This window comes from Nyctereutes procyonoides, unplaced genomic scaffold, assembly GCF_905146905.1.
Source record: "Nyctereutes procyonoides isolate TBG_1078 unplaced genomic scaffold, NYPRO_anot_genome, whole genome shotgun sequence".
Lineage (NCBI taxonomy): Eukaryota > Metazoa > Chordata > Mammalia > Carnivora > Canidae > Nyctereutes > Nyctereutes procyonoides.
In genome coordinates, this window is record NW_026575044.1 from 28,958,872 (window position 1) to 29,247,229 (window position 288,358).

General features: G+C 36.5%; 1 protein-coding gene across 1 annotated transcript; it reads right to left on the minus strand.

Annotated features, from left to right (window-relative positions):
- Positions 1 to 1,064: 1,064 nt before the first annotated feature.
- Positions 1,065 to 148,242, minus strand: ASXL3 (ASXL transcriptional regulator 3). Its single transcript, XM_055324133.1, has 11 exons — positions 148,166 to 148,242; positions 112,780 to 112,888; positions 111,437 to 111,545; positions 95,333 to 95,454; positions 84,302 to 84,419; positions 83,219 to 83,338; positions 63,907 to 64,070; positions 16,608 to 16,704; positions 14,639 to 14,744; positions 8,244 to 10,191; positions 1,065 to 5,505 (listed from the first exon to the last, which is right to left on the minus strand). The coding sequence occupies exons 1-11, from the start codon at positions 148,219 to 148,221 to the stop codon at positions 1,789 to 1,791; spliced, it is 6,666 nt and encodes a 2,221-aa protein (XP_055180108.1). The 5' UTR covers positions 148,222 to 148,242; the 3' UTR covers positions 1,065 to 1,788.
- Positions 148,243 to 288,358: the final 140,116 nt, after the last annotated feature.

Consider the following 288,358-nt stretch of genomic DNA (forward strand, 5'->3'; position numbering starts at 1 on the left):
TCACCTAACAAAATTTGGCAACATCACAATAATAAATATGGAGGAGAAAAAAAACAAACATGTACCATGGTTGATTCCTATTAAAAAATCACAAGTGTTTTTTTTTTTTTTTCTCCCTCCAGGAATGTAATCTCTGTTTATTCCAGTTAAGTTTTAAGACATGTTTTAAGGGAATGTCAAAAGTTTACATTGATATGAAAATGTCTGTCACTTTTACCCTGGATACAGAGGATACCCCCCACCCCATGATTTGTTTCATTTTTTAAATCCTACAGCCATGGTCAAGCAATGAATTAATGGCACTCCATATTTTGTGCTCTGCAATCTGAAGTTAAATGGGCGTGGCTTTGTTGTCTTTCATCTTTCCCACAATGTGCATGTGCTTTTGAACTTGCTTTAGGGAACAGAGCCTCCTGAACTACAGCTGTTCTCTGGCATGAGGGTGGTCAAAGTATGAGGAACGTAGCTCAAATACTCAACACTCAGACTTTACTGGATAAACACTGACGGTATTTGTAAGATGCAGTATCCCGTTTTCAAAAGCAGTTCCACTCCCCCAAATACGAAGAATGTACTGAATTCACCTGAGGGGGGGGGGTGCGAAAGAAAACAAAACATGCAGTACCTAGAACAACTTTTAAAACAAAGGCTATTTCAGAGTCAAGTATAATTATGTAGATTGTGAATCATAAGAGAAAAATTGTTCAGAAACGTATCGTCACTTCAGCCTTCTGTAGTTCCTTTCATCGTCATTGACACTTTGAGAGGTGGCCAACCTCTGCGGAGTCAGAAGCCAGATGTACTGGTGTCATTAATAAAGGGTACGATTATTTTCCCCCCAGTTTTAATATCTAGTAGCTGTACTGGAGTGAACAGAATGGACTGATATTTACATTATCAACCCACTTCTATGTGTTTGCATACACAGCATTTTACTTGCTTACTCTTTGAACTTAAGGGCATTTTTTCATACTTGCTCTTAAAAGCTACACACGATGCTCTGAAATCCTCTGGGCCTCTGTTGGTCAACTGATCCTACAGTATCAGGTGTCAAAGGGCTCAAACCAGATTACTGGGCATAGGGCCCACACTGCAATTTCAGGTATAAGACACATTTCACTACAATGTGTGCGCAATGTCCAAGGCAGATCCAGAAATGCTGCCAGTCTCTGAAAAGAGTAAAAAGGGAGGGAAGAGAAGAAGGACAGTGGAGTTCATTAATGGCATACCTCCTTTAATGTATCTTTTGTGATATGAGCAAATACAAGGAATCATACACTTAAATCAGATTCCCCTTTCCAAATATGATTTAATCACTGTGGTCAAGGTAGGTCCAGAAGAGTCAACTGTGAAAACCCTTGTTGTAATGGTTAATCTACAGAAGAATGAATAACCAACCACTTTAAGTCACTTGTACCATCCTCCTTCTACATCTGCATTTCTGGTTAGCATTAAGTAATTAAAAATGTCCTTTTCCTATCTACATCTGGATTTAAAAAAGAAAAAAAAAAAACAAATGGGGCAGTGACCTGTATACACTCGGACAGAAATTTTCCAGAGCTGGGAATGGCAACTTAATATGTAAAAGACATGCTGCTGAGCCACTTGGTTGGGACACCATCTCCCCTTTCTGGGAAATGCAAGTAAAGAATCCCAGAGAGAGAAGAGAATCTGTTCCAAAGTAAAATAAATTAGCACGATATTAACCACTGAGTTATTCAATTTGTTGCTGCTGACGCCGTTTGGCTTTTCCGTGTTGAAAAGGGATACTGCATCTTTCCTCGGCTCTTACCGCACAACCAGGCAAGCTACACAGAGTTTGGAGGGACCTATGCAGTCGTCATGGCAGAAGGCCCCGCAGCCTTTGCACACAATCATGGCTTTCAGCCGGCAAGAGCATTTCAGTTCCAACTGGTCCGCATTGCTGCTGTCGGCAAAGTTCTGAACGGGCATCTGAGCGTTCTGACCGGGCAGGCCCGTGGCAGGGCTGGAGCCGCTTCCCAAAATCCCAATGGACTTTTCAATTGCAGATGCTGCCCTTTTGAAGCTCGTGCTACCAAAGTGTATTGTTGGATAATTTCCACAGAGCTGCTGTTGTTGCTGCACCTGCATTTTCTGAGCAGCTAATTGGGTAAAAGGCTTTTGTGGCTCAGAAAGCAAATAGGAAGAGAAATCTGCATTTTTTAACGCAAATGCTTTTAACTGTTCTTTCATTTCATTCTGGTCATAGGAAACTTGTTTCATGCCCAGTTCACAGCTGCTGCTTAAACCTTCCTCAAAAGAAAGAGGTTCCGATTTTATATTGCTACATATGCCCGTGGACTGTGGCCAACTAAGTCTCTTAGTGGTTTCCATGGTAACTGGTGGTTGCTTTTGATCGGATGGGACTTCTGCATTAGGAATAGGTGGAGGTAGCGGAGGTGGCGGTGGGGGAGGTGGGGGCAAGGCCAAGGGCGGAGGGGGCGGAGGGGGTGGGGGCGGGGGATGCACCAGTGCTTTGTTTGGCATGGCGTGTGCGGCCCCTCCCACGTCATCACCTTCTTTCATGGCCATGTTGGGAGATAACATGTTGGCTAACCTTAGCTGGTGAGGTGCGGAGGAAAGGCTCACCTCTCCCAACCCCTTCTGTTCCAGATGCCTATTGAAGGCAAACGCACCACAGCCCACCGGGGGCTTGGCAGAGGCCTGTAACAGAGCTGCACTTGGGATGGGGCCCCTGGCAGCCACGGGCATTTGGTAAAACTGCTGTCTGTGTGAGGTACCAGCATCGGGGTGGAAGCTGCCATTCTTGTCGACGTGAAACAGGTTCTGCTGGAAGCTACACGAGGGGAGCAGCCGCTTTTGCTGTTTGACCTCGGGGCTGTGAACAATTCGGTTCTGCATGGAGTGCTTGCTCAGCCACTCCTGCTTAAACGGCTGGCTGTGTCCTAGCTGATTCACGCCCGAGTTGATGACACAAGGCACCCCTTTGACATCTGGCTCCACCAACAATTTCCCTGGCTCGCATTTAACTTGAGTGTGTTCCCCCACAGTCCTGGCTACTCTCTTTTTGGGGTGGTTTTCTCGCTTCCTCATCTGTAGTGGTGCAAGGGTCCCGGCCAGGTAGCCCTTCCCGTCCGGATTGGGGGAGCTGGACGGCATCTCCACAACGTTCCTCTCTGCTGCTGTCTTCCCCGCTGAGGTAGTTTGAAGAGGCAGAGGAAGCCTGTTAATTTCGAGCCTGGCTCCCAACCTGGGCTGAGGCAACACTTTTTCCAAAGGCAGGTTGCCCTGGAGTAACTGCGTCACGAGTGGATTGTTGGCCTCCACGGACGACAGCCGGCAGCCGGAGCTCCCCGCACTGGGGACTCGCTTCAGGGGGTCTGGGGCCAAGGAAATGGGCTCGTCCACGGCGCCAGGGGTGGGAGCCTTCACGCTCTGGGCCTGCTGCACGCCGGGGGCGCCCTCCGCGGCCGGAGGCGGCAGCTCGGGGCCAGGGAAGTCTTCTGTGTCCATTCTAAAGCCCTTGTCCACCTCGTGAGGTTCAGACTTCACCGGGAGAGTGACGTTCGTTAGGAGGTTCCTGGGGTGAAGTTCTGACATGTGGGAGTAGCCGGCGTGCTCGGTTTTGATGGCCTTCGGACCACTCTGCTCCAGAAATTCTTTCTGTTTACTGGGAGCGGAGTGACTGACCAGAGGCTGCCCTGTGCTCCTCATCCCCTCGTCATTCCAGCAAATCCGGTTGCCCGGGTTATACGGATTGCTACAGGTTGTGTCCGCTTCACTCTTGAAAGCAGTCGGGCCACGAGCCTGCTCGGCAAAGCAGTTACTCGGAGTGGTCACCTCGTTTAGTTTATCTGGAACGACAAGGGGTCCCTCTCGGAGACTGGAACCGGCGGCCTGCATCGCTTTATTATTACACTCTTGCTTTGCTGCAGAAGCAGCGATGAAACTAGAACTGTGATCGACGGCGTCGCTGGCCACGGGCTCCGGCCTGCTGATAACAGATACCTGGGGACACACCATGGGCTGTATGGAGGCTTCTGTCCTCACTGACCTGCTCGGGAGGTCCAAGCTGGCTTCTGCGCTCTCGATGGAGACGGTTAGAGACAACGTGGAGGTCAGCGTGGTGCTGTGGTCAACGATGACTTTACACGGAATCGATCTGTTTATGGCTGCTGGTGCAAAGCCCCCCGCAGGTGGCTGAGGTTTCCCAGAATTGTCTGCCCTGTTTCGAGGCCCTGAATTTTTGTCCGAGCTTTCAGCACTTAATTTGGGAGGACTCTCATAAGAGTTTATCGTCAGCATGCTTCCAGTAAACATTGCGACAGGTGGTCGCGCAGCCAGAGGGTCTGTGACTGCCCCTGACTCCCTACAGCCGAGGGCGGCTCTCACAGTGGTGCCCACGGGCCCGGTGGCCTGTTCTTCACTCCCAGGCATGGCTATCTTCTCAGAGGGAAACCGGCTGTTAATTCCCGTTGGGGGGATCAAGACAGAGCTCGTGGAGAGATGGTTTGGCAAGTTCTTTCCAATGGAGGGAGTTGGCGCAGAGTTGTACTGACTGGGGATTAAGTGACCTGCACTGCTGCTGGGCAGGAGCAACGGCTTGTCATCCATGGGGCTCGAGACACTGCAGCCCTCTGCTGTGACGGGGACAGGAGCGCTTTCGATACATTTTGGTATAATGGCTATGCATGGAGTGTCAGTTCCCTGGATGGTTTTTAACATGCTTATGTTACAGGCAGAAATTGTAGTGTTTGCACTGTCAACAGACATTAGAACAGAGGATTTATCAACAGAACTCACAAAGGGATGTTCTTTAATTGCTCCCGACATAGCAGTGCTGCAAACAGACACAGGGACAGAATTTTTATTAAAAAGCATGGGCACACTGCTATTTTCAGAAGAGGTAGATGAAACAATTTTCTCAGGTAAGTGTGACACGGGTATGTTTTCATCAGAACTATGCACAGATAAATCAGTGGCAGTTTCTGGAAGTTTAGCTGGGTTAAGAGACTGCTGTAATACAGTGGTGGTCTCCCGGAGGTGTGCAGACTTGTTGCTAGGAGATCTGCAGTTTGGATTGACAATAATCACACCAGTTGACCCTTCAATTTTTGTTTCAGGAGCAGAAGAGACTTCTAAGCTTGGGGGCCCTTCCTTTGAGCTGAGCGGAGGCAACCGGGACTCTTTAGTGTTCTGGAAGAGGTGGGCCCGAGCTTGATGCTTTGCAAAGAGCTTTGCCTTTGTCTGCTCTTTGATGTGTGCCAGGGTTCTTGCCTTTCCACCCTCTCCTGGGCTCCCCATGGCTCCTGAGACGATGCTCGCCGCGGCAGCTACCGCAGCTGCTGCGGCTGCCTCTCGCTGGGCCCTTGCTTGCTGGGCCCGGGCCTTGATATCTGCAAGTGTCCTGGCTCCTGTATTCCTCCCACTGCTGACCGACGTGCTGGGGGATGTGCGAGACTCTGGTTTGGAGACTGGCTGGCTCTTGATAATGAAAGGTGGCCCAATTTTGGAAAGCTGGATCTACAGGAAGAAGGGGAGAATGGAAAGAGAAAGCTCATGGTACATGATCACAGAGGAGGCAGGTGGAATGCGATAATGTGAGAGAGAAGATGTGCTGCATTCTCTCATAATGTGGCAGGAACGACACCTAAATCCCCGAATGGGCCTTTAGGGGATAAAGCGACAATAAATGTGGCATGAATGTGAAATTAAAATTTTCAATCTCTGTTTTTCATCTACAGAAACATCAACCGGTGACTTCATTTGGTATGGAAATGAAACATCTTCTTAATGCCTCATATAAATGGAAACAAAATCCATGCTTCTTAAAATGAGGTTAGCTAAAAAAGGCTTAGAGATATTTAGCTTTTAAATTATCTTCCTTCCTGGCAGGGAAAACTGGGACCTTAACTCTATATGAGTTTATCTCTTAATTTGACACAAAGAGAAAAACCTTAGCCAAGAGGTCAGGGGATTAGAATTCTCGTCCTGCCTTCACTCAAAGAAACTCTGTGATTTCAGGGATCACCATGCAGTTCGATTTCTCCAATGACCTCCTCGAGCCAGAGACTCTATAGTTTTTATGTACTCCCATACCACCCAGCACGCTGGCTCCTACATGCACAATAAGTGCACAATAAGAGTTTGTAAACTCACCTGTAAAATGAGACTAGTTATTTCTGGTCTATTTCCTTCATAGGGCTGCTATAAAGATGGAATGGGACTATATTGTAAGAGTGCTCTGCTTTCCAAAGGGATCTGATATCGTTATCTTTCCATGAAAGCAAGGGTAACTCTGGTTTTCTGCCTCTAAAAGCAACTACGGAGCTTAGGCAGTTCCTTCGGATACTGGTAATCTACAATTTGCTGAATTTCATAAAGTCACACTGTTCATCTACTCATGCTAATTAGGAGACTCACAGTCATCACCAAACTCATGAGGCACAAGACCCAACACCAACATCCCATAGCAATGCCTGTGATGTGCTGGTCACTAAAACACTCTTAGAGTCATAGATTTGGAGAGCTGAAAGGGATCTAATCAAAGCCCCTCATTTTACAGCTGAAAAAACTCTTGGAGGGAAAATAGGCTGCCCTGGAGTCACAGAACTAGGGATTGACAGAGAGAATCTTTGGGTTCCCTGTTCAGGGCTGTTGACTGGTACTATGATTCCTTCGTTTTTCTCCTTCTAAAAAAAGCTTTTCCTAGAAAACATCTCTCTTCTTAACATACATATATTTACACTATAAACAACATTTAACACATGATGTAGGATCATATCAATCTGAAATTATGCTTTGGAACTTTGGTGGATGAAATGATCTGTCTTTGCTATCTCATTTCTCATTTTCCAACCTGTAATGTCTCTCTTCTAATCCAAAGGTTCCAATAGAAAAATGAATTTAGAGAGGAGAATCAATTTTTCCTGTTAAATATTTTCTTTAGTTAAAAAAAACTAAAAACATTTTAAAAATTATACCTAGATATACTTAAACAAGAATGCAAGGCCAAACACCGAATGTACTTATGGTATCCATCTATCGTAAAGTGTGTATTACGTTGAAAACAAGCTTTTGACAAGAAAAATCAGACTGCCATGTTCAAAAATATTTCCTATGAAAAGCACTTACATTTTTCTTTCCACTGCTTCAGAAATTAAAATGCATAGTGGGATTTTAATTGGAGTTTAATGTTCATCTTCCATATCTCTAGAATTTTATTTAATAGGGGTTACTTCATTAAGTAAAATAACTACAGCTACACTTTTAAAAGTCAGCCTTATGGATATCATGAGACACATACAAAAAATAGATGTCAGGTCAGAGTAAAATAAAGAGACTAAGAGAAACAAAGCTTGAATATGTTTTTAATTCTAAACCAAACCTATGGTGGAATAATCCACTTTATTGTAGAACAATATAAATGGACTGAGATGAAAGCACCAAATAAATATAGCTTATATTGGGTAGGATTTTTTGTTGTTGTTAAACAGTGTTTCTTTTGAATTAATCCTAATTTTCAGTTTACTTAGGCACAGCCAATTTATATAAAAGGCTTGTTTTCTGAGAGTTAAAAACTACCTGGGATCAAAAGAGAATATATAAATGGGAATGTTTGACTACAGGCTTTATTATTTGTGAAGTTAAATATCTCTTTACTATCTCAAAAAATAGGATTTGTATATCTAAATATCTATTGTATTTTCCCTCAGGGTATGCAAAGTAATTTCATCGATTTACTCAAGAAATATTTAATGAGGCTCTTCCATAAGTCAGGTCCTTCTGCTAGACAATGGTAGTGGTGATTATTTGCTGGAAAATAAATGAACCAGTATTCTGTACCTTTACCTCCTTAGTGTATGCCTTTGACTTTTGACTACTTTCCCTCATCCTACTAAACTTTTATAGGAGGCTAAATTATCAACTTCCCCCAAGTACATGTACCTCTTTGTCCTATACCTTGGAGTCCCCAAAAGACTATCTCGTGGCCTATAGGTTCCTCCAGGCCCTGTTCTCCCTATTTCTTTTTCCTTAAATGCTGAGGTCTAAATATATACATGTATCTAAAATTATCATATGAGCTCAGTGATCCTTAAAAAGGATTGTTTAATATTAGACTAGTGCTGGGAGTATTAGATCATAAACTACATAAAACCTAGAGGGACAAAAACCTTACTTAGTTCTGAGAATTAAGCATCTACACAGGAAAAGCCTATTTCTCTGGAATTGTCTTTATTGTTATTATTATTACTCCATACCTTCAAAGGTGGCACTCTGGGCTCTTCTCTTGGAGGCTGTTCTTTCTCAGGTGGGCTGCTGGATGACAGGTTCCGGGTAGACTGATCATCTTCTATCCTAGCCCTCTTTTCCTTACAGATTCCAAAACTGTGCTGCTCTGCAGTTTTCCTTTTTGATATCTCGGATTCTCTACTTTCATTTCTTATCCCATCGGGTGATTTGGAGGGCTCTGATAACTTGGAAGAATGTGAGGTCTCCAACCGATTCTGTGAACTCCCCTGCTTATGTGTTTTATTTCTAGAGCCTTCTGAAAATGAAGCCTTATCCACTGAGGAGACATATTGCTTGTCCTGTAACTTAGCTGATGGAAGCTCATTTCCCTTATTCTCTGTTTCTTCAGAAAAGACAGATAGCTCCAATGGTGAAGATGCCCCTTTCTTTTCTGTTCTTTGCAGGATATTATGATTTTTTACCTTTATTATTTCTATAGAAGGAAGTTCTGGAATCGAAGCAGGGTAGGACTTTTCAGTTTCAACATGTGATTTACAAGGCTGCTGATTCAGAGTCTTATTGTGCAAGTCTTCAGATGGAAATGCTTCAGGAACAATGGAGGACCCCATTTTGAGGGGTTCAGGAGTATTTGATAGAGTCTTCGGTTGAGAGAGAAGGCTCTCTCCCAGGGGCTTGGCAGGAGCAGAGCCTTCCTCTTTCTGTGGGGAGACCGGTTCTTCAGATAGGGAAGGGGACTTTCTTTGCTGATGCATCATTCTCTCATTCATGGAAGAATTAGAAATTGGAGATGTTTCTGAAGGAAGTGGCAAACTGGATATAAAAGTAGTCTCAGATGTGAGAAGCATGGAAGACACTGAAGATGTTTCTGATGTCAAAGGTAAATCAGACATGGGTGATGTTTCTGATGTTAAAGGTAAATTTGATACTGGGGATGCTTCAGATGTTAAAGGTAAATTGGACATCAGAGATGCTTCTGATATTTCAGGTGAAGTGGATATTGGAGATATTTCTGACATCAAAGATGCATGAAGGTTTTCTTCGGGGGGATTTCTCTGATTATATTTGTCTGCATTTTCAGTGCTGGACACCTCAGAACAAAATGTTGTCTCAAGGGAGGCTGGAGTACATGATTCCTCTGAGGTGGACTGGGTTTCCCCTCCTGGGGATGTCAGGCTGGTACAGGCTCCCTCTGGGCTCTCAGAAGAGAACGAAGTTTCAGAGATGCAAGCATTCTCAGAAAGCTGTTCATCAGGGTCACTCTGTAGCTCCATATCTACAGCAATTCCTTCACTGGGAAACTGACCTTCTAAAGAAGATGACGCTGTTTTTATTTTTGGAGTATTGGTCTCTAATGCAGCTTCTGACTCCTTATGTTCTGTGTCACTGACATGAGTCACAGATGAAGTGCAAGGAATGAGAGAGTCACAGACTTCTAGCTGATCGATAACAACTGACATTTCTTCCTGGGGAGATTCTGATTTCTCTTCCACCTTAACTTCAATATGAGGCAATATTTCTAAAACATCATTCATCATAACACAGGATTCCAAGTTATCTTCAGGAGGTGCAACTTGGGGCTCTTCATGAGAGTTGGCTGGACTTTCAGACTCTTCAGAAAATTCAGGTATTGTCTTATGATTTTCATCCTGACATTCACAGATACTAGTCTCTACCTCTTCTGCAATTTCCTCCTGAATCACGGATTCTTCAGGGATCAAGATATCTTCTGATTCTGATTCCGCCATTACATCCTTACCTATATCTACCATAGGACAAAGTGTATCACAGAAATCAGGCTCTGGAGAAGTTGGACTTTTCATGCTTTTTGACTGTTGCTCTTCCAAGGGAGTCTGTGTAGAAAGACCTGGAAGGCCAGAGGTTCCACACGAACTTTCAGCTCCGTCATTGTTTGGTCCAGAAGTGAGCTTTATCGATTCCTCCCTTGACATGCCCAACCTGAAGAGAAATTATAAGTATTAAATATTATTCAACCACAAATAAGGTACAACTTGGAGGTATGGATATATACATATATACACATACACATATATACATATATACACATACACACACATTCTGTTGAATACTATATATAGTATTCAATATATAGTATACTATATATAGTGTATATATATATACACTATATTCAATATATAGTATTCAATATATAGCATACTATATATAGTATTCAACAGAAATAAAAGCATTAGTATTCAACAGAAATAAAAGTATATATATAGTGTATATATATATACTATATTCAATATATAGTATATTTATTCAACAGAAATAAGAGCATCAAATTAATTTTATAATCACTAACATGCTTAATTTATGTAAACATGTTTATGATGACTTAGTTCTACTGCCTTTATAATCATAAATAAACTAAACTCTACATTTGGTTTAAAAAGGTATATATTTTCATTTTTACTTATTTGATATAGATTTTTATTCTGTAAGCAAGGAGACATAAATTCTGCCAAATGTTAGTAAAAGGAATTTAAAAATTATATACTATAAAAGATTAGAAAAATATGGTCAGAAAAGCCAAATGTATAAGATCTAAAACTTTTTAAAGTCAGAAAGCAGCACTATGTCTTTATCATAAAAAAAACTGTAGGGCAGCCCGGGTGGCTCAGTGGTTTAGTGCTGCCTTCGGCCCAGGGCGTGATCCCGGAGACCTGGGATTGAGTCCCACATCGGGCTCCCTGCATGGAGCCTGCTTCTCCCTCTGCCTGTATCTCTGCCTCTTTCTCTCTCTCTCTCTCATGAATAAATAAAATATTTAAAAAACTGTACAGTTTTCAAAGGATGCAATATAAGCAAATAAGATTGATACAAGGTGGGTAGGTTGTAAAATCTTAAAACTGAAAAGACTTCCAAAGATAAGTTCTCTTACACCAATGTACAAGGCAATACTCACCTTACTTTAATCTCTAAGTGTCTAATCTAAGACAATATGGAAATTTTGCAAAAGAGTAATGGATGTATTTGGTGTCAACAAAGTTGATTCTACTAGCTTACATTTATGAGGTAAGATCTTAAAATTCTTTAATGTGATCTTACTGTACAGATATTCCATAAAAGATAGCAAAGAATATAAATAAATAATCCAACCTAATATTCCTGTCATAAGGGAAAGTTCATCAGAATTACAAAGATATTGTAAACCACTTTTTCCCATCATACTAAGTTACAATGTCAGCATCACATGGTAGATAAATAAGCTGTTCTAAAAGAAGTTAAATTCTTCAGACAATTACAAAGATAAGCAGAAGAGATATGTCTGTCTTTCTTCTGGAGAAAACATATTTGACTGAAGAAATATAGCTAAAATAGTATTGATGCAGGAAAATATCTCAGTGAAACCTTCAACCTTTTGCTTAAATTCTCAAAATGAAAGGGAAATAAAACTGGATACATTTTTTGGATTGCATTCATTGACTTCTTTACTAACATTCAGAAGATTCTAAAAAGAAGATAGAAGATACTCCCCCTCATTATTAGTCTCTTTTCTTTCAACTTTCCCTAAGATGGGTTCAAACAAAGCTACAATTTATAACTATCTACACTGAGAGGAACAGAATAACTACATTACAGATAAACTTAAAGCAAAATAATCAACTAGAAATATGGGGCTCGGCCAAGCAGAGATGCCACTGATAGTAGGTTAAGTGTAGAATATACAGTACCTATCCACTGGCAGCCAAATTTCTGCTGGTTGGTTAATAAGGATCTAATAAATTTATTATTATTAATTCATATTAAATATATTTAATATCATTAAATATAACAAATGTATGTAATATATATTATACATATGTGTGTATATGTATATAATAGATATGTATATATGGACAATAGCACTGCACAAAATATGCTTATGTTGACATTTTATTATTTTCATTAAAAAATAGATTTAAGATGGCATAGGGCATAGGTTGATTTTCACAGCACACCACATAACACCACAAAGGAAAACATTTTTAGTATATGTGCTGCCGAAGCGAGCACCACCACAAAGGAAAACAGTTAAGTTCAGAAATCTAGACTGTAAACCAACAGACCAACCCCTATAACTGAGTTAGCATCCCTATGGGTGATCTCTAAGTAACCAAAGCAAATATAGAACAGTACTATGTTATAAGCAGAGTAAGTCAATAAGAACCATAATAAAGACCTCAAACAAATAGCTAAAAACTAAAGTAGACAACTCTTAAAAACAGGGGAGTTTGGATGGCAACATTCTTGGGAAAACTTAGAGCAGTAAAAAGACACTTGTCAACTGAAAATTATCTGACGCTATGAAACATAATCCTTCATACACTGGAGCCAAGTAATCTAGAAATAACAACATTAGAAGAGCACTCAATGAAATGTCCAAAATATCTCTGTCATCCAGTATGTAATCGAAGACAGAAAGAGACAAAGACCAGTGACATAAGGGGACAGAAACTCTATAGATAAACTACAGCAAGAAAAGGGTCAAAAAAAGAGAGAACTGTTTGTATTCAGCCCTCAGGGAGGTTACGTAATGGGGAATCATGCTTATTCACAGGATTGTAGCTGTTACCTTCCAGGGCAGGGGCCCTTAACCTGAGAGGCATGGATGTCTAGAAGCCCTCAAATTTTATGTAAAAAAATTGTATTTGTGAATTTTTCTGAGAAGGAATTGTGGCATTAGGTGACTGAGCAAATCATTTAACCACACTGTGTAAACCTGGAAAAATTACTCAGTTTCACTGTATCTCAGTTTCCTAAACCCTTTTTTTAATGTAAAAGTAATAACGGTGTCCATCTTACAGGACAGTTGGGTAGGTTAGTGAAATAATACTTGCAAAGCTCTTAGACACATATCAGAGCCAGGTACGCTCAATCACAACATGCTGAATGGGGGGAAGACCTCTGTCATGCATAGTCTCTAGGGTACAGGCTCTCTGAGGGCAGAGCCTAAGAAGCCCTGTGAACATGTGCACCTCTGGCATCTAGATGAGATACTGAATCAATTTTGCTGAATTAAAAAAAAAAGTGCCCACAGTCAACCACAACTAAGGACCAGTGCACTGGAGGTAACTAGCTCAGTTGTACCTTTGCCAGCACTGAAAACAGTGCTCCCAACATTCCCTTTGTCAGAAATATCATCCTCCAGGTTCTTAATCCTGCTGGGCATCAGCATGACCTAGAGACCATCTAAAAATGCATATTTCTGGGCTCAACTACTGGACATTCCCAATCAGTATGTCTGGCATGGGTCCTGGAAATCTGTATCTATTTTTAAAAGCTCCAGTGAGGATTTTGATGTAGCCAGGCTTGAGTAATACTGCTGGTGACAATATCTGAAGGTATATAAGGAGCCTGCTGCATTTTAATTTTTGAGAAAACACATTAATTATCTCCTGTAAGTTTTCTTAAATATGTATAGGCATCCACGGTCCTAGGATAGCAATGAAAACAAGCCCTCCCACTTGAGAGTACTGCTATTTAGGACACTCCACCAAATGCTAGCCTACTCTAAGCAGGCTGTTAATCACGTAGTTCCTTTTCAAGAGTACTCATATGAGACTCCTGATATTGTTTTCTCTGTTTACAGGGGGAAATTTTATGAAATGAGATCAATTGGTACAGATTTTGTTACCTACAACCACGTCAGTGACATCTACACAAAACGACTTTCAGGCATGAATTATGTACCTGGGAGTTCAAGCACAAATTCCTTTCTAAGGAGGATCTAAAGTCACTGTCAATTGTCAGTGACTTCCTTCTTCCTTAGGGATCTGCTAGTCTCTGAGACTCTAATTCTGCTCAAGTATGATATGTCCCTTCTAAATGTGAGGCAAAAGCTAAACTACTTTCAATTTAATTCAGTTGCTGCCAAGCTTAAGTGTGGCCAGTATTATTTTAAAGAGAAACACATAAAAAGAGAAATAATAAAAACCAGTTACACTCGGAGAGGAAGATAGATAAAGAGTAATACTTCAGGACCTTCTCCAAACACATGTATATGCACAGTCAACATCAGAAAAATGTGAAACTTAAGTGTGTCTAAAACTACTTAGCTCTAAAGTATTCGTTAATGAACATACTTGGATTAAAAACAGGAGATTTTTTACTAAAATCTAGTTAAGAAAGCCATAATTGACTTCTATAGGATTTCAGGTGCTATTTTCAGGCCAAAATGAATTTTCATGGACAAGTTATAAACCCTTGAAAGCACATTTTTTAAAAATTTAAGTGCTGATATGCCACTATAATTTTACCTGCAATTTCTTACACTGTGGGACTATTGCCTTTTATCGCAGGTTTATTAAGTTTTACAGCATATGAGTGTGCTATGTGAAGCAGAGAATTACATTTTCATTTCCTTCTGAGAGAAATGAGGAAAAAATGCTCTAGTACTTACTTTTCTCCATAAAACCTTTCAAAGAATTTTTCTTTCCAAGGTTCTGTTTTCTTTTCCTTCTCAATTTCTTGCCTTATCCGCAACTGCATTTCTGGAGTAAATTCTCCTAGAAAGCAAATGCTTATATATTGAGTCAAAGTGGTCATCTCTTTTGCCGATTAATAAAGAAAACATGTAATTAATTTGAGTAAGCTTTTATGGATGTTGAAAAGTAAAACATAGAGTACTGACAACATTTCTACAGCCTCTCTTTTTATGAACATGGCTCAAACAGTCATTTAGTCATAGGTGAACTTTAAAACCCTCAGCAAATATACTGTGTGCTAGGGGCTGTGAATGAAATGGCATATATTCAGTGTCCTTAATGAAATCAGTCTGGTGGGAGAAAAGGCACACAATTGACTATAATATAATGCTGAAAGCCCTGTATGGGCTGTAGGAATAAAGACAGTGAAAGTACAGAAGCAAAGGCACTTAATTCTGCCTGAATCGATTAGGAAGGCCACATACAGGAAATGGTTCTTGAGTTAGCTTTTGAAGGATGACTAAGCTTTTATAAAGTAATTAACTCACAAGGCACAGAGATATGAATATGTATATTTATGTTCTTTTGAGTGGCCAATTGTGGGAACACAGGAGTAGGATGAAATGAAATGGGAAAGGTAGGCTGAGGCCAATTAACAAATACATGGTTTAAAGAGAGTTTTAATTTTTTTCTACAAGAGACTGAGGGAGGTCCTGACAGCATTCACTCAGGGAGGAATGTGGCCAAACAACTGGCTTAGAAACAAGATGAAGTGGAGGGACTCCAGCCAGGAGGCCACTGAATGGGACAGATGAGAAAGGAAGAGTAGAGTCAGGCCAGCAGCTGTGGGAATGTTCAAGGGGAATCAGATTCACAGCACAACTGACAATTCATGACCAGATCAGGAGAAGGAAGAGGACCAGAGGGATCATCAAGTTTCAAAGTGAGGAGCTCTGTGGACAGCGGTGACATTAACAAATAGGGGGCAGAAGGGATGGCAGACAGTAAAAGAAAGTGAGGTTAATATTGACATTATAGTTTTCAGGTGCTTGATATCAGCTAGGGAGATCCAACAGGCATTTGGTACAGAACATGGAATTAGGAAAAAGGAGTTAGAGCCAATATGGAAGTTTTTGGCATATGGACTACCAAGAAGGTGAAAGAGGCTGCTTTGAGAATGTGCACAGCTACAGGAGAAGGTACCCAAGAGAATGGTGGAGACATCATCATGTATCATTAGATGGAAGAAAAGAAGCTCTAGAAGGAAACTGAGGAATGGCTATCAGCAATGCAGCCACAGGAAACAATTTAAAATATACTGTGAATGTCTCAGGTAGATCGTTTCGTTTCAAATTGGACGAGGTTAAAAAAAAAAGGATATTGCAGAAGGAGCCTGAAATTTAAGGACTAAGAAGAGGAAACTGGGCTTTGCCATTAAAAAGTCATTAATATTCTCAAGGAGGCATTATTTCAGTTGTGTATAGTAAGTAGGGTTACACACGATCATTACAATTTGAGTGAGTAAGGCAGTAAAATGATAGTACCATTGGTTATTTTTGTTCTTTCGGGAAGCATGGTGACTAAAGGAAGAATAAGGTAAAGTGGTGGCTTTAGGGGAAGAGAGTATTAAAAGAAGACTATTCAAGCTCTAGGACATTAAGAGAATACATAGTGCCTCAAGTAAGTGATTAAAATTACCATTCCAAAGAAAATCTAGCTACATCAAAATTTTTTTTATTATGTTCCAGATAATATTATGCTTCCTTCAAAAATGCCAAGTATAACAAAGACTTAGTGAAGTCATTTGGAATAGAATAAGAGTTTTTACTACATTAAAGTATACGTCAGGGAGAGAAAAAGACTCAGAAATCAGAGAAAGGTGCAAGGCTCAGTACAATGTGTGTATTCAGATATGCCAAAGAATAATGGAAAAGAGAAATTTACCTTCTGCCAGTCGCTGTTTCCATCCTTGAGCTGCATATGCAAAGAATTCATTATTTAGTGCTGAAGAACTCAGGCGTAAAATTCCATCGCTTCCCATCTAGGAAATAAACGGAAAAAAACAAGATCCATCAAGGATAATTCAAAGCAAAAGTATGCAGGAAAGAAGAGAAAACAGGGTGTGTGCATGAGAGAGAAAGTGTGGGGTAGGAGAAAGGAAGAAAAGGAGCCTAGCAGAAGGTGAATTTCCTAGTAGAAAAACTGCACTTTACAGTGACTACTATAATGACACAAATATAACAATTTAAAGGAAATCTTTACTAGGCATTCCCATTATTGGTAGTGAGGAAAACAAATGCATGGGATTTCATCAAAACAGTTTTACATCTTTATCATTTTACTACGTCCTAAGTGGTACCACCTTAATCACTATGTTTATACCTTTCTATTATCTTTTATTATATTTATTTTTTTCTATTATCTTTTATAAATTAAATTTTCTAAAATTTGTGAAAGCTAAAGAAATCCAGTCTGATCACTTGGATTTTTTTCTCTGGCTGAAGTTTAGACAAGAAAAAGTTCTAAAATATTAAGGCAAATACACCCACACTGTCATACAACCCCCCTCACACTTCTTTCCAATTTGGGTGCACACATACACACACAAAAAAAACCCAGGTAAATGGTAAAGTGTAAATATGTGCAATTGCATGCTATTAACCTCTTTCTTTAAACATACTAATTTTTTTAAAATTCACATGTAGAAGAGATTCAGATAAGCATCATCAAATTGGATGCTTTTAACTTTCCAATTATTTATTGCACCTTCTATGTGCATGTAGTCTGCTTGCTGACATTGGAGATAAAAGAATTGGCCTTGACCTTGACTGGTTGCTTATATCATTGAGGAATGAAGATAACACAGTGTCAAACATTGGGTGAATGGGAATTAAGAAGTGCAAAAAATAAAAGCTGGAGGATGATATCTAGATGGACATGAGTGGTGAGGAAGAACTTGATACCAGAGGCGAAGCCAGGTCCTGCAAGATAGGATTTGGACAGAATGGCTTTAGAGATAAAGCATGTAGTGTACTGCAGAGATTAGGAGCTTTATTGCAGAGGCAGGACATCACAGACAACCAGGAACTGGACCAGGTATGAAGGTGTGAGGTGCTTTAACCTGCTGGTCAATGGCCTGGCTCCAATTACATTTTCAAAGACTTTCTCTTATTCCCATATATACGCTTCATGTGTCCTAATCTTTAATTGTCACTGCTACCTGAGATTTCTCATCCCCATGTTTCTGTCTATGGTCTTTTCCACACTCCATCTTCACCACAGAAATACTACTCTTCTCTTAAAATGTCACTCAACGCCTTCATGAACATGTCAGCTGAACCACCATTCAGGAGCAAAGGAGAACACTGAAACTGAAAGTCAGTATTATACCAACCACTCTAAACTGGATAATGGTAGATCAAATTCAGAAGAGAGACGCTGTGAAAAAACACAAGGTATGCTGAATGCTGCCATGACATGGACAGGGAAGCTGCAGAGTGGACATTCTAGGTTTCCTGCATCTAAGAAGATATGGATAACCATGCTAAAATATTCAATACACTTGGAAAATGTCAGGCGAGACTTTGTTCATTCATTGAATCACTGTTTACTCACTCAGCTATTTCATCTTTATTCAAGACACTTATTAAGCTACTCATATGAACCCATGTACCCGGCATGTGTATACAATTGCACTGAAGAAAAAGCTCCTGCCCTTATAGTGAATATATTCTACATATAGCAGATGCTTGTGGTCCCTGTATGTCTCTTCCGCCCGCCTGGGTTCAGTACAACTGTAATGCAGTTATATCACCATGCCAGTATCCCACGGCAGTGTCCAACACAGACCTTTGATCTGAATGGATTAAGTGCCCCACCCTTCTTATCTTCTGATTGGACAATTCTAGGACTATCTGGAATGCAGTATACACACTGAACCAATGGATGACATTTGGTCCTGTGTCCCCAGTAGAACACATGGCCCTGGAAACCAAGGGATGGGATGAGTGAATCTTCATACTATCTCTCACAGGAAACCACTGGCAGACTGTGTACTTTTGGTGCCCACAGTTCCAGACCATGTGAGATTAAAAGTCCATGTCCCCCCCCAAAAAAATTGAATTTTTTTTTTAAAAGTACATGTCCCTAGGAGAACATCATTTTTTCTAGGGCAAGGTCTCACAGACTTGGCACTATTGTCACTTGAGTCCAAATACTTCTTTATTGTGGCAGCTGTCTGAATATTGTAGGTTGTTGACCAGCATCCCTGGCCTCTATGCACTAGATGCAGTAGCAACCCCCCCTTCCCAAATGTGACAATTGTAAATGTCCTCAAACATTACCAAATGTGCCTTTGAGGCAAAATCATCCCCAAGTGACAATCACTGCACTATTGGACATGGTGAGGGCGCCACTGGAGCTAAAGCTCTGCCTGGTTCCTCTGTGTCTCTCATGCTGGTGGGTCAGTAGGCAAAGAGAGGAGTTACCGGACAGGTGGGATAATCAGCACCAACGTGTCATGAGGAAAGAGGATTGTTGCCATAGGACAGAGGCAGAGTGAAGGATGTAGGGAACACTGGAGATTCATTAGGACCTCTCTTGGTGTTTCTATATCTTGGTGTTTCTATATCTTGGTGTTTCTATATCACTTGGTAACAAGTGAACATGGATTACAGCAATGACAGCCAGAAATGTTAAGGGAGCCAAAGGCTCAGACTCTTCAGGGATGACAGTCTGGGTGACTTCACCAGGCAAACTAGCAGAATTCCACTGGGTGTGAGGAAATTCAGAAATGGGTGACAGAGAAGGGAAATGAACTTCAATCACAGCCTTAAGACCAGCTTGAGACTAGCAGTATGTGTAGCTAGTCCACTAAGTCCCTGGTCAGAAGTCTGGTTGTTTTTTTTTTTTTTTTCCTTTCTAAAATACTATACCAGCCACTCTTTACAGAACTAGTCAGAGGGAACTTAACATGAAGCACAAGGTCTGAGTGGTAGAGAAGTAGACTGGACTGGACATTGGTGAATCTGTATCTAGCCTGCATAAGTATAGACAAGATGGGGCAATGCTTTTCAGGGCATTTGTCCCACCCACACCTGTAACACTCTAGGGTTTTCTTTGCAACAGATGCAGCCTGGAAATGCAGAGTCTGGCCCTGAGGGCAATGCCCCCATCCATGGGAGACAAGGGTCTGTGGTAAAACGTCTTGCTTCCCTGTTGTCCTCTGGAACAACTCTCAGAGGGCCCTCAGCAGAACTGTGACTGAGTCATTCCAAGGGTATTTCTTCTTGTCTTCACATCATCTAATCCCTGGCTTCTGCTTCCAAACTAACTATATTCAAGTTCTTGTTCCAGGCTCCATTTCTGGAGGGAAGGGGCAGGGGAGGATCCTACTAAGTAAGACTCTGAATCTAAGGAGTTTGGGCTTTAGTCTCCACATGGAGATGACCCAGTGAATGTACTTAAGGTGAACCGGAGGCTTGAGGCAGAGCATATATCAGCATGGCGCCTCTGGCTGGTCACCTCCAAGTCCAAGTTAGCCCCCTGATTTACCTCTGCATATTAATCACCTTTTCAGAGTCCAGAGTGCTCACCATTACACTATGGAACCTTAATCACCTTTTCAACATGTGCCACAATAGGGTAAAGGTGAGAAACCCTGCTCTAGGTAAAAGGAAACTACCATTAAAAAGGTCAAAGTTGGGAAGAGTCCAAAAAGATTTATGTTTAACAAGATAACTTTATTACCTGTGAAAAAGATGGAATGGAGAGGAATGCATAACAGAAAGACATCACCAGCAGGTAGCAGAATACTTCCAAAAAAGGAAAAGAAAGGCAAAATCTTCAGGACTGGGTGGAGGGCTTTAGGACTGAGGATGTAAAGGTAATGGAAGAACATTTCAGCAGACACCAAACACGCTCAGGATGACTCCAGGAAATGGGGTGGATGAAAAAGGCAGCTGAGCTTGAGCACAAGTCTTCAAGCAGTGTTATGAAAGAGATCTAGCAAAGACAAAAGGATGAAGAGAAGACAGGCCATCTAAGTGTTATGCCTCTAAGAAGTCTGAAATTTTTCTGTGAATGTTAACTCTGAACATCTGTCTGTGGTTTCGGAGCCCTGAGAAAAAGCGACTTCACTTAGGAAGACTAAAAGGGAAGAGGTATTCTTATTGTGTAAATTTTAAATAGGACTAGTAGGTGGAAGGCAAGTTCCCTGAAGAGGTAAAGAAATTTGTTTGCTATGAAGTGCATTTATAGCAGGCACAATGAATAGGTTAGAATTCTTCTATATTTGAGGACATGCATGGTACCTTATAATCTTCTATAGTCCATGCAATGCCTAGTGTATTGCAGGTACTCAATAAATGTTTATTGCTGCCCTCGCTTTATGTAATGAAAGATTTAAAATTAAACTCCGGTAGCTGATAGGCAGGATTTTCATCTCATGCATTCTCCCAGGCCAAGAGCATGATTAGTTATTAATTGAAATTTCAGCATAATTTTAAGACACAAAGAAATACCAGATCCAGATTAGCTCTGACAGAGTTTCAAGATTTCAGCACATGAAAATGCAAGGCAGTGTGAAATAAACACATTCAAAAATATGGAAGCTAGCCCTGAAGGAAAATGTTTTTCTTTTAAAACAGAAAAATAATATTAACTGCCAGACTTTCAGGCTGTATGAGACAGCACAATTAAACATTAGGGCTAAATTGGACTTAGGAAATACGTGCCAATAAAACTTTTAAAATACACTATTAATTTTATGGTCTTTAAGAAATACTGTCCAAAAGACATAACATTTTAATGAGCTGGAACAATAAACATTTCTGAAAGATTTATTTATTTATTTATTGCTGAGCTATAAATTCTTGTTTTTCAGATTACCCACGCTAGAAATGTTCATTCTAAAAACTCCCTTAACTCTCTTGTAATGAAGTGTCTAAGCTATTGATAAATTATGCTTCCTTTTTAATTAGGAGGAAAAAACTCTGAACGTTTTAGTTGTTATAGAGGAAAATAAATACGAGTAAAGGGAAATTAATTTGTGTTGAGATCCTTTCACAAAGGTTCAAACTCCTTGTTCGTGAGTCTATAACTTGCCTTTGGTATTGATTACAGTAACATCCATTTTGTGGGATGGATGTCTGTGGAATTCAAAGGGTGGAAATGCCAATTCTCCTTGCACCGTAGCCAGTTTTTGAAGGTCAATGAATTTTAATTCCGTACACGAATATATCTATGCTTAATAATAATCCTTCAGACCTCTAATATATTATCACTTTTTTCTTATTTTAGATTTCCTGTAAGTGATTCAGAATGCATGGCATGTGGGCTGCAAAATGGAACAGTGAGAGATGTGTTGGAGAGTTTGAAAATAGCCAGACAATAACGGGACACCTAGATATACTAAGCAATGTGGATTTCATTCTTCAGACAATGGGGAGCCATTCAAAGTGAAGCCACCTCACACTGCGTGTACGCAGGTAGGCAGGCTGCTGGTTTAGATGGGGTGTTCAGGATTGGCCTCTGGAATGCTCACTCTTAATAAGGGATATTCATGTAGAAACCTGAAAAAAGCAAGGAAGCATCCCTGAAATAGCCTGGGGAAGAGTGTGTGAAGTAAAGGGATGCCAATCCAGATACTGACCCTTGTGGGGGGCCCACCAGGGGATCTGAAAACCCGGAGGCACATTGGATTGGAGGCTACAAAATTGTGCTGGGCTGCAGACCCACTGTACAGACTGGCTTTTCCCCTCAAGTGAGCTACAAAGCCTTTGAGGGAATTCTGGTCTGAGGAATGGGAAATTCTGACATTTCAAAAGGATAGCTCTGACTGCTGTGTATAAAAAAGACTTTAGAGTGGTGCCATCCAAAGGCAACATAAATGTCAGCCACATACGTGATTTCAGTTTTCTTAGTAGTCACATTGAAACAATAAAAAAGAAGGTGAAATTCTAATAACATCTTTTTTTTAATACCGCCTATGCAAAATGTTATTGTTTTGATATATAACATAGAATATTAAGATATTTTCATTGTTTTATGTATTAATTCTTCAATATCTAGTGTATATTTTTAAGCATCTCAATTCAGATCAATCATATTTCTATTGCTCAGCAGCCACTGGTGACTCATAGCTACTCTATAGGACAGCATAGTTTTAGATGATAAAGACTTATAAGGACACAAGTATGTAGTTACTGTGGTGATCCAGGAAAAGGATGAGAGTAGCTTGGACTATGGTGACAGCAGTGGAAATGCTTGGGTTCTGATTTTCTTCTGAGGGTTGAACCAACAGAACTTAATGATGGATTGGATGTGTGGTAAGAGAGAAAGAGATCAGGCAAGGATAACACCAAATACTTTTTTTTTTTTTTTTGGCCTTGGCTTTGGCAACTACAATTATAAAATTTCTATTTACCAAAATGAAGACAATGGTGAGAAGAGGAGGTTTGGTTTTAAACCAGTTGAGGTGCTAATAACAATTTTAAGCAGATGCCTCAGATATATCATTCAACATATAGTGTAGGGGATGCCCTGGACATAGCCAAGACTAGGGACAGAGGTTCCTGTTCGAGAATCATCAAGAGAAGGTCAAGGTATAAATGATGAAGTCTTAAGATTATTCAGGCAATGCAAGTAAAGAGAAGAGAGCTATTCAAGAGAGGTACAGGAACTGCAGACTGGATGGGGCTGAGTGCACATGTAATGAGTGGTGAATGAGACAAAGGTGTAAATGATGAGTCTCAGGCATAAAGTTTGGGTAAGTTGGTGAATACTGGTAGCGGAAATCAGGACAGGAAAAATACAAGGAGGAGCAGGAATCTGGACAAAGAAGTGATGGGATTTGTTTTGGATATGTTGATATAAGGATATCTTAAAGGCATCCAAATAAAGAAGTCTAATCAATAACTAAGACTCAGGGCAGGAAGCTCAACAGTATGGGAGGAATCAATGAAAACTAGCAATTATCAGCAAAGAAGAAAACAAGGATATGATGAGAACATGGAAGAAGAATTTACTGGAATAGAAGACAGCTCTAAAGCAGAGCCCTGAGAAATACTGATCTAGAAGGAATGGGCAGGAAATGTAGATTCTGCTAGAAAGACCAAACAAAAGCTGTCTGACAGAGGTAGGAAGAAATGCAAGGAAAGATGCAAGGGAAGTGAGCTATATTGTATGTGTGTGCTAGTATCTATCAAACCATGTAGAATTATTTAGGTCAACAGTATGTGCAGTATACTATGTAAGTTGTGGTGCCCAATTAAAAAAAAAAAATCCATAGAGTCTTTATGGCAGACACAAGCCAGGCAGTAGAGACTAACCAGAAGGCAAATGCAACAGCAAAAGAGTAACAAGCAGATGAACAATAAGCTGTCATCACTAACCCTCTTTTTTAATTTTTTAAAAGATTTTATTTATTTATTCACGAAAGACACACACACAGAGAGGCAGAGACAAAGGCAGAGGGAGAAGCAGGCTCCCTATGGGAGCCTGATGTGGGACTTGATCCTAGGACCCTGGGATCATGTCCTCAGCAGAAGGCAAATGCTCAACCACTGAGCCACCCAGGCATCCCATCACTGACACTCATACTCTGATCAAGCACCCAGTACTCTTGAACTATGGACCCCATTAAGAATCAAAGGTAGGATATTATTCATTCTAATAGGAAATTTTTCATTTTTTACCTTATCATTTAGTAGAATTCAGGTGGCTCAGAAGACTCCATAGGTATGCTCAAGGTTTATCCATAAGCAAGAATGTAATTCTTTAAGCATAAAGTTAGGCATAAAAATGAAAGAGGGCTGCTGAGAAAGAAAGGATCAGTAAGGGAGACAGGACTGACAATAGACTAAGGACAATCTGGCCACTAACTTTTGAATGCTATTTCTAAAGCTGCATTAAGACAATATTTCCTGGGGTGCTTGGGTGGCTCAATGGTTGAGCATCTGCCTCTGACTCAGGTTGCGATCCCAGGGTCCTGGGATCAAGTCTTGCATCAGGCTTCTGTGCAGGGAGTCTGCTTCTCCCTCTGCCTATGTCTCTGCCTCTCTTTCTTTCCCATGAATAAATAAAGCAAATCGTTAAAAAAAAAAAAAGACAGTATTACCCAAACAGTACTTTGCAAAACAGTAATTTAAATAGGTCATTTTAATTTAATTTTATTTTTTTTTAAATTTTTTTTTTATTTATTTATGATAGTCACAGAGAGAGAGAGAGAGGCGGAGACACAGGCAGAGAGAGAAGCAAGCTCCATGCACCGGGAGCCCGATGTGGGATTCGATCCCGGGTCTCCAGGATCGCGCCCCGGGCCAAAGGCAGGCGCCAAACCGCTGCGCCACCCAGGGATCCCTCATTTTAATTTTAATGGGTAATACATCTAAAAGGAAATTAAATCTTTTTTAAACAGAGTTTATGTATTTATTTATGAGAGAGAGAGAGAGAGAACGCACAAGCAGGGGGGAGGGACAGAAGGAGAGGGAACCCTACGTGGGGCTGGATCCCAGGACCCTGAGATCATGACTTGAGCCAAAGGCAGACACTTAACCTACTGAGCCATACAAGCTCCCCAGTAAACTGATTCTGCTGATAGAATCAGTTTATATTTATTAAATATGCTTAAAACAGTTTTATTTACTGTAAGTATTCTAATGTACTATAGTTTATTTTTAATACCTAAGAATATACCTATAACACGATATTTCTCCAATTTTTTAACCCTGTAATCCCCTTACAGAACAATTATCAGTATTTCATGGAACAAGTATTCTTCAGAATATTTTGGGAAATGATGTGTTAAGAGCTGTAAATCAGAAGCAGTCAAATGAAATAAACCTAAGCACAATGAATATGCACATGTTAGATACTAAATCCCTGTTGAACAAGTGATCAAAAAATGTTCTCAGATCTGGACATGGGATAACTTTCACTACAACACAAAAATCAAATATTCAAAATAAGTAAAATAGTGAAAATAAAACTAGAGATCATGCTAAGTGAAATAAGTCAAAGACAAATACCATATGATTTTACTTATATGTGGAATCTAAAAAACAAAATGAACCAGAACAACAACAACAAAAAAAAAAGCCTCCCACACTCTTAAATATAAACTGGTGGTTGCCAGAGGACAGTTGGGTAGGAGATAGATGAAATAGGTAAAGGGGAGTAGGAGGTACAAACTTCCAGTTATAAAATAATAAAACACAGAGATGAAATGTATAGCATATGGAATAAAGTCAATAATAATACAATAACGTTGTGTGGTGACTACACTTATTGTTTTTTTTTAATTTATTTATGATAGTCACACAGAGAGAGAGAGAGAGGCAGAGACACAGACAGAGGGAGAAGCAGGCTCCATGCACCGGGAGCCCGACGTGGGATTCGATCCCGGGTCTCCAGGATCGCGCCCTGGGCCAAAGGCAGGCGCCAAACCGCTGCGCCACCCAGGGATCCTCGTGACTACACTTATTGTGGTGAGCATTGAGTAATGTATAGAATTGTCAGATCACTATGTTATAGACCTGAAACAAATATAGCATTGTATGGCAACTATACTTCAATAATAAAGATAAAGTTAATGATTTTTAAAAGTAGTAAAAACTTGTAAAGAATGACATAATAGGGATCCCTGGGTGGCGCAGCGGTTTGGCGCTTGCCTTTGGCCCAGGGCGCGATCCTGGAGACCCGGGATCGAATCCCACGTCAGGCTCCCGGTGCATGGAGCCTGCTTCTCCCTCTGCCTGTGTCTCTGCCTCTCTATCTCTGACTATCATAAATAAATAAAAATTAAAAAAAAAAGAATGACATAATAGGCTTTAGTCTACAAGCCTAAACAACTTCAAGTTCAAAGCCCACTTCAAGAAACAACTATTTTGGGGTACAGGAGTGGCTCAGTTGATTAAGTGTTTGCCTCCAGCTCAGGTCATGATCCCAGGGTCCTGGGATAGAGTCCTGCATCGGGCTCCCTGGTCAGCATGGAGATCCTTCTAACCTCTCCTACCCCTCACCCCTGCTCATCTGGCTCATGCTTTCTCTCTCTAATAAGTAAATAAAATCTTTATTAAAAAAAAAGGAAACAAAAAAAAAAGGAAACAACTATCTGACATTCCTTTCTAAAAAATACATCAAAATATAAAGAAACATAACATCTTTTCTTTTAAAAAGTAGAGACTGTAATTTCAAGGGCACCTGGGTGGCTCTATCAGTTAAGTGTCCGAGAAAAAAAAATGAAGTATTACACCATGTTCATCCTCCTTCCACCTTTTTTAAAATATGCATGTAGAGTAAGCTAAAGTAAACAAAAGGGGAATCTCAGAGAGGATATAAATATATTACCCCCCCCAATCAACATTTAGATGGAAAAGTAGCAGGCTTTTTTGTTATCACTGTTACGATAGGGCTTTTATCATAAAAGTCCCTCTTCTGAACTGAGCTGATGCTTTAGTTCTTTCTATCACTTACTCCTTGGGGAATCACTGCTGAGCACTAGGGTGAAAATCACAAGGTATAAAGTTCAGCATGGAAAGGTTTGGGAGATGGAAGCTCTCCCACACTCTGGATGATGCTGGATATAATGTTAACTGGAATGAAGTTCTTCAAGCAGAGGGATGGACAAAAGTATACAGCAACAGTTCATTATTTGATGAGACTTTTGTGGATGTGAATTGCAAAGGGCTTTGAAACTAAAGATTATAAAATGGCATAATGAAAACTAGTCCTGTGGGAACTGCTTATTGCCTTCTCATTTAAAAAAATGCATAGAAACATATATCTGTATGAATCTACTTGTATCTTTCTATACATTCATTCATACATACACACATATATACACATATATACATATACATATATATATATATCTGTGTATCCATGCATGTACACACACACATACACCAAACACACGCAATTTGTAAGGCAAACCAACCACTTGCCTAAAATAATAGTCTTCTTTAAAATGGGATCTCCTGCACATTCTAAGATAACTGTTCTCTCTCCCACCGGATGACCTGATCAAGCCCCAAGCCCCCAAGTCCACAGAGGAAATGTTCAATCAGAGGTTGGGGAGGCCATTCCCTAAAGCAAGACATGTTGGCAAGCAATTTCTCAGGCTCCAAGCAATGGGGAAAAAGAATTCCCTAGCAATAAGAGAAAAATAAAAGTTTTCTCGTAATTACTGCCATGAATTTCAGCATATACAATAAGGAAAACCACATTTGCGGGGTGTGCATATTAGAAATATATGAAAAAGGAATTTTCATATATTGATTCTTAAAAGTTTTCAATTGTTGAGTTTCAATTACTATACACATGAGATTTCTCTCAATCTTCTATACAATCTTATGAGCAACAATAATCATTTTCTAATGACATTATTCTGTTTTTACAATCTGCCACCTTTTCCAAGAACCATCCCATTTGCAGATTTCAAAGGGAGGAGTCTCTATTCAAAGTGCTATATTCTCTTTGATGTTTTAGCAGTTTGCTCAGAAGAAATATAGCCTGTAATGAAACAGGTGAGCATAAGATAAATAAAGATGCCTAAAGGCAAAAGTAAAGTCATTGATATTTCAAGTTTTTATCAACTTCTCAAAACTAGAGACATGTGTTTTTATGCCTATCTCTTTTATTCAATTTTGTGGACAACACCTGGTCATTTGGGAATTTTGATGGATCTTGGTATGAAGTGATTTTTTAATACAAACGCAGATAAATAAAATTTGAACAAGTTTTAGCAAATTGGAGAATATGTAAATGTCTTAAAAAATTTCTCTTATAATTGCATTTTTATCAATGTTCCCACTGTGGGAGGGAAATAAAGAAAACTTTCAATGTATCCAACCATGAGACAGAATACTAATGCTTTATTTAGTGAAAATCAAGCTCATGCTCTTGTGTAGATAAAATAAGATTATGTCATAATGTAGTGGGAAGCAGTGAATCACTGTTTCTACTTGTAATACACTGAACAGCTGTGTTTAAGTGCCTATCTATTAGTCATTCATTTCTTTAACAAACATTTCATAAGCATCAACTACGTGCCAGGAACTATGAAATGGACAGCTTCTGCTACCACAAAAGCCTAGCACCTAGAATAAGACAGACAATATGATAAGTGCCCAGAGAGGAAAAAGGTAACTGTGAGAACTGCCAGGCCTGGTTATCTGGAATGCTTCTAATTCTCCCTTTGGAATCTGTAAATATCCATGCCTGAATTTACCTTTTTCCTCCTCTATATAGTTTAACAATGGCTCCAATCCACTTATTGTTCAATAATAACTAAAATCGGGATCCCTGGGTGGCGCAGCGGTTTGGCGCCTGCCTTTGGCCCAGGGCGCGATCCTGGAGACCCGGGATCGAATCCCACGTCGGGCTCCCAGTGCATGGAGCCTGCTTCTCCCTCTGCCTGTGTCTCTGCCTCTCTCTCTCTCTCTGTGTGACTATCATAAATAAATAAATAAATAAATAAATAAATAAATAAATAATAAATAAATAAATAAATAAATAAATAAATAAATAAAATAAAATAACTAAAATCAATAACTATAATGACTATAGTTAATTTTGTACCTATAACGACCCTGTAGATAGGTAAGCGGTGAAACAATATAATCCCCCAAAATGATACCTCTTTATACCATATGGCTTCCTTTAATTAACACTCAAAATCTTCATATGCTAGGTACTGGGAATGCAGTGATAAAAACAGGCAGAGGACTTGAATAGATATTTTTCTAAGACATACAAATGGCCAACAAGCACATGAAAAGGTGTAAAACATCACTAATTATAAAGGAAATACAAATCAAAATCACAATGAGATATCATCTCACACCTCTTAGAATGGCTATTATTAAAAAGAGAAGAAATAACAATTATCCACACTGTTGGTAGAAATGTAAATTGTTACAGCCTATTAAGTCAAACAAGATGGAGGTTCCTCAAATAATTAAGAATAGGGGGTGCCTGGATAGTGCAGTCAGTTAAGTGTCTGACTCTTGATTTCAGCTCAGGTCATGATCTCAGGGTCCTGGGATCAAGCCCCAATTTGGGCTCCATGCTCAGTAGTGATTCTCTCCCTCTTTCTCTTCCCCTTACCCTGCTACTGCACACTCTCTCTCAAGTAAATACATTTTTTAAAAATTAAGGTGTTATTCTGTATGTTGGTAAATTGAACACCAATAAAAAATAAATTTATTAAAAAAATTAAGAATAGAACTACACCAGGATCCAGATGTTCCACTTCTATATATCTATCAGAGGAACACAAAAACACTATTTGAAAAGATATATAGACACTTATGTATATTGAAGGAATTTTTACAATAGCCAAGAAATGGCAACAACATAAATGTTCATCAGTGCATGATAAAAATATGGTATATATAATATATAAAAATATGTGTATAAATATTACTCAGTGATTAAAAAAATCTTGCCAATTGCAAGAGACTAGATGGACCTTAAAGGTATTACACTAAGAGAAATAATATGGCGAAAGAGAAATACCAAATGATTTCCCTCATGTGTGGAATCTAACAAAACTAATAAAACATAAACTCATAGAGAATTGATCAGTGCCATAGGGAAGGGAGTGAGGGTGGGTGAAGTATGGCAACTAGGTTTTGTGGTGATCACTTTGTAGTACACACAGATGTCAAATTATAATGTTGTACCTGGAACTTATATAATATTAAACACCAGTTTTACCTCAGTAAAGAGAGACAGAGACAAAGACAGAGACAGAGACAGCTACCAAAACTCTGACGAGGTAGGTAAAGAACCTTGTTATAAAGCAAAATGCAGTGAGTGGTGGTAGCTGAAGAAATATGTAGCACCAAGATTTGCTGTTATCGTTTTTGCCTATTTTTTTGATGGATAAAGGCTAGCTGAGAAGGTCCACCTCTCTACATTTTAGTTTCATCATATGTAAACTTAGAATAACAAACTCTTCACTTCATACAGTTTTTGTGATTATTAAATGAATAAATATATGTATAATGCTTTGAATAGTGCTAGTTCAGAGAAAGAGCTCAAAAAGTGCTCTATAATTTTTATTATTATTATTTGGTAGACGGTGTGACAGACACACCCTAGGGTACCCCAGTGAGTCACCTTTGTATAATTTCCTCCCCGTGGGTATAAGAAGAAACTGTAATTTGCTTTTAGCCAATCGAAAATGGGAAAGAAAATGGGCTGTCATCCTTTTGATTATGTTACAAAGAACTCCACGTTAACTAACGGAGGCAGAAACACTCTCCGGCTGGCCTTGAAGAAGCAAACAACCAAGTTGTGAATTGCCTATGGAGAGAGGTGACCTCTAAGAGCTGAGGGCTTCAACCCTACAGCTGAAAGGAAGTGAATTATTCCAGCAACCTAAATGAGCGGGGAAGAGGATTCCAAGCTGTAAATGAGAATGCAGCTGGCCAAGACCTGGTTTCAGCCTGAACAGAGAAATCAGCTAAGTTGTGCACAGACTCCTGACCCAGGGAAACTGTGATAATAAATATGTGCTGTTTTAAGCTGCTAAATTTGTGGTATTTTGTTTTACAGCACAGAGAACTAATTCAGAGGAAGAGAAAAAGATTATTTGATTGCTTCTCCTTTATCAGTCGAGAAAACTCTCAGTAGGCATATGCATGTGTGTGTGTGCATGTGTGTCTAGGGGATAGGAGGAGAGAACACAGGAATACAAGTAGGATTATCAGGCAATGGATTATGAAGAAAGAGCAGACTGTCATCTCTATGAGGGCAGCAATTTGCATGCCATGACAGAGTAGGTGCTTAATAAGTATCAAGGAATGAACTAATTTTGTTGCAGTTTAGTTGTATCGTTATTTGATGCTTCTATGTAACCTTATCCAGTCTTTTGATAAGGCAGTGCCCAGAAGACAGTTTGGTAGTGTATAAACAACTGATTTTGTTAGGAACACACAGGTAGCAGGAGATACATTTAGTTACTGTCTTTGATGTAAAGTAATAAAGAGAGGGATAAAGCAGACAATGGACTTCAGTTTTTGCCTAGAGGTTATCAACACCACAGTTATGTTAATGTAACATAACATTCCAAAGTGTCAACAATCTATCTCTTCAAATTAAATCAATCTGTTGTGCATAAGCCAGAAAATGGAAGAAATACTCTAGTAGACTTTAAATTGTATGTACATACTGGTTTCTCTGATATCTTCTTTAATTTCTAATTTAAAAAAAACCCACAAACCCTTCTGATATATGCAAGACATTTCCCTTGAATTCTCCATCTGAAGTAACCCAGCATGCCACAGTGGAAAGAGGGCAGACTGGGTTTAAAGTTAGAAAATTAAGTTGCTGAGCCCAGCTCTGCTTTTTTCATAGTTGTCTGAAGATGCTCCAGCTTTGTAACAGCTTTGAGTTTCTGTCTCATTATTCAAATGGCAAAATCAAACATACTTCCAAAGCTGTTATATGAATTGCAAGTAATAAGTGTAAAAAACCCAATATACTACTTAGCAAGGAGTGAAATTTTAAGATACCGCATATGAAGAGTGAGATTTAGAAAGATTCTGAAAGATTCTGAAATTTATAGTAACACCAACCATTGTTTACTGAGTGCTTAGTTTGTGATCTTTCAAATCGTGGAATTCTCAAGTATGTCCTCTTAAGTTTATATCACCTGAATACAGATACCATATCTAAGAAGTAACATTTGGAGTGGGCTATCTGCTTCGAAATGAGGCATCACAGCTGGAAAGTGCAGTGTCCAGGGTAGGCTTTGCTGCTTTAGTGTTGGCTGGTCATCTTACCTCTACTATTCCCCTGAGACATCAGCTCCTTAGCTGGGAGCAAAATCAGTTGCATTACCCAATCAGCTATTGGCCATGAGACAAGTGCGAGCGACAATGCTGTCACAGAGAGACAACATACTATTACTTAAGACAATTGCCCTCTTGGATACCAGAGGAGATCCCTGAGAAGAACAAAGATTCCCCCAAAATCATATAGCAAAAGAAAAGAGGTCAAATGCATGTTTAATTCTCTCCTCCTCCCCTGCAATTACTTAAAGTTCCCCTGCCCCCAACACATCTCTATTTCTTGCAATCTGAGCAAGGCCAACTAACAGGACTAGAAAGTATTACACTGAGTAATCTATTAAACATTTTCCACTTTGAGGAGATTGTACAGTTCATTGGAGAAGGAAATTCCATTTGCAAAAAAAAAAAAAAAAAGCCAAAGACCATGAACAAAGTTGGACGACAATGTAAATTAATAATGAGCCAGCAGTTCCAACTTATAGCACACTATAAGAGTAGAGTTTCATAAAGATAAGGTTTGAAATCAACCTTAGATTTTCCTATCAAGGGGATCCCTGGGTGGTTCAGTTGTTTAGCGACTGCCTTTGGCCCAGGGCTTGATCCTGGAGTTCTGGGATCGAATCCCACATAGGGCTCCCTGCATGGAGCCTGCTTCTCCCTCTGCCTGTATCTCTGCCTGTCTCTCTTTCTGTGTGTGTGTGTGTGTGTGTGTGTGTGTGTCTCATAAATAAATCAATAAAATCTTAATTTTTTTAGATTTTCCTATCAAAATCCAAACATGCCATCTAAATCACACCAAGCACCTAGATGAAAATCCTGACACACAACTCTCCTCTTGTTACTGACAGAGAATGCCTGTACACCACCTAATGTCTGAAATACTTATGTCACAGATCAGTGACATACATGCCAAACCTTCATTCATTACTTCTTCATTTCTCAAAAGACTTTCTATGATAGCAATCTATGAGATGTTCCTAGAGAAATAGAAGATTGTATCACCAATTAAGTTCAAGAAACTCTGCTTGACACAAAGTTCAACAGTTTTATCTATTCCAGAGCTTTGGAGCCTTTACTGTGCAAATGAGTAAAGCATTTCTCAGGCTCCTGAAAATTCAGAGCACAGCTCTCAATTGGATAATTCTGAGGAACTGGTGTTCTACTGATTATGTTCACTATGGGAAATGTTGCCTTCAGTAGCAAGGCAACAATTGCAGCAAGTACAGCAAGTTAGACCACTAGAGAATTAGAGAGCTAGAATCTACTACTTTACCACTCTATCTCGGAATTGACACATCTTTATAAATTCCAATTTAATTAACTCTCAATCTGTTGTCAACAGCCAGAATAAGAAATGGCCGTTGTGAACTATGTCCTTGCCATCCTCACACAATTACCAGTGAAACATTATTCAAATACAGTCTGGTACTTTCGACATGCAAACCAATGATGCCTTTTTCAAAAAGTGAGGTCTATTGACTTTTTGTGTTTGTCTTTTGCCTTTGATCTTAGGAATTTTGGAAATAAGTTGTGTGGTCAGATGCAGGGACTTCACTCAAGAGGTGCTCTATAATGGCCACTCTGTATCTCTTCTTCATTAGCTGCTGTATATCTCTTTACCTATATCTCAAATATTTCATGTTTTAATCCCATGCATACCAATAGTTTTTACATGTAAAGCAATCATTAAAAATGAAGCCAGTTGGGGATCCCTGAGTGGCTCAGTGGTTTGGCGCCTGACTTCGGCCCAGGGCCTGCCTTAATCTGGAGACCCAGGATGGAGTCCCACGTTGGGCTCCCTGCATGAAGCCTGCTTCTTCTTCTGCCTGTGTCTCTGCCTCTCATGAATAAATAAATAAAATCTTAAAAAGGGGGGGGGGAGCCAGTTTTAACATTCTTGATTTTTCTGTATTTCATAAGTATGAAAAAATATTCTTCCTAAGACTACACATAAAAATAGAAACATCACCGCTAATGATCAAGATATCACTCACACAAAGACGACGTTTCAGGCATTAATCACATGTATTTTTGAGAACTGCAAGTCCACACTGGGTCTGCTCTCTATAGAAAAAAAACCCTTCCTCCAATTACTATGGCTTGAGGGATAACAGAAAGCTAAACTGAATGTGATAAAATGTCTAAATGATATGTAAAAGGCTGATGTGACAAGCAAGGAGCTAATGTTCCAGCTGAAGGCATAAGCCTACTGTGAGTTTTTTAAATATACGAATGTACATGGCATACCTACATATGCCAGGCTGGTCTTAAGAGTGTTAGGAATGAAATGGCTGAGCGTCCAGAGAATTTTCTGGTTCAAAAGCAGGAAACAGGGGTGCTGGGGTGGCTCAGTCGGTTAAACATTTGCCTTCAGCTCAGGTCATGATCCCAGGGTCTGGAACTGAGGCTCACACTGGGCTCCCTGCTCAGTGGGGAGCCTGCTTCTCCTTCACCCTGCTCATGCTCTCTCTTACTATATATATCTCTCTCAAATAAATAAATAAAATATTTAAAGAAGAGAAAAGCAGGAAATAGGACAAAAGTCTGGACAGAATGGGGAACTTATGGAGTCTTGGTGAAGTTATGCAAATTTAAATTTCAGAATGTGTGGATGTGCACAAGCCAGGTAGTTCAGTGGACTCCTGCAAGCCTGCAATATGGTACTCAGCACCAATGAAGGGACACCATGAAGTGCTTCATTGAGAAGCAGGAATAAAATAAAAGATGCACTCTATTCCTTCCCAGTTAAGTAACTTTGCCAATTACAAATCTTAACTAGTCATCAAAAAACAGACAAGGGTTTTGAAAAAGTCCCTGCCAAGAAATGGATTCAACATTAATGAGCAAATTGAAGCAAAAAGAAATACAGTAGAACTGACATAGGTCCTTCTGGTATCTACCTACTAACTCGGGAAACAAGCTGTGGTCTAGGGCCAAGTTGGGAGAAACCTGGACAGAATAAAAAGGATGCTTGGTTCTCAAGGGAAATATGCAAGCAATAAGAAATACCCTTGGCCCACTTGAGAGTTAGAACTAACCATATGTCCTTGGGCAAGTTACTATAACCATTTGGAACTTATATAGAAGGTCTGTAAAATGAAGTGATTAAAATAAAAGATCACTAATTTTTTTTCCAGATCTAGTGTTCGATGACACAGGTAGAGCAAAGGAAAGCAAAATGACAGTGATCCCAAAGATCAAGTCCAAATAAAGGTCAATGACAACAGGGTGAAACAGGGGTTGGAGAAAGCAGGTGCAGACAAGCACAACAAGGGTGCAATTTCCTGAGCTGGTGGCCACCTGCGCTGAAAGCAATCTGATTCCTTGAAGGTGGCTGTACTCAAATACTGAACTGATCCTGCTGAGATACAAAAGCTCTAGGGTGTGCATGTGTATGAAAAATTGAAAGAGCAAAACACCAGGACGAGTTCTAGGGGGAAAATTATATAAAAATAAGACCTGCCACTTGAAGTGCGTGTGTTGGTGGGGAAAGGGGTATTTTTTAACAATTATGGGGGGGGCATTTCTGGTCTTTAATGATCAAAGAGGAAAGACCCAGAGGGTCTGGAGTGTACACACTGTCATACACACAACAGAGAATTTCTATGTACCCCATCGGCCTTACAAATGACTTAGAAGCCATGTATGCAAGGAAAACTTGCTATGAAAACTGTTCGGATGGGAGCCCCTGGGTACCTCTGTCAGTTGATTGTCTGGCTTTTGGTTTTGGCTCAGGTCATGATCTCAGGGTCTTGAGGTTGAGCCTTGCATCAGACTTTGAGGTCAACAGGGAGTCTGCTTGAGATTCTCTCTCTCCCTTTTCTCTTGGTCCCTTTTCTCACTCACATGCTCTAAAATAAATCAATCTTAAAAACAAACCAACAAACAAAAAAACCCAAAACTGCCAGGATGATCCAAGACTACAATATCACTGCATCTTTTTGCATGGGTTTTAGTATGTACTGTATTTTCTTTCTAGGAATGTACTTAACATGTGTTTTGAGAGAATAACTAAAATTGCTATATTTAAAGCTTTTATAAAAGTTGTTCATGGAAAATTGCATTATTGATGTTAACTCCAAATTTCTAGACAACCTATCAGTCTCCCAACTGCAGCTATAGTGACCACAGACATCCCATGTGTGTACACAGTGATTCCACTCCCCATCTTGCCTTTACAGATGCTCCTTCCTGACCAGTGACATCCTAGAACTTGCAAGGTTTTAGTAATCATAAGGCCTTTTTTATTTCTCTTATATACTATGTTTGTTACTGTGTATTATTTATATATTTTTAGAATGTGAGTGTAGGAAAACTATATTTTCTGTGACTTTAAAGAATGTAAAAGGGCTTTCCAAAATATGTTATTTTAGAATAGGGTTACTACTTCCAGAACTTTCAATCTATATCAGTGGTTTTACATGTTTTGGGTCTACAATGACTTTTCTCTAGTTGATGAAAACTGCCAATGAAAACACTGTGTGGCAGACTGCTAACCATCTCCCAGGACCTATTCTGTCCTTCATTCTCATATGGTGACAGACACCTCCCATGAGTGTGAGCAGCATTAGAGATAATATTTCTGAGACTCTCTTGCAGTTGGTTGTGACCAAAGGATGAAGTTCTCCACATGGGAATGTGAGCACACGTCATATATGTCCCTTGTGTGTCACTTCTGTATGCTTGCCTTCCACAATACTTGAGCTAGAACATGGACGTGTCAGGTTCAGACTTGGGAATGAGCCACATCGGGGGCAGAACTGCTTAATCACCATGGGCCAACTTATAAACTGTTATGTAGGGATCCCTGGGTGGCTCAGCAGTTGAGTGTCTGTCTGCCTTTTGCCCAGGGTGAGATCCTGGAATCCTGGGATCGAGTCCCACATCAGGCTCCCTGCAAGGAGCCTGCTTCTCCCTCTGCCTGTGTATCTGCCTCTCTCTCTGTGACTCTCATGAATAAATAAAATCTTTAAAAAAATAAAAATAAATTAAAAATAAAAAATTTCTTTTTATTTTTAGAAAATAAAAATTTTCTCTTATGTAAGAGAAAAACTGCTACCATGGCTAAGCCACCCCTTTCTGGAACTCTTTGTTACAGCAACACAGCTTCTACCTGGATACATCTTGGAAATAAACCACAGATAAATGCATATGCTTGTGCATGCACATACACACATGCTCACTCACATAGCAAAATGCTACACAAAACTTCAGAGTGTCAGAACCTACAGCCTTTCTTGGTGCTCTAAGCTAAAAATTTTACAGCGGTTGGGGATAGCTAACAGTCTCTTGGGAAAGCTAGCTTAAACAATATCAGAGGAGCTTTCGTTTTGGAGCAGTCACAAGGAAACTCATCTTGTCAGCCAGTATTGCAATCTACAAGTGAGAAACAAGAGAGCATTCTGAAATATAAAAGTATGATTAAAGATTGACTCCTTCCTCAATACTAAATTCTTTCAAATCCCTTTATCTCTATTTTCAGGTTTGCAGGCAAAAATCTTAACTCCAAAACATATTTAGCTATGTTAATGTACATACTTAGTAATAACCATTTTGACTTGACAACTATAATACAATTCTTTGAATGAGAGAAATTACTAAAATTTCTTTTTTGCTCATTTATAAAGGGTGAATATCTAATGCAAACATTGTGCAAAAAATATATGAACTAAAAAACAAAGAGCCAAAAACAAACTTTACGATTAACCACTATGAACAAATAGGCTTTAAAAAGAATACTTGACAGGATGAGCACTGGGTGTTATACTATATGTTGGCAAATCGAATTCCAATAAAAAAATTTTAAAAATACATAAAGAAAATAAAATTAAAAAATAAAAAGAATATGAGGGATGCCTGGGTGGCTTAGCAGTTGAAAGTCTGCCTTTGACTCAGGGCCTGATCCCAGGATCCAGGATCGAGTCCCACATGGGGCTCCCTGCATGGAGCCTACTTCTCCCTCTTCCTGTGTCTCTCATGAATAAATAAATCTTAAAAAAAAGAAGAATATGAGAAGAATTTTAGTAAAATAATAGCAACTGTAAGATTGACATTAGTTCTCAAAAATCTGCCAAAACAATAGTTTTCCTATTCTATGACTTTTTCTCTATCTCATCTTAGAAAGCAAGTAATAATACCTACAGAATAATCTATTGTCCGTAAACTAGAAATTGCAAGAGTATATGAAACTAATGAATTAATTTCATATAATATGAAAACAGAAGAAAATAAGGATTGCACATTCTATGACCGTATCATCAGTTTTTCTAGTAACTACAGGAATGGACAGAGTCTTAATCTTTTTGACAGAAGTTTTGCATTGCTGAATGATATACAAGTGACTAGACCACAAATGTGAGAATGGGGTCACACATTGAAGAAGAATTCTTCACAAATGAAGAAGAATTCTTAAGGAAGCAGTACTGTAAAAATGCAGCACAGTCTCTGCAAGGAATTCCCAGCCCCCCGCCCCCGACACAGAGTGATCCGATCACACCATATGCTCTCACCCACAGGACACATATGACCTACATGCAAACAATCAAGTCAACTACCGAATTTTATTCAAATGATCAAGGGGAGGAATGGCTTTTAAAATTCCAAGCTGTTTAAAAATCAGTTACCAGTGACACAATTCATTATCATAATAACTGAGAAGTGTTTCCATCTAATTAAATAATAACCATACACTGACAAGTTAACAATTAGTCATTTGGGAATTCAGACAGTCCATGATGTAGTTCCTACCTCAGAAACAGGAATAAAATGTAGTTATATAAATATTGTATATAATTAGGGAAAGGGAGCCAAACTAAATTTTAGAAGAAAATTGTGTATATTTTGAAAGCCTGTTTAAGGCATATGGTACAAAATCAAATTAAAAAGTAGATGGGAAGAATATTTATCCAATTTGTATATGAAGACAAAAAGAGCAAATGTGAATGCCACTGAGATTAGAAATAAAAAAATGATGTATTTTGCCAAAAGGAATAGAGAAATTATGGCAATAAAGTAAATTCAAACATCTGTTTACAAAATAAGATGTAATTTAGTTAATTTAGAAATCAATTCAAGAAAACCATGGTATCTACATATTCATTCTCAAATGACAAAATTGCTGTGTTGGGCTAAAATACAGGAAACTAAATAGAACATTTAAATGAAATAATAAATCTGAACAAATGAAAAAAAGTGTAACATTTTAAAACAACACTGGAGAAAAGAATACAATGATACAAAAAATGAGCAGTGTTTTATATATAACTATTTTATCATAAAATTTAAAAATAATTTTACAGAATAAAGGGTTGGTAAAATATTTTTTCAAAAAAAACCAAAATTTCTATTTCAAAATTATTGAGTAAAAGAAATAGAATAAAATATTAAATATGGTCATGATAAACTGAAAATTCATTTATTTCATTATATGGTTAAAGGCAATAACTTGGTCCCAAATATCTTGTCAAAAGAAAAAAAAAAGTCAAATTTAAGTTTTTTCACCATTAGATCCATATTTAAATAAGTACTGAATTCTAAAATTAGGTAATCAAATTAAGGACAAAAATTCAAGAAAATTTACACTGGTTGGAATCAAAACTATTTCAAAAGACAACTTCAAAAATATACACCGTTAGTAAGACAAAGGGAGGATCTACTTTGTATCTTTGAACATATATTCAGAAGCTCACAGACCTACTTTTTGAAATGAACTATGATCACATGAAAGAGAAAACACAAAAAAACCCACTAATTTTGAAAACTCTTTCTAGTCAAGACATTCCAATTGTGAACATAATTTTTTTAAACTGAAACTATTGCTAATTACAGTTTTCTAGCTGGTCATAATGAGGCACAAATGAAACATGGAGCAGCAAGAAGAAAAATAATACATTTTATCCAGATTGAAAGCCAGACTTGGCTTTTAAGTCAGACCTACCAATCTCAGGACAACACTGGCGAGGGGTAGTCGTGGGAGTGGAGATACCTGGGAAGTAGTGGTGAGAAGGAAAAGCAAGGTAACTCTAGTTCTGTGTGATAGACCAGATGGGCTTACTGCAGAGTCATATTATGGGAAGAACAGCATTGTGCTTTGTTTTGTTTTTAATTTTTGCAACTCTTTGTTGAAGTGTAACATATATAGAAAGTGAACAAATCACAACTACATAGCTTGATTCATTTTCACAGACTCATCACTCTCCTGTTACCAGTGTCCATATTAACACAACAGTAACAACACTCACAAGTGCCATCTTCCAAGTACTAATCTGCAAGGATAATATAACAACATAGATTAATTTCACTTGTCTTTGATCTTAATAGTGATGGAATTAGACACACATTTACTTCTGTGTCAAAGACTCTTGCTCCACATATTGCTGAGGTTCATCCATTCTACTACATTTAGCTGTAGATCATTCATTCTCATTGTTGTAAATTCAAGCACTGAAATATATAGAAATTCATCCATTCTGCTGTTCATGGGTATTTCAATAATTTCCAGTTTTTTAATCTTGTGAACAGTATGACTATAACAAATTTTGCTCATTTTTTTGGTAAATCTATAGACGATTCCATTGGATATAAATGTGGGAGTTTAAATGCTCAATCAGCTTTAATAAATATTGTCAAATAATTTCTTCAAAATGCTTATATACTCCCATTAAAGTGAGAGTTCCATGAGCTTCACTTCTTCATCAATATTTTAATTGTCTATGTGTGATTTTCATTTTTGTTTGTCATACTAGCCATCTTCCTGGGTGTGTGGTTGTACTGAATCATAGCTTCATTTGTGCTTTCTTGATGACTAATGAAGCTGAGCACCTTTTATATATTTATTGGCCTTTTGAAATAACATACTTTTTTGAAGTGCCAGCTCAAGTGTTTTGCCTAAATTGATAAAAATTATTAATATTAACAAGTAAATTTAGTGAGACTTTTGGATCACGATCCATAGAAATCAATGTCACCATTAAATGACAGCTCCAAAGATAAAGTAAAAATTTAGAAAGATACTAGTATATACAATAGCATGAAAAATACTTTGGAATAAATAAGCCCAAATGAAGATGTGTGAGACCTCCATACCAGTGGTCCTCAACCTCATAGCCTTGGGAAATTTGCCACTTAGGGAACACTGGGTAATAGCTAGAGAAAATTTTTAATTATTAGAACTGGATGTAGGGGACCCTATTGACATCTAGTAGGGTCGAACCCAGGTATGCTGACAAATATCTTACAGTGCACAAACCAGCCCCTCTAAGCCTACCTAGTCCCTCCACCCAACCCAACCATTTGCACCCAATGATCCAGTGCAAAATATCTTTAATGCTGAGGTTTTATAACCCTGTTGTATACTGAAAACTATAAAATGTTAAAAAAAAATAAAGATTTAAGTAAACGGCAGGAATGGAGTATACAATGTTTATGGATTGGAAGACTTACCACTCTACAAATGTCAGAAGGCTATGAGGAAATTCTCTGGAGTAATGAATATTACTTATCTATCTTGGATATGTCAAATTATTAACTTGGAAACTGTCAATATGTGCAGGTTTTGTTAATTATACTGCAATAGAACTTAATTCTTTTTTATTCTCAAAAAGTCATAATTTACAAAAAGTCAATTTGAGAGAAGTTGTACAACATCTGCTAAAGGATTTGAATCTGTAATTTAAAGTCCTCCACAAAGAGATATCCAGACCTACATAACTTTGAGTGAATTTTTCCAAACATTTTAAAAAGAAATGATAATCTTACACAAACTGTTAATCAAATAGAACATTTACTAAGTGATTTTAAGAGACCAGCATTACCTTTACTAGCAAAACCTGACAAAGACATCACCAGAAAACATATTGCAAGGACTTGATCATAAATGTAAATATCCTAAACAAAATATTAGCAAATTGGATTTATATGTGTGTGTTTTGTTTATTCTAGGAATACAAAGTTTGATATCTGAAAAGCAACTGGTCATTTACCACAATAATATAATAAAGGAGAAAATAATCATCTCTATAGATGCAGAAAATTTACCCTTTGTGATTAAAACACAGAAAACTAGAACAATGAACCCTCCTTAATATGATAAAAAGTTTATTTTAAAAATCTGCATTAAGCTTCCTGCATAAAGTTGAAATAGTAAAATATTTTTCCCTGAAATTGAAAGCAAGAAACAGATGGCAGATATCACCACTTCTATTCAACACTTGTACTGAAGATATTATTCCGTGCAACAATGTAATAAAGACGTTAACTATTTTAAAAGAATAAATAAAACTGTAATTATTATAGACAACATAATTGTATACTCAGAGAGTCCAAAAGAAGCTATACGCTTTAAAATTAATGAGTTAGCACATTCACCGGGAAAAATCAATACACAAAAGTTTATTTCTATATTATCAACAAGAAATAGAAACAACTTATAACACCAGCAAAAAACAGCAGACATGTAGGAACAAACCTCTTGAAAAGTGTAAAAGACCTTGCCCAAGAAGTTAAAGAAAACCTAAATAAATAAAAGGACAAACTATATTCATGGGTGATAAGACAGAATGTGGTAAAAGTTTCAATTCTTCTCCAAACTATTCTATATATCAGATGCATTCCCTCATCAAAAGCTATGTAGTTTTATGGAAATTCATACTATTTTTCAAAATTTCTATGAAAATACAAAGGGCCACTGAAAACCAATGGAAAAGGAAAAAACAGAGTTGGTGGACTGTCTTTACCAGATATTAAGCTGCCAATAATCAAAATAAAATGATTTGGTTCAAGAAGAGACAAAAGACCAATGTAAAAGAAAGGAAAAGTGTCCACAATAGATGCACATGTATCTTGTCACTTGTTTTTTTAAACAAAGGTGACATCACATTGCAGTGGAAGAAAGGATGGCCTTTTTAATAAAACATGTTTGGCAAATTGAATATCATCTAAAACAAATCAAACAATCTGTGCCTCATCATACTCATATTCAACTGCAAGTGGTCTGTAGATTTAAATCTAAAGGTATCATAAGGACATTTGTCATCATGACACAAAAAAAGCTTATTTAAAAAAATCAACAAATTGGGATACATTAAAATTAAGAACTTATCTCCATCAAAGGACATCATTTAGAGAATCAAAAGATAAGCCAAAATGTGAGATACCACCAAGAACTGCCACAAATCAGTAAGAAAATGATGACCTAACAAAAAAGATGGGACTGAAGACCTGAACTGGTAATTCATGAAAGGGGATATGTAAATATCCAAAACTCCACAAAATGTTGCTCAATCTCATTAATCATCAGAGAAATGCAAATTAAAACTACAAATAAAATTATAAAGATTGACAATATCCCATCATGGCAAAGATGTCAAATAGCCTGAATGTTCACATACTCCTGTTGGAATTAGGATAACCACTCTGCAAAGTTATTTATTATTATTTTTAAAAGCTGAATACATGTAAACTCTGTAATCCAGCAGTTAGGCCACAGTCATATACCCCCAAAGACTTTTGTACTTAGGCAAACCAAGAAACATAGATAAAAAAAAGTGTTCAGAGCAGTATTGCTCAAAGTCTCAAACTGAAAACACCCCAAATGTCCGTTAACAGAATCAACAAGGAAATTATGGTATAATCAGCCAATAGCATACTACACAGCAACAAGAATAAATTAATTACTATTACAAATAACAAAAGGCATGAACCTTACCAACACAGTACTTAGCTAAATAAAACAGAGTACATATTGAATGACTTCATACATACATAGTACCAAAACAGAAAAAACTGATGGTGATAAAGTTAAGGTAGTGGAATTCTCTGAGTGTTAACTGAAGAGGGGAAAAAAAAGAATTCTGAAATGGTAGGATATGCTTGCTCTTTTTTTAAAAAAAAAACTGTATGTATTGCCAACTCAAGGTTGTGCTTTTTTAAAAAATTCATAAAATGACACAATTATCAGATGGGCAGTTATCCGTCTGTATGTTACACTTCAATAAAATGCTTACATAAAAATAAAGGAATAAATATGTTTTCCTTTCACTATTCCCTCAATTTTAGAAATAGCTGACCCATAGAACTGCCAGGATTAGATAAAGGGGAAAATGATGAAGATCCGGGATTGATAAAATGAGAAAGGATCAAAGCACATTGGAGGTTTGCTTAGAATAATGTAGGCTTAAAATTTTCTACAGTTATCTGTAGTTTGGCTTATGTTTAAAAAAATCTAGAGTTCAAACAATTTTGCTGCTGAATATGGTTCCTTTTATATAATAGTAAAAGCCTGTAGTCATTAACAGACCACATTTTTTTAATTTAAATAAAGTTGTCAGTCACACAAGGAATAAGAAAAACATTTTCAGTTATATAAAAAAAAATTGCAGTGTTATCTTCAAGTTTTGGAAGTGAATCTCTGTAGTTGGATGGTATCCCAATATTTTTCTTCCCCAATGAAATATACTCTTAAGGGATATTTAAAAACACAATAAATAGTAGCTTCATATCGTGACAAAGTTATTTTGCTTTTTGTAATTATGCATATGTATTTTAAGACATCCAAAAAGCAAAAATATTCCTTATTTATTAAGAATCAAATGTATATTAATATATGGAAATACATAATACATTGAAATATATTAATTAACTTGTTTTACAAAGTGGTTTTTTTTTCCCCCTAGCTTCCTTCCTTTCCTTTCAATGGAATCTCTGAATAGATAAAACATTAGATGAATAATTTAAATGAGAACACAGAGTACAAAAAGTAACATTCTGGAAACTATCCCAAGAGAAGATTAAAGAAAATGGGGAAATTGAACCACTTGAAGCATTTCCTCAATCATCCATTAATGCATTCTTTCTTCCCTTTCACTCACCATTTATTTAATGATATCTCTATGTACAAAACACCAGATTTAAGCAACTAAAATTTTGGCACTAAAACACCAATTAATAAAAACAGATCTATAAAGGCTTGATGCAAAATTACTGTAAGGAGAAAAATAAGTGAAATATATATTCTAAGTATCCTTATCACCTCCAAGCTCCCACATTTCAATGGCATACTTCTGCAACTTATCACATTACTTTGAAAGACTGTAAATCCCGTACAAACATCTATTCAATAACTTTATCCCCTCTGTCTACCAAAGAAACAAGATACTTAGAAATAGGCTCAAAGTTTATGAACTGCAAAATGCCATTTTATTGTAACCACTGAAAATCTAACATAAATTAGTTATACCATTCTCCAAAGCAAATACAAATTCCTCAAAATCATGAAAAATAATGATAAAGGTACAATCAAAAGAAATATTCTCCTTCTTTGAAGAAAAAGTACTTTAAATAATTACTACAGGTAATTAACCTAGGTATTAATAATGGTAATTGTCAAGCTCTCTGCATTGTTTGGAGATGATCTATGCTTCAATACAACTCTTTTTATAAGCTTCTCTAATATAAAAAAAGCTTAGCAAAACTGCAACTTCTCAGTGAAGTATAAATGTGAAATGTAATTCAAGATGCTAGAAAGAATATAAAGTAGGTTTTTTGATGCATTTTTACTCATAGAAATAAGATGTTAATATGAATTTCATTGAAAAATATTTATTGAGTACCTACTACATTACAGCATATATCAAAATATCAATCCATTATTAACATGTCACTTTTGGAAAAAGGGTGGCTTATTTAACAAATGACTGTGGCATACTTGGTAATCCAGCAGAGAAAAACAATTTGAATCAGTATTTATTATGGATTATAAGTGTTACATTAAAAATCTATAGGTAGTGGGGTTCCATTTCCATGATGGTATTGTGATTAGATGTGTGAACCTGCTTCCCAGTGAAACAATCATAATAGTGAAAACTATTTTTAAAAATATTGAAATTTCTGGAATTTGTCCTAAGAGCACAAAGCAAATGAAGAAACAGTTATTCAAAAAAATCTAGTAAATCTTTGTAACCACAGGAAAAGTCTATGCCACTTAAGCCCTAGCCCACTCCCTCTACTCAACAGGTTTCTGTGAGGTAACTCCTTTGCAGGTGTTTGTGGCCAGAAAGAGACTGCCTCATTTCTCAGCTCAGTCAAGGAGTATAGTTACTCAGTGGAAGGGGCAGGCCAATTTTATTTTTTTATCCCCTCTAGCCCTGAGATGCAGAGGCTAAATTCCCAGCAAGTATAGCCAAGAAGTCATGGGGTCTTTTCACCACCCAGTGACCACTCTAGGGTGGTGGCTCTACTCTTGGTATGGCAGGTCAGTATTAGTGGGGCCCTTAATGCCCTTATTTCAGCTTACTTATAGGGTGGAGGTTTTATCCCAGCAGAGGCAAGATGAGAAAGGCTAGAGCTACCACCTCTCGCCAATGCTCTGCTATGAAAGCAGAAGAGTCACATCTGTTCCCACCTCTGGAATAGTGGCTCTAGATTTTGCCCAGGCAGAGAGGAACTTCATAAGAACAGAGTTTCCAGGTTGTCTCAAAAGGAACCAGTTTTATTTAAAAAAAGAATGTAGGGAAGTTTAAGCCAAAGGGTGCTCTTGAAACCAAGGGAGATTTTGCTGGTGAGCAATTAATGGAGACTAACAGCTCTCTAAGGGCAATAAGCTAAATAAACTAAACCAAGTTACCAGAGAGAACCAGGGAAAGAGATAAAGAGCCCTGCTGGGGTGGGGGTGGGGGGCAAACAAACCTCAAACACTGGCCTCAAAACAATCCCTGCAAAGGGGCTCTAATTTAATTGGATCAGAAATTTCTGGAGAAATTTATGCCCCAGGGCATTGTTGAAAACAATAAAGCAATTAGGCATCGATTAATGGAGCCCAAGGGTTGGGTGTGATACCAAATGGGATTGTAAAATTTTTTAGCACAGTCTCTATTTACTCATTAATTTTATCCCCCTTGCTTACCAAGGAAACAGAACACTTAGAAACAGGCTCACAATGTTTATGAATGGCAAATGTAATTTCATTCTGACCACTGTAAACCTAATATAAAATAATTATCTCATTCCCCAAAGCAAATACAAATTCACTCTTCAAAATTATGGTAATGATAAAATAAAGGTATAAACAAAAGAAATACTCTCCTTCCTTATGGGAAAAAAGAATCTCAAATAGGTATTTATAACAGTTTAACAGAAAGGTCAGGGAAAGGGACAAAGAGAACTCCAGCATGACTAATTTTGGCCAAGACTGTGTTCCTTGAGAAGCAATAGTAGAGGCTTCACGTAACAGGGAAAATCAACTTAAATAAAATAATCCAGCTCAATCTCTAATCAAAGTAATAACAAAACAACAGAAACAATCCCTGGAAATGGGGGTGGAGTGATCACTATACAGATTGTACACATAACTTAAAATATCCAGAGAGAAAGAAGCTGGGAGAGAGAGGCACAAAAAAATAGGTTGTGGCCCAATCAGAAAACAAAATTCCTGGTGAGAGGCCCCGACTTCAGATTTAAGAAAAAAGGTCTCAAAGCAGCCATCATAAATATCTTTAAACAACTAAATAAAGCCTTGCTTAAATAAATTGAGAAAGGTATGATAAAAGTGTTTTTACAGATAGAAAATATCAATAAGATGATGACTATCAAACAGAACCAATTAGAAATTCTGGATTGAGAAGTAAAATAACTAAAATGACAATTTCACTAGGGGACTTGACAGTAAACTTAGTGGCAGAAGAATCCGCAAACTTGAAGACAGAGCAATAAAGATTATGTATTCTAAGAAACAGACTGAAAAAAGAATTTTAAAAAAATCCCACACCCACAGCCGCAAAGAAATGTGGGACACAATTAAATGTATTAACAAATAAGTAATAGAAGTAACAAAGAGAAGCAAGGGAGAGAAGGGAGCAGAAAAAATATTCAAAGGAATTATTGTTAAAACTTTCCAAATTTAATGAAAAACATTAATCTACAAATTGAAGACACCTGACATACTTTAAGTAGGATAAATGCAGAGACATTCATGCCCAGACACATATAGTAAAAATGCTGAAAGCCAAAGAGAAAATTTTGAAAATAGCAAGAGAAAAATGACATGTCCAAAAGGATTAGAGTAACATTATCAGCGGACTTCTCATTAATCAAAAAATGAGGAGATGAAAACCTCATTTACAATGACATTAAAAACAACAAAATAGGAAGAGAGAGATGTAACAAAAGAAATGCAGAAGTTACACTCTTAAATAAAAACAGAAAAGTTGAAAGAAATTAATGATCTAAATAAATGGAAAGACATCCTTTGTTGATGGATCAGAGTACTTCATATTAAGATGCTAATACTCTCCAAAGTGATCTACATATTTAAAACAATTCCAATCAAAATTCTAGCTGCTTTCTTTACAGAAATTGGCAGTTGATACTAAAACTCATATGGAGATTCAGGATGCCAGAACAGAAAAAAACAATCTTGAAAGAAAAACACAATTGCAGTACTCACAATTCTAAAAATCCAAAGGGAAAAGTTAAAAAAAAAAGATTAAAATACTTTGGAGAATATTTGTAGTATATTGATGTAGAGAACATATTCTGAAGCTAGACACCAAACACCATATCATAAATGAAAACTAATTTTTTTGAGCTACTAATAACTTAAAAAAGACAAAAGACTATAGATGTTTGGGGGGATAGAGGAAAATTTTCCCAACTGCTCTGTCCTTATAACATTTAGTCACATGCATATTATGCTGACCCACCTCACTCCTTCTGGCTTGCTCGTTCACACAGCCCTACTCTGACCATTCTTGACTCATCAAGACCTGCTGTCCACTCATCCCTTCACTTCTATCCTATCCATTCTGATCTATGATGTTCTTAAGGTCTTGCTCTTCTCATCATTTGAATACACACATATAACAAAGGTCCAATCCGTGGTGGACCCACCACTCTCCACCCAGCACTTTCGGTAAAAATCTCTTCTTAGCAAACAGGTTTGATAATTAAGTCTTTAACTCTGGGTTACTTATCACTTACTTCTCCAACTAGTTAATTGTGCTTTTTCAGCGAATTCACTGTCTCACTCTTCAATGATTTTTCCAAACTCCATTCTCCTCAAGCTTTTTGCCTTCTTCCCTCTTCTCATCCTACCCATTGCTTCCTGTCCATGCTTTTGACACTTACTTTTGTAGGGGAAAAAAAAAGAATCTGTACTAATCATATAGGAAATCCCTAGATTTTACACGACCAAACTTCACACCCATCTTCTTCACCTACTTTCTTCCTCTCTTCCAGTATTCCAGAAATGGATGCTGCCTCCTTTCTAAGGAAAATTTCTCCATTAGTACTTTGTTCTGTATTTCCCCACCCCCGCCTTTTAAATAAGCAACCAATTTCCATTTTTATCTTATTTAACTGCTCCCTCTCAAAGGAATCTCTATATCTTTGATCACTAAACATGTTAACTCCTCTTCCAACTGAACAAATAAATCAAATACACAAAATCCACCTTTATTTTTAAATCATGCTGTTTCCATTATTCTTATGACTATTCCACTTCATAACCAAATTTTTTAAAAGATACATCTGTCTATATTCTCTCTTTGCTTCTTTAACTCAACCCTCATCAAACCCTAATCTGGCCTTCTTACCTACCAAATAAATGAAATGGTTCTAAAAAGTATACTAATCAGAAAGGAGATAAAATTACTCATTCTTAGTTATCTGGGAAACTCAGGAGCATAAAATGAAAAGCAATTCAAAATTATCAAACACTGAGTAAGGTGGCTAAGAAAAAAAATAGCTTTCTTATACACCAAATCCAACAGCTCTATTATGGAAGAAAAGACCTCATTTATGACAGCAAACTTTTAGAAACACATTGGCCTCAATATAGTCAACAACTAATTCTAAAATCTACTGCTTCATTTCCCTATACACTTTACATGTAAGGTGAAGGAAGATGGTTTTCCACCCAACTTTTCTCCTTTGATTCTCTTTTGAAGTCCTTGCTCCAAACTGGCATTTTCTCCCTACCATGTCTCCAAAATTGCTCCTGTCAAGGTCATCTGTGACATATGAAATATGATAGTTAACTCTCAATCCTCACCTTGGGGGATACTTAAGTATTAAATAAATCACACCTTCCTTCTTAAAGGAAGAAGAAGGGGGACTTGACAGTAAACTTAGTGGGAGAAGAATCCGCAAACTTGAAGACAGAGCAATAAAGATTATGTATTCTAAGGAACAGACTGAAAAAAGAATTTTAAAAAAATCTTGACTCTCTTGACTTGGTGATACACATTGGTTTACCTGTCCCTCATTTCACTGACCATTACTTTCACTCTTTGTCAGCTTAATCTCTTTTATTCAGCCATCAAGATTTGGAAATCTCAAGCCTTAGTCTTGGGCCCTCTTCTCATTCTGGCATATAATACATATCATTTATAGCCATGATTTTAATTAACATCTAGATGTTGGTGGCTCCCATTTTTTTTTAACCTCAGCTTCAAACTCTAAACTTCATATCTATAAAGTCAAATTCTTATTCAAAACTTCCACATAGATTACTCAAATGCACCTCAGACACAACCTGTCCAAAATGAAAATCATGCTCCTCAAATCTCACCCACCTCAGTAAATGGCACCACCCTCCAACTACTGGTCTAACAAGGCACTGAAGTTGAGAGAAGAAATCAAGACAGTTATCACTCAAAGGAGAGCACAGCACCATGGACAGGAAATTCTGGAGTCCTTCTGCTTAGTGCTTATCAGTGCATAAATGTGAGAAAAACTACCAGAGGCCAGGCAAGAACTGCCTGTAACAAGCAGAGGTAACAGGGCCCAGGGCTCACAGTGTCTGTTCTCACCTGTCAGACTAGAAAAACACATGCCTCGGTAGTGAGAGGAATGTGCCAGAGACTGAGCACTGCTCTGGTTCTGCCAAAGACATCTTAAGATTTCAAAGCATCAAACTGCTTCCATGTAACCTAACTGCATCGGGCTCTCTCAGAAGCCTCCTGAGAAGCTTTTTCTCACTTCTTTAAAATTATATTCCCAGGGGCCTCCGTGAACATGCACCACTTCCAGTGCTGGACTGGAAGCTCCATGAAGGCAGATGCACAGTAGTCTCGCATGACATAGTATCCCTACTGGCCAGTACATGCAGAGCCCACTGTAAAATTTTAATTAATACTTGTAAAATGACTGGATTCTCATAAATCTCCTTCAGTTTATTAACAGATGTTCTCAAAATAATTTTTATCCTGTTTTAGTAACACATATTCTTGTTTTCCGAATTGTCACACTTGGGCTGTTTTTTGAACTGCTAAATCTTTCCTATGTCGCGTTACTGAACTCTGTCTTTTCCTCCTGAGCGAGAGGTCAGTAGGTGTTGGATTAGTATTAGCTACTGAGATAGTTTCTGTCAGAAACTTTGTTGGACTTGGTATAAATCTTTCAGGCTCAGATAAGGGATCAGGAAAAAGTAGATGTTTACTCCAGTGATACTTGCCCAAGTAGAGGTTTGGCACTTGTGAAGAATAGGGATTGATTCCTTAATAAAGAACACATTTAAGGATACATCAATGAGGCTAGGCCTCCCCTTATCTAGCAAAACAGCTAGCTTTTGGACAGAGAACACAAGGCAACCCCTCAGCAAGCACAGACTGGAAACATTTTCTGCAGTGGTACCCTGCTGTTCAGAGACTAAAAGCTAGCAAACATTCCCAGAAAGTAAGAGTTAGTAGAGAGATCTTCTCTGGAATGCTCCCCCCCCTCCCTTTCCTTTGGCTGGATCACTCATTGCTGGTTGTGTCTAAGAGAAATTTATAGTCCACTTCAGTTAGATCCCACAAAGAGTGTTCCTTTCCAGGCAGCCCCTTTCATTTTACAAATCTCTTAGCTCAATCTAGTCTCACCTTAATTATCTCCTGCTGAAATTCCACACAGTTTTTGGCATCTGGATGGTATTCTTCCCCTAGGTTTTAGGATTGATAAAGAAATATAATGGAAAAAGCCAGTGTCATTTTAATGGAATTTAGAAGCAGGGAAGGTTATTAAATAATGCTGTCACTGTAATCTAGAGGAGCGAACATTACTACACTGTTCACTCCCTGCTTATAATTGGTTCTTTATTTCTTTACAATGATCTTTAATAAATTTTACAAATGGAACCAAATGTTTTCTTAGGCAACTATATTTTTTGAATAGCGTTTAATAACTATTAGTAGTTCTAAAGGTGATTTAATGAGTAAAATTCATTTTCTTCCTTCTACCCTTGAGCCTAATTTAGGGGTGAGAGTCACTGTATGACACCTGTTCATAATGATCCATGGTGACCTAGACATTAGAATGTCCCTTATTAAAATGACAGGCATAGGCACTAATGTGTTATCTGCCATCTTCATGACTCCCTTTCTCAAGTTCTACTCATTTGCATGATAAAATGAAGTTAAAGTTCCTTCTCTCTATTCTCATATAAACTAAGTATTACACATATACATGTTAAAATTTATGTAAGATACCATAAAAGTAATTATGTAAATATTAGATGATAGTACCAAATATTTAATCATTCAGTATGCTTGATCATGTGTAATTGATTATACATGGCCAAAGACAGCCTCTCAAGCCATAAGGTTCCCACTTAGTATCTCATGTAAAGGAGGAAGAAAGTGGTTTAATGCACAGAATGGGATGTTCTCCAGGTTAAATGAGTGTGTGATCCCCAATTAACTTTCTTATGCACAGGACTGAAACTCCATTTGTCAGATTGTCTATGGCATGCAATTGCCTGCACATATGTACTTCAATCCAGTCTATACATTATTTGATATACTTCAAAACAGATACCAATAAACAGGATTTGATGTTAATTCTCTAGTTAGCTAAGAAATGGATAATATCCAGAGAGAATTACTTCCCTCCATAAGCATAGAGCTCAAGTGTGGTCTGTAAGGATATCTTTAGCCATGTATGATTTACTATCACCAGTAAGTGACTTAGGCTAGAAGGAATATTGGATTTCTTAAGTACTTTAAGATATGCTTTCAGAAGCAAGGAAAAAGCCAGTGTCAGTTCCATTAAAATAATTACATCTCAAGTACACACTTTTACCTAAAGGCTTAAGATACTAGTATTTTTTCATATCTTTAATACTTTTGAATTTCTATAATCTGTTAGGTAAATTGACATTTCATTATAAACGCTATTTGTAGAATAAAATAACGGTATAATTTTTAAATCAATATATACAGTACATAGAGCAATCTCTAAGAGGAGCCTGAGTTATTGCAAATGTATGAGCTATTTCCATGGAGGAAAAAGATGGAAAGCCCTTTCCCATTTGCATTTATAAAGGCTGCGTGACTTCTTTAAATATATACACTGATGCCAACAGAGCCATCAGAAATCAATAAATCACATTCTCATGAGCTGTAAAATGTCTGACACACACATTCATTTTCCTAGTCCAAAATTCTCTGCAAAAGGAACTGTGTAAATGTTCCATTTTAGTTTAATGACATTCTCCACAGTTAAAATTATGTGCATTATTGCCAGTGAGTGCAAAAACCTGAAGAGCACAAAGCTAGATAGGATTTTAAAGAGCCTACACAGTACATATCCTTCAGTGGCTAGTCATTTAACAGACCATAGAGACACAGATATGAATGCAGAACAAAATTGGAAGATTAGTAAGAATGGATTGAAATGCTGCAATTACCATTTGGACAAAAATAACAGTCATAATTTATTTAGAAGCAGTTGGGGGATGGTCTTTTAAGTATTTGGAGAGACAGCCCTAATAGTCCCAATACCACCAAATGGAGGCAGAGATGAACATCACTTAAAAATGATACAGATGACAGAAATGACAACAACCTATTCATCAGTGATGTTCAATTGGAAAGTGTAATAAAACCCTAAATGTGACCCCACTTTAGCTGACATTTATTCCACCAGCTGCTATATATTTTTAAAAGGTCATAGCATTGTTCCATGTAGATATTGTTTATAAAGTACAAATTCTTAAAGAAAGAAGAGATCTGCTTTGTAAAATAAAGGAGGTTCTAAAAACTCCCCAAGCATATTTTGCAGAGAGTTATGCACAAGCCATGTCTGGCTATAGACAAAAGCGCTGAATTTATTCAGGTAATATTCCTACCTGGGAACTGAATGAAGAACTAGCTGCAATTCCACCCTGTTCATTAGCACTGACTAATGCTGCTTTCACCCTTTGGTTTCTTTGCACTTAATCTCTGAACTGAAATGCTATGACCAAAAAGATAGCTTTTGACCTATGTGTTTACCAAAACCTGATCATATTTGAAGTGTGTTATCTTGAGGCCCTATACTACTTCTTTCAACAACATATCTTTCTTCCTTTAAAGCCATATTTTCCCCTCCCTGAGACCTCCACTCAGTCAAGCCACCTTGACCCTAATTTCTCTCCCTAAAGCCTGGACCCCATAATCAAGCACTCCAACAAGCATCTCACAAGTTCCCTAAAATCTCTCAGTTTTTTCTATGTGAGCCTTTGAAAATCTCTAAACTTGGCAAAATCCAACTCCTGGCACTTCTGTTACCAAGCTAAATGCACAAACATTTAGGATTACTGAAGTGAAAAACACGTGAGCAGACCAACTGGACCCCCTGCCATCAAATGTTAAATGGGGCCTCAATGCTGTTCAGCAACCAGCTTTTCACCAGGATGGACCCACAGTATCACCCTTCAGGCTTCTTTCCAAAGCCTTGTCAGCCTCCTGACACTCATAATCTTCTAGTGTGTGAACAAGCACACACCCCGCAATTAAAAACCCCTCCTTTTCCAGTCTACTCTTCTCATTTATTTCTTTGCTCCTCCTCTCTTGCTTCTCTTCTCTCTGATCTCAGAAATCAGTACTTTCTGTTGTCAGAAATCAGAAGCTGACTTTTTTTCTGATTTTTAAATCAGCTTCTTGTCTAATATAGCCCATCCTGTCTCATTATTCTAAAGCTTGGTCAATAAATCAAACCCTCTTTCTTCTATCTTCAATTTCTCCCATCAACAACCTCAATTTTTAGGACAAACACATGTTTAAGCCTACCCTGGCTTTTAAGACATAGCCATCTTCTGCTACTTTCAACTGTGCAATAAACATTTACTGCCTAAGATATATATTTAATTCCTCCTTCTGACCCAAATCCAATTACCAAGTCTTGATAGTTTTATCCCTCAATTCCTGTGTTGAAGTCCTCACCTCCAGTGTGACTATACTTGGAAACAACACCTTTAAAGAGGAAATTAAGCATAAATGAGGCCGTAGGGCAAGGCCCTAACCCAATATGGTGAATGTCTTTATAAAAAGAGGAAGGGACAGCAGGGATGTGGGCACATAGAGAAAAGGGGCAATGTGAGGACACAGCAAAAAGGAGTCTTTCTGCAAGCCAAGGAGAGAGATCTCAGGAAAATCCAACCAGGCCAGCACCCTGATCTTGGACTTACAGCCTTCAGAACTGTGAGAAAATAAATTTGTTTTTAAGTCACTCAGTCTGTGGTATTTTGTTATAGCAACAACAGCAAACTGATGTCTCATGAATTAGGCCTTTCTTTTTCATCCTATAATGCTTTTGGCTAAGTTCTTATGCTTATCAAACACATTATACTAGCTTCTAAGTGGATTCCCAGCCTATATTCATTCAGTCATTCAAAAACTGTTTACTGAACACTTACTCCATGCTAGGCACAGTGACTAGAAGACAGCCACAAAGCCACTGTCCTGGGGCTTCTTTTTTCATGAGTGAAGACAAATAAGTAAGTAACTATTAACTATGATTAAGTACTGGGAGGAAAATAAACAGAAAAATAAGTCCGAGGACAACTGAAGAGGCTACTCTACTCTACATGGGTGGAAGGACAAGAAAAGCCTTTGTGAGGAGATGACACTGACAGGGTGGATGAGAATAAGCTGGCCTTGCCAAAAGATGACAAAAAGTGCCTCTAGCAGTGCCCTTAGCAAGCACAGGCGCTAGGAGCAGAAGGTTTAGATATAGGTTTAAAGACAGAATGGATAGAGCTTAGCCAGGTGGAAAGTAGGAGAATCTCTTTCCTCTACTTCATGCTTTATTCCTTCAACAGAGTCCTTTTCTAAAATAGAAATGAAATAATGTCATGCTCCAAACATAAAATCTTGGTATGTACTACATTGTTTACACAGAAGGCCTTTTTTAAAGATTTGCTTCACCTCCCCTTCTAAACTCAGTTTAATCATTCTGTACCCCCCTCTATCTCAAATTACATGTTGATGGACAGCAGATCCTTCTTTGCCTGTGTTTGGGGAGCATGTAGAAGAAAGAGCATGAACTTAGGAGTCAGACAAAGGGGTGTTCAAATTTTGATTCTCATGTCTCGGAAGAAGTTGGGTAAGTCCTTTCCTGATCCTTACTTTCACATAGATACAGAGGGGTTAGTAGTACAAACTCTTTAGAGAGTTATAGCAAGGATTAGTGATAATTGATGTAGAAGGCTTAGCACCGTATGTCATCAATATTACTACTATCACACACCGTCTCCTCTACTCGGAATGCTCACCACACTTCTTTTCCAGGTAAATTTCCTCCATCGTGCCAGATGCAGTTTAGACAACACATTCTCTTTGAGGTGTTCTTTAATTCCCACATACAAAGTATAATTATCTCCTCATTTTTCCTCTGGAACAATGTGTATGCTACCACCATAGCATGCTTCTGTAACTATATGCTTTTACATCTCTCTCTCCCCTCTAGAACCATCACTTCTCTCAGGGTTGGAACTGTGACTTTATTGATATTTGTATTATCAGTGCTTATCAAGCACATAATAGGTGTTAAATAAACATTGGTTGGATGAATGAATGAATTATATATTCCATTCCTTCCTTGAACCACTAGAATTTGCTTAACCTTCATATTATTCTACTTAAATCTTCAAAAAGTCTGTCAGTCAGGAGACCCAGCAGGCATAGATGGCTTATTCAAGTTACCATCATTTGAAGAGAGTAAATTAAAGCAACTACTCACAAAGAAAGGTATCTCAGGGTGCAGCAAACCACCAAGGAGAGTTTAGTAAACTAAAGCTAATAGTAAAAAGTAGTATTTGACCTGAAGAGTACCAAGAGAAAGGGTTTATCAGAACTTGGACAGAAAGAGGGCTATATGGAGAGGACCTTTTGATAGGAGCTGGTCGATGGACACATCATGTGCTGACCACACAGGGCAGGTGAGGGGTTCAATCTCACTCTTCTTTTGACCAAACTCTTTTTGGGGCTCCCCAATAGCTGAACCCAATTAAATCCATAGGGCCTTTTCTTCCTGCTTCCAAAAGATTCAGGCCTGAAGCTTAAAACAATATAGGCCCCTGTCCTGAAAAAGGAGCAGAGGGACCCATGATGGCCCAAAGTGTGATCATAGAGCCTTATGGGGTGAGGTAAAGTATCTGCATGGAGGGAAGCCCTGAGAGGAGCTACAGAGGTATTGCACAGTGAGGAATTCCTCCTACATTGAGGAAGGGCCTGATATGCAGGAGGGGAAGGTACCCAAGCAGGATGGGTGGATAAGTAGCCTGTCACAGAGTGTGAGCCTGGGTGTAGTAAAGGAGACCATCCACATGAGACAGTATGGAAGAGTGGCTGCCTATAAGGGGATTGATTAAATATTTAGGTAAATTAAGGTAATAAAAACTGGGTCTCTTAGTGTCAGTGTAAACTACGGAAAGGAAGAAAATTAGAATAAACCATGGGGTATTAGGTAAGGCCTGGAAGTATAAATATAAATTCTTGGTTTACAAGATATAAATTATATAGATATAGACACAAGATACATATAGAAGTAAATGTCGATATAAATTGTGTTATGTTTATAGATTCTGAAAGATTCATGGTCTTTCTTCTGTAAGGTGTTCCTTGTCTCCAAGAGACAGAGGTAAGGAGGTATTCATTCATACACACATGCACAAAGACTACACTTGCTGTGACATCCGGATTCCAAAGTACTAACCTCCACTACAAGGAACTATGGCTCCTTGAAGAAAAGGTTCATTCCACAGCCTGGGCAAAAAAAGTCTAAGAGGAGACTGGAACAATGTGATGTGCTTCAAAGTAATGAAGTGATCAGAGGGCAATGGAGACATCAGAAGTTACAGGAGCCAGCTTGAAGAGGCTGTCAGTAACCAAATGTGGGACAATTTGAGCCTAGTCATCTATTGAAAAAATAGAAAACAATAAACCCATACAGATACAAATAAATGAATAAACTGAAGGTCTGAAGAGAAAGGATATTTACACAGTTTAAAAGAACCTCCTCACAAAATACTATTTAATTACAAAGAGAGAAGAAGTAATTGTACTGCAGAAGACTGGCAGATACATTTTAATCAAATGATCAAGTGAACATCAGTGGTATTGGGACAAATAAATATTATGTGCCAACTAATAGGTGCAAGGTACAAATATTTAAAGACGTAATTTACTGGGGGAGGGGTGGGGTCTTGGACGGATAAACAGGCTAGAAACTAATTCTCTAACATATCTTCAAATTTTCTAAAAGTTTATGATTATTTAAAAATTAAAAAAAAATACAGAAGGCATAGGTCCTCCTGGTGCCTTAGTCCATACATGGTTTAGCCTCCTGCAGCAAAGCAAAGTGAAGAAGACTGATGGGAGGATCTACAGGGACAAAGGAAAGATATCCCACTTACTCCCCAGTGACCTCCTAACATCCATTTGATCCTGTTGCCTGAACCAAATTAAAATCCATGGGACCTGGACAAAACCTGCACATGATGATCTCTGATATACTTGCTATTTTCTGTCTATTCCCTGGCTTCTTCCCATACTTTCTTATCCACGCCCTCTCACAAACACATGTATTCCTCTGGGATGACTGTTATCTTGTAGCCTCATCAAATCGCACAGTTGATGTCATTATCTATGTAGATTTTATAAACAGATGTAAACTAACTTCATCTCCTTCAGTTTTAAAACCTGAACATAGAACATTTCATGTAGTAGAAGCATCTCAATCCAACATGTTAAAACCAAACTCAATACCTACCCCACTACAGTGGGCACTGTTAGTGGACGACCAAGATTCTCCCCCACCCCCAATTGCATATCCTCTAAAATAACTTCCTAAAAACCAGATTTCTAAGGCACCCCTGACCTCTATCACAGTGCACTATTTTACTTGGGATGGTGAGCACACTGAAGCTCAAGACTAGAGGTCTAGCTGCTCTAAACAATTTGGATATTCCATTTCATGGCCAGAGGTGGTGTTTAATAAGGTCATGTGATCTAAGTAGTACCATTAGTGTGAATCTTAGATCTTTTCTTTGAAATACTGAGACAGAATTATTTTCCCCATGAATGTAAACCAGGGGCAAATACTCATTCTTTGATTCAGGTAGGCATCCTATCACAAAGGGGAATTAGAAAAAAACAAAAAACAAAAAACAAAAATCCAAATTACAATAGTGCCAACAACAAGAAAGATGATTTTTAAAATTAATTCATTAAATAATAATGAAATGGGTTCTTGACAATAAGTGGATCCTAGGACCAAAAACTGGAAGCCCTCTTTAACTTGTCTTCTAACTACCTAAGCCAATCAATTCCTTTATATCTAAGTTTGAGTTTGATTTTCTGTTACTTGCGGTATAACATGTAAAGGAGAGTAAAGTTAAATATAAAACTAGATGTGAAAATGTTATAAAACAACAAGAAGTTAACATACATGAAATCTAAGATAAGCAGGCCTCTATAAAAGAAAAGTAAAAATACAGAAAAACAAAATACCAGACAGGTTGGCATAATAACAGTTGGCACTGTCAAGATAAATGGGAAACCTAGCTTCCATATTTTCAAGATGTGATAACTGAAAGATCCCCAACTTTATATGGTCCAGAGTCAGAGGCGGGTAGGGACTACACCAGGGGAGAAATCTGGTAGAAATCTGGAGAGCCAAAGGAAGGAAACAGGAAACTTGGAACTTCCAAATTCTATACAAATATATAAAGACAAGCTTTCATACATAAGTGAAATTCTGAGGTATTTCAAATTATAGTGCTTTCCACTGGCTCAAATAAATCTATGTAATCAGCTTCACATTTGCATACCTTTTCTACTCATTCTGGCTGAGAAAGTAGTGGTGGTGTTCAATCCCATCTGGATATTTCTAAGCTGTACTAAAACAGCAGCAGTTTGGGGAGCTTGTTGTAAGTCGGCTACTACTTTCTGACACAAGAGAGGATTCAGCTCATCTCAAGCAAGGCACACAGAAACAGAGCTCTAAATTTCTTGGTATCAAATGTTGATAGGCCCACAGAGCCTTTCTGTCCTCCCAAGTCACCCTAGATAAAATCTCCAGTTGCCTTCTAGACCTTTTACAACCCCATCCCACAGGCAATCTGTCATTTATTCCTACTCAAGTCGGTTGAAACTATGCCTGGAATTCAGTCCTTTCTTCTCATTTCCAAGGCCAATGCCCAAGGTCACAGCCTTATCTCATATCTCAACTATTCCAATTGTCTCTTACCCAGTGTCTCTGTGTCTTATCTTTCTGCCTGTCCAATCCATCATTCAGAGGGCTACTAGCTCCTAGGAGAAAATAAGGAATGCATTTTATTTATCCTTTGTCCCTCCCCTATGTCTAGGCATGAAAATATCTGTTTAAATTATTCTATCCATGCCATTTCTCATTTGAAAAACTCTCTGATGGTATCCACTGGTTTCAGAAAAAGTTTGAAGGGCTTAATCTGCAACCAGGTCATTAAGGTTGTAAACCATACTCCCCATCATCAGAGTAGCTCACCACTTTCCCCCATAGGATGATCCAGTCATACTGAACTAGTAAATCTTGTGGAACACACAAGCAGTGAATTGTTATAAATGACAGGCTCTCCCTCTGTCGATTTCACTTTCCCTTGGCTCTACTTACAAAACACCTATAAGTTCTTCATGGCTCAAATGAAGTATCCTTTCCACCAAAAAATCTTCTACAATATTAGTTTCTAATTAAAGTTCTTCATCCTCTGAGCCTGCAGAAGATTTTCTTTAAATGTATATTTTGATATTCATATTGTGCTTCCTGGTTATACTAAATTTGGCGTAGGTTTACCCAGTTATTAGACTTCTTACCTAGCAATGAGCGAAGTATATTGTATATCAGCATGAGGCTGTCTTTCTCCTATCTGTGATTTCTCCACAAGATTCATTCTCGCATCCTCTGTATTTAACAAAATATATATAGTACACAGTACGCACCTGGTAAATACAGCTTGAGTAATTTACCAGTGGACTAAATGTTCTATGAGGACAGGTATTATGCCTTATTCATTTACACTTCTCACAGTGACTGGAAAATTGAGGAACAGAAGCTGCTACAGATTGAATAAAATACTAGGCTTAGACTGGTCTTCTGAGTAACCAAAATATTTGGCTAAACCTAGGGCAATCTGTCATTTTTTCATTCCAAAAGATCTATCGAGAACCTTGTAGTGCCAAATCTTATTCCAGGAGCTGGGGATAGAATTATAAACAAGATAAACCACACATATGCTGAGGTGGAGGAAACAGTTCTACAGCTAATAAATCAGTCTCACCAACCTCCCCAAAAAAGTTTTTCCTTAACTCCCAAATTTCAGTTCTTACCCACACAAATCTGAAACCTGAGAGTCATTATGGCTTCCCCCATACCTTGTTCAAGTGTTATTTGACAAAATGTAAAATTGCTACCACTGGATGATGATGGTGATGATCACATTATCTTCTTCCTCTTTAATTTCAACACTATTCTCCAAATTCAAGCCCTCATTTTGCCTTTTTGGAACAACTAAAATTGCTTCCTAACAACTCTTCCCATTTTTATGCTTCCCATCTCTGCATTCCCTTTCAATACTGTGAGAATAATTTTCTTAAAAAGCAACAATCTTACTATATTACAGCTGTGCTCAAAAGCCTTCAATGGCTTTGCAAACACAGGGAGAATACTATTCAGACTCCTGAACGTCATACTCAAGGAATCTTCCAAAATTGACTTCCAATTTGTCTGTCCAGATTCTTTTGCACTGTTCTTCCTACAATCTAGACTCCCACAAAATTAGCTTTTGATTTTATATCTTTGAACTTTTCACTTGCTAGATTTCCATCTATTTTATTTAACTCTTGCCTACATCTCAAGGTCCAATTCAAGGACCTTAAGTTTGTCTCTGATGTTCCCCTTCTGCATATGAAAGCTCAATATACTTTGTTCTTTCCCCTCTAGGCTTACCTGTTTCTACCTCACATTTTGATTATTCATAAATATAGCTTATGTATCCAACTAAAGCATACTTAATCATCAATAAATACTTAATGGGCACTTACGGTCTTTCCACTGCTCCAAAGTATCTAAAACATACCATATTCATAGTAAACATCAAACAAATTTTCAAGGAATGCAGGCAAACCTCAAAACAGAAGTATACCCAAAATCAAAATAATCTTTTTCTAAATATGGACAATAATCTCCACCAAAGAGATACATACAAGTGGTAGAAAACTGTAGCTCATCACATTTTAAATATATATGAAAGGAGGCAGAAAAGTTCATAGAAAACAGAATCAAATAAAAAGCTAAGAAAATTTATTCAAAGTAATATGGAAATGTTGAATCAATCTCACTCATTTCAGTATATGGATGTACCTCTCATTTTGAGATGCAAATACATAAACACATACACATTATGTCCATCAACTGGAAACTATATTCAGTGTCAAAATTTATTGAAATAAGAATCACAAGGAAATTTTTCCTAGTTGCCATTTAATAACTTTTGTGAAATTTAATAAAAGATTATGTGATGAAGTATTTTTTTCCTTTTCTTTTGTAAGGAAACAGCTTTAGAAGATGATTGATGCCTGCTATTATGGGTCTATATTTGTATTTCCTTATTTTAGAGGCTTTTTGAAATACAAAAATAAACTTAAAGCATTTCCAGTTATACTAAGAAAAAAAAGATAAAAGGTAGATTATTTATAGGCAATCATATTCATGATGATAGAGTCTCAGAAGGCAACTGCAAACATAAATTTTAAATGCTTTTTGGAAGGAGTTGAGAATAAAAACATTTACATAATTTCTTAGAAACCCTGGCTTTTTATTGCTGCACTTCAATATTCCCTTCAGGCAAAGGAGCAGCTACTTCAAAGATTTATTTGATAATGGAATGTTTGATTTCTTTGTTTTCCTTTCCAATGTGGAAAGGTCTATTGTTTTCACTCTATAGCAACATGCTATATTTTAAAATTTGAATTGACTCTCTACTGATAATAAAAAATGGTTCTCTTTTGGCAAATTAAACACACCAATGCTAGCAATGAGTATATATATTATAAATATACTATATTGTTACAAAAATGGTCCATACATGTTTCAGTGATCTTTGAAAACAGAACTGCTACTTCACAAATAATGTAACTAGTGACTAATATCAAATGTCTAGAACTCCCACTTACCTGCCTATCCACTTCTGGGAGCAAAAGCAGGAGGTATTGTTGAAAATGCTGAGGTAAGGAAGCAAATGTATGTTTATTTATTAATGCCCTCAAGTTAGTGTTGACAAGAATAGATCCCGGGGTTTCTATGTCAATGTCCTCAGCTTTGGTCCATTTCAAGTGTCCTGTGATAAACAAACAAGAGATTAATTCACTGTAGGCTTGGGAAAACACGCAAATATACATACACATATATGTATACATCAAACATATTCAATAATATGTTTAATTCTGTCACTTTTGAAAGTGACATTTCAGAAGGAACTCTCCCAAGTTTGTGTTTTTGTCTTGTCTTACTCGTCTTTTATTTTCATAATGTATACTTTACTCAATATTGTCTGTGTATTTTAGTCAAAGTAGACCAGGTCTAGATGAAGAAGTATTTTAATTTCGGTTTTCCAATTAATCAGAATTGTAAAAAGCTTTGGGAGCATAATGATAGCAACTATAATTATAGATTCTATAAGACCTTAGATCAATAATAACAATAATAACAGTGCTGTTAATTTTAAAAGCGATATTGACAGCTAGCTGAGAGCTGTGTGATTCTCTATATTTTAGGCAGAGCACTGAGCACTGGATTATTTCAAAAGATTCCTATTCGGAGTATTTTGCGAATATAATTTAAAAAGCAATCCTTTATAAAAAATATTAGTTTCAAGGTCTAAAATACCAATACACTTTGAAGGATAATTCTACGAGTCAAGATACACTGACCTCCAACAGAAGGTTATGTGTAGAGTGTACAACTCAAAATTATGACATAAGAAAATAATCCACTCTAACAGACAGCTGAGCATCATACAGAAGAATTGCCACTTTCAGTTACCTGAGTTAAGAGAACACCCTGAATGTGAGTTGTTTTAATAGAGTATGTTTTAAATCAAGGGTCAGCAAATTGTGGCCCATGAACTATATTCAGTCCAATTATTGTTCTGGTAAATAAAGTTTTACTGGAACACAGTAAATGTCCGATTTTTAGCTACTGCCTAGGTCTGCCTTTGCACCACAATGCAGAGTTGAATAGTTGTGCCAGAAATCACATGACCTATATTCACTCCCCAGCCCTTGGCAGAAAAAATTGCCAACTCTTGTTTTAAATAAATAGAGACAAAATACAGAATGAAAACCATTTATTAACAAACAGGGAACCATGACAAAAGAATAGGCAACTTTGAAACAGAACTAGACAGAACAGTTAGAAATGAAAATTTAGTTTTTAAACTAAAAAAGTAATGGACACAGCAGAGGAAAGAATTCCAAACAAAATACAGAGCTGATAAAAATATCTACAACGCAGCATAAAAAATGAGACAAAAAACAGGATAGTGAAGAAATACAGAGAAGGATATAAGCAATCAGAATGAACATCTTATAGAAGACTCAAAACCAGTAGATGGAGGACAGGCAATATTTGTGGAGCTAAGGGCTCACATTTTTAGAACTTTTCTGAAAAAAAAATTATGAGTTCTCAGATAAAGCAATACACCAAATCTCAAGAAGGACAAGTTTTTGTCTGATGTGCTGAAATTAAAAACATCAAAAATAAGAAGAGTATCTTATAACAATCTTTAAGAAAAATAAATTATATCCAAAGGGATGATAATAAGACACAGATATTTTATCAATGAATAACAGGTAGCACTAAAATATCTTCAAAGGATCAAGAGAATACAAGCATCAATCTAGATGATAGCTCAGTCAAGTACGCATCTGACTCAATTTCACCTCAGATCATGATCTCAGGGTCCTAGGATTGAACCCCTAGTCTGGCTACGAAATCAAAAGGGAATATATTTGAGATTCTCTCTCTCCGCCCCTCTCTGCCTCTCCCCTACTCCTGCTCACTTTCTCTCTCTGTCAAATAAATAAATAAATAAATAAATAAATAAATAAATAAATAAATAAATAAATAAATATCTTTTTAAAAAACCAAAACAAATATTTTCAGGATCTAAAATGGGAACTCTTTCCTTTAAAGAATGCTCCTAAAATAATCACTAGTAGATAATCTCATCAAATGGAGAAATTAAATGAAAGAAGAAATGGAGGGGTTGCAGAAGCTATGGTCAACTGAAAGACTAATAGATCAGAGGAGCTCCAAGTATATATTAACTGTGAAAAATAATACTAAGAACTAGTGAGAGTTATATAAAGGAAATAAAAAAGTTAAATAAAAAGAAAATAAAATGGAAAATAACTGCATGTATGATAAGACAGCATGACCGAAATGCCAGCACTAACAAACCCTGGCCTGATTTGGGAAGGAAAGAGATGTGGACTAGTTCTTTACTTGGTGAAAGCTCTAGAGGTGACCACTAGAGGCAATGAGAAAGAGTAATAACTCCTAAAAGAATACCTGGGGAAAAAATCTCAATGAATCAAATGGAAAGTATAAAAGCAGGAGGAAAAAACTCAAAAGCAAGTCCAAGAAAATCAAAATACAGATTTTCATTCTAGATTTTTAATTTTTTTTACTGAAGTTTGATTTGCCAACATATAGTATAACACCCAGGGCTCCCATCATTCTAGATTTAGAAAGCAATACAATCCAGCTATATGCTGCTTATAAGAAAAAAAAAACTTAAAAATCATAACGAATACATGAAAATGAAAAAGATATACCAGGTTGAGACTCAAGCAACAAAATAGTACAACAATATTAACATCAGACAACATAAGCAAAGGTAGAAAATCTTATTGGGGGTTAGAAGGATCATTAAGTGTAAAAGGAATAATTCACTGAGAAGATATAATGACCTTAAATCTGCAAGCACTTAAGCACTCTCTTAACTAAAAAGAGAATGTGACATTATACAATGCTAGTGGGAAGTCTTAACATCTTACGCCAGAAACTGAGACATCAGACAAAAAAAAAAATCTGTCTTAATAAGAGAAGTTTAACAATTCAATAATCAATGTTGACCAATGAATTTAACATAGGGCACTGCACTGAGCCATTAGAGAAAGCAACGTTTCATCATTACTCAGGGAACAGTAAAACAAACAAAAACCTGACCAGTGAGTCACTACAAATACATTTAATTAGGTAGTTATAACACAAACACAGCAACTCTCCAATTCTCCCATACTCATTATATATTTGGACACTCAAAAGCATTCTTCTAAGTATTTCATACATTAAAGAAAAAAAATTAATGGAAATTAGAAAATACTTGGATTCTAAATGACAATGCCAAAATTTGTGAAATGTAACTCAGTTTAAAAGGTAAATTGTATTTATTACAGATTAGAAAAATATTGAAAATTCAAGGTTAAGTGTATGAATCAAGAAGTTAATAAATGAACGAAAAATTTGAGAAGGAAGGATTACAAAAATAAAATGACTTGTATATAGTCATAAAACAAAAAAGAAAGACAATGAAGACCATCAACACCAGGAAAAGGGGTTTTGCTTTTATATTAGACTAATAAAATAGATATACCTCTGGTAAGACATGGTAAAAAGAGGAATGAAAGGTAGGAACATAATTCGAGATATAGTATACAAGACACATATAATGGAAAATTGATTTTAAGCTGTGTAATATGATCCTATGACTATTGAATATCTCTGAAGACCAACAATTTTTAAGTTACAAATATTATTAAATTTAATTTAAAATTAATTTAATAGAAAACCTGAATAGATTTGCAAAAACTTTTGAAAATAGGCAACCTCCTCTACCCCACATACAGAATACATATTATAAACAGCCCTAAAGATGAGTTTCACCAATCCATTAAGGAACTCTCCCACCATTTCATTTTGTAAATATTCCAGAGAAAAGGTTTATAAAGAAAGATTTTCAATTCACTTTATGAAGTTAATATAATCTTTATTCCAAAATAAGGGCAGCCCCGGTGGCTCAGCGGTTTAGCACCACCTTTGGCCTGGGGTGTGATCCTGGAGACCTGGGATCGAGTCCCGCATTGGGCTCCCTGCATGGAGCCTACTTCTGCCCCCCCCCCTCTGTCTCTCATGAATGAATAAATAAAATCTTTAAAAAAAATAAGAACAGTATAAGAGGAAAAAAAGATCAACCAATATGACAAAAAAAAGTACAAAAGTTGTATCATTTAGAAAAAAAATCTAAAGCAAATTTAACAAATTCTAACATTTGTTTAGTCAAGGAGCTAGGTATATAGGTGTCTGCTTTATTAGCATCCACATTTTTCAATATTTTTAAAGTATTTCACAACTAAAAATAAAAGACCACAAGGAGAGAAGAATTAGGGAGAAGCTTCTTTTCTTAGCAGTGGAGGCATAGGCGAAACCTAGAGACAGAAATGTTTAGGCACATAGGAAAGGAGTCCGCTTAATTGTCATTTATGACCTAAATAATCTCATATGAAGGAGTTGAGGTCATTTACTGAGCATGATTCTGACTGGGGAGGAGTGTTGGGGAAATGGGAAAATTCGAGGACTTTGAAACATATGTTATAAGCAAAGCAAGAAGCAGGACTTATGCTATTGGTTACTATTTAGAATGGTTCAAAATCTTTAAGAATAACATTGATAAAAGAAGATTCAGAGAGGTACATAAGCTTTAATGACATATCCAAAGGAAGATCTATTTCAAACATGTCTAACTAAGCAAGAACATGTTCCATAATTTTGGAACAAAGAGCAGATGAACTTATTGCTAAATGTGTAGCCACACAGGAAGTTTAATCCCATTTTAATTATCTTTACACACTTACTCTTAATTGGCTTAAGAACAATCCAATTATATCTGATTGTCTTATCTCATTAGAACTGGTACCTCATCTCCCTACAGCATTCAGAGGAAGAAAAATATGTCATTTTAGTGTCTAATTCCTGGACAGCAGAGAGAATAAAGTAGCTGAATTCCAGAGAAGGAAGGAAGGGAAGCATCAGTTGTCAAATTGCCACAATAAGGGTCTATGCCATACAAGAAGACACTAAGCTGACCCCATGATAAAAACCATGGGGAATATATCCAATCAGGGTCAGGGAAATTCTCTATTACTTTGACCAAAGGGAGTTCAAAGACCACCAATCTGAGTAAAGGCTGCAGCCTCTTGGTCAATGGGTAGTCTGTAGGCTTAAACACTCCTATTTCCCAGAAAGGAACACAGAGGATTTATGCATAAAATGCACAAACACAGAGACACAAACATAACACTAACCCAAAGGGAAGGAGAAGCAAGAGGCAAGACTACGGTCTTTTGTTACAAGAGGAACTATCCAAAGAAATACAGAAAGACTTCAAAATGAAAAAATTCTTCATTGTCTCAATTAGAGAGGAATGATTCTAAAAGAGCTCAGAGAAAAACAGGCTTTCAAAGATTCCATCTAAGGGGAACAAATTTATCATAGGGCAAAAGCAAATCATTCACAACGTGATTCAACATAGCCTTCACAAATGAAGTAACTGTATAATGAATCTATTGGGTAGCACCGAATCCTTTAAAATATAGTACTGAGGTTAAAGAACTATGAGATTATGGTTACAAAACAACATAAATGTTAGCAACCTTGATGTTTAAAAATAATAAAATTAACAAAAACATGGAGTTAGGAGGGACTGTAAGTCTAATTATTCATCCATCCTTTACAATACTCTGTCTAAAGTTGTAATGAGTAATCAAAAAAATCACTATTTCAGTTTTTCACATTTTAATACCTTTGGACAGAACTTTTAGATATGAATATATCTCATGGCAGTGTTCAGCAATTCTGTTTTTTTTTGTTTTACTTCTGTTCTTTTTTATTATTCAGTTAAAATTAAACTTAGTACTCTTAATTAAAATGATTAATACAGTTTTTTTCCTAAAATGATCTCTGGCTGTAGACATACAATAAGAGATATCAAATCACTTTCTTCCACCAGGTGAGGATAAGAGAAGTCTGGTTCAGAAGAAGGCCTTCTTCCCCTGACCCTGCTGGCACCCTGATCTCAGGAGGACTCTATGCTTGCCTCATACCTCCAACATGGCTAGATAAATGCTGGATCATTTTGAACACCTAAGAAATCCATCTGAGGACCTACAGAACAAGTTGCACAGTTGGAGGGAGAGAAGAGGCCATACTGTGGAGGGTGGGAGGTGTGGAGATGGGATTTGGGAGAGAAAGGGATCACGGGAGAAAGTCCTCACTGCAGAGAGAGGAGAGGGAGAGAGTCCGAGTGAGTGAGCAGTGCACAAGGGGTCGCACAAGGGAAACTTGTCCCCAAAGTCACTGACTGGGAATAAAAGGGGACTGATTATGTTGAGTGGTGACAACCAGTGGAGCTCAAAGACTGGAGTTTTAGAGTTCCACAGTATAGCTGATGTGGAGTCTGGGTGGATGCAGCCGGTGCTCCTATGGAGAAGGAGGGCAGAGGCCAGGGAGTAGATGGCGCAATCTGAGAAATCTTCTGGGATACACTGGGAGAGACTTTTCCCAGATGTGGTGCATCTGGAAGAGGTGGCTCTGTTTCTCAGGGAACAAGAGTCAGCAGGTGCCACTGCACTGTCCTATTCATTAGCAAAGGCCCAGAGACATCTCCTGGGAGCACTTAATCTGAACTCACTCTTTCTGCTGCACTTTACTCTGAATTTCAAGCTCCTGTGTATTAGTGCAACTGCACTTCTGGGACAAAATGGCCCCAGTCCCAGTACACCTAGACCGTCCCCAGAGGACCAGTCAGAGTCCATACTGCATTGGGTCCCCAAATTTGGAGTTTTGTAATAGCCGGTGTGCCTGAGATAAACATGCATGCACTGTGCTGCCAGGGGAGCAGACAGCCCAGACATAGATGGGGCAAAGGCAGAAATCTGAGGGACGCCTGGGGCATGAGTGGAGACTATGTGCTCTTCTGTGAAGGCTTCCTGGACAGCAGCAAGTGTCCCTCTCTCAGAACAAGGGAGAGGGCTGATGCCATTCTACTCATGCCTGTCAGCATAGATGGACTTTAGTGAGCACACAGCACTGATAGTTGAGGCTTAGCCACCTACAGCAAGCCCCCCTCACAGTGCACTCTGCAGGTCCTTCTTTCTAGGGCAAGTCTAAGAGCCAGACAGCAGGCTTCTCCCCCAGAAGACCAACACAATCCCTACCCCTCCCAAAGCACCAAGTATACCAACCACAGGAGAGCTGCAGCTCTAGTGGAAATAGGATCAGGCTTCTTTTAACAAGCAGACCCAGAGCATACCTAGGTATAAAATTTGCCTCACTCTGGCCAAGGTCCGAACACTTCTCACTGCAAGCAAATAGAAATTCTGCAGAGGACTGACCTGAGAGAAAGAACAACCAAAACACAGCAGCAGAGTGTATACAATATCCACCAGAAATACTTACTCTAGTGCTAGACCCTGGACATTATATGACCTCTTCTTAATAAAGCCATTGCTCTCAGGAGCAGGAAACAACAGTTTTCCTTACAAAGAGAAAAAGACAGAGACCTGGACAAAATGTTAAGATGGAGGAATTCATCTCAAACAAAAGAACAAGAAAAGGTCACAGCCAGAGATCTAATTGAAACAGATATAAGTAATATGCCTGAACCAGAGTTTAAAACAAAAATCCTAAAGATGCTAGTTGGGTTTGAGAAAAACATAGACGACACCAGGGAGTCCCTTACCACAGAGCTAAAACACCAAAAAACTAGTCAGGCAAAAGAAAAAAAACAACAACAACAACAAACTATAACTGAGATGTGAAATTGACTGGACATAATGACTACAACAATAGAAGAAACAGAGGAACAAATAAGTGACACAGAAGAAAAAATTATGGAAAATAAGCTGAAAAGAAGAGAGAAAGAAAAATACTGGATCATGAATGTAGGCTAGGCACTTAGTGACTCCATAAAGCATAACATTAGCATCATTGGAGTTTGAGAAGAAGAAGAGAGGGGAGAAGGGGCAGAGGGTTTTTTTGAGCAAATTATAACTGAAAACTTCCCTATACTGGTGAAGGAAACAGACATCCAATTCCAAGAGGCACAGAGAACTCCCATCAAAATTAACAAAAAGAGGGTAACACCCAAGATATATCATAGTAAAATTTGCAAAATATATAAAGAAAACATCCTAAAAGCAACAAGAGAAATAAAGCCCTAACTTAAAAAGGAGGACAGATAAGGTTTCCAGCAGACCACTTCTCAGAAATATCGCAGGCCAGAAGAGAATGGCATAATTTAATCAATATGTTGAATGAGGAAAAATATGCAGCCAAGAATACTTTATCTGGCAGGGCTGTCATTAGAATAGAATGAAAGATAAAGAATTTCCCAGACATTAAAGAAAAAAAAATACCTCAAGGAGTTCATGACCACTAAACCAGTTCTGCAAGAAATGTTAAAGGGAACTCTGAGAGGGAAAGAAAGATCAAAAGTAAAAAAGACTAGAAAGGGGGGCTGGCTCAGTCAGTTAAACATCTGCCTTCAGCTCAGATTATGATCTCAGGGACTTGGGATCAAGCCCCACAATGGGCTCCCTGTGTAGCAAGGAGTCTGCTTCTCCTTCTCTCCAATCATGCCCTCTCTTTGTCTTGCCTCTTGGAATTTGATCTCTGTTTCCTTCCCCAATAAGGGAAGTTTTCAGCTATAATTTGCTCAAATAAACCTGCCCCTTTTCCTCTCTCTCTCTCTTCTGGGGCTCCTATGATATGAAGCTTACGCTTTATGGAGTCACTAAAGTACCCTAAGAATCTCCAGAAACAATGACTTAACAGGTAATACAATGGCACTAAGCTCATATCTATCAATAATCATTCAGAATGTCAGTGGACTGAATGCTCCAATCAGAGACATAGGGTATCAGAATAGATTTTTTTTTTAAAAAAAGAATCTTCCATATGCTGCCTACAAAAGACTCATTTTAGACTTACAGATACCTGCAGATGGAGAGTGAAAGGTCAGAGAACCATTTATCATGCTAATGACCATCAAAGAAAATCAGAGTAGCCATACTTATATCAGACAAACTAGATTTTAAATCAAAGACTGTAACAAGAGGTGAGAAGGGCACTAAATAATAATAAAGGAATCTATCTAACAAGAATATCTAAAAATTATGAATATTTATGCCCCAACTTGAGAGCACCTAAATATATAAATAAATTAATAACAAACATAAAGAAACTCATTGATATTAATACAATAATAGCAAGGGACTTTAACAGCCTACTTAACAGTACTGGACAGAAAATCAAGAAGAAAACAATGGTTTTGAATGACATACCGGACCAGATGGACTTCACATATATATTTAGAACATTTCATCCTAAAAAAGCAAACTATACATTCTTTTCGAGTTCACATGGGACATTCTCCAGAACAGATCACACACTGAGTCACAAATCAGGCCTCAACACATACAAAAAGACTGAGATCATACCATGCATGTTTCCTGACCAAATGCTATGAAACTTGAAGTCAAATACAAGAAAAAAATTGGAAATACCACAAATACATGGAAGCTAAAGAACATCCTACTAAAGAATGAATGGGTTAATCAGGATATTAAAGAAGAAATGAAAAAAATACACAGAAACAACCGAAAATGAAAGCACAATGATCTAAAACCTTTGGGATGCAGGAAAAGTGGTCCTAAGAGGGAACTATAAGAAATACAGGCCTACCTCAAGAAGCAAGAAAAGTCTCAAATACACGAACTAACCTTACACCTAAGGGAGTTAGAAAAAGAACAGCCAATGGAGCTGAAAGCCAGGAGAAGAAGAATAAAGATTAGAGCAGAAATAAATGATATAGAAACAACATCAACAACAAAAACAAAAAAAGTAGAACAGATCAATGAAACTAGTAGCTGGTTTTTGGAAGAATTAATAAAATAAACTCCTAGCCAGACTTATCGAAAAGAAAAGAGAAAGGACCCAAATAAATAAAATCATAAACTGAAGAAGAGAGATCACAACCAACACCACAAAAACAGTTATAATAGGGTATTATGAAAATTTATATGCTAAGATATTGGGCAATCTGGAAGAAATAGATAAATTCCTAGAAACATAACAACTACCAAAAATGAAACAAAAAGAAATAGAAAATTTGATCAGATCCATACCAGCAAAGGAACTGAATCAATAATCAAAAATCTCCCAACAAATAAAAGTCCAGAGCCAGATGGCTTCCCAGGGGAATCCTACCAGACATTTATTAGAAGAGTTAATACCTATTCTTCTCAAACTACTCCAAAAAAATAAAAAAGAAAGTAAAAGAAAACTTAAACTTCCAAACTTAATACATGAGCTACCATTACCTTGATTCCCAAACAGACAAAGATCCCATTAAAAAGGAGAATTACAGCCCAATTCCCTGATGAACATGGATGCAAAAATTCTCAACAATATACTAGCAAATTGAATTCAACAGTATATTAAAACAATTATTCACCAAGATCAAGTGGGATTTATTCCTGGGCTGCTGGGGTGGTTCAATATTTGCAAATCAATCAACGTGATACACCACATTAATAAAACAAAGGATATGAACCATATGATCCTCTCAGTAGATGCAGATAAAGCATTTGACAAAGTGCAGCACCCATTCTTGATATAAACCCTCACCAAAGTAGGAATGATAAGCCTCATCATCATAAAGGCCATATATGAAAGACCCACTGCTAATATCATCTTCAATGGGGAAAAACAGAGTTTTTCCTCTTTGGTCAAGAAAAAGATATGGATGTCTGCTCTCACCATTGTTATTTAACGTAGTACTGGAAGGGGATGCCTGGGTGGCTTGGCGGTTGAATATCTGCCTTTGGCTCAGGGTGTGATCCCATGGTCTCAGGGCTGAATCCCAGGATCGAGTCTCACATCAGGCTCCCTGCATGGAGCCTGCTTCTCCCTCTGCCTGTGTCTCTGCCTTTCTCTCTGTGTCTCTCATGAATAAATAACGTCTTAAAAAAAAAAAAAACCACAACATAGTACTGGAAGTCCTGGCCTCAGCAATCAGACAACACAAAGAAATAAAAGGCATCCAAATTGTCAAGGAAAAAGCCACACTTTCACTACTCACACACAACACATGATCTATGTAGAAAAACTTAAAGACTCCACCGTGGAGTCCCTGGGTGGCTCAGCTGGTTAAGCATCTGCCTTTGGCTAACATCATGATCTCAGGGTCCTGGGATTGAGACATGAGTTAGGCCCCCTGCTCAGCAGGAAGTCTGCCTGTCCCGCTGCCCTTCCCTCTGTTCATGCTCTCAAATAAATAAATAAAATCTTAAAAAGACTCTACCAAAATTGCTAGAACTGATACATGAATTCAGTAAAGTCACAGGATACAAAATCAACATATAGAGATCTGTGGAATTTCTATACACCAATAATAAAGCAGAAAAAGAAATTAAGGAATCAATCCCATTTACAACTGCATCCAAAAACAATAAGATATCTAGGAATAAACCTAAACAAAAAGGTAAAAGATCTGTACTCTGAAAACTATAGTGATCTGTTAAGTGTTCCATGGAAACTAAGTGTTCTATAACACATATGAAAGAAATTGAGCACAACACAAATACATGGAAAAACATTCCATTGCTGATGGATTAGAAGAAAAAAATATTGTTAAAATGTCTATACTATCCAAAGCAATCTACAAATTTAATGCAATTCCCATCAAAATACCACCAGCATTTTTCAGAGTTAGAATAAACAATCCTAAAATTTGTATGAAGCCACAAAAGACCCTGAATATAGCCAAAGCAATTTTGAAAAAGAAAAGTAAAGCTGGAGGCATCAAAATTCCAGACTTCAAGCTATATTACATAGCTATAGTTGATCAAATCAGTAAGATACCAGCACAAAAACTGACATGCAGATCAATGGAACAGAATAGAAAACCCAGAAACAGACCCACAACTATATGGTCAACTAATGTTCTCAAAGCAGGAGAGAATATCCAAAGGAAAAAAAGACAGTTTCTTCAACAAATGGGCTTGGGAAAGCTGGACAGCAACATGCAGAAGAATGAAACTGGACCACTTTCTATACCACACACAAAAATAACTTTGAAATGGATTATCTAAATGTGAGACAGTAAACCATCTCACATCCTAGAGGAGAACCCAGGGCAACAACCCTTTGACATGGGCTGTAGCTGATGGGGAACCCTCTTATACTGTTGGTAGAGATGCAAATTGGTGCAGGCACTCTGGAAAACAGTATAGCAGTTCCTCAAAAAGTTAAAAATAAAACTACCCTGTAACCCGGCAATTGCACAAGTATTTACCCAAAGGATAAAAAAATACTGATTCAAAGGGGTACATGCACCCAATGTTTACAGCAGCATTATCAACAAGAGCCAAAATATGGAGAGAGCCCAAATGTCCACTGACTGATGAATGGATATAGAGGTGGTGTGTCTGCATATATATACATATGTGTGCGTGTATACACACATATACACAACAGATTATAACGCAGCCATCAAAAATAAAATCTTGCCATTTTCAATGATGTGAATGAAGCAGAGTGTATTGTGTTAAGCAAAATAATTTACTGGAAGACAAATATCATATGATTTCACTCATATGTCAAATTTATTAAACAAAAAAGATGAACATGGGAAAAGAAAAACAAAGAGAGACGAAGAGGGAGGCAAACCACAAAAGAAACTCTTACTTATAGAGAACAAACTGAGGGTTGCTGGAGGGGAGGTGGATGGGGTGATGGGCTAGAATGGGAGATACGCATTAAGAAAGGCACTTGTGGTGAGCACTGGGTGTTACATGTATGTGATTTTAAAAAACAAAGATGTCCTCTATCAAAATACCATGGACTTTCTTCAGAGAGTTAGAACAAATTATTTTAAGATTTGTGTGGAATCAGAAAAGACCCCGAATAGCCAGGGGAATTTTAAAAAAGAAAACCATATCTTTTAAAAAAGAAAACCAATGCCAGATTTCAGGTTGTACTACAAAGCTGTGGTCATCAAGACAGTGTGGTACTGCCACAAAAACAGACACATAGATCAATGGAACAGAATAGAGAACCCAGAAGTGGACCCTCAACTTTATGGTCAACTAATATTCGATAAAGGAGGAAAGACTATGCACTGGAAAAAAGTCTCTTCAATAAATGGTGCTGGGAAAATTGGACATCCACATGCAGAAGAATGAAACCAGACCACTCTCTTGCACCATACACAAAGATAAACTCAAAATGGATGAAAGATCTAAATGTGAGACAAGATTCCATCAAAATCCTAGAGGAGAACACAGGCAACACCCTTTTTGAACTCGGCCACAGTAACTTCTTACAAGATACATCCACGAAGGCAAAAGAAACAAAAGCAAAAATGAACTATTGGGACTTCATCAAGATAAGAAGCTTTTGCACAGCAAAGGATACAGTCAACAAAATTCAAAGACAACCTACAGAATGGGAGAAGATATTTGCAAATGACGTATCAGATAAAGGGCTAGTTTCCAAGATCTATAAAGAACTTATTAAACTCAACACCAAAGAACAAACAATCCAATCATGAAATGGGCAAAAGACATGAACAGAAATCTCACAGAGGAAGACATAGACACGGCCAACATGCACATGAGAAAATGCTCTGCATCACTTACCATCAGGGAAATACAAATCAAAACCACAATGAGATACCACCTCACACCAGTGAGAATGGGGAAAATTAACAAGGCAGGAAACCACAAATGTTGGAGAGGATGCGGAGAAAAGGGAACCCTCTTACACTGTTGGTGGGAATGTGAACTGGTGCAGCCACTCTGGAAAACTGTGTGGAGGTTCCTCAAAGAGTTAAAAATAGACCTGCCCTACGACCCAGCAATTGCACTACTGGGGATTTACCCCAAAGATACAGATGAAATGAAACGCCGGGACACCGGCACCCCGATGTTTCTAGCAGCCATGTCCACAATAGCCAAACTGTGGAAGGAGCCTCGGTGTCCATCGAAAGATGAATGGATAAAGAAGATGTGGTTTATGTATACAATGGAATGAATATTACTCAGCCATTAGAAACGACAAATACCCACCATTTGCTTCAACGTGGATGGAACTGGAGGGTATTATGCTGAGTGAAATAAGTCAATCGGAGAAGGACAAACATTATATGTTCTCAATCATTTGGGGAATATAAATAATAGTGAAAGGGAATATAAGGGAAAGGAGAAGAAATGTGTGGGAAATATCAGAAGGGGAGACAGAACATAAAGACTCCTAACTCTGGGAAACGAACCAGGGGTGGTGGAAGGGGAGGAGGGCGGGGGGTGGGGGTGAATGGGTGACGGGCACTGAGGGGGGGCACTTGGTGGGATGAGCACTGGGTGTTATTCTATATGTTGGTAAATTGAACACCAATAAAAAATAAATTTATTTAAAAAAATAAATAAAAAATAAAAATAAATAAAAAACAAAGATGTCAAATCATGTTTATACAATATTGGGAAACTCATTTTAGGTGACAGGATTCAGGGATACTATTCAAATTTTATTTTAATTTTCCTGTATTAATTTATTTTAAAAGTATGCAACATTTTATGATACCAGCAAAGTTGTAATTCTTCACTACAAAAAGATGAAATCAAATGAAATACACTGGAATGAATGTTAGGGAAAAATGTGAGAAATTAATACAAAACAAATGATAAGAGAGAATATCATTAAACATTTTAAAAAATGTTTACAACCCCTTCTCTAAGCTCCCAGAAGACCAGGAGATGATAATATACCAGGGTTAGCTCAGAAAGCTCCATAGGGGAGGTTTTAAATGATTTCCATCTTTTGCTAAGGCCAGGAGAAAGGCTATGAAACAACTGATGAGGCTAGAAAACATGTAGCTCAAAGCCTATTTTCAGCCATCACCAACATTTCATCTCCACCAGCTGCAGTTTCAACTGTCTGATTAATATTTACTGTGATACTATTTTGCAAGACCTTTGACAGTAAAAGGACCCAGTAGATATTGTTAGCATTTGTATGTATATCAGAATAGTGTTTTCCACTATGTGTGATGCAAAAATGGGTGAGAGACCAAGATTTTGTTGGTTTTTTATTTTAACATCATTAGAGAAGTGGTCTTTAGACTCATTATTTTATTTAATTGCATTCAGTCACTATGTTACTATGTCTATTCAATCACAGAGCTACCCCGAGAAATATTTTCAGAATTTTCATACATAACCTTGGTCAAGAACAACCAAACAGAACAAAATAAAACAAAAAAAAAAGAAACCTATGTCAGAAGTAATGGGCTCCCATGCTAATGACACATTTCTCATAAAAGTTTTAAGATTACCATCAGAAAAACTGTAATGACTGAGGATATTAAAGTTCAATAATTTTTTTATAAAAGATTTATTTATTTGAGAGAGAGAGAAAGTGGGGAGAGGAGCAGAGGGAGAGAATCTTCAAGCAGACTTCTCACTGAGTGTGGAGCCTGATGCAGGGCTCGATCTCACAACCCTGAGATAGTGACCTGAACTGAGACCAAGAGTCGATGCTCAACCAACTGAGCCACCCAGACACCCCTCAGTAATTTTTTTATTGTGTGTTCCTCACCCTCTCCAGGGAAACTGGCGTATAAAGGGACCTGAGAGAGGTCTATGGCACTTTCTTCCTGCAGTGTCCTCAGGGAAGCAAGCCAGGCTCCATTGTGCCCTGGGCTATAAACATGAGATTCCAAGACCCAAGTGAAATCTATACCTGAATAGGGTCATTATCCTGCAATTTGATTAAGCATTTGCCAGAGACCAAAAGGAAGCACTCGAGGGATTAGGATTTTATATCCAGTTAGGGGAATCTCACAATAAGGATGACAATTTAGACTTACACCCTAACCTCTGACTTTAACTAGATTTAGTTTGAGAGTTACCAATTTAAATTAGAAAAGACTGACACCATTTGTTTTAATTCAGAATGGTTTCAACAGGTTAAGAGTTATATACAATTACCTCTACCTAGAAGAAGGTAAAGATGGCTCAAACCACATTTCTAAAACTGTATGAACTAGCTGTCTAACCCTGATGGGGAAGGCACAAGGAAGAAACAGCTCTCCCTGTCTGGCTGGCTACTGGATGTTGGTTGGGTTCATCTTTCTTTGCACTGTATTTGTAGCTATAAAAGAATGACCTTCCCTAGGGGCATAGGATCATTTTTATGCAAGGGTATGTAAGCATGCTGAAACCTATAGGATACCTCATTCATCCAAACTTACTACCCCTTCAGCTACTTATAAATAATTCATACCAAAAATATCCAGCACCTACTAAGTGAGAGGGATATAATTGGTGTGGTGAGGACCTCAAGATAGACAGGAAGGTCACTATGTCCAAGGAAATAACAACTTAATGGCAAAGAGAGGGAAAGCAAAATATAAATAAATATGCCTTAAGGAATATTAAATACTATCCCAAAGCTAAAATGCTTCACAGCATTGAGATTCTTTTACTCTGTAAGATCCCTAAGGTCATAGAACATCAAAAACATTACTTTCTAAAAGAAACATGGGGTATTGTCTAGAAATAGTTATGTTTAAGGTTCTTCCTTTCATTTCATCCTTATCTTTTTTCACTTTTTATTTTACAGTGCTGGGCCTATATGGGAGGCTTCCTAAACACTGCTCACTTCATTTGCACAGAATAAGCCACTCAGCCAGTTGCTGGCTGGTTAGTCATCAGTCCCATTTCCTTCCCAGTAATCACCTTCAGCTTATCTTTGGCAGTTTTTTACATTAACTGACTTATTTTAAGTCCCACCTTCTTCCTCCATCTGCCTGATTTTATAGGATCAGCCAGGAAATCTTACAGTTGCTAGCCCCCCCTTCCATGTGTATCTAGTAAACCTGGATTTTAACACTGGCAGATTCATCATGTCAGAGGGCCCTGCTGCTCTTCCATGGTGCCTGCAGGTCCATAGTATGGGATAGATGGTTCAATATCCAAATGCCCAGGATAATGGTGTAAACTTTGGAGCTAGCTACTCCTCAGCTTGTATATTAGCCATGTCATTTACGGGGGAACCTCGTTAAATGGGCCTCAGTTTCTTCAGCTGAAAAATGGAAATAATTCTACTGTACATAATTGAAGGCAATACTAAACAAGATAACTTATTAAGAGATACCTAGACTATTAAGTTAAACACAAGCACTGAATATGATTTCACTTCTACATCTCTTCATTAAGGTAGCTTCACTATTCTATTACTTTGCAGTCTTTAAAAAAAAAGCAGCTTAAAATGAACACAGTGGTCTCCTTTATCAACTTTTTAAATTGCTGACAAGTCAGCTGAAATACTCTGACAATACAATTTTTAAAATGTAAGACGTTCATTGCCATGTAGGGCTTCTAGGTAACAATAGTTAGAAAGCAAGAGCTCCTAAAACCTGAATACCTGATAAGATCCTGATAACATACTACACACCTTTTTTGACTTCCAATCCTGAAGTTAGCTCAGTAATTAAATAGGGAGGGCCCTATGCCTTGAATTTTTTTAGATGCATGATATACCACTGACTTTACCGAAGTTGGTAGCAGGCCATTTTTAACCGAATGTCACTAATTTTTAAATAACTTAGGATATCAGAGGACCTGGGTGGCTCAGTGGGTTAAGCATTGGCCTTCAGCTCAGATCATGATCCCAGGGTCCTGGGACAGAGCCCAGCCTGGAGCTCCCCACTCAGTGGGGAGTCTGCTTCTCCTCTCCCTTCTCCTGCTTGCTCTCTCTCTCTCTCTCTCTCTCTCTCTCAAGTGGATAAATAAAATCTTTAAACAATAAATAAATTATTTATGATATCACAGCCTGGCATTTTTTTAGTACATTTTTTAATACATTCTTTACATATCACTCTCCCATGGTAGTTTTCTATTTTAGAAGCTACTCCTGTTAAAGTACATACTTTACAACCCTCAAAAGACTAGGAAAAAAACACAATAATACATATTAAGTGAGGATATAAACACACATTCACACATTTTGGGCTACACAAAAATTATAAAATTATTTAGCTTTGGAAATAATGCAAAAGAGGTAATTATCTATATGCCAAGAATGTAAACCAAAAATAAACTCTGTTTAACTAAAGAGATCTTATCTAAGGATTATATAAATCTTATTCAAAGACTTTTTATTGAAAGCATGCTCCCAGGATTTGGCAAAATTCCTGGTATAAAATAAGCAATCAGTAAACCTTTATATATGTGTGTGTGTGTGTGTGTGTGTATACATATATATATATATATACACATACACACATATATAGTAAACCCTTATTTTATATATGTAAAATGTTTCATATATATTATATATATGTATATGTGTGTGTATGTGTGTGTGTATGTATATATATATATATATATATATATATATATATATAGAGAGAGAGAGAGAGAGAGAGAAAGAGAGAGAAAGAAACTCTTGGTTGAATTTTATAAACAGATGAATTGCAAATAAGAATTACCTATGTTGTAGGTAAGTAAGTGGCAGAACTGATAATAAAGTTCAGATCAGTAACTGTAATTTCTACCAACCACCTGACAAAGTATTACAATGATCCAGGTCATTATCATTACACTGACTCAGAAGTGAAATAACTGAGAGAGAGAAATGAAGCCATTAGGTCCAGATTTCCAACAAAGGAGATTCAGCAGAGAATTACAATGTTCAGCCCTGGATATGTTTATTTTCATCTTTTTTAATTCTCACGTTACGTTTTCTCTGATGCTGCTTCTGAGTATCTGATGCAAGTTATCAGGAAGGAAATCTGCTGAAGAAAACCTGGTGCTGACTTGCAAGACCCAGGGACTGTGTCTCCTACACTACACTTCTCAGCAATTTTACACTGTTTTTCCGACAAGCACTACTGAATATTTCAAGCAGCATCCATGACAAGCAAAGCAGAGCAGTTTTACTGCAGCAGACCCCAATGACAATGTCCTCTATAGGTGAATGAACTCTTTACAAAAAGTTGCACTTTTTTCCCCCAATACAGTATATTCCAATAAACTGAAACCCAGTTGCAGAAACAAAACATGGCACAATAGATAAAATCATGACTTGGCAGATAATTTCTTAAATATACAGTAAATATACAGACCACATTAAATCTCCTATCTTTACCCAATAATATCATTTATGAATTCAGCAATATGCTAAGACCAATCTGTTGGAACTGTACTTTATTTAGTACCCTTTCTGGTTTAGATAAACTGGAAAGATTTTTAAGTTTCCTTGTTTAACCATTAAAAAAAATGTTCTAAGAATTTTCCATAATTTCATTGAAAAAAGATATGTCTCTAAAATGTGAAATGTCATAGTCTATTGAACACTCACCCAAACCAGACTTTTTTAATCGTTTTAAGTGCTGACTTGTTTGTTTTCCAGTGGGAGATTTTTGCCCATGTTTCATTTCTTTATCTGAACTGTCTGCTTCACCATTTTTAGATTCGGATCCTAAAAAAGGAAATAGTTATTATGTCATTATCTTCCTCTTGCTGTCCTTGAAAAGAAAAATCTAAAATTATTTCAAAAACCATAGATATAATCTTTTCTATAAGTTAATTCACTACCTTTGGCCACAATCTGATTCCTCTGCTGGATATAAAGAGAAAAGCCCAATAAATCAATCAAACAGAACAAAAAGCAAGAACAGATGGCCTAATAGTGGAGTCAAAAACACGTTCACTGATCTGATAGCTTTAAAAAGAAACACTCAGATCTTTTGTAAAAACACACGGATAAGCGTCAACAATTCTATACCATTTAGAGAAGATGCAAGACAGAGATAGAAACATGAAAGAAGAGAAGCTTGAAGAGAAGGAGAGATCATACCTTTATAAACAACTTTATGTTGAAATAGGAACAGAAAATGCAAGCATCAATCTATAATAAATAGAATGGAACATAGCTGATAAAGTGACAGAAGGTAAATTAGAAGAAAAGGTCAGGGCTGTACTGAGGTGAGAAGAATGTTCCCAGAACACAGAAACTAATAAAGGATGCCTGATTTTGCAGCAGAAGACTGAAAAACAAATTCACACTCACGGAAGAACTGCTTTTGATGGCATTACACATCAGCATGTGGTCCACCATTAAAGTTCAACATTCAAACAAAAGCCAGAGCAACAACAAAAAAATCCACCTAGCAGTACCACACATTTTCTTACACCTATTGACATTAGAAAATGAAGTCCTTTGATGATGAGCGAGCTGATGCCTTTTCTTTTTTTAAGAGCGAAATGTCTTATTATTTTTGTATCACTGAAAGAGTCCAAAGTCTAAAAAAAATAAAAAATTAAAACGAAACCTCTAGTAGAAATATTATTCGGTTGCAGAGAAAATTCCTGACATCTCTCTCAGTGAAGAAGTCTCCTCCGGGAAGAAACTGGCCAAGCATACAATATTTTAGCGCTTTACCTGAAGGCGAATCCGACTGCTCATCAGACACCTTTAATGGTGTCAAAACAACACGAGGAACAGTCTTGTTTACCATCATTGAGACTCCATTTCTTCTTTTCTGCTGCTGCCTCAAAGCCTACAAAACATAACAAAATATAACATACAAATATAGCCAAAATGATGCCTCATAATTGAAATAAATGATCCATTTTGCCCATCGTTAGATACAACCTCTTAAGAGACTTAAATTCCACAGAGTCACTAATTGGTCTTGATTCTTAATAGTCCTCTTCATGTCATTTTCCCTCAAAAGCCTAAAATTAGGCTTTGGCAAAGGGTAGCAACCTGAGACCATTTGGAGTCTAATTCTGAAAACAAAGCAGCACTTATAGCACAGTTCTACCTTAGCTGTGTGGCTTGGGAGCCCATGGAACTTGCAACCATGACTCCCAAGTAAAATAAATGTAAAATAAATGTTTCGAGACCAGGATAAAAATAGATGTGTCTGCACTTCTCTTGCAGGTGCGTCTTCTTCAGTGGCCTGCTCGGTCAATCAAGTTAACACCGAGTGTCATCAGTATGTACAGCAGGTAAGGACTACAGTATTGATGCACTCACTCAGCCGTGGGGAGCGCTGCACAAAATCACTGAACATGGCAGGAATCATTTATTTCTGTGAAGGGAATCAGTCCTAATCTTGGAAACCTTGCAGCACTTGGCTTCTGTCTGCTTGACTTTGGGCATTAACCTTCAGAACACGAACATGACGGCGTTCTGGCAAATCCAGGGGAAAAAAAAAATTGATACGAGAATAAATCTCTCCAAATGGGAGTGCTTTGTGTTTCATAAATGGATCAACCACGGTGATGATAATGTAATAAAAGACATTTAAAAGTTTTGAAATACAGCTTATCCAGCGGATCACTTTACACAGAAAATTACCTGTAATAAAAAGGGTCTTCAGCACACTAGACTGAAGAGACATTAAATTCACAGTTACAGGGATGCTAAAACTCCTCAAAAGGTTAAAAGGCTGACCACAGACAGTCTCAAACATTTTTATTCCTGGTTTCTGTGTCATTTCTACCCATTTTATAACAACTCAGTTACTTGATTTATATTCTTCGACTAGGAGTTGTCACAACCTCCTAAAATACTGCATTGGCTGTATATCCCCTGCTGTCAGAAACAATGTCATTTTATTTGCAAAGGGTATTAGTTGAATGTCCAACCTGTAGACAGTAAGATTTAGTAATCAAATAATTACAGAAGTAAAAAATTAAATACCATTTAAATGAGAGAAGGCCTCTTCACAGGAGATTTAGAAGCAGATGGGAAAGTGAATGGCTTGGGAAATCTGTTACAAATGATATTGTTGGCTAATGATAAAGCAAGCAACTTCCCTTCAATTCTTATATCTACTGAGCTTTTACAAAGTACCAGGCCCTGTGTAGGGGGCAAGAGATAAGAAAAATGAACAAAATGCCTTGCTCCTCATCTTCAGCTTGCTGTCAATAATATATTTAATGAGACCAAGTGTGCTATAAAATATTTAAGACATTTACCCTTTCATCAAGGTGTATACAACTGCATAAATCTCTTACAGCCTGGTGTAAGAGCTCAGAGCACTTTATAGACATTAACCTATCAAACCAATAATAAAACAGAAGGAAGCAACACAGTGCCTTATATTACAATTAAGTCCATTTTTGCCCACTCCATAAGACTTCACAGAACAATAAAACGTGTACAAAGAATGATTAATTTTTAGAGGTCTATATATCATAGACTTCAACTACTTCCCTTGGCAATTCAAGTGGGTATTTTAAAAGCATTCATTTTACGTTAGGGAGGGTAGGTATATATTTGAAAATACTGGTTAAGCAAGAATGTGAAATAACAAAGGGCCCACCTAGGAACTGGAATCATAAAAATGGTATGTCTTTTTATAGGATTTGTGGTAAATAATTATTAAAGTAATAATTTTGTCATCAACTTTTAGAGCTGAGAGGACTCTACTACAGACAAATTAGTAGCTGGACAGAAAGAAACCATGACAGAGATAATATAATAAGAAAAACCTGCAGCTTCAAGGCGGAGCCAAGTAGGGATAAAGGAATAATCAATATTGAGACCATTTCAATGATTTTTGTCTAAACATGCATTTACTATTCAGAAATTTAAAGAAATATTTCTGAATACAGTATTTTTAATGCTAAAATGAAACAATGTATCAACATGTGACCAAAACTAAATGCCCACAATATAAAGAAAATTGTTTTAAGTGTATTTAAAATATGTATACTTTTCTGTTTTACTTCTGAAAAGCATGCATTATAATTGACCCTGAATAACAATCTCTAGGGGCAGAGAACAAAAATTGGGAAGTTTTTGTTTCCTATGAGGCCAATCATAGCAGTGAAGTAGGCTACTAGGCAAACTTGAGGAGCATCATGGTTCAGTTATCAGAAGGGGCATCTTAATCACATTTACTAGATCTATAGTCACATTAGGCTAACTTGCAGATTCCAGATCACTTCCCAGGAAGCAGGATTTATTTGACTCTGGACACTAGGGACAACTTCCAAGCAGATCAGAATGTGGATGTAGGTACAGAGAACAATGCTCAGTAATTGAGTTGTCTGGGATAGTGTGGGCTCCACGTAAGAGAACTCTGGCACCTGTCATGTCCATGAGGCAGGCTGTACAGTGGTTCCTGCATTATGGTGACTTCTGTTCTCTTGCTGTATGGTGTTAATCCTACAAGTAGAGTAGCTGGCTGTTCATGGGTTTTTTTGGATTATGTAACTATTTCTGCAACTAGGTGTACATCAACTACTCAAACATATGCTGCATGTCTCCTCACAAATGTGAAATGCTTTTTTGGAGTATATGGGCTAGGGTAAAATAGTGATGGGGGTGAGGGGGCTGAAGTGAGTGAGAAAAGCACATGCCCCATTGGAGGAGGCAGTAAGTACTCAAGAAATGCAACACAACTGGATTTTTAGGTGAGCTTTCCTGTTTTTAAACAAACTGCCAGACAAAACAAAGATGACTCTGAGTTAAATTCAGCCCGAGGGGACCAATCTTTGAGATCTACTATACACATTTCCAATGCTCCTCACTTCCTCAAATAAATGAGTCTGACCACTGCCCAATAGAGGTATTAAATTCCCCCTATTCTAACATGCTGACCTGCAGAGGACTGGGGAACAGTGCAGAGCCATTCTAATGACTGTGTCTGTGTGGTGTGATGGGTAAGAGCAAGGTTGCAGAGTCAGAGAAAAAATAAACTAACCAGCTGGAAAACGCTGGGTAAATTACATGGGTAATATGTCCCCATAAAACGAAGACAATAGTGTTGTAAGATGTTTTAAATAGGAAATCCACAGAACAGTATTTAATGCTATTTGTAGCACATAGTAAATATTCAATAAATGTTACTTCTTATATAATTTACCCATTCTGCAATGAATGCATTTTTTGAGGACTTATTCTGTTGTAGTACAGCGTACACACTGCTGATCCATAGCAATGAACAAGACAAAAGATTTTATTTTACATTTTAGCAAAAGACTACTAAGGAATTACATAAAATAAACATAGTAATTTTATATACATACAAGCACTAATATAATTATGCCAGGATGAGGAAGTAGAGTAACTGGGGTGGGAAGAAAAATCTCTTGAGGAGGTGACAGTTGAGACAAAACCCAAGTGAAAGGAGAACCAGCCACATGAAGATGTCAGGATCTCCAGTCTAGTATTAGTATTAGACCTCACAGGAAGTCTTTGGTGGTTCAAGGAACAAATAACTTGGGGAGCTCAAAAGGAGGACCAGGAAGATTACGGAAATGGAAAAGAATTCCCTGAAATGACTGCCCAGTGTTTATTAGGAACAAGAGATGTATGTTCAAAGCAAAGGCAACTCTACAACCTCAGTCTTGTCCCACAGCCCAAAGTGACCACTCCAGCACCTCTGCACCAAAGACGTGAAAGAGGCCCAGCAAAAAGAAAGCATAGTGTGTCTTTCAACAAATAAATGCCGTTTGCCTTTATGCATTTTTTCAGCATACATTTTAAGGCTCCGCGGCATGAAGTACATTACATCTCACACCTTGGGCAAACTTCTTAACAATTCTGAGCATTTTGAGCAACTTAGGGAAGGGTCCTTAAACACTCCAGGAACTCTTCTGCCTCAGAGCCTCTGCATGAATTCTTTTCTGTACACAGTACACTCTTCCCTCAGACATCTGCATGGCTCATTTTCTCATATACCTGAGACCTTTCTTACTGTCTAAGCCCATTTTGGGCTGCTATAACAAAATACCACAGGCTGGGTAACCTGCAAACCATAGAAATTCATTCTTCAGAGTCTGGAGGTCAAAGGCCCGAGATCATAGGGCCCCTCCTCTGGATTGTGGGCTTCTCCTTGTACACTCATATGGCAGACAGTGGCTAGGGAGCTCTGGTGGGGTCTCTTTTGTAAGAATATTAATCCCATTTATGACAGCCCCATGCTCATAACCTAAGCCACCTCCTAAAGACCTCATCTCCGAATACCATCATACTGAACCTTAGGATCCCAAAATACAAATTTGGGGGGACACAAACATTCAAATCACACATTCTTATACTGCTTTTCCCACCATATTCTCGATCCCCGACATCCACTCTACATTATTTTTCCCTGCATGGAAAAATAAACTGTGTAATGTCATTTTCATGCCTTTCCCAACCTAGAATACAGACTCTACGAAAGACAAGGATTTTCATCTTTTTTGTTCACTGACATATCCCCAAGTGCCTAGAAGATTACCTGAGCTATACTAGGTGCTCATAAATATTTACTAAGTATAAATAAAATAATTAAATAAATTTAATATATAATATTTATACTAAGTATAATTAATATATAATATTTATACTAAGTATAAATAAAATTAAAGATAATTTTAATAAAAATTAAAAAATCCCTCTTCTGTCTCTCTTTAAAATATATAACTGGTTTATTCAAAAGGCAGAAATCAGCATGAAACAAGAAATAATTTTATTCTCTTAAAATTGCCTTTATACATTTCTGACCCATTTTCCTTGCTCATTTCTGAACAATATTTTACATAGAGCCCACAGCTTCTTGGATTGTCTTCAAGTATTTATATAGTCTCATTTTCAGGTTTAAATACATGAGGTCAAATATAAAGCCGCCTTTCTGCTCTCCCCAGGCCACGCCTATGACTCAGATCAAAAAAGCTTCATTAGTGAATAGATTCCCGATTTTACTCTTCCTCTATTTCCTTCCTCTTTTTCTGGGTTCCCCAGGACTGGAGTTGAAAATGAGGAGAAAAATAGGTCAACGCCGTTTTACCTTGTGTTATAATAGTCACAGCACCGCAATCTTTGGGGAGGCAGAGGCCAACTGCTAGATTTGTATGTTGTACATTATCTAGTTATACAGATTATATTACCTACATATCTATTACCTAGTTACAACTATAACTACATATAGTATATATATATATATCTGTGTATATCTGTGTATGTATAAAACTCATATATATATGAGTTTATATATATAAAGTATATATATATATATATATATATATATATATATATATATATATATAATCTTATAAAGCTTCCTAACAGTGTGTGAGATACCAGGTTCCCTTCCTGGGAACTCCCTTTTCATGAGTGTTTCTGAGTCTTCCTCTCATGTAGACTGTGCCTTTCACCGAGAGAGAGAGAGAGAGAGAGAGAGAGAGAGAGAGAGAGAGAGAGGATGTAGCAGAGTTCTATCCAGTTTTATAAAATCCCTTTAATTAATGCTCCTTGAAATGAATCTTGAGCTATTTTTTATACTGGTTGCTGGGGGATGGTCCAGGGCCATCTGGCCTCTCTCACTAAGTCCTCTGAGACTGTGTCTAGCACCTCTCTTTACAGCAGGTATACTTCTATCCCACTGTCCTCAGTTTTAAGCTTTAGCTAAAATTCCAGAAGAAAAAGAAAATTTCAGTTTTACATCATATATTACAAATATAACAGAAGTTAAATGCAACTAATCATTATTTAAATTTGGATATTCCACAGCCTGGAAAATAAAAAGCCATGTAACAGATTAAGAAAATAAGAATAGGAGGGTCACTTTAGATGGTCGTGGGAGGTTTGCTGAAAGGGGAGATTTTATTCTGTTGTGAAATTATGAGAAGCAGCTTTTTCTACTCCACACTAGAGGTCTCAACTAGCTAGAGGTGGCCTTGTTGCTCAATCTGAGTAGCGTGGTTTTATGGAGTTATGGTTTTATTGACATTATATAGTAAGTCTTACTATATTAGCCTAGAGGGGTATGATTTCACTGAGGGGTATGATTTCAATGAGGTACTTTCTGACTACTCAGGCCTTAGCTCTACGTCGAAATGCTAATGGAATATCTTATTGAACAACTTTAAATTCTGTAATTTCAAATCCAGAAACACTATCAAAATTTCAATAAGGGTGTCCAGGTGGCTCAGTGGGTTAAAAGCCCCTGGCTTTGGCTCAGGTCATGAGATCCCAGGACTGAGTGTCCCATTGGGCTTCTTGCTCAGCAGGGCGTCTGCTTGTCCCTCTGCCCTCCGCCCCCCTCAGATAAACAAATAAAACCTTAAAAAAATTAAATAAGAAGATGGCAAGTGTAAATGCAGTCAGCTGTGAAGGAATATACCTTTAAGCTGCCCACATATATAATGTCCAACACGACCAAGCTCCACAGAGTACATGGTACTAACCAAGTTTAATACTTCCAGGTATTATACAGTATGAAAGAAATTTACAGGCTTAAACTTGGAAATAAACTTATTTTTTAAAGGAAACACATAACAGATCTAAACCAGTCAGGGAAAAGTAAAGATCCTATCATTCATCAATTACAATTCTGGCTTTAAGCAAAAGCAAAAGGAAAGAAATCAAAAGAAATGGGTTGAGCATGATTTTCTCTGGAGATGTATTGTGATGTTCTTTTATAAAAGAAACCAAAAAAAAAAAAACCCTTTAAATAAGCATCTTATTTTTTAAACAGAAAGCTTGTCAGATAACTCTAAATAAAATGGTCCTCATTTCTACTCTAATGAAAAATGAAATAAAACCTAAAATCACAGGCTTTTGTGTTAACTTAAAATTTGCATAAACAAGCAATGCCTGTTTTATTATAATAGAAAAACAACACTAACAATGTAACTTAAGAATGCACTGACTGAATGCAAAAAGCCCTTCACTGAAAAATCTGAAAATATCACATGCTGTGAATGCTAAAATAATTAGAAATACACACATATGAAACAGCTGGCTGAGTCAGGCACCACCAACTTGCATTGTTGCTCATATGCTAAATGTCAACGCCCATGTTCAGAAACTGCTATCATGCAACATAACCTTTGGAATTTCACAGTATTGGTCAAACATATAAAGCTAAAGCAAAATACCAACACTGTATCTGCTTTGTGATAAGAAAAGAGGGCAAAAGATCTGCAACTTTATGGATAAATTCTACCACCCTAAATAAATAATAAAGGAAGTCAAATAAAACAACAGCAACAACATAGAAAGGTTCTGTTCTACACCATGTTACATCCCATCAGAACTCACCCTTCCTTAATCTTTCATTTGATTCTGCTGTTTAAAAACTTCCAAAATTTAATCTTTCTTAATTATCCTACTTTAAAATTCAAAATCTAATCATTTCATATTTTTTAGGACCATTACAACTAAAATAACAAGGCAGAAAGAAGACAGGGAACAAGGTAATAATCAGCAATCTGCTACTCTCCAGAGGCTTCCGAATGTGTTTATTTGAAATATGCTTATTCAGAAAAAAAATCTACCAACATAATGATATATTATTATTCATACTCTAACATGTGATGTTAACTAACATTTTGATGATCTGAAAGTAAAAGGGATGCAAATATTTAGAAGCATAATGAAAATATTCTATGTCAATAGTCAAGGGACATTATAGCCTCCATATTGTCCAGACTATAATTATAATACAATGAGTAATACTGCAAAGTAAAAGGACCCACTCCCTATACAACATGCTTCGGGGGGATGGGGCCTCAGACCTGAGTAATTATGTCTGGCTTATTTTGCATTAATGATTATTTTGAATAATATTATTATTATTACTATGATTATTATTTTACTACACTTATGCTTATAAAGCCACTGGCTTTTATAAGGTTTTATTTTGTTTTGTTTATTTCTTTTTTTCCATCTACTTCTTTCTAAGAATCTACACTGGCCAGTTTACAAATTACTAAAGCCCTACTGACCCAAAATATACTTCTAGTAAAATGTTAAGAGCTATATATTTGATATATTTGAGTGTCTAACAGTAATACGTGCTGATACTGAACATAGTCTGTGTTCAAAAATAATATTCTTAATGATCATGCTGTATTGCATTCCTTACGCTATACAAATACCGAAGAATGTAAATTTCCTTGGATAATGTCAAAAATTTATCTATCATATTACATATCATATGCTAAAAGGCAGTCTCAGTTAAGAGGGAAGAATCTAAAACTATGATTTGGGGTTCAAGTGTCATCTCCAAAATGTACTCATTGGACAATTGTGGGTAAGTTACCTATATTCTCTGAGCCTTATTTTCCTCATTTGAAAAATGGGAATGCTAGTACATACAATAAAGGATTTCTCTGAGGATTAAGAAACATAGTATATATAAAATACAGAGCATAATGCCAAAAATTCAGAAAAGTAAATACCAGCGAATGTAATTGTTATTAGGGTCATTCAGTTGGCCCTACATTCATAAGAGGATTTATATATGCATGTATACACATAAAATATATGTTCATGAATGCAGAACCCATATATATGTACACATATGTATATATATACTCTTACAAAGAATTCTACATGGTCATAGCCATTCAACTATCTAAAAGAAAAGAAAGCTGCAGATTTGCTGAGGCTGCTACAATTTAAAATGCCTCATGTTCAGTCAATTCTTGAAATGCTGTCTTAAGAAATTCAGCAATTACAGGGAATCTGGGCAAAATTCTGCAAGAACAGCTTTTTTCTAAATGTATTTCAAATATGAATTTGATTATTAATCAAACATTAGCATATCTGCTACATATTGTGGCACATTCTCATAGTAGCTAATTTTGTATTTGGTTATACAATAAAATTTTAAGAAATTAACATGTAGCTCTTTCAGGACATTAAGAAGCTTACAGGACTGGTTTCTTAAAACAAGGCTTAGGCCTGAAGCAAGTGGAACTTCCCACAAACACATGCTCTACCGCAACACAAAAGCACTAACTCAAAGTTGTGAAATTATTTAGTAATATAAAAAATGTTCAAATGATATGAAACCAAAATGAGGAAAGTAAAAAAGAGATATGACAATACACAGATCTGAATCTTTATATTTATATTCACATACAGGAATACTTCATGGTATACACATTTTATAAATCACTGCCCTTCAGAAGTATGACTTTCATTTATGACGGCTTCTATGTTTCCTAAATGCCACAAATTTACCCAGCTCTGTATCCTCTGTTCTCTCCTGGCTAGTGTTTTATTATCTGCATCCTATTTGCCACCTGAATAAGCCTTTTCCTGGACCTTCCCACTGTTATCCATCTTTTATTTCATCAGTTAAAAAGGGATCTCAACATTGAATTCAATTTTGTTCTTTGGCCTAAAACATTTTACAAGATATAAATGGTAAGCTCACCAAAGACTATTTGATGCAACACTAATTATCTTAAATATAATACCAATGAAAGGAAATACTGCAATTTCAATAATTAACACAAAATAGAAAAGTAATGTAATTCAGTACAAAAATGTTGAGTTTCTTTCTTAAGTCTCCTTGTTTGAAGTAGATGAGAAGGTAGGGGTAGACCTTCTGGAAGACTGGATAGGACTATTAAGAAGTGTTATAGATTAATGAGACTTAAAAAAATTAACTTACAAAAATGGCTTCTTTTTCCTTGTTACAAATATATCACTAGAATAATACTTCTATTTCTACACTTGGTAAGGTCTGCAGGAGGTGTGATGGAGGGGGCTGTCACAGAAAGAGCAAAATAAAATATGGAAGAGGAAAGCAGTTAAACAAGGGAAAGCCATGAGTTTTCACATGAAAGGTCACATGTAAAAGCTTTCCTGACAGCATTACCATCATCCACTGTCCCCATTTAACCATAGCATCTCTTCCTCTTCCACACACAATTTGGAATTTGCCAGCATGGCAGCAATAGCTAACATACACTGAGTGGTGATTAGGGGTCACTCATTCTGCCACTTGCTTTCAATGTCTCATCTCACATACTTCGCAGATCATTCCCATGTGAAATGTATCATTATTTTCCACATTCTCTAGAGAAGAAATTTGAGATTCAGAGGAAAAAAAAAGTGTCTTGCCCAGAGTCGCAGGAATTCAAACTGGGTTATTTCAGAGCCTAGACCCCAACCTTCCAACCATTCCCTCCTATCACCATCACAGTGCAAGGCACAGCGATCAAGACTGCTTAGGTAATATCAAGATGATATTGTACAACTAACCTCCATTCAATACCACTCACTCCCTGATGGACATCCTTGATAAAAAGGAGCCACAATTGCTATTTTCCTCATTTGTAATGTGCCGCATCTCAGTCACAAGAAAGAAATTATCTGTTTATTTCATACATCAACTATCAGTCAAACATGAGACCAGAGAGACATTATTTTCAAGATAATGCGTTTATGAAGCCAATATGTTTACTACAACCCTTACACGAGAAAATCTTAATATAAGTTTTTATGGTTCTGAGCACATTTTTCCTCTGTTTTACATCAAAGTTCTCTGCCAAGCCTCTCCTAGTTTTTAGCATAGAGTAAAATTAGTGTATGACTATTATGAAAGTGGTTGAATTCAGGACATTCAGTGGTTGCTCTCTGACTGCTAGGTTCTTATTGATTTTCACTTTTTCCACATAATGCCCATTACTTTAAGTAGGCCGAACAAAGAACAAATGCCAGTTCTCTTACCTGTTTAAGAGCCTTTTTGGTGTGTTGCTGAAAGGAAGACGCTAACTTGCTTTGCACTGCTGTGTTAGTAAGGCTTGAATCTCGAGTGGAAGATGCTTCATCAGTTACCTGCTTTGCACAAACTAGAAACAGAGAGAGATAATGATATTACTAATTTGAATTCCTTTTTTTATATCCATTGTAATTAACTCGCTTGGAGCTTCTCTCCAATTGAAAATGGATACCTAAAATAAAGCCAAATAGCACAGTAAAAAGACGAGTATCTAGATTTGAGAGAAGGATCACTTAATAACTGTGTGGTCACAGTTACATGTAACCCCTCTACACCTCCGTTTCCTTACCCACTAATTGATGATAATTTCTATGCCATAGGGCTATTGTGCAGACATAAAAAGAGTGTAATTTCTACCTCAAGACTTGGGAATCAGTAGATACTTTCCAAGTCCGAATATGCAGATTGGGCAATGTATAGTATTTTGAAGAAAGCATGTAAATTAATGAAATTGTTTTAAATCTACCAACCACCATTGTGTTCTTCCACTTAGCAGCCCTCTTTCAATACATTCTGTGGCCTTCTGGGACATGTTTATTTTCTCCTATGGACCAAGTCATCTATCATGGAGAAGGAAAATAAAATCCAAAATGTTGGATGTCAATTTAAGGAAATTATTTTCAAGGAAATCAGGCCCTCTGCAGATAATCATATAATCTGTCCATTTTTGCTCAAGTCAAGCGTTCCTGTTGTCTATTCAACAGAGGACATTTTCTTCAAAAAGGCTGCTTTTAGAAGAACCAGTGTCTCACTAGCATGGGTGACAAGGGCCCACACTCACTCTCTGTTCTGTGAAACCTGGGTTAGAACGAACGGCCACTCTTCTTCAGTCCCCAAACCTACCACCTAAGAGACAAAACAGAGACAGTACCTTTTTTTGTGCCTGACTCTGGCAGCAGCACAGATGCGGACCCTTTTCTATGCACAACCTTTTCTTTGCACGCCAGAGGGGAAGGAGGTTTTAGGAAAAAATCAAAGTAAGGAAGCACTAGGATTAGTGGCAGAATGGAGGCATATGTCAAAGGCAGGAGGCAAGAAGTTGGATGGAAAAAAATAGCTTGAGAACATATTGGAAAAGCTCAAAATATGACTTCTTAAGGGCACCAGGGTTAACACTAATCCAAGAAAATTTTCCAAGGAACAGAAACTTAGAGAATTCTGACCTGAGCTTTAGAGGCAGGTGGAGGAATAAAAATTATTCTAGTCAAAAATGGAAGCAAATGCACGTGCAGAGTGTTGCGAACACTCAAGCTGCTTTAGATAGACTCAAGCACATGCTGCCTAGAAATAAAAATGCTCATGAAAGAATGCTGGGGAAAAAAGAGGTAGTCAGGTTTTGTTTTAATACAGAAAGTAATCAAATTGCTGATTACTAAACAAAATGAACAAGTTTTGAACAATAATTGCTAGTTTTTAATGCCAAGCACTTTACATATGTGATCTCATTTCATCCTTGACAATTCATTGCTACTGCCTTGCAAGATGGAAAGGTACTGTCCCTGTTTTGGAGAGAGAAAACTAGAGCCCAGAAATGCTCAACAACTTGCCCACAGTAACAAAGTCAACAAAATAGCAGAGCTGGGAGCCAGGGCCAGACCCATAATTTCCCACTTACATATTTGGCCTTAAAGCCCAGAACTAATGTAGAAAATTCAATGTCTATAGAAGTTTAATTTAGCTGCATCCTGAAGGTACTGAAACAGGAAGTTAATAAAGGCAGGGAGATCAAATCATTTAACCACAACATGAAAAAAGGTAGAACTGTAGGTGAGAGTGATTGGCCCAGGAAATAATAGGGTTGAAGAAGCCAAAAGGATTTGCCCATCCATAGAGTTAAGAGAAGTCTCTGAATTAAAGATCAGCTGACTTGTTTCTATTTGATATCATATGATACTTTTCCTTAAAACAGTCTAAGGTTGTAGTTAACATTAAAATGTAGAAACATTTTATAACACTGCTACCCTGAATTATATGACTCCAAGGCTTTTCTCCTTGAAATGATCACTAGAGCAAATTGTATCACTCTGCCAAATCTTACTCCAGAAATATTAGAAATTAATCATCAGTATCTTTGGAATGTATTCCAAAGATAAATTTGCTTTTACAGTGATTACACACATGGGCTCGTCAATGTTTGAAGTCTCTACAAAGTGTGAAGAACTGAGGAATTGAGAGGAAGGTGGCAGACGGGACAAATGATTCCAATTGAATGGACCTAAATGTTGCAATAGAAGCCCAGCCAGGAACAAAGTGTGCATTAGCAAATATGTTTTATTACTTCACATTCTCAGAGTAGTATTTCCAACTGGACAAATGGAAACTTACTGATGAGTTAAAAAGGAGAACCAAATGCTGTTGGATTTTAGGAAATTTGTGAAAAATATGAGATACTTCTGCATACTGGACAAATTTACCAACTTGCTTAGGAAGTGCTTTTATTCGTAAGTCTTTCAAAGGTAAATGCCAATGAAGCAGGGACAAACAACGACAAATGCTGAATTAGTGAGTATAAGTAAAGCCTTGTCCCCCTTGCATTCATCTGACTGCTACAGTAAGAGGTACTGCTTGCATTCATCTGACTGCTACAATCAGCCCTCCTTCTTGAGGATAACAGATATCTTTTAACTTGCTCTATTTCTCTCTGCCCAAGGAAGCCATAGAGTATCATGATACCAATTTCAGTATCAGAGAATATAATGCATAGTTTGATTGAAATTCACTATTATACCAGGTTAATAATGACTCACATGTATTTAGTGTTTCCAAAGGGAAGATTTGGTTCAATCTGGAGCCCAGAACTTCAGATGGAGGGCAGGACAATAAAATGAAACAGCATCAAGCAATCCTATGAAGTTTTTTTCTCAAGATGATTCATTTTTCTTTAACTCAACTCTATTTTGCTTTATCTTACATTCTATCCTATACTCAAATGAAGCATCATGAAAACTCCTTCCTACATTTCCTCCTTGATTCCCTCTTTTGAAACATGGTCCTATTTCCCTGAGTCAAATAATTTTTCTTTCCCTAATCATTTATTTCTGATCAAATAATTATGGAATCTTTAGAAAGTAAATGTAATAGAAAATTAAATCTATAAGTGAGTATTCCTTTGAGTTAAAAAAATACCTTATTTTATGGAAAAAAGTCCAGAAATAATAAAATGCACAGTGTTATCCAGAAACTCCAGACAATGCACCTGCATATGTGGCGTGTATGTGCATGTGGGGTGCATGTGTGTCTGTGTACTGACAAAAATTGACCCTTAACATGGGTGCATGAGTGATTTTATTCACTCTTTTGCCATGTATATGATGAGGGTGGCTGAATTGAAAAACACCAAATAGTTGGACTGTGGAGGTTCATGCAGATTCATATTCTGACAAAATACACGGTTTTCACTTTTACTTAATTCTTGCAGCTTTGTTAATAACAGATGTGATAAATAAATAATACACAGCTCATTTTAAACAGTTGCCTGAATATTTATATAAGGGACTGAGTCTGGCCTCTGAAATACAAGCCAAAGAAAAATTAATGTTAAAGAAAGGGCCAAGGGAAATTCCCTGTATGTGAAATTACAACAGAAACCAGGAAACTGAAGAATTAGGACAGATGTTTTATCCAATAAATATCAAACACTGACAGGCAGCTTAGAAAGTGATATCTTTTTGGCATTCAAACAAGAATGGAGCTTTTTTTTTCCTAACTTCACTGGTGTGATCACAAAATGAATGCCAGGATTTATACCTCAAACCCCCACAAGACTGCCTGCCCTTCCCGTAGGTGGACAAAATGAAGACAAGGAAATATTTTTTTAAATGTACAGAAATGCTATTTCTGTCTACATTTTGCATGGCTGCCAAAACTAGGCAGAGCCAACAATATAGTTAAAAACTAATCTGCTTGTTTTAAATTCAAACAGGTAATGAGATTCTCAGTATTTGTTGCTTAACTACTCCCACTCTCACATTCTCACCCAAGTCCTCCATCCAAAATAGTCTATTTAGGAGGCTTAGGAGATAAGAGAGATGGAGGCTTACACATCATCATGAAACAGTCTTGAAAGCTGGAGACACTGGTGACTGTCCAGCAAGACTGGACTTTTGACTCGGAGTCTCCATGTTGCTCTCCTCTCTTTCATTTACCATTCAACTTGAAAATGAGATCAAACTAGAAAACATGGGTTAGAACTCATATTTTTAAAGTCAAGTAACAGAAGCTATGGGCAATGCTCCCCTCACTGTAATTGCTAATCCACTGACAAGTGTACAAGAAGGCTTTGACCTTTAAACCAAGCCACAAAGAAGGGAGAGATTAGAATGCAACTTGACTTTGTCTCTCTCTCTAGTCTTACATTTTGTCTGCCTCCCCAACTCCAATCCTCTCTGACCCAACCAGCTGAGACCCTGCTGTATTTCCTGAACACAGTGACTTGCTGTATTTACTATAATTTGCTCCGATTATCCTTCATCTAAACACCCTTCTCCATTTCTTTGCCTGGCGAATTCATCTTGGCAGCCCAAACTGAAACAGCTTCCCCAAAGCCTTCCTGACTATGCCAGTCTCTGAGGTCAACTTATTCCTCTTCTTCCCATGTTTTCTTGGAACTTAGTATATGAATTCATGGCACTCTCTGCAACTGGTGCTTCTCTCTGCCTCAATCATCCACAGGTTCGGCAACTCGGGACTTAAGTGCAAAGATGGGCACAGAGTAGTTAATCTATAAATGTTTACTAAATTGCTAAATTTGATTTTCACTAAATTTATCTAAAGTGTCTATTTTTTAATGTGAATTTTCAATTGTTGCTTTAAATAGGAATTCATGGAAAGGGACCTTAGCAAAGCAGTTTATTATTAGTGAATTTTTTTTATCTTACAAAAAAATTTAAAATCATCCTAAAATCAAGTAGGAAAAATATGAAAACCAACCACAAAACATCCTATGTATGTCTGTGGAAAGTCATATGACCTGCCACTCAATGTCAATAAACTTCCTTCTGCCATCCTGACTTGTTGCCTTATTTTAGGAAGAAAGTGACAGTTTGGAGGCTTTGCATAATGAAATAAAAATAAAAATAATGTAAAAGTCAAAATCAGAAATCACAATGCTTATTCGAAATGGCAGGAGATACGTGAAGGCAGAACCACAACAGGGACCAGGATGTGGACACAATATAGTCACTGCAACAAAGATAGTAATTGCTGTATGTCCCACCAAACAACACAATAAGTAACAGGCTATCAGAGGTAACTAGTATTTGCAGGTCTAATCCAGGCAGGAAGAAGAACAGCTTTTGATCCACTTCATTGCTATCAGTTCTCCCTCCAATGACTCCCTTTCATTTTTCTGATCGAACTAGATGCTATCCAAATAATTCTCTGTAGAAATAATCCTGATATACACCATAGATTTAATTTAGTTTTTATAAATAAAAGATATAAATTGAAGAGCACATGGTATCTTAGAGATAACACTGTGCCCAGTTAGAATTCAATCACATTTTAAAAGAAAATGGAATCTTAGAGGAAGCTTATTTATTTATGAATCATTCATAAACTTTTGCTGAGCACTTTTGTGCTAAGCACTGTATACAGGGGGACAACATCAAATAAAACCTAGGACCTGACTGAGATGATAAAGCTTTTTTTAAATGTATTTTTTCTAAGAACAATGGTATAGAACTATTAATTCTACCTGAGGAAAGCCAAGCATACAAAAACCTACCAGTAATAACTAAAATTTGTTCTGAAAAATAGGTAAGCAAACAATTCAAAAGTATCCCCAGATGGCAAATAATTAAAAAAGCTTGTTGGGATTGAATCTGCTTTATGTATCATACTTATGTTGAAATTATTCATACATATCAGATGTTCTAGATACATATATATAGTAACAAAATACATGCCAGAAACTGTTAAAAATGACTTAATGAGGACCAGGCAAACCGATTTGACCCCAAAATCTTTCCTGGAATCCATTTCTTTCAGAGGAAAAGTAATTCCTTAATCCTTTTTGGATCCAGACTAAGGAGAGAACTACCTTCTTTAAAAGCATTCCTTATTCCAAGATAGGCATAGATATCTGGATTTTAAAAACTTCCCTCACTGCAATAAAAGACAACATTCAAAGCATATAATATGCCAAGAAAGGCCAAAAATTACATAGAGAAATAGGGGCAATAAAATAATGAAAAAAGCTCTTTTCCTCTAAGAAACTTTCAAGGGACAAATTGTCTAAATATTGTTAAGTACTGATACTCGATATTATTTAGAGTATCATCTATGAATAAAATACAGCTAATATAACTGAAGTTTTTAATGTATTTTATATACTGCTTCACTTGCCCAAGAAGGCCCTCTTCCTAGTCAGAAGAGGTTTGCAGAAAACGGAACAAAATAAAATAAGAGGAATGGTTAATCAGATGATAATTATACAAGAACGTCTATCAGTAAGAACATCCTCCTAACAAGATGTAATCAGGCTGATATCATAGGCTACCAGTGATGCTCATCAGATATCATGGAACTGGACAGACTGCAATTTCATTGCAATGTCCACAGATGATTCATAGACACTTTGGTTTGCTGCGGACAGGACACTGAAACTCCCCAGGCAACGAGGAAGAACATGTGCACACTAAAGGTACCTCTATAAGAATCTCTCCTACAGGTACTCAATTTATCACCAGAGCCATTCAGTTATACTAATATCTCTGGATATCCAACAAAATATCCCTCTCAACTCAGAAAAGAGAAACTCAAACCAGAAATAAGAATAGTTAATAGAAAAAGCATATCCTATAGGTACTAGCCTTTCACCACCTAACCCCTTCCTGCAGATTCCTCTCTCAAAATTATGTAGAGTAATAACACAATAAACTGTGCGTGGGCAAAACAGTAGAAGCTATTTCTTTTATACTGCACAACACCTGTGATCTTCTACACTGCATTAGGTTCCCGAAACATATACCCAGAAATACAGCAATCCACTTGGAAAATGAAAACTAGCAAAAAGCAGGTAGGAAGAATATCATTAAAAGGTTGGTACAGGTCAAGGGTAAGTGTTTTCTTCACCAATGGGCATCACTACTGAGTGCTTTATACTTTGACACATAAAAGAAAACTCTAGTATACAATAAAAGGGAACTAGATAAGGTACTGAGGTGGTTAACTGTTTGAGAAATGTCTCTACACTGTCGCCGTAAAGAGAGAATGGATTATCTGACATTAATGAAAGAAAGTACTTTACTTTTTAAAGAATAGGTGCTTTGTTCTTATATACTAATTGTAAACTAATAAATCAAACAGAAATCTGGCTAGTTAAGATGAGTAACTGAGGGAATACCTTTAATTCTGGTTTTGAGAGGGAGTTTGCTTTTATTATGAGATCATACTCTCTATACAATCTCTATCTCTATATTATAAAATATTTCTCTCATAGCACAAGAGAAGGGAAAAGTACATTTAAATGGGTCACTTTATCTGCGCTTAGAAAACTTTCTTCTCCTCCATGACTCTAAGCTATTAAAACTGACCAATCCATTTTACAAGATCAAAGTTCACAGTTCAAGGGCAAGTATGCAAGAAAAAGAGGTCCCTAATGGGTAAAAGAAAAGAGTAAACCAAAAATGTTTCAAAAAGCTGGGGTAAGTCACTTGGAGAAGATGAAGGGGGTGGTATCGAGATGATGCCCAGCTGTTCTTCATCATCAGACAAGGTGGGGGGAGAGAAAATTAGTTTAATTAAAAGCACAAAAAGATTTCAGCATAAGGAAAAAATTCTTGCCTATTAAAGTTATCAAAACACAGAGGCAAATATAAAGGAGCCTGAGATTCCTATCCCTCTGGACATTTACTATTAGAATAATATCTAACTGAATCGACTGGCTTAAGTTAAATGCTGGCTTAAGGTCCAGCCTGCATCAACTTCAAGTCCCTCATATTTCTCATGAATGCTGTGCCTGGGATCAAAGAAGGGAGAATAAGAAAGGAGTGGGCAGAGGAGGTCTGATATCCCGCCAATGGTCTTTTCTGACTGTGAAGAGTATTCTCTTTCCTCCATATTTTCTTCCATTTGTAACTACAACAATATAATTTTCACATACTTAAGTTCCTCAGGGCCACCAATGTAGAACAGGTGTCTCCGTGAGCTAACCAAGCTGTTAGGGAAAATGAAACGTTAAAGAAAAGACAAAGTCGATTAACCTAAGAAAATCAGGGGACCCAGTCAATGAAAGAATTCCCGACCCTCATCTGTAGGATTCTGAGGAATGGTTGTCAGGTAAAAATTGAGGGTGCCATCCTATGTGAAATCATGCTGGAGCAACCCCGGACTAGCTACTGAAAAACCTCCAGCGAAACAAGACCAATCTCACCATGAGGAAAGAGACACGAAGTAGGTTAGCAATATCCTCCAAAATTACTCAAAACACTGTTTTCACAGCTCCACAGCCCCCTCATTTTCTTTTCCCTGCTCCCCTATATAAAATTGTCACTGATAAACTGTCTGTGTGACTACTTCCTGAGGGCATCTAAACCTTCACTAGTACACTTCTCAGGGCCTCCAGGACGCTCCTCATCTGTATGTAATTGATGTCTCAACAGAGATCTTAGCCACACACTTCAGGCCATCTTAAAGCACTTTTCACTTCTGAAAAAAGACCCCTTAAACTGTGGCCTCTGAGCCAATGAAAACAAAGAGTGAGCTGAATAATGTTTCATTAAGTTAACACAACTCTGCCAAGAATCATACAATCAGAAACCCACTTATAAAGCTGGCCGTAAAGAATAATGAAAAAGGACCATATAAAATTCTTCAAATGTTGGAATCATTATTTACCCTGGGATCTAAGGACTAAAACATAGGATATATGTTCTCTATAATTTTTCCCCCTAAATAGAGACTTTTAAAATACTAATTCCCCCACTAGAGTGCTGCTTCCTCCCTGAAAGCCATTAGGGTTAATAACAAGCAGAACCTTTTTTGATCTCTGTGGATGAAAATTGTACATTCTCCAGTTTCTTCATTTTAAAAAATAGGATGGTTGCTTTTGATTTTAAACATGTAATATAAATCAGGGCCATGAAAAGAGAAACTCATTTTTTCTTGTTAATAACAATTTATAAATAGAAGGTGAAGAGGGTGAAGACTATGTAGTGATGCTCTCATTTCATATAAAATATGTATGTATGGGTTCTGCAGCCAGGAATGCACTGTAAGTCAACTTAATATGTGTGAGAAAACTCATGATATGCCAATGTATTATGCTCAGAAAACAACTCAGACACAAATATACCCATATATCTCTGACTAAAATACCCCATAAAATCCAAAATATTTTCTTTGGGTGACATAGATCTACACTTATATTGGCATAAATGGTCATGGGATGTCAACAAAGATATATCAAGTGATTCACCTAAATCACTCTTCAATCTCTAGAGCTAAAGCCTGTAAAATCTGAAGAGTTTATTTTCTTGAGTCTATATGCCTAACTCTTATTAACTTGAGAGACTGGTAGGAATCAAAGGAACATACACATAACTGTAGTTCTGCATCTTGTAAATCCTATAATCAATAAATATACCACTTTCCCGCATTGTAAAAATTTTCAACAAAACTTTAAAACAAAATTTCTTGGCCAAAGATCACCCATTTAATAAGAATGTTTCTCTGGCCAGTTGATTGCAAGAAGAGGACTGAAGCATTATTGTTATTACCTCAAACCTGAAGATTCAGATATTACTGACTGGAATCAAGCTGCTAAGATTTTGTATTACTAGCTCTTTAAAGTGCTTTAAAAAATATTTCTTTGCTTACCCTCTTTAATGGTACAGCGAATCTCAGTTGATCTTTATTAATTTGAAATAACTCTATGGTAGCAGAGGCTTATTTTCTGGATTGCCACAAGTTTATGTTACCAAGTGGCAGTTATTATTCACCTCCGCACTTCCCACTCTTTCATCCCAAAGGAGGAATGAGAGAGGAGAAGGAAAAAAACAGATGGTGGGACCCTCCTCTTTTCTTTCCTTTCCCCCTCTCCCCCACCATGGCTCCCTGGTCCACACATCCCCACACATCCCCCACCTTCTCTCTCTCTGATTATATTTTCAAAGTATATTTGTACAGCTGTTAGAAGTGCAGAAATTCTATCCATTCTAACTTCTGGTTCAAATATGTATTAGAAACAGAATGGCAAGGAAATCACCTGAACTGGTTCAGTTTCATGGACTTTATTATCAATTTGCAAGAAATTATGTGGTATTCCACTCCTTAATCTGGATAAGCCAGGGGTTCCTCTTTGTCAAATTCTCAAGTCTATAATCAGAATAGATTTGCACAAATGTTGGGAAAGCAAATTGTATCAATGACTCCTGGCTAAAAGAGTGCCCTGTGATTCCAAGGAAGTATCCCAGTGGTTAGAGCCTGGCTTTTGATGTCATGTACACCTACCTGGGCTTGCCACTTAGATATTTATCTAATTTTATTTTCTCAAAGGCAAAAAAAAATTAAAATAGATTTTTAAAAAAACCCAGAGGGATCCCTGGGTGGCTCGGTGGTTTGGCACCTGCCTTTTGCCCAGGGCGCGATCCTGGAGTCCTGGGATCGAGTCCCGCATCGGGCTCCCGGCATGGAGCCTGCTTCTCCCTCTGCCTGTGTCTCTGCCTCTCTATCATAAATAAATAAATAAATAAATAAATAAATAAATAAATAAATAAATAAATAAATAAATAAATAAACAAACAAACAAACCTTTAAAAAAAACAGAGCCTAGAAAGATTCTGTATCTCACAGGAATATTATGAGGATTAAACCATATACAAGCAAACAGCTTACAAAGACTGGGCAGTGGACGCAGTCCTTTTCAATATATAAGTTTGGCAAGGTTGATGGGCTATACAAGAAGTATATGGTACTTATGTGGAACGTGGATAGGAAATACACTTGTCCTAAAAGAAGCAATTGTGGTTTGCCAGAAGATGCAAAAGTGGGTAAGTCAAGAAATACTCAAGGAAACAAGCTATTTACTATCTGTTCAGTGATTCCCCAAAGCAATTTCTCTAATGCAACTTCAAAGGAGAGACGAGGAAATGTGACTTGGTCACATTAGCTTGGAGGAGTGCTGGTAATACATTACTTTGTGAAGTTCCTCTTCACATTTCAAATTAGGGGAGGTTGCTTTCCCTACTTTGTTTTAGCTATTGGCTAAGTGCTCCCACCACCTGGTCCTCCACCCCTTTCTAGCCACTAAAACCCTCCCACTGTTTCTCTGAAATTCGGGGTTAGCCAAGTAGCAAGATCTCCTATTAGCCTCCATCTTTTCTCTGCAAACTCCCTTCACATCTTGATCTACAAAAACCTGGCTCTCTCCAATGAACACTACTTCCCCTAGGACCCTTCAGATAGAAGACCCTTTCTTTTCCACACACTTTGTGCTACTGAGCCTGGAAATGGGAGAGATGACCTCTATTTTCCCCTGCTGCTCCTTAGTTGCCTCCAGCCTATCTCATTCCATCAAACCATAGCAGCAACAATGCTCCTTCCTGCACTTACCTACTAACTCCTGCATTACTCCCCTTCATGTTTTGAAGGCTTTAGCTCCTAAATGTCATGCTCTTTTGATGCTAGTTCTAACACAATTGTCGGTTTCAATATCCACACAGATAATTCTCTGGTATTTTATACCTGAGCCACGACCAGCCTTTGCATCTTTGTGCAAATTTTAAAAAGCAATGTTTCCACCAAGGAGACCCAATTTCATCCCAAAACACTAGGCTGGGCAAACAGAGGGTTACTGTGTTTCAGCTGCCTTGGATGGTCTCTTCATTCGGGCCACTCTGAAGAGGATGCACAACGCATAACCATTCCTGACGGCCTTAAACCTAGGCTCCTTCTTTCTTTCCTCTCATCTCTGACATATATTCCATAATATCACCCTGACCTCAATTTTGTGTATTCCACTCTCACATCACATATCCTTCATCCTTCAACTCATTTTCTCTAGAACACTAAATCAAACAATCCTTCCACCCCAGTAAGACCTCCCCCTCCGCACCTTACCTCACAGGATTGTGTCCCTTACTCACATCTGCAACCACCTTAAATACCATGGAACCTGATTCTTGACTATTCCATTTCATGCACCCTTAACTCCTCTGTCCCTCTCTTACTTCTTCATTCACACCTGGCAAAATCCCAACACTGGCCAAATCCAACTCTGTACCTACTCTGCACTTGTAACGGAGGTCATGAACATGACTGGAGAAAAAGTACCACCTTGTTGACTGGTCTCATACTAAATTCAGAATTAACAACCTTAAAAGGATCCTTGATCCTGCCTGACTCTAGACAAACATTTTATATATTCTCTCTAAATCTGAAAAACTACTTCCCTGGTCCTCATGCGCTCTGATGAAATTGTTTACTATTTCTCGGAGAAAAATGAAGCAATAAGCATATTTCCATAAGCCTCTCCCAGGTGTTCTCGCCTCCCTTCATTTCTATCCAAATACCCTGACTTATCCTCTCTACTTCCTTAGAGCACCTGTCTATACTCCTAATAAGGCCAGTCTCTGCATCCATTTAATAGATCCCTTTTCCTCTCATCTAATCAAGCACATGGCCACAGGACAACTTCATCATTATCAAATTCTCTTTCTCAACTGGATTTTCCTCATCAGTATAGAATTATTCCAATATTTATCTCTCATATTAAAAAATAACTTTCTTTTGGTTACACTTTCCCTTCTAGCCATTTTCCCATTTTTCTTCCCTTTACGTCAAAAATCCTTGAAAGTATCAGCTACTTTTGGGGTCTCCATTTTGTTCTCCCATTCTCATGAATCTACTTCATTCAGGCTTGTGGTCTCACCACTGGATAGAAATTGTCATTGCCCAGTTCATCAACAATCTCACAAAGCTAAATCCAATGGTTATTCTCAGTCTTCACTATAAGTTGAAATATCCAAAGCATTTAACACATCTGAGGTGCTTCCTTCCCAGAAATACTTTCTTCACTTGTTTACCAGGACAGAGAACATGTTCTCCTAACCATTTATCCTCAGTTTCATTTTTCTGTAATTATTTCCCATCACTTCCCCCAAGCTCTTAAAAGTTAAATACCAGGGGATCCCTGAGTGGCTCAGTGATTTAGCGCCTGCCTTCAGCCCAGGGTGTGATCCTGGAGTCCTGGGATCGAGTCCCACATCAGGCTACCTGCATGGAGCCTGCCTCTCCCTCTGCCTGTGTCTCTGCCTCTCTCTCTCTCTCTCTCTCTCTCTCTCTGTTTCTCATGAATACATAAATAAAATCTTAAAAAAAAAAGTCAAATACTCCTGATCTCAGCCTTTGGGCATCTTCTCTTTTCAATTTCCCTTCAGTTCTTTGGTGATCTCATCCAGTTTCTTGTGTTTGAATATTGTTTATAGACTGACCACTTCCAAATGTGTATTTCCAGCAAGGTCTTTCCCATGAATTCAAGACACATAAGTCCAATTATTTAACACATCCACCAGGGTGTTGAAAATGAATGTCATACTTAATATGTCCAAAACTGAGCTCCTGATCAACAACTCCCTGCCCCTCAAACTAATTCCTTGTGGATTTTCCATCTAAATTAAAGACAGTGCTAAGTTTTCTATATGCTAACACTGATATTTTGGGGTTATCTCCAATTCCTTTTTTAATTTCATAACCATACTAATTTTAGCAGCTCCTATTCAGTCTAGCTTCATATATATCCAGAAACCAATCACTTTTCAGTATATCCACTGCTACTTTTATTCAAACCACCATCACCTCTTATCTGTATTATGGCAATAGCTTTCTGAATGGTCTCTGTTTTTGTCCTTTTTGTCCATATATATATATATATATATATATATATATATATATTATATATATCCTCCTTCATATATATGTGTATGTATGTATGTATTTTTGTAATTAGTGCTCCTGCTATACTTTAGCTCTTGCTAAATCTAAGTGAGATCACTGTCTCTCTAGCTCAAAACCCTACAAGAGTTGAACATCTCACTAAAAGCAAAAGACAAAATTAATTAAGGCATGATAGCATCCGGCCCCATAACCTCCTAACTTCATATCTTATCATCCTCTCCTTTGCTCACTCTGGCCTCCAACCACACTGGCATCTTGATGTTTCTGACACATTCCAGGCACTCTTCTGTTTTAAGGCCCTTGTAAATTGCTGCTTCTTCATCTAGAACTCTTTTCCCCTTAAATACCTTCTCCCTGTCTTCAGATCTTTTCTCAAATGTACTCTTCTCTCTCACCCTAATCTCACTTTCTGGCAATGAATAAGCTACACATTTTACACATTTATTTTGCTTATTCTCTCTCTACCAACCTAAGATCCAGGAGAAGTCTCTTTTGGGTCTTATTTTTTACTGCTGTAACTGCAGTGTTGAAAATAGTACATAGCACATAGTAGAAACTCAATATATAGGTTGAGAGAGAGCATACTTGTATGCTAAAGCAGGCAGTACAACAAGGGGAATGACCCAATGCGATTCCCCTTCATCCTCCTGAAGAGGAATAGTTTGCCCCATTTTACCAGCACTTCCAGAAAGGCAAAAATTGCTATGCACCTCTGCCTTGTTCCCTCCGTAACCGCAAGGACCTGTCGAAGTTCACAGTACTACCACAAGTGTGGGGTTGAACTGAGTTTTTAAAAGGTATAAGAATAGGGACATCATTATATGTTCTCATTCATTTGGGGAATATAAATAATAGTGAAAGGGAATAGAAGGGAAGGGAGAATAAATGGGTAGGAAATATCAGAAAGGGAGACAGAACATAAAGACTCTTAACTCTGGGAAATGAACTAGGGGTGGTGGAAGGGGAGGAGGGCAGGGGGTGGGGGTGACTGGGTGACGGGCACTGAGGGGGGCACTTGACGGGATGAGTACTGGGTGTTATTCTGTATGTTGGCAAATTGAACACCAATAAAAAATAAATTTATTATTAAAAAATGAATAGTAACATCAAATACAGTGAAAGTTGGTTAAAAAAAAAAGCCTACAGAGCCAACTTCAGCCCTTTTACAAAGAATCTGTGTTTCCTACCTTAATTCATAATGTCTATTGCAGATTAGATAGGCACCAAAGTAAAATCAGTCTCATGGGGGCTATCAGAGAGCATACCAGCTTAAAGGGCAGGAGGTGTCCAGTCTGAATACAAAGAGACTCCTGTAGCTGTTAATAAAACGAATGGCTTTGGGCTATTACTGAAATATGATATTTCTCAAGGATCCTTTAAAGTTTGTTTGTTTAAAGATAATTTACTGATTTCTATGAGTCCACCAACAGAGGCTTTAATGACACAGTCTTCCTCCCAAATCATGATCTGGGTCCACTTTGTGGGACCAGTGGGTAGGGTAGGAAAAAGTACAACAGTGTCCGTGGACTGAAAATTTGTTAAAACTGCTGTACAGAAATTACATACACCAATGGGATCATAATGCAAATGTCTTGACAAAGATAAAAATGAATTAACATGGACAGAATTCAGAGGCAGAAAACGCCCCCTTAGAATTCTAGAAGAGTCAGTCACTTTTCAAAAGTGTTTCACAAGAATATAACTTATTTGGCTCTTGTTCAATTGTGAGGAATATTAGTCCTAGGTTTAATTTACTAAGGACAAACCCAGGAACAAAGCTAAACATAAAACTACTTGTGATCACAGGAAAAAGAAACACAATGCAGAAAATGCCTCACAATAGAATACAACCACCAGATACCTCCAGTAACACTGTCACCTTACAGGAGAAATATACTGATAACATTTGAGAATATTATCCAGAAAAGTCCACAGTGTCAAAAATTAAAATAAAATAAAACAAAAAGCAAAGAAACGCATACTTTTCTTTGGTGCCAACCTTTTGAATCCAAATATTTGATGATGAATCAATGCAGATGGTAAAAACTTAGAGAAGGAATTGTATCTCTAATGGTTGGGATCAATCAGTGGAATTACTGGAATTCTATATAACTCGAAGAGAATAAGGTTTATATCTTGACCTTTGTCATACGTACCTTCATCTCCTTCTCCACTAGCATTGGTCTCTGCCATTTCTGCGCCATCCAGTTCAGATTCACAGCCTAAATCCAATGTTCCGTCAGCTGAGCATGATGACTCCTCTTTCTGTATTATTTTTAAAAAATGATGATTTATGGAGATTACTGACAACTGAAAATATTTAAAATACTTTCAGAGTCCTAAAGTATTACCACTGTTACTTGTGATTTGGAATTTCAACAGATTTTTTTCTTAATGTAAAATCTCTAAAAAATATGAATTAAAAAAAACTGGGAAAAGCGCATTGCCACAGATGACTTTCTTAAACCTCTTAAAATCTGTACAAAGTTTCCTTTTGATATACATTGTTTCCTTTTTTCCCAATTCTACACTTTTTTTATATTAGAAAATGGCTTCACAACTCAGAATTTTACCAGTAAATTAAATACCCAAGTAGCTACAAAAAGCAACTGAAATAGTACAAGTCTTTTTGATTAACCTGTTATTTTCTGAAACACACAGTAAGAAGGGTCCCATGCTTTTAGTAGCAGAGAAGGAACCCCTGGTTCTTCGCCAGGTATAACTTTTAACATTAAAAACCGTCTTCTCAAAAGAAATGAATGAACTTTAAATGTAATCCATCATTTATTAGAGCAGTGACTTATTTTTAACTTTAAAAGAAATAATACACTGATTTATTTGTTCCAAGTTACGCAACCATTTGTAGATCAACAGCTTTTGTCTTCTGGAATTTTGCATCTTAGATAGCATTTCCCATTCTAGTAGGGAACGGGATTACACCAAAATAATTAAGACTCCATTATCTGAAGCTTTTTATTTCATTTCTCTATTCTTCTCACACAACAATTATGCATTATTTAAAATTCCCTTGATACACTGCTGTTTCAAAATTGAATAATTTAAATCAGCAACTTCTCAGGAATAATGGATAAATTTATTTTTATAAAAGACAACAATGTGTACAGGTGTGAAGCCTGTATATCAACTGAGGCCATAAAGTCAATAGTTTAACTGCAACCATGATCATCTAAAGCTCTTGGCTGATGATTCATGGCACTCCTCCATGTAAATTTTTAAGAATCAAGAATTTTAAGGAAGCCACAACTATTTTCCATTACCATATGTTAGAGTGAAACCACAGATATGCTTTCCTTGAAGAAAAATGTCATTGTTTATTCTTAATATGAAATCATTTTTAAGACATCTGAAAACATTTAAAAGGCATAGGGGTCATTTTTCTACCCTTCACCCAAATCTAATTTTGTTTACCTTCAAATGTCTGAAAAAATGCATGATACACAGTAATAACAGACATAATATGCAGAACAATCCAACTTACTTTGAGAGCATAGAGGCCTGACTTTCCAGGGATTTTGAAGAATGTTCCATCCCCTATTCGAGTGTTAGTGTGAAGCATTGCATTCAGACAGGCTAATGGAGAAGTTCCACTAGAAAATAAAAGTGTACAAAAATGAAGCAATCTGAGATGTAGTTTCTGTGGCAAAACTGTTCCCTCAGTCTCTCTCTCTCTCTCTCAAAAAAAAAAAAAAAGGACCTTCTCACATGCCTTTTTAAAATATCCTCCCAACCCCGAAAACATCTACATTACAATAACAGGCCAGTCCAGTTTTGCCAAAGTTAATCAGATGCATCTGTCTTATAGGCTCCAGGCAAAAAGTCTCCTGAATTGAAATTATGCTTTTATTCATAAAGCAACCAACACTCTATTTCAAAGAAACCAAAGCCCAAATGTTTATGTGCTGTTATTTTACAAATAATACCATGAAGCCTCAGTTTTTAAATATTACAGACAACTTGATGGTTGCACTTGAATGATCAAATAAACCAAGTTCAAGGACAGCTCCATCCTATAGGTTGAAAAGCAACAAAAGAATAATAAGAAACCAGGGAAGAACTGATTTGAAATTACAAGTGTTTAAGTTACTCACAGGACTGCATTTCTCACACAGCCAAATAAAAATCTATATCTGTGTTTATACCTGATACAGCTTCTACAATGACATCCTTTTCTCAGATTTGTCAATAAAAAAATAAGTGTTTGGGAATTCTTCCCAGCTTTATGTTCTACAATAAAGATGCAAGTGATTGAATTATGAAAATAGATTTTTAAAAGGAATCAAACAACATTAAACTAACGATTAAGAATATCAAAGCACATATGTACAAATAGCATTGAAATGTATTCATTATACCTAGAAAGATGTTTGTGAAATGTATATGTATGTATTTTCTGGGGTAGACTTTAGAACCTTTTTTGGGTTTTCTTTGCAAACTAACATTTTTGCAAGCTGGAATTTGGAGCTATAATTATTACTTTCATTTACTTATGTTTCCATGTATATTTTACTTCCTAATATGCTAAAACATCAGTATTTGGTTGAACCAATATGGATTAGAGGCTTTACTCCACCACATTGTGCCTTAGGGGTTCTAGGTATTTAATCCAAAATATTCTCAGATAAGAGTACCTCTAGGATATTAAGCTTTGAATTTCTATGATAGAAACATAATTTCATGTTATTTAATTAGAAGTTTCTAAAAACAAAAATTAGGAAATTTCTTACCTACTATGAAAACTCACCAATAAAATGAAAAAGCCAAATTTGCTGAGTTGCCACAGCATATACTTACACAGACATACACACAAATGTGTGTATGTGTGTGTATATATACATAGCATATATACCCATTATGGTCATAAAGGTTTATGAGTATTATAATAATAAGAACACTGTTATTTTAGGAAGCAGCTCCTCTGTGCCAACATGTCAGTATGATCCCAGTGGATCTGACAGGAAGTAAGAGCCCTAATATAAACAATGTAGTAATGACACTAACGTATACATGTTAATTACATTGTGTGCGTTTACTTTAATATCTTTCCTCATGAAGCTTTTCCAAGTTTACAGACCTCATTTCATTATTTTTCCTCATAAAAGATTTTTTGCTCATATTTCAAGTGGGCCAGGCATACCTGATACTGTAAAATATATTCATCTCCCCTAGAAATATCTCTGTTCATGAACAAATTCCAGATAAATCATGCTGTACATGTTATGCTGAGCACTCCAAAATACCTATTTTTGTCATTTTCTCTCTAGATAAAAGCACAGACAATTTGAAGCTAGGAAATTATTATGCCAGATTTGTGGAGTTTTAATTTAGTGAAACTGTCAGAAACACAGACTTTCTGTAGAGACTTGGCAAGAAAATGTGAACACTACAAGTAAAATAGAATCCAATACATAAAAATGGAAGAATGTAGACTTTTAAAAATACAACAATTGTCCACCTAACATCGAACCTCACATTCTTCCTGCTTTTTTCCTGAAGTCCTGACACAGATTTAGAATATGAGAGAATAATACAGATTTAAAGGCCACTAAAAAATGCTGAACAAATATAATTTAACATTGCTATAATTTACATTTTCTAAGGTACAGTAAGTGAAAGATAATTGTAGAAGATAAATTTGACTATTAAGTAGCACTTTAATGCTATGCATGCTGCAAGTATAAGTGATAAGCACCCAGTTTCATATAAATAATAAGCTCTGTTGAGCATGAATATATTATTAAATTACACTGTTTATTAATTCCATAAACTCAAGACTTACTATGGAAATATTTAAAAATATGTACTTCAGAATCACATGACAGTGTATTTCCAAGTCTCAATGATCACTATAATTCTCCAAAATCTTTCCCAAAACAAACATATGAAATTTGTTTTATTTCAAAACTAAACAACATTTGCATTTTAGAAGAATTGGAAAATATTTTGCAATGAAATGCAAATTCTACAATTCAAATCATTGGCTGATTACTTAGTTGTAAGCATATCACCTGCATTTCTTTACAGAAAAAAACCTAATTATATGGCCCATTTTATCTAAAAACAATAAAACATTAGAATCAAAAGAATTAAATGCTTAATAAATGGTAACTGTTTCATCAATGCGGAATACACATAGGAAAATGATTTTTTTTAATCTTTCATACCATTTACTTATTGCTATTATTCTTAACAGCCTCATACAGTCTAGAAAATTTGGCTTGCTTTTCCTGAAGAAATGAATGTCTTAATGTACTATTGAATAGTAATAAAAGTCTTATTTATTTTTATTATTTTCATATTCAAAAAACCTAGAAAGTATGTCCTGGACCATATTAAGGAAAATATATTTATATGCATACATATTTAAATACATTTATGTATGAATATATAGTATAATGATTTACTGTGTGTATAAAAGATGAGGCAAATAGATGTTAAAAGTGTATTCTTAGCATAAACACCTTCTATAAGGCAATTCATATTTTTAATGAATTAAACACACTTCATTCACAGTTAAGGCAAGGGTTAATTACTTCAGTTGGCATTTAAAAGTTACAAATTCTGTAATAAAAATATGTATATGTGTATATGTATGTATGAAATAATAAAGTGTTAACATTGTAACAAGAACAAAAAAAAACCTCTGAACTTTCAAAAGTTACTTACTTTCTAAAAAGATGAATTGGAAGAATCATGATGTCCCAAATTATAAAAGGAAAACCAAGAAAAAAGAAAGAAAATAAAGTTAGCTTTCCAATTTAAAATGCAATTCTGCATCTTACCATTTCAGTAAACAGGACAATATACAAAAACACACCAAACTTGTAGATTTGGCTGCCAATGGGGAGGAAAAAGTGGGGAGCTGAGGTAATAGGCACCTCGTACTTTCTTCCCTTAATGCCTCTACAACATTTTATCCGTAATGCACATGTATTTCTACATCAGGAATATAATTAGAAATAAATACAAAGGACAATATTTGTCCCTAATTCTTTTCTTTCTATTCCCTGTAATTGGGCCTTCCTATACACCTGCCAGGGTAGATATACAGCTTATTCTACTTGTTTGTTTTTCTCCCTAGACTGTAGGGTTGTGGAACCCTTCTGGTTTGTTTTCATTTCCCACAACCCCTGAAGCAGAACAGGGGTGGAATTTGGAGGCAGGGGAGCAGGCATAATTTAAACTGTCTAGACATCAAAGAACCCCCAGAGATGCTTTGCAGAGCCCTGGTGCTGTGCGAACTACAGAAAAACCATTGCTTTATCACATCAAATTGCTGACAGAACACATAAAATTTTACTAATAGTGCACACTTAGTGAATGGGCTGGATCCTTATCTATTTTAATAATTTTAAAAACCACAAAAAGTACCCAGGGAATGCAAATGGAAGAATATTTATAGACATGACAAAGAAAATATCATAATTGTGGTCCTCCATTCCCTTATGTATAAAATAGCAAGCCTGTTCAATATTTAAGTAACCCAAATTTTAAACCACTTTATTTCACTAAGCATCTCTTAAAAATGTCAGATGAAAGCCGTTTCCTAAAAATATTTTTAATCTCATTTTTCAAATATGGGAATATCAAAAAATTAATCCCAAACAATGTCAGTCAAAAAACTCAATAAATTCAAGAAGCAATTGTTAAGCAATATTTGTTATTAATGTTATTGTGCTATTATTAATATAAATTAATAGAAACAATTACATGTTCACTGTCTTTCAAAACAATTCATAATAGCTCCTTTCAAGTATCTCCAGTGTTGATGGCCTAAGAAAATATCTTAACTATAAAGACTATATTTTTAAGGGGAAATTACGTGGGCCTCTGGTGTGACAGGTAATATTTTAGTTCTTGATGGAAGATCTTTGTGTTCACTAAGTGAAAATTAAATTGATTACTTAGGACTTGTGCATCTAAGTCTTGTATATGTTACACTTCACCAAAATGTTTTTAAAATGTTAAAAAATGAACAATGCATTCTTGGATTTGTCTATTTATTTACATCTTTAATGGGTAAGTCATTACTAGTGGAAAAGAATAAACTATTTCTATCAGTGTGTGTGGATGACTCCTTAGCATACATACATAGGCACAGTTACATTCGCTGAAAATCTGTAACTTAGATGCTTAAAAAATATTATAGGAAGGCAAGGCCAAATTAACTTCTTACTCTGAGAAAAATTACCACTAGTCTGGAATTCTTGAAAATGATAGAAAATAACAATCTAAAACTATACATGTTACCTACCTAATCCCAGCACATAAAATGTTAACCAAAAAATTATCTATAGCAACCCTGAATTTTTATTTTTGAAGACACAAATGGTGTCCCAAACTTTGTAGTGCCTCAAAGAAGATCACTAATTAACATTTTTAATGAGCACAGACATATGAGAAATAACTAATATTAGAGTTTTAAAAATATAAGAATAAATAGGAGAACCAATTAGCTCAAGAGATGGGTCATGACAGAAAGATATTCTGCATATTTCCATGTGAAGAAAATCCACATGATTTTCAATTTTCAACACATCTCTCAGGTAATATAGAAATGTAACCCCAGTACACTTATGAAGTGGATATATGAGGCATGAAATAATTACCAAGTGACATATGCTATGCAAGTTAATTCTTAAATGTAGAGAAACAGTTTCAGACTCCAAACCTAAACATTTGTCTCTGGTTGGCTTGAACAATATAAAAAGATATTCTTCTTAGAATATAAACAGAGATATGAAATTAGACCTTTTATTCACTTTGGAGACATTACCAAGCTGCCACATACAATACAATCATATTCATTAAATTGACTTTTTGTTTTAGGAGACAAGATTCTCAAAACATTAAAATAGGGACAAGAGTTGATCAGTATTATTTCTAAATAATATCTATAAGGAAACTAAGAAATGAGCCTATAAAAGTATAAACTAAAGCCTATAATCCAAATTATGGTTTTTAAAGACCCCCATCTAAAGTCTGAAGTGAGATGTCTATAAATCCTTGGTTTATAGACATCACATGAACAACACACCACAGGTTTAGCTGGATATTGGCAACTGTTTCTCTGCATGTCATGTGATCACTGCTATACCAGGAAAGGCAATAGAGCACAACGAATAAGGCTGTGGCTTCTGGAGCCCGTCAGCTTGTTCAATAGTGGCTAGACCATTTACTAGCTGTGTTACTTGAGACTTAACCTCTCTAGGTCTTAGGTTCCTTGACTACAGAATGTGGATAATAAAAGTCACTATTTCTTAAAGGATTATTCTGAAGAATTAATGAGTTCAAACATGTAAAACATTTAGAAATACATCTGGCATACCTAAAGTGTTCAAATATTGTAAACTCTCATTATTATGAATACTACTCCTCCTCGAAGAGGTACAAAGGATGGCAAATGGAAAGAATTTAAATATTTCATAACTTGTCTAAAAAATTGGCTCAGGGTTGTTTTTTTTTTCTAATTTCACTTTCATTTCATGAGCAAAAATAAGAGAAGACATGAGTGAGTTTATATTCCAACCCCATAGCCTTCAACATGTGAATAACATTGAAAATAACTTATTCAGTAAAGGTAGAAGGAAAAGAATGATAATAAGATCTATTATTATGGTTACATTTACTGAGAATTTCTAACGTGATTGCATTTTCACGCCTATTATCTATACTCCTCGTAGCGACCATGAAATGTAAGCATGCTGTCCAGTTTAGCAGATGCAACTGAGGCTGAGAGATTAAGAATCTTACTGCAGTCAAATAACAACTAAGCGATGGAGCTGAAATCCAAATTCCATTCTGATTCCAAAGCCTATGCTTTTTCCAATCTCCCACATTCTTCTCCCCCCAATTGCCTCCTCCACTTAATTAACCTTGGATACTAAAAAAGAATATTTAGCACTTGAAGGAAACACACAAGGAAAAGCCAGATGCTGGCAAACAGTAAATGTGTTTGGCTCCGTCTTCACTCAATGCCACCTATAGCAATGATGCCCTCTAGGTAGATTTCATTATTCTAAGAACTAGGCTGCAGAAGATGACATTGTTCATCTTCTTCAAGTGATGCTACCTATTAAAACTAGAGAAGAAAGAACTTTGAGAGAATGTGGTAGAGAATCCAGGCCCACAATCAAGATGCCTCTTTGTAGAAGTGGATCGTTAAAGAATAACACAATCCATTAACTGAATAAACATTTATTGAGCACATTATATATGTCAAGTTAATCTTGAAATAAATTTATACTCTGACAATGCTTTGCACATAATAGAAATGCAGGCTGAACTCAAGTGAATTATCTGAATATATACAAAATGACAAGGGATCTAGGAGAAGGGAGCCTTGAGGCATGTGGCACAACAGGAGTAAAATCATTTCAAATTTAAATGTTATCCTTAGTTTATTCCAAGGAGATGACTGACATGGAATCAAGTGCCAATTTCTTATGTCACCAACTCTAATGCAAAGGCAACCAACCCATGGCCACTGGTGGCACTTCAGGACTTTATACTATTTCCCTATTACTGCAATCACAAAGAGAATATTTTCAATTAGGCCAATAAAAAGTATCTTCCAAAATAAAATAGTGAATTTCATATATTAAGAAAAAGATTAATTATATTTGGCATGATAAATTAGTTTCATATAAAAATGTGAATTTCTATATTCTACTTGTACTCCTCCTATCCCAATGTGTTACCAATGGCTAATACTATAGCATTTCTGAATGTGTTCTATGAAATATTAGTCCCGAGTGATGCTCCAAAAGAACTGTCAAACGAGTTTCAGAAAAGAGCATGCTGCATTCTTTGCAAACTCACTAAACACATTAAGGATATATACTAAAGTCTCTGAAAAAAAAAAATCCTGCTTAACTGAAGAAACCTCTTTAACTCACTGTTTCCTAAGAATAAGCAAAAACAAACAAAAAAACAGCAAACAAAAAAACCCAAATTCTCCCCCCTGCAATATTTAGCAACATCCCCTATTATAGTATGCCAAGAAATATACTTGAGAAAATGCTGTACTATATTTATGACTCAGAACATTAGGAAAAAGTACCTAGCAGTTATACTTCCAGGAATATTTAATTTTATTAGCCAAATGCTTAAAATATTATTTTAAAGGTATACAAAACATCTGTTCCTCTGTGGAAAAAAAATAATGCACTGTGATGAGTATTTTTCTCTGTGCAAATCTGTAAAACTGAAAAATAGATCCAGGAACTCTGAATAGCATTGACAAATGTATATGTAACATTCACATGTAGTTGAAAATACTATATATTTGCAATATTACCCAACATAAAAGTAATCTTACTCATCCTCCCAATGGAGACCTCCCTCTAGTTCCTCTAACTCTCTCTCAGTGTTGGGTACTATCCTCCTCCTCATCACCCACGACTAAAGCATTTCTCACACTCTTCAAGCCACTGTACCTCAACAAAGTTCATTTTTCAGTTTGCCTTTTGGCTTCTTCACTTCCTAATTCAAACAGTATTTGCATCACAGCAGGATAGTTCGATAGCCCCCAACCCTACCTTCAGTATCTCCCTGCTCCAATGCAGCCTACCCACTGGTGCCAAAGCAATGTTCCTATTTTAAAAAACTAACAAAAACACTGCTTAGACTCCTCAGGCCATGCCATACACTTGATTTCATTCATTCGTTCATTTATTAAAATCAGTGGTTTCAGAAGCACAAACTTTTAAGTGGAAATGACAGTCTCCTACAGGATAGTTGGCACCTACCTTATCTCCAATGCTCAGATTACTCTTCACCCTCAGACTACTCTCCTATAATCTGATCCAACTCAGTAAATCATATGCCTCCATGGTTTCCAATCTCTCTGTTTTGGTTCATATTAAACCCTCTGCCTGAAAATGCATCCCACTCCTTGCTCCATTTACTACTAAAAATAAAACTTTTAACTACGGCCTGTATGATGACAGCTTTTGTGATCCCAGGGCATTCCTGGATTACAATCTTGACACTTTGCACATCCCTCATGGTTTCATCAAAATTTTTATACTTCTAACTTTCCTGTCCCTACCAAGTACAAGTTTGGGAACTCCATAGAGGACTGTCACATATTCATTTATTTTTGTATTATCTGACGAGCAATCTCAATCCACTCAAAACATGTCTGTTGAGATGAACTTGATCACTGCCATGAAAGCTGTTACAATCATGCATTTATAGACATAAAGCACCTGCAATGACTACTATCTATATTCTGTTGCAATTTATGACTATTATCGTGTGTGTCAAACACCATACACACCACTCAGGCCACACTGGCCATCTTATATATGCATGCTGTGCATTCCTGTCTTTTACAGACTTTTCCGTCCTCAGTAATGTGATTCCAGGTTAGTTACCAGTGAAATGGTCCCTATTTCCCCACCAGGAAGGCTAGTTAGATTAAACAAAATGGTCAAATAGTGGGAGTTTGGGGAACTGATATAAAAATAAAGAGAAAGAACACACATTATTTTCAGTGGAAACATAAGCTGTAAAGGTACAAAAACAATTAGCTGGTGCCTACCGCTGCCTCCACAAAGAGAGCCTGCCAAGAATAAAGCTAACCAGAGTAAAGGAGAGCACAACATGGAAAGAAAAGAGGGGGTGTGGGGAAGATGATATCACTTGAACTCCTGCATTATCTAGTCATGTTGAAGGTCAATCCATCGGATGTCCCAATTAAATAAGCCAATAAATCCTCTGCACTTTTTTTTGACACTTATCAAATAGGCTAAATGATTTATAAAGGCTGGCCTCCTTTTTCCAGGCCTCAATCTTCTCATCTGTAAAATGATGAGTTTAAAATAGGTGTGCTTTAAAGCTTTGCTAATCTCTTTCTGGCTAAGATTTTAAATACAATTAATAATGGTTTGACTATTGGCTTACTCTTCATTCCAGTCATGCTACCTGTCTTCCTACTCCCTTCACCTTCAATGTCTTCTGTTTTCCTCTCTTCCTATTCATGTGTCAAGATCCCCTTACCTTCACTTCCTAAAAACTTCCAATGACCTCTCCAGTCCATGATCATCTCTGAAATTCCAGAAGCTTTATAGTCATTACCACAAGTGTAGCATTTAATTCTGTGCATCTAACACCACATTGCTTGATGGCATCTAGCAAATTAGGACTGCAGCTTCCTTAGAGTTCCTGGTGGTCCCCTCAGGGGCCTGACAGACTTGGACACTCATGAAACATTCAAGGGCTGTTGATAAAGTAACATTTTACAATTTACAGAGTAGAACGAAATTTGAAGGTTGGCAATACCAAGTACTGGCTGAGAATGTCCAGAAATAGAAACTAAGAAATACTCTAGTGAGAATATAAATTGACACAACCAATTTGGAAAGACATCTGGCAATATCTAGGGAAAAACAAAACAAAACAAAACAGAAGTATGCATGCTCTGCAGATCAGCATTCCACTTTTTGGTATAGACCCCAGAAAACCTCATGCACATTCACAAAGAGACATTATTTAAGAAAAAAGAACTGTCAATAAACTAAATATTCACCAGTAAATGATAGCTATAGACAAAAACATACTTTTACCTATATATTCATAACAAGACTGAAATTCTGCATATATAAATTCTGTTGTATAAAACACAGCAAATTTATGACCCAGATTGCCTCTGAGAAAAAGAGGCAATCAAAGAAGTTCGTTTTACCTGCTAGACTTAATTTTTAAAAAATCCATAGCAACTATGACAACATGTCCACAACTGTGAATTTCAGCCACTGGTTGTTGGTCTACGGTATTTTACTGTATTTTCCAAATTTTTCAAAACAGAAAATCACTCATTTTTGTTCTTTTACCCACAATTTGGCTTCTCTCTAATTCTATCAGATGCTTCCCTTGTGTCCATTGTGTTATTGTTTAAAGATTCTTGTGCAAGCAAATCAATACATGGAATTTATATGGAAAGTGTAAAGTTATACCATTACACAAAATTAAAAGTAATGAGTCCGTCTCAATTTCTCCTAACTCTACCTATTACTTTAGAAGTAATGACTACTAAGGATCTACCATGTTTTTTTCCAGAGCTTTTCCTCTGTTTGTATGCACAGATGCCTGTATTCAACTCTACAGTTTGGTATTTTAAATTTATTTTCAAATAGAAGACAGCAGTTAGTGCACACTGGTAGGTACATGCTTCTTTGCTTAATTACACAACCAGATTTTCCCACAGAATTGTTTGTTCTTAATATTGTACAGACTGGATATTAATATTCATAATATTTTTCACATCCTATAGAGTAGAAATATAATTTTTAAAGCATTTCCTTATTTAACATTTAGTTTGTATCTAATTTTATTCACTAAAATAGTGCTGTAATAAATAATCTGGTATGTACTTCTCTCTATATATGAGCTGTAGATTTAATGCTTGTGTCCCTAACCCCCAAATTCATGTTGAAACCTAGTCTTCAATGTGATGGTATATAGAGGTGAGGGCCTCTTGGAGGTGATTAGGTCCCGAGGATGGAGCCTTCATGAATGGGATTTCTTTTTTTTTTTTTATTTTATTTTTTAAACATTTTTTTTAATTTTTATTTATTTATGATAGTCACACACACAGAGAGAGAGAGGCAGAGACACAGGCAGAGGGAGAAGCAGGCTCCATGCACCGGGAGCCCGACGTGGGACTTGATCCCAGGTCTCCAGGATCGCGCCCTGGGCCAAAGGCAGGCGCCAAACCGCTGCGCCACCCAGGGATCCCGAATTATAAAAGAGACCCTAGAGAGCTTTGTTCCCTTCCTACATAAGGACTCAATGTAAGGTGGAACATTTAAAACCCAGAAAGTCGGCCCTCACCTGACTCTAAACCTGCAGGCACCATGATCTTAGACTTTGCAGCCTCCTGAACTGTGAGAATCAAATTCTCTTGTTCATAAGCCACGTAATCTGTGGTATTCTGTTATAGCAGCTCAAACAGACTAGGAAAATATGTATGGCTACTTCTTGAGAATAGATTTCTGAAAGAAATTATTAGCTTAAAAGAGTTATTTTAAGGGATGCCTGGGTGGTTCAGTGGTTGAATATTTGCTTTCAGCTAAGGTCATGATCCTGGGGTCCTGGGATCAAGTCCCACTTCCAGCTTCTTTCAGAGATCCTACTTCTCCCTTTGCCTAGATCTCTGCCTCTCTGTGTTCCTCATGAATAAATAAAATTCTTTAAAAAAATAAAAAGGCTATTTTAAAATTTTGATAGTTACTTCCAAATTACACTTTCTTGAGAGTAACTATTTTCCCTACCCTAGTCAACATAGATAATATTAATCTTTAAATTTTTGTTAATCTGTCCAAAATGGAAAGAGGTCATTACAAGTAGAGGGAACAGAAAGAACAAGGCACAAATGGACAAAACTGAATGTGGTAGACAGAAACATGATTATTTATTTGGCATTTCCAGGGAAGGGAAGGGTGGTTGGGATCAGTTTCCAGAGGGAAGATATGTACCCTGCCATGCAAATGTCTAAATCCCATGGCCAGGAGCTTAGACTTCATGAAAGAGATAATAAAGAGCTCCAGAGGATTTTAAAGAAGAAAATACCCTTGTCCCTCTGTTAGCATGAGGGTAGATCTAGAACAAGACATTCCTACAAGACAGATTAGGAGCCTGCAGTACTGGACTGTAGGAAAGATGACAAGAACCTCAACAGAGCAATGATGGTAGGTCAGAGATATGGAGGAAGAGTCAAAAAACACATGTGAAGGGACGCCTGGGTGGCTCAGTGGTTTAGCGCCTGCCTTCAGCCCTGTGCATGATCCTGGAGACCCGGGATCGAGTCCCACGTCGGGCTCCCTACATGGAGCCTGCTACTCCCTCTGCCTATGTCTCTGCCTTCTCTCTCTCTCTCTCTCTGTGTCTCTCATGAATAAATAAATAAAATCTTAAAAAGAAATGCATAAGAAGAAATAGTGTGGGGGGAGGATCAGTAAGATATAAAAATCAACTAGATGTGTCAGATGGGAGGAGAAAGAATTAGGATTACTTTAGGGTCTGGGGGTAAATGGTGGTATAATTAGGTAAGACAGTTAATAGAGAAGAGGTCAATCTGGAAAAACAAAATATAAATTTAGTTCTGGACTTACTAATTTAAAGGTATACATCCAGAATTCTAATGCATACATGCATCACAAAATTAATGCTGGAGTTAGAGAAAAACACTGGGGAACCATCGGCATATAGATGGTATTTAGAAAGGTGAAAACTGATAAGGCACAGATGTAGAGTAATAAAAGAAGAGAAAAATGACTGACTTGGGCTTATTCTATTCCAATAGAAAACTACACTAGAAAATATTTCTGAGATGACAAAAAAAGGAAAAAAGAATCCTGCAAAGGATTTCATTACAATAATGAAGTGTAACTCTAACCTCAGGATACAATTATTTTAGAAGTCAGAATAAATCTCTGTATTCATAGGAAGAAATAACCTATAAATGGGAAATTACCTAGAGTATCTTGCCAGCAGGAATCTTTCTTTTAAATATAGTTTTCTTTTAAGAAGTAATATAAGAACCATTACTAAGTATCTGTCAATGGATGAAAAGATGAAAAAAATCACTCAAAATCTGAACCCCTTAAAACAACTCTATTTTATAAATTTTCTTCTAGCCTATTTTTTTGGTGTGTTTCTAAAGTTATAATTTACCTAAATGTTGAATTACAGTATTTCATTTTATGTTATACCCTCTCCATATTATAAAGCCATGAGAAAGATATCAAATGGTTAAAAATATTCTATCAACTTACTTCAAGTCCATGGTTTTCAATCTGTCTATATATTAGAATTTTCAGGAGAATTTTTAAAATGCAAATCTTTAGGCAACTCCAAATCTCCAGATGGGGCCCGAAGAGCATGCATTTTCTTGCATCTTTCCAAATAATTCTAATTTGCAGCCAACTTTGAGAAGCACCATACCACTCACTGGTAAGCATTTAAATTATGTCCTTTATAATTGAAATAGCATTAATATGAATATCTTAGCACATACAGTATTTTTCTTTTTTTTTTTCAGTATTTTTCTTATATTTAGGAATATTTTAAGATAAACTTGCAAAAGTGGCATTATTAACTCAGGATATATAAATTATGTAATGACTTTTCGCAAATAATGCCAATTGGCTTTTCAAATGAGTTATTTTGGTTTATATTCTCACTGATAATTATATAGCAGGAAGTGTCATTTGGAGTCAGAGTGAAGTGCATGGATTGATTTAATTTATTAGGAAAACTAAGAAACTATCTCCAATGGTTACCTTGCATTTCTATGATTATTAATAAGATCAAATGCTTACCCACGTACTTACTTATTCCTTAGTTTTATACATTGGAGCTCTTCTGTTCATGTCCTTTGACCATGATGCTCTAAGGTCATTACTTATTTTATTAATTGTTTTAATAATCTTTTTATATAATACCTCCAGCATATTAACTAAAAATGTTTACTTACTTAATATATTTTGATATGGAGACACATAAAAATTTCAGTAGTTAATTATGTCAATTATTTCCTCTGAACTTTGTTTTATAGCTTTTAACAGTTAAAAGTCACTTCCCTATCAAGGATAGATTCAAATGTTGGGTTTGAATTTTTCTCATTTTTTCCCAATGGTATGACTTTTCAAATATAAGTTTTCAATCATGTACATATCTTTCTCAATATAAAACACAACTAACACATTACATGTTCAATAAACATTTATCATTTTCAATGGTTTTCTATGGTTCAGAAAGAATAGTTTCCTTGCCCATTTCTGATTCATGCCCCTACTTCTCTGCAGAAGAATCTGGTACTGCTCATCAGAAATTCCTTGATCAGCAGAATGTCAAAAGAATTCAGAGTTTTGCTGGCGACAGGGAAATTTTTACCTTTAAATGTTTGATAAAGGAAATGTCTAAATTTAACTGCACCAACCACTCCTGTTAAGATTGGCATTCACACAAAAAGAGAAAATGTCAATTTAACTTAGTTGTGTTTTCTCCTCCTTCCTCCTCCTCTTCCTCTTTCTTTATCCACTTATATTTTTAAGGTAATTTGTTCAGTGGTAGTCATCTGCTTTAATTAGAAGTATTACAGTAGAAATATATTTAGTAAACATAGCTTTCTGCTTTAAATCAGAAGTTTTATGAAACACAAACGTCATTGTTTTTTGGGACGGCATGAAATACATCTACAAAATTCAGATTGAATTACAGAGTAAAAACAAACTTTACAAAGGGCCTAACTTCTAAGCAAGATCTATTATGGAAACAATATGTTTTGAGAAAGGAAGAGTAAATACAAAGACTAGTGAATTAAAGAATCCTTCTCTTCCCCAAACTTAGTATTTGACACTTAAAAATACATCTAAGAATCTGGCAGTAAGCCTAAAAGAAATTTAATACATCTAGTTCTTGTTTTAATTTCACCCTCAGGAAAATATAATTCATGAGAGGCATAAGTTAGGAGCAGGGATTGCAGAAATGCTATGTCTCCTACAGTAAGCCATATTAATACTCTTCCATACAGAAAAAAATCCAGTAAGATAAAGATAAGAATGCCCAGGATCAATGCAAATGTAAAAAGAGAAAAAAACAATACTGTTTCAGGCTAATGGTTTTGGAAAACTACAAAATTATACACACATATATATTAATAAATTCCAAAAGTAATGTTACTAATATGTTATATATGTGTTACCTCTGTTTTATAGAAATAAACATCTTCCTTAGGAAAAAATGCGCATTTTGATGACCCATGGGGAGAAATGTATCTTTAGACAAAAGATTTCCTGTACATTATTTTACAGCAATATCAATGTTCCAGCCAGGCACACAGAGACCCTCCAGACAACAACTCCAGTAACAAAAAGGGAGAAAAATATGTAAATGTAATCGGAGTGGAAAGGAAGAGAATTGATGAGCCACGATAATAATTCAAGAACAATTATTTTCAACCTGGACCTCTACTTAATCAACTAACTAAAGGGTAACTGATTAAGCAATTGCTAGAATTATAGAGAACTATCTATGTTTATGTAACAATAAGGGAAATATCCTTGTGCCTTCCTTCATTTTTCTATGTTTCAAAAAACAAAACTTGAGATATGGCTTCTGGCCATTTGGCAAACATATGAAGTAAGCACGACTCCAATCCACTCATTTAACCTGAATTAATATTCTTGAGGTTTTATATAGCCACTTAAAGCTTTCAGGAAATAGTTCCTCGATGCACCTGCCACCTAATTCCATGAAATCAATATTTCACTTAAGCTAAGTCAGGAAATCTTAAGGTGGTGAATTCAATTATGACTGTTACTTCATGAGCTGTTAGTAGATAAAACATATCACTGAAATTGAAAATCATCACAGTTAAAGAGCTTTACCTCCTTTGGGGGGGTATTTCATAAGGTACCATTAACATAATTAATAAGTTTATCATGTTAGAGTAAGAATAACAACTTTAATATATGACTCTGTATTTTTCTATTGCCAAATGTCAGTTTATAAACACAAAAACAATGTTCTCTCTGGCTATGCCTAAAATAAATCTATTGTGTGATAGTAGGAGTAAGCTGCCCATCAATATGAAAAGAAACACTGATAATATTCAAACTTCATTTAAAGATGAAAACAAGTATTTACTGAAATCCAGATATATTACTATTTAAGCAGGAAACAAAAATTCACATCTTCAGTCATAAGAACCATATTATACATGAAAGGCAATGGTAAGCTGAGGTTTCATATAAAGTTTTGTAGATACACTAAAAAACAACAAAAAAAAAAAAAAAAAAGCATTTATAAACAGAAAACACCTAGAATTGGTCTTCAAATGCTGTCTTTTCTCAGATAATCACTATCTTGATTGACCTCCATGCACTTGATTCTTATGGTTTTCTAGGATCCAATGTGGGTATTGCTACTTCATTTTCAAAAGAGAGAATTCTAGACAAATGTCTGAAAAGATAAATTGCAAAACTCTAAACCTATTTATCCCATAAGTGACAAACATTTGATAATCCTAATATTGCTCATCTTGTCACCTGGCTTATTAAACTGAGTTTTAAGAAAATTCTAGAAATTTTCAAAACAATCACTATGCTAGTACATTCCTGTCTTTCATTTCCTCCTTGGTTTGCTCATGCCTTCTGATAGGTATTCTTTTTCTTTTTTTTTTCCCCTCTTTGCGACCCCCACTTCAAGTCTAACATTTGCCTGTGGCTTAACATTTGACTGTGATGGAAAGACTGAGCTTTGGAATCAGCAAACTCAGACTCAAATGCCAGATCTTCCACCTATAACTGTGAAGTAAGGCAAAATACCGAACTTCTCTCAGAATCAATTTCCTCATCTGTAAAATGAAGAAACAGCACCTATTTCTCAATGTTACTGTGTGGATTAAATGAACTAAAAAATAGAAACTGCTTGGCTCAGTGCCTGACACTGATCAGTTACTGCATAAATGTTAGTTTCCTGCCCTTTTGCCAAAATGACATTCAACAGACAGTTCTAATGATATTTACAGATACGTACATCTGTGTTTCTTCTTTGCAGTTCTTTACCTGTATTCTAATATTAGGCCTAATAAACTTCCTCCATGTTCAACACTCAAGCAAGCTTTTCATTACTCTAAAGGAAAATAACTGAAATAACATTTCATAAATAAATAATAGCCAAGAAAAGGCACCAACTTTCTAAAGAACATGTTCAAAATTAAAGAAACTAGCATATTCTCTGTAAAAACTTAAAATGCCTAAGGAGTTTAAGGAGAGAGAGAGACAGTATTTATGCTGCAAAACTCCTTCAAAGTACAACCCAATTTGATTCTTAGTAAAACAGGGTTAGAAAAATGAAGTGCTCTCAGTGAAGATAAAGCAAAACATTTACTGGGAAAAATCAGCCATCACCCTCAAGAATATTTATTAACATGGTCAGGCTACTTCACTTAAAAGAGCCCCAAGCAAAAGGGTGAACAAGCAGACTACAGCTTTAACAAGAAAGATCATTGAGATGCAGTCAATGTTCACAGGGAAGAAGGCTCAGATATATAACAAAAAGGAAAATAAAACATTTCTAACATTGCAGTAGGATTTGCATGTATAGATAAATTGGTAGTCAAAATATGGCCACAGTTTACACAAACTGTAACTCAGAGGAATTAGAAAGCACACCAGGGCCTCACGAATTTTCCCTTTCCAACAAGTCACACTTCTCAGTTTCGATTCTAGTCTGCACTGTCACACTGACAAAACAGAAATAACGTATGTGAACGACATCCATCTGGGAATCACCCTCATATCCTTCTACACAGTCATTCAAATCACACTGCCTGGCCTCCAGGTGTCCAGTTGTCTTCTCAAACCCACCAAACATGAACAGGGGAATGAGTGACAACTACGCGGTTCCACACAGGAAGACCCTCGATGTCCATTTTCACCCGTCCCTAGCTGGTACCTACCCGGAAGGAATGAACGGAACCACTCCAATGCAATCCCAGCCACTCCTGCTAGTTCAAGCATTCGGTTCAGCATCACCTCATGACCAACACGAAAGCAGCTGAGGCTCTAATATAATCATCATGGAAAGTTGTCCCAAATCCTTCATTCGAGGAAGATCCTTCATACACACCAACGCTGTCTCCAAGCCATGCCGGGGTCTGAAACCAGACTGGAAAATATTATATATGTGTATATATAGTAAAACTCCCACAAACCACTCTTCTACTATGGCATATTTATTTACAGCTGCTTAATCCATCCTATAGATATATAGATATATAGATATATAGATATATAGATATATAGATATAGGTATAGATATATTGCCTTCTCAAGGTGAAATATGAACATTCAAGGAAAGATGCTTTTCATAGTAGAAGGTAAACTGAAAGCATATGAAGACCTGGTGCTGCCTGGTAAGGTAGTTGAGGTGGTCCCAAATGGAATATACTCTGTCCTGAAGGGAAGAGAGAAAACACAATATTGGTTTCCAAGGCTAATCTTCTAAACTTGATACACAGGATCAAACTATTCTGTTGTTTAAAAAACAACAAAACAAAACACAACACCTTGGCTTTTTCAGGAGATGAGGAAGCAATGCCAGATTAACTCTTGAAGCTCTGTTTCATATTACCAAACATGTGCCTTCTTCCTCCTGAATCCCACTATGTGGATGCCACTTTGATAATCCTGGCTACCATTGCCTTGACTGCATTCTCAGAATCTCTACAGATCAGGGACCCTCTACTTGCTCATCATACAGACAGGACCAGAAACCTTTGAATGGATATCAACTTCAAATGGTGGGGGTGGGGTGGGGGAGAGATCAATGGAGCCCCAAGAGCTATTATATGTTAAAGAACAAGAACAAACCAACTTATTTAAAATGTTAATTTTCCCTCTCACTGCTTAATGAATAGGCTTTTAAGAAACAAAGACACAGACATTATGTAGTTTTCAAAGCTAAACCAGCAAATGCACTATTTTTATCTTCTTGAAACCTTTATTATAATATTAAAGACTACATATTTCCTTTTTTGCTGCCCCTTCTCCTAAACTAATACTGAAAACTAAAACTTCCAATCCCCGCACAAAATTTAACTGTTTCTCTATTTCCAGAATGCCTAAAATAAAATTAAATGGTTTAAAGCATTGGAGCATTATTTTCTATGTACTTACCCTAAATTATTATTTGCATTAAGCAAATGGCTATCTGACTGCTTGTCATATATACTTCCATTTAAAATTAATAGAATTCTGTCTTTTAATCTCCATTTCAGTTGCTCTACTGGCCAGACTCATCCCATCCTTGTTAGCTACAGTCTGTATTAAAATGAAAAATCTCAGCAATGTCCATCCAGTATACTGCCTCCTCTACCTACTGAATATATACTTTGGTTCCCAAGTCAACTATTCTACTGATATTAAATATGCAGAAATCTATTAGGTTAGGACCTGAGATTTGTATCAAACATAATACTCATTACAGTTTTTTTCTGGACACTTTCCACTAACTTCACTGCATCTCATAAAAAGTGACGTTGCTCTCATAAGGAAAATGCAAAAACTAAATGGGTCACCTAGGCAAAGGACTTAAAAAATATATACCAAAAGAGATAGACCACGTGGTTGATAGCTAAAACTTACTGTCCATTTGGTGCTTAGCAATATATAATGCTTTTCCTCCTAAAATGTCAAGTCCTCTTGTTTGACATATTGACCCTCTGTTGCACAACCTGAGGGTCTGACCAATTACAGTAAGTGTAAGAGTCTTCTCAAACCATCCCTTATATAGATGTCGGCTAAATTTGTCTGTAAGTGATATATGTTCAATGAAATAAACATTTGCTGAGATACCTACTATGATCTAGGGACTATACAGGATATACAAACATGAGTCAGATGGGCCGCTAGCTATCTTGCAATTCATAGTTTAGATGGAAAAAAGACATATAAACAAAAAGAACTGTGATAAAGATTCATTTAAAACCTCCCTTGAAATATAAAAAAAGGAACCATATTTCTGCCTGGGAATCACAGGGAAAGTTGCCCAGGGGAGATGACAATTTGCATCTTAAATGATAAACAGGTAGCAGGATAGCAGTAATGGTAATAATCAACAGAAGCTAAGCATTAGCATATATGTAATTTAGTAGAATCTTGGAAATCAGATCACTACTCAAAAGTAAAATATATTCTGTCCTATATTTAGTGTAATAGACAGCATTTCCATTTTAGTATAATGGAAAACTCTCAGTATACTACGAACATTTAATACATATTAAACAAGCCAAAACTGTGAGAACCTTAATGACAGAAGCACACAAATAATGACATAGATTTTCCAAATAATTAATCATTTCCTACATGTCTAAATGAAGATCTCCTCAGAAATAGCAAAGTGTTTTTTTCATTAAAGTCTATTCTTCAAAATTTCATTTTGTCCTTGAAGCTTCATAATCAAGTATCAAACAGAATTTGGATGATAATACAAATACACAGGACTCTGAGACACATTTTTCCCCCCGCCTAAAATACTAATTATATAATTAGCAGGAGGTACTGTTAGGGCACTACATGTTAACACATAGAAGTCTGGAGGGTGCGAAAGCAGGAAATATCATATTGATATCATTCAAAAGGCTAAAGTGAACCAGGGGTGCCTGGGTGGCTCAGTCAGTTAAGCATCAACTATTGATTTCAGCTCAGGTAGTGATCTCGGGGTCTTGAGATTGAGTCTCCTGTCAAGCTCAGCCCCGAAGTTAGCTTGAGTCTCTCTCTCTCTCCTCACCTCTGCCCTTCCCCCCGGCACACACTCACATGTGCTCTCTCTCTCTAATAAATCTTAACAATCTTTTTTTTTTTTTAAAGGCTGAAGTGGCCCAAATGTGAAAGCTAGCTAGGGAAATAGTTTCTCAGTTACAAATAGGACCCCCAAAAAGGCATCTCATTTAATGAAAAATTATTAACTTGTTGGTATATTGTAAATTAGGAAAATCCCTGATACCAGAGTTCCAACACTGGTGATTGGCAGACATATAAAAAACAACTCATGAGATCTCTGGGTGGCACAGCGGTTTGGCGCCTGCCTTTGGCCCAGGGCGCGATCCTGGAGACCCAGGATCGAATCCCACGTCGGGCTCCCGGTGCATGGAGCCTGCTTCTCCCTCTGCCTGTATCTCTGCCTCTCTCTCTCTCTCTCTCTCTCTCTCTCTCTCTCTCTGTGTGTGTGTGTGACTATCATAAATAAAATAAAAATTAAAAAAAATTAAAAAAATAAAAAATAAAAAACAACTCAGGATCAGAGCACCAGGATGGGTCAGTTAAACATCCGACTCTTGATTTTCGCTCAGATCATGATCTCAGAGTCTTGAGATCAGTCTGGCTCTGCACTCAGCAGGGAATCTGCTTGAGATTCTCTCCTTCTGCCCCCCCCCCACTTGCATGCCTACACACACTCTAAAACTAAATAAATAAACCTTAAACAAAAACAACTCAGGGGCACCTGGGTGGCTCAGTCAGTTAAGTGTCTGCCTTCGGCTCAGGTCACAATCCCAGGGGATCAGGTCATGAGCCCTGCAGTGGGCTCGCTGCTCAGTGAGGAGCCTGCTTCTCACTCTCCCTCTACGTGACACTCCCGTTTGTGCTCTTTCTCTCTCTGTCAAATAAACAAATAAAATATTTTAAAAATCCCTAAAACTCAGAATCTGCTTAATTAGGTTACAATGGCTTTCAATCTTATCACTGCATCTGAATTAATAACATAAACTGGGGCTCCTGCGTGGCTCAGTCAGTTAAGTGTCTGCCTTCAGATCAGGTCATGATCCCAGCATCCTGGGATCAAGCCCATGTCAGGTTCCCTGCTCAGTGGGGAGTCTGCTTCTCCCACTGCCCCTCCCCCTGCTCATGCTCTCTTTCTCAAATAAATGAAATCTTAAAAAAAAAAAAAAGAACAAATTCAAATCCCTTATGAAATTTTAGATAAAAGTTTAGGTATTAAATAACATTACATACTTATTGAAATCATCTTTTGGCACCAGTGTTCCAAACACCACTGAAAAATACCTTAGAATACAAATTTGACTTGAAACCCATTTAATCTTAATTTCCCCAAATTCCTAATAAGGCAGAAAGCAGTGAAATCTCATTAGTCAAGTATCTTCCAATTGACAGCACATTTCCCAAATTATATTATTTCCATAGCAGTCTTATGATGCAGATAAAGAGATGCAATTTCCCCCCATTTTACTGGAAAGATAAAAAAAGACTGAGTGACTTATCCAGGATAACACATTATGTTAGAAGCAGAAAGAGAGAATTAAAATTCCCATCCACTCAATCAGAAAATATCATGAGCCTATTACATGAAGGGCACCATGGGGAAGAGACGAATCAATGAGACATGAACTCTACCATTAAGGAAATTGCAGTCCTATTATAACAAGAGAAAATCTGAGAGAGTTTATGAGATGCTACAACAAAGAAACACACATATTATGTTATAATGGAATAGGAAGGATAAAATAATTAATTAGAGCTGGAATTAAAGAATTCTTTACTGAGGAAGTGGTATTGGACATTGGAATTGAACTGTGGAGGACAAGAAATGGTGAAGGTCATTACAGGCTTAGCAGAGTCAGAAAGACTTGAACATACACAGAATGTTTACACAAAGTCAAGTATATAGGTAATTATGTTTTCAAATGTCAAAAATGATAATACATATTTAACCTATTCAAGTCCAAGAATGAGATTTAATTTAAAAACAGACATAGCAGAGGCTGGTAGTTTTCTCTCAATAACTACCTTTCCCTACACTTAAGACTCTTTCATTTTAGCTGGGAATACATTTCCTGCAGCAGAATATGTTCTCCAGCTTCTCAATCAGCTAAGTGCAGCTCGGTATCTGGCCAATGACAAGAGGAAAACTGATACACTTAGCTTTCAGAAGGTTTCAATAAAGGGACTGCATGTGTCCCTTCCGCCGCTTCTTAGAACATTGTTTCAGTGGCAAGCCATGTTAGACCATTAGGAGGAGGACAAAATCCTAAGGATAATGAAGCAATAAAACAGAAGGACCTAATTCCCTGAATATCCTGATGTAGCAAAATTATGGTCAGAAATCAATATTATCATATTGTAAGTGAGGAATAAAACAACATATCATGAATTCATAAGAATTTGATAGCTCCAAGTTATATTGAGCTTAACCTCACTTAATCCATAAAATAATTATATCTATTCGATACTACACTGATATACTAGAGATTCATTTATAAGTCAAACAAATTATCAATGTCAGAAAAAAGAATCAATAGGTGAAAAGTAGATTTTTGCTGTAAGTTCACATTAGTTGACAATTTACCCATTGGACTTCTTGGTTCACTCAATTTTGTGATTACATCTAAATATTTAATTGCTATCCATTTTTTACAGAGAACAGAGGAAAATTTAATAACTAAACAAAAATACATCATCACAGTGTGAATGAAGAAACAGAGCAAGCTGTAAGAGCCCAGAGGGGAGAGATGAACAGAGAATGACTGCCAGATGACCTGTTTGCATCAACCTGTCTCTGGGCAAATCTATTCACCCTTTCTTCACATATTACTTCATATTACAGGCATTTCAAAGAATAACTGGAATAAGAATATTTAATAAAATGATCTAAGGCATCATACTTTACTGAGCTCACTGGCTATCTACATCAGCCCACGAAGGAAGGGACATAAGGTGATGGCAGGCAACTGCTCCCCCTGTTCTTCCCAAAGTCCTTTGGGCAAGGTCTTGATGGCAACAAGGAGCTGCTGAGGCCAAATCTGAGAGTATTAAATTTCTGGTTGAAGTATAAATTACAGTACAATCTCTCTCACACCCCTAACTTCTGCCAACAGTGTTACAAATATGTACTACTGGAAGCAAATAAATTCAGGTAACAGAGGGGTGACTGGATCAATGAAAACCCATCACTTCAGGAAAATCAATTGAAAGACATGTTCTTTCTAATAGTACCTTAGAATAGAAGATTTATCTTCTTTTCTTTATACAGTCTTGCCTTCACTTACTACTAGGCTTTTGGACATTCTTAAATTCAAAACTGATCAGCCTCATCTAAGTTTTAAGATAAGTCAAATATTTACCAGTTCTATTATAGTGGACCACTCATCTCTACACCTTAGTTTATTGATCTGTAAAATAAAGGTTTATGACTATATGATCTGCAAAGTCCTTACCCCAGAAACAGAAATATTATAGCACTGAGTTAAACTTCACCTCAGAGTGCAACCTGATATAATAGAGGCTGCTCTGAATGCACTGTTTTTAAGGAAACTTGCTTTCAAATAAATTCTCAAAAGCATTGCTTAAAGTTGGGGTAGTAATGACAACAGCAAACAGCCTCTTCTGTAAAACAGTCCCGATGTTAACAAAGGGTCTAATTCTTCAGCTGTTAGGAATTGTTCAGCCCATTATTCTTCTATCCCAAAAAACTCTTCTAAGACAGACTGGAAATTGCTTGGGTGACCAGGTGGTTGAAAATTGGGTAAGGAAAGGACTAGATTTAAAATAATTATCTACTCCCATTCAAGTTTCTACAGATACTAGTTCACAATTCCTCATCACTCTTTTTTATGAGAAAACAAGTAAGAATATACCATTGTATCTAATATCCAAACTAATTTATAAAACTGAAAACTAAGTTATGGGTGGCTGCTCAAAAAGTAGTATCTAAAAATAGTGTATTACATAAATCCTAATTTAAAAAATCAAGTTAACATTTCTAATATTAAGGCTGGATAGAATAATTGAGCAGTGAAAACTGTTCTAAGTAATTCCAAATAGTACTTTCTGTATTCCTGATTCAGTACTTTCCTTCTTGGTGTGGAGGTGTAAGGGGATTCCAAAGTGATCCCTGTTTATCGTAACACTTCAGAATTTAAGATTGGAGCCATTTAGACTTTCCCACTAGCAACAGCTTCTTCCAACACATCTTCATGAATGACAGTTTTCTGTATCTAGTACCAGCAGGTCACCTTCAATAAACACAAATTAAGCAAGAAATTGAAAAATAATCATCGTACAAATTGCTGTATTTCATGCAGACATGCTAGAAAAGAACTAAATAATGAATTCAGGTTAGCTATAGTGGACTGAAGGAGAATGTTCTCTGCTTGGTAATTTTACATTCCTGTACATTCATTTTATTCTGAAAAATGAAAAATAAAAGTAAAAAGGAAAGAATATTATTTTTATATCTTCCGCTAGAAACACAATGGATGGATGAGATGAGGAAGGATGGATAAATGGTCATGATATAGATTACTAAGGACAGTAAAATTCATCTGTCACTCTTTGCGTAAGATAATTTCTCCAAAAAAGGCCTAATGCTGCTTCTGAAACCAGACTCACTTATTCACTTGGGCCTCTTTTCCATCCCCTAGATGTACTTCTTAAAAGGAGAACAATGTTAATAACTTAGCCTACCCCCATCTAAGGATGGTTTAGTCAACCCAACCTATTTTCATTCGGTTGTTGCACCAATGGAGTCAATGCCACCCTCTAAAATTCCCTTTCAGATTATCTACAATTTGTCAGCAACTATGTTTTGGCTAGTCACAATTTGCAAGCTCCCCAGAAACAAGCTTCAATCTGTAGGTCCAATATCAACAATAAAATGGGGAGAATCCTATGGAGTCTTTGGTCCTCCCATTACCTGAGGCATGTTTCCTAACCTCACAGCATTGACCTTCTAAAGCAAACAGTAAGAAGGTACATTCAAATATGTCTTGCTGTTGTCTGTAAGCCCAAATCTTCAAAGTCATACTCACTTTGGACATAGCCTAAAAAGCTGCTAAAGGGGATATGTTTGGGGTGGGGGTGATTTACTTAATAGAATCACATAACCCATACCTTCCTTAATCAAAATTTTATTAGATTAAGGCTACAAATATTTAAAAAGGTTCAGTGCAAGTGGTTCTGTATCAGACATCAAATCCATGATTTGCCACTTGTTAGCTGTCTCAACTTACTTAACCCCACCTGCTTCAATTTCCCTATCAGTTAAATGGAAAATAAAATATCATCAACCCACCTTAATGTTTCTAAAAATATAATTCATGTACAGTCCTTAGCAATATAATATAAGCAAATGACTTAAAAATTAGGAATCCTTTTAACCATCAAGCCCTTACTCATTAACTTGCTTGACATACTCCATAAAGCATAGTATCTCAGCTCTCTGCCAAACAAATTAATGAATAGATATGTAAATTCTTTACAGTAATGGCCTTATATTTGTGATGGAAAGACAATATTTCTTGATATGTTGGAATATCAAATATCTTATCAAGAATTCAAGGGAGAATTAGAAATTCCTAAATTTAAAAACTAATATATATATATAATATATATAATATATATTTATATGTATATAAATAAAATTATGCACTAGGCTGAAGACATGCTTCACAGAGAAGAGATGAAAAGACCTAATTAAATGACGCAGAAAAATGGTCCAGAACTGTGTTGTTAAATCCTCAAAAACCGGGACTACATTTTATTCATTCATTAATCTAGCAACCTCTATCCTCTCAATAACATAGCATGTGCTTAATAATGGAATGAATACATGCCTTAAAGCATGTTCACAGAACCTCAGGATCTAACACTGTGAGCACAGTGAGTAGGAACTTAGTAGGTATTTAATTGATTACCATTATGTTCTGAAACCTACATCTCCACAACTTTATTTTCTTTTCTCTGATGTCCTCTAATTTGACCACCAATCACGAGACAAAGCTCTGCACCTACTCACCTGGTCAGACTAAGAACTGGGCAGAGCCTGAGTACAAGCTTTGCACAGCATCTAGAACAGATTTTTAACTCTTTTTTTTTAATATTGATAGACATCACCTGAACTTGAGGCAGAATCTCAGTCCATGATTATCAATTTGATTCTGCATTTAGGCATCTCAGGAGTTGCAGGATAAATAATCTTTAATTGTCCTGAAAGAACTAAGACTTGTTCTTAGAATTACACAAGGTAGCTTTGGAAAACCTGGCTTAACATAGCATCGTAATTTTTATTCTCCTGAAAACAAATCAACTATAAAAAGAAGTCCCCATGTCAGCATATCAACTGTTTTGCATTTGAATTATGTTGTCAAGTTCAAAACAATGAGGCAAAACTAAAATCATAGGCATGTGGCAATTAAAAGCACAAGCAATGAAATTAAAAGATAAAGAGAAAAATACCAGTTAGAAAAAAATTAAATAAAATCATCCCAGTTTAATGCCTATTCCTTCCCAAAGGTTTTCATCTGCATAGGATACTTAGAATCACATACAATGTAATTTTATATCCATTTCTGCTTCTATTTCTGCACTGAAATATTTATAGAGTGCTCAGTATTTCTGGAGTAAATTATACCTAGATCTTGATAAAGCTGAAATCACCTAAATTACCTTTTTTTGTTCAATTATTTGGAAGAATGGAGAAAGAAAGCTTGACAGAATAAAAAGATGTATTAAGAAATGGCCATTTCATAGCTATAATTGCATTCCTTAGTGAATATTGATGCCTTGAGGGCTATATGCAGTCAGCACAGCTACTTTTACCAAAGGCTTCAAATAAAAGCCAAATCAATTTATATTGTATGAATATACACATTGTATTTGAACACAAAACTTAAGCCAAGTATTCTACTGGTTTATGTGAAAAATAACATATGAAAACACATATTAGGAGTATATAAAAACAGAAGCACAATACAGTGTTAAGCATAATGTTATGAATACACTCCAATATTAATCAGATATTCAAAATTCTAGAAATCTTATGTGTGAGTTTTGGCACTCTAGTTTCATATTCAATCACTATGATGAACTGAATTTTTGTGCTCCCAAAATTCATATGGTGTAGCCCTAGCCCCCAATGTGGCTATAGTTGGAGATGAGGCCTCTGAGGAAATGATGAATTTTGAATGAAGTCTAGTAAGGATGGGGCCTTGATGCAATAGTAGTAGTGTCCTTATAAGAAAAGATGGAGAAGAGCTCCCTCCCTCTCCCTGCACACACACACACCCAGAGAGGACAAGTGAGCACATAGTGGAAAGGGGACCTTCTGCAAACCAAGAAGAGACCCATCACCAGAAACCTACCCTGCTGGACCTTGACCTGAGACTTTAAGCCTATAGAACTGTGAAAAATACATTTCTCTTGTTTAAGCCACCCAGTCTATAGTGTTTTGTTGTGGCAGCCTGAGCAGACTAAGCCAATCACTATTAATATGACTTCAGTCAGGGAACAAAGGAGAGGTCTGTTCCAAATGTATTATCTTGGCGTGAGGCTTTTTCTCTCTGAAAAGTGCTACCTCTCCTTTCGGCAGCCCAATCTTACAATCTTTTATGGAACAGTGTGATGACTGCTGGAAGCGCATGTGACTATGCGCATGCAAGCACATGACAGGGTGACATGGTTCAGGAACTCCTCATTGGGCTCTACTTCTACCTTCCCAAATCACAAAGAGATAACATGGGAAATGTGGCATTGGAAGACAAGTAATTACCTGTGGCTACAATAACAGATGCTTGGCTACTTAAGCTTTAAAGCTGCAGATGTCCCGTCTGATTTAGGTAGAGCTAGGAGTTGGAACTCTACCTTGTAAGGTAATGTTTCACATAATTACTTTTTAACTCAGGAAATGCTTCCAAGGGAATATATAATCTTATTCCCCTGAATCACTTTTTCACAATAAGAAAAGTAACTTAAAGTTAAAAAAATTTTTTTAGATGAACTAGGAGAATGGGATTAAGAGGTACAAGTTCCTTATTTTAAAATAATGAAGTCATGGAGATCAATTACAAGTATAGCATAGGGAATACAGTCAATAATATTGTAATAACGTTTGGTGACAGATGGTGATTGCATTTATGGTGAGCACTGAGTAATGTAGAAGACTGTCAAACCGCTATGTTGTACACCTGAAACTAACTAACTAAATAAATAAATAAATAAATAAAATTTAATTTGTGACAGACTGTGAAGTAATTTTTAAACAATTAGTGATATCCATGTACACATTTTGAATTCTTATTTAACCAGTTTTATACCATTTAATCTAAAGCAAGTTAATTACACACAATGCCAATGAATGACATTTTATTTTAAAGATTTTATTTATTTATTCATGAGAAACACCGAAAGAGAGAGAGGCAGAGACCTAGGCAGAGGGAGAAGCAGGCTCCATGCAAGGACCCCGATGTGGGACTGGATCCTGGACCCTGGGATCATGCCCTGAGCCAAAGGCAGACACTGAACCGCTGAGCCACCTATGTGTCCCAATGAATGAAATTTTAAGTGATGTTTTCTTCAGAAGAACTAAATATATATAAATGATCAGATTGCCAATTCAAAATACCTTATAAGATATAATGTCTGTTTTCATTATTTATATCATAAACCCTACATTATCAGACTATCATGCATATTTATTTAGGTATCATGTGACTAGGAAAATCGTACTGTACCCAATTTCATCTAATTATCACCAATCATACAACGGACAGTATCTTTTGATTCATAGTTTGCTAGGTGCAATATATTCTCTGGAATATTGTGGATGATCAGTTAAGAAATTCTACTGTAAATGGTAGTGTGTGTTTGAGAAACAAAATATTTAAAATGGGGGAGACTGGGTTTAAAGAGACAAGATAAGAAGATACTGTATTAATCTCATTAAAATATTATAAGTGCAAAGACTGAATGGCAAGGAGTAGGGATACAAAGAAAGAAAGACGTATTTAGGAAGTAGAACTAACACTACCCAAGAACAGACTGGCCAAGGGAGCATCGAAGAAAGGAGCTGAGAATGAATGTTTGGGAATTCTAATCTGAGTAATGATGACAAGTAAAATTTTATATCAGAGAAGAGGTAAGTTATTCTCAAGGCTCACTTACACACTTACATTCACACAACTATACGCATGCAAAAATAAATGTAGATTGTCCTATGTTTCTGTTTAATAACACCATTAGTCTGATTTGCCCCTTCTAAGTAGCTGACTGTGCACACCATTTACACAATGAGAGGATTAGATGTTAGCAAATGGCATGGGTGACACTGTGAGTTAACACTGTAATTCTAAAATGCCTCAGCACAAACCAGACCACCATTTCAGTGTGAAAGGACGGATGCCAACATGGAGTCTAGAGATAAGAATTGATTTTGCAGTAGAAATTATTTGTGTTTCTTTCTTATCTCTAGACAAAACATTTCAGCAGCTAGAATCATCTCCTATAGTACTAATTAGAAACGTAAATCTCACCAAGAGAAATGCCAAGAAATTTTATTGTTTGTCACTATACATGGTAATAGAATTTTCTGACATTTATCCCCCTAGAAAAATGCAACATCTTTAATAAAACACAGTATGAAGTAGAGATCCTAATTTCAGCACATTACAACACAGACTGCAAAATAGAAGACATGCAAAACCTAAGGCAAGTAGCTAAAAACAAATTTATTCCAAGAATTATGAGTGCGAATAAAAACTTCTCATTGATACCAGAATAATTGCAAAATCTGGGTTGTCAATTGCATGTTCCACATTGCAAAATCAAAAATATGTCCATATTTCAAGTAACACTAAACACAACAGAGACTGTTTATAAAGTTTTTCAAATATCCCTACTGTGGTATGTAATTATAGGCTGTTGCTCTGCAAATGGTTGATGAAATCTAACAGATTTTTTTTTAAGTAAGGCATCTATAATCTTGTAAAAATGTACCTCATAAATATTGCCCTACCCCCAAAACAGAGGTTTTTTTTTTATTGTTTCGTGTGTGGTGTGTTGGATTTTTATTTTGCCTTTATTTTATGACTGCTTTACCTCCATTCGCAAACTATTTGCCTATGTGTAAATAATATGAAAACTAAATCAAGGTTCATGCTACATTAATGACAGGTATCTTGTAATGATAATGCCCAGCACATAAGAAATTATCCCTCTCTGATGAATAGCTGTTCTGTTCTCACTAGGTAAGTGCTGCGAGCCTCACTCCTTAACCTTGCTGCCCCTGGATGTGTCGCTATATGGGAGCACATACTTCTTTGGAAGCATCACTTTAAAAATTACATGAGCAGAGAAAAACATATCCTAAGGCATCAAAAATCCCTCAGTCCTCTTTGTAAAGGAATTAGAACCTCTGAATAAGCAAACCAAAAACAGAAAAGCAGAATTAGGACAACCCCAAATGCCATCCAAACCAACATGGTAACCTGAGTTACTCCTGTTTTTCTATGAACATATTTCCGATTACTGGAGACAAGTGCTCTCTTTGGCAGTACATATACTAAAATTACTGCAGACAAGATCATATTCGACAGTAGCACCCTAACTCCCTGAGGAAGTGGGAATGTTTAGTCAAGCAGTCCAATCAGACATATCAAATATCCATCCACAAAAGCAGCAGACAGGAATATGCACATTTTTCCCCCTCTATACAAGCAATATGGCTATTTCATTGATAGTAAGGTTCTGATCATCTGAAAAGCATTCCAAACATCTATGTCTTATTAATTGTTCACAACTCATAAATACAAAGTAGCAAAAGCTTGGAAATACTCAGTAAAGCAAATATATAGGTGGACCAGAATAAAATTATACTGATAAAAATGTTCTATGTTATACAGAAGGAACTAAGACCTCCCAAATATATTTTCATTAAGAATTCTAGAAAACCATGCCATGCTATTTTTTTCAACAAAAATAATATGTCCTTCTGACCTTTTTGTAAACCACATGGAAAGTATTTATTTCAGTCTGTCTTTTCCAAACAGAATTTAATCACACACTACAAATTTCATCAATAACATGAAAAAGATACATAGAACATGATATAGAAAAGCTGTCCTCTTTTTATCATGTCTACTTGAAAAGCATGCAATTTAAAATGTCACTTGAAAAGAAGAAAAGATAACATAATATGTCAAGAATTTCATCGCAAATAAATTAACAATATCACATATACTGAACTCATTCAAATACTCATATCAGCTTTGCCAAAATTATTGGTGTTTTTTTATTACAAATTACAAGCTCAAACCAGAGGCACTTACAGTGTCTTAAAACAGGCAACAGCACAATAACCTTACTTGCTCACATATAATCTGCCAGAGATTATCAGCATGCATGAATTTAACAGGGCTCCCACAAAACTGTTACGTTCTTTTTTATTAAAACACACAAAGTATTAAATAGGATGAAAAATATAACATATAACATTAAAAAGAAGCTTCTAACCCTAAATGGAAGCTAAAGTCATCACTAAGCACGGGAAAATTAACATCTTGAAAAAGAAGATTATTTACTCAACAAATATTGATTGACTATCTGCTGAGTGTCAGGAGTGTTAGATGCCCTTAAAGAGCCCACAGGTGGGCACAGGTAGACAAATAAGGACAAAATTACAGGATAATGAGGTCAACACTACAGGAGAGCTGTCTGGCACATGGAATGAAGGAGCCCCATGGAACTTGAAACAAATGGCATTACTTTAAATCCAGGTTCAGAATGACGATGGATAAAGACCAATGTTCTGTTTTCTAGAAAAGGTGCAGTGATGGACTGTCTGGGGGAGGTCCACTATCATGACCTCTCATCCTCAGAAACCACTAGTAGGTCATGGTCACCTTAAGTAACTGTCACAAACATTCCCTTCCATTTAATCAGGCGTAAACTAAACTCGCATTATGATGTGGAAAACACATCATAAATACATACCTAGAAATTAAACAACTATGTATGGCCTTATGATGACGGGATTTCTAAATGTAACTTAAGAAAAATAGATGCAGTTACACTTCGTTTACTGAGCTACCATAAATATTTGGAGAACATTTAAGAACTTGGAAGGTAGCAAAAGAGTACATTAAGTAGGCAAAATAAATGTCAGAATCTGCTCCCTAAAACATTACATAACAGGTACCAAAGCCCAAAACTCACTCAAAACATGTACTTTTATTTTAGAGACGATTCTAATAAGCAAACCAGGAAACAAGGGTCTTAAGAGTGGTCACAGACACACTGGCCATAAAATAACAGGTCTCGGCTGGCAAGAGAGAGAAGATTCAAAGAAAGCAGAAAGAAATAACGTAAAATGTGTAGTTTGAAGACCTTCAGTGCAGAGCAGATTTTACAGAATAGAACTTAAATATAACTATGGTCTCTTTCTTTGCCCGTTCCCTTTCCTATTCAACTTGTAAATTCTTGCAGGCACATTCAATATTACCATACTGGTTCATCAGTATTTGTAACAACATTTTTTTTTTCTTTATGGAAGGACACAATTGGGTGGAGGGGGTAGAGAAGGAGGGTTATATTCAGGGAAATAGCAGGTTACTTTTTTTTTTTCACATTTCAGAATTCTTTACTCTAAAGAAGCTGTTTTGTGTTTTGTTTTGTTACCTACATGTGCGTAAAGCTCTTTATAATATACCATTCTGGGAAGACCAGCATTTTGAAAAATATGAAATAATGCTCTGGCAATAAGTGTAATTAAAATGCTGTTCAGAGGCATGGTACAGGACTTCTATATCTCAAGGTACATAGCAACTGATGGCAGCATAGTCACTCCTGTTGAGGAGAGTATCGTAATGAACAAATTTCCAATGTCTGCTTCTAGGAGATGCTTTTTATGTCTGTGTTGGCAGATTCCACTGGCACATGGCCCACATTCAACAGGAGTTCATATCCTTAGATTTTTACCTCCTTTTTTTTTTTTTTTTTTTTTTTTGGCTGCTGCACAAACATTTTCAGTGCTTTCTAAATGGCATAAATATTTTCAGGGTTTTGACAGGCAGCAAAGAGAAAATTAATTTCCAAGTGTCTCCATTTTGTTCCCTAACGCCATCCACTGACATCTGGCTTCAAAGAACAGGATCACCCCTACCAGAGCTGCTAGGCTCTGTCAGCAACTTCTCTCCCCACTGTAGCCTTCAGTTTGTTAAAGATGCAACTCTTCCAAATGGTGGAGTTAATGTTATCTTAGGCTGTGTATTCAGAATGGGCAGAAAAAGCCTCAACAGAGAGATGAAAATTTGAGCCCAGATGTCCTACACTCCTCTAAATTGTGATGTTCACAGATCAAACTTGCAAAGGATGTATTTTAAAGAACTAGAAGCTGATGTTACCCACCCTTTATAGTAAAAGCCGTTACAGGTAATACTGATTTTTTTTTTTTTTTTAGTAAAGTTGACCCCAGGAGGATATCAGCTTTAATTTTCACTAAGTTGCAACTATTGTATGCTCAATGGCTTGTAGGTAGACAACTTCATGCAAAAATAATTGACTCTATGTAACATGGATGATTACACACTCATTTGACAACTCTATGTTTCTTTTGTAACAAACTTATTTTTTCTCCTTGAGTAGTACCATCAATTTGGGCCTAAACTGACTGCAAAAGCCAAAACTAAAATTAATTACTAAATAAAGGATCATCATAGATAAACAAAATGCAGTGTGTGTGTGTGTACAATGGAATATTATTTGGCAACAAAAAGGAATGAAATACTGATTCATGCTACAATATGGATGGACCTTGAAAACATTTTGCTAAGTGAAAGAAGCCAAATACAAAAGGCTACATACTGTATAATTCCATTTATTTGAAATGTCCAGAATACTCAAATCCATAGACAGAAAAAGTCGAATCGTGGTTACCAGGGGCAGAAGGGAGTAGGGAATGGGGATGGAGTTTCATGTAGGATGATGAAAATGTCCTAAAATGAGATAGTGGTGTTGACTGCACAACTTTGTGAATATATTAAAAACTGCTGAATTAAACATTTTAAAAGGGTGAATTTTATGGTATGTGAATATCTCAATAAAATTGTTATTTTTTTTAAAGACTCAATAGCTGATTAATGACCCTCCAAGTAGAGGAATTCTAAATATAAGAGGACTAAATTTTCAACGACAGCACTTCGAGTTTTATCACAGTGACCTAATCTTTATATCCTGGGATCTATTAAGCCTATAAAAGTGTTCCTCTTTACTTTCAGAAACAAAATCTCCTTTTACAAGACACAGTGAAAGAGTAGTAACTTCAATGAAGGACTTATTCATATAGCAGAGCTCTTTGTTGACAAAGTACCTTCTATATTAACCTGTCTAATGTAATTTATTAAGCCAACAGGCAGCCCTAAGGAAATATTGGGTCATCCAAATATTTGGCAATCACAAAAGAATTTTCAGGTAATTACTCCACAATCAACTAAAGTATCAAATCTAGATACATCTACTGCTTTGCAATTAGTAGCAATGAATATAGAAAATGTAAATATGAATACTGACCTTGTTTCTTTTAACCCTTCCTTCTGAATAACTTCCAATATCTGCTTCGCTGTCATTGGTGAGTTGGGGTGTTTTTCTAATGCCTAAAAAATAAAAATAAACATAAAATTCCTAGATTATTGTATGGAAGCATACAAAATAAAAATGTGTGAATCATGCAATTGTTCCTTAACATTTTAAAGGGGGAGGGGCTGATATGTCAAAATAAGATCCCATCACACAGTTCAGGTATCCAAAGTGAGAATGTAATTTTTTTCTGGAAATTAATGGCAATTTCTTCAATGGGGTTGGGGGTCATTATTTTAAAAAAAAAATGTCACAAAGGCATACACCCACAAAAAAAAAAGAAAGAAATGTGAAACCTGAAAAAACCAAGTTAATAAATGTATATAATTTTATTTAAAATTGCTAATATTTTATGGTTAAAGACAGACTTTCAGGCTACTAAAATGTTTTCTAAACTTCCAGGACTTTGTAAACATGGAGCCTGAACACTACCAATAGCAGAGAACAAAGTGCAAGTTAGAAATAACCTCACTGGATTAGTTTTATCAACTTCTTTTGTATTAAAAAAAAATGAGGAAAAAAAAATCCTTCATGGTCAAAATGGAAAAAAAGCATACATACAGAAACCCAAGTAAGTCATTACACTGTGTGTTCCAGTTCAGCTCAGTTTCCTTTCTTCTGCCTTTTTCAATTAATTTCAAGTAAACCCCTTCCTCTTCCCATTCAGCCCATCTCAGTTTTATGAACTGAGTCCCATTTTTCTTTCTCTCCCCTTCTGGCCTCCTTATTTTTTAGTGGAAGGGAGTTCTTTTAAAGTGTGGGGAATACATGGGACATAGCTCACTGTTTCCATAGGCATTAGACCATCAGACCTGGAAATCAAATTCCTGTATTTATCCAGGGATTTAACTACCTGTAAAGAAAGCAATAAACACTGTTCACCAGCACGGACTCAGGGGCCACCTCTGGGAATGAGAAACAAGTCTACACATATCCTCACAATGACTTCCTCCAAGGGTAGACAACACCTACTTAAAGATGCTGTACAGAAGGTTCTGCACATTCCAGAATTCTAATTTGTGATTATTTACTAGGATGATCATAATTATCAACAGGGTTACTTTGAAAACTAACAATTGAAAAGGCTCTGAATCTGCTCCAAATAGTTCTGTGATCTCTCCTACTATCATGGCCAAATTTCAACTAGCACTAGCAAAGATTCTATTCATCAAGGCCTCACATCCAGCCTGCCCTGCCTCACCAGTAGTGCCTCTCTCCTGTACTCCCTTCTCTGGTTCCCAGGAAACGTCCCCACTTTTCCCAGCCCAGATCCATCCCTTAGCCATAGTCGGTAAGTCCTTTAAAGAACACAGCAATATGATCTACTCTAGAAAGAGGGTATGGCAACAAGTACATCAACAGGAAAGAAGGAAACCTGTCTTCAAAGGAGGCCACTGGAGAGCCAAACTGAAGCCTGGGAAGGGGAACAAAGAAACATAGGCATAGCTGTATAGGGAAGAGGACTAATGTGTAAAAATACTGGTTTAAAAAAAGGCAAGAAGGAAACTGCATCATAGAGCTGCAAAGGGGTGATGATTAGATCATGGGGAAAGGTGGGAAAGAAAGAGACATGGAAACAAAAAGGCTGACAGAATTTGTAAAACGAGAACCATACACAGAACGGTGCATAATTATGAATTGTTGAAAGGGGATGCTATGGGCACATGGACTATATACAAGGCGGGTATCACCCCAAATGACAAGCAATGCTGGGGACACACATGGTCTCTCCTGGGAGAGATGGGCAGAAGGTCAACAGACACACACACGTTAGCAAGCAAGGAAGAGGGAAACCATCGGGAAGAGGTGCAGGTTGCAGAAAGAGGAGAAGAGGGGACGAGGTAGAGAAAGGAGGAAAATTGAGCTGAACTGGGAATGGCCAAAAAGCAAACTGATTAAATCCAGAAAGGGCCAAAGAGGAAACTCCAGTGTACCGGGCAACGTTTTGAGGGAAATTTGGGTGCACTCAAAAGTGGGGTTACTCACTGTGGAGGACTCCCTGTTTCTCTTCCTGAGTACAGGCCCCTCAGCACACCTGGGCAGCTCCTCCCCGCAATTGAGAGAATTTGGATAGCCCTGTCCCCTTCTCTATGACATCACATCCTACTCTACAAAGGAAGTAAAAGTGCCAAGAATTACATTGTGGAGTGGATGAGAGGCGGGAAGGAAATGATGAAGCCACACAGAACACCAGAAGCCACCCTGAGTTCCTGCAAGACAGAGAAAGGAGACAGAGAAGGAGAGGTTCCTGGTCGTGAACAAGCGTCACTGAACTAGCCATGTGGACATGAACAGGATGAGAGAGAGAGAGAGAAAGAGAAATCACCTTCACAGAAAAGAACACTGATACTGTCAAAATAATGAGACACATGGTAGAGACATGAATCAGACTCACAGGCAGCCATACTCGAACACAGCAAAATAGAAAATACAATTCTCATTTTCCATCGGTGATAATCCTTTAAAATGACCTTATTTTGGGATAGTCAAAATTGGAAAAAAAAAAAAAAAGCAAACTCATACCTGTATTATAGAAAACAAAATGTACCCATAAGCCTACAGGCAAGAATATTAACCACTGCTAATATTTGTGTCTTCCTTTTAGTTTTTCCCCATCCACATATATCAATCTAATATACTTATATACAGCATGTGCACATATTGTTAGCTATTTAATTTTCTCCATGTAATATGAATTCTTCAAAATGTCATCATAATTAACACTTTACTGAAGACAGGCATTTGTATCATTTTAAAAATTAAATTAATAAATGATATATTGAATATAACTTTCTTAGAGTATTATTGAATCAAATGATGTGAGCTTGGTCATGTCACAATACACAGCCAACTGCTTCCAAAAAGATTTTAACAATTTATACTACCACCAAGCAGAACTAAAACTGCCTCTCTTACCACAACTTTACCAATATTCAGTATAATCTTTTAGTAGTATTTGTCAACTTACTAGGTCAAAATGCAATGGCTCATTGTTATTCTAATCATACTTCTGCAAATACTAATGAAGACAAAGTTTTTTTTTCCCCAAATTAATATCAAATGCAATACGACAGGATATTTGTTTTCCTTATTGATGTATAAAAAGCTCTTCATATAGTAAAATAGTATTTATTACTTTGCATATTAATAATATTTATTCTTTTTGTTACTTCTTCTTTGGATATTTTAGGGAGATTTGCAAAGTTTTCTATTTTCCCATCAACGCTCCATCAGTTTATTCCATTGTGACTTCTGTCTTATGTCTCGAAATTCCTTATAACCAGAGAACATGCAAATATCTACAAATATTTTTAAGGTATATTTATAGTTTTACTTTTTAATTCATCTGGAATTTATTATTTTGTAGCAAGGTGAAACACCAACGTAAGCCCACCACCTATAAGTAAGTCAAGATCCCCCCACTACAATTTGTTTCCTAAGCTAGTCATGGTTCCTGAGTCATCCTCTACCATATATTAATACTACAGAAATGAAAACTCTTTTGGATGGGAAACCAAATAAATGTGGGAACCCGATATATAAAATGCACAAAAGCAAGCTATTCTTGTTAAGGTGGAGATGAAAGTGCTCAGAGCCCCCATATTATTCCCTCTAATGGCCAAAGGCACTTCTGGCAATCTTCAGGGTGTCTAAAAACTAGGCTGCAAACCATTCATTGTCCCTGGGGCTCATCCAGGATCCAGAGATCCCCTGAACTTTCAGTCAACTGCAGTGCCAGCACTACACCATTCTGAATTGCTCTAATATTACAATACACTTCACTATCTGGTTCAGCCACTGCTCTCATTATTCCTTAAATTTTTAATTGTTCACTTCTTTATATTTCCAGATGAAATTTAGATTGGAATTAAATGAGACATCTAATTAAATTTTTAAGCAATTTACACAGTGTTCCATGTGTTTAAGTTTTGTTTTATAAACTGCAATAAGCATTTTATTGTTTATATTTTCAGTTGCAACTATGAATACACTTTTTCATATAATATTCTCACGTTTTATTGGGAAGACACACAAAAGCCATTGAATTGTGATAATTACTATCTATACGAACATCTAATTGAATTCTTAATAGTCCTAACTGTATAGAAGTACAGAATCATATTTTCTATAAATAATGTGAATTGGGTCTCCTTTCCAACACTTCCATGTTGTCTCTTTCCTACATTATTTACTTTGGATAAAAACTGATCTTTTCTAGTCCCTTTCAAAAAATTCTGCTGAAAATTGAGCTGCTTTGTCATTTATTTCCTCAAATACAGCCCCCCCCCCAAACTGCTGAGTTTCCCAAAGAATATCCATAGCTACAACTATCAGCTGCCCTGCCAAGGGAAGACTGTAATTAGAAACTACTGGCCAGATATCAAGTCTCTTCTATACAAATTGGTCTGTCACAGTGCTTAATCTTTACATAAAATGCCTTTCCTTTCTTTGTAAAAACAAATTGCCCTCCTGTGTTCAAGCCATATTTGTGAGTCCACTTTACTCTTACTCTCTAGGAGCTGTGTCTTATACGTCTCATGCTTTCGCCTGATGCACTAAAGTCCTTTCAGTCCTCCTTTGCCTTTCTTCTGCAGCAATACTCCACAGTAGGTTTCAAATTTAGCATCACTCTCTATAAAGGGGGATTTCCATGGTGAGGGATACAAAGTTTGTATATAATCTGCTACCTTCCTACCAATGAATCCCCTAGTATTTTTCAAGGCCCTGAAGAGACATATAGAATTGCCAAATACACCACTGGATTTCACCTTCTCTATTGATGTAACCATCTCAGAGCCTATCTCAAAAAATGTCTAGACTCCTACTACTTTGAGACAAGACAGACTTATCCCAGAAAACTCCTCCTCCAGACTTCTACATGTCCCAGTAGGAGAAAAAAAAAAAACCTGCAAAAAAAGGATAGTAATCTAGTTAAGAGAAGGAGAGAGATAGTTTGCCATATGATTAAGGTTACAGGCCAACCTAAGAATGTATTTTTCTATATTTTAGGTTTAAACATTTTACTCTAATAAGTAAAGGGGTTTAAACATCTTAAAGTTTGCTCAAGATTTCCTTGGTGTCTTTCGAACACAAAATTCATCTCAAGCATTCCTAAGATAAACACTCCAGACCAATGTTCATCTAGAGGTTAAAATCTTGGTCCTTCAGGCCCTAAATAACATTTTCTGAGCTTACTTATTAGATGGCAAAATAAGATGATTTCCATAATTTGAAAGCAAGTCAATGATACACGATTATTTTATTTATTTATTTATTTATTTATTTATTTATTTATATTTATTTATTTATTTATTTATGATAGTCACAGAGAGAGAGAGAGGCAGAGACACAGGCAGAGGGAGAAGCAGGCTCCATGCACCAGGAGCCTGACGTGGGATTCGATCCCGGGTCTCCAGGATCGCGCCCTGGGCCAAAGGCAGGCGCCAAACCGCTGCGCCACCCAGGGATCCCATGATACACGATTAGATTTGTGGAATCCTCAGTGAGCATCCAGCATCTAGCTCACTTCCCTTTTCTAACACTAATATGTCCTCCCCTTAATTCAGGCTGGCAGTTCATTCAAATGTTTCACTGTTTAAAGTCTCATGTCATAAGGTAAACGATTTAAGGTCATAACAATAAACCATTATATAGCTCTCTATGGTTAAAGAGTGCTTTCACATAATACAGTTTATTTGCTTTCATACAACATATATTATTTTATTTGACCCTTATAACAACTTGGTGAGATGCATAGAGGAGGCAGGATTAACTTTCTCGGAGATGCACAAAGTTGAAGTAATTGGTTCAAGATCATAAGCTGGTAAAAGTGGAAAGAGAGGACTTGTATATGTGATAATACTGCTGGCAACCATGTTTAAATGTAATTAGAATAATAATTAATATTTCTTAGACAATTCTGTCCTAAGTGTGTAGGAGCTTTACTTATATTATAATAGACTCCGGGATTCCTATTTTTAATATTCCCTACTTCTGCTATTCTTAAGAAGCCCCAAAAGTCCATGTCATTCTGATGAAACATGAATTTGGATCACTGACAATATTCAGATGAGGAAATCAATCACGCAAGAAGTGACAGCACTTGCCAACTGCCCAATATCTGCAGCTCAGTTAGGTTGTGCTCTAATCCTAACACATGCAGCTGCTAGTTAAGGGTTTAAAGACGATGCAGTTTTTCTACTTGCATGACTTTTATGGGGGAAGTTATATGTGGGAGTAGTATTTATGAATGTGACTTAAAAGAGGTGGAAATTTTGTTGTAATATCCTTAAGAATCAGGCCTACTTCACCCAGAATGAAGCAACCTCCAGGAAGATCAAGTGCCCCAACATCGGGCAGCTACTAGGTGATGAGTCCAAGGCTCCTGACACTGAAGTCTGCTTCTCCTACTGAGTTAAATTGCTTCTTAACTTAAGGGCATGGGGGCTGTGAAGAAACTGATGCTTTATAATTCAGATATTATACACAGTACCTACCTCATAATCCCCACCTCAGCAGTCTATCACTTAAGAACAATCGAATATTTCTTTGAACTCGCTCGCAGATAATGGTTTAAACTGTACCTTCCATTGGTAGCACTTGTCAAACAGTCATTAATTCATAGTAGCTGTTTAACGCTACTCTTGCTACACTGCAAGCTTTCGTCTCCATTATTGTCCACATCCCCAGATGGCAGGAGGACCAAGTCCGCTTATAAAGAGACCAAGTTAATATGGGGAGATGCTTTCGGTCACTCTATCTTAGGGATGTTTATGCCATAATCAAGAAGGTTATGGCATCTGGAGTCAGTTGAAGCAAGAGCCCCTACTCACTAGTTGCCTTAGACATTTAACTTCCCTGAATCTAAGTTTCTTCATTCCCTCATTTGTAAAAATGCTGTGAGGACAAAATAATGAATGTAAAGCACTTACTATTCCAATACGCCAAATGACTGCCTACAGCAACATGTGCTAATAAACATTAGTTAATACTGCTGACTTGGGGCGGGGGGAACCCCTCTGAGCACATCCTAGAAACATGAGGACAACAATATTTAAAAAAAAAGGACATTAGATGTTGTCTCTTTTTGAGATTTCCTGTGTAAACTGCACTCAAGCTTCTACAAATAAGGCTAGCCATGTATTGCCATCCCTCATGCCTTACGACTGCCATACTTATTCTAATACAGGTTCGCAGGTAAATGTGCACACACTGTGCCTAGTTTCATCATCCAACAGTCCTATCCGTGTTTAACAAGATGGGCTATACAATATGGCACTCTTTTAGACACTGCTGTGTCACCCGGAAAGAAAAGCACACTACAGGGACAAATTATCCTGTTATACTTGTATTACAATTCAAGTAAAAATACAGAACTACAATAAAAACTTATTTCCAACTATATACACTTAAAGACAAACTTTCAAGCATTGAATATCCATCAGAAAAAAAAATTCTATCTGTAAGATTACTTCAGTTGCTCAGCCTCATAAAACTAATCACAGCTGAGAGTAGAAAAATGGCTTTGTGAGGCCTAGAACAGTTCAAAGAGTGATCATTACCTGAATCTGTAGATAAAGTTCTATACAACTGAGAGGTGAATTCTAATTTCCTGTGGGATTTCAGCAACTCTGTTCCCTCATTAAGTTTCTAATCTTTTGTAACAGTTGCCATTACTTATAACACAAAGAGAAAACAGAATAAGAGACACCTAGAATTTCTACAATGTTCTAAAAAAGGTAAAAGAGAAATATTAATAACTACTTAAATTATGATACATATGAGACCTGTTTTAAGTAGTAAAACATCTCTTTAATGAAAGAAATGCTTCTCCCACAGAAATCTGCAGGCAGTGCACTCTATTCAAACCCACTAATTATTGAAAAGCTTTTTCTGTGCATCAGGTAAAAATTCTGCTTTCCTATAACTTCTATGTAGTCCTAGTTTTCACCTTTCAATGTGACAATTATTTAATATTAAATTACAAGCACTTTCCTAACATGAAAGCTTAAAGTGACTATGTTATATAAATTCACAAAATAGAGCCCACTCATTTATTCATATGATATACTGCCACCTGTTTGAATACACTATTAAGGGCCCAGTCTTCTTTTATCTCTAGGCTAATGAATTCTGTTTTTTCTCACATAAAATAGTTTGCAGACATTGTCTTGAAAAACACCCTTTGAACATTGAGTTTGCCAGTGTCACTTGTAAAATAATGCTTTAAAAATTATACTAATTGAAATAAATTAGCTAAATACCATTAATACTCTAAATGTAGCTTATATAACATATAAACATAATACAAAAATACATAAACATAATACAATATAGTGAAACTATTAGTTCCATTTCTCTAACATATAAATATATTAATACAGCCTAGTATGATACTTGCTCTTTCTCGTAGTCCTCATACCATCAACCAACAAAAATTTCCAGATCTTTCAACATTTGTTTCTGAAATCACATGCATAATTCTGTGGTATATTTCCCAACCTACTGGATGTTAATTCATGTTTGCTTGATGCACTAGTATTTGCTTCAAACCATTTTTATGGGCTCTGAAATCTTATCATTCCCAAATATCCTTTTACTCCAGGTACCAACTAAACTTGTGGAATCTACAAATTTGAAAAAATAGTTATTTCAGTCAAATTTCATCTTTTATTTTTTTAAAGATTTTATTTATTTGAGAGAGAGAGAGTGCATAAGCAGAGGGGAGGGGGAAAAGGAGAAGCAGACTCCCTGCCAAGTATGGAATCCAATGCAGGACTGGATCCCAAGTACTCCAGGATCATGATCTGAGCTGAAGGCAGGCTCTTAACTGACTACCTTTGGGTGCCTGACTCAGGCACCCAAACTTCATCTTTTTAGGTGAAGGTTGTTTTTCCTACCTTATAAGGTTCTTTTGGAATCATCAGTCTCTTGTTCAACTGTCCAGTTTCCCTTTCTATTTTGTGATACCCTCACATCTGACGAGTATGACTGTGATGAATTCTTCAAGTTACTTGTGATAGGGATGAACAAAGCAATGGAAAACAAAGCCACAACCATGTGGCTGCTGCTGGAATCTTCTTTTAGACTGATCCTAATTAGTCAATCAATATACTTGGTTATAGATGTTCAATCTTCTAAAAATTCATTTAATTATACTTCAAATGACTGGCTGAAATTTAGCTCCAACAGGAACATCCTCCTGATATGTAAGCCTAATAATCCTATCAAAATAAATTAATTTAGTTTGACATGAATTAACTTAGAGAATCCATAATGCCTTCCAGGGATCACTACTTCCATTTCTAAATCCTTACAGTCATCTGTTTAATAATACACTCTAGAATTTCACTGAGAGTTGAAATAAAGCTCAATAATCTGATTTCAAACACTTCTTATATCTCTTTTTATAATAATAATAGCAAACACTCAGCAGTGACTCTGCATCAGGTATTATTCTAACATATATATAAACTTGCTTAATCCTCATAGCAACCCCCATATCATGTAGGGACACTTATCATCCTCATTTTATGACAGGATGAAGTAACTAAAGTGCAAAGAGCTTATTTAACTTTCCCAAAGTCCCACAGCTACAAGGTAGTAAAGCCAAAATTTGAACCCCAGTGGTCCAATTCTTAGACAATTATTCTCCTGTCTCTGTGATTTTCTCCATGATTATCAGCAGCACTTCTCATCATATCTGCAGATTCTTTCAATGTCTTGTCATTGAGCTCACATTTCATCATTTCATGTCCCATCTAAAATACAGTGAATATAACTTCTATGTTACTTTATGACACCTTTTTAAAAAATATGCAGTACTTATTTTTTTCTGCACTATTTTAAAGGAAAAAATATATAATCAAATATTTCAAAACTGAGAAATCATGCTACCACTCTGATCTGGAATATCATACCAATTTCATGGCAGCTAAAATGCTGAAGGAAACAGTTAACTCCTATTAGCTGAACAAAGGAAATATTAGCTTGTCAGAGATGATAAAGGTTTTCTTATTTCTAAACTAAGAGAATTGTCTCCAATAGAAATTCATATAAGTGGCACTGGGTGGTTATGAACAAGATCTTCAATGAGAGTTTCACCAAAGCAAGCATGAGACAGTTATAAATTTTGTCACAGACCTTCTCATAAAAATTGAGAATAATAAAATAATCCAAGTAGACAGTCTTCCCAAGGTCCAATATAATTAAATTAGGATTATATACTCTACCTGGAGTTTATTTATATTTTATTACTATGGATATAATAACTCTAAAAACCAGGCTTGCAGGTGGCAAAATACATTATTATGAAAATTAAGGATCTTAATGTGCATTTTTGTCCACACATGGGAAACTAAATACCTGTCTACATGGAAACCTATGGACAAAGCCAGCATTTTCCTCAAAATAACATTCTGAAGCAGCAATCAGTTGAGACCCTAAATTTCCATATCTTGGGAATTGTTACAAGGTGCTTGTGTTAATAATAGAAGGTAGTACAAAAGAATGCTAGAAAGCATTCTGTAATAGAAATGCACCAGGTAATTTTGCAAGAACTTGAATTATGTTAACATATTTAATTTTCACAACCACTCATCAAGGTAGGTATTAATGCTGTAGATATGAGAACTGAGACACATATATTAATTCACTTATGTCAGACTATTCCCAAGTAAGAAGCCAATGGGGATTCAAATCCATGCCCTCAGACTCAGGTGATTCACCATCACAATATACTATCTTGTAGTAAATAGTGCCAACTTATTTGTTCACCTTTAGGAATTTTCCTTACAGAAATCTACAGCCCATTCTGCAGGTTCAATGAAGGATTATTCGAAAAAAAATTTTTTTTAAAGACATAATCTAAGAGGGCAATAGTTAAATAAAGGATAAAGGAAGGCACATACATACCATAAAATAATACACTATCATTGCAAAGAAAGTATGCACTGACATAGAAAGATATCCATGAGAAGGTGATGAGTAAAAATAAGCAGGCTGTAAAACAGTATGTAAAGAAAGCATGTATTCAAGTGTATGTGTTGTCCATACACATACACACAAACCAACACACATTCACACCATATAAAACTATTCTAGCAGTTAAGAATTGTTACCCTGGAGAGTGATAAAAAGCCAAAAGTTAAAGGATGAAATGTCATACTTATTTTATATCTGTATATTTATAAGCACAAATGACTTTCATAATCTTTAAATTGTTTATTAATCTCTATATTATGTCATTTACATAATTTATGCTTATATAAATTATATAATACTTAAATAATTTTAAAATCAGTTTTGAACAAAATAAAACTGAATACTCAAACAGCAACAAAAGCAGTTATACACCTTATACTGTAAAGCACAGTGGAGAAAATAAAATATAAGTATATTGAATTTTTTCCAAAGCAAATATTACTCATCATTCAATCTGAGTCAGGAAAATTCTTCAGTGTTATTCTCACAGACTCGTCTGAAATGACACAGCATCCAGATGTAGCTGCCAGAAGGAATTAGTTGCAAAATATATCCTGAGATAATTGCAGAAAATGACTTTGTTATATAGAATTATTTGATTCTGACCACTTAAATGTTGAAGAATGACAAAGACAATGATGCTTACTTTGTCACAGTTAATAGTCATCCTTTTCTCCTGACTATAGTTAGACAACAACATCACTTCCTCAATAATTCATTGATTTAACAAATATTTACCAAGCACACACTTACACCAAAATGAAATACAATAAAACATGTCATCACCATCTCTGGAGACACTTATCCTCTGGTTTACTATAGTTAGGGAGAGGAGGGTGGCAAACCACTACTTTACTTAGAAATGGATTTAAATTAAAAGGAAGGAGACCAGACCCTATGCTTTCTTTCATATTTATTTAAAATGCTAATTTAGTCTACACATACCCCATTTCCAAGGGTGGTATTATAATTCAGATTCTATGGACACAGTAATAATCAACACGGTATTTTTTTTCTTTTTGGTCACTGGTTCATTTCTAGTACCTGGCACACGGTGGGCACTTAATAAAAACTTGCCTAACGAATGAAAACAAGATGAACAAATGACAAGGAAGAACGGATGTACTGAATTTATTGTGCTGTGTACACACTCCTTATTCTCTTCTGAAAAATGCCCTTTCTTACTTTGATTTAAATAGGAGCTATCATATTCCTGTAGATACTTAAGACTTATCTACTAATGATGGGGTGGGTGGTGAGATGGTAGGGGTTGGGTACACAAGGAGGGCCAATTATCAATCTTCCCCAGGACACATTAGCCTAAATCTGAAGAAAGTAAATCTCAGGTGCTTTCTCATAATAACCCCATGTGAAGAGAGCCTGAGGTTTGCTGGAAGCCAAGTTTCTAGCCATGTGGAAGAAGCCAGGCTCAGAAAATAAGGCTTCTGTATTGAGAGAAACAGAGATGAGGGAGTCCTGGACATATTCACTCCTTCTTCCCAGGTGTTGCTAAGGACCTTTGTTCTCCTATGCTAGTTCAGGTTTATACAAGTCATCCAATAAATTCAACTTATTACTAACTCGGTTAGAGTTGGATTTTAGTCACTGTCCATGACCAAATGTTCATGACCAATGTGTGCATTATACTAATTACTAAGTTCTTAGCTGGTTCTTTTCACAGGATATCTTTTAAAAGTACAAAACACATGTTTCTAAGCCTGATGTTAATGTTTTATTCCTTCAGAAGATAAATAAAAGAGTAGCTACTGCTAACACTTCTTCATCATTGGCAACCCAAATTCTTAATAAGATAAAACTTGGGAATGCAGAATATTAGCCCTTTGTCAAATATGCACTTTGATTCATCCAGACACATAGTTAAAAAATTAAACAACTGTATAAATTGAGAACTCACCAGGTAAAGCTATAAATCATTCTAGCAGTAAGATGTCTTTACCTAGAACACAACTTTGATGAGCAATAGCTAAAAGAATTTCTGAATCCCAGGCTTCAGAAAAGGGCCAAAATTTTTATAATATGAAGCAGGTATCCTAATATTTTTGTGATATATCCTAGAGGCCTTCTGAGGGCCAAAAGGCTTATGTGATATGTCCATCCCTGTTTCTAATTGTACCCATAAAGTAAAAATCTAGCATAACTGTTTATACTAAAAACCAAGTCAAAGATCTCTCCCCAGATTTACTATACTCAAGTAATTAAGATCTAATTTAAGTTTTTGCATCTAGACTTATGCTACATACATTCTTGAGGCAATTACTTTTATATTCTACTTAATGTACCACTGACCTTAATATTAGCCAAGTTTTCCAACCCTCTCCATCCTACACCCCTTTCTGTCTTTTTTCTTAAACTACGTAATGGAAGAATAAAGGCCATATTTACCAGGGCACAAAGCAAACAGAACTGGTTTCAATCAGCCAATATTTGTTGATATGAAATATGGACTGAGTCTCTTTAAGGAGGCAATGGAGCATTAAAACTTACCTTTGCCAACAAAAGATTCTTTATGAAATCAGATAGTCCCTATTGCTTTGTAGCCTTCCTCAATTCTGATTTTGCCAGTTGAGTTCTGCATACAACCAGGCTGGGAGCTCATTATACTATAATACCACATTTAGATGTCAGGATGAAGAAAAATGATTAGCTCTGATGTGATCAAAATATCTATTCCTTCAAAAGAAATACAAATAAGAATTACCTATTAACCAACTCTAAATTAGTGGTTACATAAAGTCTTAGTTAGATTTTTCCCAGAGGTTGCCATTCAGCATTATTAAATTATGCCTGAAGATAAATTAGGCCAGATGTTTTTCTCTTAGATCCACTCAACTACAGGCAGTAGGCAGTGGGCCGACAAGGAATCAAATCCTCCCTATAGAGGCTATCTATAGGAAAAGCTCTGAGAGTTCTGCTAACTACCCTGACATTCAGGTTTTAAGAGATAATTGCATCTGCCATCAGGTATAAAGGACATACAGGAGAACAAACATCGGAATATTCTGTAGGTATCCTAGCGCAAAGGGGAAATAAATATAAAACACATTATCTCCATATTATTGGAAATTAAAACAGGAAAATGAAAGTCTGTTTCGTGACCCTAGCAATTCAGAGGTGGCCTTGTCTATGGTAATTATAATTAATATGTCCCCATATAAAGGCCAAAAATTTTGAAGGGATTCTCTGTGAAAATCAATGTCCCCTACTGATAAATTATGTCATAATGAACAATATAATTTAACATGTATCGGACTGTGTATTACAACTCCATCTTTATTTGAGCAAAAGATTGGTAGAAAGTTGATGGGAAATCTGGTTAGAGGCTTTGCTTTAGAGCATAGAACAGATATGGCTACACACTGGTGAGGTGAAGGGCTGGACAAACATTTTTCATCTGGTTTTAAGATGCATATGGTCAACACATTCCTTGTGGTGTGAAAGTCTGCAAGCTTTCAAGACAAGTTTTCTTCCTTCCCACCCCCCCTCCTTTTGCTACATGAAGGGGTAAGACTCAATGGGGAGTCTGTCGGCTGTCAAGAGTTTCTCTATGCTATATCTAGAGGAGAGTGGACACTGGTGGGAAACAGCCGGAGGGTGACTGAGCCCTCAATGAAAGGGAAATGTAGACAGGAATCTCTGAGACAGACTGGGAAATCTAATCCTTTAGTGGGAGTGCTCCCTCTACCCGCATTCCCCTAGGCCAAAAGAGAGAGAAAAAGAGAAAGAAAGAGGTGTTATTACAGTGTCTGCTTTCCTTTCTCAATGGTGTGGAAATCTGGCCATACCTTTTCAATGAAGCACAATTTGTCTGGACTTGGGAACTTGAACTCATTTAAAATGTCCAGGTGCCCCTTTCTATCTCTTCAACTATCTTGGAATTCAATTCCCTATTAACCATAATTGTTCTACTCCTTCTGGTGAGAGAGCTTTCCTCCCCAGTAGACAGAATGAAAAACAAGCATTTTACAAAGCAAAAATACAAACAGAATTATCATAATATGGAATATAATAGAATATTCCTTGTGATGAAAATTCCCTGTTTACTGGTCAGCCCAGGTGGCTCAGTGGTTTAGCACCACCTTCAGCCCAGGGCCTGATCCTGGGGACCCAGGATCGAGTCCCACGTCGGGCTCCCTGCATGGAGCCTGCTTCTCCCTCTGACTGTGTCTCTGCACACACACTCCTCCTCCGTGTGTGTGTGTGTATGTGTGATGAATAAATAAAATCTTAAAAAAAAACAAAGAATAAATATGAGAGGCTGATTTTACAAAGCAGTTTAATGTAATGGAGAAGAAAAAAGGGACCTAACCTTGTCTGCCTCCCTTACCTCTCAAGCATGTAATTATGCATTTAGTGTCTCATAAACAAAGATAGAAGGCGCCATAGAAAACACCTGTTTTGCTATAAAGGTGGAGATACAAAATAGTAAAACAAAAAACCAAAACAGAACAAAAAAATAAACCCACCACTTGAAATCTCAGTGGATTAAAACAAATGCTTATTTCTCACTCACATCTCTATGTCCACATCTCTAGAAGCAGGATGACTGAAATTCCATCTTGTCACCAGCTTCTGTGATCAACACAACTGAGAAAGAAATAAGGGGCTTCAAACACTGGCTACAGGGAACAAAACAACTCACATGGTTAATGCCTAACTTCAAGGGAGCAAAGAAGTCCAGCCCCACCATTTGTCCCTAAGGAGGGAAAATGAAAGAACTGTGCACCAGCCTACTGACTAACAAAATATCCAGTCAACCATTCGTTAAAGACAGAGAAAGAATTTTCTTAAATAACTCAGAAGACAATATTTTTCTCCCTGTAGACTCTATCTAAGACAATTAAAGATATATGAACAAACACATGGAAAAAATTGTAACAAAACACTAAAGTTTATTAAAGTCCTACTGTTTGTTTCTTCATCATCCATTTTTCTGGATGACACCTTTCACGTGCTTAGAATTTCTTTTTCTCCCTAAAGCTACCTCCCACTATCATCTAGCATCAAGAGAATGAGACAAAATGTCATGAAAAGATGGAGGGGGAAAACTGGACTAATTAAGAAAAAAAACTCATTCTATACTATAGCTTTTAACAATGGGGGAAAATGGTTAACTTTAATGCATCTTGCATTTCCTAATATGAAGCTGAGCTCAGTAAATAGTGAATTATGAGATAAAAAGGAGGGGAGACAAGTCATCAGAAAATTTTTAAAAATGCAATTATCTGTATTTGTTGACTGTTTTTCCCCCTACTGTCTTTCTTATTTAGTTACTGGAAGTTGGCTTGCAAAGATAGCATTAGTCAAAGAGTGACAAGATGGACATATAAAAATTGGAAAAAGGATAAGAACAAGAGAACATTTTTGTGTATGTTTGAGTGTCTTTTTCTCATTCCCTCATCAAAGATCCCAGTGGATTAAAAGCATTCTTCTCTTTATACACAGTAGCATCTCTGCCTAGAGCAGACCACACATGAACATGAACTCTCAGTACCATGTACCTTCATCCAAACTGAGAAAGTGTGGTCAAATTTTCCTAAAACTGGGGTGCAGGGCAGGATGGAGGCAAAGGAGAAGAAATGTCCCCCAAAGCATTATTTCATTTAAGCACTTTATTTCAACCTTTATTTCATTTAAGCATTAAGAGAAGAGAAATCTTGTTAGATGAATAAACAAGAACTGACAGCAATAAGATTGCCCATACAATTCTATAATGAAGGAAGGAGTCATTATGTGGATCTTATCTCAATATTCAGAGGAATAAATGAAGATTTACACTACAGAAAAGTTTGATCTTTTTTGCTAAGCTCAGATTCTCTAAGGGTCACGGTCAACGCTGTAAAGAAAACTTGGCATCTAGTTGGTGAATAAAAATATTTACCTGTATCCAGAAAGTACCTGGAAATTTTATCTAGGATTATGTATTTTGTGAATTTATACCCTAAATTGTGTTAAACTATGTTGTAAATGTGATATGTAGACTATTCACCTAGAACTCTAAAACTGCTCTGTGAGGGAAGATAGAGAACAGAAGCCATCCATTGTAACTTTTAGCCTCTAAATCAGGGAAGTTAATTTCAGAGGAAACAGACCAAAGAAATCTTTAGAACCTTTGCAATAGCTGCCTTGGCTTTAACATTTTTTAAGTATAAAATGAAGATCATAAGAATAATACCAGAAAAAATGAATGAGGAAATATCTATATTAACATGCTCAAAGACTAGAGCCCAAAAGTTGGACAGACATGGATTTCAAACATCGTTCTACTAGTTACTAGCACAGCAAGTTAAATCACCCTCTCTGTAGTAAAGGCAAGGGCATTCATAATTTGTTTTTCCAACATACTTTCCATCTGCTCTTTATTGGTGCTTTTGTGTAATTTCCCTCTGCTCTATGCGATCCTTGTGTGGCAATCAATCATGTTATCTGATCCTGGCCATTGCTGTGACGAATGAGTGTATCAGCCAAGTAGAGGAGAGTGAAGACTTCCTTGGAATTAGCTTTAAAATAATAAAATAATAATAATAATAATAAATAGAGAAAGATTGATTCTTTTTATACTGGTGTGTTAAGCTTAAAAGACACAGGTCTGGGATGCCAGTGACTACTTCCTCTTGCCCAAAACTCCATTTGAACCCTGCCTACAGTGTGAAGGCAAGCAAAAACAAAGACAAAAGTGTAGAGAAAGCAAATACCTTGAAAGCGTTCTCTGAATCTCAACATCTACTTAGAACTAAAGTCTACCCTTGGTATTCTCAGTTACCCCTTTTGCTTCAACTACTTTAAGTGAAATTTATTTCACTTTGAACTGGGAGAAATTCAACTGGGAGATATTCTAAATCTAAATTTCTTCACTTAAAAAATGTGGATAATATTACAATGTGTCTTCTGGGTTTGCTCTCAGGATTAAACAATATAATACACATAACAAGTTAATGCAGTATCAGGTATAAAAGTACCCAATAAGTGTTAGCTCTTATTAGCCATTATTATTAATTAGTGTTCCATAGTAATAGTAATATTTTATGATAATATACATGTGAAGACTATTCCATTGTTATATAAGATTCTTATACTCTATGGCTAGGACACCAAGCTTATAAATATTTTTACTTATATGTAAAAAGGAGATTATTTACTCTGCAAACATTTCCAGTCTGCATTGTACTCAATGTACTAGGTAATTCACTTGGTTTGGAAGTTAAAGCAAGCCTTTATAGATCATCACTGTGCCTTATTAAAATCAAATACAGAAGAAGATTAGTTTTAGGCTATTGAATTCCTAGTATGCTACACAAGCTTAAATTTACAGCAAAGTATCTCTTATGCCCTAAGAAGTTGTTTTTTTTTTTTAAGTTAATTTCCTAAAGGTTGAGGTCCATATCTTATTACGTTCCCAAGGCAGCTAACATATTAATGGCAGGAACTGAATATTTTCCAGTGCCATTAAGCATGATGACTATCAAATTATTATCCCAAAGTAATAAAAGGTGCTAGTGAGCAGAAAGTAGACACAGGCTTTCAAAATCCATCAGTTGTCCAGTTGATTCTTGAGAAATCTGATCCTTTCTCTAGATTGTACAGTGACAATTCAGCATGGCACAGAAATGAATCAAGGAGATCTAACTTTTATAGTTCTATAAAAATGTTGAAAACTTTTAGACTTAGCTAATAGCTCCCCTGAAAAATCCTCTTTGACTCCTTCATTTTATTTAACTGCAATCAGCAACAACCAAAGATGAGGTAGTGCATTAGGTACTTAGGAAACAATTATAAATAAGAAATTAAACAACTAATTATAATATATATTATATATATATATTGACAATAATATATTGTCAAAATGACATAGTGCTTTGTGAACATATAAAAGCTGCTCAAGGGAGACTAAAATCTGAAGAAAGCATAGGAAATTGCCAGATAAAAAGAAAGGGGACAGGGAGGATGTTACAAGGAGAAGAAATAACATGTATAAAGTTAAAGCAAACTATGGTAAAGTATGATAAATTCAGAGATCTAACACAAATTTTATATAACTGGAGAAGAGAATCAAGTGATGAAACTGGAGAAGTATGAATAAGATAAACCTAAAAGATTTTGAAACAAACTGTACTTTTAGAAAAATGCAAAGCTTTAATAAAGGGTTTTTGAAAAAGTAGCATTTTGTATATTCTCTGTTAGCAACTTGAGATTCACTCTCTGCCCTCCCCCACACAGCTCTGTGACCCGGTAGGCTGACATCTATGAATTTTCTCAACAGAGACCTCCTGTCCTCTAGCTTCTGGATGGATCAGCCAACAGGAAGCAAAGGGAAGATGAGTAAACAGAAGTGGGGGGGGTCAGTGTATTGATATGATGTGCCCCCCCGCCCCAGCAGGGCTGAGGACTGGCAGTGGCTATATTCCACTGCATATGGTCACAGTCTATGTCAGGCACCCTTCTCCTGTAGGCACAGCCCACATCATTGTGGTAACAACTCCCTACTCCTCTTGGCCCCCCCCCTCCAGTCTAAGGGGAGTGACAGTTTCATGATGGTTACACCCCTGATTTGCCTCACTAACACTTGTTCTTTTCTTTTGTGGTGTCCTTTAAGATACTGTCATCTGCTTCCTACAGAAACTAAGTCAGCCTCAAGGGGTACCATAAACCAGTTTTACCTTTAAAGATGTAGTTATGGATGTAATAAGAAGAATCATTCTGAGTGGAGTTAAGTCTATAGTCAGGGAAATCAGTTACAAGTTTGCTGCAGCAACTTAAGGAGAAAAGGAAAAGTAGCAGACATGAACATTAACCGGCATCTTCTCATGTCAGATGTTGTACTAAGTACATTATACATATTACCTTATTTAAATATTCCAGCCACTCTTTTATGTTATTCCCTGTTAATACACAATGAAACTATAATTGAGGAATGTTATATAATTTGCCCAAGGTCAAATACATAGTAAGTGGAAGAATTGAGACTCAAACATTATCTGCCTGACTTTTAAAGACTGCTTGTCTTTACTCTATATTCTTTTCCTAACCTATATACTGCCTGTGTCAAAGTAAATTACAGTGGAAATGGAAATAAGTGTAGGATGTAAGGATAATGATTTGAAGAAAAGGATATAAAACTAATGGAACTCAGTGATTACTGGATAAAAGGGAAAAATACAAAAAGACATTAATGATGACAAGAAGGTTCCTGGCTTGAACAACTGTGAAAGCAGTGGTGGCTTTCACTGAGAGATGAAAGAGAGGAAGAGCAGACTCGCCAGGAGCAGGAGGTGGGGAAGAAATGAGACATTCAGTTTTAATCTGCTGACTTTATCAGTGCTATGAAAATGCAGATGGAGAGGTTTCCACTATGGTACTGAAGAGGCCACACACACCTTTTCATCAGTGCTTAACAATTAAGGTATAGATACAAGCATTGGAGTCTAACAATTAAATGCATCTGCCTGTGAATTTGAAATTTGAACCTGGGATGCAAAGATCAAGCAGATAGTGATACATTCATGTGATACATTCACGTGATACATTGGCAGCAATGGCAGTGACCTATGCCAACACTAAGTCACAGTGGTGAACATTAGTGGCGCCCACAGCAATATCCCAATTATTTTTGCAGCATGACTTCCAGTGTGTGTGTGCTGCTCAGCTTCTATTGATCCTTGTCTATTTTTCCAGCCTGGTTTTTTGGATCCTTCCTGAGGATTATATGAACTACCTCATGGACTCCAAAAAATCCTTTTCTACTTAAGTTATCAAGACTTGCTTTCTGTTGCTTGCAATCCAGAATCCTGACCAATGAAGCTAACACATTAATTGCTGTATTTTGTTCAGTATTGGGGGGGGGCTCCTTTCTGCATTATTCTTAAATCATTTCCAAACCCTAAGCTGATTATGCTAAACTACTAGATATTGAGGGAACTCGTAGAAGATTTCAAAGAATTCATCATCTGGTGGGGATATAATGCCAAAAGTAAGTTCTATATTACAACATGATTAAAAGCATAACAAAGGCAAGAATTTTGTATACTCTAAAATACATACACATACATACACACACACATACACTCATAATACCAAGCAGAATAAAGACAAATCGACCTATAAACATATAAAAGAATATTAAAACTGCAGAATTTCAAGGGTAAAGAGAACATGTAACAACTCTCAGATACTTCTTAAAAAGTAATAAACTCAACTCAGACACAGTGTCACAACCACTGATACAAGAATATAATGAAGAAACATTTCCAAAATATTAAGAGTAAAAAATTGTCAATTAAACTTTTATTACTAGCTAAATTATCACTCACAGGTGAGAACAACATTGTATCTTTTAGTTTTTCCCCATCAAGTTTCTCCACCTTTTTTTTTTCACTGAAAGATGTGCTAAGCTTTGTGAAGATATCGCTTTCTGAATTATAATCTACATATTTGGGAGATAATCTTCATAAAGGCTTCTCTTGGACACTTTTGTACATACAACCTGGATTATGTTCAGATGAAATTTATGAAGATAGGAAGGATTTAGGGAAAGAGTATGGATAATAGTTTGAGGATGTGGCTGTTTGCTCACAGTCTCTTTTTTCATTCTTAGAAATTCATATGAGTCTAAAAGTATTTCAAACTATTAAAGTTTAAAGAAAAAGATTTTTTTAAGGGTAGGCAAAACAAATACATTTTAGATATATGAAGACTATTAATGGACCCAGAGCCTCTCATTAAAAACGAAAAAGAAAAAACAAAACAAAAAAAAACTAGTAAAGGAGGTAATTTACAAAGAAGGTGGAGTATGATACAAGAAACAGAGTTGAACACAGGTGATAAAAATGTTGGTAAATTTAACTACTTACTGGTAAATTTAACTATCTTCATTGTGTTTTAAAAGAATATAAAATAAACCTGCAGAAGCTGTAGAAATTGGAACACTGATATGACATATCACTGATATGAAAATGTAAAATTCTGCACATTATAGGTAAAACAATCATCACATACCACTTAAAAAAGTGTTGTCAATATTGAAAAGGGCTTCCCATGACCTGCTAGGTTTTAACTTGAAGATAATCACAAGAGTTTTTAAGCAGAGAAAAGATTCAGTAAGATCAGATCTACTCTAGAAAGAGATATACAGCTTTTGTAAGATTTTAAAAGAGAGATTAGAGTCAAAATTAGTTGGAAGGTTAGAACTTCGTAAAATATAGTGAATGAAAAGAGGAGGAGCTAGATGTGCACTATATTTAAGATGGAATTTACTACGGTTCACAGATATTAGGTGTTTAGGTACACACAGATTAGTACCCCACCAGACAAGAATGCTATCACATTTCTCTTTTTGTATTCAATGCACAATATACTTTTCTGGAAGGTACCCAATAAATATTTAACTGAACTGGATAAATTTCATTTGAAATACCAGAGTATGTAGAGATACACAAAGGAATTACTGATATAAGTCTGAAATTTAGGGAAAGGATCAAGGCTGGAGTCCTAATTATGATAGAATGGCCACTGAGGCAGGAGACATGGTCAAAGGACAGGAGGAAAATGAGAATAAAATGGAGGGAGTATGCAGCATTCTGAGATACACTGATACTAAAGAGGAAACAGAGAAGAGTACCCCCAACAAGCAAGAAAGAGCAAAAATAGTGATGGAAAGGGATCAAGGAGAATATCATACTTAATTTCTTGGATTGCTTTAAAGGATTTAGGAAAGACTTCTGCTTGCAAGAATCTGAAGACATTATAACATATTTTCAAGGATTTTCTTATAAATACTTTTTAAAATAAGAGTATAGGTTGTGCGTGCATGGTGGGGGGAAGGGCAGTTAGAGGGGGTGATACGGTGATTTATAATGATATATATTCCATCTTTGTCCTTTTTCTTGCATAAACCTCCCCAAACCTGGGAATTTCCTAGGTGTTGAGAATGATAAAAGTGTCTTTCATTATGTTAATAAGATGACTTCTGGAAAGCACCTAGGGACGGGGGCGGGGGGGGGGGGGGCTTCTTGACAATAGAGCCAACCATGTGATTAGGTTTGAACTTTTAGTCCCATTCCCTCACCTTGGGGGAGGAAGAGGAGCTGGAGGTAAATCAAGTGCTAATGGTCAATGATTTGATTAATCATGACTATATAATGAAATCTCCATGAAAACCCAAAGGGACAGAATTCAGATCACATCTGGGTTGGTGAATACATGGAGGCTTTGGGAGGTGGCTCACCTGGAGAAACATGGAAGCTCCATGCCCTATCCCCCCATCTTTCCCTATGCATTTCTTTCATGGGGCTGTTCTTGAGTTATATCCTTCACAATAAGTTAGTGATCTAGTAAGTAATGCATACTAGTAATAATCTAGTAAGTGATATATTTCTCAGAGTCTCATGAACTGTGTAGCAAATTAACTGAATCTGAGGAAGAGATCTTGGGATGCTGTGATTTATAGCCAGTCAGAAATACAGGTAACTACTTAGACTTGCAACTAGCCTCTGAAGTTCATGAAAGGCCATTGGAACTTCCAATCTAGAGCTGGTAGGTCAGTCACAAGCACGAGTAACAACCACTTGGACTTGCTATTGGCTTCTGAAGGGAATGGGGGACAACTCTTGTAGGACTAAAGCTTTAATCTGTTGAATCTGATGTTGTCTCTGGGTAGACAGTGCCAGAACGGAGTTGAATACTTGGATACCCTGCTGTTGTCAGAGAATTGCTTGTTGTGTTTGCGAGAACCCCTTCCCCCACATGGAAATTGAGTCTCAGAACACTAAAAAAGCATTATACAGAATCCTGATGGTCCAGACAGCAACTCAGTTCTTTTGTCTTGTCAACAAGGTTTTGATATATACAAATTATATATACAGTCATTTATTTTTGACAGTAAAAAATAAAACCAAGAATAACCAACAGCTTCATTATATCATGTGTTCTCTATCTACTGATCTAGAAAATAAGCCCAGAGATACTATCTCAATGTCTAACTCCTTGAAATTATTCAAATAGGTTCTAATACCTTATAGTTAACGAAATCTCAGAAATGCCATCTGTCTTCTGATAAGGTGAAGAGGGTCCATACTATTCCTCATCTAAGTCATAAATAATATATTCAGAAATCAACAACTGCATGACTGAAGAACAGCTCACCAAAAAAAAAAAAAATAGCAATTTTGGAATTATTTTAAACATCACTATGAGGTTTTTCATGGGCTAATTTATGCTAAATATATGCAAAATAAATCCATGGTAAATAACTATTGTAAAATAAATTATACATCTATATATTTAGGGGGGAAACTCACACAATTTCTAAGTGTGGCCACTAAGTATAGTTTTGCACTGCCAAAGAGGATTCCTCAGGTTCTCAAAGTTCCACCAAAGGCTAAGGTCTTGGATGTCATTTAAGTTATACATTTCGGCTATTAAAGCCAATGTTCTGACAAGCCCTTTGGCTCTAACCCCAGGGCATGAATTTGCCTTAAAACACATAAGAATGTGTCAGAGGGCTACATGTCAATCAACCAGAAGTGCCTTTTCCCAATTTAATGTTGTCAGTTGCTGACATTAAAACCAGCAACAGTTAATTGTTCTCACTTCAAGTGGGAATTTTGAGGGGGTGAGGAGAGGTAGATGTCTAAGTTCAGGCTGATAAAGCTGTTAATTGCTACCCTTTTATGTAGATTTGTTTAATAATGAAAACAATGTGGCTAATCATATAATGTTTCTATTTGTTCCCCAAGGGCTCTTCAGGGAAAGTTTCAATCCCGGCTAGATTTCCACAGCTACCAACTGTGCACGGACAAAAGCAGAACAATCAAGGCACTCAGTGCTGGCAAATAGCTGAAAGTGGTTCTATACAGACGCCCCTCCTCCCAGCCGGGTCAGGAAGGAGCTGGGATCTGCTAGTGACAACCTTTGCAGCAGGGGTGTGGGGAAGCTTTTAAATGATAAATTAATGATAATAATAATTTTATGCAGACTTTTGATGAAAAAGGGAAAGAGGAATGAAAAGCAAGCAGGGAATCTGAAAAGCTGGAAATAAGTCTGCTGTAGGCTTGGATCCTGCCTATGCCTCCGTGCAACAAATGAGTTAATTTCACATCAGTTAAAATGCCTGTGTTGGTTTTTAAAAATCAGAAAGACATGACACAGATTTAGAAAAAAAAAAAAAATCCTGTGCCAGCTTTGCTCTTTACAGACAGGGTGATGATACTGGGCATATCATTAAACCACACATTTGAAGACGGAGGTACTGAAATAACACTAGCTACCTACTGATCTCAAGAGACTATTTCAGGCAACAGAGTGTCCTGTGTACATTTTCTACAAATGTAATGTATATTACTCACTGATGTTTACTTTGCCTCATTTGGCAATGGCTATAGGTCAGAAGAAAGCTGTGTTATTTAAAATATTTCTAAAATCAATTTTGTTTTCAGGCTCTATTACCAAATAACAGAAGCATTCAGAGACATCCCCAGACCACTGGTGTTCCCTCTCTTATGAGAGAGTCATTTTGTTTTGTGTGTGTGTTTTAAAAATCCTATTTCTGTTACCAGTTACCCCACTAGCCACAATTTACAAGGTCCAACTGTCTTGAAATAACTTGCAAATCCCTCTTCAATCTGGTCACAATGTAATTTTCAACTTTATTGCGGTGCCAATCCCCTCAAGTCTTTGGATATTTCTAGACTTGTCTGCTCATGGACCCATCTTCTTGCCTGACACGACACCTTTGCTGATGCAGGGATCTCTTCTTAGAATGTTCTCCTCTCATCACCTGTTCAATCTTACTCATATTTCAAGGACAAACCAAGTTCCACCTAATCCATTAAGCCTTCTGCAATCTCCACATACCATGCAGCTTCTCCCTTCTGTAAACCTATAAAATAGCACCCGCTTGATCATTCATGTGACACCTGCAGATGGTGTCTGCTCAGTCTTCCCCCAGTTTTCTTTTTTCTCCTCTACTGAACTCAACACTCCTTGAGGATGTATCTTTGTATCCTCCCCAGGGTTTGAGCTGTATAAGTAGGAACCCTTAAAATGGTTAGGGACCATACTTCACATTTTCAGTGCACTTCAGTGAAGGCTGAAACTATTACATTATTAAATACTAAATTTCATTACTCTATTGGTTCACTTCTCTGTGGTGAAATTCCTTTACAGGTACAACTCTACAAGTCTAAAAGCCAAAGCACACCAAGAGTCCCTTCCTGACATCCAAGGAATCATCTGCTACCAAAGGCTTGCTCCAAGAGGAGAAAACCTTAAGGAAGAATCAACTCTTAAAATTCCCTTTCATGTCAGCAGGAAATAAAAAATTAACAACCTAAACACTAGGCCTAAGTTCACACTTCTCATTTATTTCAAACACGTTTTTCCCAACTTTAAATTCAAAGAGGCAGAGAAATTGCTAAACTCTTTTCCATCTTTCAAATTGCAATGAAAATTTAGGTTCCCCATCTGAAAGAAGAGATGATGAGATACAAACATAAAGAGATTATGTTACGTGTAGATCACAGAAAACAGCTGAATCAAACCAACTGAAATGTAAGTGATTGAAAATAAAACTCCATTTGCCATATACATTAACCAGGCTCATAAGCCAATAAGCACTGTCACAATTATGCCCATATGCACCTCGGGGGCTCACCCCAAATCACAAGTCGAAATGTTGTCAAACTGTCAAGGCCTGGTCATAACCTGAAATCTAAGCACCACTAGCACAGTGAAAGAATGACAAAAGCAGTACCAATGCTCTCCTCTCCATCTACATATCATCATTCTAGAAAAACTATATGTATTTTAGAAAAAATACAAAGACAAAAGACAAGGCAACCAGTAAACTGACAATTATGGATTGTTTTCTATTTTAACAGCCACCAACACCATTTGGCTTTATTTCATGAGAACTCTAAGAGTTTATTTAGCATATAATGCATTATGCAAAAGAATCTTCTCAGTGCAAAAGATTTGCAGAGATTTCCTCTAATTCCTATACCCCCACTTAATTTTTAATAGAATGTGATTTACAAAATTTCAATTTACTTAAAACCTTCAGTAATTCTCTGCTATGGCATGAAGAGATTGATGTCTGTTTTCTCCCAACGAGGCAAATTTGCCATTAATTTTTTCCCCCAAAGGTCACCTTGAACTACCAAAAAAACAAAACAAATAAAAAAAAATACAAAAACCCCTACTAATAGTCATTATGTGAATGTACCTAAACTACAAGCAAATAAATCAGCCATGTTACCAAGCACAAAGCTATTGAAGATTGTTAAGATTTATTTTCAGGTGCCAGTGAGACTAAACAAAGATTGTAGGGAATGAAACAAACAGAACAAACTCGGGAAACAAATTAATACACTGAATCATTATCTTACCAGCAGCATTCCCTGTAGAACAAAATGATGAAACTATCCAAAGACACTTCTCAAAGCAACAACATTTTTGCATGTCAAAAAAAAAAAAAAAGAATTAACCTAGAATAATTTTATAAATAACAGTATGTTCTGTGTTAAGCCAGTAACAAAGAAACCCCTTAGTGCAGTAAAACAAAGTACTGTCAAATCCCCATTTTTTTTTCTACAAAGAAGCATGAAGATCCTTTCACAATGGTTTAAACTGTATTTATAGTAACAGAGTGAAGACTTGAGATAAAAGTCAAAAGGATTAAAGTCAAAGCCCTAGCTCGACATGAGTTATGGTTTTGATTTTTATTTTTATTGTGGTCTGCAAATATTAAGACAGAAGATACTTCCATGTGATTGTGGGATCCTCTGAGACTCTATAACCTTAGAAGAGCAGATAAAACAGATGAAAATGCATCTGGTTTAGGAGCAGCCTCCATATTAAATGGCAATGCGCAAAGTAACAACCACAACTGCAGAAGGCTGAGGGGGAGTAAAGGAGGCTGAAGGCTGAAATTTCTCCAACTGATGCAGGGCAGAAAGGAGAAAGAGAGAGAGAGAAGAGAAAAGAAAAATATATGGTATTGCTGTTTAAAATGGCAGCCTGTTAATAATCATAATATTCTTGAAAATACAAAAAAAAATTATACTACCATTCCCTCTTTCCTAAGCTAAGCAAGCTCACCACATACAAACATGATATACTTCTAAGAGAAAATTGGTAGGGCTTGATAGCTGCATCTCTATCTAAAGCAAAATCCCTGGAGTTCCCACTCAGAGTTTGCAGATTTACAGACCATATACTTTTCTCACAAAGAAAGCAAGCGAAAATTATGTTGTTGACTGGAAGTTCTTACTCTACAAAGAACTGTTCTTCTTCCATATATATTTTTCTTAAAAATGAATGGAAAGACTACATTTAAACCTAAGCTTTTGGTCACAGTTCAAAAACTGTATTTTGCATTTCCTCTCCCCTGATCCCCTCCTCCAAGATAATCTCACTTACCCACTCTCTCCAGTAGAAGATATATATTATATGCTGTATAATCGGAAAGTTATTCTTAATGTTAATTTGGATACTCTCTTTAGTTCATATGTTGCAAGAACTACATGCATATTTTCTGTCTACCCATAGTCTTTAACCACTTTTAAAATCAGACACCTAGCTTAACATTTGATGGAGAAAAGGCTAAAAGTCCTTAACAACAACAACAACCATAGCAAAATCAGCAGGAGTAGTGTAAAATAAAATATTAATGATAGTATTTCTAGCACAGAAATGCCCCTAAAACAGCATTGCTTTTTAATGGCATGTAAATACAATTATAAGAATAAAAACTTTTCATGCAAGTTTGTAAGGCAGTTTGTCTATATGTATTCATGTAATCATAAAGAAACATGAAAAAAAAATCCCTCTTACCCAAATGGATCCTTTTCTTTTATTCACAAAGTTAAGAAGGATCATAAGTCACAATTACAAATCACAAATTTCTAAGAAAGATATTTCCAGTGCAATTACTTGCTATTTTGTTCAGTATTTTATTTCAACTGTCACATTTTGAATACATACACATTTGTACAACTACCAGGGGAAAAATAACTTGAACCAAATTGAAAAATTACCATAACTACTAGTTCAATATGTCTGGTTAAAATAGAGACATCTGGTCTATCATTAATTCTTTTGTGTTGATGACTCCTAGTGTGTCTTTTCCCATCAATGAACTTTGTAAGAGGAAAAGGCAACTTTTAACAAAAAGCTGTGACTCACAAATCTATTTCAGGATTTATCAATACAAATCTATCATGCTTAGATCAAATAGAGCACAGTATTTTAAGAATAGTAACAAATACTGGTTGAAGACAAACGGTAAGCTTTAAATTCCATCCGGAAAAAAAAAAAGGTTATTTATTAAATAATTCTCTGCAGGCAGATAGAGGTAATTCGTGAATCATTATTTTAAAATATTTATAAGTCAACTCATTCGCTTGTTTAGAAAACACACTGAAGCTCTACAATACTTGATTGCCACTCCAAGGAACCTGAATAATGCATTTTCAGAAGCCCTGCACACCCCCACACAATTCTGAATTAATGGCTGAGCAAACAATAAGTAATGTACTATGCTCTAGCAAAAATTCAGTGATAACATCAATCTGGCATCTACTTAACACTTACTGCTTACTTTTCGCATATTCCTCACAGATAAGTTTCCTCCCCCAGATGCAGTTCATTAGAGAATGACTATCACCTGCCCATTCATCCAGACAGTGAGTGATTTAGCAATTAACACAATCACAGATAAGAGGAGAAATCATAATATACACTACTACAAAATAAGAGATGAAGTAAAGGGGCCTAGCCACTTCAACATCCAATAACTAGATCACAATTAAAAGGGACTTTTGTCACTTCTTCGACAGGGCAATAGGGTCAATTATTTAAAACCCTTTGCTCCAATCCAGAAACATACCAGCAAGGCCCTTCAACCAAACTCAGATAATTACTTTTGACAAATGTTCTCCTTGAGCATGATGTAGTTACTCAAAAGCTTTAAAAAAAAAAAAAAAAAAGGAATCCCACAGTTATGGTAAAACAATCTTTACAAAGTCAACCCAATAACATGTTCCGTGGTCTTCCTCCACCCCCACCCCCCCACCCCACCCTCTATGGCATGCAGCCTGCTTTCTTTTGGCCAATTATAAAAGACAGTAAGTTGCTAAATAAATATTTAATTTATGCAGCCGAAATCCTGAAAGGCTGAGCTTCAAATGTAATGCCTTGCATTCCCGTGAGGCACACTGTACAGAAATATCCTTTAAAAAAAAAATCCGTTTACAGCTGTCCTTTAAAAGAAGAAAAAGAAAAAGAAGAAGAAGAAAAAAACCCACACATACACATGCATCAAACCAAAGACGCCGACGCCCCTCTGCCAACGAGCATTTCTATAGAGACATTCTTTCGATGATTAAAACGTAAGCTCCGAAAGGTTAAAGAAAAGCAGCCAAGTAACAACACCGCCCAGGAAGCCAGCATTAAAACACACCTAGCTGTACACTCTTAATAACCTCCCACTACAAATGACACTGACCCAACTTCACCAAACATACACACGCCCCGACACACACTCAAAAAAATCGCACACACGTGCACGGAACGTACACACAAACGTCGAGCAGAACACAATACCTACAAAACGCAAACGAACTTGATCCGCACAAAACATGCACGTATCAGTGTGCATACATCATGCACACGACACGGCACACAGACACGCACGCCCCAGCCCACATGCACACGCCCCGCAAGTCCGTGTCGGACACACGCCGTGCATGCACGTGTGAAATGTATGAACTCACGGACGCCGAACAGACACACAGACCGTGCACAGAGTTATTGATGAAATTCCGGGAGGTGGAGGGCCCGGGAGGGAGTGGTAATTGCCACACAAAGGTCTCCGGGGCGGCAGGGAGGGAAGTCGAGCGGGGCCGAGCGCTCGGAAATTCACCCGTGGCGAAGGCACAGCCGAGCCCCGAGCGCGAAGTACCGGGAGAAGTGTCCCGGGCGGTCCCGGGCGCGGCGGGCGCGGGGCTCCCCGAGATGCTGGCTGCGCCCCTCCGCGCGCGCACGCACACACACACACACACACACACACACACACACACACACACACAGGGGCCCCTGGGCGAGCCCACTCCCGCAGAATAACAAAGAGCAGGAGCCCGGCGAGCGGGCGGCGGCTCGGCTGGAAGTGGCCGTCTCCGCCGGCGCGGGGCGAGCGGCGGGGCGAGCGGCGGGGCCGGCGGGACGCGCGGGCGGGCGGGCGGGCGGCGGCTGGCGGGCGGGCGGGCGGGGGGCGGTACGTACCAGGCGGGCAGCCTCGGCCCAGGTGCGGTCCTTCTTCTTCCTCTTGTCTTTCATGTTTGCATCTCATTGATGGTTCTGATGATGACGTGGGGGATTCCACGGGGTGCTCGGGGTTCGGGCGCGGAGACAATGACCCAGTGACCCGGTGACCCGCACTCGCTCCGCGGGGGGAGGCGCGCGGGCGGCGGCGGCGGCGGCGGCGACGGGTGGGAGGGATGGAGCGAGGGGGTGGGGTGGGGTGGGTGGTGGGCGCGCGGGCGGCGGCGGCGGCGGCGGCGGCGCGCGGCGGGCGGGCCGGGGGCGGGGGCTGGGGCGGCGGCGGCGGCGGCGGCGGCGGGGCCGGGGCCGGGGCCGGGGCCGGGGGCGGGGGCGGGGGCGGGGGCGGCGCCGGCCGGGCTCGCTCGTGCGGGGCTCGCGCTGCGCCGCCGCCGCCGCCGCCGCGGTGACAGCTCTGGGGATGCTCCGCTCGGCCCCGCTCACAACAATACACTCTGACGTCACGGGGAATGGCGACGCGGCCGCACACTCGCCGCGCTCACACTCGCCGCGCTCACACTCGCCCTCTCGCGCGCGCACACCCGAGCACACTCGCCGCGCGCCCCCCACTCCGGCCACGCCCTGAAACCCTCGCGAGACCCCTCTCCGCAGCCCAGCCCCTCCCTCCCCCGCCAGGCGCTGCCCGCGGGCGCAGGCCGTGCCCCCGGGGCCCGCGAGGGCCCTCAGCCGCGGACGCGGTGGCCTTTGCAACTTGTGTTCGGGTCCGCTCCGCAACTCGAGGCTTCGGTCCTGTGCGCTCGCTGGCTCGCTGGCTCGCTCTCTCGCTCTCTCGCTCTCACTCACTCACACACACACACACACACACACACACACACTCACTCACTCACTCCGCTCCACTTCCCTCTGCTGGACTCCTTTAACCCTTTTCTGCTCGGCTGGGAGGATTCCCAGAGCCCTGCCGGAAGGGTACAAATCCAGCCGCTCAGCACAACTGCTACCGGGCGCGCAACTCGACAACAGCGCTGAGCCGCCCGCATCGTCTTACACAACGCGAGCGCAGAGGGCTGTGGCCGTGGAGCAGTGACCTGCCGCGCCTCGGCGCTCATCCTTCTTAGACGTCGGAGGGTCATCGCTTCCACAGCGTACAAACGCGATGCGCCCGTGAACGACTGCCCAGCCAACACCTGGGTGTTTTAGACATTGTTTATAAGTGCCGGGTTTGGGATACATGAAAAGCTGGCTTGTTGACCTTGTTAGCGAGCTACAAAGTGATATGTGAAGGCTTGAAAGTTCACTGTGGCCTTTCCGACTTCTGAGATCGCTGGTAGATTGTTTAGGTCAAGAGAGTTACGGTTAAGCAAAGAAACAAGTAGGCTTTGTGGCCCACACATTGCATCGATGTGTATTTGACTATCTAAAAAACAAAGAGGGGCACTCATACTGGATTATCTATGTAAGGTTATTTCCTAAATGTGATAATAATGGTATATGTAAACAGTACTTGGAGGTTTTTTTCATATACATTGTCTCATTTGACCCTTTCAAAACAAGGCACTCAAACATAGATTTTTACGTCTGCTGCACAAATGAGGGAATGAGACTTAAAAAACATTACACTGCATTCAAGATCTCTTGCTAGATCAGTTTTGGGAACCGAACCCGAGTCTTTTGACCCTACCCCCGCGTTGTTTCTATTATTCTAAACTGCAGTACTAAAAACAAACAAATAGTAAAAACACTCCTACATAGAAATGAACGTCTACATCTAATGAAAATACATATACGCCTAAGAATGAGAACAATACTAGTAAGGGGATTCCTTTGAGAGTAGTGTCAAATGACTGAAGTAATAAAAATGTTTGATTACCTAAAATTAAGTAGAGGCAGTTCACAATCATAAAGAGCTGATTACATTAATTCTTTAAAAATATTTACTTTATTAATTCAATAAAATAAGAAAAGAGCTATGCATCGGTTTAAGGAAATATCTAAAAATCATCTCCAGCTTCCTACTTTTCTTTTTTTTTTTTTTGAATAGATTTAGAGAACATGCTGAAGTTATCCCTAGGGGGAAAATTTATCCATGCAATTTGCATAACTCTATCCAGGTGTATTATATTTTTACTTTACATTTCAGACATATTGAATTTGAATCACGTTCACATCTGCTTTTATTTTCAGCAATTCTCTTTATAACTAAAGCAATTGATATATTTCAAAGCATTCTCATTCTAATGTGTTCTCTTCTATTCAGAAGTACCTATTGCAAGTAATCAGACCACAACATATAATTTGTTATTTTCTGTGAAATAGTGCTTAATAAGAAGTTTTGGAGTCAGCTAAAGGAAAACACACTTATGTGGTTGCTTTGCAGTAACTTATTATTCTTTCATAAACAATTCTGGTTATTACAGAAGAGAAAATATACCATCCCTCTTAAGCAGATGTAAATTGATTGTACTTTAAAAACAAAAGAACACCTAAAACTAAATGCAGTTATTTGTGCACTCGTTCTTTTGAGAGTGAGCCAAGTATAAATAATCAATAGTATGAAGACTCTTAGATTCTATCTCTACTTTTGGATATTTGAGGATAAATATTCTGTAATAGGTGAGTCTAGTTAAAGGTGCTTTATGCCAATATAACAGATTTCACAGGCACCAGAAGAGAGGTGGGCCACCCCTGCAGAGAAGCTGTGGCTGCCATTATATTCTTTTCCTCCACATTTGCCTATGTACATTCAGCCATACTTTCCCTTATGACTCAGTCTCCCAAAAAATGTGGTGGAAGGAAGGGGTATATGTATGAACCAATTGTAGTTCTTTCATAGTTTGGTAAACTATATGAGCATCTTTTAAGCAGAGGCAGATAGTAATGAATGGCATACATGTACAAGTAAAATTATGTGAAAATTAGGAAGAAAAATAACTTTCTCCTGTGGAGGGTAAAGAAGGCTTTAAGAAAGAGATGTCCTTTCAATGGGAGTTGAAGGATGGGAAGGATTTGAACATTCAAACTTGTGAGAATGGAGAACAAAGTGCAGTAAAAGGACAATTTAGAACTGGAAAAATACTCAAATGGATAGATGACATCTACCAAGTGCTGCTGGCACTCATTTAAATTTCATATATGATCACATGTATTTCAAGAATCTTTCCTTTAAATGAGAAAGAGCAGAGGTTCCAGTTAGAAATGCCCTATAAATCCTTCCTTTTCTGAGATCCCCATTCAGTTAGACAGAATAGGGATGACTCCAAAGCTCATTTGGCATGTGACAGCACCTTCTCTGCATTACCCTGCCTTCTTTCTTTCCATTCCTGCTTTTAAGTTCAAAATTCGACAATTCAAACTCCTGTTGTATGCGTCTACCTTCATCAATTCCAGCAGAACTTTTCATTTCCAGCAATGTTATTTTATTTTACAAGATGTTTAACAATTGATAAACACTCAATACAAAACAAATCCAAACAGTAATAAATATCAATTTTATAAGACAAAATAGAGGTGATGGTGTGCTGGCCAAGGATTAGCGTTCATATGAGACTCCAATACTAAGAGAAGAGAGACTTAAGAATGTGAGGACAGAAGTGTCATGAATGGTGTCTCAGGAAATACAAGGTTTCACCATGAAGCCTCATCAAAGTGTTGACCCAGTATGGGCAAGTTTGAGTGTTGCCGTCAGGAATAAGGGACAGGGAATGCTTTCATTGCCATCCCACATACCCATGGCATGTGGAAGTCTAGAATTAATGGAAATCCCTTCTCCCCTTCCCCCACACATGCCTGCCAGCAGGCAAAACACAGAGCAGAAGGTGGGGTGGGGAAGGAATAATAAAAGTTGGGAGGAGAAAAAGAGGCAAAAGTTGCCAGGGGGATGGAAGAGGTCTTCGGGGGGGGGGGGGTCTTGATGACCATATAACACGAGTTTTATTTCTGAAAAATATTTATTCTTTATAAGCTGAGAATCTCTGAATTCTACAGATAAGAACGTTTAATAATCTTATTTTTCCTAAATATCTTTTGTCTGTGACCAGTTAGGATCTCACTTCTCTGGAAATTTCACGAATGTGGTCACCTTGTCTGCTTATCCCCTACCCAATTCACTGAATGTCCGGCATGAAGCAAATTACTTGTCATAACTAGGCCCCAACAAATATTTACTGAATAAAAAATAAATAATTGGAAATTTAGTAAATTGATCCCTTTTACTGTAAATACAAGTCCAGTCAATCAGGGTCTGTTTCTTTTTCTCGTAAGAGCAAAATGTTTTCTTTTTTTCCTATTCCTCTCCTATATTTCACTGTACAGTTCAGGAGTAATACAAAGCGAGGTGAAATAAAGCCAAATATCAGCATTATTAATTATGTATAGTCAAATATTACTGAGTAGAGCTCCTAAGGGCTAATGAATTATGACCTTGTCTCTCTTGCTCTAATCCTATATGTGCTATGTAATGCACTTTTCAAGTCTTTCAATATATTCATTTAAAGTCAGTTTATACTATGAATATAAACATTAGCCTCACTCCAGGAACATACAGAAATGTTTTAATACTATTATCTGAGACTAATTTTATTAAAACTCATGACAATTCTTCTACTAGGAAATGAGGGGATTAACTGTGATTATTTTGGTTTTGACTCAAAATCTACAACAGTTTAATATGGTGAGATTTTAGTGCACTCTAATTATAGAGATACATTCAGCTAAAAAAATGCTTTTGAATTTTCTTCAAAACTTTTCTGTAGCTGATTTTATTTGCACTGTCAATTCATATAATTTTCTTTCTTAGCTGAGTGGAGCTACCTTGGCACTCATTTTAAATTCTCCAATCTGTATTATTACTCCATTTCAGTGCTTTATTTTCACATATATCTGGACACTTAGGCATTCTTAAATCTGAAGAAAAATAGAATAAAGTGGCAAAAATATTTTCATAGTTTTCCTCTTTTACATTTTCTTAAATTATTCTTTTTTTTTTCTGTTTTATCTACTTCCTTTGTGAAATAACACACTGCTTCTGAGTAGAGCCCTTCATTCAAGAATTTACCTTTTCCCCCTTTAAACCCTTAATTAGGCATAGAGAACACAGTCTGATTTATGGCCTGGTGTTTAACAGGACTCATGCTTAATCCATTACACAAAGAGGGATACACATATTCCCTAACAGCACCACTCATTAGTTTATACAAAATGAAAAAACACTTAGGAAATGTAAATAAAGCTTTGCTTGATACTATCTTCTTATGCATATGTAACGTGATCAGAATATCAACATTACGGTCTAACAGCTTTTTGCTTATTTTCAAAACTACAAATTAGATCTCTCTAGGTAAACTCTAATTCAATCCCACATTTAGTGGATAAGAAGGAAAATTACATGCTGCTAAATTCATCTTTGTGTGGAAAGAATGTTCTTAGTTCACAAAGGAAAAGACTAGAATTTTGATTACAACTACTGTCTCAGGCTCTGTAATTCAAAGGAATCTTGGCCATGTTACTGATAGTCTGCTTGCCCTGGTTTCTATGTTTTACCAAAGGGTAATGTTTATGATTGAGACCCCCCAAAACTTTGGGGGAATCACTAACAAGCAATTGATTGCAGTAATTTTCACCTACCTGCTATTGTAGGTTATACAGTAAGATATAAAAAGTATGCACTGTAGAAATTAATCTAGGAGTGGAACTTCCTCTTCATTTCGTGCTAGCACCAAACCCAAAGGAAGATATAAGACCATTCTACAACTTTTACAAGGATGAATTGAAGTGGTGGGGAGATAGGGCTCCTTTTGTAACTGAAGAATTCTTATTGCTTTCCCGTTGAGTTTTATTGCAGAGGACATGGCTGATCATCTTAGCCAGCACACTTCCAGTAACCATGGGGTGACATGATTGATTGGTTAAATAGCGGGAATAACTAGAAGATCTCTTAGGAACCCATTGTAGCCAAGGAAATGCCATCCAATTGTCTACTGGTTTATGTGGTAGAGAAAAGAAGTTGGGTGGGGGGACTTGAACGCTGAAATTGCCACCTTCACTCAGAGTCTCACTCAGAGTCTCACCTAGCAGTGAGGAAAGGCAGCAGGACGTTATTTCAGAAGAAAGAACAATGACCCTGCAGTGTCTGAAATCAGTCCAGGATTTTCATTGCCCCAGTGAGGCTTGGGGTGGGAGTGGAGCTAAACATATTTGCCTTTTGTGTGAGAATAGAGAAATCCAGAAAAAGAGATTCTTGTTCACCCACTCCCCCTGACTTTCTACCACTCTATCACATTTAGGCAAGGTGTCCCCGAGGAAAAGGATCAAAGATAGTTATGACATGCAGATGTCAAAATAATGAATCATGCATTTGAACAATATCTGGATTGAGTTGCTGGTAAGAACTTTGATCAATGCGCATTTTTTAGCAGAAAATTCTTTTCTCTGGAGACTCTCTTTCTTTTTAGACCAAGAGGCGATTAACTCTGTAGTAAAGATCCAAAATGTCTAGATCACAACTCTTCTGCCTAATGCATAATCATTTAATTTCAATTTCATAAAACTAATTCCTTCTTCCCTTCTGTTTGTGGGCTTATTGCTGAATTCTTTAACCAGGCAAGGAATGTTCGGGCTCTGGTAAAAAAAAAATTTAAAAGTCTTTTTATTTCTTTTTTTTTTTTACTTGAAGTATAATAAACATGTAATAAAATGCATGGCTCTCAAGTGTTTTGTTCAATGACTTTTGATAATTGTATACACCTCAGTGACTATCATTCACAGCAAATGCAGAACATTTCCATCATCTCCAGAATGTTTCCTTATGCTATTCCCAATCATTCCCCACACCTCAGAGAAATAATCACTCTCAGATTTCAATCACCATAGATGAGTTTGGCCTGTTAATGGACTTTTAATATTTTCCCCTGCCTGCAGTTTGTCTATTCATTTTTGTAATGGTGTCAGGCATTTAATGAGATCCAATTCCTGATTTTTTTTTTTTTTATGATTCGGACTTTGAATATTGCCCAAGAAATCTTCGTTTACCCAGACTTCAAGAAGATATTCTTATGTTTTTATTTCCAAGTTTTTATATTTTCCATACTTTTAGAAATAGTATTTCAATTTTATTTTAGAGTTTTTGTTGATGATACATAGGAATAAAATTGGCTTTTGAATATTGATCTCATATACTGTCACTTTGCTAAATTCACTTATCGGTGTTACAGATTCAAGGACAGTTTCTATGTTTATAATTATGTTGCTTACACATAACAGAAGTTACAGTGTTTTTCTGATTTAATGCATTTTCTTTTTCTTGCTTTCTGTAATTATGCAACACTTTTAATTCAGTCTGTTTTTCTGAATTTTATTTTGCTAAAGTTTTATCAATTTTATTGAGGTATAATTTATATACCACAAATTTACTCAATGTAATTCATAGATTGATGTTTTTATTTTTGAATTTATATGGCTGTGCATCCATAACCTTAATCTAATTTTAGAAACTTCTGGTCTTGCCAGAATGTGCCCTCATGCCCTAATGAACTCAAACCCTGCTTCTACCTTCAGGGCATATAATCAAACAATGTGTAGTCTTTTATGTCTGGCTCCTTTCACCTAGCATGATCTATTTTACATGTGTCCATTTTGTTGCATGTATCAATACTTTGTTTCTTTTTATACCTACATGGTATTTCACTGTATGAATATACAGCATTTTGTTTATGAATTCACCAGTTAAAGGACATCTGTGATGTTTCCATTTTTGACTATTATAAATAATACTCCTATATTTGTGTACACATCTTTATGTGGATATATTTTTTCATTTTTCTTTATAAACACCAACAAGTGGAATTACTGTACCTTATCATGAGTATATAAGCTTTTAAATTGGGGCATCTTATTTTAAATATGTTTACCTTTTTAAGAAACTGACAAACTGGTTTCCAAAGTGGGCCTATTTTCTTTGATGAAATGCATATTCAAATATTTCCCCATTTTTTATTGTCACATTATTATTGAGTTTTAAGAGTTCTTCATATATTCTTCATGAGTTCTTTATCAATTATGTGATTTACAGATATTTTCTCCCAGTCTACGACTTTTCTTTTTTTCTTCATGGTATCTTTTGAAGAGCAAAAGATTTTGATTCTGGTTGAAACCCAAATAATCAAGTTTTTCTTATATGTGATAGCTTTATGATATCATATCTAAGAAATCTTTGCCTAACCTAAGATTACAAATATTTTTCTTATGTTTTTATCTAGAAGTTTTCTATTTCAGTTTGTAAATATTTGTATATGATTGATTATGAGTAAGGGCATGGATTTTGTGGTATCAGTTTATTGGTTGTGGCATATAGATATCCAATTATTTCAGTACCATTTGTTGGAAAGAATTACCTTTCCTCCATTGAAGTGTCTTGGCATATTTGTTGGAAATCAATTGACCATAATTATATACAATTTTCTGGGATATTAGGTCGCACTTATCTGTATGTATATGTATGTACACACATGTGTATACATATATGTATTTTATCTATGTATACATATATTTTTATCTATAAATATATTCTTTATATATAGATAGATCTAGATCTAGATATTCTATATGTGTTCAATCTATGTATTCTTATACCAATATCATACTGTTTTGGTTATTGTCGTGTTAAAAATTTTAAAATCAGGTTGTGTAAAATCTTCAACTTTGGTTCCTTTTTTTTTGAAGTTGCTTAACCTATTCAAAATTCCTCAAATTCCACCTAAATGTTAGAATCAGCTCATCAATTTCTGACAAAATAGGGATGGAAGGAGGCTGCTGATATGTAGTCCCTATCAAAACCTTCCACTGTTTTCTCCCTTGCATTATTTTTTAAAATAGATTTTTATTTATTTGTGTATTTGAGAGGGAGAGAGAGAACATGAGCAAGGAAAAGGAACAGAGGGAGAGGGAGAAGCAGACTCCTCAATAAGCAGGGAGCCTGACACAGGACTCAATCCCAGGAGCCTGGAATCATGACCTGAGCCGGAGCAGACGCTTAACCAACTGAGCCACTCTGGCACCCTCCCTTGTGTTATTTTTTATGATAAATCTTTAATACTCCTCATCTTTGTTCCTCTGCTCTTATTAAGTCTTCCTCCTACCCCCGGCTGCTTCAAGGATTTTAAAAAAATTATTAGTGCTTTTGAACAATTTTATTACAGAGTTTTTGGTGCAGTTCTCTTCATGTTTCTTGGTGTGAAATTCATTGAGCTTCTTGCATTTGAATTCATTGTTTTCACTAAATTTGGAAATGTTTCAGCCATTATATCTTCAAATGGTTTTTCTTTTTTTTTTTTAATAAATTAATTTTTATTGGTGTTCAATTTACCAACATACAGAATAACACCCCGTGCTCATCCCGTCAAGTGTACCCCTCAGTGCCCGTCACCCATTCACCCCCACCCCCCACCCTCCTCCCCCTCCACCACCCCTAGTGCATTTCCCAGAGTTAGAAGTCTTTATGTTCTGTCTCCCTTTCTGATATTTCTCACACATTTCTTCTCCCTTCCCATATATTCCCTTTCGCTATTATTCATATTCCCCAAATGAATGAGAACATACACTGTTTGTCCTTCTCCGGTTACTGTGGCCAAGTTCAAAAAGGGTGTTGCCTGAGTTCTCCTCTGGGATTTTGATGGAATCTTGTCTCACATTTAGATCTTTCATCCATTTTGAGTTTATCTTTGTGTATGGTGCAAGAGAGTGGTCCAGTTTCATTCTTCTGCATGTGGATGTCCAATTTTCCCAGCACCATTTATTGAAGAGAGTGTCTTTCTTCTAGTGGATCGTCTTTCCTCCTTTATCGTATATTAGTTGACCATAAAGTTCAGGGTCCACTTCTGGGTTCTCTGTTCTGTTCCATTGATCTATATGTCTGTTTTTGTGCCAGTACCACACTGTCTTGATGAACACAGCTTTGTAGTACAACCTGAAATCTGGCATTGTGATGCCCCCAGATATGGTTTTCTTTTTTTAAAATTCCCCTGGCTGTTTGGGGTCTTTTCTGATTCCACACAAATCTTAAAATAATTTGTTCTAAGTCTCTGAAGAAAGTCCATGGTATTTTGATAGGGATTGCATTATACGTGTAAATTGCCCTGGGTAACATTGACATTTTCACAATATTAATTCTGCCAATCCATGAGCATGGAATATTTTTCCATCTCTTTGTGTCTTCCTCAATTTCTTTCAGAAGTGTTCTGTAGTTTTTAGGGTATATTTTGAGAACCATTTGAATGGTAAATGGTTCTCCAACCTTTTATTTTCAGGTTGTAGGTGTCCTTCTGTCTAAAATGAGTCTCTTGTAGACAGCAAATAGATGGGTCCTGTTTTTTTATCCAGTCTGAAACTCTGCGCCTTTTGATGGGGTCATTAAGCCCATTCACGTTCAGAGTTACTTGAACTTCTTCTTAAAGGGGAGTTTTAAGAGTCCCCCTTAAAATTTCTTGCAGAGCTGGTTTGGAGGTCACATATTCTTTCAGTTCCTGCCTGTCTTGGAAGCTCTTTATCTCTCCTTCCATTTTGAATGAGAGCCTTGCTGGATAAAGTATTCTTGGTTGCATGTTCTTCTCATTTAGGACCCTGAATATATCCTGCCAGCCCTTTCTGGCCTGCCACGTCTCTGTGGAGAGGTCTGCTGTTACCCTAATATTCCTCCCCATGAAAGTCAGGGACTTCTTGTCTCTTGCTGCTTTAAGGATCTTCTCTTTATCTTTGGAATTTGCAAGCTTCACTATTAGATGTCGAGGTGTTGAACGGTTTTTATTGATTTTAGGGGGGGGATCTCTCTATTTCCTGGATCTGAATGCCTGTTTCCCTTCCCAGATTGGGAAAGTTTTCAGCTAGGATTTGTTCAAATACATATTCTGGCCCTCTGTCCCTTTCGGCGCCCTCGGGAACCCCAATTAAGCGTAGGTTTTTCTTCCTTAGGTGTCATTTATTTCCCTTAATCTGTCTTCATGGTCCCTTAATTGATTGTCTCTTTTTTCCTCAGTTTCCCTCTTTGCCATTAACTTGTCTTCTATGTCACTCACTCGTTCTTCCACCTCGTTAACCCTCGTCGTTAGGACTTCTAGTTTGGATTGCATCTCATTCAATTGATTTTTAATTTCTGCCTGATTGGATCTAAATTCTGCAGTCATGAAGTCTCGTGAGTCCTTAATGCTTTTTTCTAGAGCCACCAGTAGCTGTATAATGGTGCTTCTGAATTGGCTTTCTGACATTGAAGTGTAATCCAGATTTTGTAACTCTGTGGGAGAGAGGGCTGTTTCTGATTCTTTCTTTCGAGGTGAGGTTTTCCTTCTAGTCATTTTGCTCAGTGCAGAGTGGCCAAAAACAAGTTGTATTGGAACACGGGGGAGTATCACTGGTCCGTCCAGCTGGTCTTCTGGGGGAGGGGCCTGCTGTGCTGATTTTCAGGTGTTAGCACTTGGGGGAGCTGCTCTGCCCCTGCCTGCTGCAGGGCTCAGCGGGGGTTGTTTACCCCGTCAGGCCCCAGGAGGAACAGCCCCAGTGGCTATGGCAGCTCTGGAAGCCTGGATTCAGCCTCCGCAGGAACTACGGGGCTCGGGGCTCTCGGCTCTCAGTCCGCAGGGCCTGGAGGCTCCGGGGCGGGGCCGCTGATCTGCTCAGCTCGGGGCAGGAGCGTCCTTCGCTGTCCTGGGCCCTCCCGGCCTCTGCCTGTCCCGGGGGAGGCCGGATCCTGGGCTGTGTCCCGGCGCCCTGTGCTCCGGGGCCTGCGCTGTTGGATTCGCGCTCCCGCCCCGCAGCCCCCTCCGCGGAGCCGCCGCCCGAGCCCCTCCGAGCTGCTCCGGCCCCGCCGTGCGCGCTGCAGCCCTTAGGGAGCTCGGAGCACTCTCCCGGGGCGCAGGTGTCTGTCAGTGTCCCCGGGAGCCCGAGGGCATCCCCGCCCTCCTGGGTCCTGCTCCAACTCCCTGCGAGCCCCTTTCCGCCGCCCGGGAAGGTTGGTGCAGCTCCTGCTCCTCCGGGACGGGGCTCTCCTGTCCTGGGGACACTCGCCCCGGCCTCAGCCCGGCTCCTCGCGGGGCCCCTCCCCCTCGGAGGCCTTTTGTTCCTTTATTTCTTTTTCCCCGTCTTCCTACCTGGATAGAAGCGCGGACTCTCCTCACTGTAGCGTTCCAGCTGGTCTCTCTTTACATCTCAGGCCGAATTCGTAGATTTTCAGGATGGTTTGAAGGTTATCTAGGTAATTTGGTGGGGACAGGCGATTTGGGGACCCTGCTCTTCCGCCATCTTGCCCCTCCCCCCTGGTTTTTCTATTTAGTGTTTAACCCACACCCCCTTCCCACTAACTGGATGCTTTCTAAAGAAAGAAATTATGTCTTTATTGCCAGCATTGTAGCACTGTGATTATCCCAGGGTTTAGTATGTATCACTTGTTAAGCAATATCTGAATGAACTAATGCATGAACTGCTAAGCAACAAAGATAGCATTCATTCTACTCATTTATTTTGATGAAGTAGTATGTCTTTGAACATCACCACATTAGTGGTGGATGGATTATATATTATCAGTTGGATCTAGGGTTAAGTCCAACCATCAGACCAAGACACTCTAATATGATCTCCCCATTTTCTCTGGTAATTTTTTTTCCTTTGGTAAATGCTGTCATTCTCAACTTGAAAGGAGCAAGAAAAAGAAAAAGGAAAAGTGAAAGAGAAAGGAGTGGAGACAGAAGAGAAGAAAGGAAATGAACTTGAACTCCCCTTTTCAATATCTTAATGATCAATAAGGAATTTTCTGATCTTCACATCTACAAAGCTACAGTTAGAGGACTTTAATTGACTTATTTTTAGGGATCAGTATAGTCAAACAACGTCTATGTTAAAGACATTATAAATGTGGAAATGTCTGGTTCTTATGGTTATGCCAATTGTAACTATAGCCATCATTTTTAGAGCACTTATGTTGTGACAGCTTATTATAAGGCCTTGTTATTTGCAATAACATTATGAGCTATTTACAAGTATTATATCTCTTTTAAAAATGAGGGAGTTAGGTTGTAGGGAGATTAAGTAAGTCCTGCAAAAGTTCATACTACTTGCAAGTGACAGAGTAGAGATGAAACTTTATGGAAGAAGTCAAAATTTATTTTCATCTACTCCAATTAAGCACACTACAACACAACAGTGTGCATTTTCCTGCTATAAAATATTTTGCTCTTGGTCACATGGGTGGGTCAGTCAGTTAAGCATCTACCTTCAGCTCAAGTCATGATCCCAGGGTCCTAGGATCAATTCCTACTTTGGGCTCCCTGTCCCGCAGTTTGCTTCTCCCTCTGCCTGTCTATTTCTCCCCTCCCTCTGTTGCTTCTGAATAAATAAAAATAAAATCTTTAAAAAAATGTTTTGCTCTTTTGTTAACAAGTGAAAATAAGGCTACATATTTTGATTATACTAAGGATTCTGCTGCAATATATACACCACAAAGAAAGATATTGAGTTAGTTAAATTATTTACACAATTTATCCACATATATTTGTAAAAGAAGCATGTGCTTTCCTGTTTTCTTCATGCCTGTGTGTATGTATGTTTATTTAAAAAAACATATGTGTAACTTAATGAAAAGCATGCATTCCATAATGCAAGGAAATTATAGTAGTATTACTTTCCAGCATCACAGCAAGATATAAATAGATACTAATAAGTAAAATTAGGTTAATTGCTGAAAAAATACAATTCTTAATAAGATTATATTATATAAGTGTTTGCATACATAAAAATCCTTTAATGTATGTGGGCTTTGCTGCATTGGCATAGATAATTGACAGCTTTGCCACTACTAGCTGTGTGATCTCAGGCAATTCTCTTCCCCTTTCTGAGTCCTAATTTCCCTGGATATAAAATGAGACTAATAATTTGTTACTTGTAATAAAGGATCTGATTAGGTGATATGTGAAAGAGCTTTGAAAACTTGAAAGAACAATACTTTCCTTAGATATGTAATAATTATTATGAATAATAATCACACACAATAAAAATGTATTCAAGGAAAAAAATTAAATAAGTAAAACTACATAAAAAATACCCAAAATGTATTTAACTTAGGAACTTTGAGACAATTACTTTTTAAATAACATTGTATTTTAGTTTAGTTTTAGATTTATAGAAAAATAGATATACAGAAAAAGAGTTTCCCCTCAAACCATATCTAGTTTCCCATATTATTATTATTATGTGCATTTGTGTCACAATTGATGAATTAATATCTATATATTGCTACTAACTAAAGTCCATACTTTTCATATTTCCATAGTTTTTACCTAACATCCTTTTTTCTGTTCTGGGATTTCAACAAGGATGTCATCTTACTTATAGCCATCAAGATTCTTTTGGCCCCTTTTGGCTGTGAGTTTCTCAGACTTGTTTTTGATAAGCTTGATAGTTTTGTGGACTTATAGTCAGATATATTTTCAGGTACTTTGCAGGATGCCCCCTTATTGGAATTTGTTTGATATTTTTCTTATGATTAGACTGGAGTTACAGGTTTTTGTGAGGAAGACTGCAGTGGTAAACTGCCATTTTCATCAAATCCTTAACAAGAGTACATACTATCAACATGATATATCACAGTTGATGTTGGCTTTGATCATCTGGCTTAGATAGTGTTTGTCAAATTTCTGCACCATGAAGTTTCTTTTTCTCTTCTTTCCTTACTATACTTTTTTGGAAGGTTGTTAGTATATGCAACCCTAAGGACAGGTGGGCACATTATTGGATTTTTCTGCGTGACAAATTTTTATATTCTCCACATTTTATTTATTTGATCATTATTAATATCACTATGGGTTATAAATGAATACAACATTATTTATTTTTGTACTCAAATTGTTCTAGTTTGGACACTGGGAGTTCTCTGAGACGGCCCCTGTCCTTTTGATACACCTCCATTACTGTATTTTTTGCTTTTTTGTTGTTGTTGCTGTTTTAAATCATATCCCTACCTTCTGGCACTACAAGATGCTTCCGGCTCCTCTTGTGTATCTCCTACTCCAGTTACAGAATCAGCCATTTCTCCAAGAAGCCCTTATTCTTTTATTGGAGAATGGTATTAGAAACCAAGATCTGAATGCTAAGTGTGCTTGTTGCTCCTGAGGTGTTTTTCTAGCACTTCTCAGCTGATAGAGCAAGGAAATATGTGTGAAAACTAACCTATGTACATACATGTATCTATATTTCTAAATGTAACCATCTGTATGTATATTAAGTTAAACATGAGTTCATATGATTACTCTTCAACAAATTAATTACCACATGGATCATTCTAGCCTTGGCTAGTTATAACCTTCCACTACAACAGTGAGAAACATGGCTCCCACCATCTACCATCTATTTAATTGTTCAATTCCAGTATACATGCGTAACTATATTAGAACAATTACTCAGCACTGCCATGGGGGAAAAAAGCTTCAACAAAACTTAATTATGTTTTCCTCCACCTCTTCAATGACATTGTTTAATATATTTGTAATAAAGCTAGATTCCTTTGTCATATTCTGCATTCCACTTTGTCATTCTATTATGTCATGTGTCCACCATTACAGCATCATATTGTAAAATCCTTAAAAGAATTTTCTGTGCTTCAGGTATTCAAACCACCCACCCATTCCCCAAATCCCTGGCAAAAACTAATTGGTTTACTGTCTCTATAGTTTTGCCCTTTCTAGAATGTCATACAATGGGAATCATATAGCATATGGCCTATTTAGACTGGTTTATTTTATATAACAATATGATTTATGGTTCATCCATATTTTTTAAGATTTTATTTATTTATTCATGAGAGACACAGAGAGAAGAGAGAGAGAGAGAGAGAGAGAGGCAGAGACACAGGCAGAGGGAGAAGCAGGCTCCATGCAGGGGGCCAGACGTGGGACTTGATCACGGGTCTCCAGGATCACACCCTGGACTGAAGGCGGCACTAAACGGCTGAGCCACTGGGGCTGCCCTTTATCCATATCTTTAATTGGCTTATTACCCATTCCTTTATATTGCTGAATAATATTCCATTATATGGAAGTACTACCGTTTATTTGTCCAGTCATCAAGGAAAGGGCAACTTGTTTCCTTCTAGTTTTGGGCAATTATGAATAATGCCGCTATAAATACTTGATTTTTGTGTAGATGTAAGTTTTCAACACATTTGGGTAAAATACCAGGAATGCTATTGATAAATCATAAGCGAGGCTATATTTCACTTTGCAAGAAACTGCCAAACTTGTCTTCCAAAGTGGCTGTAAGATTTTACATTCTCTTCAGCAATGAGTAAAAGTTCCTTGTTCTGAATCCTCAGCAGTTTCGTTTATGGATTTAGGCATTCTAATAGGTGTGTAGTGGTATCTCACAGTTGTTTTAAATTTGCATTCATCTAATGACAAATAATATTGAACATCTTTTCATATGCTTATTTGTCTTTTATGTACCTTCTTTGGTGAACTGTATATACATATATTTTGCCCAATTTTTGTCAATTTTTTTACTGTTGAGTTTTAAGGGTTCATTGCATATTTTGAACACAAATCCTTTATCAGATATGATTATACAGATAGGTTCTCCTAGTCTGTGGCTTGTTTCTCCATTCTCTTAATAGAGTTCTTCTCAGGGAAGAAGTTTTACATTTTCAAAAAAAAAAAAAAGAAGTTTTACATTTTCAACTAAGTCTAATTTATCAATTTTTTTCTTTCAAACATTATGGTTTCTTTTGCGTGTGTTGTAGCTAAAAATTCACCACCAAACCTAAGGTTACATACATTTTTCTCTTTCTTTTTTTCTAAAGTTTTACAGTTACATTTTACATTTAGAGGTATGATCCAGTTCAAAAGATGTAGTTTATGGCTAGGTTCAATTTTTTTTTTTTTGCACATGGATGTCCAGTTGTTCTAGCATCATTTGTTGAAAAGACTTTTTTCCATTAAAATATCTTGAAACTTTGTGGAAGATCATATGAAACACAATTATTTAATATGTATTTGTAGTTAACTTGGTTGTTTAAAAGATGGCACTAGCAAGGTCAATATTGAAGTTAAGTCTTAGATTAGCAATTTGGATTAAAATAAACAAACTGTTTTGAATACATGTGCCTCTTTATGCTGGGAGTTTTCTAGTCTTCTAACTCTGCTTGCTGATGCACATTCTTGTTTATAAAGAGAGAAAATATAAATAGTTTACTCAGGTAAAACCCAGCACCACAATATACATATATTGTGAAAGTGGTAGATTTTTATTGCCTTGTTGGGATGAATCAAAACAAAACAAAACAAAAATACCCAGGGGATAGGCAAGCATATGTTGGATTAGTAGCCAAATAAGTGTTGAATACTCTGGAAGTCAGTCGTTCTTTCCCAGTATGCGGTAGAATTGCAGGCTACTGTGATACTAAAGCTCATCATCCTGGCTCCTGGAGCTATGGAGAAGTGTGCCATGAAGAACTGAAGGAAAGTATAGTATATATATGTATTATTATCCCAGTGGTTTTCAGCTCCCAGCAGTTGGGAGTCAGTGTCTTGCCCTAAACTTTATGGCTATAGCAACTTATACCTCTGCACTCCACCAGTGGATGAAAATGTTTCTGATCATCATCAGGTATTTTTTCCCTCCTAATAAAAAACACCATGCCTTGGAATTCTTGAAGCAATAAAAAAATTTAAACCACAAATGTCTACACAGAACAACAACAAAAGCCTATCCACATTCATTTTGCAAGATAAGTCACTTCTATCTAAAAGCAAATAAAAATAGCACCAGTCCAAATTCTGTCCTGCCCCACAGCTTTGAAATACATCGAATAATAAAAGAGGTTATAGTGATGTCTATCTCTGAAAGTGCTGCATCTCTTCCTTGAATACACAATTAACACAAAGGTAATAGGTACATCTATAACCGTGAGTTCATAAAACCCACTTCGGAGTCCAAGTCAATGTCAACAAATTTCTCTCCTGTGAGATGTGCTCCTTTAGAATTTTGTTGGCTTGTCAGCTGTTTCATTAATATTTTATAACAGAAAGTAAATGTCTTGAGATTCCAGAATCATCACAAATTGCCCCAGCTCACTCTATTGGTTATTATAATGTCATCAAAATCCTTTGATATATGTATAGAAGCCTCCTTATAGGGAATAGTTTCTATTCTCAGTTTATACATATGCAGAGTGAGAAAACCTATAAAACCCAACTTTAATGCAATTGAAGATTTGGAAGGCTGTTCTGGAAATCTGTGTACATTTTTGTCTTCTGGATGGTTCCCATGGCGAAGGGTATTCAGCACCTCTTTCAGGCAATGTCAAGCCTCTTGAGTTTTTCATCTTTTTTATCTGGCCTCCTGTTTACAAATTGATAAAGAAAATATTAAAATGAAATGAATATAAATAGCAGCTGTAGAATGTATTCTGCCAAGAATAAATCCTGTGTTAGAATTGCTAATGTATTAGAACTGTTTTATAGGGAAAAAAATATTTCTTATGACATTCCATTCTAGCTGTAGTTCCAATATAGGATTGTCTTTATATATAGAGAAATACAGATTAAAGTGGGAAATTAAGGAAAATATTAGAGAAATTTCCTTTCAAATACATGTCTTCATATAGTAGGAGTCCAGTAAGTATTTATGCAATAAAAGTGATATTTAGGAGATTAATTGATATTAAAAATTAATTTTTCATACTGGATGTATGCATAAAGAGCTTTAGTCTTTGCATTTTTTTACCTTAAAAATGTGTAAACATAACTAAAAGCAAAAAGAATGAATACATGTATACTATCCACTTAGATTCAACAATTAAAGGTAATGTGTTAAATATATTGTTACTTTTGTACCTCCTTTGTGCGTATGTATTTGTGTCTTTATGTGTAAATAACTTTAGCCTTGAGTTTGTGAGTTTGTGATGAGGAGCTCCTTTTTTGTCTCTTATTCACATCGGTTTTGAGTCCGAGGGTACAATTAGCCTCAGGGAAGACCCATTGGGCACTTATAGGGTCAAATGCAGTAGTCTTACAATATATTTTGCTAAGCATACACCCTAAAGAGTTAAAAAAAAGCCCTCAAAATCCATTATACTACTATATGCAATGTTAACACAATAGCAAATTTATATATTACTAAACATACATAAGTTATTAAATTAAAAGAAAATTCTAAAGATTAAATAAGGGATCCCTGGGTGGCAGAGCAGTTTGGCCGTTTGGCCTTTGGCCCAGGGCGCGATCCTGGAGATCCGGGATCGAATCCCACGTCAGGCTCCCGGTGCATGGAGCCTGTTTCTCCCTCTGCCTGTGTCTCTGCCTCTCTCTCTCTGTGACTATCATAAGTTAAAAAAAAAAAAAACTAAAGATTAAATAATACTTTTATTTTTCATTTAACTCATTAATGGTACTAAATATTTTTGCTGTCATTGAAATTCAAATAAATCAACACTGGTTTTTAATAAGAGTACCATAATTAAAAACATTTTATTATTTTTAACAAGATAGTTTAATCCTAAACTAACACATTAATTAATCAATTTAAATAGAAATAAGGCTAGTTTAGTTCTAAATTGGGTTAATTTCAAGTCCTGTTTATAATGACTATAGAATGAGAAATGTACTTTACAAAAATGCATAAAAGTAAGGGAAGAAAGATTTCTTTGGCTGCAATTACTAAATTATGATATACATTTTTCAACTACATTTACCAATAATGAAAAGGGTTTTCCTGAAGTTCACCAAATATATTTCCATTTTCTCCATGCCAATTAGTTGCTTTAGCAAACTAGTTGGAAGATGTTGGATTTTAATCATTTTAACAAATTGGTTAAAAATAAATTCCAAAATTCTTCATTTGGAAGATTAACAAGTTAGAAAATTCTGTTTTCAAGTTTTGTTTTGTTTTTAATTTGACCAGATATGAACATATTTTCTTTAGAATTGAAATATTTAATACTATTTTAGCAACAAATTTCACTTAATGATAGTAACATTTTCAAACATCTATTTCCAACATTCTATTTTATTATTTAAGATTCTTTTAAAACACAGCTATTTTCTCAATTATTATTAAAATAGTATCTCTTGGGGCACCTGGGGAGCTCAGTCGGTTATGTGTTTGCCTTCAGCTCAGGTCATGATCTGACCTGCATCCTGGGATTGAACCCTGCATTGGGCTCTCTGCTCAGCAGAGAGTCTGCTTCTTCCTCTTCCTCTCCCTTTATGCTTTCTTTCTCAAATAAATAAAATCTCAAAAAATAGTATCTCTTCTTTAAAGCAATAACTAAGTATATATATATATATTATATATATATATATATATTTTAAATTTCTGTAGATACATGTTGTTGACAGCCATGTATTATCATATGAAAGATCTGCAAAACTGGAACAAATATATTTTTGTTGAAGAAAGAAATACGTAACTCATCTTTAAGCTCAGTGACTCTTTTAACTAGTTTGCTATTGGATAATTTTCAAACTCCTGAATCACGCAAAAAGTTCTGAAGGTCAGTCCTGTTATCTCTATAAAGCATTCTAACGATTCTACTATTTAAGATCATATATTCTGTTGGTCCATTACTTCACAAGACACTAAACAACTTTAAACTAAATCAATAATTTAGAAGGCCCCTCTTAGACCCTTTATGTCATATAACTATTATTCTTCTTTTCCTTCATTATCTTCATGACATACCCCAGCATCACTCTATGTATTAAAAAGTAGGAAAGTGTGTATTTTTTCCAATTTCCTTTCTTTTTTCAGAAAAAAAAGTTATAAATAAGGACAACCTAATATTTGTTTCCAGCTCCTTAATACATGATCTACAGGTTCCCTGGAGCCTGTGCATCCTTTTGTACAGAACACAAGTATAAATGATATTTCAAACTTGGGTTTGATTCAGGCAATCTTTAGTAGCAGGAGGTATAATATGGCTTAGGAAACATCTATTTCATGAAGTCTTACCTTGGATCAGGGTTTAGGAAGGCATCTTTCCAGGAGATCTTCCAGGGTTAACCCAGTAGATCCAGTCCTTTGGAAAGAGAGGTGGCAAGAAAGAGCAAGATATTCATTCAAATAAACTGTCATTTATGCTATTACACAGTATTGCAACATGCAGCTCATAGATTAAAAATCAAGATGATAGCAATCAGAGCATACAGAAACCAGAGCCAAGTGTACCTGTGGGTCTTGCCATGGCATACCTAACTGAGCTTTAGCTCATAATGGAAGTCTGATGGGAAAGGAGTGGGAAGAAATGAAGGAATGTAGTAGCCATGGTGGGCCATTAGATCCCACATGTGGTTTGACTGTTCCAAGACTGATTGGGTGTTGTAATAAAGGCTATATACTTTTATCATCAGTCAGGACAGGCTCTAAATTTGAATATGTGCCTGTAGCACTTGAGAGAAAGCCAAGAAAGAGATTGATTACTATATGGAAGATAAATACACTAATATTTCAAAGATATTATTTAAAATATTTTTGAAGCCACCAACAGGCAGTATGGTAAAATTCAGCCAAGCTTCATATTCAGTGTAATTGTCAAGCTACTTTTTATGCTTATCTTGATCTATTGGACTACGATTTCCTAAAGGTAGTCATGGGGTCTACTGAATAAAAAGTATTTCAGATTCTGACCTGGGTTTGAAATCAAATCCCACCATATATATCTGTATGAACTAAGGAATTTAAATAGCAATGGTGAGTATTAGTTACCTTAATCCCTACCTCATCGGTTTCTTCTGAAGATTAAATACATTATTTTTAAAGTTCTAACACAGTTTTTGACGTACACTAAGTGCTTAATAACTGGGAGTTATCATTATTATTACTTTTATTATCTCAATGTTTGATAAACAAAAGAGGAAGTATGTCTAATTACAAATATTCATATTTGTAAAATTATCTAGGCTTACACCGAACTGATTTACAAAATAAAGAGGGTAGTTCTGGGGACTGCAGATTCAGGGAAGTTTGAATAGGTAAGGTATACTTTCCCCCATTCCTCCTGCCAAGTATAGCTAAAAATCCTGAGTATTACATATAAACATAAATAAGAAGACTCTGAAAGGTAGAGAAAAGAAGCAAGACTGGCTAGAAACTTGGGTATCCAAATCCCAAAGCAATTAATTCCTTCAGTTTTGTTTTTGCTTCATGTATCCCAAACAGGGTATTGGAGAAGTAAACTACCCAGAAGTACCAAAGGGTACAAGGAAAAGAGAAACAGAAAATAAAACAAATAAAAATAAAACAAAACCACTAAGGCCCGGAGAGGGCCAATCTAGGTCAGGAAGGGACAGTCTGGTAAGACAGAAATCTTCAAGAGAATCATTGTGCTATTCCAACCAAATACCCCAAGGTAAAAACTGTGGCTGCATTTCCACCGATGCTAGCAAAGGCTACATAGAGAGTCTAGACCTAATTATAATGAAGTGCTCCAAACCCCTCACCTATCTCCCCTGCCTCAAGACAGAAAGCTGAGTGGGGTCTGGGATTTTCATCCATTCCAGGTATTAAGGAGTTTCTCTATTTCTGCAGTATTAGTAAAAACCATATAGTAAGCCTGGACCTTCACCTCAACCTGGTGGTAACAAGTTACTCTTTCCTTTCCCTGCTGGGGTAGTGTCAGAGAGGCATAAGGGACAGTCAGGACTTTCACCAGGGCTCAGAGTTAATAGCAACACCCTCATTGGGAGGCTATATGGAGGGCCTGAACTTCCACTCTGTCCAAGAGTAACAAGGAACCCCTTCTCTTCACCCAGGTGTTAAAGGAGGCTGGGTAAATAATCTAGACCTTCCACTAACATTTGGCAGTTAGAGGCTAGTCTTCCTTTACATGATGGGACCAGTGTCACAAGAGAACTGATAAAACACAAGATTCAAATAATTTTTCAGTCTTATAATAATCAAAATGTTCAGGTATCCATCAAAAGTCACTCATATCAAGACATAAGACATCTCAACTTGAATAAGAAAACATTAATATATATCAATGCTGAGATGACAGATGTCAGGATTATCTTGCAAAGAATTTAAATCAGTAATCATAAAAATGCTTCAATGAACAATACACCCTCGGAACAAATGGAAAATAGTCTCAGCAAGAAATAGGAAATATAAATAAGAACAAGATGAAAATGTTAAATCAAAAATATATAATAACTGTAATTTAAAAATTAGGGGATGGACTCAACAACAGAATGGAAAGGACAGAAGAAAGAAACAGTGAAGGTGAAGATAGAACAATAGAAATTACACAATCAAAACAACAGAGAGAAAATCAACTAAAATGAGATGAACAGAGACTAGCCATATGAAACTTTAACAAAACATCTAAAATTTAGTATTTGGCATTTCAGGAGGGAAGAAATAGGGTAGAGCTGGGAAAAGAAAGAAAGGAAGAGAAAGAAAGAAAGAAAGAAAGAAAGAAAGAAAGAAAGAAAGAAGAAAAGGAAAGGGAAAGGGAAGGAAAGGAAAGGAAAGGTCAAAGAAATAATGGCTGAAAACTTCTCAAACTTGGCAAAGGAAAAAAAAATCTATAGATTCAACCTCTATGAACACCACACCCAAAGAAATGCATGCTAAAGTACATCATAATCAAACTTCTGAAAATTAAAGACAAAAAGAAAAACAAATCTTGACAGCAGCTAGAAAACTGATGCTTTACTTATAAGGGAACACCACTTTGAACGAACAACACATTTCTAATCAAAAACCATGGAGGCCAAAGGGAAGTGACATACTTTCAAAGTGCTAAAAGAAAAGAATACTTAATCCAGAATCCAGTATCTTGCAAAACTACATAGGAAGACATTCTCAGGAGTGCTTGGGTGGCTCAGTCAGTTAAGCATCTGACTATTGATTTTGGCTCAGGTCATGATCTCAAGGTCATCAAATTGAGCCCCTCATTTGGGGGTTCAGTGTGGAGCCTGCTTAAGATCCTCTCTCTTCCTCTCTCTCTGCCTGTCCTGCTCGAAAGAAAGAAAGAAAGAAAGAAAGAAAGAAAGAAAGAAGAAAAAGGGAGAAATTTTCAGATAAAGAAAAATGAAAATAATTTGTTGCCAACAGACCTAAGAAAAATGATTGGCTAAAGGGAGCTCTCTAAACAGAAAGGAGTATAAAAGATGGAATCCTGGAATATTAGGAAGGAAGAAAGAACACAGTAAGCAAAAATATGGATGAAAACAGTAATGTGATACTCAGGGCAGCCACTGAAAAAAAAACATACAGAGACACTAAAAACACTATGGATAAATGAAAATGGAACTCTAAAAAATGTTCAAATATCCCCAGGAAGGCAGGAAAAACATAAGTCTTTTTGTAGTCATATACAAGATTATTCTAAAATTTATAATGGAGGGGCACCTTGGTGGCTCACTGGTTGAGCATCTGCCTTCGGCTCAGGTCGTGATCCTGGGGTCCTGGGATTGAGTCCCGCATCAGGCACCTCACAGGTAGCCTACTTCTCCCTCTGCCTATGTCTCTGTTTCTCTCTTTGTGTTTGTTATGAAGAAAATAATTATTAATTAATTAATAACATTAATTATGTTATGTTAAATGTTAAATAACATTTATAATGCAAAGGCAAAGGAATTAGAATCATTAATGTAATAAATTCTATATAAAAAGAGAATAAACTATGAGGAATCAGTTTACTCTATCTTGCAAATTATATAGCTACCCTAATTAAGTCTGGGTGGTATTGGCAAAGGGATAGATAGATAGATGGAATAGAATAGAGGGCCAGAAAATAATCCAAATATTGATAAAAGATATAACTTAATGAAAGGAGAATAGACCTTTCCACAGATGATGCTGGAGCAATTGGAAATTCATAGGCAGATAAATGATCCTCAACTTAGCTCATATCTTTTATGATTTTTTTTAAGTAGAATATTTAGGTGTGGAGCCCAGTGCAGGGCTTGAACTCATAATCCTGAGATCAAGATCTGACCTGAGATCAAGAGTCAGACTCTTAACTGACAGAGCCACTTAGGTGTCCTTTTTTGAAGTTTTCTAAGAATTGACTGGTAAGACAGGAAAACACTAGTGGTGAGCATTTAATGTAGGCAGTTCTAGATTTAACACTAATACAAAGGCAGGAACAGGAGTGAAACAATAAAAATAAAAACGGTTTGTAATTCTGATATAAAACAGAGTAGACTTCAAGTAAAAAAGCATTACACCATGATAAGGAAGGACACATTATAAGTCTGAAAGCCACATTTTACAATATAGATATAGCTTTTATGAATATTTATGCTTCAAATAACACAGCATCCACCTTTAAAGAGCAGAAGATGGGAAGAGTAATAGATACAAATGCTAATAATAAAAGATATTTAACACTATTTTTGATAGAAGAACAAAATATAACTCAGTGTACAGAGATCTAAACATCAAATTTTACACCGTGAGAATAGAGATGAAAACTTTTTTTCGATCAGTTCTGAGAGGATGTTTGATTAAACAAAAGAAGATAAAAATAATTATCATGATATGGAGTAATGATGTTCACAGTGTGTTTACATGTCTTTTTCAAATATTCAAGATATCTAGGAGTGTGTAGCTGGCTCACCCAGAAGAGTATGCAACTCTTGATCTCAGGTTTGAGAGTTTGAGTGAGTTTGAGGCCCATGTTGAGTGTAGAGATTCCGTAAATGGATTTTAAAAACTTTAAAAAATTTCTAGATATCTATCCATTTATTTAGATCGAACCTTAAAGGTCTCACTGTTTCTAGTATCACACTATAAAGACTTGAGAAAAGAAAATTAGAAATATAATGAACATAAAATAGAATTAGTTTCAACAACTATGTATATACATATGTATATAGTTGATTTAGAATGTGATACAGTTGTAGCACTGCAAACAAAGACTAAAGCTAAGTATATATTTTATACATCAGAGACACAGAATGGCATACATCATAAAATCCTTAACTTTGAAAATAAATCATAAAATTTCTGTACCAGTATCCAATTAAGGATCCCACATTGCATTTAGTTGCTGCATCTCATTAGTCTTTTCCAGTCTGTAATAGCTCCTCAGTTTTTCTGTGTTAAAACATCTTCAACATAAAATTTTATAAAAATCAATCATGTTAGGTCACAAAAAAGTATCATTGATTTTCATAGAAAAATGTTATAAATAACCCTGTCATCATGCAATATAAATATAGTGTTTGCAAGAGACTAGGTGAATGGGGAGCATGATCGATTAGTCAAAGTATATAAAGTTTCAGTTATGCAAGATGAAAAGTCCTAGAGATCCGTGTACAGCATAGTGCCCATAGTTAATAATACTATATTGTTATACTTAAAAATTTGCTAAGAAGATAAATCTTATGTTAAATGTCTTATCACAAAATAATAACAATAATAAAGATGATGGTAAGAAACTTTCACAAAAGACAGATATGTTTATGGCTCAGATTATGATAGTTTTATGGTGCATTTATATCCCCAAATTCATAAAGTAGCATGTCAAACATAATTCAATAAAACAGTTTTAAAAGAAGAAATTAAAGAAGTAAAGCAGGAAAAGTGATAGCTCTAACTAACAAATAAATATACTGTTATTCTTTGAAAAAAGACAAAACATTCAAATTTCCAGCTAATTTAGTAAGTGAAGAGTATTGACATACAAAGTGAGAAATGACACAAAGATAAAAACATTGAAACAGAAGAACTATTTTAAAAAATATTGGAGGTGGTTTTAGGAAAACATCTGTGCAAACAAATTTGAAAACCTAGTTTAAATTAATAAATATAGGAAAATAGCATGACAATTGGTGTTGCTAGAGATAGAATATTAAATATAGGAAAATAACATGACAACGTTGCTAGAGATAGAATGTTAAAAAACAAGAATTTCTATAGAAATTAAAAAAAAATTCTTAAGGAATTACTCTACAAAAGCACCAGTTCCAGTTAGCATCCCAGGAGAAATGTCCCAAGCATCTAAAGATCAGATCATTGAAATGCTACACATAACATATTAGGTGGAATAAACAAAGAAGAATGCCCTCCATTTTTTTGAAGCTAGTTTAAAATTGATAATTAAACCAAATAAAATCAGCACACAAAAGAAAATTATAAACAAATGAATAACAAATTCATGAAGATAAACTCACTAGTAATGACAATTGAGTGGTATTTATTTCAAGAATTCAAGGTTGGCATGGAGACAGCATAGCTCTCCCACTTTGCTGTGCTTTACTGTCTGAATAAAGAGCCCTAACTTTGAAAAAAAAAGAAAAAGGAGAATAATAAATATTTCCTAAACAACAACAACAACAACAACAACAACAACAAAAAGAATTCAAGGTTGGGGGCAGCCCGGGTGGCTCAGCGATTTAGCGCGGCCTTCAGCCCGGGGTGTGATCCTGGAGACCCGGGATTGAGTCCCTGCATGGGAGCCTGCTTCTCCCTCTACCTGTGTCTCTGCCTCTCTCTCTCTCTCTCTGTCTCTCATGAATAAATGAATAAAATCTTAAAAAAAGAGAATGCAAGGATGGTTATACATATCTCATGTAATCCACACTCATGATCAGGAAAAGGGAAATACTCCCATTCTCCCTTCTATTATTTATCACTGCACTGGAAGTATTGCCCAAGGTAGCAATCAAATAAAGAACTACAAATTAGAAAAGAAGTGAAAAATTCTCTGGTAGCAAAAGATACAATAGTATACCTAGAAAACTTGAGATCAATTATCATATTGTCAAACAAGAGAAATGAGTAAGGTAGCAGGATGCATAAATAATATGCAAAGATCAATTATCTTCATATATATATAAATAATCAGCCAGAAGATAAAATATTAGTGAAAACCCCATTTTTAGTCATCAAAGAAAATTAAATACTTAAAAATAAATTTAATAGGAAATGAGCAAATTCACAAATACAGGTTTGTACAAAGGAAACACAACCAAACCAGTCAACATCATAAAGATGTCAGTTCTCCCAAAAGTAATTTACAAATTTTATACTGTTCAATAAAGTACCACTAAACTAGTTTTATATGGCTAGAAAACTTGATTCTAAATTTCATGTGGAAAAATAATCATGGCCGAATAGCTAGAAAAACAATGAAAGAGAGAAACTATAAGGAACTCGCCTCACAAGATATTAAAACATACGAGATAGCTTCTATAATGAAAGTAGTAGAGTATTGGCCAATAAATAGACTAGTGGATAATAGAAATTTCAGAAACAGACCAGAGTACATATGGAAATTAAGCACATAATAAAGATGGGATCACAAATCACTGGGCATAGATAGGATTTTTAATAAATGGTTCTGAGACAACTGGGTAGCCATTTTGAAAAAGATGAAGATGAAGATACATGTCACAGACCATATACAAGAAAAAAACTCCTAATGGATCAGGAGCCTAAATACAGAACATACATACATCTGAGTAGTTAAAGGAAATGTGTGTAAATTCCTCATTAACCTTGGTGTTGAAAAGGCATTCTAAATATGACTCAAAATCCAGATGTAATGTTGAAAAATTGGTAAATTTTTCTGTATTAAAGAAAATCTTTGCATGATGAAAACACAATAAGGCAACTTTAAAGACAAGTGACAAACTGGAGAAAAATGTATAACTTCCAGCACTGCCAAAGGGCTAGTATTCCTAATATATGAGGAACTGTGAATGGCTTCATAGTGACTGTATTAATCAAGAAGTGTTAGAGTAATTATCACTGCATTTCTGAAGCCTCCTTGTATTAATTATGTTTTTCATACAGAATCATCCATGTGGTAATTTTAAAGAAAATATACACTTCCATTATTTGAGTTACAGTTGGGCATAGCTGCAAATTCAGAATACCTTGCCTTAGGCAAAAATTGTCTTTTGGAAAATTGAACTGAGAATCATTTGATCGCAAAAGCCATAACCACAGCCTGATTTTATGTTAATTGGCCAGGTGACTCGGGTTTTAAAAGTAAATTCCTTCGCCTCATCCCCTAATCAATTTACTGCTCTGTCTTTGAAGTTCTACACATTCTGGACTAGTCTGTGGGTAAATCCACCACAGTCTCTTTGACTAAATGGATGTTAATGAAAACAATATTGAGCTTTTTCTTGGCTAAATTACCTCTAACAAGACATTTTAGAGTTAATTTAATGAAGTGCACTAGGAAGTTAAGTAAGTGGCTTTTTTCATTAAATGAGGCAAATTGGAAGAGAATAAACACAATAAATACTGTAAGGTGTGAGTATTTTTATTGCCTACAAACTATTTTTAAATCCTTCAAGTGAAAATGTAAACTGCTGACATTAATCACTCCTTTCTATGTCTTATCTCCCTAAATATTAAGCTGACAAATTTATTTTATCTTTTGCTATTTTGATCTAGTATGATTTAAATCATATATGAGTAGTATATGATATTGCTATGTAACCTTAATAGATGCATCCAAATAGTATTCTTTTTTTCTTTTTTTCCAAATAGTATTCTAAAGTAGAAAAGGTTGCATCTTAAACTTATTTTACCTGCAGGAATACATGTGTTATTTTCAAAATGTGAGTTAGAGATAAGAGAAATTGCATGGCTATCTTTCTTACTTCTAAGAAATGCCTTTCACACTAAATATTTGCATGCTGATTTGAAGTTTACATAGCACTTTAACATAGATGACTTTTTTTTTTATTCTTACAACAAGCTCTTGAGACAGAGGGTTTTTTTTTGTTTGTTTTGTTTTAAAAATAAGAAAACAAAGGATCTAAGAGATTAAAGGACATAAAATCATATTGCTGGTATTGGTGAACTTTTCCTATAAAATAAAGTGCTTCTGTGTCAAATAAAGTTTATTCATTAAATGGCTTGGGGATAAATTGTTTCTACGTGTAAAAAACAAACAGCTGACATGTCTGTTTAATATAGATAGTCCACTATCCATTTTTGGAATTGGTAAATGCTTCACAGGAAAATTTTCCTGATATTTCTTAAAGTAGTCTGTATGGGTAGACCTCAGCAATACATTAACTGGAGTGCGTATATACTTTCACCAAGTACTATAAACTCTTTTTAAAATAAACAAGAAATAGTGACATACTCGGTACAATCAGTCCAGAAGCTTGCTGACTTGTCACAAACACATGCTATACTACTGCATTGAGTTGGAAGCAGTGTGTTTAACCACTGGTTCTCCAGAAAATCAGAAGTCCTGATTTGTGGGGTTTCACAGTTCTCTTCTGTAAATATTCTCACCGTTGTCCGATTTCAAGTTTCTAGCATGATTGTTACTGGATGTAGAGTGAGAAGAGTTGTGAACTATTGGCTCTTGGTGGGCCAGTGTAATCCAATCCGGGCACATCACTGGTTGGAAATTGCCATCAATGTCAAAGGGCCTGAATGTAGTATTTAGAGAAGAAGTAGTAGAGGATATCCTTTTGGATTTAGATTAGTTTTTGTATCTTGCCTGGGTCACAATATTTTTACTTGATCCACAACCAATTTAAGACTAGAGAAAGGTAAAAACACAAAGATGAATACTTCCTACCCCCATTTCACCAGAAAACTTTCAGAGGTAGAGCTCTGGAGTAATGAATCCACTAAGAATTTAGTCTGCTCTGTGCCACATAAACTATGACAGCCCACAGAGCTCCAAGGTAATGTATGCTTTCTGAGCTTGAGTAAAAGAGATCTTCCTTGCATTACACAAATAGGATTTCCCTCTCAAAAATTCATAGCTTAGTTATGGTCATAACAAAATATTAGGCAAGTTGGGTATGCTCTGTTCTACCGGGGTCTACAATATAGCTGAAAGAAGGACTCAAACACAAGGTAACAATAATGCATATCTTAAGAGGAGGCATTCGAAGTTAATCTTTGATGTAATAAATGTCTAAGTGCTTACCCACTTGACATCAGCTTTTGAGATCTCATGTTTCTTGTCCTTTCTCTTCATACAGATCAATAAATTGTGGTGGTTAGAATACAGATTAATTTAGATTTTCCTATGGATAGATATGTTCAACAAGTTATACTAACTCTAATATTGGAGCAATTTGGCACATTGTTTCTAAATTATAACTCTATCTGTGTGAACTGGAAGTATCTTCCTTAAACCCAATAAATTCTCCTAAAAAACTAATCTTGCTGTTCCCTGGATGGTCTTGTGTGATGATAATCCATGGCAATTCTGAGTGGTTTTTTTCAAGATCTTCTTGGAAGGTCGCAGTGAATAAATTGCTCTAAGAAAGTGTGTCTTGACCTTTGAGGGCTTTGTCAAAATAGTGGGAAATAATCCTTCAGCAAGAAGAAATTATCCTTCTCTTTTGTCTGGGTGACGTCCTGATTCTCAAAAAAAGTGGGAGGCTGAAAACAGACAAGCAAAATTCTGTTATAATAGGTGAAACTCAGGATTTCCATTATAATACTGTAAATTCCTAGCTATGCACATCATATGATTTTAAAAGTGGAGGCCTCAGAACAGAAGCAACAGCACAGGGGAACAGATTCTCAGCCTCATTTTAAATCTACTGAATTAGAAATTCTAGAGGTGGGACCCAGAAATCTGTTATAAGAAATTCTCCACTGGGATGCCTGGGTGGCTCAGCAGTTGAGGGTCTTCCTTTGGCCCAGGGCGTGATCCCGGGATCTGAAATCGAGTCCCACGTCAGGCTCACTGCAGGGAGCCTGCTTCTCCCTTAGCCTATGTCTCTGCCTCTTTCTCTGTGTCTCTCATGAATAAATAAATAAAATGTTAAAGAAAAATTTCCAGGTGTTGCTGATGTAGGCTCAGGCTTGAAAAATCACTGTCTTAGAATAATGATCTTTAACATGGAAGGTCTTCTTTTTCCGCCTATAAGTTTTCTTCTCCATTGGTTTATTGAGTCCAATTTTAGAAAAAGGTATAGGTAATTTTTTTCATGATGCTCTTTCCTTATCTGGATGCATTTTTTCTTTTTTTCCCCTCCTATATTAATGAAAATCTTCAAACACTATCTACCTATTACCTATTAACTTCTATGAGTACTTCCAGGATAAACTCATATTATTGAGAGAAAGTTACCTGAATCTTCTAAAACTTCTGAACCACTTCAACTAGATTTACTACCACTTTAAACAAGCACAAGTGGATTTCAATTATACAAGTTTTAGAGACAGGTTTATTTTGCAGCTAATAAGGGGTGATGGGAATCCTTCAAGAAATTTCTACGTAAGTCTCTGGTTTAACACTTTTATATGAGGGGTCTCTTTAGGCTAAGTTTAAGAGTCCTAAAATGTACAGTGAATTCTTCTCTAATCTTCAGAATGTGGTTTAACTTGCTGGCTCCAGGTATTTGGAAATTATTTTAGAAGAACATGCTTTGCTCCATGTGTGTTTACTTGAAGATCTGGCTCCTTCCTAATATTGTTAGCTGCACGTATTTGAGAGAAGTCAGTTTCCATAATTACTTAAAAAGTCACCAAATCTAGGAGCAGCCAGGCGGCTCAGCGGTTTAGTGCCACCTTCAACCCAGGGCCTGATCCTGGAGACCTGGGATCGAGTCCCACATCAGGCTCTCTGCATGGAACCTGCTTCTCCCTCTGCCTGTGTCTCTGCCTCTGTCTCTCATGAATAAGTAAATAAAATCTTAAAAAAAAAAAAAGTCAACAAAATCCAGAGACACTAAGCCTTTTCTCCACTTTTCCCAGATATTTTTTGCTTCTCTACCCTGCTTGGATTCTTTCCCAAACCACTTCTCTCTAGTTAATCCCAACTCAATTTTTATTTATTCCTTTTCTCTTGTTCTGACTCTACTTTTCACTATGTTTTATTCTGGTTTCTTTGGCATGTGCTGACTGGCTCCAATTATGGAAACCTTTTATTTACTCTTTTGAGATCCATAAAAACAGGCTCTTTCACAGATAAGTACACTTTTTGTAACTAAACTCATCTTATTCAGAGAAATACTGACTTTAAAAGTAATGAGACTATTGGTTCTGGTTTAAGACAAACAGGACAGGAAAATGTTGCCCTACTGGGAACTAGACTTGCTGAACTTTTTTTCTCTTTGTGTGCTTAAATGGTTTATAACTTTTTAAAAAAGATTTTATTTATTCATTTGAGAGAGAGAGAGAGAGAAAGAGAGCACAAGCAGGGTAAAGAGAAGAGGGAGAAGCAGACTCCTGCTGAGTAGGAAGCCTGATGCAGGGCTACAGATCCCAGGGTCCTGGGATCAGGACCTGAGCTGAAGGCAGACACTTAACGGACTGAGCTACCCAAGCAACCTTGTTTATAACTTTTTGAGGTTAAGTTCTCAAAGCTGGAAAGCTTTAATACTATTCTCTAGTTGGAGCACGGCATCCAGGAAATGCTGTAATTTGCAGTGTTTTAATATATGAATTAAAACGTTTTAACATGCTGTTTTAATATCTGAATATCCTACATAAGATCATAATATTTTGCTCTGCATTTTCTTAGACAATGTAAATGTTACATATCCCTGAAGATTCTTTTGCACTATACCTGAAGTTCATAGAAACTAGCTTTATTCTTCATTTAGCTGAGTTACTACAATCAAGGACGGGGCTGATATATATTCCACTTTACCAATAAAATCTGCAATCTTATTCATTTGTGACATATATAATGCTTTTAGATGTGCTTAATTTAGTCTTTCAGTTATGTTAAGGAAGCCAGTATCCTCAGGTATTAGTTCTTTAAGCTTGAGATACTATAAAAATATGAAATACTCATTTATCAGACCACTAATTCCTTAGTCCTTTAGTTTGCAAGTGCTCTTCTAATATGCAAATATGTGGAAGATTCCTACAGCTTCCCTCCTTTATCAGTGGAGTTGAGAATTCTAAGACACTTTATTGTCACTTTCAGATTTTGTATCTCCCGATTATGCTTAAATTTTATCAATTTTGTTGAATAAAGTCATTTTATCCTACATTAAGGAAAGAAGCAGCGTGTCAATTTTAGTTAATATCATATGTAGGGATCAGAAAATAATGGTGTCAAATACATATGAATTTAGTTATAGATTCTATGACTGATCCAATTAAAGAGTTTCAGGCTTCTAAATATTTAAGTCATTTTCAAGAACATATGTAAAGTATACTCATAAATCACATATTTCTACAATTATTTTGGAAAAAGTTAAAAATAGAGGAAAGTACACAAAAATATCTAAACCATGAGCATATACTGAAATTAATAAACACATCATTCAGTGTTATTTGCTTCACAAATTTTAACAAAGCAAAATTTTACATATAGTTAAAATTTCTATTGTCAAAAAACAAAACAAGAACAAAAAAGTCTCTATTGTCCACCATTCCCATCCCTTCCATTCTTCATTATTATGAATTTGACCTAAGTTCTATCAGTTCTTATTTTATATTTTCACATGTTCATGTGCATCTATGAATATGGTATCATTTGTAGGTATTAACTTTTTAAATATATATACCATATTATTCAGTCATTCTGCAACTGGCTTTTAAAAACTTCATCTTTGCCAATGTATAGAACTACTTTATTTCCCCTTCCTGATTAGGCAGACAGCCCCACAGGAAGCAGGACCTGGATAATAAAATCTCAAACTTTCTTATAAATAACATAACTATTTTTATGTTTTTATTTTTATAAATTTATTTTTTATTGGTGTTCAATTTTCCAACATATAGAATAACACCCAGTGCTCATGCCATCAAGTGTCCCCCTCAGTGCCCATCACCCAGTCACCCCCACCCCCCCACCCACCTCCCTTTCTACCACCCCTACTTCGTTTCCCAGAGTTAGGAGTCTCATGTTCTGTCTCCCTTTCTGATATTTCCCACTGATTTTTTCTCCTTTCCCCTTTATTCTTTTTCACTATTTTTTATATTCCCCAAATGAATGAGAACATATAATGTTTGTCCTTCTCCAATTGACTTATTTCACTCAGCATAATACCCACCAGTTTCATCCTCGTCGAAGCAAATGGTGGGTATTTGTCATTTCTAATGGCTGAGTAATATTCCATTGTATAATTAGACCACATCTTCTTTATCCATTCATCTTTCGATGGACACTGAGGCTCCTTCAACAGTTTGGCTATTGTGGACATTGTTGTTATAAACATCAGGGTGCAGGTGTCCTGGCGTTTCACTGCATCTGTATCTTTGGGGTAAATCCCCAGCAGTGCAATTGCTGGGTCGTAGGGCAGGTCTATTTTTAACTCTTTGGGGAACCTCCACACAGTTTTCCAGAGTGGCTGCACCAGTTCACATTCCCACCAACAGTACAAGAGGGTTCCCCTTTCTCCACATCCTCTCCAACATTTGTTGTTTCCTGCCTTGTTCCCCATTCTCACTGGTGTGAGGTGGTATCTCATTGTGGCTTTGATTTGTACTTCCCTGATGGCCAGTGATGCAGAACATTTTCTCATGTGCTTGTTGGCCATGTCTATGTCTTCCTCTGTGAGATTTCTGTTCATGTCTTTTGCCCATTTCATGATTGGATTGTTTGTTTCTTTGGTGTTGAGTTTAATAAGTTCTTTATAGATCTTGGATACTAGCCCTTTATCTGATAGGTCATTTGCAAATATCTTCTCCCATTCTGTAGGTTGTCTTTTAGTTTTGTTGACTGTTTCTTTTGCTGTGCAAAAGCTTCTTATCTTGATGAAGTCCCAATAGTTCATTTTTACTTTTTTTTCTCTAGCCTTCATGGATGTATCTTGCAAGAAGTTACTGTGGCCAAGTTCAAAAAGGGTGTTGCCTGTGTTCTCCTCTAGGATTTTGATGGAATCTTGTCTCACATTTAGATCTTTCATCCATTTTGAGTTTATCTTTGCGTATGGTGCAAGAGAGTGGTTTCATTCTTCTGCATGTGGATGTCCAATTTTCCCAGCACCATTTATTGAAGAGACTGTCTTTTTTCCAGTGGATAGTCTTTCCTCCTTTGTTGAATATTAGTTGACCATAAAGTTGAGGGTCCACTTCTGGATTCTCTATTCTGTTCCATTGATCTGTGTGTCTGTTTTTGTGCCAGTACCACACTGTCTTGATGACCACAGCTTTGTCATACAACCTAAAATCTGGCATTGTGATGCCCCCGGCTAGGTTTTCTTTTTTAAAATTCCCCTGGCTATTCGGGGTCTTTTCTGATTCCACACAGATCTTAAAATAATTTGTTCCAACTCTCTGAAGAAAGTCCATTGTATTTTGATTGGGATTGCATTAAACGTGTAAATTGCCCTGGATAACACTGACATTTTCACAATATTAATTCTGCCAATCCATGAGCATGGAATATTTTTCCATCTCTTTGTGTCTTCCTCAATTTCTTTCAGAAGTGTTCTGTAGTTTTTAGGGTATAGATCCTTTACCCCTTTGGTTAGGTTTATTCCTAGGTATCTTATGCTTTTGGGTGCAATTGTAAATGGGATTGACTCCTTAATTTCTCTTTCTTCAGTCTCATTGTTAGTGTATAGAAATGCCACTGATTTCTGGGTATTGATTTTGTATCCTGCCACGGGTGGAGTCTTTTGGGTTTGCTATGTAGAGTATCATGTCACTGGCGAAGAGGGAGAGTTTGACTTCTTCTTTGCCAATTTGAATGCCTTTTATTTCTTTTTGTTGTCTGATTGCTGAGGCTAGGACTTCTAGTATTACGTTGAATAGCAGTGGTGAGAGTGGACATCCCTGTCTTGTTCCTGAGCTTAGGGGAAAGGATCCCAGTGTTTCCCCATTGAGAATGATATTTGCTGTGGGCTTTTCGTAGATGGAATTAATAAGATAGATAAACCATTAGCCAGCCTTATTAAAAAGAAGAGAGAAAAGACTCAAATTAATAAAATCATGAATGAGAAAGGAGAGATCACTACCAACACCAAGGAAATAAAAACAATTTTAAAAACATATTATGAACAGCTATACGCCAATAAATTAGGAAATCTAGAAGAAATGGACGTATTTCTGGAAAACCACAAACTACCAAAACTGGAACAGGAAGAAATAGAAAACCTGAACAGGCCAATAACCAGGGAGGAAATTGAAGCAGTCATCCAAAACCTCCCAAGACACAAAAGTCCAGGGCCAGATGGCTTCCCTGGGGAATTCTATCAAACGTTTAAAAAGAAACCATACCTATTCTACTAAAGCTGTTCAGAAAGATAGAAAGAGATGGAATACTTCCAAACTCGTTCTATGAGGCCAGCATCACCTTAATTCCAAAACCAGACAAAGACTCCACCAAAAAGGAGAATTATAGACCAATATCCCTGATGAACATGCATGTAAAAATTCTCAACAAGATACTACCAATAGGATACAACAATACATTAAGAAGATTATTCACCATGACCAAGTGGGATTTATCCCCGGGATGCAAGGCTGGTTCAACACTCGTAAAACAATCAATGTGATTCATCATATCAGCAAGAGAAAAACCAAGAACCATATGATCCTCTCAATAGATGCAGAGAAAGCATTTGACAAAATACAGCATCCATTCCTGATCAAAACTCTTCAGAATGTAGGGATAGAGGGAGCATTCGTCAACATCTTAAAAGTAACATAACTTTAGAATCAATAGGAAATGTAAAAAAAGAAATTCACCTAATGTTCACAGGATACTTACTCTGTATGGGTCTCTAACAGGAAAGAATTACACGAAAGCTCCAAGTATTGAAGTAAAATGTATATTTATTCCCTATGAGGTCATCATGAAGTTGAGTTTCTGTGAAGGTCTATAAGCCAAAATATACTCTATATTGAAATAATCAGTTTAAAAATCTAAGGCAGATACATTTTTAAATGTAAGTCTCTGAATATTTGTTATGGGAAACATATTTATTAAGAATATTTGTGGTATAGAAGAGAGGTTAAGATGGAAGAGGAGTGAAGCAACCCTAAGCTTGCCTCCTCCCTCAAACACAGTCAGATAAATATGAAATCATTCTGAACGTCCAAGAAAACAAAACTGTATGTCTACAAACAGAAAAAAACAACTCATGGAATATAGCAACTATGAAGAATTGACTTGTGGGAGAAAAGAGCCCTGGGTATGGTGGAGCCAGAAGGTGTCCTATTGGCGAGACAGTAACAAGAGAGAACAAGATGGAGAAAGTGTGGGGAAACAAAAGAGTAAAAACACACACAGGACACTGCACAAGAAAACTGTTCCCCAAACCCACTGATTGGGAATAAAAAAGGAGAGGGTCTGAATACCATCAGATTTTGTTTGTGTTTTTAATTTTTTGTTTTTATAAATAGTGGAGCACAGAGTCTGAAATTCCAGAGGTCTGAAATCCCTCAGGTACCATTTAGCTGCCCCACTCATCAGTATAGGAACAAAGACACCAGATAAGGGAACCTGGCACCTGATGTATGTTACAATTTACCATAAACTCTGAACTGCTGCAGGGTCCCATAATTTTCTGGGATAAGCTGGTACAGGCTAGAACCTCTCCCAGAGGATCAGTTGGCCTGAGGGGGGTGTGCTCTGAAGTGTGCGGCTTTGAAACACAGCTGTGCCTGAGATAAGGCATTTGAGAGCTGTGCCATTTGGTGGGTGGACATTTCCAACACAGGGTGAAGGCAGGGATCAGATAGACACTGGTAACACAGGAGGAGTCATTGCATGTATGTCAGAACAACCTGAAGAATGGTGGGAGTGAACCTCCAGCTCCTAAGAGACAGGAACAGGGTGCAGTCATCTTCATTCCTCACCTACCAGCGTTGATTGATGGACCCCAGTGAGTTGAACAGCACCACCAAGTGGAGAAAAAGCCGCTACATCAAGCCCAGCTCCCCTGAGCCCTGAAGGCACATATCCACTAGGGCAAGTCCACCTGAGAATCAAAGCAGCGGGCCTCTCCCCTAGAAGACCAGCACAAACCTCTCCTCTGCACTAAGACTACTGATGATAGAGTGCTGCAAAGTTTCAGCTCTTGGGGAAACAGGATCTAGCTTCCTTTCATTTTATTTTTTTTCTTTATTTTGTTTTCCTTTGCTTTTCTTTCTTTCTTTCTTTCTTTTTTTTGGATACAGAAAGAGCATTGACTTTATATTTTATTATTAATTTCTTTTAAAAATTATCTTTTTTTCTTCTATCAAGCTTCTTCTAATAAACAGACCAAAATACATGTAGGATCTACCTTCCTTTATTTACTTTTTAAAATTAATATTTATTTTATTTACTTTTTTTCCCTTTTTCCTCCAAAATGACAAGATGAAATAATTCAGTAAAAACAAAGAACAGGAAGTAGAACTCACAGCCAGGGATTTAATCAATACAGATATAAATAAAATGTCTGAACTAGAAGTTAAAACAATAATAGGGATACTAGTTGGGCATGAAAAAGCACAGAAGACACTAGACAATCTGTTGCTACAGAAATAAATGAACTAAAATCTGGTCAGGCTGAAATTAAAAATGCTATAACTGAAATTCAATCCTGAATGAATGTGACAACAATGTGGATGAATGAAGCAGAGGAATGAATCCATGATATGGAAGATAAAATTATAGAAAATAATGAAGCTAAAAGAAGAGGGAAACAAAGGTAATGGATCATGAAGGTGGGTTAGGGAACTCAGTGACTTAATAAAACAGGAAAACATTCATACCATAGGAGTCTCAGAAGATGAAGAGAGAGAAAAAGGGGCAGAAGCTTTATAGGAGGAAACTATAGCTGAAAACATCCCTAACCTGGGGAAAGATAAAGACATCCAAATCGAAGAAGCACAGAGAATTCCCATAAATTCAACACAAACCAGCCATTGCCAAGGTACTTCATAGTCAAGTTCACAAAATTCACAGACAAGGAAAGAATCTTGAAAGCAACAGGGAAAAAAATCTTACCCTACAAGGGAAGACAGATCAGGTTTGCACAGACTTATCCACAGAAAGTTGACAGGTCAGAAGAAAGTGGCAGGATATATCCGACATGTTGAATGAAAAAATATGCAGCCAAGAATACTTTATCCAGTAAGGCTGTCATTTAGAATAGAAGAAGAAATAAATCGTTTCCTAGGCAAACAAAAACTAAAGGAGTTCGTAACCACTAAACCAGACCTGCAAGAACTATTAAGGGGGTCTCTTTGAATGGGAAAAGAAGACAAAAAGCAACAGAGACTATAAAGGAACAGAGAGTATCACCAGAAACAACTTTTCAGGTAACATAATGACACTAAATTCATGCCTTTCAATAATCACTCTGAATGTAAATGGACTAAATGTTCTAATCAAGATATAGGGTATCAAAATAGGAAAAAAAAACTCCACAAGATCTATCTATATGCTGCCTATAAGACACTCATTTTAGACCTAAGGACACCTGCAGATAGAAACTGAGGGGATGGAGAACCATCTATTGTGCTAAAGGACATCAAAAGAAAGCCAGAGTAGCCATACATTTATTAGACAATCTAGATTTTAAAGTATGTAACAAGAGATGAAGATGGGCATTATATCATAATTAAGGAGTCTATCCATCAAGAAGATCTAACAATTGTAAATATTTATGCCCCCAACTTGGGAGCATCAAAATATGTAAACCAATTAATAACAAACATAAAGAAATTCATTGATAACAATATAATAATATATAATAATATAATAATAGGAGACCCCATTTAGAGTGATGGACAGATCACCTATGTAGAAAATCAACAAGGAAACGGTAAGCTGTTCAGTATTTGCAAATCAATCAATGTGATACACCACATTAACAAAAGAAAGGATATGAACCATATGATCCTCTCAACAGATGCAGAAAAAGGGCGTTTGACAAAGTTCAGCATCCATCTTGATAAAAATCCTCACCAAAGTAGGGATAGATGGAACAGTACTTTAACATCATAAATGCCATATATGAAAGACTCACAGGTAATATCCTCAATTGGGAAAAACTGAGAGCCATTCCTCTAGGTCAAGAACAAGACAAAGATATTCACTTTGACCATTAATATTTAATATAGTACTGGAAATTCTAGCCACAATCACAGCAATCAAACAAAAAGAAATAAAAGGCATCTAAATCAGCAAGGAAAACATCAAAACTTTCATTATTTGCAGACATGATACTCTATGTAGAAAACCTGAAAGACTCCACCAAAAAATTGGGAAAACTAATACTTGAATTCAGTAAAGTTGCAGGATATAAAATCAGTGTACAGAAATCTGTTGCATTTCTATACACCAATAATTATGCAGCAGAAAAAGAAATCAAGGAGTTGATCCCATTTGCAACAGAACCAAAACCAATAAGATACCTAGAAATAAACCTCAAAGATCTGTATTCTGAAACTGATAGAACACTTATGAAAGAAATTGAAGAGGACAAAAAGGAATGGAAAAGTATTCTATGCTCATGGATTGGAAGAAAAAATACTGTTAAAATGTCTATACTACCCAAAGTAATCTACACATTAAATGCAATCCCTATCAAAATACCACCAGAATTTTCCACAGAGCTAGAATTCTAAAATTTGTATGGAAATACAAAAGACCCCGAATAGCCAAAGCAATCCTGAAAAGAAACACACACACACACACACACACTGGAGGGACACAGTTCCGGACTTCAAGCTATATTACAAAAGCTGAAGTCATTAATGACAGTAAGGTACTGGCAAGAAAACAGGTACGTAGATCAATGTAACAGAATAGAAAACCTAGAAATGGACCCACAACTTTATGATCAACTAATCTTCACCAAAACAGGAAAGAATATCCAATGCAAAAGACATAGTTTCTTCATCAAATGGTGTTGGGAAACTGGACAGCAACATGCAGAAAAAGGAAACTAGACCACTTTCTCCCGCCACAGACAAAAATAAGCTCAAAGTGGACGAATGACCTAAATGTAAGACAGGGAACTATCAAAATTCTAGAGAACACAGGCAGCAACCTCTTTGGCCTTGGCAATAGCAACTTCTTACTAGACACATCACCAGAGGCAACAAAAGCAAAAATGAATTACGGGGCCTTCATCAAGAAAGAAAGCTTCTGTACAGCTTTGAAAGAAACTTGAAGGTAACAATCAACAAAACTAAAAGCCTACAGAATGGGAGAAGATATTTGCAGTGACATGTCTGATAAAAGGTTAGTATCCAAAATATATAAAGAACTTATCAAACTCAACGCCCCCCCCAAAAAAAATCCTCATATTAAGAAATGGGCAGAAGACATGAATAGACACTTTTCCAAAGAAGACATCCAGATGGATTACAGACATATGAAAAGATGCTCCATATCACTCATAATCAAGGAAATATAAATCAAAACTACAATGAGTCACCCCCCTCACCCCTGCCAGAATGCATAAAATTTACAATACAAGAAACGACAGGTGTTGGTAAAGATGTGGAGAAAAGATTCCCACTGCTTACACTGTTGGTAGAAATGCAAACTGGTGCAGCCATTCTGGAGAACGCTATGGAGGTCCCTCAAAAGTCAAATATAGAAGTACTCTACTACCCAGCAATAGCACTACTAGGTATTTACCCAAAAGATACAAAAATATAGATTCAAAGGGATACATGCACCCCAGTGTTTATAGCAGCATTATCAGCAATTTATGGAGAAAGCCCAAATATCCAACAACTGATGAATGGAGAAACAAGTGATATGAAATCCTGCCATTTGCAATGACATAGATGGAGCCAGAATGTTTTATGCTAAGCAAAATAAGTCAGATAGAGAAAGACAAATACCATGTGATTTCATTCATATGTGGAATTTAAGAACCAAAACATGTAAACATATGGGAAGGAGAAAAAAAGAGAAAGAGAGGGAAGCAAACCATAAGAGACTCTTAACAGTAGAGAACCAACTGAGGGTTAATGGAGAGAGATGGGTGGGGATGGGCTAGATGAGTGAGAGTATTAAGGAGGGCACTTGTTATGATGAGCACTGGATGCTGTATGTAAGTAATGAATCACTGAATTCTACTCCTGCAACCATATTGCACTATGAGCTAACTAGAATTTAAGTAAAAATTTGGAAAAAAAAATAGAACTGCAGGCTTAATGTAGAAAAAATACAAACAAACAAACAATAACTAAATATTACTCCAAAAAATGTTTGTGGTATAAAACTATGTTTGTTCACTAAACTTGCAATTTGTTATAAGTGGTCAAATTTATTTCCTAACCTGGTAAAGATTAGCCTATTGGCTATGGGTAAATCCCTCACTTCTTCAGTTCTAATCAAACTTCATCATTATAAGTGATGTATAGATTCATTTAGAAATAGGAAGATAGCTATACACATTCTCCTTCCATAAAGGTATTTTGCAAAAAAAAAAAAGCTATTAAAAAAAGAACTACCTCATTTAATTTATTCCTACATACAATTCTATTTTGCTAATCATCTACTCATCTACATTTTTGAACCTATTTCCTTATTGACAGACAAGTTTTGCTGTTACACACAATTTTGCAGTGAACAATTCTGTATCTGTATTACTCTATGACTGAACAATTTTCAGGATACCTATCCTAATGGAAAAATACTTCCCACATGGTAATATAGAGACAGAATACAAAGCTTAACAAGGTGTGTTGAATGAAGTACCAATGTATACTTGCTCCAGGTGTGAATAGTTCCAGTTTCCTTACTTATTGGCCAACACATAATGGTGTCAGAAATTTAACACATGTCAAAACTGAGTAAGAAATTTCATTATGATATTAGTCACTTTTTCTGATACTTAGACTTTCTCTTTTCTGAATTTCTATTCAAATACTTTATATTTCATTGTATTTTTAATATTTTTAATTACCTACTGGAAGTCTTTATATATCCTAGATATAGTATCTTTGTTTACTATGTTGCAGATATCTTTTAGTATGTTGCTTATTTTTTAAATTTGATTATGGTGTTGAATATACAGGACTTTTAAAAAGTTTAATTCTAGTATAACATACAGTGTTATATTAGTTTTAAGTGTACAATATAGAGATACAACAATTCTGTACATTACTCACTGCTCATCTTGATAAGAGTACTCATTTAAAAAAACTTTATTTATTTATTCATGAGAGACACAAACACAGAGGCAGAGACACAGGCGGAGGGAGAAGCAGGCTCCACGCAGGAAGCCCAATGTGGGACTTGATTCCGGAACTCCAGGATCACACCCAGAGCCAAAGGCAGATGCTTAACTGCTGAGCCACCCAGGCATCCCTCAACGAGAGTACTCTTAATCCTTAAACTATTTCACCCATCCACCCCCGCCCCCGCCCTTTCTGGTGATTGTCAGATTATTCTCTACAGTTAAGAGTATGTTTTTTTTTTCAGTTTGTCTCTGTTTTGTTTCTTAAATTGCACATATGAGTGAAATCATATGGCATTTGTTTTTCTCTGACTTATTTCACTTAACATTATACTCTCTAGATCCATCCATGTTGTTGCAAATGGCAAGATTTCTTTCTTTTTTATGGGCTGAGTAATATACATGACTTGTTTACAATTATTAAAACTGTAGACTATAATGTCTCTTCTGATTCATCATGGAAGTATAATTATCAATAACTCTTGTTCCACTTCTTCTTAACTTATAATTCCTACTTAATATTCAAATACATTTTCCTTCCAGAAAAATGTATTTGAAAGAATGACCTTATTGGGAATATACTATAATTATTATGCTTCTATAATTAATGACATCAGTGAGCTTTGAATTCTTAAAAGATATGGAAATTAGGGGTGCCTAGGTGGCTCAGTTCGGTAAACATATGCCCTTGACTCAGGTCATGATCTCAGGGTCCTCAGACTGAGCCCCTTGTTGGGGCTCCCTGCTCAGAGAGAGTCTGCTTCTCCCTCTCCTGTTGTCATCCCCTTCCTCGTGCCCTCTCTCTCTTTCAAATAAACAAATAAAATCTAAAAAAAAAAAAAAAAAGAAAAAGAAAAAGATATGGAACTTTAAAGATTAGTTTCACAAACTTGCATTTTGGCACTGAAAGGACCCTTAAAGATAATCTTTCTCCCTTTGCACATAATAGAGCTAAAGTCCAGAGAATGTTGTGGCCAAAGAGCCAGTATCCATAGGAGGTGTATAGGCAGAATCAATGTCTATTTATTCCCAGTTCACTTCAGTTCTCATTAAATCACAACCAAAGTAGCCCCAACGGTCAAAAGATATAGTTTGCTTTTCAGAATTAAAGTACATGGTATTTCTAACTAGTATGTTTCCTTTCCTTTGAGAAATGAGTGACATTGGACAGTTGGTACTCTGATTTTATTTTATTTTATTTTATTATTTTATTTTTTTATTTTTTGGTATTCTGATTTTAGATAACACCAATTTTCTTTGTAATGAGGGAAGATAAGAGCATGATTAATATTAGGCCCTTTAAAGAGAAGGGCGAGTATGCACGATTACCATACACACTGCTCTTCCCAGCTACTCCACTCAGCAGGTGGCAAGGAACAGAAATGAATTTAACTTGAAGAAGTTTTACCAAATTCAGCCCCTAGAAAACCGTTTTCACATTTAGAGGAATTCTCTAGTAAAGGCTGAATTAATTCAGGTTTCCACATGCAAAAGTTAAGTTTGGGATATTGTTCATAATAGGGAGAATTACAATGTAACTGTGCTGTTTTAACTACTTACTGTTACCTTTAGAGTATCCACATTATGCACACACACCCATTTATTACAGGAATCATTTATCCATTCAGTTTTGTTGTTACCCTCCAGGTGAAAGAACCTGTAGTTGGTATAGGGATTAGACAAATATGACTAAGAATGCAGCTTTGGGTTGTTGTGAAGCTACTTTGAAGGACAGTTGAAATGTTTTCAAACATAACCTGAGCTTTTTATTTCCCAAGCTGTTTGTAAGTAAGAGTCCTTTCATCTTTTTATGCTAGTTCACCATTTATTTACATCTTTTAATAGTATGTTTCATAGTTCTGACATCAAGGATTATACATCCTTTCCAGTTTGTTTCAGTTTTGGATCAAAATAAAACTGAAGGGTATTGGGAAGAGAAAGAAAAAATAATAATTGTCAACATTGTAGTACTCTCGTTTAGGAAGGAAATCTACATCACAATCAAGTATGCTTATGCAATCTCTATGCCATAAAGCACTCCGAGTCTTAGAGGTCAGTTTGTGTCTCACATGATATTATTCTCTAGTTTCCATGGCAATTACTTGTTTTCATTGGGTAACTGAGCGAATGGCCACATCTGTTCTTGCTGAGTTCTCTTTCCCCCCACCTAACACAGAGCATAGGGAATAGATTCACTTCTTAGTGCACAAAGATTTACGTGCATAACTGTCTCCACATCAAGGAGAGACCATAAATCTCAGGTCAGAAAGTCACATTTGCCCTTGAGTGCCTTCCTTTTTTCTACCCAAATGTTCTTCTCTTCTTCTATAAACACAACTAAGTATGCATTTATTCAATGGAAAAAGAGACATAACATTCCCCTTAGGCAATAAAGAGAAACATATATTTATAAATTTATTGAAGAAATGGTAATTTGTGCACTTGGCACAATATTCTGGAATTCTAAATGGAAGATTCCCATGGGTAAATTTAGATGATTTTTTTTTCTTTTAAGCAAATATGTGTTAATTGATAAAGTCTTTTAGGTAAATATTCAGAAATTTTAATTTGGGTGCTAGGTGGAACTAGAAAACCTTTTCATAACTTGATAAATCTTTACTAGCCTCATTGAAATAAGTAGCAGTTAAACTGAGTCAATTCTTTATTTCCTGTACCTCTGGAGAGAGAAAAAATGATAACAAAGATGCATAGAGACATTCAGGCCAACATTTGATTCACTAATACTGAGAGGCATGAAAGAGATTTTTTTCATGTATTACTTCTATATCCTTTTTTAAATTTGAGAATGATAGGATACCTTCTGAGAGAAGAGACACCATAGGGCTTCTATTATTCCCTCTAGTAGTCAGGTACTTTTCTAGGGCTAAAGCCTCACATCGTATTCTTCTAAAACTGTAGAACCTATTCCATATCTTTTGCTAGATTTTTCTTGGGAGGATTAGGTTGAGTAGTCAAGATGTAAGAGATATTCTAAAGATGGTACTGCTCTGGATCGTTTGGAGTTTTCTTGGAAAGTTCTGGAAACATGAGGGCAATCTGAAATTCTTGGGTATAGGAAATCTTTTTGGCCAACTATAGTCTACCCGATTTGAGAGCCAATTAGTTTTCCAAATATTTTATCTTTTTTATTTTTTTTAAAGATTCTATTGATTTATTCATGAAAGACACACACACACACACACACACACACACAGAGAGAGAGAGAGAGAGAGAGGCAGAGACACAGGCAGAGGGAAAAGCAGGCTCCATGCAGAGAGCCAATGTGGGACTTGATCCCAGGACTCCAGGATCACTCCCTGGGCTGAAGGCAGGCGCTAAACCACTGAGCTACCCAGGCATCCCCCATGTTTTCCAGATGTTTTCATAGGAAGTTAAGACCTAGAGTTTAAGAAACAGAAGGACACCACAGTCATAAAAAAACTGGCTAAGAAAAGCTGGACGCCTGTGCCCAAGCTGACCTATAGTTAAGCCAAAACCTGAAAAGACAAAGGAGGCAAGATAAGAAAGTCTGCATACGAGTACACAGGCAGGGATGAATGTACTCTATGGTGAAAGAATCCAAGAGTGATATCAAGCTAAATTCAAGATTCAAATTGTTCATCCACATAAGCAGGAAATTCAAAGAGACCTAGGCATTTGAGAGTTTAATTCCTCTTTCTGAGGAGAAGGCCTGAGCAAGATATCAGGTCACACTGGCTGAAATACCGTTCCAGTAACAGGAGTTAGGTTACATGTTACAATTATCTAAAGTAACTAAGAAACAGCAGGATGAGCTAAAGTGTGAGCTCAAGCTCTGACCTAGAGAGTATTGAGATGTAAGGATGAGAACTGAATTCTCTCTTGAGCATGGGGCTAAATCTAAGAGACCAAAACAAAAGGTCAGAAATCAGATTGGTGTAGAGAAGTAGAGACTGTTACAAAGAATAGCATACCCATAGCATCACTTCCAACAAGGCTAGTGAGCGTTTGGGTGGGTGAGCCTAATTTAAATGTATATTATCCAGCTGGACATTCAGAAGGTTTGAAGTATCAGGATAAAGAGCTGAGAAACTATCGTGTCAGTCACAGTCTTTAGGAAATTTACACACTATAGATATTAATGTTCCTCTGCTAAATCCACAGCTAAAAAAAATCTTTAGTACTGGCTAATTCATAGATTTTGTGATTTTCACAGAAAACAAACCAAAGAGTTGGAAGCCAAAAGCAGATCCCTCAAGTCATCATTGCTCTGGGAGTCAGAAGGCATGGCGTATGCATTTAACAACTTGCCTATCAATTATCACTAGCATTTAATATTAACAAGTGAGATTAGGCTAATACATTAAATTTCTCTTCTCCTTTCTTCTTTTATTCAACGGATATTATAGTAGACATATTATGTACAAGATAGAATGCTAGGTGACATGGCAAGGATGCATAAGTAAACAGTAAGGCCCAGTCCCTCTCTCAAGGTGCTTAGAGTCTTGCAGAAAGAGAGATGGTACACAGCTCATTTTGCCAATCAGGACTCTCCTTAATCATTTTCTCTAGGCTATCTCTATTTCTGCCTTTTTCATTGAGTCCTGACCAATCATTTATGCCTTTTCCATCTCTTTTTACTTTTTTGATTAGTACTGCCTTTATTGTCCTACCCTAGAGGCTCCTTTTGTATGTGTCCCCTTCCCCTTGGCACCTTTCAGTTAGTAGTTGGGACTCTTATAAGAATGTGGCAGGATACAGTGTCTCTGCCTCTCACTCTCCATCTCTCTGTGTCTCTCATAGATAAATAACTAAAATCTTAAAAAAAAAAAAAAGAATGTGGCAGGATAAAATGCACAGATTTGCATTATACTTGAGTTTTCAGATTGGTTCCTGAGGAATAACACTGGCTGGGGTTGATGGCAGAGATAGGTAGAATGAAGTGATTGTAATTTAAATGTTTATTATTTGTGTAATTAGAATACCTCCATTAGGTTATTCTCAAATACTATTATACGGTAATTCCACGCAGTCAGGGATAGGGTCCATTTCTTTCATGTACGCAGCCTTGGTGCCAAAAAGTGCCTAGCAAATGATAAACAATATTTAATGAATGAATGCCATGCATGAATGAACGGACATTTAGATGATTGACTAGTGAAAGGCAGGGCAGGAAGAAACAGGAGGGACTGGGAAGGCATCACTGATGGCTCTTGGGGTGAATGCAAAAATGTTTTTATTTGGGGCAGGTTATAGGAAATGAAGCATTAAGGAGCCTTGAAATAATAAACCAAAGTCTTGTCCACTTCATAGTTTTTATTGGACATGGTCCATGCTCACCTCTACAGAACTTTGCAGAAGGATCAAAACACTGTATTTAGACATCTTAATAGGCCTTGGAGTCAGCCAGACCTGGCCATGCATGCCATAGCTCCACTTTTATTAACTGATCTGGGGCAAATTACTTCATCTTCTTGATCCCCACCTCCTTTCTTTGTAAAAAATGGAAAATGATAATTACCTAACAACATATCTGTGAGGGTTAAAAATGAAGTGCCCAGAATCATTCCATATAAATGCTCAACTACTGTTTTTTCCTTCCTTACAATGCTCACTGTTCCTCCTGCTATTCCCCACTGGTTCCCCGCTCCTCCTCAGGCTATTTCATTTCCAACTCCGTCCATATTTTCTTTGTTAATGGAAAAAGCTAACTGTTTAAATAAATGATAGCAATAATAGCATATTTGAATTTTAAAGAGAATTCTGACAAATAAATGCCAGATAAAATGTATAATTTCAAAGAGCGGAGCCAGTCAGAACAAATAACAGAAGACAAATAATATGAGCAAAAATCTGTAATAAAGAATTGAAAGTCTCAAGTTGTTCTTTCAAAGTACACTCGAGTTCTTATTAGTCATAAATTTATATTTACATAATAAATATAAAAATGAGAATTTCAAATGATTTTATTAACATTAATCCATCTTCACAGTTGAAGCTATTTTTTCACTTTCAGACATAAAAGCTACTTAAATTACAAAAGAAATAAAGCATTCTTCTTTGCTTCTAAGTTTGATAGATTTTTCTAAGGGAAATCTCTGCAGTTTATTTAAAACAATTCTTTGGGTGAAATTAAATGTTAATTACCAAATGATCAGTTCATATTTTAGCCACATAGATGAATACATTTTTGACACAGATTTATAAACTTTTAAAAGAGTAATAGCTCAATTGTTATATAACATGATAGGTGTCTTTCATATGTATGAACCAATAAAAAATGAACAAGCTTTATTCAATAGTACCTTTTTACATTTATCTTAATTGACTAGAAGTATCCCATTGATTCTTCTGCATATTGATCAAAATATTGTGACAATGACACAGAGAAGGAAATTATCCTATTTAAAATACTGGTAAAAACATAGTTACTCTGAACCAAGCTTTATTGGATATGTCAAATAATTATCCTTTTATTTTTAAAAAAACTATATTTTCCTTTAAAATGCCAAGAAGGTACAATGAATTCACTACCACATTCTGCCTAAATGAACTAATAGTACTATGATAAATATGGGAAGATTAAATTATAATGGAGATTTCTGTGAAATTATTTTTATGTGTTTATTTGTGAGTAAAAACAAAGTAGTTCAAGTGAAAGGTAAATAAAACACAAGTTGTAAACTAAGTAAAGGGCAATGTTTTCATTTGATATTTTAGATTTCCTTTTCTGTCAAGATTCAAATCTCATCTTGGAGAAGTAGGAATCATAAAGTACTCTTGCCTTTCTTTCTTTCTTTCTTTCTTTCTTTCTTTCTTTCTTTCTTTCTTTCTCTTTCTTTTGAGTATAGTTAGCACAGAATGTTACATTAGTTTCAGGTGTTCAACACAGAGATTCAACAACTCTTAGGCTGTGCTCACCACAAGTATAGCTACCATCTGTCACTTTATGATAATACACTGACTATATTTCCCTATACTGTATCTTTTATTCTCATGACTTATTCATTCTATAACTGTGGAATCTATAGAGCAAAACAAATGAATAAACAAACAAAAGCAGAAACAGAATTATAAATACAAAGAAGTGCTGTTGTCTTTTGCACTGTTACATCAAGGCTTTTCTGTAGGATTGAAGTGACAATGGGTCCAGGCCCAGCCTGCCCAGTGATCATCACCACAGTTCATTATAGTTGTAAGATATAACTAGGATATAAAGTATTTAGTCAATTTGCCTACTCTATTTATTTTCTCTCAAATAAAGTCAGCTGTCAGGAAAAAAACTGTGTCTTGCAATTTCTTAAAGTTAACCCATTGTATGTCTTTGAAAATGACGAAGCCTATTCTTCTTTTAGCTAAGGTTGCTCTCAGAGAAAAAGTACTTTTTCTCTAGCTGTGAAACTGATGGATGTTTTTAAAAACCCCAAGGAACTTGTGCTGGCAGCTAAGGTTGCAGTTTCAAAGATGAAATAGATGAGGTATGTGTTTTTACATAGAAAAATGTTCTGGATTTCTATTTGAAGTAGAATCACCTATGCAGCAGTACTGATAAGTCAATGCAATTAATCAACATTTAAAAATTGATTTTACTAGTCCTTAAATATTTTAACATTTAAATTACATTATTTAAAATTATCAGTACATTTTTAGGCCACTGTAGCATTTTAGTAAGAGGTGCGCTAGCTATGAATTATCAAAATACTGTATTATTTAGAAGATTGTTTAGAATTGGAAAAATCATCAAGAACCTATTTAATGAGGATTAAATACATTGAAATATCTATATGCATAAGGCGGAATCTTGTCCTATGGGAAGAGAGGAGAAGGAATATAAGGGTGAAGAAAGGGACTAAGAAGAAATCAGATTTTTTTTATTCCTGATTTAAAAGAGGTATTTTTGTCATCTGATCTGACCCAAACCAGTTTGTCCATCTAGAACTGTGACATTCCTCAACAATCTTAGATAGGTGAGAGCTTTAGAGGCATCCTCAACAAATTTTCTACTAGGTTGTATGTTATAATAAAAGCAATTCTCGGACAAATTCTGCCAAAATTAAATATTTATTAGCAGACAAGTATAAAAATACTAAACAACCCTTCTTTTCGACTTGGTAAATTGTACACCTCTCTCTCCTTAAGGAATTGTGATAAGAACTTTGCATGAAACTTTTATTGGAGGCAGATGCTACAATATTCTAACACCACTAGCAGATAATCATCTAGTCAGTTGGGTACAGTATTCTTATGCCTAAATGAACTAGCAATAACAACTATAATAAATATTTCAAGATAACATTATAATAGAGATTTTTAAATAAAATGATCTCTGTGCTTATTATGTTGGGGAGCAAAAATATAGTTGAAAAGAAATGTAAATAAAACACAATTGTAAGCCAAGTAAAAGGCAGAGTAGGACAGAGTCATAGGAGACTGGATCTTCTTTCTGAAGAAATCTTTAAAAAAATCTTTTCTTTAAAAAGAAATCATGTTGCCCCCATGCTGAGGCAACAGGGCAGATATTTGTACAATATTGCCAGCAATTCAGTTTGATTACAAAATTAATATATCAGAGGTAACAAGAATTTTAAATATATCAGTTTCCTAATCATGAACTTCCATATAAACCCTTTCCAAATATCATATTGATTCTTCCTTCTCACTTGCTCTTTATCCATCCAGAATCTTACTTTCGTACATTGCCCTGAGAACATCAAATTTGAATATTTAGCAGAAGGACAGTATATAATATTGTTTTAGAAAGTGTCCTTTTAATATCAATCAAGGCAGTTGGCCTGCAACTAGCTAACTTACTTTCTTTCTTTCTGTCTTTCTCTCTCTCTTTCTTTTCTTTCATTCCTTCCTTTTTTGTAATATAGTTTTCTGGTTTTGATATCAGGGCAAGGCTTTCTCATGAAGTGAGTAGGCACATTTCTCTTTTCCTCTATGGTCTGAGGATTTTTGTATAGGAATGGTATTGGTCCTTATGAAATGTTTCACAGAATTTACTATTGAAGCCATCTGTGACTTTCTTCTTTTTACTTATAAATTCAATTTTTCGGGATGCCTGGGTGGCTTAGCAGTTGAGCATCTGCCTTTGGCTCAGAGTGTGATCCCTGAGTCCTGGGATCAAGTCCCACATTGGGCTCCTTGCATGGAGCCTGCTTCTCCATCTGCCTGTGTCTCTGCCTCTCTCTCTGTGTCTCTCATAAATAAATAAATAAAATCTTTTAAAAAAATATTTTTTTTAAAGAGACATAGGGCTATTTAGATTTTTCTTTATTTTATTTTATTTTATTTATTTATTTTTTTACTGGAAGCTTGTTTTAAAGAGTTTTATGATGCATTTATAGTGCCTTTTCACTAAAATTTAGCCCTCTACTAAGACATACCCCTTCAGGAGTCTCTTTCTGAATGCCTTGTGTGTTCACAGATTCTGTTTTCTGACTGACTCAAACATGTATCTCTCTAGCTCTGGGTGAGCTCTGTGAAATATTCAGCCTACACCTGGGCCATTCTGTGGACAGACTGGATATTTGTTGCCCATGTTCTGCATGGTTCCCTCCTCTTCCTTACTATGCCTTGGCAATTTCCACAGGCCTTTGCCTCCTAGAACTCTGATCTGTCTCTCCTCCAGTCAGTAATACTGCCTGCCACTGTTTTTTTTTAATTTTTTTAAAAAATTTATTTATGATAGTCACAGAGAGAGAGAGAGAGAGAGAGAGAGAGAGAGAGGCAGAGACACAGGCAGAGGGAGAAACAGGCTCCATGCACCGGGAGCCCGACGTGGGATTCGATTCTGGGTCCCCAGGATCGCGCCCTGGGCCAAAGGCAGGCGCCAAACCGCTGCGCCACCCAGGGATCCCCCTGCCACTGTTTTGATGCCCCTTGTCCATTCACAGATCGGAAATGCCTCCAGGCATAAAGATACTATTACCTACCAAAATAGGTTATACCTTGTGTGTATAAACAGTACTGATTTTTTTTGAAGATTTTATTTATTCATTCATGAGAGACACAGAGAGGCAGAGACATAGGCAGAGGGAAAAGCTGGCTCCCTGTTGGTAGCCTGATGTGGGACTCAATCCCAAGACCCCAGGACCATGACCTGAGCCAAAGGCAGATGCGCAACCACTGAGCCACCCAGGTGCCGCAATACTGGTTTTATGTACAGTTTTCTAGTAGTAGGTTTACCTAAACCAGATTTATTTTTTTCTATGTAAATTCAATTTGCAACATATATTACATCATTAGTTTCAGATGTAGTTTTGTTATTCAATGGAATGCTTTTCTCTTTTTAAAAAGTTTGTCTCTAAATGTTTTTATTCTTTAGATCTTTCTCTTATAAACACCATATATTTGATTTTATTTTCTTCATAATCCAATATGAAAATGTCTTTAATAGTGAGATTAGGAAATTTACTGTACTTTCATTCTTAAGATATTTTATCTAATATTTTGGTTCATTACCTTATTCCATGTTTTCTAGGTCTATTTTATTTTATCTTATTTTTAAATTTTATTTAAATTCAATTAATTAACATATACTGTATTATTGGTTTCAGAGGTAGACGTCAGTGATTCATCAGTCTTATATAATATCCAGTGCTCGTGACATCATGTGCTCTCCTGAATGTCCATTTCCCAGTTACCCCATCCCTCCAACCCTTCTCCCCTCCAGCAACCCTCAGTTTGTTTCCTATGATTAAGTTTGTCTTATCAAGTTCCTATGATTATGGTTCATCTCTCTCTCTCTGATTTCATCTTGTTTTATTTTTTCCTCTTCCCCTATGATCCTGTTTCTTAAATTCCACATACGAGTGAGATCATATGATAATTGTCTTTCTCTGATTGACTTATATCACTTAGACTAATATCCTCTAGTTCCCTTCATGTAGTTTGCAAATGGCAAGATTTCTTTCTTTCTTTCTTTCTTTCTTTCTTTCTTTCTTTCTTTCTTTCTTTCCTTTCCTTCCTTCCTTCCTTCCTTCCTTCCTTCCTTCCTTCCTTCTTTCTTTCTTTCTTTCTTTCTTTCTTTCTTTCTTTCTTTCTTTCTTTCTTTCCTTTCTTTCTTTCTTCCTTCCTTCCTTTTTTTTTAATGGTTGAGTAGTAATAGTCCACCACATCTTTATCCTTTCATCTGTCGATGGACATCCAGGTTCTTCCCATAGTTTGGCTATTGTGGACATTACTGCTATAAACATTGGGGTGCAGGTCCCCATTTGAATCACTACATTTGTTTATTTGGGATAAATGCCCAGTAGTACAATTGCTGGGTAGCTGTATTTTCAATTTCTTGAGGAACCTCCATACTGTTTTCCAGAGTGGCCACACCAGCTTGCATTCCCACCACCAACTATGTAAGAGGGTTCCCCTTTTTCTGAATCCTTGCCAACATCTGTCATTTCCTGACTTGTTAATTTTAGCCATTCTGACTGGTGTGAGTGGTATCTCATTGAAATATCTTTTAATATACTTTATTTTATTCTAAATTTTTGGTTTGTTCATTCTAAAGCTTTTATTTCTGAAAGACTTTCATGCAGTGCATTCTTTTGTCTTGCCATTAGTTGTTCTCATCAAATATCTTGTTTCATTTTGTGTGGACATTTCCTCTGGGAGGTATCAGTTATCCTGTCTGATAATGAGTAAAAAAGATCAGATCCCAGGTTATAAAACTTTGTAAGCTCCAAGGGAGTAAAATGGATATGGTCTGTGATTAGAGTTCCAAACACCAGAAAATCACAAATAATCACTTTTTATTTGTGAAAAGTTTTCTTATTAGACTTTCAAGCTTTGTCTTTTGGGTAGAAGTCAAATTGAGAGGAATGACTCCTTATGTTGTTCTATTATTTATTAAAGAATGTGCCCTGGAATGTGTTTGCATCACCATTTAGTTTTGTCAGGTTTTGTTTGATATACTTTCAAATACTCAATTGTGTACATATGGACTTAGGATTTTTATGTCTGTCTGTTGGATTGTCTTCTTATCATTATTAAATGTCCCCAAGTAACTTTGGTTATTCTCATTCCTTTACTTTCAAATATTCTGTGTCACAGGATCCATGATGTATCCCTTATAATTACCATGTTATTTTTAAAAGTGGAATCTAATATTCTTACTCTTTCATTGAAATACTTGTTTCATTTAAATATAATTATTGGTATACATGGAACAATACCTACCATCTTGCAACTTGCTTTACATGTGACCCATCTCTTTGTGTGCACTTTTCTATTCTTACTTATCTTTCTCTGAATTAATAAAATATTTTAAATTACTTTATTTTTCTTTTTTTAACTTTATTTTTCTATCCATAACTGGTTATGCATTCTTTTATTATTCTTTTAGCGATCTCTTTCTTAGAGAATAGAAATGTGATATAATGAAGGTAATAACATTATTAATTTTATAATTTCCCTGATAATGCTAGATCCTAGGCCTCTTGAAATCTATTTACCTACCTCTCATCATTTGTCTTAATATTGTCATGCATGTTAATTCTGTATATATTTTAGATTCTACAACACATTACTATTATCATTCTGTACAATCAGCATACTTTTGCAAGTATCCACCCACTTATTTACCATGTCATTGCTCTTCATCTTCCTCCATTTCCAAGTGGCTGTTTAGAATCATCTTTCCTCTGCTGAAAATTTTTTTTATTGGTTTGTCTGGCCAGAAGTTTATACATTTAATTGATACTTTTGAAGAACCAGCTTTTGGTTTCATTAATTCTATTGATTTCCTTGTTTTCAATTTCACTGATTTCTGCTTTAATTTTTTCTTTTCTTCTGCTTGCTTTTGGATTAAATTGCTTACCTTTCTGTAATTCCCTAAGGTAGAAGCTCAGATTTTCTATTTCAGGTATTTTTTTCTCCAGTATATGCATTCAATGCTACATTTCCCTCTAAGCATCATGTTTGCTGCATCCTACAAATTTTAAGCTGTATCTTCAATCTTTCAATTAATTCAAAATATTTAAAAATTTTTCTTGAGATTTCTTTAATCCCCATGTTATTAGGACAGTATTATTTAATATTCATTATGTATTATTCTGCTTTGTGGTTATTTCTCTGTTCTTGATTTCTAGCTTAATTTCACTGTGGTCTAAGGATACAATTTGAATGATTACTATTATATAAATTTGTGAAGCTGTGTTTTGTGGCCTAGAATGTGGTTTATTTGTTGAGTATTTCATATGATCTTGAGAAGAATGTGTATTCTGCTATCATTGTATATAGCATTCTATAAATGTTGATTTATAGACCAATTTGATTAATGATGCTATTCAATTCAACCATATACTTACTGATTTCTTTCACTGTTGGAATTACTGATAAAGGGATATTGAAGTCTCCAACTGTAATAGTGGATTTGTTTATTTCTCCTTGCATTTCTATCAGTTTTTGTATTGCATATTTTGGCATTCTATTATCAGGTGCATACATGTTAAAGAGATATCATGTCTTCTTGGAAAATTGACCATTTCATCATTGTGTAATGCCTCTCATTGCTCTCATTAATTGTCCTTGTTCTGAAGTAGGCTTTGTGTGAAATTCATATAGCCACTCCCATTTTCTTTTGGTTAGTATTAGCATGGAGTATCTTTATTTTTCCCTATTCCTTTACTTTTAACCTGTCTGTGATTTTATATTAAAGAATTTTTTGTGAATAACAAGTAGTTGGAGCTTGTTTCTTTTCCCTTTCCCTTCTGATAGTCTTTGTCTTTAAAATTGGCATAATTAGGCCACTTACATTTAAAGTTATCATGGATTTAGTTGGATTAATATGTACGTTTTTTAAAAGATTTTATTTATTTATTCATGGGAGACACAGAGAGAGAGGCAGAGACATAGGCAGAGGGAGAAGCAGGCTCCCTGTGGGGAGCCTAATGTGGGACTTGATCCCGGGATCCCTGTCTGAGCCAAAGGCAGACACTGAACCACTGAGCCACCCAGGTGTCCCAATATGTACCAATTTATATTTCCTAGTCATTATAATATTTTTTCCTTTCTTTTAAAAATCTCATTTTCTTCCTTCTTTGGCTTTAACTGAGTATTTTATGTTTCCATTTTCTATCTTCTCTTAGCATTTTGACTATACTTCAAAAAAATTTGTTGCTGCACTAGAGTCTGCAATATACCTTTTTAACTAATCTAAGTCCACTTTCAAATAACACTGCCTCACTTCACAGGTAGTGCAAGTGTCTTACAATAGATCTAGAACACCTGAATACTATAATACTATACATATCTACTCTACTATAATGGAGTAGTCTCAATCCCTCTTTCTCACCCTTTATAACGTTTCTGCCATTCATCTCATTTATCCATTAACTATAATCACCCAATACATTGCTACTATCACTACTTTGAACACTTATCTAATAGGTAAGAATAGGAGAAATAAAAGGCTTTTATTTTACTTTGACTTATTCCTTCTGTGACACTTTTTCTTTCTTTATAGATTTGGGTTTCTCTGGGTTTCTGACCTACATCATTTCCGTTCTCTTGTAAGAACTTCTTTCTTGTAGGGAATCTCTGCTGGCAATGAATTCACTCATTTTTGTTTATCTGAGAAAGTCATTTCTTCTTTTCATTTTTGAAGGATACCTTTGGTGGATATAGAATTTTCAGTTGGCATTTCTTTTTTTCTCCCAACATTTTTTTTTATATTTGTGCCTCCCGTTTTATTTTTATTTTTTTTAATTTTATAAATTAATTTTTATTGGTGTTCAATTTACCAACATACAGAATAACACCCAGTGCTCATCCCGTCAAGTGTACCCCTCAGTGCCCGTCACCCATTCAGCCCCACCCCCCACCCTCCTCCCCCTCCACCACCCCTAGTTCATTTCCCAGAGTTAGAAGTCTTTATGTTCTGTCTCCCATTCTGATATTTCTCACACATTTCTTCTCCCTTCCCTTATATTCCCTTTCACTATTATTCATATTCCCCAAATGAATGAGAACATACACTGTTTGTCCTTCTCCGGATACTGTGGCCAAGTTCAAAAAGGGTGTTGCCTGAGTTCTCCTCTGGGATTTTGATGGAATCTTGTCTCACATTTAGATCTTTCATCTATTTTGAGTTTATCTTTGTGTATGGTGCAAGAGAGTGGTCCAGTTTCATTCTTCTGCATGTGGATGTCCAATTTTCCCAGCACCATTTATTGAAGAGACTGTCTTTCTTCCAGTGGATAGTCTTTCCTCCTTTGTCGAATATTAGTTGACCATAAAGTTCAGGGTCCACTTCTGGGTTCTCTGTTCTGTTCCATTGATCTATATGTCTGTTTTTGTGCCAGTACCACACTGTCTTGATGAACACAGCTTTGTAGTACAACCTGAAATCTGGCATTGTGATGCCCCCAGATATGGTTTTCTTTTTTAAAATTCCCCTGGCTGTTTGGGGTCTTTTCTGATTCCACACAAATCTTAAAATAATTTGTTCTAAGTCTCTGAAGAAAGTCCATGGTATTTTGATAGGGATTGCATTATACGTGTAAATTGCCCTGGGTAACATTGACATTTTCACAATATTAATTCTGCCAATCCATGAGCATGGAATATTTTTCCATCTCTTTGTGTCTTCCTCAATTTCTTTCAGAAGTGTTCTATAGTTTTTAGGGTATATTTTGAGAACCATTTGAATGGTAAATGGTTCTCCAACCTTTTATTTTCAGGTTGTAGGTGTCCTTCTGTCTAAAATGAGTCTCTTGTAGACAGCAAATAGATGGGTCCTGTTTTTTTATCCAGTCTGAAACCCTGCGCCTTTTGATGAGGTCATTAAGCCCATTCACGTTCAGAGTTACTATTGACAGATATGAGTTTAGTGTCATCATGATATCTATTTAGTCCTTGTTTTTGTGGATTGTTCCACTGAACTTCTTCTTAAAGGGGAGTTTTAAGAGTCCCCCTTAAAATTTCTTGCAGAGCTGGTTTGGAGGTCACATATTCTTTCAGTTCCTGCCTGTCTTGGAAGCTCTTTATCTCTCCTTCCATTTTGAATGAGAGCCTTGCTGGATAAAGTATTCTTGGCTGCATGTTCTTCTCATTTAGGACCCTGAATATATCCTGCCAGCCCTTTCTGGCCTGCCAGGTCTCTGTGGAGAGGTCTGCTGTTACCCTAATACTTCTCATAAAAGTCAGGTATTTCTTGTCTCTTGCTGCTTTAAGGATCTTCTCTTTATCTTTGGAATTTGCAAGCTTCACTATTAAATGTCGAGGTGTTGAACGGTTTTTATTGATTTTAGGGGGGGGGATCTCTCTATTTCCTGGATCTGAATGCCTGTTTCCCTTCCCAGATTGGGAAAGTTTTCAGCTAGGATTTGTTCAAATACGTATTCTGGCCCTCTGTCCCTTTCGGCGCCCTCGGGAACCCCAATTAAGCGTAGGTTTTTCTTCCTTAGAGTGTCATTTATTTCCCTTAATCTGTCTTCATGGTCCCTTAATTGATTGTCTCTTTTTTCCTCAGTTTCCCTCTTTGCCATTAACTTGTCTTCTATGTCACTCACTCGTTCTTCCACCTCGTTAACCCTCGTCGTTAGGACTTCTAGTTTGGATTGCATCTCATTCAATTGATTTTTAATTTCTGCCTGATTGGATCTAAATTCTGCAGTCATGAAGTCTCGTGAGTCCTTAATGCTTTTTTCTAGAGCCACCAGTAGCTGTATAATAGTGCTTCTGAATTGGCTTTCTGACATTAAAGTGTAATCCAGATTCTGTAACTCTGTGGGAGAGAGGGCTGTTTCTGATTCTTTCTTTTGAGGTGAGGTTTTCCTTCTAGTCATTTTGCTCAGTGCAGAGTGGCCAAAAACAAGTTGTATTGGAACACGGGGGAGTATCACTGCTCCCTCTAGCTGGTCTTCTGGGGGAGGGGCCTGCTGTGCTGATTTTCAGGTGTTAGCACTTGGGGGAGCTGCTCTGCCCCTGCCTGCTGCCGGGCTCAGCGGGGGTTGTTTACCCCGTCAGGCCCCAGGAGGAACAGCCGCAGTTGCTATGGCAACTCTGGAAGCCTGGATTCAGCCTCCGCAGGAACTACGGGGCTCGGGGCTCTCGGCTCTCCGTCCGCAGGGCCTGGAGGCTCCGGGGCGGGGCCGCTGATCTGCTCAGCTCGGGGCAGGAGCGTCCTCGCTGTCCTGGGCCCTCCCGGCCTCTGCCTGTCCCAGGGGGAGGCCGGATCCTGGGCTGTGTCCCGGCGCCCTGTGCTCTGGGGCCTGCGCTGTTGGATTCGCGCTCCCGCCCCGCAGCTCCCTCCCTGGAGCCGCTCCCGAGCCCCTCCGAGCTGCTCCGGTCGGTCCCTCCGTGCGCGCTGCAGCCCTTAGGGAGCTCGGCGCACTCTCCTGCGCTCGCAGGTGTCTGTTAGTGTCCCCGGGAGCCCGAGGGCATCCCCGCCCTCCTGGGTCCTGCTCTAACTCCCTGCGAGCCCCTTTCCGCCCGCCCGGGAAGGTTGGTGCAGCTCCTGCTCCTCCGGGACGGGGCTCTCCTGTCCTGGGGACACTCGCCCCGGCCTCAGCCCGGCTCCTCGCGGGGCCCCTCCCCCTCGGAGGCCTTTTGTTCCTTTATTTCTTTTTCCCCGTCTTCCTACCTTGATAGAAGCGCGAACTCTTCTCACTGTAGCATTCCAGCTGGTCTCTCTTTACATCTCAGGCCGAATTCGTAAATTTTCAGGATGGTTTGAAGGTTATCTAGGTAATTTGGTGGGGACAGGTGATTTGGGGACCCTGCTCTTACGCCATCTTGCCCCTCCCTCCTCCCTCCCAACATTTTAAATATACCATGCTACTCTCTTCCTCTTTGCATTGCTCCTGGTGAAAAATCTGATGTGATTATTCTTTTTTCCAATAGGTCTGGTATGCCCCCTTCTCTCCCAGCATTTTTCAATATTTTCTTTGCCTTTAATTTCTGGAAGTTTGCAGATGATATGCCTAGGTTTTATATATTATGATAGTTATCCTGTTGGTGTTCTTTGGGATTCATGGATCTTTTTTAGTTTGGTGTCTGACATTAATTTTGGAAATTTAACATACACTATTACTTCAAATATTAGTTCAAAACAATACTTCTGTTACAATACTTCCTGTTTTGTTTTCTATTTCCTTCTGGTATTCCAATTACATGTATATTATAACTTTTATAAATGCTCCATAATCTCATAATTCTTAGATATTCTTTATTATTAATTATTATTATTATTTTATCTTTGCATTTCACTTTGGGAAATCACTTTCCATTGCTTTATCTTCAAACTGCAGATTTCCTTCTTGTGCAGCCTACTGATGAACCTGACAAAGGCATTCTTCATTCCTTTACAGTATTGATCTAGAATATCCTTTTGACTCTTAGAGTTTCCATCTTTCTGCTTAAATTATTCATCTATTAGACATGTTATTTCTTTTCCCATTTAAGGCTTTAACATATTAATCATAGATATTTTAAGTTCCCTAGTATTTCCAAAATCTCTGTCATATCTGTGGTTCTGGCACTTGCTTTATATCTTCAGATTGTTTTCTCTTGCTCTTCAGCATATCTTGTAAATCTTTTTGTTAAAAGTTGAATATGGTATATTGGGTAATAGGGTCTGAGGTAAATAAGTCTTCAGTATGAGGATTCATATTAATCTAGCTCAAAGTTGGGCTGTGTTTAATGCTGCTTGTTAGCTGCATATGCAGAGGCTTCAGCTTTCTCTAGTGTCTTTGTGTTTTCTTCCCAGTCGCCTTTGAATTCTCTAAGAACACTTGAACAGACTCTGGGTCTTGCAGCAATTTTACTGCAATTCACTGTTCTTATACTGTAAGCCTGTTGATGTAGTAGTAAGGTGAGGAGGAGGGGAAGCCTTCTAACATCTTTTGTAAAATTGATCTTTAAGTGAGCCTGAGTCTCTGGGCTATGACTTTAAAAATATTTTTCAGCTTCTAGCCCCCTGGAGGTGAGACAGGAAGGTTAGAAGGAGTTGGGTTTGGTTAATTGCCATTCCATTGGATCAGATAAGGCCCTGGTACAATATATTCTTTCAGAGTGTAGGTCTTTTTTATGGAGAATGACTTAGATATAATTCAAAATGCATACTCTCCCTCTCTCCCTGACAGAAACCGGTGGTATTTTTTCTTAGGTCTTTTCCATTAGAATCTGGCAGGGTTCCTTCTTAGAGGGAAAACCTATGAGACTGTGGGGCTCCTTAGGAATTTCTCACCGTAAAACCAGTGCACCCTCAGCCTCCAACAATTCATTAAAATTGCACTTTCAGTGTTCCTACCAGATTGTGGCTCTAGCAGCTTCTGCTCCAAGTATGCAGTTCTGAACTCTGACTCTCTCTATTCATTTCTCCTTAGTTTTCCGTGTGGTGGTTTGCCCAGGGTCACCATTTCTCTGATGAGTCTAAGAAAAATAATTTGTTTTCAGGAATACTCAGCTTTTGTCTTGTTTTAAGGACAAGATTGATAACTTCTAAGCTCTTTACACAGCTGAGCTCTATAAGTTTGTTTTATACTTGTATTTGAAGGTTTTCAGGCAACGCGTTGTTGCAGTTTCTATTTGTCTCTTTCTTTCACCTTCATAAGTATATACAGAAAAATATTCTTACTGGGTAACAAATTCTAGGTTGGCAGTTTTTCTTCTCAGTTATTTAATTGTGCCGCTGCATTGTGTTTCAGTGCCCCTCATCTGTCTTACTATTCCTCTTCTGAAAGTAATATGCTTTTCTTTCCTTTTAGGAAACTACTACTTTTAGGATTATTCCCCTTATTATTGCTGTCCATCAGTTTTACTCTGATATATCTAGGATAGGTTATCTTTTCAGGGATAACCTGAAAAGGTTAGGGATTCCTAGAAATTTTTGAGGATGCTTATTTATGACTTTTTTGAGTATTGCTTCTGGTCTAGTCTCTTCTTTTTTTAAAGATTTTATTTATTTATTCATGAGAGAGAGAGAGAGAGAGAGAGAGAGAGAGAGAGAGAGAGGCAGAGACACAGGCAGAGGGAGAAGCAGGCTCCATGCAGGGAGCCTGATTTGGGACTCGATCCTGGGACTCTAGGATCACGCCCTGGGCCAAAGGCAGGTGCAAAACTGCTGAGCCACCCAGGGATCCCCTCTTCTTTTCTTCCAAGATTATTATTACACATTTGATAGGCTTTTCTTATGCTTTAGTTTGGTTTTCCATTGATCTGTCCTTCAGATTACTAATCCTGTCTTCTATTTTAATCTGCCATTAAATCTATTAGATAAATTTCTAGTTTCAGGTATCATACTTTAAGTTCTAGAATCTTAGTTATATATATTTTTTCTTATTTAGTTCAAGTGTCTGGTGAAACTCTTAACATTTTCATGTATTTTCTACAACCTTTTCCTCTATTCTCCAGAGTAGGTTAATTATAATTATCTTAAGGTCTTTGTCTGCTAACTACAATATCTGGACTACATTTGATTCTTTTGTATATTCATTCCTCTTTGGCTTGGTCATATTGTCTTACCTTTTGGCATAGCTAATAATTTTTATTGAATCTTTCTGATGATATTATCCAGAGTATTTTCCATTTTTTAATGCTAGGCAGAATAAGTTGGGTGCTTGGTGGCCATTTTATAAATAAGCTTCAGGCTACCTAGCCTTCTGGAGCCTTTTAATGAGAGTACAGTCATTTGTCAGGACTCCTCTTGCTGGTTAGTCTTTGTCCTCTCAGCACTGCAAGATGACATAAAATTCTGAATCCCTTTGAGAGATTTTTGGCTTAACTTTTTAGTGTTCTGTACTGAAGGGCTTCAGAATTATGTGTTTAAAAAGAAACAACATCTACATCAAGATCTCACAGTTATTTTACCTTTGTCCAATCTTGTGTGCTTGCTGAAATCTCATCTTTTTCTGCAAAGGCTCTCTGTCCTGCCAAGCCAGGAGTCTCAGCCTATAGCATTAACTCCCCCACGTTGGTAAAATCCTCCCTTGGTAAAACTGGCTTCAGATCATCAGCTCACTGTTCCTGGCATATACACTGGAGCCACTTCCCTGAACATTCTTTGTTTCTGGAGATTGCATACAATTCAGTTCTGGTTTCTATTACAGCTTGTTTGCTTCCCATCTCACATAACTTCAAAATTTAGCAAATGTGTCATGTTCTGAGACTCCATTTTTCTCCATTACTATTTCAGCTAATTTAATGACCAAAGTTCTATTATGTCCCTAGTGCAAACTGCTTCCTGCAGACACCTGTACCAGAACTCTGTATCACACCTGCTATGACAATGGGGGGGGGGTGATTAATGATGGAAAAGAAGCAAAAGAGGAACTCTAGCTATACTGTTCTTACTTTTTTCTTCCACAGTAATCCCAAAATGCAAACCCTGTCCTGGCTAAAGTCCAGAATCAACTCCCCCTAAACACACAATTGCAAAGCAATCCCTCTACCACACAGAGGACTTTTATACTTCTCTTCTCTTGGTATTTTCCCTATCCAGTCTGTCTGTGGTTACTCGGAGGAGGGGATGATATGATATACTCCACTATACCATTTTAACATCTTATTAGAAAAGGGATTTAGAATTCCTCTTAAGTTAATTAATTTAGTCTATTTTTTGTAGTAATGTTATAAATTTATAGACTTACTCATATCTATATCATATCTATAATAATTATACCTCACTAAAAATGAAATAACCATTTTAAAATAAAATATATACAAGGAATGTTCAAACAAATGCTAACTCACAATAGATAATGTAATGATTCTTATTTTCATCAATGTTTTAGTCATCTAAGGGATGTTTTTTAAGGGTTATCTACACAGTCACCTGTATCAGGCCATTTCTGGGTATATGTATGTCTATGTGTGTATACATGTGTATGTGTGCAAGAAGGGGTAGGTTGTTAAATTCAGGTTCATGGGCCCTTTTCACATCTAATGAATTTAAATTTCTGGGGGATGGGACCCCAACATTTACATTTTTAACAAGTCTCCTCTCCCAAGGAGATTCTGATTCATATTACATCTTAAGAGCCACTAATCCTAAATTCCCAGTATAAACATATTTCTTTTCTAAAATGTTCATACAAATGCAAATGCCAAATTGTTATTAACATCATTGTCATAATTAATTTAAAATGATTAATGAACATGGCTTTAGTTTTCCTGGTTTAATTATTTGCTAATGACACTAGTTTAATTAATTATTCATGTCGACAAATATATGATTCCTGTTTTCACAGCTTTTCATAATCCCATCCGGAAAGCAGATCTTTTATCAACGAAAGGCATGGTCCACCTGTCATCATTTTCTATTGCACTGATTTGCTAATTTGATACTATTGAATAGTGCTATATTCATTTCTGTTTTCAGCTTTTTATTTGGAAGTTTCTCAGTATAAACACATTTGAAGGATTCGTATCTATGTTTGCCTAAGTATTTACAAGCATTGACTCCACTGTGAAAATGAACACATTTAGTAACTCAGATGAACACACATTTGTTATGAGAGGAGGCAGAGAATGTGAAATTATATATATTGCTATGTTATTCATAAGGAAGGAATCCTCTCCTCAGAAGCAAAAACTATTTTTTTCAACCCTTAGAACAAAAAAAGCCTAATTATTATTATTTTTTTTAGATTTTATTTATTTATTCATGAGAGACACAGAGAGAAGGCAGAGACATAGGCAGAGGGAGAAGCAGGCTCCCCGCAGGGAGCCCGATGCAGGACTCTATCCTGGAACCCCAGGATCCCGCCCTGAGCTGAAGGCAGATGCTCAACCGCTGAGCCACCCAGGGTCCCAAAAAGCCTAATTATTTTAACTTTCCCTAGAAATATGAATTGAAGAGTTCACTGCTTTCAAAGTCCCTAAACTTATTCCTTAGGAAGTGAAGGGCTTTCTTCCCTGATTCTATTGTGGTTTTTGACAGCTGTCTGTGCAAAAAGGTAAAAAATGTAAACATTTCATCTCTCGTGAGGCAACCTGATACAAATGTATTGTGTGTTTTTTTGCTTAAAGTCTTCAGAGCACACCCATCCTGTTCCCCTCTACAACCAGCAATTTAACAATCCTTAGACCATTATAGATACTCAGTAAATATATCTTGTTATCTCTGAAGTTTGGGTTATGTTTTAGAATTTTAGAGGTATTGCACTGCTACCCTTATATACAACCTACAGGCAAGATTTATTTTTCCTTGAAACATTTTCATACTGAACTTGAAGTATGTAGCAAGTAATTATCTTAGCGCAAAAACTTGTGTGCAGAACTACTTATTTATTTTTATTAATGCCATGAAATTTGGCTCTGAGTATCTATCTCACAAGGTTGGTGGGAAATTTTCCTCTTATTTGATTGCTATTTCTACTAAGTCAGGAACCAAAGTATGAACTCAGCAAAGCATTGGGAACTGAAATGCAAATTTGGAGAAGAGAAAATTTAAAGGCAAAAATGATTGCTGACATATGAATAAAATGTATCTTCCCCCAAAAGTTCAGCTAAGTATTACCTCACATATCTGGGAAAGACATCTGGCTTCAAGATGGCAGGCTAAGTAAATGAAGGAGACTGAGTACAGATTAAATCTTGAGGTTATTAAAAAATCTGATCCTGCATGTGTATTAAAAATTTAAAGCAAACCACTTTCTAGAAATAGACTGCAAAACTTCAAGACTTATAGAGAAGTAAGTGGAACAAAAATGTAATCAGGCCAATAATAAAAATGTTAAAAAAAAAACAAAGGAAAAAGAGAGTATCATAAAAAAGAAAAAATAAGATGGTAGGAATAAGTTTAAATTAACAATAACAATAAATAGAGTTTGGTTAAAGTATGTCAGTTCTTCATATTAAAATATAGCTATATTTTATTTACTGGACATGTCTAAAACAAAGTGCCACAGGCTGATGGAACATAAAGAAATGGGAAGAATAGTTTAGTAAATACTAACAAAAGAAAATAGTTTACCTTTATCAGCAGCATTCAGAATCCAAGGCACAAAGCATTAAAAGGATCAAAGAGAGGTTTTTTTTTTTGATAAAAGGAACTCTCCTCCTCAAAATAATGTACTAGTCATGATTCTTACAGAATGACTAAAGTTAGACATTTCAGTAAAAAATATGACAAATTCAGTCATATTGGAGATTTTAAAACAATTCTTTTATTAACATACATGAAGTAAGTAAAACTCTAAATGTTTTAGATATCATAAATGAGTTTGATCTAATTGATATTTATAGAATTATTTTCATACAAAATGGATATTATAGTTTTGTAAACACTCAAGAATTTTAAAAGACAAAAGTAACTCCATATTAGAGTCATAATAATCTTGAACAAATTACAAAAATATTGAGGAATAACCTATGTATTATATATCTTGACCTATATGCAATAAATAGAAAAGTAGACAACAAAATGAAAGCCAACATCTTACCTGATGGCAAAGTTGTCCAGTGAACTTGGAAGAAAAGAAGTCATGGGTCAAAGAAAACATCACATTGGAAATTGCTAATATTTAAATTTAGAATAAATGACAGCTAGCTACCTATATATAAAAATGTGTATGGGACCTTACCTCAGAGAAAATGTAGAACTTTATTGTATTTATTAGAAAACAAAAAGATAAACAATAAGGTAAATTGAGATTTTGCTTCTGATTAGCATGCAGGATGGTTGTAATACAATTTTGCTTCCATAGTATCACCAACAGCAATAGCCACTTGCAGGTGAGCTTAGAGCTGTGGCAAATTCTACAGCTGGAGATTCAATCAACTTTCTTGAGTAAATACTCTACACATTGTTGAATACCTTTGGTTAATTTTTATAGTTCTGGAAATGTTGACTTTGACAATTTTGTGTTTTATCACTGCCTTTATGGAGGAGAGGATTGTTGGATATCCTATTGTACCATTTCTAATGGACATCAAGCAAACAATTCTTACATTTGACATCAAAAAGCATGATCCATATAGTGAAAAAAAGTTAATACACTGGACTTTGTTGACATTAAATACTTTCTCTTCAAAAGACTCTGTTTAAGAGAATAACAATACCACTCACCAGTGAGAGAAGTTTCTGCAAATCACATATGTGACAAAGGACTTGTATCTATAATATATAAAGAACTTTCAAACTTCAATATCAAAAACATTACAATTAGAAAGCGGGCAAAAGACTTGAACTGAAATTTTAGAGAACATACAGATTGAAAATAAGTACATAAAAATATGTTCAGCATCATTAGCCACTAGATAAAATCAAATGAAAACCATAGTGGGATATCACTACACAACTATTAGAATAGCCAAATTAAAAATAGCGGTAATAACAAAAGTTGGCAAGGATGTGGAGAACCAGATCTCTCCATCACTTATTGGGAATATAATGTTACAGGGACTCTGGAAAATAGTTTGGTAGTTCTTTTTAAAATTAAAAATGAACTTACCATATGACCCAGAAATTGTACTTTTGTACAATTGGTATACTTACCAAATTAGTGAAAATGTATTTTCATGTAGAACCTTGTACATTAATATTCTTCCCAGCTTTATTATAGTAGCCCCAAACTCCAAACTATACAAACATCCTTCAGTTGGTGAAGAGGAAAAAAAGCTAATATCCAAAGGACATATACTGCATGGTTCCATTCATATAACATTTGTGAAATAACACCATTACAGAGATGGAAAGCAAATTATCAATTGCTGAGGGTTAGGGTGGGGAGCAAGAGTTAGTGTGCCTATAAAGAAATAGCATGGAGAAGTCTTGCGGTGATGGTATAATTAAGCATCTTCACTGTGGTAGTGGTTACTTAAAGCTATGCATGTGGTAGAACTGCATAGAGCTATACCCTCTCACCACCACTACCCCACACACAAATGAGTGAATATATAACTGGTGAAATATGAGAAAGCTCCATGTTTTATGCCAGTGATGAAGCAGAACTACAAATTAAATATTAGTCATTTGTATCAAGCAATATGTTAAAAGAAAAATGTATTATGACGATAGGAAGATAATTAGTTGTCTATTGAATAGTCAGACTCTTCTGACTATATGTCACTAGTCACTAGTCACTAATATGACCAGCTTGAAAAGTATATTCCTCTCAATCTTCTGGAGCTTGGAATGCTAATGAAATGCAAGAAGAAACTGTGGGTTAGGACTTAGACAACTTAGATAATTCCTGAGAAATTGTTAACCTACTTCTCTGAGCATCCTTAGATTGCTCAACCAATGCCAGGAGCTGCTCTCCTTCAGCCTTGATATTTTCAGAAATGGAAGTCCTTGTGTGTTTAATCCACTATAGTCAGGTCTCTCTTACTAGCAGGTGAATGCAATCCCCAACTGATACAATAATCAAGGTTTATCCATGTATTACAAAGACAGGACATGAGAAATTCTTTTCTTTTTTGCTTAGAGACTAAAGGAGAAAATCATATATTTTAATGGATGCTGATTAAGAATTTTATAAAATCTAATATACACTCATGATAACAATTCTTCAAAAATGACAAGTAGGAATATACTTTCTTAATTCATTAAGAGCTATCTAATAAAAACCTAAGCAAACATACTTAACAGTGAAATATTAGATACATGCTCAGTAATGTCAGAACAGAATATTATCATTAGTATTATTGATAATTGTTAGACACTGAAGCTCAAATAGTCAGAGAAAAAAACGGTTCAAATATTGGAAAGATGGTATTCCTCTTGGAACAATTAGGAGACTCAACTATAAAACAGTAGAACTAATTAAATAACTTAGCAATTTGGTTGGATAAAATTCCCTATGCAAAAATAAACTTTTCCTAGTTTCCATGAATAAGAATTAAAAATAGAGAATAAGGAACTATCTGTAACAATATCAGAAATATAAAATAGCTGGTTTTAAAAGGACTAAAAAATGGAAGATTTTTATAGAGAAAATAACAAAAGCTTATTCAATAAAAGATAGATCTGAAAAAAGATAGATCTAAATGAACAGAACTATGTTATGTTCATAAATGGTAATATTCAATATTAGGAAAATATTAGCCCCTCCATTAGTCTAATCAGAGAAATATATATAAAAGCAAAATGAGATTATTTTCTGCCGAATTAAAAAAAAGTCTTGTAATAAAAAGTATCAGTAAAAATGTGGAAAATAGCTCCCTACTAAAGATATTTTTAGGGTTTGAATACACTGATTTACTCACTTAGGCAGAAATTTGAAAGTACAATTAAAACTAAATTTTCTGAGCTTGTGACCTTGCAATTCTATTTCTAGGTATCTGTGCCTGAGGGCAAAAGAATGTTCACTGCAGCATTATTTGAATTATCAAGACATTGCAAACAAATTTAGTGTCTTTGCTAAGGAAGTTTAAATCAAACATGGAACATATATTTTATTGGAGTACTGCCTGTGAATTGAAATACACAGTCCACAGGTATCAACACAGAGTTACTCTTAAAGTTACATATTATATAATACATAGAATATCATACAACCTAAATAAAAATATACAGTAAACAATTATATACACTAACTAAAGGAAAAAAAAACAAATTGGAAATGTGTACCAAAGACATAATATTGATTACTTCAGGAAAATGAGAAAGCATACTGGAATTGAGGATATAGGTCAAGGGGATTTTAAATTTAGTCTAATTTTTTTGAAAATGTAAACAGAAATCAGAATGCTGCATTAGTTGTGTGATTGAAATCAGAGTCTGGAGATATTTGTATAAGTGGATTTTGATGCTGCTGAATTAAAGGGTAGAACAAAACTTCATACCATGCTGAATTAATACTGGTAGACTTAGAGATTTGTATTTGAAATATGATGGGGGTTACCTATTGGAATAAGTTACCAAATAATGTAGTAAGTGTTTTGAAAGTATTGGGAATAGAAAAGAGTAAGTTGCTGGTTTTCTCTTAGGAAATATGAGTTCTGATTTTGAAGGGAAAATAAGAATTTTAAGTGAAATGGGCCAGAGTGAGCAGAGTGATTGCAGGCAAGGGAAACAGTCTGTACTGAGGATGTGAATCCCAAGAGGGTCTGACGTATTTGAAGAATAGTATGATTGAAGGCTTAAGCTTATACGTAGAGGAAAAGGCCGTAGGGGCTGTAAAGAGAACAGAAGCTAGAGATTAAAAATTGGTGCCAGACTGTGGGGCCTTCCTGCAGCGGAAAGACCTATGCTGTTTTCCTGATATTGAAGCTTTTCCCAACATTTTTTACTTTTTCTAACCATTCTCAAATTTCTAGTTCAGATCCCATGATGCCTTCCTCATCTACCTCAACCCATTTTGAATTTTATTTTCCAAAATATTTTTAGATCTTATAGTCTATCCATCATTTTGATATTTAAGCACCTTCATTCTGGCAGGCTCTTATATTGTTTCAGGTGTCTTGACTATCCCTCCCTCCAAAAAAAGGAAAGAGAAATTAAATCGGGTTATATAATTTTCTTGCACCCCGAAATGACGAAAATGGGTGTTGGAACATAATGGATTCCTGTGTTTTCTAAGTTAAATAGAGATGAAGTGTTACTTTCTAGGTGCTCCAACAAAATTAACTAATTATTACTGGCAATAGTCTTATAAGGAGTAAGGGTACAAGTACTTTAACATCCATTCTGTTTATTAGCTCTGTTCTTGGGAAGGTTGTTTACCTTCTAGTGACTCATTTTTATCATCTATAATGTAGGGGTGATAACACACTTAATTTTGTTGGCTATTTGCTGTATGCTAGGAACATTGCTAAAATTTTTTTACACACATAGCAGGTACAAATTGGCGTCATGACGCATAAAATAATTGTTACATTTCTTTAGTTTTTTTAAAAAATCAAATCAAATCTAACTTAATTCCCACCTACCAGGGTTTATGAAAAAACATTCTGAATAGTTCTGTACCCCCCCCCCAGTTGTGGGATTGATATGAACTTTAGGTTTACACAATACAGAGAAGTTGGACTTTACTTATTCTACATGTGCATCATTTTATGTACTTATTAATCAATTTTAGAGATCCATTTAAAGCCAAGTGGCATTCTCCTCTAGGATTTTGATGGTTTCTCATTTCACATGTATGTCTTTCATCCATTTAGATGGCTAACAGACACATGAAAAGATGCTCAATATTACCCATCATCAGGGGAATACAAATCAAACCATGATGAGATACCACCTCACACCTGTCAGAATGGCTAAAATTAGCAACACAGGAAACAACAGGTGTTGGTGAGGATACAGATAAGAGGAACACTTCTGTACTGTTTTTGGGAATGCAAACTGGTGCAGCCACTGTGAAGAGCAGTTTGGAGGTTCCTCAATAAGTTAAAAATAGACTTATCCTATCATACAGCAATTGCACTACTAGGTATTTAAGAAGGATACAAAAATACAGATTCAAAAGGGTACATGCACCCCAATGTTTATAGCAGCATTATCAACAATAGTCAAACTATGGAGAGAGCTCATTCAACTAATGAATGGATAAAGAAGATGCAGGGGACATATATGTATATATAGTGGAATATTATTCAGCCATCAAAAAGAATGATGTGGATGGAGCTTGATGCGGATTATGCTAAATTAAACAAATCAGTCAGAGAAAGGCAAGTACCGAATGACTTCAGTCCACATTCATATGTGGAATTTAGGAAAGAAAACAGATGAACATATGGGAAGGAGGGAAAGAACAAAAGGAGAGAAGTAAACAAGCCTAAGTGACTCTTAAAATAGAGAATAAACTGAGGGTTGATAGAGGGAGGTAGATGGGGGATGTGCTGGATGAATGATGGGTATTACAGAGGGCACTTGTGATGAGCACTGGGTATTGTATGTAAGTGATAAATCACTGAATTTTACTCCTGAAACCAATGTTGCACAGTATGGTAACTAACAAAATTGAAAAAAAAAATAAATAAAGGCAGGTGGCTTTGCAGTTCTTGGTATTTATTCCCTCTATTCTTTCCATACCAAATAAGCATCTAGCCCTTTGTTATAAGCCTGTAGTTCTCAATGCTGGTGAGGGGAATGTGGCCTTCCAGGACACATTTGGCAATGCTGAAAGAGATTTTGGGTTGTCACAACTCGGAGGGGAGGTGTTAATGGCATCTAGTGCATAGAAACCAGGATGCTGCTAAACGTATTACAATGCCCAGGACAGTTCCTGACAACAAAGAATAATGCTGCCCCATATATCAATAGAGCCAAAGTTGAGAAACTGTGCTCAAGTACCACTGATTCTGTAGACAGACTCATGGGAATGCTTCTGTTTGCTGAGAACCAAGAAGTGTGACCAGAACTCAACTTATCCCAGAATCTCCTGAGCTTCCACCTGCTTCAGATAGGATTCCAACTATCTCTTTCTTCTTCTTCAAAATGCATTAGCTTCCCTTCCTCCTCCCAACTCTGCTGAAATTGCAGGTTCCTTCCAAACAAATATCAGTTTGGTTCCTACAAAGACTAGTTTGAGATTTTCTTAAAGATGGATCTTGAAACCCAAAGAAGGTAGTTACTTCTGGAGTAAGCAGCCCAGAAAACAGCAGATTGGCTGTCCATCCTACCTCAGGAAAAACAAGAAGGGAATTAATATCTCTCAAGTGATCCTATAACATTTCTCAAATAGAAAACTGAAATGAGAGCAGTAAGGTTACTTGTCTACGACCACTAAGTGATTAAGGACCTGTAGCCATAATTGAAAGCTAAGTTCAGCAGTTCAATGTTATCTTTGATAAGAAAAGGTCATATTTAATAGATATATATATTTGATAGATGGCCTTAAGTCACTTTTGAGATCACTTCATCTGGGTAAACTTAAAACAGAAGAAAAAGAATACATGTTTCCCTATAGCACACATTTTATTTTAAAATATTTTAGTGAATTATAAAAATATATTTTAGTGAAATATACAAGCTCAAAAGCACATGTGTACAGTTTGATGTATTATAAACGTAACCAGTAAGAAGATCAAGAAACAGCACATTACCAGTGTCCCAGAAGCCCTCTTGTGTTCCCTTCCCCACTCTCCCCCAATCTAATATAGGTTTTCACATTTAGATTACCTGCAGGTGCCTCTCCGGAACCCATTATAATACCAACAATATCAAATTCTATTTTCTTTTTTTCAACTCTCTCTTTTTCCCCCCTCCTTCCCTCTCACCTCCTTTTTTCTCCTTCCCTCCTCTCCCTGTCTTACTTCCTTTATTCTTGGCTACTATGAATTCATCATATGCTTTATTTCATTAGTTTTAATATATTTGGACAAATATAAAGAAGAATAGGTATGAAGTAGAGAACTATTACAGTAGAGGAAAAGTACTGCAAAGTTTTACCACTATCACGGTAATGCTGGTTGCTCTTCTAAATTCATTACTTCGAAATACCTGGTTCTATGGAACTTGGCATTGCAAATATGAATTTTAGAATAAAATATCATATACTGGAAGAAAACCATTATAGACTAACAAAAACAGTAAACAGAGAAATTACAGCCAGTATTTAAAAAAAAAAAACGGCCCCTCCTGGATTCTTCTTTCTTCTATGCTGCTTTGGGATGTGTTTAACATTAAAAATCAAAAATTTATCACTTCCAAATATTCCTTAGGTCAATTTCCCCCTCATCTAGTAAAGCTTGGTTAATTTTAACCACTTAGAGAATTGGCAAAATGTTTGAATTATAGACCATGTACTAGATACTCTTTTTTTGACAGTGAGACTGAGGAATGGAAGAAATAGAAGTTACACCTGCAATAAAAATTAATTATATTGCAACAGGGCTTTATGGGGGGCAGCTGTTATGTTTCACAGGGTGAATTTGATGAGTAAGATATCCAAATCTGGGGAATAATCAGCCATATGAAATTGGAGTTTTTGTTATTTGTTTAAAAAATGCAATCTTATTTCTAAGAACGTTCAGTTCTTCAAACTAAGTGAAAAGCCCTGCCAAAGAGAGGCCTTGCTGACCCTAAGGAATAGAATAAGGGCACATCTATCTGTAATCAGCACCCTAATTGCTTTAGTACAAATAGTGAGTACTACAGTACTTGAAAACAGTGATTAAACATTCCTATGATATTCTTTACCTGTGAATTTTCTTAGCCTGTCCTTTCCTCGTAAATAATACAAAATCTGACTTTTAGTAAAACTTTATATATTTGGACTAGTGCAGTTCTATTTAGTGAAACAATGCCATAAAAATCTGGGGAAATTACTAAACCTTCTAAATGCCTGGTCATACCAAACAAATCAGCTGTTTTTCAGTTGATTTAGCTTCTAAGTCCATCTTAACATGGCATAATGTACTTAATGACCCTTACTGTGATTGAATGGACCATTAAGACAGCTCCAAACTGTCCGAATTTGGATCTTAGGTCTTTCTCATTGGAATGTGAGGAAAAGTTAGTTGTCTATTTTTTTCCTACAGAACTTTAAAGTATGGATACTTTTGGAGCACAACAATTCTATCAAATATCATAATGAAATATAAATTATTCTACTTTATCACTCTTCATTGAACATTGTCTTTTAGTATTTTTTTTCTCATTGTGATTTTATTAACCTCCTGACTGTTGGCTTAATATAGGATACAATTCAGCAGTCATTCCTGATATCCTTGGAACAAAACTTTCTTCTCATAATTCATAGTTACCACCATTACCCAACCTCCAGTTTTTTAAAATAATAGAAACTTTATGCTAAATAATAATCTTACAATTTCTTGAAACAATTTTGGTTCTCAGCTTGCAATACGTGAATATTACAAAGAGAAATATCAATGCATTATATTTAAGGTAATACAATTTGAACTCAGGTATTCAAAAAAAATAAATCATTGTCTTTAACAAGATTTTTCTAGGGCAAAATCAAGATTATGTATATGGAAGTATTTGGAGAGTGCTTAAAATCAATGCTAATGCTCCATATTTGTCCTGTGGCTTTGGCTGCCCTCCCAGTCCAGACTGCAATTTAACAAGCATAGTATTATCTGTCTTTACCACCTCACAGCTGGAATTAATCTTCCCAGTTAACTAGTCAGTGACATAGAAAGACCTTGAATAAAAGGGGGACAAATTTACAAATGCTGGATTTGGGAAGGGCCTTCAGGAAACTTCCTGAGCCTGTGTCCTGACCTGAGTGGAGGAAGATACCAAGAAACCTCAGGATTTTGGTCTCTGGGTAGTGAGAGATAGTACTTGCAATATTTCAGTTCAATATATTTTATGATTTTGACTAAAGGTAATCCAGGGAGATAGCTTCCTCGTGGTGCACTGTATGATTGCACTGAGCAGTATTTAACAAGATATCTCATCTTGTAATTATTCATAGAATAGGTTCTCGATAAATACTTGACTGAGGAATGAAGGAAATAAAGGTATAGAGCTTACACATTTTGGGGATTTTGTTACATATTCTGAAAGATGTTATCTCTATTTTATCCTCTCCTTTATTTTTGGCTCCTGGAAATAAATTGATTTACAATGAATATAATTTAAATGCTTTAAATTAGAGAGAGTTAGTTTAGTACAGATTCTAATTATTTATTCTGTCCATTTCTCAAATAGTATGAAATTAACTGAAATTTGTAACACTGTGTGTGTGATTTCTAACTACCCAATTCCTATTTCCATTCTATTAATAAATGTGACTATTGGTTGCATTAAATAGTAATAACTCTCCTAACTTTCTAGAAGTTATACTATTGTTTATATTGAGGGAAATATAAGAGGGAAAACCTGAAGCTGTTTTATTTCCCTTTCAAATGTTTTGTTTTTCCTTTCATGGCATTTGTCTGTATACAGAAATAGAAGCTGTTTCTGTTTTATTTGAATAATAGTCTTTTCATTTTGTGCTTCATGAATATTTTTCTCATAATCCTTATTAAATAAGTTTCCATGTTAAAATTTGGTTTATTTTGCTTACATCCTATGTTATTTTAAAGATTTCTTTCTTGAAAATGTATTTAGCTCAGCAATGTTAGTGAAAGACTCCATTACAGGCATTTGCAGAAGCATCTGTAAATCGTTTGATATGAAAATGCTTCACAAATACATATTCATGATTAATTTAATGCCATGACAAGATAGTCCAAATCAGATACCTATGTATTATGAATAATTAACACTGTTACTCTATTAAAAATACCAGCTTAAAAATAATTTCTAGCCACGATTTACAGTAAGTAAATTAATATACTGTAATTACTTTTGTTGAACTTTAAGTTTTTCTCTGCCTGACCATTTAAAAAGGAATTAATATTTTATAAGAAAGTTATACCCAGAATGTGAATCTACCCACTGCTTTTATACCCCTTTATATCTCTTAATATTGGTTGTTATCAAACAACGCAGCGTTGACATAGCTGGAACACAATATAACAATACTTCCCTGTAGCATCCCGTTGAATTTGTTATTGCTGAAACCAAGCAGAGGGTGGCACTCTCCTCCACTAAACTCTCTCAATATGATCAATCAGGCTTATTCCAGATGGCTTTTTGTGAGCTGCAGAAACAGATAGGAAAAGAATTACATGATGGGCTATTGCATTCAGGTTTTCACTTCAGCCATAACAAAATGGACTTGTTATTTTCCCCTTCATTCTGAAGTGGGGTCATTGCAAAATTCTTTCCTAAGTAACTCACACTTTTCTTGATTGTGGTTCTTAAACTTAAAGATTTTGTGTTACTTGTTACTTGTGTTACTATTCTCCCATTTCTTCCTTTATGTCAGCAAATTACATTCTCTCTCTCTCTCTCTGGCTTTTTACATTTTTAAAAAAGATTTTATTATTTATTTATTCATGAAAGACACAGAGAGAGGCAGAGGGAGAAGCAGGCTGCATGCCAGCAGCCTGATGTGGGACTCAATCCCAGGACTCCAGATCATTCCCTGAGCCAAAGAGAAGTGCTCAACCGCTGAGCCACCCAGGCGTCCCACATTTTTATTTTAATTCCAGTTAGTTAACATACAGTATTATAATAGTTTCACGTATACAGTATAGTTATTTAACATTTCCATACATCACCTTGTGCTCATCACAAGTGCACTCCTTAATCCTCATCGTCTATTTCACCCATCCCCCAGCTACCTCCCCTCTGGTAACCATCAGTTTGTTCTCTACAACTGAAAGTCTGTTTCTTGACTTGTCTATTTTTCTTTTTTCCCCTCTGCTCATTTGTTTTCATTCTCAGATTCCACATACAAATAAAATCATGTATTTGTCTTTCTCTGACTTATTTCATTTAGTATTATACTCTCCAGCTTGATCCATGTGATTGCAAATGGCAAGATTCATTCTTTTTTATGTTTGAATATTATATATATATATATTTATATATATATATATATATATATATATATATATATATATACCATATCTTTATCAATTTATCAATCAATGGATACTTTGCTTCCATATCTTGGCTATTGTAGATAGTGCTGCTATAAACATAAAAGTGTATGTATCCACTCAAATTAGTGTTTTTTGTATTCTTTGCATAAGTACTCAGTAGTGTGATTGCTGGATCATTAGGTAGTTTTGTTTTTTCTTTTTTCTTTTCTTTCTTTCTTTCTTTCTTTCTTTCTTTCTTTCTTTCTTTCTTTCTTTCTTTTTTTTTAGAGGGAGAGAGAAAGGGTGGGTAGGGGCAGAGAGAGAGAGTGAAAGAATCTCAAGCAGGCTCTATGCCCAGCATGAAGCCTGATGTGGGGCTTGATCTCACAACCCATAGATCATGACCTGAGTTGAAATCAGGAGTAGGATGCTTAACTGACTGAGCTACCCAGGCGCCTCTCTATTTTTAACTTTTTGAACCTCCATACTGTTTTCTAGAGTGGCTGCACCAGTTTGCATTCCCATCAACAGAGCATGAATATTCCTTTTTCTCCACATCCTTGCCTATAACCCTTGTTTCCTGTGTTATTGATTTTAGCCATTCAATGGAAATGAGGGTGATAGCTTATTATAGATTGATTTGCATTTTCCTGATGGTTAAGTGATGATGAGCATCTCTTTATGTATTGTTGGCTATCTGTGTACCTTGGAGAAATGGATGTTTATGTCTTCTGCCTATTTTTTAAACTGGATTATTTGTTTTTGAGGTGTTGAGTTTTATAAAGTCTTTATATATTTTGGATACTAACTCTTTATCAGATATGTAATTTGCAAACTTTCCCTCATTCTGTAGGTTGCCTTTCAGTTTTGTTGATGGTTTCCTTTGCTGTGCAGAAACTTTGTATTTTGATGTAGTCCCAAAAGTTTATCTGCAAATCACATCTCTTTTTCAAACAGGATATACATCTGGCTATGAGGATATGCTTCATCAAAGAAGAGCTGTGTACAACTTGACTTTATTCTTTAATGAAAAATCTCCTTTGTTGTTCCCTTCTTCTCCTTCTCTTTCTCAATTTTCCCTCCCTCCACCTTCCCTTCCACCTTGCTTCCTCCCATTTTTTTTCCTTTTATTCTATTAGGTGAACCACTTTTATGGTAGGCTGAATAATAGCCACCTAAATATGTCCATTTCATAATCCCTAGAACCTGTTAATATTACCTTATATGGCAAAAGGGACATTACAGATGTGACTGAATTAAGATTCTTGAAATACAGAGATAATCCTGGATTATCCAGCCTGGTTCCTTATGATTATAACGGTCCATATAAGAGGCATGCAGTAGTTCGAACTAGGGGAGAAGACTGTGATGATGGAAACAGAGAAACACACTTTGACCATGGAAGAAAGGACCACAAGACAAGAAATACAGGCAGTTACTAGAAGCTGAAAGAGGCAAGGAGATTGATTCTTCCCTCAGAGCTTCCCAAAAGAACTAGTGTTGTCAACACCTTGACCAGTGAAATTAATTTCAGACTTATGACCTCCAGAACTGTTAGCATATAAATTTGTGTCATTTTAAACTACTAAATTTGTGAAAATTTGTTATAGTAGCAATACCAATCTAATACAGCTTCCAAGGAGAAAAATAAATGAAATACACTAAGAATATGATTTACTACACAAACTGTTACAGAAAAAAATGAAAATGATTAGATACTAAACATTGAGCATTGAGTGAAAAATTTTCCTGCCAACCAAGGAATTCAATCCAGCAGAGTCTTGGTAGGCTGTTGGCGTGAAGTTCAGCGTGGGAGAATGGAATAGGATCTTAAAGGCAAAATGCCATGAACCGTATCTGCCCCATATTAAGAAAGGGAGACCTCTGAGTGATACAGGTTGGCTGCAGAACTAGGTTTGCCAGCTGTGTAAACACTGAGCTGATGGGCAGTAAACCCATTTGGAGATGACAGCCTCCAGCTACCTTGGTGAGGTAGAAGGTTAGGGTTTAGAAAGGCAATAGTAAGGAAGAGGAGAGCCATACATAAAGTCTTAGTAACTCTATTAGAAGGGAAGGGGAGAAATAGGAGGAGGGAAGTAGAAATAAGAATTACAACAAAATATGAGCTAAGACTTATGAAACACTATTTGTTAGGAATGTCTTAGGTGCTCTGCACGTGTTAAATAACTTATTACTCATAACCATACAAGAGGGATACTGTAATTGCCACATTTTATAGATTAGGAACCTGGAGAAATTACATAATTTGGCAAAGGTCATGGAAGCTTTGGTCAAATTAGATTCAAACTCAGGCCTGCCTAACTCTTAAACCAAGCTCTTCCCTTGTCTCCTGTTGAACAGAACTTGCTTTGACTTTGAGTATAACTGGAGCTCATTCTATCTTTATTATTTTATTTTACTATTTACTATGTGACAGTTACCACTGCTGGCATTAGATAAGCCCAAAGTAACACTTCTGGGGACTTTAAGGATTACAAACAATTCTGTTAAAAGATAAATTGAGGCATATTAAAATTTTTAAGAGTTTATCTTTGCAAAAATCTATTGGAATCAAATTCCAAATCAGAAATGTTTAGGAGCACTCCACTGGGAGGAGCTAGGGGGAAAAGTTTTACAGAAGAAGTAGAAGTAAAGCAAAGCAATCATTTGGGAGATCCCTAAATGTTATTTGGGAAAGCCTATTTGGCTGTTTGTGATGGGTTGTCCTTAGCGTTTGATTTCTTAACCTTGATGCATTAGAATCTCAGGTTTTGGTTTGCTTATGTAGGCTACCAAGACATTGAAGCCACTTCAACCTAAAGCCTCCTTATTTAATTAATTTCACATCTCGTTTCAGAGCAACACTCAGTTCTAGTTCCTGTAGATTCACAAGGTTTTACTCTTAACTTGGATTACATAAATTGCTTTAAGTATGTAAAATCAATACAACCATATTTGATCCTGCCTCTTCTCTACTATATTTGTAACATGAAATTCATGGAGTTATATATATTTTTAAAGATTTTATTTACTTATTCATGAGAGGCAGAGAGAGAGAGAGAGAGAGAGAGAGAGAGAGAGAGAGGCAGAGACACAGGCAGAGGGAGAAGCAGGCTCCACGTAGGGAGCTCAACATGGGACTCAATCCGGAGACTCCAGGATCGTGCCCTGGGCTGAAGGTGGCGCTAAACGGCTGGGCCACCCGGTCTGCCTATGGAGTTATATTTCTATTTGGTGCTAAAACTCAAAGTTATAAATAGCCTTGTAAATTTATCATTGCTTAATTATTTTGCTGTTGTGGTTGTAAAACCCACATTTTATGTATTTGCTTAAAAAGTCATAGTCATTTAAATTTCTAGTTAAGTGTGTGAGACATAACTAACTGATGTTTTAGTTGATCATGAAACATTCTTCAGACAAATGTTGACTATTTAAAGGATAAACCAGTATGTGTAATTAGGGAATGATATTTTTTTTTTCTGTTTCCTACTCCCTTCTTAAGGAAAGCACATCCCAAGACAATGGTAACTTCTTATCCTTGTGAAGATAAATAAGGCATTAGATGTATTCAGCATGAAAGAGAAGGAGAAGCCCACCACCCTTCGCAGGTATAAAATATCTGTATAATAGATTGATTACTCATAGAAGTCAAAATCTCCCTCAAGATGGTGGCCGACTATAAAAATTGGGTTTCCAAATACAGAGGAACAAAGGTGGTAAAGGAATGTAGAGACCACTGGATGAAAAGGGAATAGGGTTCCAATGACTCTCTCCAGTAACTCCAATGACAGAGATGGCCTCTTGGTACATACACCTACACTAAAGAACCTGTTAAGAAACTGGATTATCAGTTTGAAAGATCAAAAGGGAAATTTCAAGTTCTCTGCATCCTTTTCCCACCTCACAGATTGCATTTAGTTTGGAAAATAAAGCAAAATTGGATAAAAAAGACTGTTTTGTAGATATTGTGGACTGTTGACCTAACCATGAAAGCTATATATATTTTTTATTAACTACCAAATCCTTTGCATTATGAAGAGTAGTTCTTGTGATTAAGTGTGGAGATACAGAGCCAAACACTTTATTATGTGAGGAGGTTCAAGAAAGCATTGCTTTGATGATCAAGAAAACTCCCACTTTTAAGAAGAGCAGTTAAAACTATTTACTTAAAAGCCCTAAGACTCAGCTGAGATTCCAAGATGTTTGTGACACAACTATTCTACAGGACTGTTCACTTAGTTAAACATGTAAAGTTTGTGGCTGGTGACTAGTAGAAAATATGAAATAATTTAATAAAAATTTGAGCAATTCTGGAAACTTGGGCATGTATACACATCAGTGATTCCCTTTTCTTTTTAATTAAGCAAAACTGAGTTTATTAAATTTAATACAGCAAGAACACTGTCTTGTCAGTTTTAGTGGTGTTTAAAAGAGAGGAAACTATGGAATGGTATTTATAAGATTTTTGGGGCCATGACAGGGTAATGTTTTTAAATTTAACTTTTTATTTTCAGATAATCATAGATAAACATATACTTGTAAGAAATACTACAAAGATCTCATGTATCCCTTACCCCAATGGTAATATCTTGCAAAACTATAGTATAAAATCATAATCAGAATGGTGACATTGATGCAATTCACAAATCTTATTCTGTAGATATCTGCAGTTTCACTTGTACTCCTTTGTGTGTTTGTGTGTGCAGTTTTATCATATGTGTAGGTTCATGTATCCACCATCACAATCAAGTACAGAACAGCTACAATACCACAAGGATCCTTCCTGTTGCCTTTTTATCACCACCTAATGCCTCCTTACCACCACACCACCTTACCACCACTTTGAGTAAAATGTGAAAACCTTAATCCCATTTGGGTCCCTTTACCTTCCCCACTTTTTAAAAATTATTTTATTTTTTATTGAAGTATAGTTGACACACAATGTTACAGTAGTTTCAGGTCTACAACATAGTAATTCCACAACTATTTGTTATGCTTGCTCACCACAAGTGTAGCCACCCTCTGTCACCATACAACACTATTACTGTATTAATATCATCGACTGTATTCCCTATGCTGGATCTTTTCTCCCTGTAACTTATCCATTTCATAACTGGAAGCGTGTACCTCTAACTCCCCTTCACCCATTCTGCCCATATCCCCATCCCCCCACTCCTTTCTGCAACCATCAGTATGTACTTCTCCACTTTTAAATATCATTATCTTGACTATCAGCTAGGGTAATCTTTGTTTCAGTCATCAGATATGGTTTATAAAACTCATGAGGAGGATAGTCTGTGCCTATATTGCTGCACTATCCATTGTTCTTTCTTCATTTGTTATCTTCCTATTGCCCCAAGATTCCTTTGATCATTTCTTTTCATTTTAAAGATTTTCCTTTTGCTATTCCTTAAGGATATGTTTGCTTGTGACAAATTCTTTAGTCTTTCTTTGTTGAGAATGTCTTTATTCTCCCTTCCCCTGAAGGGTAATTTAGCTGCATATGGAATTCACAGTTAATAGTTATGCTCCTACCTTCTGGCCTTCACAGTTTCAGGCGGGAAATCCACTGTTTGGATTCCAATGGGTGTTCTGAAGTTAATGTGTCAATTTGATCTGCATACTTGCAATATTTTTTTCCCTCTGATTTAATGTTTCAAAGTTTATTTACATGGTGTCTTCATATGGATTTCTTTTGGTTCTCTTATTTGGTTTTACTCAGCTTTTTTAATGTAAAGATCTATTGGCCAATTTGGGAAGTCTTCAGCCATTTGTTCTTTTAAAATCTTTTTTATCTCCACTCACTTTCTCCTCTGTTTTGGAACTGCAATGATGTTAATGCTGTATTTTTTTGCTATTGTCCTTCAGGTTCTGGTGATTTTCTCTCTGTTATTCAGAAAGAGTAAATTCTATTGATCTTCCTCCAAGTTCACTGATCTTACCCTGTCCTTGTCATTCTTTTATTGGCCCATCTAGCTAGTTTTTGATTTTTGTTGTATTTTTCAGTTCTATAATTTTTAACATAATTTCTATTTCTTTATTGATGTTTCCAATTTTTTATTTGTTTCAAGATAGTTTGTAATTGCTTATTGAAACCTTTTCATGATGGCCACTCTAAAATCCTTCTCATAAATCCCAACATCTGATTTATCTGAATATTGGCATTAGTTTGTTGTATTTCCTCATTCAAGTTGTGATTTTGTTAAGTTTTTTTGTATAATGGCAGATAGTCATCCTGTTTATATTTACTAGGCATGTCTTGGCCTAATTTCTTGGGTGTGGTCCCAAAGGAAGTTTAATATCAGAGCCTTTGCAGTGCTATTTTTATATGCTTGATTTATTGATTAATGCTATTTGAGAAAGTAGAAGTTTCCACAAACTAGCTGGTTGGTGCCTTCCCAAGCAGGGTGTACTTCCTGGGTTGAGTGACTTTTGTAGAGGGATTCATTCCCCTCTACCTTCACCCCACTGCCCCAGTGCCTCTTGTTGGGGAGAGGATTCTCAGCCAGTCAGGAAGGAGAGCCCTTCCTGGGCCCGACATTTACTGTGGTGGGGCTTGCCTGCCTGTGAAAGATGAGAGATGGAGAGCACTTCTGGGCCAGGTACTTGTTGTGGCAGGATCCCCCTTTCCAGTGCTCCATGGTCACCTTGTGTCTCTTGGTGGGGGAGGTATTCTCAGGAAAACAACTGTACTTCCCCTGTCTGCAACTGTCAGTAGGGCTCTCAATCACTCTTGCCAGTGGTATTAGCTTAGCCTGGTGGTGGTGTTGGTTTGATTTAGGGGAATAATTAACCTCTCTGGGCCACAGCCTGTTGTAAGATTGAGGATCACAAATATTAGAACTGAGTTGCCTTCTTAATTTGGAGAGAGGGTCAATATGATGCCCTGCTGCTGTGTTGTTCCTCAAGCCTAGGGGTCCCTAGCTAATTTGCCTTTCTCTTCACATCTTTCAGAGTTCTTTGTTGGTTGCCTCTTCTATAAGTTTCAGAGTTTTTAGTTGTACTTGGCAGAGAAGAGCAGAGAAAAACAAATCTACACCATATCCAGTAATCTTCTTTTTTTTTTTTATAAATTAATTTTTATTGGTGTTCAATTTACCAACATACAGAATAACACCCAGTGCTCATCCCGTCAAGTGTCCCCCTCCGTGCCCGTCACCCATTCACCCCCACCCCCCGCCCTCCTCCCCATCCACTACCCCTAGTTCATTTCCCAGAGTTAGAAGTCTTTATGTTCTGTCTCCCTTTCTGGTATCTCCCACACATTTCTTCTCCCTTCCCTTATATTCCCCTTCACTATTATTCATATTCCCCAAATGAATGAGCACATACACTGTTTGTCCTTCTCCGATTGACTTACTTCACTCAGCATAATACCCTCCAGTTCCATCCACGTTGAAGCAAATGGTGGGTATTTGTCGTTTCTAATGGCTGAGTAATATTCCATTGTATACATAAACCACATCTTCTTTATCCATTCATCTTTCGATGGGCACCGAGGCTCCTTCCACAGTTTGGCTATTGTGGACATGGCTGCTAGAAACATCGGGGTGCAGGTGTCCCGGCGTTTCATTGCATCTGAATCTTCGGGGTAAATCCCTAACAGTGCAATTGCTGGGTCGTAGGGCAGGTCTATTTTTAATTCTTTGAGGAACCTCCACACAGTTTTCCAGAGTGGCTGCACCAGTTCACATTCCCACCAACAGTGTAAGAGGGTTCCCTTTTCTCCGCATCCTCTCCAACATTTGTTGTTTCCTGCCTTGTTAATTTTCCCCATTCTCACTGGTGTGAGGTGGTATCTCATTGTGGTTTTGATTTGTATTTCCCTGATGGCAAGTGATGCGGAGCATTTTCTCATGTGCATGTTGGCCATGTCTATGTCTTCCTCTGTGAGATTTCTCTTCATGTCTTTTGCCCATTTCATGATTGGATTGTTTGTTTCTTTGGTGTTGAGTTTAAGAAGTTCTTTATAGATTTTGGAAACTAGCCCTTTATCTGATATGTTATTTGCAAATATCTTCTCCCATTCTGTAGGTTGTCTTTGAGTTTTGTTGACTGTATCCTTTGCTGTGCAAAAGCTTCTTATCTTGATGAAGTCCCAATAGTTCATTCAGTAATCTTCTTCTTAACTGCTCTCTGAAGAACTATAGCAACTACTCAGGAACTGGTTTAGTCCTTTATTTTATATGATGCTGCCAAGTCTGAATGGGAAGGCAAGTATGGGACTTAGTTTTTCTTGTACCTGGCTTGAGCTCAGGGGTCAGTGGCAGAAGAGAAGCCAACAGGAAAAATGCTTTCTTTTTCTTATAAATAGAAGTTTCTTATCTTTGCCTGAGGGCTTCCTCCAGCGGCTAAGCCTATTCTGTCCATTAACGGGGCAAGGTGAAAATTCATTTGAGTGTATGTAGATTATACTTCCATAAAGCAGATTTTAAAAAAATAAACCAAAGATAAAATCTGATTAGATCATTTACTTTTATTACATAAGAAAGATAACGTAAAATCTACCTTTTAAAGATATAACTTTAAAGCTTGTCTTTTTTTTTTAATTTATTTATTTATGATAGTCACAGAGAGAGAGAGAGAGAGAGAGAGAGAGAGAGAGGCAGAGACATAGGCAGAGGGAGAAGCAGGCTCCATGCACCGGGAGCCCGATATGGGATTCAATCCCGGGTCTCCAGGATCGCGCCCTGAGCCAAAGGCAGGCGTCAAACCGCTGCGCCACCCAGGGATCCCTAAAGCTTGTCTTTAAAAGAATTGTGGGTACAGCTTTTGTCTGATTGAGAGGAATTTAATCTGAAAATAATCTAATATATAGAAAGCTTACAAAGTTATTTAGGAAATTATTCTAGCAAGAAGGTTACCAAATTGGACTAAAATGAACTCAAATCTTCTCATATGCAAACATGTGCTAATTCTTATGCAATTGTTAATAGGAAGGAAGGACATCTCAGAGGGCTGACTTTAAAGAGCACAGAGGGCAAAATTATGACACAAATAGAATAAAACACTAGAGAGGCATTGCTATGGAGTAGAACCAGGGCTTAACTGTGATGTATTCCGTTCCCCAGAGTAAGAGAACTTTGCAATATTTTTCCAGGTGGATTTCAGAATTGTTATGGACCAGGGATTGCTTAGCACCTTCCATACCTCTCATTTTGAAAGGGGTTTCTCTAATGATTATTCTGTTCTCATCTTACTACTGCATTTTAAATGTATGGGGACAGGCTGTCTTTTTATTTCATAGGTCTATGGATCAAAAGCCACATCCAGAGAACTGTATCTAGATTTGATTCAGATCATAAGATCCTAAGCTACAACACTGATGCCATACTGTATGAGACATTTGGGATCTTGGATTGATGATGATTGATTGCATGTTTTGCAAGTGGGAGGGATGTGAAATTTATAGTTAGAGAGCCATGACTGAATAAAAAATGGACACACATTCCTTTTCTCCCATGATAAGTGGAATTTATTTCTTCATTCAATGAATCTGCTTTGGCCAATGGAACATTAACAAATAAACCAAACAGAGGTTTGAAAGGCATTCGCCCCTTGTAGCTGGGGTCCTCCATCCTCCAATTTCCAATGCATATTTTTCATTTCCTTTTGAACTCTCACTAGAAGCATGTTTATTCTAATAATTTGTTCAAGGCAATTTACAATTTCTCTATTATGTTCATCAAAATCCATCTAGTTGTTACTACTGGGAGGTTCCTAAGCCACTCACATTTTTATGTATTAGTTATGGGAGCACTCCATTTCCAGGTACCAAAATCTTTATAAGTTATTTGTAATCATTTAACATTAACCTCAAAATTTAGCAGTTAAAAAATACACAAAATTCTGGATGTGACTTAACTGGGTCCTCTGTTTCATTGTCTTTGACATTTTGTCAGTGTTAGCCAAGGGACTATAGCTCTAGTGAGAAGGAGATCCAATTCCAAGCTCATGTGGTCATTGAGGACTGTTGGACTTTAGTTCTCACTAGCATTTGTCTGCAGGCATCCCTCAGTTTCTTTCCACATGGGCCTTTCCAACATGGTGGCTTGCTTCATTAAGGTATGCAAGAGGAGAATGCAATACAGGAGACTTGACTAGAAATAAAGAAGTTAAAGTGTTTTGAATCTTAATTATCACATTTTTATGATATTCTATTCATTAGCAGCAAAAGGGAGGTGATTACACAAAGATGTGAAATCTAGGATGTATGGATCATTGAAGGCTCTCTAAGAAGTCTGCCTATCACAAGAAGTCAGGAAGACAGAAGGGTTGGAGTATCTTTTTGATATTCCTTCTCTGCTTTGAAATACATTCCTGCATTAGTTGCATCTTTACTAATGGCCTGTCACTACTTTATGGTTCAAGCTCTTACTGGTCTTCAGGAAGATTACTTCCTTTCCATGCCCTTCAAACCAAGATGTGAAGTGTTTTCCTATCATGGGTAGTCTCTAGTTGCTTCAGCCCTTCTTTGTTGTTTGCCTCAAACATACCCTTCTTTTATAAGTAGTTCGTTCATTCATTAAAAATTCTTATAAGTGCATCTGAATTGAATTTTTTTTTTTTAAGGACAAGGACTTTTTTTAAAAATTTTTTTTCCTTTTCCTTTTTTTTTTTTATGATAGTCACACACACACACACACAGAGAGAGAGAGAGAGAGAGAGAGAGAGAGAGAGAGAGAGAGCTGAGACATAGGCAGAGGGAGAAGCAGGCTCCATTCAGGGAGCCTGACGTGGGACTGGATCCCGGTTGTCCAGGATCGCGCCCTGGGCCAAAGGCAGGCGCTAAACCGCTGCGCCACCCAGGGATCCCCCTGAATTGAATTCTATTTTCTAACAGAACTCTCTCAGGAAGACAGTTTTTGCCATGAAAGTTTTTATTTTTATGGGATCAAATTTGCCAATTTTGATTTTTTGTTTCTCTTTTATTGTGATACTTTGAAAGGCTTTTCCTTCTTTCAGATAAAGAGGATAGAACAAAAATTGTTACCTTTCTTTCATGTGTATCTCTAGTATGTTTACGGTTTTATTTATTGGACATTTAAATCTTTGGTCCATAAAAATACCTAAACAGTGAAATTGTTTCTCTAATGATTACCCACTTATTATAACATTATTTATTGAATAATATTTATTTCCCTAGCAAGAAATGTCACCCATATCACTAATAAATTCTCATATATATTCATTTCTATTGAAAATAAATTCTGTTACTTAATCTAGATCACACCTATAGAAAAATATATTTTTCAGTTCAGTCTATGAAAGTGGTTAAATGCTAATTCCCTAACTCCAAACAAAAGACTGATTTCAATTCTCAATACAGATCCAGAAGTTCTATATGAAATGTTTGCAAATTAAAACTAGGAAAGTATGGGATCCCTGGGTGGCTCAGTGGTTAAAACTAGGAAAGTGAATTTAAAAACAATGAGAATAAAATAAAGTTTATTCTGGAAACACAAAGATGATTTAATACCAAGAGATCTTTCATCAAAATTTATTATTTCAATATTTCTTGTTTATGTCATGAGGTATTAAAAAGATATTTGTTATAATGTAGCAATTATTTTTAATAAAATATTGTAATATGAATAAAAATCTGTTAAATTTATAAAGACCATATTCAAAAAGTCAATGAAAAGCATTAACTAAATTCTAAAGATCAGAACATCCAGGATGATTCACTATCTCTTCTATGACTCAGTATTGTTTGGTGGTCCTGGCTAATGCAATTAGAAAAGAAAATCTACATGAGAAGAGATCAAACTCTCTTCAGTTGCAAGTGGTCTGATTCCATACTTAAAAATAAATAAAGATTAATAAAATTCCTAAAATTGATGAAAAATTAGTATTCTGGCTAGATATAAATATATAAAAATTAATGTTTTGTTCTATACAATCTATAAATGCTCAATATTGCTAATCATAAAAATAATTCATGCAGTGTTGGAGCAAAAAGCTACAAATAAATGCTTAGGATAACTTTAAGGGAATTGTGTATGATATATATATATTCATTTATAAAATACAACTGAGATGCATAAAACCAAATCTAAAAAGATAGATTTATAAATCTAATTATTTTCTTAAACAGAGCCCCTATAAATTTTATGGATTCTAAATAGGTAAAAGGATTTCACGTTTCATGTGGAAAACTAAAAATCTGGCAATTGCCAAAAAATAACGAAGAAAATAGTGATGGTAGGCTTAAAGGGATTAAGCATTTATTATAAAGCTATGTAAGATAAACAGTACAGTTTTTACCCAAGACTAGCCATGAATACATCTAAGTGTAAATAGAAATATAGGGACAGCTGGGTGGCTCAGTGGTTGAGCATCTATCTGCCTTTGGCTCAGGGTATGATCCTGGGGTCCTGGGATCATTTCCCACATGGGGCTCCCCGCAGGGAGTCTGCTTTCCCTCTGCCTATGTCTCCGCCTCTCTATGATTCTCATGAATAAGTAAATAAAATCTTTAAAAAAATAGAAATATAATGTATGAAAAAGATTACTTTTTTAATTCACTGAAAAAAATAAATAATATTTAGTCAGTTAACTGTGGTATCACAATTGGCTACCCATGTGAATACACATCAGTCAAAATCTCTATCACACATTATATTCAAACAAATATTCCAGTCAGGTGAAGGGTTCAGATATAATTCAATATGATAATATTAGAATTAAATTTAGGAAAACATTTGTATAAATTTGGTTGGGGACAATATTCTTTAGCAAGACTCAAACCCTAGAAGCTATATTAGAAAAAGAATTATCAGAGATAAAAATGATAAATTTAGGTATGAAAAGCTATCATTAAAAGGCCCAGAGACCAACAATGTTCTAAGAAAATAATGACCTTTTATATTATGTGCCAAAAGAAAATATACCTATGATAAGAAAATGTCCAAATACTTGTTAGAAAAACAGAAGCTATAAATTAGCGATTTATAGACAAGAAAATACAACAGCCCAAATAAAAGAAAACTGCTTAGCCTCAAAAGTATTTAGGAAAATTTATTGAAAGCAAAAATTAGGTAATTTCATCCTTATCTATTACTGGCCACAATTTAAAAGAAAAATGATATCTAGTGCTAAACAAAGGGAAATTAGAAAACTGTCCTATATTTCTGATGGCAACATAAAAAGCAAGTTGTAGAGTACTGTGTATGGTATGGAAAATGAATCTTTTCAGAAATTAATTTCATAAAAGTTGATCAGATATTTCAAACCTAACCAACTACTTTGGGAATCTTTCCTTTAAAAATGAAATGCGGGCAGCCCGGGTGGCTCAGCGGTTTAGTGTCGCCTCTGGTCCAGGGCGGGGTCCTGGAGACCCGGGATCGAGTCCCACGTCGGGCTCCCTGCATGGAGCCTGCTTCTCCCTCTCACTCTCTCTCTCTCTGTCTCTATGAATAAATAAAATCTTTAAAAAAAATGGAATGCAAACACACACACATGTACAACAGATGGACAGACATACAAGGATCTTTATCATAGCACTATTTTTAGTAGCAAACATTACAAACAAACTGAATACCTAACTCTTTAATACAGCCGACTGGCTGAATAAATTGTGGTATATCTACAATATGGAATATTAAACAGTTATTTAAAAGAGTGAGATATATTTATGTTCATTTACCTGAAGGAAAGTCCTTGCTGTAGTGTTAAGCATAGTTGTAGAGGATTATATGGTATGTTTCTATTTTACTAAAATCTAATTAACAACAATAACCTAAAAATGCTGCATGTGTGTGTATGTATGTGTGTAAAACAGCTGGTGAAGATACACATTGACTAACATTTACTATCTGAATGGGGATGTGATTCTAATTTTTGTCATTTTTTCCTTTCTTCTATTTGCTCTAATTCTAGTTACAGATAATTACTTAAGTTGTTTAGAAAGTTAAAGTAATAGAAGTATATTAAAATAAATTTTAGCAAATGTTCATTAATATATCTTGCATTTTATGAATCAAATGTTCAGCATTTGAATGATTGTAAAGGGGAGTTCATTTTTTCTTTTTGGATTACATAAACATTAAGTAATTGTTAATGCCCAAGTGTGGTTGAAATAATGGGAAATATTTGCAATCTTAACCAAAGAGGGGATGCTGCTGTCTACCTGATATTTCTTTCATTCATGTTCCTCTTTCCCTGCCACTAGTGTCTCTAACTATAACAAATACATATCGTGAAATCCATTCTTAAGGAACTCTGCCAAGATTCTGAAATTTGAATGGTCTCTCTGATGTAGCTGGGAAGGCTAGGCTAACCCCCTGGGCCACTGAAGGGGTTGAATCAGTACATACCTAATTGAAGAGATAGACAGGGGGCACTCATAGGCAGGTTTTGTTTTGTTTTGTTTTGTTTTTTTCTACAGTTGGCTGATTTTGAGTCCTTTGATGGCTTTAGAATTTTCTCCTTTCCTTGTGGTTTTAAAACCAGTGTAGGTTCTATTTATTTATCTATCTATCTATCTATCTATCTATCTATCTATCTATCTATGAAAGACACAAAGAGATTGGCAGAGACACAGGCAGAGGGAGAAGCAGGTTCCCGAGAGCAGCCTGATGCAGGACTCAATCCCAGGACCCCAGGATCACACCCTGAGCCAGAGGCAGACATTCAACCACTGAACCACCCAGGCATCCTACCAGTGCAGGTGGGATGCCTTATACCACATGCTCCATTATCTTCAACTGTTTTATGATAAATATTTCTTTTTCCTTTGCTTAAATCATGTTAGTTTGCTTTAAACTTTTCCCAAGCCTCAGATTTCAAATCTTCTTAACTCCATGTTATTGTTACTGCTTTTATTCCTTCTCCTCTGCTCAAGTATATATTGCAAATATTCCTTTTCAATATGGGGCTTACATTTAAATTTCTTAACTATCTCCTGATGAATTGAAAATTTCAATTTTGGTCATCTCTGATTCATTAAATTTTTGTGTCCTTTAAAAGAATTTTAATCTAATTTAACACAATGTGGTAGAGTTATAGTTTACAGTATTACCTTTATATTTAAGTCGCAAATTTTGTATGTGGGATGAGATAGGCATCAATGTTAATTTTTTCTTATACATTAAATATACTTGTTCTGTCAGAATTTATTGAGAAATATTTTCTTTTACCCTGTTTAACTGCTCTGGATTTGTTAAAAATTGATCAGATATATGCATGTATATAGCTCTGGACTCTATTCTGTTTCATTGGCCTATTTGACTATCCTTAAGTCAATATCACAATGTCTAAATCAGTTTCATTTCTGCTACTGTATGCCCCACAGCTTTTTACTTGTTCTAAAATTTTGTTTTACCATTCTAGGTTGTTTTAAGTTTTAGAATTATTAAATTCACATAAAAGGTAGATTTTGATTAGATTTAGACTGGCATTGTGTTGAATTTCTGTTAACTTAGGGTAAACTGAAATCTTAAATATACTGAAAATTCCAATATATAAACAAGGACTATTTACTCATTTATTTAATATCTCTCAGAACTATTTTGTAGTTTACACTGTGGATTTCTGAGTTCAAGTAAATATTTGGTAGATTCCTTAGGATTTTCTACATAAGAGGTCATGTTGTAAATAAAGAGATTTTTTATTTTTATCTTTACCATTTATTATCTTTTTCTTGTCTTTTTGCTCTGCCTATTTTCTCCAGGACACTTTTTAAAATATATATATATTTTATTTATTCACGAGAGATACAGGGAGAGAGGCAGAGACATAGGCTGCAATTAGATCCCAGGATCCTGGGATCATACCCTGAGCCAAAGACAGATGCTCAACCACTGAGCCCCCAGGTGCCCCTGTATTTGTCTGTTTGTGATAGTTTAGTGATGTCCTCACAAAATAAGTTGAGAAGTATTTCTGTTTTTTCTATTTTCTAAAAGTATTTGCAAAAATTGCTATTATTAAAAAAAAAGTCTGATAGAATTCACCAGTGAAACCCTCTGGATCTTGAGTTTTCTTTTGGGGAAGGCTTTTATTACAAAGTCAGCTTTTAAAATACATATAAAGCTATTCAGATTATCTGTTTTTTTTATAAGCTTTTATCCCTCTAATTTTCCCATTTGATCCATGTTGTCAGATTTTTTTAGCATAGTTGTTTATAAAGTCCATTATCATCTTATTAATATCCATAGGATGTCTAACAATATAATTTTTCAATTCTAATACTGGTAATTTTCTCTTTTTTTTCTTGATCAGACTTTCTAGGGATTCATCAATTTCATTAGACTTTAAAAGGAACAAATTTTGGCTTTGTTAATTTTGCTATTTGATTTATAGTAATTTATTCTTCTTTATAGATAAAGAAATTGAGGCTTGCCTAAAGTCATGTAAATGTGAAGTAGTGAACTGAAGGTATAAAGATTTGAACACAACTCTGACTCTAAAGTCTGATCTCTTTCCATTTCTCTTAGGTTTCCTACTTCTCAATTAGACTTTAGTTGCAAAAACCACAGCTCTTTATTTTTTATTTACAGCATACAGATGCTACATATTCTTATTTTTTGGAATAGGTCTAGGATGGCTTCATTTTAGTTTATAGAATTTACATCTTCAGCAATTCTCATTGTAGTTCATTACTCAGTATGAAAAAGCAAAATAAGAATAAGAGAAAAACATGGCTCTATCCTAACACCACTTACCATTTATTGCCTTAGAGCCACAAATATATAAAGCATTAATGATTCACTGGTTATCCTATCTACCTATGGGAAACAATTTAGAATTTCTATTCTCACTTGGAGATAGCTAAGGGAAAAAAATGGTTCTTGGACAGATAAGGGTATCAAGCTCAATTTAGGAGGTTTTAATCTGATGCCTGCTATTCAATTCATATCTAATAAATAAAAAAAAATAAGAGGTAAGCTCCTGGCATGTATGTTTATACCTAATGAGTATAATACGCTCCCTTGGAAAAGAATCTGTCCAATTAGTTAAAAAGTTATTTTATGCAGGAGGTGAATTATGATATATGTGCTATAAGCTACTACAATTGATTAACCATATTTATTCCTTTAGAGTTTTTTAAAAATAATATGCAGTATTATACATATAAATGGGAATGGGTTTAAGATTTAGAAGTGGCACAAAACTGGCTAGTCTAGCACGAGGGGTCTGATCTAGGACTATTCCAGAATATTGATTTCTATTTACCAAGAGGCTAATAACCCAAATGGAAGATCCAAACTAGTCTTAGAGTGACCCAGATAGAAACTCAGAATGAACCTACCCTTACCAAGTTCTCCAAATAGAAGACATCCTAGTATATAGTACTATACCTCTGAGACCACCCTTGAGCTAACATTATTACAAGATGGGGATTTTTAGATCAGCATTACAGAATTCCTTGCAGGCCACACTTTATCTGGCATGCCTTTTGATACTATTATATTCCAAAAACATCCATGTTAGAGTTATTGCTTATAACTTAGATAACAAATTCAGTATTTTAATAAAGAGTGCCCCAGTCTGCATTATAATTAAAGATACTTCTATTGAATTCACCATAGTTGGGTGAAAATATCTATATTAAGTTACCTACAGAACACATCCAAATGTGTTGGAAGTGAATTTATTTTTAATTTTTAATTTTTTTAAAGATTTTATTTATTCACTTGAGAGAGAGCTTGAGAGAGCACAAGCCAGGAGGAGGGGCAGAGGAGAGAGAAGCAGACTCCCTGCTGAGCAGGGGAACTGACAAAGGGCCCGATCCCAGGACCCTAAGATTATGATGGGCTCGATCCCAGACTATAGGATCATAACCTAAGCCAAAGGCAGACGCTTAACTGACTGGCCACCCAGGTTCCCCTGGAAGTGAATTTTCAAACGTTTAATATCTTATGTTCTGTAATGTGAATTTAAGTTAATCTTAATAATTAAGACAAATGAAATTGAGGAATAGAAATATAAATGAGGACAGTGTATATAACATTTATAGTTTTAAGTACATATACAACCAAAATAAAAGAGGTTTCGATTTTTTTTTTACTCCCTAAAAATAAGATTACGAAAATAAAGGACACTAATTAAATCTGACTTTCAGGTAAATAGCAAGCAATATTTTAGTATAAGTATTTACCAAATATAACATTAAACATACTTGTATTAAAAATGTGTTCCTGGGGCACCTGAGTGGCTTAGTGGTTGAATGTTTGTCTGCTTTTAGCTCAGATCATGATCCTGGGGTCCTGGGATCAAGTCAACGTCATCAGGCTCCCCGCAAGGAGCCTGCTTCTCCCTCTGCCTATGTTTCTGCCTCTCTTTCTCTGTGTGCCTCATGAATAAATAAATTTTTAAAATCTTAAAAAAAGAAACATGAAGAAAAAAATAAAAATAAAAGTGTTCCTTAATTTCCCTGATAATTAAATCTTACTCAGCATCCTGTTTTTCCCCCTAAATATGGGAACCCAGTTATAAAAAAAAAAAAAGATGGGATGCCTGGATGGCTCAGTCGGTTAAGCATCTATCTGCCTTCGCCTCAGGTCATGATCCCAGGGTCCTGGAATTAAGCCCTGTGTCGGGCTCCCTGCTTAGCAGGAAGCCTGCTTTTCCTTCTCCCTCTGCCTTCCTCTCTGCTGACTTACGCTCTCTCTGTGTGTCAAATAAATAAATGAAATCTTTAGGAAAAAAAGAAAAAGATAATGCTTTATTTTCAAGAGTTATGATATTTTATAATGTTTCTTTTCAACTAAAGATTTTAGGTAACTTATTTGAACTATAGTCTTCTTTTCCTTAGTAATTTGTTCCTATTTAGATAGGGCACATTTGTGTTAATATGAAAATAGCCGCTTAAAAGAAAAAAAAAACTTCACATAATATTTTTTCAAAACCTAATTCATCAAGGCCACTCTCTCCTGCAAAAACATTTTCAAGCAATTTAAACAGATGGGCAAAGGTGCCAACCATATTCAAAGATACATCTTGAACAGTTTATAGCTCCTGATAAGCTTTTTCTGTGGTTCCTTTCTCTATATGACTTAGGTAAGCCATTGCCCAGAGGTTAAATGCCAGAGTTTTCTGATATTTTGAGCTAGTGAAGGGTATTTTCTTTCTTCTTCCCATAAAAAGTTTCTGTTGGTACAAATCTAAGCTCATTTGAGATATGTTCGCAATCATCTGCAGAATGCAGGCAAAAGAGCAACAACCTAGAATAAATATGCCTCCTTTTATCACAATCATTAATTTTCACCAGTGAAATCACTCAAAACTTAGATTATGCTTTACATGCTCCATTTCAGATCATATGTCAGATTCTAGATTTCTTATTTAATATATGAGTAGGATATTAAGAGAAAGTTAAACAAGTAATATATAAGACAATATTTTCTATGTTAAATGCAGGAGTTTTTCCTTGTAATTCATTGTGTCTTTGTGATTTGGCTGTAGAAAAAAAATCCTGTGGATGCAGAGAATATAGCCTCCAGTTCTTTCTCATCCTTCTAATTAAACACTATCTGAATAAACTGGGATCTTAATTGAAACCAAATTATAGTATCAACATTCAAAGTAAAATTAAAAAGCACAATTTAATCATTGCCTATTGCAAATTTGGTAATCATTCCAAAACTAGGAATCTGTATAAGACTGAAATATTTTAATGTTTGAAATAATCAAATCTAGACAATCATAAAGTTCAAAAATTGATTTTTTCATGAGCTTTTATTGGGCATTGTCTGATACGGAAAGCATCTAGACTTTAGTACCTATTGTGACAGAAGCTAAAAGTGTTATGCAAGTGGTATTTCTCTTAAGATGAAATTTAAAAATATTCTACATTAGAAACTCTCTATATAGAGTAATATTGACAGCTCTTTTTGCTACAATGGACCTAGCATAAATTTTGCTTAATAGGGGTGCCTGGGTGGCTCAGTTGGTTAAGTGTCCAACTCTTGGTGTTTGACTCAGATCATGATCTTGTGAGTCATGAGATCAAGCCTCATGTTGGGCTCTGCACTCAGGGAGGAGTCTGTTTGAGATTCTCTTTGCCCTTCCTACTCATGGTTTCTCTCTCTCTGAAATAAATAAATAAATCTAAAAATTTTGTTTAATAAAATTCTAAACAGCACGTTGGAGATCACCCTTCTCAATACTCCTCCTTTCTCCTTCTAGAATTAACTCTTTATTTAGTCCTAGATGAACACACTTCTTTCATTTATCACATGTATCCCTCTGCATTCTAATTTTTTGGTATATTTCCCTATCTCTCATATCAGATCATAGCTCACATAAGGAAGTATCAGTGTCTTTCATTTATAGTGAAAGAAAAATATATGCCTATGAACCAATCACAATGCTACTAGCTATTTAATAAGAACAGCTCAAGTGATAAGTTCAGTGGAGTAGGAAAAACAAAAAGAAATTGCAGTAAGTGTTGAATCAGGATGAAAAAAGATAATGGACACTCCATGTGTGTATAAATATAATTATGTTGGTCATAGTTTTGGTAACTATAGAAATAAAATCTGAGAAATAATAATTCTGGTTTATATAAAGGATAGAAAGTCTTAAATTAGAGAAATTATTATTTTAAGAGTTGTAGTTTATCTTGAGAAAATGGAAAGACACATATGTATATGTATTTATACATACATCTTTATAGATATTAAACATATGTTAAATGGAAACTATTTTTCTTTGTGTATATATATATATATACATATATATAATATGTATACAGAGTATACATGTATATACAAACACCTGTATATTCTGTATACATATACACAGGAGAAAATTTCTTATTAAACATATCTCTTCCCTCCCCCCATATATTTCTACCCTATCTCTGTGTCTAATGACTTCTTGGAATTTTCACAAACTTACCCATAAAATTCTATATAATTTTATTAAAATATATCTTTCAGTGGTAATATTTTTTGACAGTAGAGCATTTGGGAAGTACAGAAAGAGCACACATATAGTAAATATGGTTTTGACTAGTTGGAGGTGATAGGAAAGTGGGCAGTAAGACTCTGGTGTTTGAAATTCAAAAATATGTGATCCTGGGACACCTGGGTGGCTCAGCGGTTGAACATTTGCCTTTGACTCAGGGCAAAGGAGTGTGATCCCGGAGTCCTGGGATTGAGTCCCACATCGGGTTTCTAGCATGGAGCCTGCTTCTCCCTCTGCCTCTCTCTCTGTGTCTCTCATGAATAAATAAATAAAATCTTTAAAAAAAAATGTGATCCTTTTTAAGTGTATTGATTGAATAGTGTATCTTACTATTGCATCCTGGACATGGACTGTGTGCTAATCTGGGCCAGAGTATTAAGAAAAATAGGAGAAGAGGAAAGTTAACAGGCTGGTCCTGTAGCCTTTCCTCAAGTTTCATCTGATGACTTCACTCTCGGTAAATTCTCCTGCAACATTAACTCAAGAAATTGTTAGTAGATTACTATATTTAATCCAAGGTAAATAGAAATTCAGTCAAATTCTGTATTTTGGAATAAGCTTTAATACTTCCTCATTGATGTTGAGTAGTGAGCACTGGTATTGAGATGAAGCTCAGCAAATTGGAACCAGTGCAGTACAGCTCACAGGCTATGTTTCCAGATGATCAAGAACACTTAGAGAAATAGTGGGACTAAGCCTAGTCATGTAAACCTGAGGCATGACTGGTCAGGATGAAATTACCCTAAAGCCAACTGCTTCTCTTGGCTTAGATTTTTCGACCCACACTCAATCTCATCTCCATTCATATCCTCACGAATGACTGGGAAACTGAAAGCTATATCTGGGTGTCATGACACTCCTGTTCTGCTCTAGCTGTGCATACTGTATCGCTTCCTGTCCTTTATCTTTTTACAAGGTCAAGTGAACTTGATGTTGGGTGAAGCTTATTATGCTTCATTAGTTTAATTATAGAAAAATTTAAAAGATTGGCAGGTAACAGTTATCCCCTTAATGATTTTTAGGAATGTACTGCAAGAAGTGAATAAACTCAGAGGTAGCCTAGATAAAAGCAGAAAGGTCAGAAAACACAGCTTTTAAAAAATTTCCTGAATTTGTAATTTGAAACCATAATCATTGAAAAAAAGCAAAACAAAACAGCCAACTTTTCTACCTCCAGGCTGAGAGTGATACTAGCAGAGACCACAAAGTCTCAGCCTTCACAGGATATTATATTGGGGTCCTAAGTAGCAAAAAAATAAAATCAATGTATTGCCTTTCCATTAAATCCTAGACTTTTAATGTGCATCTAGTTAATGGCCATTAAGCAAAAGAAGCAGATAATATATATAATGGTCTGCAGGTAATAGATAAGATTCTTTAGGTTTACAAACTATATTTAGGGACACCTGGGTGGCTCAGTGGGTGAGCATCTGCCTTTGGCTCAGGGTGTGATCCCGGGGCCTGGGATCGTGTCTTGCATCAGGCTCCCTGTGAGGAGCCTGCTTCTCCCTCTGCCTATGTCTCTGCCCACCCCCCCCCCACTTCTTTCATGAATAAATAAAATCTTTAAAACAAACAAAAAAACAAACAAAACAAAAAACCAAACTATATTTTGACCACATCCATGTTTGCAGGTACTTGAAAATCACAAGGCACAATTGGTTAAGGCTCAGTTGGTTAAGCATCCAACTCTTGGTTTTAGCTCAGGTCATCATCTCAGAGTCCTGGGACTAAGCCCCGCATCGGGCTGCACACTCAGCACAGAATCTGTTTAGGATTCTGCTTCCCTCTGCCCCTCCTTTCCGTTTGTGCTCTCTCTCAATCTCTCTCTAAAATAAATAAATAAAATCTTGAAAGAAAGAAAGAAAGAAACAAAGAAAGAAAGAAGAAAGAAAGAAGATAAATGACAAGCACAAGGAAAATGGAAGTCTAATAATTTTTGAAGAAGAGTGGATGACTGGATTGTCCAAAATCACCAGGCAAGGTTACAATAGCCTGTGACTATTAAGACGTAAAGCTTTCCCTAAAGATGGTTCAGTTTTGGACATGATGAGTTTGAAGAACTTAGGTATATCATAGGTAATCATATCCAGCAAAAGCTGTATTGCTATTTTTACACAAGCTCAAACTTGCTTAAAGATAGAAGTTTGTAAATTTCAAACTATAGATGATTGTTGAAAACCAGGATAATGTATATATTTCAGTGAGTGTCTTTAGGGTAGAGGGAAAGGGAATGGAAGAACAGATTATTGCAGAACATAAAATTTTAAGGGTTAAGTAGAGGAGACTGAAGAAAAAAAGGCATGGAGAGGCTAACACTGTAGAAAGAAGTGAGCATGTTGTATCAACAAGGACACAAAGGTATCCCTTCATTTGTGTAAAAAGTTCTTAAATTTCCTGAGGTTTATTTATGAAAAGAAAGGAAAAATTCAAGTGGAGGAATTGATCAAGAATAGGAAGAATACTTCATGCTCACATATAGGAAGGAAGAAGGAAAAAGGGAGGGCACCTGTTAATTTTCTGTAAGAAGGGTGGTAGGAATTTGAAATGTTTGCATTGAAAATCTCACCTTCTTTCTTCCAAATCATTGGTGAGGAAGTTAAGGATTATATGTTCATATATTATAATAGAATTATAATCAATGAAATGCCGTTGTTTCCGGTAATTTCAGGTGGGTAGTAGTGGTGTGAACGAGGAAGGGGACTGAATAGGACAAACAAAGTAATTGTTGAGGGGCATGGAGCACTCAGTAAACATGAACAGCAAGAAAGGAATCAGCACAAATCCAAATATCTTAACGAGATTTATATTTCTCTACATTATTCCAAAATCTCAAAAAATCAAAATGTAGTTTTTTCACTGTCTTACTTTCCTCTCCCTCTCCTTTTATTTAACATGGATCACTACTGCAGGATGACTTTACAGCTACAATATTAAGAATATATATTGTTTTTCTGGTGAATTAATGCTTTTATTATACATGGAGCAACCCTTTTATCCCAAATGGATGTGCCGGTTGATATATGCTTTGTCTTCTTAAATCAAAGTATTTCTGCTAGTGGGCATTACTGTGAACAAAACTGATTTCTAAAAAGAAATGAAATCCTCTCTCTCTCTCTCTCTACACACACACACACACACACACACACACGCATACACACAATTTGCATGTATCTCTGATGATTTGGAGAATCGACAAATAAAAATCAAAGTGTGCTGGGGGCAAAATTTACTATTTACATCTTAAATAGGCTTCCATTATTTATACTACTGCCATTTTGTGTTATAACTGAATTTGTCTACTGTACTTCACTAATGGCTTAATAGTACAATGCTTTCCTGAACCTTCACTGCTGTGATGATTCAGGGTTCTTGCAACATTACTGTTCTTACTATATTTAGGATTATAAATTTAGTATATGAGACTATTTTTTCATAGCCCTTCTTCAATTAAAGTAATGTGCAGTAGGTGAAGAGTAGTTTGGGAGCAGGGAAATGATGTGGTTAGAGCTCTGCTTTAGGAACATTAATCTGTCAGGATTATGGAGTACAGAATGGCATCTACATGACGTGGCAACCAATTGGATGCTGAGCAGAGTAGGGTGGGAGGTGGTGAAGCAAGAAGGCTTTAAATGTGCCTCCAAGTCTTTTGGATTCTGACTCCTTTTGGAGTCTTGGAATGTGATTCCAAGGTCTTGAGTTGTAGGTACTATGAATATTAATTTGTATTAGTCACAAAAGGAAGCAGAAGAATATCAGATTTAGAGAAGGCACTTAATGTGTTTTGAATATAATCAGTATAAGAATTTGTGGAGATACTCAGAGTATTAGACATTTTATAACTGAGTTCCAAAAAAAATTTTTTTTTTCAGAGGGAGGCTAGGGATAGTGTAGAAGGAGATGTCCTTCACTGAACTTCATAAACTGGCATATTTTCAACAAATATTAAAGATAATCTGTTGTCTGGATGGTTGATGATACCACAGTAAATAGAAAACCAGTGAAATGCCATAAAGGTGAGACAGAATCATTAGTGTCAGACTGTGAGGTCATATAGGACATAATCACAGGATGGCATATTTTAATGCATTAACTTTCCCATATTACCTGCAGGGCTTTCTCTCATGTTGGTTACTACTTGTCCTGAAAAGTAGGCATTTTCAATATCTGGGAGAACTTTATGTTAGAGTCTACATGTGCTAATCTGTTACTCTCTTGCTTCACCCTATACTTTTTTTATAGTCTTTTCCTGACTAAGTCTTTACTGTTCAGGGACCATCAGTATCTCAGTGACCTCAGAATAGTGAGTTTTGGGTTTGGCCATGCTTCTTCATGGTCTGCTACATTACAATAACCTCTCTTTTTAGTGTTTCCCAGTATCTCCAACACTTATCAATTCCCAGAAGTACAGACTTCTGCCCAATCCATGCTGCTCTCTGTTTTCTGCTACCTTGATCCACAATTTTAATTGCTTCAGTAGCCTTGAAAGAGTTCTACTTAGCTCAATGAGACTGCCACCACATTTGAGCTTCAGCTCCCTGTGTCATAGGAGGAACCAATCTCCTAGGCGGAAAACTGGGCAAATGTGCAGCTCACTCTTATTTTTTCCTTCTCTCATTGATTATCATCCTTCTTTTGCATATTTTCTAAGGTTCAACAAGTGAGATGCCTTATGTATTTTGTCCAGTTTATATCTGTTTATAGTAGGAAGGAAATTCCTTTAGTATATATGCCATCATGGCTGAAAGCAACATTTCATAAAGTTATAACATTTTAACAAATAATGCTTCGAAAACACCCAAATTCATTTGTGTGTGGTGGTCCCTGAGATCACCTGCAGATTCAGCGATTCATTAGGAGAACTCCTCATGTATACTCAAATTATGGCTATAATTTATCAACATAACAGCAAAAAGATACAAAGCAGAATGAGTGTAGGGAAAAGGCATGTGGAACAAAGTCTGCAGAAACTAGGCACAAGCTTCCAAGAGTCCTCTTCTAGTGGAATTACATAGGATTTCTTAATTTCTCCAGCAATGAGTGATGACAACATGAGTGAAATGCTGTTTATCAGGGAAGCTCATTAGAAATTCAATGCCCTCTGCCTAGAATGTATCAAAGATCTAGAGCACCCAGAAGGAAAGCAGGTGTTCAGCATAAACCACACTGATTGTACGAATGCTTCGGACCAGTGAGCTGCCCTATCATTCATGGAATAATGGAAACACTTCTGAGGTGTTAGCTCTCAGACACCAGCCAAGGGACAACCCCATAAGTAACTAAGAATAAAAGTCTCAGGCTTACTTTGTCAACTCTTTCCTGCACAATATGATATCTCTGATTTAAGCCCCCAATGAGATGTAGAACTCAACATGAGCTGCTTCATTCATGAACAATGCCCTTCCATCTTGTTTTTCTGATTAAAAATGTGAGTTTATGCTTTTACAAAACAACATAAATATCATTTATTCTTCAAGTAATATTAAAATATAACTGATATAATTGAATATAAATAGATGGATATAAAGTTCATCCTCATTATTCTCAGATTCCGTATTTGGGAATTTATCTACTTGGTAAAATTTACTTGTGACCCCCAAAATCCATACTCCTACTTTTCATGGTCACTTTAGGACTTGTTCAGAGCAATGAGAAATCTGAGTCCATCAACATACACACTTAGGGCTGAGGTCAAATATGGCCAGGCTCTGCCTTGTTGTTACAGTTCTCATGCAGAAATGCCTGAGGAGAGAGACAAGAGGGGGCAGTGCAGTGCAGTGCCAAAGCTCTGGCTGAGTCTGGTACTGTTTGTGAAGTGGCCTTAGGCAAGACTCATTTGAATCTCGTATTTTGTTTGTTTGTTTTTTGCTTTTTGGGTTTTTTTTGGTGGGGGGAGTAAATATAATCTACCAGGATAAACTATTTTCTGGGATTTAAAGGTTATAATCCATTTGAGACAAATATGTGTACATTTCCTCTAGGAGCAAAGGTGTTTAAATTCAGTGTTCCCATGACTTTACAGAACATAATTACTGTGAATGATGAGTATCAGCTGTATGTATTTTTTTTCATTCCTCCATTCTGCCTGCATTGTCTTCTTGCTGAAGCTATTTTATAGATTTTAGTGTGTGTCTGAGACTAGCAAGCTATACTAATCTTTTTCATCAAAAGTGATTTCATTTGCCCTCCTTCTAGAATAATAATTTATAGGGTATCAGATTTTAGGTTTAGGGTGACAATTTGGATATATTATTCCATTTTTCTCCTGGCATGATTAAACTGATGAGAAAACTGCTGTAGGTGTATTTATTGTTCTTGTGCAAGTCATCAGTTACTTTTTTCAGGTAGCTTTTAAGAGTATTCTACCTTTGGGGCACCTGGGCAGCTCAGTTGGTTAAGCAACTGACTCGATTTTGGTTCAGGTTATTATCTCAAGGTCCTAAGATTGAGTTCCCTTTCTCTGTCTCCCTCTGCCCAACTCTGCCCACTGTGTGCTCTCTCTCTCTTTCTCAAAAAAAAAAAAAAAAAAAAGTATCCTACCTTTGATATTTTGCAGTTATAGTATCATGTACCTATACCTTGATTTATTTTTGTTACACCTGCTTAGCTCAGCCAGTCCTTTGGAATGGAGTACTACCTGAATTCCTTTATTCTGGGAAAATTCTTTACTTTGCTTCTCAAAATACTGCTTCTTAATTCCCCTTTTCTTCTAAAAGGGAGAATAGCAAACTAATCCTAAGGGCCTAACTGACCTATTGCTTGTTTGTGCAAATAAACTTTTGTTGGAACACAGCTACGTTATTTGTTTACAAATTGTCTATAGCCACCTTTGCACTACAGTGCAAAAAAAAATATTTACCTTTTGGCTCTTTACCGAAAAAGTTTGCTGACCTCTGTTCCAGGGAATCTAGTAGATGTGTGTTGAAGCAACACTCCAAATCTCTTGACTAATTCTTTATATTTTCAAAATATACATCTCTGACCTGTTCTTGGCGTTCCAATTTATTGCTTCTTTTAGTTTCCCATTCAGAGTTTACTCATTTTTTTTTTTTGCAGGTAAAAAATTTCAATGACTGTTTTCTTAGTTCTAGTATTTCAACTGATTAATCTCATACAGGCTCATTTCTTTTTGTTCAATTTCAGAGCTTCTTGCACACTTTTATGGATATAATTTCTTCAATTATCTCACCCAACTGAAATTTAAACTACATGAAGGTCAGGATTTTTATACGTTTTGTTTTATCTGTTCTATTCCCAACACTTAGAATTGTGTCTGACACTACTTAGGTATTTCATAGATGATTGTTTAAATATCATTTAGGATTTTAAATATGCATATATGAAGTATTTTGCCCAAACTATTTTTATTTTCTAATATCACTTGAAGTAAATTCACTTCTAAATTGTTGATTTTATTGTTTTTCTTTTTGCTGTATTTCATTATATATTTTGTAATTTGATTTGCAGATTTTTTTCATGAAATACTCACAAATACCTCCTGTTTTTCTTCTGGAAGTTGAAGATACATCCACCTTCAAATCTAAGTCTTCTATTGCCACTTTAGACTTCATGCCCCATGGTGATATTGGAAATACCTCCAGGAGAGTCCCTAAGCCAAAAGGTATCTTGGTTCAATTTCTGGACAAGTAGTTGCACTGACTTAAATCTTCTTGTTCTCTCTAAAAGAGTTTCAAATAACCCATAGATCCAACCAGTGGTCAGCAGCTCTTTCTTCAACACTTCTTCCAAAGTTGAGCAAGAGATAGCAAAAGGAGTTCTATAAGTAAGCCTGGTTCTGGTCTCTTTCAGTCCTTTTTTACTTAATATAACTTAATTTTCAGGTGCTTCATGTTGTTTTCTGGGGCCTATGAAACTCACAACTTCTGCCCCTGGGATCATTTTGTATCTTGCTCTGTTTCAAAGCCTAGGAATACCTAGCTTACTTGTGAGGCCAGTTACACACTTTAAAATTTTTTCTCTTTTATATTCTATGAGTTTTAGTCTAGTAGTTTCCTCAATGTGTAAAAATATCATGCATTTTAATTTTACCTTCATTCTTTATTTTCACTTATTTGTTTTCCACTCAACATTTATCTCTTCCCTCTCTTGAATCATTAAGTGGCCTCTATGCTGGACTGTTTCCAAAACCACAAAAATAATGCTGTAATATTTTCCATCTTACTAAAACCTCCCCTAACCCCTTCCCTTATCTCAACTTCTCCCTCCAGCTACAGCTCACACTCTTATTTTGCTTTACATCTCATATATCATAGTGTCTGTACTGGTGTACTCTGTATCTTTTCCAACTCTGTATTCAGTGTATGCTTCACTGAAATGCAGGTCAAGACCCCAATGACCTATGGGGCCCAAACTCACCATTTGTCAGTCCCTGCTTCACATGACTCATCAAAGCATTTGACAGAGTTGACCACTTTTTCATTCTTGAAACATTTGCTTTGCTTCAATTTGGTGACTCCCCCACTCTTCTGAGTATCCTTTGCCTCACTTTCCCTGACTCCTGAATTCTTTCTGGACCCTTGTCAAGAGTCTGATCTTTTTTTAAAAATTAATGCTTATTTGCCCCTGAAATCAGACTCAGGCATCTCTGTATTTACACCTACTCCCCAGGTGATCTCATTCAGTCCCATATTTTCAAATGCTATCCATATGT

What these genes read in the sequence shown, in the direction of transcription:
- ASXL3 (XM_055324133.1), bottom strand. Translation starts at nt 148,221, where the DNA reads ATGACAGCGAAGCAGATATTGGAAGTTATTCAGAAGGAAGGGTTAAAA. An exon ending in TCCCAGAAGTGGATAGGCAG is followed by an intron (nt 16,705 to 63,906) that starts GTAAGTGGGAGT and finishes TTTATTTCCTAG; the next exon opens with ATGGGAAGCGATGGAATTTT. An exon ending in CCAGAGTGCCACCTTTGAAG is followed by an intron (nt 5,506 to 8,243) that starts GTATGGAGTAAT and finishes TTCTTCCTGTAG; the next exon opens with ATCCAGCTTTCCAAAATTGG.